We start from the raw sequence: 288,358 nt of genomic DNA on the forward strand, positions 1-288,358 counted from the left end.
TAACACAACCAAATTAAACAAGTATTACTACATAAAGTGTCATGGAAAAACAGTGTACAATCACCAAAACTTGCTTTTAGAACATGAATTCCTCATTTCAGACTTTAACTGCACGTTGTGATCATTATAAAATGAGAACATTAGAAGCACTATGTCATTTGTGAAGTCCTGCTCCTTGTAGAATACAGCTGGTGTAGGCCAATATGTGTATATCACTGACTAGGACCAAAAATACTTCAACTGCAAAGTGTTCCTCGATTATATCGCTACAATGGAGCCTCTTCGATCCTCTCTCCTTGGGGCGAATTTAAGACATAATATGGCGGCATGACATCGACTTGTGGGTCGCGGTCAAAGAAATCGAGGGCAGAGGAGGGTTGCAATTAAGATACATGAGATGTCCCTGCTGTGTTTCTGCTGTGCCTTGCCTCGACTTCTTCAATAATGCAATGTCTTAAACTATAGTTGAACTGTAGCACACAAAACCTAATATGACAAAAAGGACATTTGTTGTATTTTACTGTATGTAATGGTACCATCATTACTGACTGAACTACTGCTACCCTCATCAAACCCCACTTACCTATCATCATTTTTGCCAATAACTGCGTCTGCCAGTTGTAACCTGCCAGGTCGTTTCAGCCTGTCATTATCTGTTAAACAGTGCTCCCCAGTCAGTTCCCAACATTAAGCTTGCACCTGATCACCACACCTGCTTCTGCACCTCTCTCTCCCTAATCAGCCACTCTGCATGTGTAGCTGATCTCAGGCTGTAGCTCTTTTGGATCATGCTGCAGTATTTTCTGCTTCTGCACAAAGATTGTTATTCCCTTTCCATCTGCCTGTTGTATGTTACCGGCTTGTTCTTGCCAACAGCAGTCGGTTCTGATCCTGGTTAATTGAGTTAGAGCCATAAAGTTGTGTTGCATTTTATCCCACTATTGCATTTATAAGGCTGTGCATTGTTACCTCATAAAACTAATAAAATGTCTTCAAGGTTGGCAGATCTGAAATACTGTATATTAATAAAAATTACTTGAGTTTACAGTGCAACCATACACTAATTAGACTGGAGCAGTGGTCCTCAACGGTGGCCCGTGGGCCACATTCAGCCCGCCAAACATCATCCATCCATCCATTTTCTATGCCACTTATTCTCACGAGGGTCGTGGTTTTGCTGGATCCTATCCCAGCTGACATTGGGAGAGAGGCAGGGTACACCCTGGACTGGTTGCCAGCCAGTCCAATCGCAGGGCACATTTAGACAAACAAACATTCACAGTCACATTCATACATAGAACATGCCATCTCCACACAGAGATGCCCAACGCTATTCAAAGCCAGATCTTCAAGCTCTCCTGACTGTGTGGCCAACATGCTAACCACAAACATCACCCAAATAATGGAAACCCTTAAGTCCAACTAGAGAAGTGCTTGTTCATGCAGTACTTCCTCCTCCCTACAGGGGGCAACAGCGAGGCGCATGCATCATAATGAAGCAGCGGTAGAAGAGGACTCACAGTTAAACAAACCTGGTGCTATCAACTCAAAAAAAGTACACATGAAAATGCAGTGGGGAAGCTGATGTGTTTACTTTGTCACAAATTAAACGCTGTTTCAAAGGAATGTAACCTGCGGAGGCACTTTCAGATGAAACGTCACTACTTTGACGCTGGGTTTTGAAATATGGACCTGTGCAAGACGATGGACTTTGGTGGTCTTGCTGCAGTACAGGTAATATGAGTCTGTTAAAATTGACGAAGGCTAAAAAATACAATATAAAAAATGAATTTTTAAACGTATAATATACGTTTTAAAATTCATTGTTTAACGATACCACCTCCTTCACAGTGTCTGCCAAGAAAAAGGAATTGGTCTGGATCGCATATTCCCTCCTTGAATCTTAATCTGTTGTAGTTCTTCATCAGCTTTGAACAATAGTATGCATCTAACTTTGTGGCAACAGTACATGGAAGGCCTTTACACATAGCAAGGCCTGTTTTGATGAGTTGGGTTTGGAAGAAAGTGCACAGAACCCTGACCTCAAGCCCATCAAACACGACTGGGATGAATGGGAACAGAGACAGTAAGAGTGGGTGGGTAGCGTTCCTTACAGAATGATATAATGTACTGTAATGACAATGAATTTAATTACATTCACGCCCTGTGATCGATTGGCGACCAGTCTAGGGCGTACCTCACAAAATCAGCTGGAATAGGCTCCAGCTCCCCTATGAATGAATTAATGTATAATTAAATTTAAAACTGAGTCCCACACCCTGACCAAAAATGACTGAATTTCCTTCTTCTCTGTGACCCCACAATGAGATTCCTTCAGTAAAAAAAAGGGTACTTTTCCATTCTCCTAATGTTTCACAGCAATTAATAGATTTCTGTTCAAGTTGAAGTAATTTCACATCTTTGCCTCTTGTTACTGTTGGAGTAGTCGTCAGACTTGGCGGCCATGTCAAATGGTCATAAACATCAGGGCCACAGTGATTTGAAGACAGACTTTTGAGCACGCAATATTGACTCACTCTGATTTGTACAGACTGGATTACATGAGGATTGTTGGTGTTCAGTTTATTTTTCAATTCCATCATTAAATCTGTGCAAATAAACCAAAACTTAACAGTGTGTCACTTCAATTTGAAAGCATTTTGGATGAGTCCAACCCTAAGTCGTCCAAATAAACAGTCAGTGGGAAAGCTGGTGGTCTGCATCATCTGCATTTTCCACTGGAAAGATCTGCTCATGTGAATGGGCTTATGAGTTTGCACTGATGTGTTTTAGATATAAGATATCATCCTTCGACACAGAAAGTATGGTATTTCAGTATAGGGATGGAATGTTCTTCATGCAAATGTCAATTCGTCAAAAAAGACACAATTAGGATTAGAACCTGGTTCAGCACTTTCATGCTGTGGGGAGGACAACTATTTAAAATGCTTCCAACTCAACAGGCTCAACAGGTCACAAGACTTGTTATTTGATGCCAGCAAACAACTAAAAAAAAAACAAGTGCTCTCAAGAAAATGTGCTCACTTTACATTTCAGTTTCACTTCCAATGTCTTCTGAAAACAACTAAATCTTCAGGATTAAGGGAATAATAAAAGGGAAACAATAAAAAAAATAAATGAGTTATCTACAATGTAGTAGAGCAGGGGTGTCAAACTCGTGGGCCGAGACACTGCAGGTTTTCTTTCCAGCAGGTCACTAAAACAGGTGATTTTAATGATCAACACCTCCTTCAATTTGAAGGAAGGAGCTCATCAATTAAATCACCTGCTGGAGAAACTGGTTGAAGAGAAAACCTGCAGTGTCTTGGCCCTCCAGGGCACGAGTTTGACACATGTGTAGTAGAGTAAAAAGTATAGTATTTTCCCAAATAAACATAGGTAAACATGACATTAATTACAGCCGATTAATCAACTTTGAGATGTGACAACTTTCATGCGAAAGAACAGTGTTGAGTGAATTACTTTAAAAAAAAATTGTTATAGTTACCATTTACTTTCACAAAAAAGTTATTGAAATAGTAACAGAATTACTACTTCATAAAGGTAATTACAATAATCTCTCATTTATCTCGTTAACTCTCGTTAACCAGACCCGACCACGATAAGTGAATTTCCGCTAAGTAGGATTCCTTATTTATAAATGGAATATTTTCATAGAAAACCTATTTTTAACATTCTAGACATAAAAAAACACCCATTTAGTCACCTTTACACTCGTAATACCCAATATTGTAGACATAAGAGAAAATAAGCCATTGAATACACACAGTAAATAAGACTCATGCTTGTGTGTGTAACTATACTGCAAATGTTTTCCCTAGGGCCGTGCTCCCCAACCTTTTTAAATACACGGACCTGTTTGCATTCTGGCAGAGCAGTGTGTGTGCGTGTGCGTGTGACTGTAATGCTATTTATTTAAGTGTTGTGTATAAAATGCAATATATAACCGAGGGTCTTCTTAACTTATTAAGATGACCACTGATGCTGTGAAAGCCTAACAAAAAAGAAAGACTAGCAACAACACACTTCTGGGCTTAATATTAAAAGCGCTGCGCATTACATCTTGTCTGCCTGCACTGAACAAACGTCTCAGAAAAGTAGCTTCCAAGAACATCAAATTAAAAGCACAAATTGAATACAGACTCACCATTTGTACAAGCCTGGAGTTTGTTTTCCAGAGAGAAGACGATCACATTGTTTCTTGATGTGTGGGTAACAGCCAGTGCGCTAGCATGAATTAACTTGACATTGAAGAAATACAAACACCAGCACTCAACACACACATAGTAACGTCATCAAAGCTCACCTTTATCCAGCCACACCCAGCACCAGCATTTCAGAAAAATGATGAGGTGAAAGAAGAACGAGAAAAATATAAATCTGCGGCAGCATCGGAGGGACTTGCACTTTGTCTCGGAGCACACAACTATGGTGCGGTCAAGGATCGCTAGGAATAAACGCTCCGCAAAACATAATGAAACAAAATGACATAAACATGCAAAAATTATGGGCTTTCTAACAGTATTAACATTATTTTCCCAATAAAATGATAACTTTTATTTCCAAAATGTATATGCATTTACATAAAATTTGATGTAGTCTAACTATTTGAACTATTTAACTATTAAATATTTTTTTTTAAATGTGTCTTTTTTTATCATTGCTCTTGAAAGTTTTCCCTTGGGGACCCCTGCCCTAGGGGACCTGAAAGAGAGGCGAACAGGAAGTGACGTTTGCTTAAATATTCATTTTTTTATTACTCGTAATTGGCTGTATTCAACCACAAAACTAATTAATATATATTTGAAAAACCGTGAGAGAGTAAAGTTACAAAATTCGTAGCGCAAAGTGACGAGGGGTGACTGTAGTTACCAGGGACAGTAATTATTGCATCACTTTTTTGAAAAAAATTCAAATATCTGCCGTTTGCCTAAGAGAGCTTACAATATCAGTCCATAATGGAACGACCAGCTTGTGTTTTGTGTTGATGTTCGGATTTCCGACATCAATGAATGCACCTCATGTGTAATACGTGGAGAATGAGGAAGTGTTGTGTGTGTATGGAGCACAGAGATGGTCTGCAAATTGAAGATATAGTGGAATATTTCCATGCATTCTGGAACGGATTAATGACGCTAACCGAGGTTCCATTGTATACTGTGTTGGAACTGAGCAAGGCTGTTGTGTTAAGGTCAGAATAAAATTAAAAATGAGTGTCACACTCTGACTGGATGCTACAATAATAGCCACATTTCACTGTGGCGTTGTAATGTTTGAAATAGTAATTAATTAGATTACCTGTTGGTGTTTGCAACCGCGTTATGTTTAACACTGTTACTCCCAACACTGCGAATTAAGTCCTCATTTTTTAATTAAAAAAAAAAAAACACTCTGCTGACTGCAGGAGCTTTATCTTTGCTTAAGAGAGAAGCAATGACACGCAGCCTCCATGGCTGAACTAATTTCTTACACCAAAAAATAAATCAGATGTAATATTCGGGGGTTTAGGAACTTTTTAATGACGTCCATGATTCATACTGCTATCCCACAGTCATAGAAGTGTAGCTATTGTGTACCTATTCAAAAATACAGACATTCAGTCAATGAACGCCAATGGACAGGCACTTAAAACACATGTGTGAGGCTCCTGTTTAGAGTAGCAGCAGGCTGGCCAGACCACAGTGCTGCCTTCAAGTGACGACATGGGCTGTAATCTGAGAGGAGCTGGTGTATTATTAACAGGACTCCTCGCGCACCGCTGCAGCCATCCACATGTTGCGTTTGCGGCACCAACTAAAGTCGGAAGTTGAATGGTTTCCACTCAGAAGCCAGCTTTTACTCTAAAAGCATCGTGGAGCCTGCCAGGCACCACAGGAGGAGTATACTTCTACCACTTTTTACACCACTTTGGCTGGCTTGAGCACGTCGAGGACTGCCACATGAAAGTAAACTGGGCAGCTGTTTCAAATGTTTCCCTGCCGACTGAAGTAGTCACAAAAACGGACCCTTGTGTGTGGTGTGAAGTGGTCGTGTGAGTGCTTTTGGACAACATGATGGCTTTTCTGCACTTGCTACTGTGTGCGGGGATGTTACCGATGTATGGAGCCTACTATAGCGGACCTTTACAGCCAGAGATGTCTAACGGCACCTTTCACCACTACTTCGTGCCGGACGGCGACTACGAGGAGAACGACGACCCGGAGAAATGTCAACTGCTTTTCAGAATGACCGACGAGCGAAAGTGCGGTCCAGACGAGGACCAGGACTCGGTCATCCGGGACGATTTCACAATCATCAAGCGGCAGATTGAGGACTCTGCCCGGGTGTTGGAGGGGATAGGCAGAAGCATCTCATACGACTTGGACGGAGAGGATAGCTACGGGAAGTACCTGCGGAGAGAAACCACGCAGATCAGCGAGGCGTTCACAAACTCGGAGAAATCTCTGCTGGAGCTGGAGGTGAAGTTCAAGCAGAGCCAAGAGAGCGAGCTGAAAGAGGAGCACCGGCTCAGCGACGACTTCCTCAACATGATAGTCAACACTCGGGACGCCCTCAAGGAGACTTTGGACATTTCTTTGGGCCTGAAGGACAAACATGAGCTGCTCTCCCTCATCATCCGCAGCCACGGTACACGGCTCAGTAGACTGAAGAATGAATACATGAAATACTGACTACTAAGTAATCCCTACCTTCTACTTGGTTTATTTAGTTACTTAGTTACTTTTCTGAGCGTTAATAGGGGTTGTAAATCAATCCATCACTCACACACCATTATGACCACAACGCCCAAGTGCCCTCTACAAAGGTATGAGGCTCAGTTTTGACAATGTCTATATTATGGTATGGTTTATTTGTTTCAAACATGGCAAACAAGTAACATTCAGGAACATCACATGGCTACACTTACACAATTCCGCATGAAAAGTAGTAGGAAGAAGCAGATCTTATTTAATCCTGCCCCTTTCTACATATCTGTTATTGATAAATTATTCCCACCATATCTTTTACATGCGTATATTTAACTTCCTGTGTAAAGTGTCACCGTTTTCTAATTAAAGAGAAAAGAATAGAGCATGTTCAGTAATGAATAGATAGCTTATGCACGCATTAAATCATACTGAGAGTTGCCTCTATATTGATATATATCTATATATCTTATGTGACTAAACGCAGTAAACACAATGCAATGAGTCTCTTATGAGCTTCAAATGGACCCGGGCCGCACTTTGGACACCTTACAGGTGCGTCTAGGTGCTTTTTTTTCAGTAAATTGTAGTTTTACTCACCTTATGTGTCAGGTTTGAAACAGCTTACTTCCTCACAAAGTTCATATAAGTTTCATATAAGATTTTTTTTTATTATTCTATGGATGTTGTGCACTTTACATTATCATCATATAGAACTGATGCAAACTTCCACAATATCAATGCTGTCATAATTATAATAACCCAAAATATGTTTAAAATAATTGAAAGTCTGCTTGTTCCTGTTAAATTCAAGACTATTTAGCAGCAACGGTACCTGACTTTCATTACATATGTGGATATGCACCATGTTCAAATGGAATCATAAACTGCAATGTGTTTGGATTATGGAAGAAATAGTATAATGTTTCAAAAAAATATCAAACTTAAAGAAGTATTAGGCAGTTTGAGGGACAACCCCCCACCCTCCACTCCATCGCTCTTGATCAGTTGAGGAAATGGCTGCAAATTCGGCAATAGATATGTAAGTTTAACAAAACATAACAAAGCACAAAGGACATATGTGTTTTTCACACTTTGTATTTTGAAATGCATGGATAACATTGCCATAGTAATGTTTGGCCCTCTTGGCCACATCAGTACACCAAAACTACACATTTTCTTGTTGGATTGTCTTTTTTAAGGTCAGTGTGTTCAGTATTGTTTGTATTCCTGTTAAACTGCCGCTTCTTGAAGTATGGTCACAGAGTAACACCAAAATGTGCTGGACTCAGTGATCCTAAAACGTTACTCACTGGAGGACGTATTTTCAGGAACACAAGGTAAACAGATGGGAAGAATAAATTCTTATCTTCTGACATTCGGGGTGAATGTTTCCAGGGTATGACGGGATGTTTACATGCAGTATTGATACAGTTGTTGTTTTGCTTCATCGGCCAGCAGATGCTGCACGGTTCTTTACTGTTCTGGTGCTAAATGTTTAGCTCAAAGTGCTAGGCCGACAGAGGCAATACAAAATGCACAGTGTATTTTTGCAAGTACTACGTAAATACTGTGAGTGCCAGTAAATATATTACAGAAGACTTTAATGTGTATTCATTGTTCATGTAGAGTTTTGAAATAGAGCAGCATATATGTATTCTTTCAAGAGACAGATGTAACACATATATACTGTATGTATATATATATATATATAAAATATAGATAAAGACTGCTGGCAGCACTCGATAGTTTCAATGTCAAACACTCATTTGTGTGATAACACTTAACAGTCTGTGTTGTGTTTTCTCAAATAAAGAGATTGTGTTTGAAGGAGCTGTGATTGAAGATATTGGATGTTCTTTAGAAAATATGGCTGATTAGTCACTGCATTTCTTGTCATTTTTACTCATGAGTGGGAAGAAGCTGACGTTGCTCCTTTGACAGAGCCCACAGTGTGAGCGTACTCTAATCACAACTGTCCTGCCACGTGTTTTACAATGACAAAGTTCCCCTCCATGGTTGCTTTACAAGGTTTAGAGGTCTGCTTTAAATTAAACACACAGAGAGCCCCTCTAATTATGAGTGTTTTGGAGGAAGAAGCTGCTCATTGGAATTTAGGATGAGCCGAGATGGAAGGGTGTGACGGAACAGTGGGCCTTACAAACTTGTTTTTTTCCATTCCTCTTCTCCAGTGCAGTGAAAATGGTAACTTTAAGGGGTTTAATTACCTTTAGGAAGTTGTTAAGTCCGCAGAAATTTAAAAACAATTATAGTAAATGTAACATACCACACTGAAAATGTTGTAATGTTGTAAAGTACAGAGTAATAAACGGGACCTTTGGTCTCACGTAGTAGATAGAGCTTACACTAAGGAAGTGTTCAACAAGTGAAAAAACTATACAACCAACATAAACAGTTTGCGACCTTTGCCCAAATAATGCATCTGTCGCGTAGATTATGTACAACTCCTGTCCTCAAATGGATGACATGATACAGGTTACCATTTTACTGTGCGATATTGATGCCGGTTGTGTTAAGCCTTCACCGCAGGCTAACAGATACTTTTATTGGATACATCTCAGTGAAACAGTGATCAAGTATTTACTAAACATCTCTTCAGCCTGACAGAGATGATTTGAGTGCACACAACTGCAATCTTTACCCCCTGTGTATGTTCACCGCCTCCAATACAATAATAATAACGCCAACATTGTTGAACTCCATTTACTTTTAAAATGCATTGTAATTATGGGTATAGTCATGGTTGTGAGTAGTGTGCTGGACACAGCTAAAACTACACTGGCCGATAGGGCACAAACACGCAGCAACGTCCAACACAGAAATGATCCAAGACCAAAAAATACGCAAACACCATAAAAAAATACTGCAATCACATACAGATCAATGTTCAAGGATAAAAAAAAAACAAATATGTGTAAGAAAATGCCAAAAACACACACAAACCCCAAAAACAACTGAATGACAGGAATGCTGTAAATTCAATGACCATAACAGAAGTTTGCCTGACTACTAGGGGGCAGACCTGACATGAGCGGGATGCTCAAGGAGAGCTGTCTGTCTTTTGAAGAGGCAAAATGAAATGTATTTTAAAAAATATATATTTTACAATATTATAGAGCAACCAATTTGCATAGATAATGTTAGTATAGAAGGAGAAGCAGCATAGAAAATGGACGGATGGATGGATGTTCGCATACAGTAGGTCTGGTCCTCTGGTACACTAACAAACTTCCTTTTGTTCAACTTGCAACATTTTTCTTGTGCAGTTGTTTTGGGGATTTTGTGTGTTTTTGGAATTTGCAACATTTTTCTTTTGCACTTGCTTTTGATCGTGCAGCAATTGCATCGTCCTTTGATTTTCATTATGCCGCCCTCAGTGGAAAACCTTTGGACTCCTCTGCTTTATCGGGTATCAATAAAGTGTGTATATGCATATGTATCTATTGCAAATTCACAAATAAAGAATGCAAGATTTACTAAGGATGCAATTCTTTCACAAAAAAATGGATGCTTATTTGTGTTGAAATTGCTGGTAATTGTTGTTTATATTTGGTTAAACAATACAACTTTATTTAACATTATAGTAGTACTATAGTGTTACTGCTGTTGTCATGTAGGCACTATATGAGTCAAAAAGGTGACTGAGGTGCAATCAATACACAGCCTTCGAAACGCGTAATTACAACAGTCATTGTGGTTGCACAATAAGTTGACTAATTTCCCAGGTAATCAGTTGATCGTTTCATTCGTTGTACTGCCATAGGGCAAAGAAAAGCAGTAGTGTTGTGCATTCTGTTGTATTTTTATTTCACGTAAACATGGTGCATCTTTCGAGGTTCAAAATATGTACACATAAATATGTGAATTACTTGGTTAAAAGCAGTATATCAGATTTGGATTAGTGGAGACAAGGGTTGAGGACGCAGAGGCGCTCTGGTTATGTCATGTTGCACTGCCTCCTCCTGCGACCTTTTACCTACTTTCCCTCACACTGACAGTCGACATTTGTGTTGGCGGACGCCGAGCCAGGGAAGCAAGAAAATCTAAACACAGGTAGCAAAATGAGTCGTGTTCACTGTCTTTTCACAGCTATCGAATACAATGGATACAAAAATAATGAAAGTAGCGCTAAGAACCGAGAGGGGGGTTTGTTGACATATTAGCTCGCTAGCAAGCAACCGGCGTAGCTTGGATGTACTTGATGTAGATGAACCTGTTAAATGTGTACATATGGGACTTCTGTTATGTTCATCGTTAGAAGGCAGTTTGTGTGAACGTAGACATATTGTCCAAACACGGTTGTCAAGATCCCTGTGTTTTGTATGCCTGTAAATCAAATACACCCGCTTGAAGTGATGTCACGTCTGGGTCTGGTTAAAGGATACAGGAGCTGATATTGTTAGTTTCGCATCGATTCCGGCAGGTTCCACTCCTAAACGAGGTCACAATGTTATAATGTCATATAGGGTTGAACAATTTCTATGACATTCATTCATTCAATATTCATTCAAACAAAACAGTATTGGATCATCGTGTGTGAGCTTGTGGAATGGCAAAGTTGATGAGGAAATGAGGAAACACACAAGCATACTTTTATTGTCTTAAAGCTGGGGAAACTTTTAATTCAGAGTTGGGATGTGAGTTAAAATTTAAACAGTGATTAGTTATAATAATAACAACGTAACTCCCTCCAAAAATGTGTGTCAATGCTGAGAAATGCTAGTGGTGAGTGAAATGAATGAACATAGGACTGTAATATTACATCACATCACAGCACATCATAGCAAACCCTAGATACCATGATGTAAGGAACAAGGATGACATCAACCTACTTAAAACTTATTTTTTTGTAGTAGGTAGCAATAGGTTTTGAGATGACAGCAAAAGCCGGATAATGCAACGTCCTTATCCAAATGCAGTGTTTCCCGCAGGTCTGCAATGTACCTGTGGTTGTGGGTTGATTATGCCATGGCAAAGTGTGTAAATTGGAGCAAGCGATTTAAATAATAAAAAAAAAGCATTCATAATGTGTCCTGGGCTTCATGTAAGCGTGTGCTGATTTTAAAGATAATGTACATGTCATTGTACTTGTTATATCTCACTATATTGTTGCCGGAGTACCCAGCATGCCTTACTGGCACATTGTGGAAAAACAATTAAAGTTATGTGTGTGTTGATTGTGCTATCGTTGTTATGCACGTAGAGTGGTAGTTCGTCGTTGTTTGATAACTTACCTGTTACATGTTGGCTGTGTTGATAGTGCGGTCTGTTTGACGACTGTCAGCTCGGTGTTTGCTATCGCTTCGCACAATAAAGAGAGGCTTTAAGCAAGCAGAAGAGCCTTTATGCAGAGTTACAAATACATCTACTGGACAGAGTTGTAACGACAAGCCATTCAATATAATGTGATTGAGAATGGGGGTGAGCAGGTAGCGCCAAATCTTAAAAAAGAAAAATAGGGCCGATCCTTCATGGCAGTCCAAAATTTGTTGCGGCGGGCTAATAAATGGAAGTATAGGAAACCCTGAAACGACACACTTATATACTGTAATTTTGCCTGAATAGCTGATGTTTTAATCTGAAGATGTTGGGAAATTATTATTAGGGCCATAGACATGGCTTGCTAGTCTGGTTGCCCATTCAGTAACAATGTACAAACACAAAGAGGGTCCTAGTGACGGTGTGTTCGTGTTTTCTGCCACTCGCTGTTGTCATCCAAACAATCAGCCACAATCAGTCAAATGTTGATTGTTATATGTTGCGTGAACTGCATATTTGTTTTGTTGTTTAAATCTAATATTTTTCTTGAACTTCACAGTAGGTGGTCCTGGAAAAATGTTGAGGAATACCTTGACCCGTTTTGTCCGACCAGCCCTGCAGAGATGCACCTCTTCTGCAGCTTGCCCGGTTGTGAGGTCTTCAGAAAAGGTACTTCATCCACCACCTGCTTGTCCGACATTTGTGCAGCTTCGTGGACACCAGACTTTGGGCTCAGCCTCCTTCCCTGTGGCCAGCCACTCTATGAGACATGCCCGGGCGTTGGATGAAGAGCGGCTGGTGGAGGTTGAGTGGGAAGATGGAGTCCAGAGCCTGTACCCCTTCACATGGCTAAGAGACAACTGCCAGTGCTCTCTGTGCACACTGAAATCCGCTCAGGCCCGCAAACTCTTGATGTCTGATCTGGACATCCACACAGGAATTGATGTTGTGGAGGTTACCAATGATAACAAGGTAGGCAAACCAAGTTACTGTAATATCAAAATATCACCAATACTGTCAGTTATTGCAATGTGATAGTTCAACAACATTTGGTTGTTAGACTTTTGAGGCATTTGGACAGAAGACAGTCAATGAAAAAATGCAAATAGCATAAATAGTGCAGACTCATAAAGAAGCCGATGGAATGGAAGTGGAAGTGACACTTGCAAAGTAAAAGGTAGCGCCAGATTGATCTGTGGCGTTCAAAATCAATAAATGCATGTATGGAAAACATATAAGGTAATGCTCAGTGTGGACTGATACTATAATCATGAATACTGCATTGTTTGCAAGTGTATTTAGCGATAACCTGCACTACTTGTGTTACAACTCTCTGGCCTGACCAACCTCTGTAGCCCCAGTGCAATGTGGTTAAAACATACAGCCTTGTAGCTACAGTAAAAACGGTGTGCCTTCTTGTCAAACAGCACATGCAGATGGTATTTTAATGCACAGCGCTGAGCACACTGAGTCACTGAAGATCCAAATAGAAGTATTTTTTTCCACACATGGTTGATCACTACCAGGCTGAGAGTCTTATCAAGCCAATGAGAATGGGAATAAAAAGCAGGTAGTAGAAGTCAGCACTTAAAATGTCTGCTTAGTGTCATTACAGTATATTGTGTAGGCATACCAAGTGGAACTAGTGAGTGTATTGACATGCTTTATATAAGGTGGGTTTTACAATCCACCAGATGGCTGTACTTTAGCTTTCACCTGCGTTTGTTTTAACATTCCACTCTGAAAGGGGATAAGTTGTGGATAAGTTCCAGCACCTGGCTAAAAATTCCAACTTCATTATGCTCCAATCATCTGCCTTCTGTCTGTCCCTGCCTGCTAGACTGAGCTAGTGCTGATGAGTGTCTCTCTTTGTAAATAAGGAAACAAACATTTTTTTTTGCAGAGTTCAGCTTCACAAAGTGAACAAAAGGCATCAGAATTATTTATTTTTTTCCAATCAAAACATTATGCTCAGATTTTTATTTAAAAGGCCAAAAATGCCAACAGCTGGAAATTCTTTAAAAGCTGCATGCTCCTGCTATTGTGTGTAGTATTTTAAGGTAAGAGTAATGTCTTACCAGTGTAGCTCTATTTGTTGTTCAAAGCCACCATAAAGTAGCGGAGGACCATTCAGCAGATGAGCTTTTTCAAAAAGCAGAAATTCCAGACTGCTTTCCAATAAAGCTGCAACTCGTGATTATTTTCTTAGTCTATTAATCTGAAACTTGTTGTTTTGATTAATCTAGTGATCTGTGCCCCAGACCATACGTGTCAAACTCAGGCCTGTGGGCCAAATCCGGCCCGCGCTGCAATTTCATCCGGCCCGCGGCACTGTTTGGAAAACAGCATTTAGTTGGCCCGCCACACGGACCTTCTGAAAGCTATCTGCGTCATTAAGCAATATCTCTGGTATAAACTACTACTCTGGCATTTTACTTTTAAAAGATGAAACAATATTGTATAAAGAATATTGTATACAGAACAAAATTCACAACCATTCTTAACAGGTATACCAGATTCAGACCAAAAGTCAAAATAATTTAACTGTAAACGACTAAAAACGGCAGTACTTTAATTATTACACCCTGTCTGTACAAAATAACACCTTAAGAGGCATAAGACAGTCAAGACAGTCAATTTTAACTACAGCAAAGCATGCTGGGAAATGGCTTACTCTGCCCATTCCACAGCTGCAAACTCTTCTGGTTTACACATCTCACGGATTGTGATATTTTTGTGTTGTTATAAAATACTGTAGCTTTTGCCTGGACATGAGAGAATGATGAAGAGGTGTTCGATCAACAATCAATTTACTGAAACCAACAACTACACCAAAACAATCATAGTTTTATATCCGCGGTCTATTGGAAAAAACACATTTCAAGAAGGAATGAATGGACAAGAAAAAAATGCACATTTTCCCCACTCTGATGTGTAAAAACACACAAGTGAAGTTTAAAAAAAAATGTATGTCCACATAAAAACACATCCACCAGCTGCCATGCGCATTTTGTCCCAACCTGAAAACTCAACCACAGGCGTGCATTATATTGTATGTTCCAATCCCGGCACAGAGCGCGAGGGGAACCGGGATAAAAGGTGTGTAGGCTGCTTACTTATCTAGTTGTCTGTGCTAATGAGAGATTTTCTCAAAATCTGATCATACTAACTACTACTTTTTCAGCCTGGATTATTGGGGTACGTCCTGTCATGTTGGCAACTTCAAACGAGCATCTGTGTGTGTGCCCAGATGATGCATATGATTGTGCTTAATTCAATTATGTTGGTTAAAATAAGGTTTTAAGATTTTTAATACTTTGAATATGCAGAAATATACAAGTGTTGCAAATTTCAGGATAAATAATAAGAAAGATACAAAGTTGAGGGGTCTGGTTGGGGGGTAATGTCCAGTTTCAGTCCACAACCTAAAGTAGGCTTTGAGTTTGGCCCCTTGTGCGATTCAGTTTGACACCACTACGCAAGACGGACCAAATCAGTATGAAACAAACAAAGTCAGTTATTGGTTTGGTCCTCAACATATCTGAAAAGAGGCAAAGTCCAAAGCTGATGTGTGTGAATATCTTTTTTTGACTAAAACACAAAGATAGGTCTGCTTTCATGGATGACAATGGAAATGAAAAATATTCATATTTGAGAGGCTGAAATCACATTTTTAAATCAATGTAATAACTTAAGTGATTTTGGTTATTATCAAGAAAACCATGGAATTTGCTAGATATCAGCTCTTAAATTGAACTCTTATGAGCTATATTTGTTATCATCATTATATTTGTGTACCTTGTTGTATCAGGCATTAAAACGACCCATTAATTGACAGCAACACTTATAGGACACAGGTGACGTTTGCTCTGTATTGAGTGAGCTTGTATTTGCGAGGTGAGTTCTAACGAACTGCCAAGCTAATGGATTTACCATGATCAAGAGTTCTGAGTGAACACATGCACATGGAGGAAAATATGGCACCAGTGACATTACCAAGAAATGCATCCATTGATTTATCTTTGAGAGTGCTTATCCTCCAGGGTCATGTTGAAGCTGTAAAGAAGTGACACCAGGGTCAGTGTTTTGGAAGACATAAAGATTGGTAGAAGTGAAGATTTTCTGCATTTTACAAAACATTTTGTTGGTGTTTATACCATCCACAGCTATCTGATGTTATATTCTGATTTTCTGGAATGTATATCCACAACCTCAACTTGCACTAAAGTATAAAGAGACAATGCAGTGTATCGATGCTGCCGAAGTTTTTTTTTTTAATGGATCAAAACCAATATGTTTCCTCATGTGTTTCCAATTTACTGAACTGACATTTACTACTCTAGTACTAGTCTCTGGCGTGTAGAATCATTGTCAAGCTGCTGTCATTAGTAAAAGCTACATAAAACAAATATACTTTGATGTAATAAAAATGATTTGAACCTTGACACAGACTTCCAAAACAATGCTTTGATGTATCCCTGTTTACCTGACCAGTTAGAACACTTAAGAGTGGATAGCCAATAACAGCCAGAGACAAATAGTTAATAAAAATACTTAAACATTAGATGTTCTCTCCCAGGTGTCAATTGTTTGGCCTGACCAGCACACCAGCATGTTTGAAGCAGAGTGGCTGAAGAAACGCAGCTTTTCTCAAGAGGCCAGACAAACAATGCAAGAAGAGCTCTTCTTCAATGGTGAGTGGTCTTATTTTTAATTAATATTCTATCTATCTACCTATCTATCTGTATATCTGTCTATCTGTATATCTGTCTACCTATCTACCTACTGTATCGACCTACCTACCTACCTATACATACACACACACACACACATATATATATATATATATTAGGGATATAATATTATATATTAGAGATGTCCGGTAATATCGGCCCACCGGCATAAAAATGTAATATCAGTCAACATCGGTATGGGGATTTTTCTTTATAATTAAAACCAATCATAAACATAATGCTGTATACTGTATAGGCCTATGGGCTCCCGCATTGTCCTGCACGCATATGATACCCTCATCAAACAGCCTCTCAAGCGTGTGAACAACCGTGGGTGGCTAGTAGCAAGCCCGCCCACTCCTTCCATTCCATCCATCCATTTTTTTATGCCGCTTATCCTCAGTAGTAGGAGTGTTACAGTTCCCGCAAGTAAGCAAGAGTAAAATCAGACACTCTGCGCGCGCTCGAAAAGGCTGCTTTTTCATATGTTATCGGGTGTATTTTCATTCGTATACATGTTTGTTCGGTAGATTACTTTTTCCTCTTCATTTATGTATCTGATTTACACTGAGTGTTAGACAACATCGGCTCATACAACGGCTTTGAACGTTTAGTCCAACTTTAAACCTTTCAATCTCATGGACCCAACTTGGGTTCTGCAGCAGGACAATGATCCAAAACACACCAGCAAGTCCACCTCTGAATGGATGAAGTAAAACAAAATTAAGACTTGGGAGTGGCCTAGTCAAAGTCCTGACCTGAATCCTATTGAAATACTGTGGCATGACCTGAAAAAGGCCATTCATGCTGGAAAACCCTCCAATCTGGCTGAATTACAACAATTTTGCAAAGATGAGTGGGCCAAAATTCCTCCACAGCGCTGTAAGAGACTCATAGCAAGTTATTGCAGATCCTTGATTGCAGTTGTTGCTGCTAAGTGTGGCCCAACCAGTTAGGTTTAGGGGGCAATTACTTCTTCACACAGGGCCATGTAGCTTTGGATTTTTTTTCTACCTTAATATTAAAAAGTTTCATTTAAAAACTGCATTTTCTATTCAGTTATGTGTTGTCATTGACTAATATTTAAATTTGTTTGATGATCTGGAACAATTGAGTGTGACACACTCTTTTTCACACCACTGTATACAGTATATGGTACATTTCGAACCAGGAGATACTCTCTACAGTTTACATTTTCACATTATATTCACATCTGTGCCAATAATATCCAAAAGACATATGCACATGATTAAATATGAGTAGTATGACATTTAGTGTCTGGTTTGGTTTAAAGAGCAAGAGTCAGCAGCAAATCAAATGCCTGTCTGTAGCCTGTTGTTTCATGAGCACTACATCACCAGATTTCCCCCCGAAAAAAATATGGTTCAGAGTTTGTGAGATTCGTTGTCTGGACAGTTAATGTATTTTTGTTAATGAATTTATTGTAAGTATTTCTGAAATTTGCCACTGTCCTATCGTAATACCCTAACGCAGTGGTTTTCAGTTATTTTCTGTCATACCCGCGCAGGGTAGAATTTTTTTGTGCCCTTATTTACGATTGTCCTCATGGTATTGCCATCGTCAGAAACTACCTACTGCTATTGGGACGTGTAGAGTGCACCAGCCTTGTCTCTTGTTGAGCTGTTGAAAATGTTTATCTGATGTCATGTTAGTTTATGCTTATTACACATCATCTGTATAAGTGGAATGTACATTAAATGTGTAATTATTAATACTTGGAGGTGTTTGAAATCTCTAATGCTATTCGCTAGTGTATACAGTCATCCCTCGTTTCTCTCGGTTAATTGGTTCCAGACCCGACCGTGATAAGTGAATTCCTGGGAAGTAGGATTCAATATTAATAAATAGCATAGAAAATGGCATAGAAAACCTGTTTTTGACTTTTTAAATATGGGTTAAACTTTATTACAGCCCGGTAGACATCAAATAACACCCCAATAGTCACTTTTACACTCCTGTTATTATTGGTTTACATCACATTGCGCAGGCTACAGCATCACTCCAGAGATGGCCGCCGCTAGTATAGCAAGCAAGCAGAGCAAGCTAGCAAGCGAACTAGTTAGCCTTATCAATTTACTTATTCTAAATTTAGGAAAGGGTTTCAAATAGAGTGGGGAAGAAGGAAAAGGGGCCAAAGACTACTGACTTCCACGCGGAATGAGAGGAGAACCTCTTTTTTTGTTCGATCTCAGCCATGGCATGTCGGCTCGGCTCTGCTGACTCAGTAGCCAGTCTACATGCAGTGTGAAAGGTAATGTAACCTATGTAATGTAATGTAATATAATGTCATGTCTCACATTACTGATCCCTAGTGACCAGAATACTACATACTGTATAACTTTCAATTTTTGTGACTAATAATATGCGGTAGTCAACCACGAAACAGCAATCATTTATGAAGAAATTTTTTTTGAAAACTGTGATATTATGAGGGAGTGATATTCGAACGGCGATACAGTGATGGACGACTATATATGGGATTTCCAAAGTCCTCTGACACCCCGTCCCGCTCGCCAAGGGGGGTGCACCCCACTATTTGAGAAGCACTGTCATAACCTAATAGGGTGATAAAAAGAGAGAAAAAATGTCTAAAGCCTTTAAACCAGTTAAGGTAATTAGTTTTGGACGAAGTCTACAATGATCCAATCGGCTTTACACAGTGCCAGACATACAAAGAGAAGGTTCAGCTGTAGAACAAGGTCTTGGCACGACAATGAAGCAGGGGTGGACAATAGTTAGACTATTCTACGCTAGGTCCTGAAGGACCCACAGGGATGAGTGGCTCCTGCGCTGTCCCTGTGCCAGAGTGATGATGAGTGTGCGTTTCGCAGTGCTTCTTCATTCAGGAGAAAAGAGATCCCCCTCATTGCTGCCTCTAAGGAGGTTCTGTTTTCATTACAGTTCCATGTTTGTTTGTGAGCCTGATTAAGCACAAACTACTTGGGTGACCACAGAATGAACTTTTGTCCTTTGAGCGGGGAGGTCTACACGCTCTTGACAGTGCTTTGAGATTTGAACTATTACCATGAAAACCAGGAGCACTCCTCAGAGAGTACAACACAGTATGAAATGACGTACTCACACTCTCAAAGTTAAGTTTATTTATTTCCCTCTCCATATTGTTGTTGCTGGCATGTGCTCTTTAGACCTTCCACTGAGCAAAAAAGGTCCCAAAACATTCACAAAAGAGGGATAAATTATTCCTAAAGAGCATTTTTCATGAGTATTGCACATAATCCCACCTTCCTCCTTTTCTCTCTCGCACAGAAGCATACAGTAGTTCATAGTTTAAACTTATTTCTCATTTCATACAGTGCACCTTGGCTTTACAGGCCCAAATGTGCCTATTAAAACTATACTTTAGAGCGAATATACTCACTGCACAGGCCACTGCGAGGTCAATTTGATAACTGGGCCTTTGGGGATTATAGTCAGCGAGTACTATACGTCTTTCCATCCTGCTGCTGTTCCTATGGCTACACACTTAAGTGTGTGGTCGGACTTCAGTAGCTTTTGTTCGCAGGACATGGAGCTATGAGCATTCATAAAAGCTAAAGCCATCAACGTTTTCATAGGCCCAAATAGGGCTCTGTGACCATATAAAAAAAATCTGATAATTTACTAAAGTTAAGGAGTAATTAACTAATGCATTGTTCATATACATCATTAGAATCATGACTGATTATATACAGTAAATGCATTATGTTTTATATAAATCATGATGGATGATGCCGCTCACGAGTCAGTGAGGAAACGGTAGCTCAGCAGAAGACAATCACCAGCTATCAGTGCACTCATAACAAGTCTGTCAACCCTTTGGACACTGCAGGAGGTCAGTCTGACTCACGGTGTCATCTAACAAAGAACACCAAAATAATCACACAGTAACTTAACACTCGAAGGTGTACCTCAGAAATATACAAACATGCACCAATACGAATTTAAAAGGGGGGAAAACTCTTTTTAAAGCCCTCCCACAATGCATTGCGTCTGAGCAACCACATTCATTGGAACACATTAATTCATTGCAATGTCAGCCGCCCTCTGGGCTCTTCTGGCTCCCTCTGGTGGACAGAGGCAGCATTGCAGTGCCATTCATTATTTTCTATGCCGCTTGTCCTCCAGTGAAATGCATTATGGGAAAACTTTAAAATGTTTTTTTTTTCCATTTCAAACTCGCACTGGTACATGTTTGTGTATTTCTGAGGTACACCTTTTGAATGTTAAGTTGCTGTGTGGTTAATTTGGTGTGCTTCATTAGATGACACTGTGAGCTATATTGTTATACTGTTATATATACTGACCCCCTGTAGTTTCCAGTGGATTGACAGGCTTGTTGTTAGGGTGATATGCCATTTTATGATGTGGACATGTGCGATTTATACACTGGTACGGCTTATATACAAGTATGTACAAATCTGTTTATTCCTCTAACATTAGTAGGTGTGGCTTATACACGGGAATTTACGGTAGATCACTTTCAATTGTGTTGATAACGACGTGTTCAAATTTTCACCTACAGTAGTAATTTATCACACTGAGCATGTCTTTAATTGATGACTTAATATTATTTAATGCAATAACATGATGCTGTTTCAAATTTTCAAGCGGAAGTGATAGCGCAGTAAAATGCTTGAATCAGTGAGCTTTTAAAGTTGGGTTTTAGTCTGAAATAAGGTGTAGTCTGCTGGAATGTGTGTCCTGCAGCTTTAGTAGGTAAAAGGAGGTCTGTTTTTAGACTGCTTCTGTCTCTGCCACATGGAAAACTGATTTAGAGCGAGGGTCAAGCAAAGATCTGCATGTTCTTCCAAAGTGCAAGCCCACCGTTGTCAGTATTTCCTTCCCTGGGAATGAACAAATCCCACAGCCTGTAGGTATGTCTTAGCTGAAATCAGAAGACTTACTGCTTTGTTTCCTTAACTGAAGAACTCTAATAGACATGCTCTGGGCCACACGGCCCCGGTTCCACTTCCGAGTGTTGGCTCACAATTATACAATTTTCAATCTTGTGTTTATTGTTCATTATTGTCTTCTTTTTACACAGGGACATCTTTTAATGTGCTGTTTTTGAATAGTCATTTATTTTCACATAACAAACCCTTGTACTTGCTAGAGTGGCTGGTCAGACTAATTGGTGTTTTCCCAACTTTGCTTGAAACACACCCTTTGGCTTGGAACTCATCTTGCATTGTGGTGATACATGAGTTGATTCTGATGGGTGCGCTGACACTGGGCCCACTTAACACTGAAAGTACAGTACGTTTGGCTAGACTGGAAGACCAACGTAGCCGAGTCGTAGAATGTCTTAATGTGATCAATCATATTTTTAATGATAACTGCCACCTTTCATAATATAAATAAGTAGACTCAAACTAATCCTCAAAGTCAAAGCCCACGGCAGGCTTGGGCCAGCCTGAGTCGACTTGACATTTAATAAATATAATCAGTTTTCTTGCAATTTATAAATGATAGCTGCCACCTCGTATATTTAGAAATAGACACAACTCGAGTTATACAGGAATACAGCAGTTTACAGTGAAGTAGTGACACAAGCAAACGGGCCAAGGCACAAATGCTGAAAGAGCAGTGTGAACGCAGACCAGTGGAGAACGGGAGCGAGAGAGGCGATGCCTCCTAAGTGTGGCGTGATTTGCATGGCCAAGTTTGAGTACACACTAAGGCAAAGATGATACTTTGTTTTCAATAATAGTAGTAGTATTTAAATTGATGCAGATTTTTGAACTCCCAAATACATTTTGTCAAACACATCCAGGTTTGAAAATGTCAGTATGAACACATCTCAGTCGCAGTTGAAGTGTTGGAATACCAAAGTGGTGCGCTGTTGCTGGCATGTGCTCATTAGACCTTGTACGTCACACAGAGGAGAGTGATTATGTGTACACTCTGGTTCATCAAAAGTTTGTGTAATACAAATCCTTATCTATAATGACACATTTTTTGTAAGAAACCTGCCAGTGATTTGCCTGCCAGATGTGTTTACTATTTGAACTATGGCAACTTGCCGTTTCATGCACGTCATGTTTATTTAGCTGGAGTGGAAATCATGACTAATGGCGTAATGTGTATCAAAAGGACGGAAAACATGCAAATGTGCAAATTAATGTTTATGGAAAGTAAATTATACATAATTTATATGGTACAGTGCTGTGTATCAGCAAAAAATCTGGGGAAAAAACATTATGGTGGTTCTCTTCATCAGTTTTTGGGGAAATCAATCGTGTCTTGCTCTCCACTCACTCAGTATTATTGTTGGCTGACTTGTCCGTCTCCTCTTTTTCATCTTTGTGGGGGTGCACTTTTTTGGAATTTTGCCCAGCATCCACAATCCTTATGTGAGACATGAACACACATCTTTCTCTTTTCTGTGCATTCTAAAGATATAAACACACATAAAAAGGGTCAACTCATTAATGTACGTAATGGGACACACCTATTCCGCCTAAAAAGTCCACTTTTAAAACACCTCCAACAATGTTTTTTGGTTTTATATAGATCCTGTGACCATGCAGTAACAGGTACATTCATGATAACATGCAATACTTACAGTATTTTACGGTACTTTGGTCATTTTAAGCATTACCGTAACGTCCTTCCTGGGCACATTGATTTCACATAGCAACATAGAAACGAACACTACATCTGGCGTTAAAGAGATTGTTGTCATTTTTTGACATGAAGATGTATGACATCCCCATCAGCAGTGTAGTCCACTAACAGCGACTTATCCCCCACTTGGTCTCCTAAGTGCAGTTCTGGTCGGATTTTGGTGGTGAAGAACCAAGTTTCGCTTAGTTGCTGAGGACATTTAAGTAAAGAGTTTGGCTTATCAAAACAATATGTGTTCAAAAGAGTAATACATCTGCATCACAAAAATGCCTTCTCAAAAAAATCAGCCCTCACAAAACGCTCAGCGTTATATATGTCTGCCGCCGTATCCCTGCGCACTGTGGCCTGTTCATTCATGATGAGGACACTTGCATCTTCTTCCGCTGTGGAACACATACGTAAAAAAGATCGCTGTGGCGCAACACGAGTGTGTTCATCCAATATTATGTTCATTCCGGTTTTAAAAACTAGATTATTACCCCTGGCTTATTCCTTTTCTAAACCGAATATTGGGTCATGTATACGCCTAATATCTCGATGGAAAGGAACATTAATTTGTGTTGTGCGCATGTTCTATTCAAACGGAATCTTGTGTCTTTGACCGGAACTACCTGTAAACATGGTGACACGCCAAACCCCACCAAACAAGCCACCTCATTATTGTGGTAAAAGACAGGAACTTTATGTCTTTTATAGACGGTCGAAAGTACAGTCAAACTTGTCTATAGCGGCCATTAGAGGGAGACTGCAAAAGTGGCCGCTATAGACAGGTGGCTTCTATAGACAGGTTGGTGTTTGAAGGAAAAAAAAAAAAAAGGATTTTTTTTTTTTATGTTGACCGGTAGAGGGCACTGTGGGACTGCGAATAAAAGTTGTACAGCACTACTAGGCTTGTTATTATCCACGACCCACAGAACAAAGCTGTGCTAGTAATGTCTTACGCTTGTTTTTAATATTTTACTTTTTATACGGCAGAGTGTCATTACAGCTTTAGTTCATCAGGAAGTGACGGGAAGTGACGGTGGGCGTCCCGAGCAGGAGAGCTAGGCTCAGTGCTAGCTGTGAGTTTCGAGAGAGTTGGGAAGTGTGTTTATGTTGGCGTGGATGTAAAGTCCTGCAGTGTTCTCTGCTGTTAATAAAGCCATTAAAGTGCATCGGCGACATGAGTCTCTCCTTCCCCACAACAAGCGGCATTACAGTATTGACCAGTGCACATTGTCTCACACCAGGAAATAAACGGTGTCACTTGTTACAGGCATTGCCTGGACAGCTATGTAGTGGGGCTTGTTTAACCTTTGCCTTGTGGGCAAGCAGGAAGGAGAGACGATGCTGAGAGATGTGTGTGTGTTCTGAGCTGCTCTCTGGTGGCCGCGTTCAATAAATAAAGTTGGCAGAAGCAACAGGAGAAGTTTCCTTCTTTGCTTCGGAGCTGAATAACACTGACAAGTTAACAGACTAGTAGCGAACGGAAAAGGTAATGGTAATGTTTTGGTGCAAATGCTCTTCAAGTTACATGTTTGACCAGGAAATAGCAAGCTCAAAAGAAGACGGCTTTTTTATGTGGAACAACTGACAGTTTGTGTGGATCTTGTGAATGATTGTGACTGAGCTAGGACTCAGTAATTAAAGTCTACATACGACGGCTTCATTGATTGAAAAACGAAACTTTTTCGTGCATGAAGCTTCTACTTGAGTTGGTAATTTGGCCGCTATATGCTGTCAGATATTGACCAATGGAGACAAAATGGGTGGCCGCTGGCTGTGTTGGACAGGTGACTGCTATACACAGGGTCTATAACATGTAAATTTGCCGCGGGGGGGATTTTTCAGTGGCCGCTATAGGCAGGTGGCCGTTCTATAAAGGTGGCCGCTAAGACAGGTTTGACTGTATTATTTTTGTCAGATATTCTATGCTCAGGATTTTTGTTTGAATTCAGAAGTTTTTATTTATTTATGAATAATGGCAGATTTTTTTATGTTGGTTTTTCGGAACATGCTGAAGTTTGTGTTAATTTTATACATGCTGCTACTGACGCAATTTACTTTTCATGCTGGTTCTGTAAAATGGGAAATGTGTTGGTAGATGTGTAACCATCCAATTATTAAGATAATGGAAGTAAATTAACCTGTTTCATGTTTATTTTAATTGTGGATTATTACAAATATGCTTTGTTTTAGTAGTACAGTGATTAAAAAGAAATCAGATATAGAAAAAAATTGCGCTTAAAAAAAAATTGACAAACTATTGATCACAAAAAAAGATGCATTGATAATCGTTTTATCATAGCATCGCAGGCCTCTGAATCGTAATCGCATCGAATCGTGAGGTGGCCAGAGAATCCCACCCCTAAGTGCTACCGGCCCCACGCTGTTGTTTCTGTTATTTCTGGATACAGGAAGAAGCGGCAATGACGTGCATTGCGTCATGACGTTTTCCGCGCGTCGAGACATTGTCGGTGCGTTTTTTTGGGGTCGGGGGGTTTCACGTCACGCATGTAAACGGGCTATCCCGAATTTTTCAGAAAACGGAATGTTGGCCTTAACCCGATTATTGACTGCATGCAAATGTAGTGGTTGTGAGCGTAGCGCTGATGCACTGTGAGCGAATGTGTGGTGAAGCTAGTTGCTAGCTAGTAGGTGTGGTGTGGTGACGTGTCACTACGCCAGTAACGTTCTTCTGTGGTGTAACAATGTTACTAACAATTATAATGTTGCTGTAGCTTGATTAATAGGCAGTTCACATTATGTACAGTAAATGGAGCGTTTTTGGCAGTTTGGGGAGTTTATTTTTAGAAACCTGTATAGGCGGAAGAGGTACGTCCCATTTCGTGCAGTCTGAGCTGTCTCTTTTTTTTGCTTTATATCTTTGTCAGCACAGAAAAGAGAAAGACTTGTGTGTTTGTTTCTCACATAAGGAGTGTGGATGATGGGCAAAATTTTTAAAAAAGTGCAGTTTTCCTTTAAATGTATACTTTTTTCTACCAGTAACAGATATATGTCAAAATGTAGTACTTTAAAGAAAACATACTTAAAACTGACATGTGTCGCGGATGCTAACTTTTGAAAGTACCGCAAAAGTTATATCCCGCCCTCTTCCTGCTTTAAGGACGTAAACTACAGCCCATGTAACACACGCACGAGCATTATGTTTATTATGTTATGTTTGTTGCCAGCTTATGATAGCGATTTTTAATAAAAAAATAGCTGAATATATAGCTTATCCAACAGCATGACTGTAAATAGTGTGCGTGCTTTTGTGTGTACGCGCTATGGACATGTATGCCGATGCAAGACAGCCGTGAGTGACCGGTCATCTTTTTGTGACCCTCTGATTTTTGCGTTAACAGAGTCGCAGACAGAATCGTGGAATTGGCCATTAAAAACAGAATCTACTGTTAAATGCGGAAATTGACAAATTGTGAATGAAATGCTGTCATTGTGAGGAGAAAGAACGTTGTGTGGGGAAGTATTCCCTCGGAAGATCACTCAATCGTGGCGGAACGTCATCACAAACATTAACCGCCCCTTCCCAAACTAAACATGTTGAAGCGAAGCAGCGACCTGTAACACTGAGTTGCCGTAAAAACTTCGAAACTCATCTCTTACAGAGCGTGAATGGAAGCTAGCTGGGTTAGCTTAGTTTTGTAAAGCATGCTAGTGTGGCTGTGTGTGTGTGTTTACACCATGTTACATTTTTTTTGCTTGTTAAGAGAACCAAGCTTTTTACAATGCCCGCTGACATCGTGCAAGTTCTGAGTGAAATGATGAGAGGCATGGTTATTCTTGCATCCAGCTCGTCTAAACCTTCAACAGACATTCTCAATGCACACTGCACATTTCTGGCCTTCAAAATAAGAGCACCGTCTGTCACATCCTGTCTAATTGTGTAAACAAAATAAGGGTGTCATAAAAAAAAATCTTACATTAATAACGCAATTGGAATTACATTGGTAACTACATCTTGCCTAATCACTAGCAGTTTGTTGAAGATTTTGTAGCCATGTGTGCAGAGGATGACACTGCATTAGAAAGGTTAGACAACCCCATTTTTTCTGAAATACTGGGCAAAATTGGCCAGTGATGTGTTGCATCAATAAATGCAATGGTTTCTGGATTTTAAACAATTTTAAACGGAATTTGGAAAAAAAATAATACAGAATTTGGGAAAAAATAAAACAGATTTCTTTGGGCCTTAAATTTAGGCCAATTTTCATGCAGTTTAATTAGTGAAAAATATTTTAAAAAATTGTTCAATCTTTTTTTAAAACTACAATTGGTAACATGCTACCAGCCTGTAGTGGTGTTTTGTTTTTTTTTGGTTGAAAAATATGTAATCTTGACACACAGCGGCTTTAATTATACATTGTGGTTGTCTATGACAATGCACTAGTAGCTGATTTGGTGAAAATACCTAATGTATACTGTAAATTGATCAACACAGTACAGTTGGATATACTAACAAAACACTCTTAATAACCGATGTCCAGCTGCGGCAGGTTCCACCGTCTGTGGGAACATTAACAGGATACTGTAAGTGGTATAGAAAATGGATGGTTGAATGAATTGACTTAATTTTCCTTATATATTGTATCCTGACAGGCGTATTTCAAGTTTGTTACGTTTGTTTTGCAATTTTTTAAAACAAATTTGATGAATGTGAAAAGAACTCGCAAATCTTTCCTTCCCACAAGCTTTTTGGCTGAATTATTCAAGTGACTTGTGTAGCAAATTAAAATTAAAGCATGCACATCTTGGCAGAATGCTCATAAAGTGAGTGCTTTGTACTCTCAAGAGCTCTTCTCATGTACTCGCAGAAAAGCATTTGTTTAGACGGAACTCTATTGTGAAAAGTTTTTCCTCTTTAATATACTTCGCACTGTACTAGTGTAAATGGCTTAATTGGAAGTTATTCACACCGCTTGTCTTCAATGAATATGATTCCACAGGGCTCCAGAATAACTTTTTTTACTGGGAGCATAGTGGCCCCTAACATAAAAATTTTAGGAGCGCAAACACAAAATTTAGAGGAGTTAATTTTCACTGTATTACTCATAAATACTCAAACAATAAATGACAACTGTCTTCTTTATGCACCCTGTTTCTGTCCATAGCTTCTGGAAGGCCTCATTGGTGGCATCAAATACATTATAACTCCAATATACGCCTTCTTTCCTTAGAGTAGAGGAGAGCTATTTGTGTTTTATGTGACTACCATCATTTCAATTGTACTTTGTACTATTTACAAAGCACATCTCCACTCTTAATATTGTGCTCAATGACAAAAACGAGCTCTGAACGAACCGCATTGCTTGTTTGTTTTAAAGACAAAATGTCACTGTTGTAAAAAAAAAAAAAAAAAAAAACGAGACCAAAGACTAGGCGGATAACTAATCCTAGCTACCTAGCTAGCTGCCGCCAGAGAAGCAGTGGAGCCAAGCAAAATGTGTAAACAAAGATGGTAGAATAGTCGGACTTCAACACGAGTCAAACGTGAGTCATTTGCTGACATCGATAGGCTTACACTGTCAAAAGGTGTCGTCAATTGACGTACACATTTTACAGACTATTAATTCTCACCGTAATAAGGGACGTCCCTGGTCAACTCAATACGGAACACGTACTGTAACACGCAACGTATCTGGTCGCACATCTGCGAGTAGATGAAAAATTCACTCTCGATGCCTCATAGTTTAGTCGCAAAATGCGACCATTTAGTCACAGTCTGGATCCCTGCTATTAATAAGAACAAGTAACAAGAAAAGTCTGACTACCTGCTTATTTTATTGGGGAAAATAGGAATTTGCATCAAACAGCTTGGTTAATATTTATTACATGTTTTTGCTTAAAGGGTAGTTTGTTCCAATCTGGCTCTGAGCCTTCTTGTGTGAATTCCATAGATGGCTCATTGAAATGACAGAACCTCTGTGATAAAAACTCAAGTCAAAACAAAGTTCTTTTTGGAGGCTGCAGAGGGTGACGCAGCCCTGCAGGCTTTAACAGTGCATAGTGAGGGGAGAGGCAAATTGCCTTGAGCTGCCTGACAGCCACCGGAGCCACGGCTTCAGGTTTCCTCGTCTGGAAAAGCCACTGTAGCAGACCACATTTGTCGGTGGGGGGTGGTTTATGTACATATACTATCTTGTCTGGCTGTTGCTGTCCTTTCAAACATGTGCCTCCATAGTACTTCCTGTCAAACCCCAAGCGATTTTACGTAAATGAGCCCACCACAACACCTCAAGGCTGTTTCAGTTGGACACATAGACACTTACATGGACACATATGTTAATTCTGACATGGCTTCTCAGCTCACCACAGCTGGAAACTATGCAAGAGACAGCAAAGTTGATTCGTCATTGGCGCTGTGGAATCACAGGCCTTCCCGGATGGGAAAGAGAGTGGTGATTTAATCTCTCTGAAACTTTTTCCACGTAGTTTTTTTTTCGCCTTAATGCTTGAAGATTGACAAAGACAGTCATAAGCTTTAATCACCATTCATGCCTCTCTCTTAATCCATGTCTAGTCACTTTTTTATGCCCCAAGTACAATCCCCTCCTCAATAATTACTTGCAGCTCTGCAGTTATACAAATTGTGTTGTTACTTGAAGTGGCTACAGAACATATGTACTGTAGCTATGCGGTATAGTATACTGTATGTGTGATTTGGTTGTGTTCATTATTTGTAATTACTAACCTTTTAGTCCTGGGCGGTGAACTGAATATTTACAGTTACCGAAATTTACCACGATAACCAACGTCATTTTGCCCAGGTAAATTTGCTGTTTTAATAAAAAAGAAAATAAAAGTAATTTCCGTCTATGTGTAGTGGTATGCTATGTCCATTCCCCTTTAAGACGAGGTACAGCGTGTGTAGTCACGTGGGTCCATCCATCCAGCCTGAACAAGAAGGGAAACAGACGATGAGGGAAGGGCTGATGGTTCAAATGAAGAAGCGGCTGTCCAGTGCCAGCATTTCACTCGCATATGCGCCTAGAAATAGGCTGTGCGAGTAGAAAAAATAAAAAGGGAGCACACGTGCGACTATGTTTTTCAAACCTTTCATTTGCATTTTGCTCCTAAAATAAGTCTATACAAAGTGAATCAAAGTAGAGCAACATTTTGGCACATTTGTATACAAATCTACAAGTCTCCTACAACTTTTTGGTTCACATTGGCAGCTGGCGTTGATGCGCAATGACATCTCAGCCATACAAGCTGCACTTGCTGACGTAGCTAACTAGCGATGTTATCAGTTGGATACTGTAACGCTGCGGGAGAGACGACTGCTCTGTGACGTACTATACTTCTTTCCCACTCATGCTCTAAAAATACTTTTTTTCCGTTTGTATGCATCGTAAAGCCGCTCCGAATGATTCTAAAAACTAATAACACAAATACTGTACTTTAAATATATGGATTTTGAAAGCCTTTAAAAAAAACAAAAAACATGTACGTCATGGCCAATTATGCAATATTGACAATTCACAAATAAAGAACAAGAAAATAAAAATAATAATAAAAAAATAAAAAAATAATACTAAAAATTATAAAAGCGTCTCTATAGGAAACCATGATTAGTTTGCTGTTTTTAAAGATTCCATGCTTTATTTGATGTCATGAATAGATGGTCACATGGCTACAAGAACATGTGAAATTCTCTTTTCATTGTGTAAATGATCATTTTGATGATGGTTATCTATCCAGTTTCTAAAGTCAACATGGCACACACATATAGGCAAATACTGTAACATGGCATTGGAATGTCTGGAATTGAATAGAATTGTTAGAAAAATGAGAAAGTCACTATATTTATAAATGCTATTTATATTATTGGAAAATATTACCTGACACGGTTGTGGTAGGTTGGGTTGATAAACGCCGTTCTTCTTGTGCAGTGTGATAAGTGGCCATTAGTAATGTTATTGCATGAGACATGACGTCAGTCATGTTATGTGGCTATACAGTATGTGTAGCTTAGTACGTGTGTGTACAGGATGTAGTATGCCAGGGTATGTACGATACATTCATATTTGTGGACCGCAGTCCCAGGGAGATTTATTTTGGGTTCCACAAAGGTGATGTTGAGAAAAAGAACACGACATACAAAGTCAGTATGAAAATTGTCATAACCACCCAAAGCACATTATGGAAATGGAGCCTTGTTGCCGCTTTTTGGAGGTTTATTACAGAAGGCTTTTTAGGCGGAATAGGTGCATCCCATTACGTGCATTATATTTCATTGAAAGTAATGTGTGCCACTTGTTCAATAAATCAGCGAAATGCAGTAAATTTGCATTTCCTGCAATTATTTTCAGATGGCAAAGCTATATAGTGGTCTAGGATTAATCATGCATTTATCGTTATCAAGGTAAAACTGCCCAATTTTTCGTTTATTGATTTGAGGTCATATCGCCCAGCCCTACAACCTTTATTTCTCCGGTCATCTGCTGAAAAGACTTAACAGTATTATATATACTCCTGATCAAAAACACGTTGACTAACAGTTGAAAAAGTGCAGGAATTTACATTTTGCACTGTTGGATCTTAAGGAGGTTCGAAGTAGAGCTTCAAAATGCAAAAAGAAGACATGGGCGTGAGACAACAACTTTGAATTTATTTATTGCAAACAACCATTAAAATGGCTGTATTTAAATGCATGCCTTGAAAAAGTAAAATAGTTGCAAAAAATATGTGGATTCAATGTCGTGATCTTTTGATGGCAAAAAAGTTTCTCTTTGAACGCGGTGGGTTTGTTGAGCTGCAAGCAAGCAAGGCCTCTCACAGCGCGCCATTGCTGCTGAGGTTGGATGCAGTAAGACAGTCATATGAAAATTCTTAAAAGATACTAAGCCTTATGGAGCGAATAAATGAAGTGGTAAACCCCAAAAAATGTCGTCCCTGAGCTCGGAGGATCTGATCACGGATCAATCCTCGGCCCAAATAAAGGTTGTTACTGAGTGCAGCCAGTAACCATCAGATGACATTTGCGAGAAAAGGGTTTTAAGAACAAATACGTCTTCAAAGGCCTTGTTTCCTTCACCAACAAAAACATCTTCAAAGGCCTCGTCTCCTTCACCAGCACAAAATTGCCCATTTGGAATTTGAACGAGAGCACCAAACAAGGGACATTGAAAGGTGGAAGAAAGTTTTATTCTCTGATTGGAAGAAAATGTAACCTTGACATTCCTGATGGCTTCCTACGTTACTGGCATGACAAGAAGATCCCACCTGAGATTTTTTTTCCACACAGCACAGTGGAGGGGGCGCCATCATGATCTGTTGTGCTTTTTCTTTCAATGGAACAATGGAGTTTCAGGTTGGGCAGGGGCGTCAAATGGCAGATGGCTATGTGGAGATGTTGCAGGGGCGTCAAATGGCAGATGGCAATGTGGAGATGTTGCAGGGGCATCCCTCATAACTGAAGGCCCTCGTCTGTGTGGTAATGACTGGCTTTTTCAACAGGACAGTGCTGCAGTTCAGAATGCCCTGACAAACGACTTCTTCCAGAGGAATAACGTCACTCTTTTGGACCATCCTACTTGTTCCCCTGATCTAAACCCAACTGAGAACATTTGGAGATGGATGGCAAGGAGGGGCTGACAAAAATGGACATCAGTTCCAGACAGTGGATGCCCTCCATGAAGCCACCTTCACCATCTGGAGCAACATTTCCACTAGCTTCTTGAAACACTGGCATCAAGCAAGCCCAAACTATTTTTGAGGTGGTTAACGATACTCCTATCCTGTACATGTACATATATTCATATACGTTACTCATTACTGAGTCCTTTTTTTAATATTTTATTTCTATTTTTGAGCTATGGTCTTGAAATTTTGATCAGCTGATGAACAGGCTATTTCAGTTTAACAGTTGTTTGTAATAAATTACTTATTCAAACATTTTTTGTCTCACACTCATTTCTTTTTTTTTTTGCATTTTGAAGCCCTACTTAGACGCTTCTTAAGAGCCAACAATGCAAAATATAAATTCTTGCAATTTTTCAACTGGTCTTGAAAGTTTGATCAGGAGTGTATGTCCATGTGAGGAGGTGAGGCATTGATCAAAAGGCTGTTATTCATGCAAAAGTTCTCATCTTTGAATCAATGGCAGCCAAGTGCGTGCTATGTTTCCCCAATGAGATATCTGTAGAAGTGCAGCTGGGACTTCAGCAGTGATATATAAGCATGCACTGAGAAAAGCTGTAGCCCCTTTGTCACAGGTGACATTTTAAACCACTGCCGGGCCTGTGCGAGACATCCAGACCCACTTTCACAAGAGTAATTGTAACATTTAGGCTTGACCTTTGCTCCTGTTTCTGCTTTGTTATCCTTTGCCCTCTTTACACGTTTTAACAAGTCGAGTTCCAGACCCTCCTACCAGAATCTGATTGTGAAGACAGTCTGTAGGGATGTCTGCCAGTCATCATCTTCACAGTGTTTTTGACTGATGCTGCAATTCTGTCTTCCTTTCAAAATGAAGCACTGCAAATCCATCTCCTGAAATAATGCACAGATACTAGCAGGCTTGCCTTGCAAGGTGCCCATCTCCTGCGGGCTTTTGACGTGCAGTGTGTTCGCAAAGCAGACGTTCTAAAGAAACGGGTACCAAAAGGAAGTATGTGGAGGCGCTTCAAACGTCAGCCAGGTACAGAATCTACGCTCTTAAATCCTCCTCTTACCACAAATATACTTTGCAGCTGTTATGTGGAAGTCACTGGAGAGAGGCTCTATGGAAAAAGGAGTGGAGCCAGATGGGTGTATAGCAGTGGGAGGATTTTTTTCCGCTTGTCTGTCTGAAAGAGCCCTGCTGATTTTTCTTAGTGTGCCTGTCATATTGAATTGCTTGCAGTTGCAAGCTATTTTAAATGACATTGGCACTTAGGAAAAAGCCAGTTAATAAAAGCTTCTATATTTAATATTAACATGAAAGATGTATGCACTGTTGGTAGTGTTTTAGTGGGGTTTTAGGGTAAAAGTGTGCTCAAATGTATATTGACCCTTGTTCATGGGGCAAGACGCACAGACATAGGAGTTCACCCTTGGAGGATAATGTGCTCTCAAGGTAGTGATGCGTGTTTAAGAGATTGGCCACGCTTTGCTGCTCATCTCTGCTCCAAACGAGGATGCTTCTTATCCATTTCATCAGCACCACTCCTGGGAGGGTTTTATGACCCAGGCCTCATTACCTCAGCACAAAACAGCAAAATCGTGAAAGTAGTTATTTTTTTATAATATAGCATGAAATTGTTCAAGCTGCATCAATATTGTATTAGACTTATGAATGAAATGCGTTAATCACATTAATAGGTTTCTGTCATATCACCCTCCATGCAGCAAAATGCTGATCTTAATGAGATCGACTGTGAAGAATTTATCTGTGGGCGTTAATTGTCATCATCTCTGCTGGATGAATTGAGTGTAAACAAAAAAATTCTATTTGTTGCCAAATAGTATTTACTGGTATTCCTGGAAAACTTTCCTGTTGCTGTGATAGGAAAAGTTTTCTACCCCTATTGAGAATTGGTGAGTGTCTTTAAGCTTTCTTGACAGACAGCTGCCTATTGCTTACCAAATTTGTTTGGAATAGGTAATGAAAAAAAGTTACCCGTCCTTCAGAGTTTTCAGTGACATATTTGGGGAAAATAAAGCTTCTCCTTTTTTGGAAAGGAGTGTTGTGAGACAGCCGAGGGAGAAGAGAAGAATTTGTGCAATACTCTGGGACAATGCGACTGAAGTTTGAGAGTACTCTGTGACCCTCTGGGATGATTCCCATGATGCAAACATTGAACTTTGAGAGAAGGTCGGGGCTTGCTTGCTATGGTGTCTATGAAGGAGGATGTTTCTTCAGTGGCTTTGAAATAATCTCGCACATGTTCTAAAATGTAATAGATGGGCTATGACACTTGGACCCATCACGACTAGCCAAATGATGACACAATATATGTATTAACTTGTCCATTCCCTAAAATAATTAAGGCCATGTAATTTCAAACATTTTATCTTCAGCAACTAAGACCGAAGTCTTAGAATCCTGTGTGTCGTTCCGATCATAGCAGTAGCCACATCTGTAGTCAACTGAGTTTTCCAGCGGCACATTTTTCTCCGCCAAAAACTCCTTCACCGCATTATAGATGTCAACTCCCCTCGTAGTAGGAGCAGTAGAAGAATAAGGGGCAGAAGAAGTTCTTCTTTTGTGGAGAAATCATCAAACACCATCCTGATACATCCTGGATGCTCAACCACCTGCACAGATCACGGTCCAGCTGGTCGGAGAAGTTTCTGGACACCGCCGACACTGATCTAACCATTGTGGTTGCCTCCAGTTGAAGACCGGAGAGAGCGGAGATTACATCGGTTCCATATTTCTTGTCATCATGTACAGTTTTATCAACTAGCAACATTGCTTTTTTGATAGCCTCCCCGTCTGAAAAGGCCTTCTTTTTCTTAATCAAGAATTGCATAGCCCTATATGAGGCTTCTATTGCTTATTGGGAGTTTTTAACCGGCCTCGTGAAAAAAGATTGCTCTTTGCACAAAGCTGCCTTTAACTTTCTGCTTGTAGTGCGCTGCCTTGTGGGTAGTTAGCATGGTAGCTTGTGTGACATGTTGTGAAATGTCTCTCCACATTGTGCTGCTGTGCAGTCGCCCACACGCAGACACACGCAGGCTCCTTTCACAGTGGTAAAAAAAAACAACCTCTACCTCCCATTTATCGTGAAAATTTGATGTTTTCTTTCTTTTTTCTTCCATGTTTATGGGGGACAGTCATCTCATTTTCGCTGTCCCTGCTAGCTTGTTTCCACCATGTTTGTATGAACTCCACACATGCTACGTTTGGGTCATGTGCACAATACTGACCTTTGAACTATACTATAAGTGTATTAAACATTTTTAAGTGTTTTTTTTATATATTGTCATTTCCAGTTTACATGTAAGTGTGATTTAAACAAAAATAGCAACAAAAAAAATAGATGCAGCTCACTGGTGACACCATTTGAGCTATTTTTAGAACACGCCGGCAGGTGACTCGTGGTTGTTCAGGGCACCAGTGGGCACCGTGTGGTTGACCCCTATGCGGGAGGCTAGCAGGCTAAAGAAGGCGTTTCTCCAAGTCGCATCTACATAATTCACATTACTTGCCTGTTGTAGTTCCAGTAACGACCTACGATCATATATTGACTTATGCTCACCTTGCTTCAAGTTTTGAGGTTGGGTTGACTGTCGAAGCTAGTGCTTCCGTAGTCAAACAAACTTTTGCGTCTCACAGGACGGCCGAAAAAAGTGCGAAACACTTGACAAAAAACATTATCAGTGAAGCATAAAGACATAAACATGTACAAACTGTGGGCTTTCTATGTGGATCTTCTATGTTGTCTTTCTTCACCATCGTCTTCTTGTTTCAGAACGTTATTACTGGGACAGCAAACTGCATATTCCCACCGCCAACTACCAGGATGTCCTCAACGATGACAAGGCCGCGCTGGCGTGGCTTGTGGCATTGAAACGCGTCGGCATGGTCTACTTGAAGGGGGCTCCGGCACAGCTTGGCCAAGTGGCCAGACTCGCAGAGAGGATCGGTTATCTCAGGCTGACGTTCTACGGGTAAGACCCAATGACGCTCGGCCCTTGCACTCCTGTCAGCAGTGGCCAAGCCACTGTTAAATAAGCTTTGGGCTCACTAAATCTTCAAATGAGTTTTCCACCAAACATGATTTAGTTGGCGACAAGCCCGGGAAGTGTTATTAAATAAAAGTAGATACATTATTTATATACTTTTTCCTGGGATTCCAAATACAAAGCCAAAGTTTGTGTGAAAGACTTTTATTTACCACATTGATGTTTTGGAAAATGTGTGTTCTTTTCAATTATCTGTAGGTTTAATTTATTTGGGTTTCTCTGGGAAGCTAGGAGGGAGTCCTCTGGCCCTTTCATCTTGCCGGAGTTTATCGCTTTGACTTATTAGTTGAAGACAGAGATGGGGAAAACAAGCCAAAATCATTCCAGACGCTTTAAGCCAGAGGAATTACCTGGCGCACTCAGTCAGAACAGAGGTATGGAGCGTGACGCCTTTCCACTGCCAGAGGATGAGCTCATAGAACTGGAAGTAAAGAGCTGTCTGTTTCCCAAAGTCGGAACATGGGAGCTAACGTTACCCATTAGCACTCCGCTTTTGTTGTCTCTCAATGAATGGTTGCGGTGGCAACATCGGGAAGTCCAGGACGGCTGCAAAGTTCATTTGATGTCTTTGCTGATCTTCTGAAGGCAAACTGAAATACATGTCATGGGGTTGTTGTTTGATCTACACCAAGCACAAAGCACAGTGGAGGAGATTGTGTTTTCGCCTATGTTTTAATAGTTGTTACCAGCATAAGTGTATGTGTGAAGCAGTTTAGCCTGGGACAAAGAAGAAACCTTTGGTCCAGGATGTATTCTTTTATCCCAATGGAAAATTAAAAATAAATGGAAAATGACGGCCAGAGCCGCACAGTGGTTAGCATGTTGGCCACACAGTCAGGAGATCGGGAAGATCTGGCTTCGAATCTCCGTTGGGCATCTCTGTGTGGAGTTTGCATGTTCTCCCCATGCTTTTGTGGGTTTTCTCCGGGTATTCCGGTTTCCTCCCTCATTCCAAAAACATGCATGTTAGGTTAATTGGAGACTCTAAATTGTCCATAGGCATTCGCTTTCGTTGAGCGTGATCTATAGTGGTGATTGTTGGTAAAGGAGAGACAGTGAGAGGTTATCATCACAAGTTGACATGTTTGCCAGTGTAAACAAGGAAGTTGTAGACGGAACGGAAGAGGGCACACTGTCAGAGCTACGAGTGCGTATGAGAGTTGTGCTGTAACAGCAAGTTAAGATATTGTTACAAGTTGCTGTTTCTGGTGTGTTTACATAAACAACAAACATAACAGTGGGTAGGCGATGCCAGGACACATTTGATCGCTTTAACAGTCGACGTGAGTGTTCAAATTCGACTAAAATGACGATGATTGGCTGAAATGTGCGGGGAATTTGCAGGGATTGGGCAAAGTTGCAAGGCCATGCATAATTTGTAGGTATTGATTGTGAATTGGCGCAGTTGCAACATGGCAAAATCCTGAAGGGTCTGCCTGTAGACAAAAGGCCAAAAATATCTGGGGGACAAATTCAACAGCAGACTCTGCTTTAAAAAAACAAACAAACAAGAACAACCTTCATTAACTGCACAGCAAAGGCATTTTCCACATAGTCGACTATTTCTTGCCCAAACAGATGATATTCCACTAACTGCTAAGCATATGACACTAAGCATATACAGTATACTGGTCACATGACCTACTATTACTGTTCTTCCTCAGCGGAGGTCTATGCTCCACTAAGTGCTCTTGTTCATGTCATGTTGACATTGCTGTCCTCAGGCACACATGGCAGGTCCAGGACAAGTACATGGCAAACAATGTGGCCTACACCCCAGGAAGACTCAGCCTCCACACTGACTACCCTGCATTACACTTTGCACCTGGGGTAAGGAGAGTGAAAGTGACATGCTTTATTTTGAGGCCTAACATATGTGGCACCACTTGTGAACGCTCCTCTATAAGATGGTTTGTAATGTGTAGTACAAGGAGCATGTTGTGTGGTACTTTGTGTGTAGGTGCAGTTCCTGCACTGCATCAACCAAGCCGAGAAAGGCGGGGAGAGCGAGGTGGTCGACGGTTTCCACACGGCCGAGCAGCTGCACAGAGAAGACCCCGAGGCCTTCCACACGCTCACCTCACTCCTTGTGGACTTCACTGACACGGGGACGGACTACTGTGACTTCATGCTACAGTCCAAGAAGAGCATCATCGAGTAAGTGAGGTTGACTTGTCAGATAAGCACAAACACATACCAACATGCACACACGCAATGCTTGACATTCTTGGAGCCACAAACACAAAAAGTGCACTTCATGGCGTTTGTGACAGATTAGAAAGAGAACACTGCCATCTGCTGCCCAACGTTATTACATACACACATGTGCAGATCTCCATTTGTAGTGTTCACATGCACTTACTGCACTGGACGCTTCATTAGGTATGCCTTCACAATTTCATTCATGTGATGCAGTATAAACCTGACCAACCAAGGCTATATGCCAAAGAATTAAAAAAAATACAACTCTTGAATGGGGTGTGATTCAATTGTGCAGGTGTGCCTAATATTGTGTCTACCAAATGTATGCATATCCTCTTAGTAATACAGTAGATACTCACTTTTGTCGAAAAACGGAAGTAATTGAGAAGCCCATAACAATGTCTATTTTGACATCCAACACAAACCAACAGCCGCTTATTAAGCCAAGCGCCTCCCTCACTCACGGTGCAAGCACACTGCGGGTATTGGAATAATGCGTGCCTTGCGGTTTATAAATGAGTCTTGTTTTGCATGTTTATTAGTGTGTCAGCATCTATTTTGATACCGGCATAGGCTGTGTGGTACAGTTCCATTGTGTGATCCACGTGTTATTTTGTGGTTACACCGTGACTGAGGTTGACAAGCTCCTGTTGGTTTGTGGTGTGTGAGTAAACTGTGTAAATATCAAGCGGATTCACTGCATATAACACCCTCTCAAGCAAGTTGAAATTTGTCTTTGACTACTTTTTGTACAACTGACATTTCACAGGTGGCAACACACAACAGGGCAATTGAGCAATTGAAAAAAAATCTTTCCATAGTTGCTTTTTCCCCACTTTTTTCCCTCCCTACAAGTCCACTCCACACACAGAGGACATTGCAAATATTGCATTTAAATTACATATTTGGAAACAGAACAATACACAAAATGAAACATACTGTACACACACAATCAGGCAAAGAGGTCAAAGATTCAAGATTTCCAGTTCAGTAAGTCTTCTGGCCAACAGGGTGACAAAGGCAAAGGACCACGTGGATTTAGTTTTTTTTTCAAATCAATCAAGCCAAAAAGGCTCTGGGGTGAAATAAGTAAGATGTTAAGTGTGTTAAAGATTTCTGACCAGAAAGTGGCAACCCCAGGATAGAACCAAAACGTGAGAATGGCCGTCTGGGGATGGTTGACACCTATTACAAACGTTGGTGATGTTGGGGTAAGTATGAGATCATTTCAGAGGTTTTGTGCACCAAGTGCACATTGTAGCAGTTCATGTCTTGCTCAAATTGAGGAAGAGTGAACTAGTCGCAACACTTGTTGCCAGTAATCATCAGGCAATGTGGTTCCTAGTTCCTGTTCCCAGGACTCCTTGGTGTTGAACGATGGGCTGTCTGTATTAATAAGGCCATAGATAACACACACTGACACTTTTGTTCTGCATCAAGGGCTAATGGTGAGTCAAGTTTTCGGGGGACGACTAGGAAATTAGGAGTTTTGAGTGCAGATAAATAAAATTGAGAAAAATGGAATAGGTGAGTGATAAGCAAATCGTATTTCTTTGAGAGCTTAGAAAAAGACATAAAAGTCCCGTGTTTGTAGAGGTTTGGTTGTTAAGGGTCCACCCATTCCCATTTTGGCTGATACTGATTTTTTTTTCATAACTGACAGCATACACCTTCAATGTTCCAGTCTTATTTTGTTGAAAAGCATTGACCAATACCAGTGAAACAACGCAAACTTTACTTTACAAACTGCGCATTCTCAAATAGAAATGAAAAGTTTTGAAAAAATTCAATTACTGTACATCAGTTCCTTTAGTCTTTTATTTTTCACATTTTAAAAACAAACGTCGCACAGCAGATAACACTGCAGACCTGATTTGGGCCGCTTACCAAAAATAAAGTGCAACCAAAAATGGCTGGTCGTTCAATGCCATGAACATTATTTTCCTCGTAGTAGCTCGATCGGCCGATCACTGATTCCCCCCCCATCAATCGGCCAGCCGATCGATGCATGCTTATTGGTTAGGCTTTTGTCAAACCACATCCGAAAGGTTGAGTCACGAAGGCAGAAACAGATGATTATTAATAATGGGGGAGAGGTCAGAAGCCCTGTAAAGACCCAGGCTCTTCCCAATTTATTCCAAACTTTGACCGTGTTAAATGGAATGGATTTTCTACCAATAAACAGCCCTAATTATGATTCTAAGCACAAAAAGGCAGGTTTTCCCACAAAAAAAATCCACAAATTTGCAAGGTTGCGAATATGCGGGGATCTACTGAATTGTAGTCAAACTGCATGAAACACCACCAAGGCCAAGACTTTGAGGAGCTGAAACAGCAAGACCAGGTTAAGGTTTACATTATAACATTCGTAAAATTAGTTTGAATGTAGTTTTTCAAGAGTGAAAATACAGTTAATTATGAGACAAGATCCCCAAACATGGTCGGCTAGATGGGGTAAGTTGTCTATGTGCTGATTTTACTCTTTGCGTAAGTTTGAGAATCCACATCAACATTTCCTTTCAATGACTTGCCGAAAATGAGCTTCATGGATACTTCATTGTTGGAAAACACACAGCAGTGAAACCTGATATTTCATATCTGAGTTTGGACTTGAGCGTTGTTTGTTTTGGTTTCTCTTCATCTTTTGACTTTGGCATGCCTGTGTGTGTGCAGCGTCAATGCCCAGGGTCAAGTTGTGAGAATAAACTACAACAACGCCACCAGAGACTCAGTGCTGGACCTCCCTCTTCATCAGGTCCAGCCTTTCTACAGAGCGCTCAAGGCCTACGTGAACATTATGAACCGACGTGAGAATGTGGTCACCTACAAGATGGAGCCAGGTCAGTGTGTGACAAATTCATATTTGGTTTGAAATACAACTCTTTGTTCCGAGGAAGCTGTGATGTGAAGAGTCATGATGTCAAGGTCATGCCAATCTCCTCTCTCTTTGTCTCTCTCTCCAAATGAAAATGAAGTCTGACAAAGCCTCCAGTACCTCTTGGGATGATACACAGAGTGTGTCCTTGAGTGAGCTCAAAAACTAAATGATCTGTGCAGCCATAGACAAGTCATTAGTCATTGTTATGTTCAATTACAGACCAATTGTTATAACGTCACGTCACATTTAAGAGTCACAGATCAGACTGACAGCCCTGGTCTGATAGTCTGGTAACAAGCAGTGTCCGAGTTGTGTGCAGTCATGTACAGATTATACTTGTCAACCCTTTCGTTTTCCCGGGGAAACTCGCGTATTTTGCCCTTCCTTCCAGGCGCCCACCAACTTTAAAAGTCTCCTGTATTTTTCCTGTATTTTTACTTTCCTTAACTTTCTGATCCACTCTGTAACACTCGGGCAACATACAGTGGTGTGAAAAAGTGTTAGCCCCTTCCTGATTTAGGTTTTTTTATTTTATTTATTTATTTATTTATTTATTGCATGTTTGTCACACTTAAAATGTATGTTTCAGATCACCAAACAAATTTAAATATTAAGTCAATGACAATGACAACACAACTGAACACAAAATGCAGTTTTAAATGAAAGTTTCTATTATTAAGGGAGAAACAGAATCCAAACTTACAGGGCCCTGTGTGAAAAAGTGAGCAGAATTCATGGTTCCATTTATCACAGAAGCTCTGATCCTGAAGTCCTGAAGCAGCAAAACAGCCCCAGACCATCACACTACCACCACCATATTTTACTGTTGGTATGATGTTCTTTTTCTGAAATGCGGCGTTACTTTTACGCCATGTAATGGGACACACACCTTCCAACAAGTTCAACTTTTAGTATTTTCCCAAAGGTCTTGGGGATCATCAAGATGTTTTCTGGCAAACTTGAGTCATTAAGTTCTTTTTGTTCAGCAATGGTTTTCGTCCTGGAAATCTGCCATGCAGGCTCTTTTTGCCTAGTGTCTTTCTTAGAGGCCTGCAGTGCTTTGGATCTTGTTGTGGGGTCTATTGTGACCCCTTGACCCCTTGGATGAGTCATTCCTGCATACATTGCTGGTAATTTTGGTTGGCCGGACACTCCTGGGAAGGTTCACCACTGTTCCATGTTTTCGTCATTTGGCTTTTCGCCAATGGCTCTCACTGTGATTTGCTGGAGTCCCAAAGCTTTAGAAATGGCTTTATAACCTTTTTCAGACTGATAGATCTCAATTACTTTCTTTCTGGCAGGGGGAATGGGGGGGTTCAGTACAGATGAGTCAAACAGTAGCACATCACATAGTACAATTCACAATTTTGCATGTCCAAAAAAGAGTAGGAAGAAGCAAAGCTTATTTAATCCTACCCCTCATCAGTTTCACATCAATTGCAATACATTTATTCACCTCTTGTTCTTCCAAGTGTACTTTGTAAGGCTACATGACAATGTAGTGCAATCATAGCCAAGGTTTTTACTTACTAAAAGGAAGCTAGAGGCTTAATAATAACTGTTAAAATGGTTGAAAGAGTTTGATAATGAGTGTCTACAGACCATGCACTCACCACAATGAAGAGTTAATAGTCAGTGTAGTAGTGGTTAGATATTGTATTGTATGTAAACAGTAGTTCAGGTCTCTTCTTCTTTGTATTTTGTGAACATCAACTGCTTGTACTTTTTCTTAAAATCGCTCATTGTTGTGCATTGTTTGAGTTCCTTACTCAATCCGTTCCACAACTTGATTCCACATACAGAAATGCTGAAAGTTTTCAGTGTTGTCCGTGCATATAAGTGTTTTAGGTTAAATCTTCCCCTCAGATCATATTTCTCCTCTCTTGTTGATAAGAATTGTTTTACATTTTGGGGTAGATGGTTATTGTTTGCTTTGTGCATCATTTTTGCCGTCTGGAAGTTTACTAGATCCGCAAATTTTAATATTTGTGATTTTATAAATAAAGAGTTTGTGTGTTCTCTGTAAGCAGCATTATGACTTATCCTAAGTGAACTTTTTTGTAGCACAGTCAGTGACTGGAGTGCACTTTTGTAGTTATTACCCCATAACTCGGCACAATATGTTAGATATGATAATATCAGTGAACAGTAGAGCGTATGTAGTGCTTTTTGGTCAAGGACAAATTTAGCTTTATTCAGTATTGAGGTGTTTTTTGCCACTTTATGTTTTAAATTTTTAATGTGAGATTTCCAGTTCATCTTCTCGTCTATTATAACCCCGTGAAAATGTATTTTCGTTCACCCTGTCAATGTCTACACCATCAATTTGTATTTGCTGATACGCTTCCTTTTTACGCTTACCAAATAACATTACTTTAGTTTTACTTAGATTCAGTGATAGTCTGTTTTTATCAAACCATCTTTTTAGTATAATTAGTTCATCTGTGATTTGTTGTACTAGCTCTGGTGTGCTGTCTCCAGAACATAATGCGGTTGTATCGTCTGCAAATAATACTAGCTTTAGGTCTCTCGGGACTTTACAGATGTTGTTTATATATAGATAGAATAGATTTGGTCCTAGGATTGACCCCTGGGGAACGCCGCATGATATGTTTAACCCCTCAGACGTATGTTCTCCTAGCGTCACATATTGCCTCCTGTCAGCTAAGTAGCTTTTAACAAAATTCAAGACTAACCCTCTGATTCCATACCTCTCTAGTTTTGTGATTAGAATATCATGATTAATTGTCTCGAAGGCTTTTGTTAAATCCATAAATACTGCAGCCGCGCACTTCCTGTGATCTATAGCGTTGGTGATTTCCTCTGTAATTTCAATTAGTGCCATGGAAGTTGAAATGTTAGTTCTGTATCCGTATTGACTGTCCATGAGTAACTCATTTTTATTTATACAATTTTCCAACCTGTTAATAGTTTTTCAATTATTTTGGAAAATTGTGGCAATAAGGACACTGGTCGGTAGTTTATGAATTGATGTTTGTTTACATTTTTAAAAATTGGAACTACTTTAGCTATTTTCATTTTGTTTGGGAATTTACCTGTCTGGAATGACAGGTTACTAAGGTACGTTAGCGGTTGTGCAATCTCATTTATAACCCTTTTTATCATTTCCATTTCTATTCCGTTGCAATCGGTTGATGTTTTCACTTTGAATTTGTTAACAATATCAATGATTTCCTTTTGTGTAACGTTAGTGAGGAACATGGAATTGGGATTCCTATCTATAATCTCATTTCTTTCCTCTACTAGTGGGTAATTTGGGATCTTTGTTTCCAGTTCCGGTCCAATATTTACAGAGTAATTGTTGAACTTTTCAACTACCTGATTCATATTATCATATTTATCATTTCCATCTATAAAATAAAGAGGGTAGTCTGCTTTCTTAGCACCGTTTCGTATAATACTGTTTAGAATGCCCCATGTTGCTCTAGTGCTGTTTTTGTTCTTGTTTAGTAATTGACTATAATATTCTTTCCTACACGCTCTCAAAATGTTTGTTAACTTATTTTTGTATGTTTTATATATTTTTCTTTAGTTTTTTGAATAATAAATCTCCTATATAGTGTATTACAGGCATTTAGTAGTCCCTTGGTCATCCATGGCTGATTTCTCTTCCTTTGCTTATTAGATACTTATTAGATACTTCTCTCAGTGGACAATGTCTGTTATAGCACTTCATATAAATATTAAGAAAGTGTTTATATGCCTCGTTCACATCATTCTCAATATATACGCACTCCCATCTTTGTTTTTCCAAATCTTTCCTAAAAGCGCTAATACTTTCCTCTGTATGTGATCTTCTGAATGTCCTGATATCGTCCTTCTTTCTCTTTTTATAGTTTTCATTATAAATCGTAAACACCGGAAGATGGTCAGTAATATCATTAATTAACAGTCCACTCGTCGTGGTGTTATCAAAATCGTTGGTGAATATATTATCAATTAATGTTGCGCTGTGATCTGTAATTCTACTTGGCCTGGTGATTTTAGGATAAAGACTTAAACTGTTCATTGTATCTATAAAGTTATCTATTCTGTTTTGCTTATTTGAATTCAGAATACAAAGATTATTTTTTGGCTAATGTCTGTGAATGTTGCTTTGATCCAATCCTCAAATATTTCAATGCTAGACTTAGGTGTTCTGTATATACAACTTATTAGTACATTTTTACTTTTCTCTTTACTGATTTCAATAGTTATGCATTCTAGAATGTTATCGATAGCAAATGACATGTTCTTTACTACTTTATTTTTCAGATTTTTATCCACACGGCCACTCCTCCTCCACTTTTGTTGTTCCTATTGACGCAGTTCATGTCATAGCCTTCCAACTCAAAGTCCACACCTTTGTTGACATTAATCCAAGTTTCTGAAATAGCGATTATTTTAAAGGGTTCCTTAAATAGACTCGGGTATTGTCTGATGTTATTATAATTTGCATACATAAATAATTTGCATACAACTTATTGCCTATATTAAAGTTGTCATTATATTGTTCATCTGTATAGTAGCAGCAGTCATTTCTGATATGAGAAAAGACGTTTGTGTCTGGGTCTATGTCTTCCTCCAAAATGTTATGAAATGTAGTAGTTTATGTCCACATGTATTAACCAGCTACCACTATCATGAGGTCTACCATGTGCTATTATAAGTAAAACAGTTGTATTATATTACTTTGTCCAGATCCTTCAGACTCCTGACCATTAATACTTTTGCTTGTTCTGGTGTTCCGTTTAACTTTGTGTAAATTTTGCAGTTGGAGGTCCAAGTTGCTTGTGTTTTTTTTTTTCTTTCCGTAGATATCTAGCTCTCTTTGCTATTTCCGCATTATTTTTGGTCAGGTTTTCATTAAGGGTAAACATTTGTTCCTTTAAGCATCTTACCTTGCCGCAATAATTGTTTTTACATTTTCTGTTGAAAAACCTCATGATGATGGCCGCTGGTTTGCTTTAGTCTTTCTGTGGGAAAGGATGACAGGCTTCTATGTTGTCTATGTGTACAGGTCCTTCTAAAAAAATGAGCATATTGTGAAAAAGTTCATTATTTTCTGTAATGTACTGATAAACATTAGACTTTCATATATTTTAGATTCATTACACACAAGTGAAGTAGTTCAGGCCTTTTATTGGTTTAATATTGATAATTTTGGCAAAAAAGTAAAGAAAAAACAAAAATCCCTATCTCAAAAAATTAGCATATCATGAAAAGGTACTCTAAACGAGCTATTAACCTAGTCATCTGAATCAACGAATGAACTCTAAACACCTGCAAAAGATTCCTGAGGCTTTTAAAAACTCCCAGCCTGGTTCATTACTCAAAACCGCAATCATGGGTAAGACTGCCGACCTGACTGCTGTCCAGAAGGCCATCATTGACACCACCAAGCAAGAGGGTAAGACACAGGAAGAAATTTCTGAGCGAATAGGCTGTTCCCAGAGTGCTGTATCAAGGCACCTCCGTGGGAAGTCTGTGGGAAGGAAAAAGTGTGGCAGAAAACGCTGCACAACCAGAAGAGGTGACCGGACCCTGAGGAATATTGTGGAGAAGGGCCGATTCCAGACCTTGGGGGACCTGCGGAAGCAGTGGAGTCTGGAGTAGAAACATCCAGAGCCACCGTGCACAGGCGTGTGCAGGAAATGGGCTACAGGTGCCGCATTCCCCAGGTCAAGCCACTTTTGAACCAGAAACATCGACAGAAGCGCCTGACCTGGGCTATAGAGAAGCAGCACTGGACTGTTGCTCAGTGGTCCAAAATACTTTTTTTGGATGAAAGCAAATTTTGCATGTCATTCGGAAATCAAAGTGCCAGAGTCTGGAGGAAGACTGGGGAGAAGGAAAAGCCAAAATGCCTGAAGTCCAGTGTCAAGTACCCACAGTCGGTGATGGTCTGGGGTGCCATGTCAGCTGCTGGTGTTGGTCCACTATGTTTTATCAACGGCAGGGTCAATGCAACTAGCTATCAGGAGATTTTGGAGCACTTCATGCTTCCATCTGCTGAAAAGCTTTATGGAGATGAAGATTTCATTTTTCAGCGCAACCTGGCACCTGCTCACAGTGCCAAAACCACTGGTGAGTGATTTACTGACCATACTGTGCTCAATTGGCCTGCCAACTCTCCTGACCTGAACCCCATAGAGAATCTGTGGGATATTGTGAAGAGGAAGTTGAGAGTCACCAGACCCAACACTGTGGATGAGCTTAAGGCCGCTATCGAAGCATCCTGGGCCTCCATAACACCTCAGCAGTGCCACAGGCTGATTGCCTCCATGCCACGCCGCACTGAAGCAGTCATTTCTGCAAAAGGATTCCCGACCAAGTATTGAGTGCATAACTGATCATAATTATTTGAAGGTTGACTTTTTTGTATTAAAAACACTTTTCTTTTATTGGTCGGATGAAATATGCAAATTTTTTGAGATAGGGATTTTTGGTTTTTCTTTACTTTTTTTTTGCCAAAATCATCAATATTAAAACAATAAAAGGCCTGAACTACTTCAGTTGTGTGTAATGAATCTAAAATATATGAAAGTCTAATGTTTATTAGTACATTACAGAAAATAATGAACTTTAGCACAATATGCTAATTTTTTCAGAAGGACCTGTATATTAATTCCTTTATCCTGCAAAAAATCTACTACTTGCTGCTCGACAAAGACCTTTAAAAATAAAAAGTTTCATTTACAAACTGCATTTTGTGTACAGTTGTGTTATGATTGAAAATTAGTTCGATCTGAAACATTTAAGCGTGACAAACATGCAAAAAAGTAAGAAATCAGGAAGGGGGTAAACACTTCTTCACACCGCTGTAGACATAACATACCGTATCCTGCAGCCAGCAAAATAACATTCCTTATTTCCCCTTATTTTCCCTTATTTTAAAATGCAAATGTTATCAGGTATGATGTAAATATCATCTTCAGTTAGTCACCTACTAGAGGCCACCTCTAGAGAACGTGAATTAAAAATGATAACAAATAGAAAATAACACAGCCTGCTGGAACAGATTGTGCTCCATTTCCAAGGGTCTGCTGTAACTGACTTTACGAGTGGAAACATGGGTACCCCAGGGAGTCTGCTGTAACCGAGATTTTACGAGTGGAAACATGGGTACCCCAGCGAGTCCACTGTAACCAATTTTACGAGTGGAAGCATGGGTACCCCAGCGAGTCCACTGTAACCAATTTTACGAGTGGAAGCATGGGTACCCCAGCGAGTTTGCTGTAACCGATTTTACGAGTGAAAACATGGGTACCCCAGCGAGTCCGCTGTAACCGATTTTACGAGTGGAAGCATGGGTACCCCAGCGAGTCTGCTGTAACCGTTTTTACGAGTGGAAACATGGGTACCCCAGCGAGTTTGCTGTAACCGATTTTACGAGTGGAAACATGGGTACCCCAGCGAGTCCGCTGTAACTGATTTTACCAGGGGAAACATGGGTACTACTAGCTATTTGGGACCCTGTGGGGAAAAATCACTTTGGCACCCACCAAAAGACTAGACTAGAAAAAACAGACTAGTGTGCTACCCACACTGGTGTGAATGAATGTTTAGTTGTGGTCGAAGAGGCCATAGGCGCAAATTGGCAGCCACGCTTCCGTCAGTCTACCCCAGGGCAGCTATGGCTACAGATGGAGATTACCAGTGTGTACCAGTGTGTAACCTGAGGAGTGAATAGCGGGTTTGGGTACCTTGAAAGTAAAATTTCTGTGAGTTTGGGACATATACCTCTCACCTTTACATCATCTCTTATGTGCTCACACTCCAGGCGACATCATGACCTTTGACAACTGGCGGCTCCTGCATGGCAGAAGGAGCTATGTCAGCAGGCCGGACAGGTTGCGACACCTGGAGGGCGCCTACCTGGACTGGGACGAAGTCATGTCTCGCCTCCGAATACTCCGCAAGTCAGTCGACGAGGCAGACGCCACACGATGATTAGCCGTGTACACACAGCCAGCTCTTAAAGTTAAAAAGTAGTTTACAGCATCAGGATTACATCAATGAAGATTGTGTTCGATGTTTGCCTCTAGTAGCTGACACTAGTTTGGGCAAAGTGCAAACATATCAGACCAGGAACTTTAAACAATCATATAATAAAATCCAAGACAATATCAAGTCAATATGTTTCGGTAAAAGCTTTTCTTTCTACCTTCAGTGCAACATGCCAATGCAAATATCAATTATTTATGAAAACTGCAGTTTTAACAGATTGCAAATGTATTTTTACAAGTAAACTTTTAAAAGAATGAGATTGAATTGTCTTTAAAGTTCCTTTTTCTCCCATCTTGTGCCCCACAATGTTGTCGCCTTCATGCTTATTTCTTGTTTGTACACAGAGAGGAAGTCTAAATGTAAAGTCGCTTTACTTTGGAAGGGACTTAACCTCCAACCTGAAGGTGCACAAACAGAATGCATCATCAGGTGTCCTCATCTCCAAACATGTGAGTAACTGTGGCTCATTTTTGCTTCATGGTGGTTTCTCATCTTGGTTTCTGCCAAAACACAACAAAGTATACAGTGTAGAAAGTATTTAGCCACCATTAACTTTATTGTTTCATGATTGTTTCTTCGCAACAATCATTTGGACGCAGTAAAAAGTAAATGAAAGGAAAGGAGCAGGAGTACAGTGGATCTTGGTGATTCAGCATTCACAGTTTTCCTTTAACGTGTTTTTAGCGGCCTGATAAGGCTCTCTTCGCTGCCTGTCATCTCCTTATGCAAATAATAATAACCATCCATCCATCCATTTTCTGCGCCTCTTGTCCTCACTGGGGTCGCGGGGGTATGCTGGAGCCTATCCCAGCTGACTTGGGCGAGAGGCAGGATTCACCGTGGTCGCCAGCCAATGGCAAAATAATAACATGACTAAAATTTTAAACAGTACAGAATATTTAGCAAAAGAGATCTCTCAAGAAGCCTTAAAATAGAAATGCATGCAACAATCAAAGCAATTAGTGCAAGATTTAACTCCACTATCATAATATAACAACATTGAGGAAAACAAGCTCAGTCGTTCAGTTTTCAATGATTCGTCCATGACTCGCATGTACAGTATAGCTCACGTAGTCGTTCAGTTGGGAATGATTCGTTCATGACTCACATTTACACTCATGGCGAAGATCAGTGAAACACGATTCTTCGCCGACCGGTGAGTCAAGGTACTGAGACTCTTCTGGAGTACTCGTGATTCAGCTCGGGCAGGAAGCGGGACATGAGAGTTGATTTGAGGCAAGCAGTTAACGGTATGATCTGTTAGTTCATGATTTGCACATTTCAACTCTCTTGCCATCGACCATGAGCCAAAATGTAGCCTGCTGGCTATCAAACAGATGACAAATTGCGGTGGAGGTCTGCGGTCATTACAGTATTGCTAAAACAACGCGGTGGCCTAAGACGGTTTGTCCTGTGGGATTTTTACAACCAAACCACCAGTGAGCAAACAATGATTACAGTTGACACCATCATAACTACTTGCTGTTAGTATACACAGTCTGCTTTTACCTTTTCCTTTCTGTTGACTTATTTGTACAGACTGTTGAATAAGACAAATGAGTCAGCCACACTATTTGCATGGTAGTCTTCTTGTGCCTTTTTCTTCCACTGGTCTTAATTCAACATGTGCTGCATTATTGTTACTCTTCACAAAACTTCACTGATTGTCTCTGTACTGTACCTAAAATAAACCAAAGTTAGTCGTACTTCATCCAAAGAATGACAAACCACTCCAGTTTGGACAACTTTATTATACATATTGCTGAAGCTGTACATATTCTCTTTCATACGTTCTCTTCGCACGACAGCAGCCGGTCAACACAATGACGAACATGACCACTCGAAGCACAACGAGCTTTGAACAAGCTTTTCGATTTGAATTGAGTGGAGACGATCCAGGCGTTCTTGTCACATTCACACAGAGGAGGTGGCTTTTTTTTTTTTAACAGCAGTGGAATGTCCTACTTATTCACCTTTACAGTCACGTGACTAAAATGACAGGCTTGTCGTACCGATATTTTTGACTTGGATGACGAGGACACTGGAGAAAATGTGACGGGTGACAAGTACTTGTATTGATAGTGGTACTACTCAAGTGTAGTATCACCTTTCTGTAGTCTATTCACACTTTCAGGAAATCACTTATGTCACAATATAAAGAAAAAGTTCACCCTGTGAAAGCCAGGTGGGACAGGAAGCTGGCTGGAACTACTTAGTATTGCACATGAAGCAATTCAATAGTTGATATATTACTTTCTTGGAACTATACAGCAACAATTTATATATTAAATAAATATGATATATATATATATATAAATATATATAATATTTATTTTGGAATCATGCTAGACATGATCAACAGCAGAGCACAGACGAGGTTACAGTAAAACTAGAACAGTAATTGTGGTTTAAGCATGACAAGTCTGGGAGTGTTGGTGGTTTGGACAGAGTGACATCACAGCAACTATGCACATCATCACAGGAAGTAGCACTTCTATGGGAGGGTGGGGGTGCATGGGACCTGCATGCACTTGGTTCCATCTCTATTGTATAAGAACATTTTCCAGACTGAAGACACAAATGGACGAGGACACAGCGTGATGACATTTCCTGGGATTTGGGGAGGTGGGTAGGGAAGGGTGGATCTACACGACAGCGGAGAAGAAGAGCAAGTATTTACACAACATCACCCGGTACAGTCAAACACCTAGACGGAGGGTCCCAAACAGGCCGCTATTTACACGGTGCGTGTGCTTTCATGTCGCTAAGGGATTGTCTGTGGTGTTTCAGCCGTGACGCCACCTCTAGTAGAGGCACATGGAGGGAAAGAAGTTGGGTGGGGTCAAGGTTGGGGAGGGGTGCACTAGCTAGGCAGGGGTCTTGGCGATAGAATCTTGGCTTTTCCGTCCGCCTCCTTCCCCTTCACAGCTGCCACGTAGGAGAAAAGGCAGAGGACTGAGTAACAGATCTGATGTGCCTGCAGGGGAGGAGGAGGAGAAGCACGAAGGTCATGGAGCAGCTCTTGGTGTCATCATGCACTCTATAATACAGTTTGGTGTGCTGGGACAACTTGGGCCACGCTAAAGTCCGGCATGTTTTGCGAGTGCGAGCGCACCAACGACTGTAACGCCATCGCTCCTCGCAGGTTCTTCAAGAGATTGTTTTTTGGGTTGTTTTTTTTTTTTTACATTAAGTTGTATGACATCCCCATCAGCAGTGTAGTCATCAATAGGGACTTACTCTTAGTTAAGTTGGTGGGGCCACTTAAGTAAAGATAAGTTTGCGTTCTCAAAACAAAACATACACGTTCAAAAGAGTGATAGATAACATCTGCATGACAAAAATGTCACCTGGAAAAAATCAGTTATCACTGCAACATCTTCACCCGCGCATGTAAACACTGCGGAACACAGCGCGCAGTGATGGGACGGGAGACAAAGTAACACCGAACGATTGTGAGGTCGGATTTTTTTTTTGAGGAGGCATCTTTGCGATGCACATGTATTACTCTTTTGAACACATATTGTTTTGAGAATTCAAACTCTTGACTTAAGTGGCTCCAGCAACTGACCGGAACTACGTTCCTCATCACCGAAATCTGGCTCACGGGACGAAGTGATGAGTAAGTCACTGTTGATGCACTCCACTGCAGATGGAGATGTCATACAACTTCATGTCAAAAAAATCCCAACTATCCTTTTAATTCATTCAAAATTTAACTCATTCAAAATACTGTAAATTCTGGTGTATAAGCCGCACTTACTAAATTTAGAGGAAAAAACAGATTTCCACACCATAAAATGGCGTATCACACTCACAACAACCCTGTCAACCCATTGGAAACTACAGGAGGTCAGTAAATATAACAGTAGAACAATATAACAGTGTGACTCATGGTGTCATCTAACGAGGAACACCAAACTAATCACACAGCAACTTAACACTCAAAAGGTATACCTCAGAAATATACAAACATGTACCAGTGCGAGTTTAAAATGAATTATTTTTTTTTTAAGTTTTCCCATAATAATTTCATCTGACCAAACATTTAATTGGAGGACAAGCAGTATAGAAAATAGATGGATGGTTGGCACTGCAATGTTGCATCTGTCCACTAGAGAGCCAGAGGAGCCCAGAAGGAGGCTGACATCGTTGCAATGAATGAATGCGTTCCAATGGATGCGTTCGTATTGGTGCATGTTTGTATATTTCTTAGGTACACCTTTTGAGTGTTAAGTTGCTGTGTGATTAGTTTAGTGTTCTTCCTTAGATGACACCGTGAGTCAGACTGTTATACTGTTATATATAATGACCTCCGGCAGTGTGCAATGGGTTGACGGGCTTGTTGTGAGTGCTCTGATAGCTCGTGATTGGCTCCTGCTGAGCGAGCAGCACAGTATTTAAACAATTAGTAGTAGTTTTGAAGTAAAGGCGATGTCACCAAATTAGAATGTAGCCATAGATTAGCCACACCGCCGCAGGGTTCAAAGATTAAGAAAAAAGTAGTGGCTAAAACACTGGAATTTACAGTAAGACTCAAGATAATCCAAAGGTTTGCAACAACGTTCTTGTGTGTAATAAAGACAAGTCATTTCATTAATGCGATCACGCCTCTCTCAAGTTATTACTGACACCTGCCTATTTTCACAATATAAATAATACACAAAGTCAAGGAAATTGCAGCAGGATGTGATGGTGATAAATTTCCCCTCATTTGTCAAACTTCTGCAGCACCACAGTCCATATAAAAGCGAGCTCACCACTTTCTGATTTAAAAAGTCATTCATTATGGTATAAAAATGCACAATAAACAAGTCCACACTGTGGGTAAGGTGTTGGCCTTAGGTTTTATCAGATCATTACATTTTCCCACATGATTTGGGGATTTGTTTTTTCAATGTGCAGGAGCCAGGCCTGTATGTTGTTTGTAAAAAATGTGCATATCATCAGAAGAACACGACACCCACAGTGAACCATGCTGATGGTAGAATTCTGATTTAAAGTTTTGGTTTTCTTGGTGTAACTGGGGAAATCGCAAAACTAACAGTACACATAACCGCTGTGTTGCTACAGTATCTTTGAGCATGTTAAAGCATCCGCTCCTATGAAAGTGACGGTAATAACTCGGCAGTTTAGTGGTCTTATTTCGGAGATGGAGAGGTTGCTGGTGCTTTGGCTTTTATTTTTTTATTAACTTTATTATATCACTGTTTCATTTCATTCTTGCATTTAGTGTTTTGATTATTGTATTTGACGTCCTTCAAGTGTTCCCGGTACACTGTGAGTGACTTCCAAGTTAGTTGAGGTAAAACTTAAGCATAAGATCCGACTTACACCAGAACTCTTACATCACAGTGTAGGAAAGTACCCGTATACAGGACCACCTATATACCGTCATCTTTCGCCACATGGTGCTTCAAATTTTGCGACTTCACCTCAGTTTTTCCAAAATAAATTCCTAAATCACTGCTATTTTGTAGTTCAATAGAGCCTGTTATTAGTAAAAATTTAAAAAAAAAAACCTGTATAAGCAAACTTTACGTATTTTTGGCCTAAATTAAGCATTTAAGCATAGAAATGACTACATGAACTAAAACACATACTGTATATACAGCATTCAGAAAACCCACTAAAAGACGTGTTGATATGTAGTATTCTTACAGGAAGTTAAAAAAGAAAAACAATAAGTCTATATTATTTATGTCTTGTATGTCTTATTTTCTCTGATTATATCTACAATATTGGCTAATGCGCGTGTAAAGGTGACTATAGCGGTGTTATTTAAAGTCTAATAATGTTAAAAACCATATTTAGAAGGTCATAAACAGGTTTCTATGCTGTAACTATGAAATATTCCATTTATATATGAAGGAATCCTACTTCGCGGAAATTCACTGATCACAAGTCTGGAACCAATTAACCGCAATAAACGAGGGATTACTGTATTACGTTTTAAAAAGATCTTTCATTAATCTTTCACTAATCATTAACTGTGCTGTGGGGGGGTTGCTGTTTCAGATCATCAAACTAATTTAAATATTAGTCAATGAAAACAACTGAAAAAAATCCAAACCCACATGGCGAAAAAGTGATTGCCCCCTGTTAAAACATAACTGAGATTAATTGAGATCTATCAGTCTGGAAAAAGGTATAAAGCCATTTCTAAAAGTTTGGGACTCCAGCGAACCACAGTGAGAGCCATTATCTATAAATGGCGAAAGCATTAAACAGTGGTGAATCTTCCCAGCAGTGTCAGGCCAACCAGAATTACCCCAAGAGCACAGAGACGACTCATCCAAGAGGTCACAAAAGACCCCACAACAACATCCGAAGAACTGCAGGTTTCACTTGCCTCAGTTAAGGTCAGTGTTCATGACTCTACCATAAAAAAGAAACGGGGCAAAAACGGCCTGCATGGCAGAATTCCAAGATAAAAACCACTGCTTAACAAAAGAACATTAAGGCTCGTCTCAATTTTGCCAGAAAACATCTTGATGATCCCCAATACTCTGTGGTCTGACAAAAAGTCATACTAAAGTTGGACCTTTTTGGAAGGTGTGTGTCCCATTACATGTGGCGTAAAAATAACGCCACATTTCAGAAAAAGAACATCATACCAACAGTAAAATACAGTGGTGGTAGTGTGATGTGTCTGGGACTGTTTTGCTGCTTCAGGACCTCGAAGACTTGCTCTGATAAATGGAACCATGAATTCTGCTGTCTACCAAAAAATCCTGAAGGAGTGTCCGGCCATCTGTTTGTGACCTCAAGCTGAAACCAACTTGGGTTCTGCAGCAGGACAATGATCCAAAACACACCAGCAAGTCCACCTCTGAATGGCTGACAAACACAGACTTTGGAGTAGCCTAATCAAAGTCCTGACCTGAATCCTGTTGAGATGCTGTGGCATGACCTTAAAAAGGCGGTTCATGCTGGAAAACCCTCCAATGTGGCTGAATTACAACAATTCTGCAAAGATGAGTGGGCCAAATTTCCTCCACAGCACTGTAAGAGACTCATTGCAAGTTATCGCAAACGCTTGATTGCAGTTGTTGCTGCTAAAGGTGGCCCAACCACTTATTAGGTTGAGGGGGCAATCACTTTTTCACACAGGGCCATGCAGGCTTGGATTTTTTCTCCCTTAACAATAAAGAGAGTTTCATTAAACTGCATTTTGTGTTCAGTTGTGTGGTCATTGACGAAGATTTATATTTGTTTGATGATCTAAAGCATTTAAGTGTGACAAACATGCAAAAAAAAAAACAAAGAAATCTGGAAGACATACATACATACATACATACAGTACATATACAGTGTTTCCTTCCTTTCTACATTGCGGTTTGCTTTTTACTGATTCTCCCCCCCCCGCATCCTGATTGGCTGTAGACCAACTGTCGATCACTCTCCTTTGTACCGTTTCCTGTCGTGGTCAATAATGCTAGCAAAGTAGATAACTGTGAAGAAGAAGCAGCTAACTGGCTAAATGAATCTTCGGTTCAAGGAGTAGGACAAGGAGGACAAAGACGGCAGCAGCAATATGTTTCAACAAGGATACAAAAATGCTACAGCCAAACGGCGCCAGGACAAGGCACGGTCAGAGGAGTGAATATGCGTGAGTTACTTTATAATTTCTTGTGTCCAACGTAGTAGATTGGTCATTAAAATTCCAAACAAAATTGGAACTTTGACTGTTTAAACAAGAGAGAAATGTGAAAAAATGTTCGTACCTGTCTGAGAAAAGTGTATAAATTGTATGCTAAGAGGTTTTACAGCCTTAAAACATATAATAATGGTAAACAACGTTGGCTACTTCGCTTTATAAATATAGGTGATTAATTAAACATTAATTAATTGGAGCATGTATGCTATGCACACACCTTTATATGTATGCTGGGTCTCTTTATACAGTGAACATTCAGTTATATTCAGTCTGTAGACGGCTACAAAAAAAACGTCGGAATAATATTCAAGTCTAAAATGCCAAATTTGAATTTAATACCCAAATCACCTGTTCAAGTCATGTGATGCCACTGTGTTTACTAAACAGCTGAAACAACCCACAGGTCTTTGCAGTTCCCAACATTGGCTTTAGTCTGCATTTATCTGTAGGTGTGCTGTTTTGGTCGGTGCGTGTATGCATGAGCAATAACTGTATTTCTATGACATGTGGCTCTCACTGACGGGCTTTATTTGATCTATTTACCCTGCAGTCACATCAGCAGAAATCTGTTTCTTATCAGAATTTTATTTACATTTGATTCAGTTCTGAAAATACCCAATGATGCATATCCCAAATGGGGTATGTGGGAGGAAAACAACTGGAATTGTAGCGTAAATACAGCCTAAGTGATCTCAATTGAAGTGTAGCTGATGCAGTAGTACATTTTACACAATATGTCAGGCATGGACATGGCTAATGGTAATGTTTGTGTGGACACATCCACATCCACAATTACAACTTACAACAGAACAAAATGAATTATTGTTCCTCAGTGTGGTTGTGCAGGCAGACAATGTATCCTTCCGCCCAGCACGAGGCACACACTGCATTCTTGTGCTGCATATTCTTCAGCTGGCATGCATTGTAACTAGTGCTCTAGCGACTCCAGTGTTTATGGACTAAAATTACGTTTGGAATTAATTTATGGGAGTATGTTTGTAACCACAAAACGTCGTAACACGGAACGTTGTTAGTCTGAGTCATCTTTCAGAGAACACTTTACTAGTAGCACTAAATTCAGCACACAGCAACGTAATACTCAAAAGGAGTATATGCAAATATACAACCATGTCCCAATATGTTTAAAAAAAAATCATTTTTCAATTTCCCCATAAGGTATTGCGTCTGAGCAACACATTCATTGGGGCATTGTAATGACGTCGCCTTCCCTCTTTTTGGCCCCCGGGTCCTCTGGCTCCCTCTGGTGAAGAGAAGCAGCATTGCAGCCATTTTCTATGCTTTCTATGCTCTCCTCCAATGAAATAGTTTTCTCAAACAAAATGCATTATGGGAACACTTAAAAATGTGTTTTTTCATATAAAACTCATATTGATCCATGTTTCTATATTTCTGAGGTATAACGTTGTTGCTGTGTAGTTGCTGTGTGATGACTTTAATGTTGTTTGTAAGCGTCTGTGTAGGCTCTCAGTCGTACAGGAGTTGTCCATTGAGGGAAAGGCTTCTTGAGACGTCATCTGTACTTCTGTGAAGAAGGTGTTGGACTTTTCGCTCCTCATCCGAAGAGCTTTGTTAGCGAACTAATAAGTGCTGGTAGCCAAGGCCTTAAATACAGTAAGAGTGGGCGGAATTGGTGTGCCAACACCCTCCTCCTATTGGTTCCTTACACTAAGCCTGGGCGGAGTAGTGGTATAATCCTCTCCTGCTATTAACACCTCCATTTTGTGTTGCCATAAGATCTTTCACAGATCACATCAATGCGGTGGACACCAATATCAAATTTACTCGCGAGGACACTAAAGAGAACCAACTAGCCTTCTTAGACTGCAAGGTAATTATAGGAGAGGACAGACAGCTACTTACAGAGGTCTTTAGAAAGGCCACACACACTGACCAAAACCTGCTTTTTGAATCAAACCATCCACTACAACATAAACTGGGTGTTATTAGGACCCTCCAACATAGAGCGGAACAAATACTGTACCAACTAGTGCTGAGGGAAAGAAAAAGGAGACACAACATGTCCTGAGAGCGCTCTCAACCTGTGGGTACCCACGGTGGGCTTTTAACAAATGTCAAAAGAAGAGAGTAGGGAAAGTAACCCAAAAGCCCACAGAAGCAAAAAGGAGAGGAGTGGTAGTCCCTTATGTAGCGAGGGTCTCCGAAAAACTCCAGAGGATCTTATGGCAACACAAAATTCCTACCTATTTCAAACCAGTAAATACCCTGAGACAAAATTAGTGCATCCTAAAGACAAGGCTCCAAACCAAAAACAGAGCAATGTGGTCTATTCCATCCACTGTAAAGATGAGGAATGCAAAGAGCACTACATTAGGGAAACTAAGCAAATGCTCCAAAAAAGGCTTTATCAACATTGCAGGGACAATTCTAGTGGTCCTCAATCAGCAGTACATCTACACCTCAAAGCTACCAATCACTCTTTTGAGGACAGCGAGGTAAAGATTTTGGCCAAAGAAAACAGATGGTTTGAAAGAGGAGTAAAGGAAGCTATTTTTGTCAAACAACAGAACCCATCATTGAATTGGAATGGTGGTTTGAGGTTTAATTTGGACCGTGTGTTCAGCAGGTTACTGAGACCAAAACCCACAGCTCTTAGTCTTGCAAATGAGGTGAAGCCAGGGCCGAGCCAGAACAATAGATCCTAACGAGCCAGTATCAGAGTCGTTCATACCCAACTCAGGGAGCGACACTTCCCTTTTATCGGAGGTGTTAATAGCAGGAGAGGATTATACCACTACTCCGCCCAGGCTTAGTGTAAGGAACCAATAGGAGGAGAGTGTTGGCACACCAATTCCGCCCACTCTTACTGTATTTAAGGCCTAGGCTACCAGCACTTATTAGTTCGCTGACGAAGCTCTTCGGATGAGGAGCGAAACGTCCGACACCTTCTTCACAGAAGTACAGATGACGTCTCAAGAAGCCTTTCCCTCGTTGTTTGTAAGATTAAACCATGAGTCAGACTGTTATATTGAGTAATGGCCTCCTGCAATTTCCAATGAATTGACAAGCTCCTTGTGAGTTTATTCGTAGCTCATAATTGGCTCCTGTCAGTTAAATAGCTGAATGAGCCTCACGGACTCGTGCGCGCCACAATATGCCACTTTATGATGTGGACGTAGGGATTAGGGATGTCCCAATTCACATTTTTTGGCTTCCGGTCTGATCCGATTTTTTTTATAGTCTGCCGATCCGATCCGGTACCGATCGTTTTTTTGTTTGTTTGTTTGTTTTTTCAATAACAATAAGCTTTTGTTAAAAACATGAATTTGTGGAATTGAATATGGTTATGAAAATAGCTCTTCAAATCATTAAACATAATGTAACCAAAGTATTGCTGAATTTACTTTTTTATTACACAGCATAACCAACAATATTGTTGGGCTTTCGTAACAAACCTCTGTAAGTCAGGTCCCTAATAATAATAAAAGATAAAATGGAAAGAAATGGCCGTGCAAAATACTTTTAGGGTAGGACTAATCATTTGACATGGTTGACATGGTTATAGATTTGTGGTGTGATTTAGAATATGACTTTTTTTTTTTTAACAAACTCTCTTCGGGCCCTGTGAAATCCGTTTTATTTTTCCCCAAATTCAGTTTTTTCCGTTTTAATTTCTTTTTATTATTTTTTTTGCTAATTAGCAGTGTGTGCATTACTGCACCCACCATGGGGAGTGTGGCTCCGAGTTACGAACATGATACCACAACCGAATGGCCCAATCTCGTGGCGGAAGCCGGAAGCCGATATTATCTTCACAAATACAGCGGATCAGCAGCCGATCCTGATCCTGAAGATCGGATCGGGACATCCCTAGTGCGGCTTATACACCGGTACGGCTTATATAAGAACTCATCTGTTTGTTCCTCTAAATTTAGTGGTGCTGCTTATACACCGGAATTTACGGTATATACATTAAGGTATTAAGTATTTGGACAGTGATTTTCTATAGATCATGTGTATGAAGGAAAATCCTAAAATGTTGCCAAGTGCAAATGGATTTATCAGTGGAAGTATGTCCACCTGTGTAACTATAGGTGGGGCTATGCCCCCTCTTTCAGCCTCTTAGTTGTGTTTTTTCTCTAGTTGACCTATTACCTGCAAAACAGCTTAACAGAAAGGCACACCATATGCTGCATTGGCCACAGCTTATTGATGTCTCCAAGTCAAACCTTAAGGGATGACTTGTGAAATGCAGATTCTACATTAAAACCAATTTATAAACACAATATTCAGGTGTGTTAGACTTAGGAAATGTGACCAAGTACGTCAGTTGGACGAACGTATCATGAAAGTCACCAAAGCCTTTAGGTAAACTACTGTGAGGGCCAGTGGTGTGCTGGCGGACTGATGAGGACTTACCATGGGGGTCTTGTACTTGTGGATCACCACTTCTTTAGTTTCAGGAACTATGCCGATGCAAAAGACAGAAGAGAAATTCAAAGGCAGCAGGAACTTGAATCAGTTCAACTTTTGACAGCTTTGGTGTTGAAGAGGTGAAGTCAATCAACAATCTAATGCCACTAATATCCACCACCAGTCAAACATTCACAAACAATAGGTTAAGAATAGGTATCACGTATCACAGTGATGTATCTCTTCTAAGAGTGGAAGAGATAATGAACTCCTTTTGGAAGGTAATACATCTCTGCTATGGTTGACTGGTAAGGACAGAATATAGCCCACAAAAATGTATTTTTCAAGAGAATTATTTTAATATGAAAAGAACAAAAAAATGTAGAGAAGACATTTGCCCTGCTACCCCAATGAAGTGAAAGTGAAAGGACATGACAAAGAAGCAGCTACACAATGCCAACCATCTTTGGCCCAGGACCATGTTGCTGTCCTCAGGACAGTCTGACTTTTCATTAGTAACTGTGAACCCATAGCAGAGAAGTGCATGCTGAGCAAATAAAAGGTGCCAGGCCACGTTAAAACTCTTCTCCCAGCACCCTAAAAACACAATTCTGGAAGATCTCCCCTTGCTGAGACAACAATGACCAATGAGAGATGGAGCACGGCTAATGAGGGGAGCATAGGAAAGGAAAGTGAAGGAGTTGAAGGAACAGATAGTGTGTGCAGAATTGATCTGAATAAGAAAGGTGACAACACTTTACCTGCTGGAGAATGAAGGTTTTCATAGTGGCAAAGATGAGGGCAACATTACAAAATCAGCACAGAGACGCGACAGTAACCCAGCCTGGCGCTTCACTTTAATCTTTGACAACCATGTCCTACTTTCCTGCCTGTAGTATCAAGCATCGTACTACTTAATAGGGTAGCATCACAGTAAGTTAACCTGCTTAGCCTCTCCCTGCCATGGAAGCAAAGCTACTCAAACACTAATCAAGAATAAATAACCGACTTTGGAACAAAACCATCCTCTAGTGAAATTAAAATATACTAACGTTGCTTCTGCAGATTTGATTTTTAAAAAACAAGTAAAGAATTTGACTGGCCTTTGTAACTAATACATGAATCCCTCGTTTATCGCCGTTAATCGGTTCCAACCCGTGATGAGTGAATTTCCGTGAAGTAGGATTATTTAGTATTATTTATAAATTGAATATCTTTGTATTTCGAGCATAGAAAACTTGTTTACGACCTTTCAAATACGTTTTTTAACATATTAGAGCCCTCCAGACATGAAATAACACCTCTATAGTCACCTTTACACTTGTATGACCCAATATAGTTTACATAATAACAAAAAATAAGACATATTAACACATAGACACAATAAGAGTTCCTTCATGTTTTTTAATTTCTGTTCTGTACAGTAGTACTGCAGAAGCTTTGTCCCATCAATGTACCATTGCTGACACCTAGTGACCATTGTAGAATACTACATATCACAACATGTGTGAACGTGTCTTCCGAATGACTTATATTTGTATTTTAGTTCATTTAGGCTTGAAAATGCTCAATTTAGGCCAAAATACATAACATTTGCTCAAATATGCATATTTTTTTTTTTACTATCAACAGGCCGTAGCCAACCACAAAACAGCGATGATTTATTAATATAGTTTTAAAAAACGTGATGAGTGAAGCCGCAAAATTCGAAGTGCGAAGTGGCGAGGGACAACTGTAATATCAGTACTTATAAATGCTGGCTTGCAAGTATTCCTACCTATTATCATCATTTCTGGATTTCCTATATTCTTTTAAAGTCTTTCAAATGTCCTGAATAACAGAAGTTTCACAAGGGTGCATTTCTGTTCAGTGGTGTCTCACTACTTCCAGTCCTATTGCAAAATGGGACTATATTCTTGACAACACGACTCAATATATATTATCAAGCACAGTGCTTCCAATGCAGAAGTTCTATTTGAATTGCATTGTTTCTTTGAGCACATTTTACAACCTTTACCTAGTACTATTTTCTCCCTGTCCAAATACTTGTGACTGAGATGAAATGTGTCTGTGTGTCAGTTAGAGACACTCTAAAGCTCACGTCCAATATAGGGAACTCTTATTAGCTGTGGTCTTCGCCATGAAGCTGAGTTACTGCCGTGTCAAGTACAGGCCTACAATCAATAGATGGTGTAATTACCAAATTCCTCCAGGACAAAGACTCCCTTCACTGTATTGCACTTTTTTATGTGACTCAGCTCTATGAAAACCTAAAAAAACAAAAAACAAAAAAACAACACAAGACAGAACATTATTAACTCAACAACACTGGATGAAAGATCAAACTTTGTATTGAAAAAAGAAAAAAGAAAATAAATAACCAGGTTAAAACTTGTCATATTCAGGATGAAAGGTAAAATAAAACAGCTAGATGTGGAATGCAAGCTATTAACAGCTAACAGAGGGAAATAAAATAAAGCAAAACATGAGAAGTTTCCATGATACGTGGGCAACAGAAAGACTGCTTTACACTAACTAATTCAAGAGGACGTGTTTCCTCAAAATGAAATGAATTATTATCATTAGAAATTCAACAGTTTTGGGTAAGCATTAGAAGCAATATAGCCCACAGATGCATACATGGAATTTCCATATAAAACAATAGAAATGGGACATACAGCTACAACAGTAAAAGGAAAAGATAGAAAACAAAAAGGAACCCAATAAGATGTTACAGCTAAGAAGCAAACACAGCAGAGGTTGTGTACCTTCCGCTCCTTGCAGGGGGAGAAAGCATGGGAGAGAAATGGTTTGGATTATTATCGGACAGAAGAGCACAAACACTCAACGACACTCTGGGTGGGTGGGCGCTGTCTATCCACAGAAGCTTCGTAGAGACTTCATCCAGAATCTATCCAAGACCGAAACAATAGAGACCCAAACCTCGCAATTACCAGAAAAAAAAGGACTAGCCATTTGACTGGAGTATTAAGAGCTGGCTTCACCTTTGTTTTCCATCCCCCAGAGCCCTCCATGCCTCCTCCTCCAGCAACAAGGGCTGGCACCACACAAGCATAGCAGATTAATGAGAGCAGTCATTGATGGACACTTGAGATGTCACCTCCCACACATTTTCAATGCAAATGCAATGCAATCTGTTCTTGCTCACTTTGAGCATTTAGGGTTTTCATTTAGAGAGGGTCCATTTCGATTGGATTGACAGCAGAATACATTTCCATTTTAAAGTTTAATCTAGCTCCGAAACTCTTTTAGTGAGAAGACCAGAAGAAGATAAAACTATAGTGTTTAGCAGGATAGATATTTGAAAATGGCAGGTAACGGAATTGTAAAATGCATATTTTACAATAGACGTCTAAAAGACGTCTGTAGGAATAGTGGAACCTACAAAAGTCAAATGCCCTCAAATTTTCTGGAATAGGCCTCAAAATTCACAAAATACTGTGTGGCAAAACCAATGATCAACCTCATTATGTGCATGTACACCGCAAAGACAGCTGTGTACACCCTGAGAACTGCTTTACACTACATTTTTTTTCATTTTCAGTCCGATTCTAAAACAGTTCTACAGTACGTGCAAAAGGCAACTACCATCTGTACACGAGACTGCTGGAAACACCAGAAAGGATGTACAGTAGTAAATAGAATATATGCCAAGCAATTAGTTGGTGTGATTCTGTGACAAGCTCCAGAGATTGTCTGCTCTTGGCACAGGCACACCCAAGTTAAACATCAACTATATCACCTTTGGATTGCCCTTCGTCGCGTAGGGGTCGGTCTATCCAATGCATGTAAGAAATATCTCTCAGTTAATACAAGTGATAGTGTTGGGATCCTGCAGAGCAGGAGCAGGAGTCCACCATGATTGTTATGGTCTACCCAATGGCACATGTGAAATTGACTGCAACTTTAGTACGCATGCTTGTTTTCAATCTACAACAGATCACCGCATATTTGCAGTTCATAATTCGTAACCCTGCAAATTTGCAGATTTTTGAACAAAATGTTTTTGTTTTGTTTTTTATTTGTGGGGAAAATGCACTATTTTGTGCTTATATGCTCCCTAATTGGCAATTTATTGGTAGAAAATCCATCTCATTTGCCCTACATTGGTAAAGCTTGCGTTGCACAGAAAGTAGTCAGAGGCAAACTTAAAGTTGCTTGAGGAGGCGTTCTTTATATGCTGTTATACCTTATATAAACTGCATATGTTACATGCAGCTCGATAGTTAAACCCTTACTCACACATCACAAACCAACAGGAGCCTACCTCCTGTGTTGTTATTTTTGCAACCAAAAATAACAACACATGTGGAACACGCAATATACAGTAACTGTAACACACAGATATGTGGGTATCAAAAGAGATCCTTACACACTATAATATACATGGAAAACAATTCTATTTTATACTGATTTATAACCCGCAAGGCATGCTGAGAAGCCCACATGCACACTTCCCCAACGGGATGTTACTCAGCATGCCTTGCGGGTTATACATATAAAATACTGTTTTGCATGTATATTAGTGTGTAAGAGTTTATTTTGATACCTGCATTGTCTGTGGTGCAGTTACATTGTTCAACACAAACACAATTGCGTCACCATTTTGTCTCTTGCAAGCGATCTTTTTTAAGTAGTGAAAATCGGAACCGGAAGTACATAATTGTAAACGGGCAGTGCATTTTAGCGATAACGTGTTTTCATAAAAACTTACACAACAATGAATTATTCATGTAAACAACTTGTAATCACTTTTAACAACACTGAAATACTTTTAGCATCATTTACTTAAACCCATCAACTTATTTACTTCCTTAGCCTTAACGGCAACCCATCTACATTGTAAAAAAGTTTGGAAAGTTGGAAAATTACAACACAGTGCCTTGGAATATTGGACTTTGGAGGTTCCACTGTATTTGATGTTGTAGTGTGGCCTAAATAATAAATATAATTGATTTTCTACTTAGTTTTTGATTGGCTTCCCATTGGGTATCTCTTCAGGTTTAGCCATTTTGAGATTTTGAATAAATGCTAACAGGAGAATATTGTCACATTCCAAAATGTTCAGTCACAGTTGGATTGCAGCTTAATGTTCCACTAAACAGCACACAGACGAGTGACAAATTAGAAAAGCAAAAAGGTGAAGCTAAAAATTTAAGAGACAACGACAGAGACTTCAAGGCAAGATTGCTGGAACATCACAAACTGGCTCACCCACTGAAAATGTCAGTGCAGTAATGTATCAAACAGAATAAAAATACAACTAGCAATTCATTCATATATTGCATATCTACAATGAGCCGAAAAGCAAAAGAAATGAATGAATTGGTGACAATAACACTGAGTGAAAGATCCCTAATTATGGCTACATCATTCACTCATTTCAACTAGGGATGCATGATCCACATTTTTTCACTTCACCTGATCCCAATGCATTAATTGAAGGAATGCTCCGATCAAGGTTTTATGCTACCGATTCTGCTATCCATCACCCATGAGTAAAATCGGCTGATAAGGATAAGGATAAGGTACATTTTAAAATTTATTTATGATTAGTGTATTGGCCCCATGGTGCCATATAAGGGGGAAAAGTTAGGACAATTCCCTGACTGCCAGGTGGGCCCAAAAAATAGGTAATGATTAAAAAAAAAAAAAAAAAAAAGTGCAATGTGATTTTTTTTCCATGGGGTCCAGAATTTCTGGTTGCACCCCTGCTATTGGCTATATGATATGAAAAAATGGAACCATAAAAATCACCTTAATTTAGACAAAAACATATTTCACTAAGTGAATGTTTGTTCGTCTATATGTGCCCTGCGATTGGCTGGCGACAAGTCCAGGGTGTACCCCGCCTCACGCCTGAAGTCAGCTGGGATAAGCTCCAGCATACTCCCGCAACTCTAGTAAGGATCAGCGGCCTTTTTGTTTTTGGTTTGGCACGCCTGCGCAGTGTGAAGGAAAGTGGGCAGGGGACGCTCGGTACAGGCTGAACTGTACGAGACAGACGTGTCCGGCTTTTGTGATCGGTGTTGAAAGGTATTTATCTGCATATGCTTTTTCACGGAAATCAGACAATATTGATCGGTGGCCAATCGATCGGAGCATCCCTAAATATCTGCCAATACCGATACCAGAGCTATGTTTGCTTTAATATTCTTCTTATTGTAGGGTCCACAGACAAGGATGTGGTCAATCAAACAATCGCTTTATTGAACAAAACAGGTAACTGTCGGCCACAACCACGCCAAAAGAATATCAGCTAATGTAGCTACACGAATATCAAGCTCACGCATCTACAGTATCTCCACATTTGCAACTTTGTACACACACGCAAGCACTGATGTGTTCACAGCTTCAGACAGTCGGACAACACAGTACTCTTAACAACGTGCAGTACATACTGTAAGTTCCAGGTTACTACATTACCATTATTGTCATTATTGTTTATATATGGTTGTAATACAGGCAAATATGACATGGTAGCAACCCAAAAGTTTTGTGTTCAAGAATTTGTGATACCCGACTGTTTTGTGTGGCTTGAATGCGTTAGGCGGAGCGGTTGTGTGTATATGTGTGTGTGTGTGTGTGTGTGTGTGTGTGTGTGTGCGTGAGCTGCGTGAGTGGGGAGGACACTGAAGTGCATGTGTGCCAACAGCTATGCTCGCTGATACTCTTTTGGCTACTTTTGCTGCCAACATTAAAGCACAGACATGGCTCATGGCTCAGAAATCTCTGCAGGTGGTATCATAAATTTCCAATAAGTGAATTATACTGGTCTCGGATACCAATACTAGATGGGATTGGCCCGATCCCTAATTTCAACTCAACTAAACGGAATGTGTTAGTATCCAACAGCTTACTTAGAAAAAGCCTTCGAAAAATGGCACTCATCTCTCCAGCAGAATATGTGCCAATGTGCATTAACAACACCAACTAAGACTCTTATGTTGGACTGTCCTTTAATTCGTCACTCGTCTGGCCAAACTCTCACTAACTGTGCAGATGTGAAGACAACACAAAATGATATTTGAGGGTCCAAACTTAAGTGTCAAAGTTGCTAGTGAATAGCCCAATTATTAATGAAAAGTCTTTGAACAAGCTCATCAGTCTTACCACTGATGCGCAACACACACACACACACACACACACCACACACAGCAACACTTAATTTCCTCCCACACAGTAAATGAACGAGAAGTTTTATCTCCCAAATGTGAAAACAAACACGTGGAAGGATGTGTTAATATTGTTTTGGAAATGCAGGCATGCATGCAAAAACACAAACTACCAGGAAAAAAGAAGAAAAAGCAAACTTAAAACACAAAAGCACAGACATGAATTCTTCCTCTAAGGCAAAACATCTGGTACGGTATGAGAAAACGCCAATCAAACATTTTATCAGACATTACCTTTGGATTATAAGATACAGTGGCTAACACTAGAGGAAGACAGTCACGACAAGAAAGGAAAGGTAAAGAGGCAAACTGGACGGACGAGCAGAAAGGCAAAGAAAAGGATGGGATGAAAACTGGATTTTAGCACGAGTGACTTTCCATGCCCTTGAGTGAGATGTGAAGCCTCTTTCTATGGTGGGCCTGGCTACTTACCTGACTGTGCATGAATTTCAGGTTGATTCCCTCCAGAGTGACTTGCAGCAATCCTCCCTCACCAGTTTTCATGTCCTGGACAGGAAACTCCCCCCCCAGCTCTGGACCTAAAGAAATAAGTTTATTTTACTAGGTCTGACAAAGTCAGTAAGAATGTTTAAGCTTAAATCCATGTCTGTCCTTAATTGGACACATCAAAACACAAAGAGTCTGGCCTCAGTTATTTTGTATGGAACCAGTCTTTCTCATCTCACACTTTGGACGTATTAGGCCATAGCCAAACCAACAATCCACACTTCTCCCACTCCGGTGTTAAAAAACTCCATCCACCTGAGTAGCGTTAAAAAAAATATATATTTTGGCCGATCAGAAGCCTGAAAAAGCAACCACAACTAAACGTGTCATGCATTATAATGCATAAATTCTTCAATATAGTGAGATATTAGATGACACATGACGTGGATTATTTTTAAAATCTGCGCACACTTTAATCGCTTGTGCATGTAATAAGACGCATGCATGCGCGTCTACCACAACACAAAATTAAGCCAACACCTGTAAGTCAATAATTCAATATTCTGTTGTTAAATAAGTATTAAAACATGAGATAATGTCAAACATTTCTGATGGCACAAACCAAAAAGCTAAATTTTTACCCGTCCGTGCACAAACACTGAAGGGAAAGTTTTTGAAAATCTCCACCCTGGACGGAGTTTTCCAAAAGCTCAGTTTTTGAGGACTTTAAGGGCAAAGTAATACGTTACATGTGGACGAGAGGCCAAAAATATCTGTTTTCGTGTGGATGTGGCCTTATTCTGTAAGCAATATCAGGTGGGGTTTTTTTTAAGGCAAACAAGTTGGAGTACATACTGTATATATACTGCTCAAAAAAATTAGAGGAACACTTCGAAAACACATCAGATCTAAACTGGAGGAAAAATGATCTTGAATATCTTTCCTGATAATAAGTGGGTGATGTATTAGTAACAAAATGATGCCACATCATTTGATAGAAATGAAAATGATCACCCTATAGAGGGGGGAAATCAAAGACACCTCAAAAATGAAAGTGAAGAAATGATGCAGCAGACTGGTCCATTTTGCCAAAATGTCATTATAGCAACTCAAAATGATTCTCAGTAGTTAGTGTGGCCCCCACGTGCTTGTACGCATGCCTGACAACGTCGAGGCATGTTCCTAATGAGACTACGGATGGTGTCCTGGGGGATCTCCTCCTAGATCTGGACCAGGGCATCAATGAGCTCCTGGACAGTCTGAGGAGCAACCTGGAGGCGCCGGATGGACCTAAACATAATGTCCCAGAGGTGTTCTATTGGGTTTAGGTCAGGTGAACGTGGGGGCCAGTCAATGGTATGAATTCCTTCATCCTCCAGGAACTACCTGCATACACTAGCCACATGAGGTCGGGCACTGTCGTGGACCAGGAGGAACCCAGGTCCCACTGCACCAGCGTAGGTTCTGACAATGGGTCCAAGGATTTCATCCCGGTACCTAATAGCAGTCAGGGTGTCGTTATCTAACCTGTAGAGGTCTGTGCGTCCTTCCAGGGATATGCCTCCCCAGACCATCACTGACCCACCACCAAACCGGTCAGGCTGAATGATGTTGCAGGCAGCATAACGTTCTCCACGGCATCTCCAGACCCTTTCACGTCTGTCGCATGTGCTCAGGTTGAACTTGCTCTCATCAGGGAAGAGCACAGGGCACCAGTGCTGTAGTTGCCAATTCTGGTTTTCTATGGCAAATGCCAATCGAGCTCTACGGTGCTGGGCAGTGAGCACAGGGCCCACTACAGGACGTCGGGCCCTCAGGCCACCCTCATGGAGCCTGTTTCTGATTGTTTGGTCAGAAACATTCACACCAGTGGCCTGCTGGAGGTCATTTTGTAGGGCTCTGGCAGTGCTCATCCTGTTCCTCCTTACACAAAGGAGCAGATACCGATCCTGCTGAGGATTGAAGGACCTTCTACGGCCCTGTCCAGCTCTCCTGGAGTAACTACCTGTCTCCTGGAATCTCCTCCATGCGTCCAGGTACCGCAGTGATATCCTGGTCCAGATCTGGGAGGAGATCCCCCAGGACACCATCCGTAGTCTCATTAGGAGCATGCCCCGACATTGTCAGGCATGCGTACAAGCACGTGGGGGCCACACAAACTACTGAGAATCATTTTGAGTTGCTACAATGACATTTTAGCAAAATGGACCAGTGTGCTGCATCATTTTTTCACTTTCATTTTTGGGGTGTCTTTGATTTCCCCCTCTATAGGGTGATCATTTTCATTTCTATCAAATTATGTGGCATCATTTTCTCTCTAACACATCACCTACTTATTATCAGGAAAGATATTCAAGATCATTTTTTCCCCCAGTTTAGATCTGATGTGTTTTCAAAGTGTTCCTCAAAAATGTATTTCAGACAAGTGTCCACCCAAAAGTGGTTAAAAATAGCTAATTAGACCTTTCACCTCAGCTACACCCAGCAAGGCCTGATTTAGGAGCGTTTTTATAGACTGCTTTAAAAATGTGCTGACAAAAAAGCAGGGTCACAGCTTAAGTGGTCCTGTTGTTTTACAGGCACCACAATTCCTAGAACCATGGTAAAAAACACCCATGGCTAGTTAACCCCATAAATGATTGTCCATACCTGGTTTTGAGCTTTGCTGTCTGGCTGCAGCTCTTTCCATACTGTCTTTAACACAGTAGTAGAGTTCTCGACACTAAAAGCAGAGAGGAAATGTTATGATGCATTTAGTAATTAAGGCTAATCTCCTAAAAAAAAAAAAAGACTAAAAAAGACTTCTGACCTTCTTGGTGTAGAACTTATTGAGTTGTGTCTCTTGGCCGTTGCGTCTCCAGAGACATAAAACCTTGGTCTTGGGGCAGTAAGTCATGTTGATGAGCTTTTCATACCACCAGCGTTCGTACACTGTGCCAATGTTGCTGCGCAGGACTATGCAGTCATCACATACCTGCGACATCAATGAGTGCTGTTTCAAACAAAACTCAATCAATTTAGAACCGCATAGTGATGACAATGCTGACCTCCATAAAAAAAATGTCCCCAGTTGTATCTGTACCAGCATGCACAACAAAGGTTTGCTTCTTGATATGACGGCTCCCACAGGCCCTGATAGCAAGCTCACGGCCGTTCTAAACAGGAATGGATTAATAATTATAAGAGATGTGCAGGAGTTCAAACATTCACATCAAAGAAACAAATACTGACCATTTGGGCCAATTTGTCCAGCAGCTCATTGATCTCCTGGCTATAGGTAAGGCCAATGTGGGACTTGCCCACCAAACGCCTCACTTTCTTCCTGATGTCATTTTTGTTCACCTACACAAACATGAGGTTAATGAGGAAAGCGAGAGTCGTGATGTGTCCGATGTAAACAAAGCTACATACTTTCATCATTAGCATGTATGCGATCATGTTGTGCAGCAAGGTCGCCAGCAGTTTGTCCTCATCGTCCTCCAGACGCTTGCGGTCATGTTCTCCCAAGGACATGTATCTATTGAAAAGAAGCACAGGAACAAGTGTTTTTCCAGCTTCTATCTGGAATTGGGGTATAACTCGGTATGGAACTGTCCTTAATGTCCTTAATTGTTCACAAAGCTTTTTCACGTTAGCTGGCTACTCCCTTGGGGAGGATGTGTGCTGTTACAAATGGATGAAGTGCCACTTCCACACCTTTCATAACTGGATAAGCATCAAGATATTAAGGGTTGTCGTTGAAATCAGGAGTTGTCACGCTATCCTATTGACTAAACAACCAACAAACAAAAAAGTGATCAAATCAAAACCATTTGCGATGCTAAATTATGTCAATCCTTTACAACTGTGATCAGCAAGTAGTTAGCACAGCTACCCACACCAAGCAGGGTGGGTTCTCAAGTGTGAATGGCTGTCTCTATGTGTCAACCTTGTGATTGACTGGTGATCTGCTCGTGGTACTCTCACCCGAAGTTAGCTAGAATAGGCACTCTCATATCAATATAGAAAATGGATGGTTGGATTTGAGTCCATTTGAGGGTTTCAATCCTGTGACTGGGTTTATCTGAGATGATACAACTTTTCGAACCTTTCAATCATCTCTTGAGGTCCTTGGTCCAATCCCATCCCCTCACGCTCTAACATGACAGCATCTAAGAAGGCATCCTCCCAAAACTGCACCTGGTCCCACAGCGTGGAGCGCTCTTTACCTGAAAACATGAAGCATAATTAAAAATGTCCAAAACCCCTACGCTGACACATTCTACATGACTGTCTATAATATACGTACTGTATATATTAAAAATAGGGACAATCTGATCCAGTATCGGCCTACAGATATGTAACTCTTACCACCTGCAGAGATTTCCAATCCATGTGTCATGTCTGTGTGTTAATGCTATCAAGCTTGCTGTTGTCAGCAAACATAGCCAACAGAGTATCAGTGAACATAGCTGTCTCCACACATGCACTGCAGCCCTCCTCCTCACTCGCACCGCGCATACACACACACACACACGCGTGCGCGCACACACACACACACACACACACACACCCCCCCCACACACACACACACATGCGCTCCCATTCACGGCCACACAGACATCCCGATTTCATGACCACTATACAAAACTTCGGGGTTGCTACAATATCATACAGTACTTGTCCGAAGTTAAGAGTTCTGTGTTGTCTGTTAAGCCGTGAACGCCTGTGCGTGTGAGTGCAGCGCTGCATGTGTGGAGACAGCTACATTCGCTGGTATTCTTCTAGCGACATTTGCTGATATTCTTTTGCCATGGTTGCGACAGAGAGTAACCTGTTTTGTTCAATAAAGTAATTGTTCATCGACTACCTCCTCGTAATTCTTATTGCTGCTGCAGATGCTACAATAATAATAATAATAATAATAATAATAATAATAATAATAATAATAATATTAAAGCAAGCAGAGTTCGAGACTCAGGAAATAGATGTGCGTCATTAGAGTTAAAACAATTAATCGATAAATCAGATTCATCGATTATACAATTAACTGAAAACTATTTTGGTATTCGATTAATTGTTGTTGTTTTTTTTATTAATGGAAATATCTTCTGATTTCAGCCTGTGAAAATGTGAATATTTCTTGATTTCCTTAGTCATCCATGAAAGCAGACCTATTATCTTTGTGTTTTAGGCAAAGCAAGATTTACCTCTTGTTTACCTCTTGTTGCGGATCAAACTACTAACTGCTTGTGTTTGGTTCATGTCCGTCTAGGGCCAAACAGATCAAAACAACAAGTTTCAGATTAATCGACTAAGAAAATAATGGTTAGTTGTAGCCTTATTCATAATTTTATCTTTAAGAAAATAGAACAGTGGTAACTGTCTTGGAAACGTGAATATTTTTCTATACATTAGTTTCCGTTTTCTAGATACAGTATTTTTAGACCTGGAAATTTATCAAATCAAATTCCGCACATTTCCATACTCGAGTAGGAACCCGGTTACATTTCTGTCAACACTTGATTGCACCTCCTCCTTATAATGATGATTTTAAGTGTTAATATTTGAACAGAAAAGTGAAAGAGGTCAGAGATAAGCAAATGAACACGTGTTTAGTTAGCAAAACAAGCAGTGAAAAAGCTGAAGGCTGCAACCTTTAACATTAGGATTATATTGACATAAGGGGAGAACTTATCATAGTTTCCATTTCAAATCTCCACATAAAAAAAAGACCCACACGACTTTGATTTGGCGCTTATTGATGGACTGGAGAAACCCACGTCACGCCAAAGATTAAATTCCGAGCTACACTTGGTGAACAGCATTTGCACCCCACACACGGGAAAGGGCAACAACAAGAGATTAGCCCTACTTAGCGAAAAGGTTTCCATGGCAGCATCCTCTAGTTGATCCCAAACGGAGTTCTTATCACGGCCTGGAAGATTTTCCCAGGAGGAGATAGAAGCAGGAGAAAAGACAAGCAGAAAGGGTTAGGCAAAGAGGTGAGAAGTGTTAATGGCATAAGGAGCAGACCAAGCCCAGAAAATACAAAAACGGGGACAAAGACAAATCTGATTGACAGTAGTAATTCTGATAGGTGGGTAGACAAAACATACCAAGCAGGCCTTCACAAAGATAGATCCTCATACTGATATCCTCCATAGGCTGAATGGGCATCCCCTTTGCCATTGCTGATGCATGTTCTTTTGCCCCTGGTTTCAGTGTGTGAGTTTTTCCCTGTTGAGGCCGGAGAACTGTCACATTTTTGTTATAGTAAAAATAAAAAACAAGGAAAATCATACAGGATTGTATGAGCAAAAACACCTGAAATTAACTTTCAGTTTGGGTTGGATTTCTCACCTTTGTAGTGCAACTTCAAAATGCTTGCTAATACATGCCAGAAACAGTTACCAGACTATAAAACTTTAACCCCTGATATGCCAGGACCCAACCAGTCACATAACACACAATTTTTGTTGTACCGTAAAGCACCGTGTATAAACTGCACCCGTGTATTAACCGCACCCCCATTTTCAGGCTCATGGCGGGGGAAAAAAAAATTTTAGTTCATAAATGCTTGCCAACTCTTTCATTTAAAATCAACATGCGTAAAGGTACTAAGCAATTTCAAAAAGAAGAATAAAGAAGTAATCTGAACTTCGGCATCTAAATCTTTAATATTATGGCTAAGCACAGATTAATAATAATAATAATAATAATAATAATAATAATAAATCAAAATAAAGAAATTTGCAATTTTCAGAGATGTTTTGATATCTTATCTTTCACTGCTTCTTTTTCTCTATTATTTTATTGCATTGCTTCAGTGTGAATTTGAATAAACTCCAACGTTGTATTGTATTTTACATTGGAAGCTTAGGTTAGCTTCAGTGTATATAGAGATCGTTTCACTGTATGAAAATACAAACCGCCGTCAGATAAGTTAATTGCATACACAAGCATTTTCAGCAACTGTACAGCAGAGGGCGCTAAAGTCAAAACAACTGTCTGACCCACAGACGGCTATTCTAAAAATGGGCTTCTCATCAATTTCTCACAGACCTGTCATCGTGTATAAACAGCACCCAATTTTTTGCTTCTTACCAGTGGAAAAAAATCTTTCCGGATTACTTTATGGTATGCATTTAAAACCTCAAACTTGTGTTCTAGAATCAATACCTTATGCTTGGATGACACTAAACTAAAATCCTGGTTTTACCTCGGCTTAAGTCTAGGCTTTACAGGCAATAAACAGCTGTAAATCTGAACCAAGTCATGAAGAGACAGTTTTTTCCCCACTTTTTTGCATCCTGAGCCATAATTGATGAACTTACAAAGACTGAGCTGGTGGCAGGGTTGGTTTCAATCTCACTGTCAGAGAGGGTCCCTCTGGACTGGGCTAAATGTAGAGCGCTTCTTCCGCCCAGGCCATCTCCCGCTGTGCTGCTCAAGTCACTGTCAGCACCAAGAGTCTCTCCAGAGCTATTGCTTATCTAAATATGCACAAAAATACTTTCAATAAATCATGCTTCACTTGACAGATTTTTATAAACGTTTATAAATGAGTTGGTCATGCCCTACCACTGTGCTCGCCTCAGAGTCTTGACTCGTACTTCTCGTTAAGATGGGAGGTTCTGAACTTGTTACAGAATCTGTGTCACTCCTCTACAAAGCCAGGCGAAGAACAACAGAAAAGGGGCTCAATAAATCAAAGTATCCTATATATACTGTTATCAAAGTATAAGTCAGGTCGTAACATCTAATGACCATATTTTTTCAGAAGAAATATGACAAAAAGTACAGACTGTACCTAGTGAGGCACAAAAGGCAGCACTGCAGACTACACCACTGATCCACTGGCCTCACAGTGGATCCCTGCCCATTCTCGATTCAGCGTTCACAGCCCCACAAATTCACTTTTTTTTTTTTTTTTGGTCAATAAATTTCATCAAGCTTTTTTCCTTTCTCCACTGTTTTTGCCGCAGAAAACACATCTCATACACCCTTGGTCAGAAATAAATTTATAAGAATGTGATAATAGAGGTTAGATGTACAGCATACATGTACAACTGTTGAAAAAAGCCCACAATTTTACATGTTAATGTCTTTGTGTGGGCCTGTCACGATAATCAATAAATCAATTCATCGTATGATAAATTAAAACAAACTAGATAATTTTGCCAGCCTCAATACACAGTTGTGTGCGAAAGTCAGAGCACCCGTCAAAAAACAGCATATTTTATGTATTAAAAATATGAATATTCATATTTAGGTATATGAAGAAAAAAATAAAATATTATGAGGAAACATTAATGCAGAGTTACATTTTACTACATAAATTGAACAAAATTACAAAAATAAAAAAACATAATTTTGGCATGTGCAAAAGTCGGGGCACCCTGAGAGTTTCAAAGTGGCATATTCTTTTTATGGACACACAATGTGAACGTGTATATGAAAATGAGCTAACATTTGCATTGACACACAATGTGAAATTCAGAGTATTTCCGAGTTATTTCTCAATTTTTTTGTCAAGATTCAGACAATAACGGAAGTGACACTGATTCAAAATCAGAAATATGGCACAGTGTCCAGGAGTTACACTTCGGTTTTCGGCTTTTTTTTATTTTTTTCTAATCAATACACTTTGGGGAACTATTTTTTTACATTATGTTTCAGCGAAAGGTGAAGTGTGTTACTCTTGTGCTAAGTAATAATGTATTCAATTGTATTCAACTGGATTGAACTGCAATTTTGTTCACAGAGACTCCATTTTATTTATTGTTTTCATTGTTGGGTGTGTTTTTTATTGGAGTGTTTTTTTTTTTTAATTAACAGAAGTATTTTTTATTGTTTTTGGTTATGATTGTGATTTTTTTTGTTCTTAGAAACATACAGTGAAAAGATATTTTAAAAATATATACAACAATATATTGCAAGGTACTAATATAATTTCTACTGGGCTGCAGTCTTCTGTACTCTGTGTGTATGCTAGCAAAGAGATTGTATGACTGACACAAGGGCTCACTCCGTTCATGCCGTTGTTCTATGGAACAAACACGCCAAGGTGCTGAAACCAATGCACAGAGTGAACTCTGCCTGCCTGCTTAAAGGCGGGAGATGAGGAAAATAGACATGCGTGCACATGGAAATATATTCAGGGTGGCAAATTATCAAGTTAATTTCATTTATTGTGTGATTAATTTATTATTGTCCCAGGCCTAATGCCCCCCAAAGACATGTTTTTTTCTTGTCACGTTTTAATCTTAATCTTAATCTTAACCTAATTAAATGCCTTTGAGAAATTAAAGTTTATTGCTTGTGATGCAGTGTCCTCACATTATTATGACATACTGTATATTATCATTAACTCAATCAATCCCGGACATTTTTTTTAAAAGACAACCCCTGCAGTACCAACCATTTTAGATTATTTGAACTGATTTTCAAGGCACACAAAATAGGAAGCTCCCGTCTTTCATCAGAAAAAAAAGTTTGTTTGTACCTTTTTCCGTTCTTTAGCAATCAACAGAACATAGGTAAGTTTCAGGAAAATATCAGTTCCCGATAAGAAAATGGAGAAAAACAGCTTTTTGTGAAGATACATTACAAGCATAACTTTCACTGACACAAATAATTTTTACTTTTGTGACAGCTTTAATATCTAGACAAATACACCGTATCATAAATGACACAAAAAAGTTTTTTCACATCAAAATAAATAATTTACAAATATAACAACATGAACTATTTACAATTTTGACATTTGTTTGCATGTGTATGTGTGTATGCGTTAAAATTTCCCTACAATGCTTAACCTTCAGCACACTACACTCCTCCAAGATCTTCCGCTTTTTCCTTGATGATTTCTCCATTTAAATGATCGCTGCCAAGCTATGATCAAATGCACTTCTGCTATCTAGTGGCCGTTTTTATGGCTTAAAACTACTCTACTGCCACATGCATTAGTGGGGAGTTGTGTCATCATCTCTTTTAGCCTCTCACGCTGTTGTAATGTGATGTAATGGGAAAATTGATAGTTTACAGGTATAACTTAGGTAACACATTATCTTATAATGTGAACAAATTTTTATATACTTTTGTAGAGCTTCAAATCTTGTATCTGAGCACACCCTGCAGCCTCTTCACTCTTCACCCCCCCACAGACAGAAAGGCATCGAAGAAGGGATTATTTTCTGTAACAATGTAATTCATTTGCACGCATCAATTGTAAGGGGGTGCAATCTGGAAGTCTCCCTGTGATGTAACTTCTTTGGACTTAACCTGTATGATTTCTGTATGATGTCTGACCTCTTTTGCAAAAGAAATAAACTGCACATACTCCCTGTCTTTATTTCAGCCATTCTCTTTTCTTAAGAAATAATTGTTTCCACAACAACTTTTAAATACATCTTTGGGATCAGGCGTTCGGGGTTATAAAAGCGTATAATTACATATCTTTGGTATTAAATGAGTTAATGAAAAAATGGTCTCAAAACAACGTTGACAATATCGTTTATTGGAAATTATTTGTAGAAGTTATCATTCAGCCAAACTTGTTATCTTGACAGGCCTGTCTTTATGCTTTACGGATGTTTTTCATTAACATCACGATTTCGCACTTTGTTTGGCGGTCCTTCCATAGTTGTGTGCTGTGACTGCCTACAACATGACTCTGATTCCATCTTTTTATTCATCATCTTACATTGTCATTCATTAGTGGTGAGTACAAGTAAATGCACTTAATACTGAGGAGAAAAGGGTAGGGTTCTGGGAGCTGAATCTAATCTAATAATTACAACATTCACTTTCATTGCAAATATTCATCTGACACTGGAGGAGAACGTCAAAGTCAAGCTCGCAGGAGGGTTTGGAAGGATGCGGGGGAGTGAGTCACGTGCAATAAATTTGATATTTTAATGGAGGTCTCAATTACTTGCAGATTTTCGCCATTCACTGGTGCTTCTGAATATAACCCCAGCAAAAAACAGGGATCTACAACTGTTACTTGTCCATTATGGATTTTCATTCCTTCAATACATCAAATACTGAAGCTATTGTATTACAGACTGTTTAAGGCGATATTGTGTGCACCGTGTACTAACCTGAGATGCAGATGTAACACTGAGTCCACTATCAGCACTGATCTGTGATTTCTTCTCCTCTGCATCAGTCACTTGAGGGCGCTGCTGCTTTGCTCCTTCAGCCCCTGAGGGATGAATACAACTGTCAGTCCGCTATCAATATTTCAACAACCTTACCTTGCTGCAGTCGACCAGTTCAAAGCCAGCACCCCACACCACCACTTTATTCAGGTAATCAATTTAGCACAGTGCAACAGTGCCCAAACTATATTGGTCTAATGACCATTACATCTGGTATGAAAACCTACTTTGTCATACATAAGCTGTTGACAAAAAATCACTTCAGAATTTTAATTACACCCATCACATGAAAGTCATGGCAATATTGGGATTTCGTAAATGTATTTTAAAAGCAAAATAATTGTATAACAGACATCTCTACTTGAGAAAAGTAGTGCAAAAGTTTGGATTTCTATTATAAATATAATATATACACACACACATCCAGCTATTTTATATATTGCTTAATCTGTACAAGGTCAGGTACAGTAATTAATGTAATGGTCAAGATCATCCCAAGAGTGTAAAAACATCCCAAAAATGATCACGAGAAATAAAAGGAGCTAAATACCTGAGTACAGCTGATATTTTACTTTTTTGAAATAAGCTTCGTCATTTTGGGATGTTGAGTACAAATAAAAAATGTCTGCTTGAAAGGAGGGCCTGAATAGGACAAGCACTGTAGGTCAAATGCAAAATCTGCCAGAAGATTTGTAAAGACAGTTCTGTATTGAACCCATGTTTAGGTTCATACATAACACTGAACATTATTACTTGTTTGCCAAGGGAAAAACTAAATAGTTCCAAAATATCCTTGAAACCCCAAAATTGCACAGACAATTCATGTGAATGGCTAATATATGTAAACGATCCTTTAAGTATAGATCAATCAACTTTAGGAGGACCAGACAGAGGAGGGACAAGGGAGCAAGCCCAAAGTGCAGTAAAATAGTGAAAACCAATCACAAATGAAAACAAAACTGCAAGAGCGTGTAGCAGTGTAACACTCCATCACTTAGCGCAACAATAACTCTTTGTCAGTGCTGCCAACGTGGCTGAAGTTACAACAACAACACAGACACAGGCAGTAAGGCATGCCGACAACCTGACAAAAAGAAAGTGTGTTTCATCTGTCACCTTCAGTTGACTATTGTGGTCTAGTTCTTTTGTAACATAAGATATTTGCTAAAGCTTTGATAATATTTTCCAAAAATAAAGAACACAAACCGGAAAGAATAGTTCAAGAGCTGGAAAGGGCAGCATGTGTTAATTTATGCTTAGAAATAGAATAAACCCGTAAACTTCAGCATACAATTTTCCACATTTACCATCATCAAAAAGCAAGGATGCAAACTACACTGACACTGAAAGGGATTTACCTTTTTGCCCGGACCATCACTCTGAGTCATATAATTCTAGACTTTAAAGAAACGACTGCCTGGAAATTGGTCAAATAAGATAATGATACTGCATGCGATATAATGCATGTTCAACTGTGAAGCTATCCAAGCTATCCAACTAATGCCTATGCATATTGATGTTATAGGTCCCTCTCTATGTCATAGGCACAATGCTTTGCATCTACTGATGTAAAGACATCATTGGCTATATAAAAGGACAGAAAGGGGTGAAAGAAAGGATCAACAGTTTAATACCCCAATCTTTTTTGGATGTGTGAAGTTTCTTACTCTGTGGTTTTTCCATAGATTTTTGCTTATCCTGGTGCTTGCTCCACAATTCTACCCAAGATGCATTGCAAGCAAGGAGAGAAAGACAGAGAGTCAGAGAGCAGGTTGAAAAGGTATGTATGGTGGATGTGCATTGAAATTAAAACAAAATAAAGAGCACTTAAAATAAAATGGCATTAGTAGAATGTTTTGTAATGTTTGCATGTAGCTGCAACCAACCTGAAAAAGACATGTCTCTTCAGGCTGCGTTCATCATGCCAGTCAGCTACTATGGTAACATTACAACACACTCATAGCACCTGGAGAGCCACACAGACTTCAGATGGTGCACAGACTCGGACTACATACACCCTTCATAAATTCAAGTCGTTTGGCTCTCCAGAGAATTGAGAGAGTTTGAAAAAGAGCTTGGAATGCGGGTTGATAGGCTGACAAGCCACTAGGTGAAATGAGAGCAGTTGCAAAAGCTGGGATGCACATCTCACAGCATTCTGTAGAATTGAGGGTGCAGCTTTTAAATAGGAAGAAAAGGGGTGCGGGGTGAAAAAGGTGTCACATTGTTTGACTGAAAGTGTCCCCGGTATACAGACCCAGAATACGTCTCCAAAAAAATTATTTCAAATACAAAATTTTGTGATTATAGAAACCAAACATTTCCATTTATTTCTGAACTGGGACTGTTTACTGGGAGTGATGTTTCCACCCTCCATGCTGAGAGCAAAAGGAGCTGCCATTTTATACAGCACACATTGTAGGAACCTGCAGTAAAGGCACAAGCGAACGCACACTTCTAGTGATGCCCATTTGACTGATTTACCTCGTCCGCTACTGCAGATTTAGGTATTAAAAGAAAAATAAAAGACATGCGTTCTAGGTGCTTAGAGGCTGACGACAGACCTCTACAGAGGAGGCAAACAAGGACACAGATGGTTAAGGAAGGCGAGACAAACACAATCTCAGCAGGATAACAGGCTTATATTCCAAACACTTTCACAGTTAATTTTTCAATATATATTTATGTCCCGATCCACATTTTTTGGTTTTTAATAGTCCGAGCTGATCCGGTACCGATTGATTTTGGATTGTTTTTTTTTTTTGTTTGTTTTTTTGGTTAGTGTGTAGTGAAAATGGAATACACAGTGTGTTGCTACACTGCAGTGTGAGGCATATACATGAAAAATATGCCACTTGGCTTTATTCCCTGGACTTTGATTATAAAAAAAATGTAAATGGCTAATCTGTTGACTTTTAAAACAGATTTTCACAGCCTAAGTTATATATTTTGTAGTGCGGTTGCACTTACCAAGGTCTGTGGGTCAATCACAGCTTTTGTCTTGACTCAATGTTGAAGTAATGGGGACCAAAGGCACTATTTTCCGGTTTAAAATGTACTCTAACTTCTTTACTGTAATATTAGAGTATTAGAGTAGAGAAGTGAATGGGGTATCAAATTAAAGATGAAGTTGTGCTGTATCAGATAGAATTAATCGCAGAGTTGATTTTACAAATTTCTAAATTTTGTAACATTGCTACATGACGCAGCAGTCCAGGCACAGTGAGAGGAAACTACCGCTGTAGCTACGGAGCTGAATATCCAACATCCAACGTGAAACTAACTTCACCACGGTACACCGTGGATATGTTTGCATGGTGGTGTTGCATTTTCTTCTTCTTGCGGGCTGCGGGAATTGAGTGGCAACCAGCTTTGAGAAGCATTACTGCACGACCATGTTGAAGTGTGGCTCAGAGTTACAAATGTGATACGGCAACCGGATCGGCCCAATCTTGTGGCGAAAGCCGATATTTTCTGACCTTGCAGAACTATTTTGCCAAATTAATCATGAAAGTGGGCAAATGTGTGGAATATTGTACCACCTGCATTGTTAAGGACAAGTGAAAGGGACATTCTCAGAAATGGTTGGAGAAGGGGTAGGAACTGGCTCCAGGGTTGATGAACTTTGTAGGGGATCTCACAGTCCACATGCAACCAGGCTGGAGTGGTGTACACACCAATCGAGGCAATAAAGTTTTCTTCATTCAGACTCCTGGTGTCAAAATGGCGGGCTCCTCTGCCCGTTGTGTGATGTGGCAGCTGCAGATGGGGAATGTTCAGAAGTCCTTGAGGTTTGGCAGCCTCCATACGACCAGAAGGACTCTCTTTACTGCCTGGGCTGCCAGCACTGTCTGTGGGGCTTCGCTTGCGCTTTTCAGGGTCTAACAAGTTACCAAAATTAAAGGGGCACAGACGACGTTCCACCAAAATTTTGAAGAAAGAAAGGTTAAAATGAAACACAGGAGAATGAATATTAGTTCAAGGAGGAGAAAACATTAGTAAATAATTTCAAGTGGATTATCATATAGCATGCTTGTTAAAAGCTCAATACAAATTTGGGATCAACATAATAAATGCCAATCCCAAATAAAAATGTATGACAAAGACAAGACTAGTGGTTGCAGCACAAACCCAAAGCATCTTAGCAAAACAAGCTTGAAAGACAAACAGGCTTAATCCAATTTTTAAAAAAAACCAAAAAAAGATTCTGTCCACTTCCCTGGTGATGGATGTGAAACTTACCTTTGGTCTGATAATGTGTGCGCGCTATCTCCAACACGCTGAAGACACTGGCCATTCCTCCAAGGCCCGCATTTGTGTAGGAATGCTCCAAACTGGACACTGTACACTTCAAGATGTCCAGCATGCCCTTGTACACCTTCCTGCTCACCTCCTGAAAAACGCAAGCTCATGCCAATTCTGCAGTTGAAATACAATTTGACATATGAATTTATAAATGTTTAGCTTCTTCATTTAATATTGACAATATTACAATGTTGGCAACAATTGTTTCACAGACAAAATCAGGCAATTATAACTATGGTTAAATAAAGTTTGGCATCGTGCCTATAATAAATATGATGTGAATTACAAAAAAAAACTCACTACATCACGTATGATTTCCTGTCTGGAGTCTTCCTCTGACTGGGTGGCTCTATTCAATTTGCTCAGCACAAACACACGAAGCTGCTCATTCTCCAACAGGCGGCGCACTTTTTTCATGTTGAGCCAGCCGACTCCTTGTCCATCCAGAACACTCTGTACAACCTCCTTTAAGAACTGCTGGTTTTCGCTGTCCAGATAACACAAGCTCAGATGTAAAAGATCCTTTAATATGGTTCATTAATGTGTGTAACATTCAATATTGGACATTGTGCTATAATATTTCTTGCTTTATGAGACAAATACCTTGTGTTGTTGCCACCCTGAGGAGATGGAGATTCCCTCTTCACTGTTGGGCTGTGCTTGATGACAGAAGACTTCTGATCCACAAGTGCTCGAGGTGCACGTGCACCTGTTGAAGGAAGCAATGCAATATGTCAAAAGCACCAAAGAGGAACATCGTCTGACAAAAGAATTACAAGCTAGCGCACTGGATACAGCAGCAGTTAAAAGAAGAACACTAAATAAGGGGCTTGTAACTTGGCACAATGTACCAGGTCAAGTTTCTAAAGAGCTTTTGTTTTTTCCACATTTGCACCACTGTAAAAAGACGAAGACACACCAAGAACCACCTGCTCATGTTAACTTTGGACCATATAATCACTAGACAAGAACAATGTTATCACAGAAGAGTTGAAGGGCAGAACAAACAAGGATATACACACGGAAAATTGTGCTCTCGGTGGTGGCGTTGCATTCAACAATATAGATATAAGAGACCAAAACTATTACAGGTATTTGCAGAAATTTCATCAGCTATTCCATGCACAAGAAAAAAAGATGGAGTGATAAATCAAATAAGTTAGAAAACAAAAGAGCACAAGCTGACTCATCTGAATTACCTCAATGTCATTGGTCATACTGTGGGGGTTGTGCCAATCATGCTTTTAGTACAAACCACTGCAGTGATAATGAGGCGGCCAACCAACAAGTGAGTCATAGCTCAAACAATACTTGTATAAACGACAGACTCCCAGTAACGCAATGTTTACATGTTAGATCACGAGATATATTGTCTTACTTGTTTGTACGAGTAGAATTTACCCAATACTTCAGTTTGCAAATGTTTCTTTATCATTAATTCTCGATATGAGTCAAAGAGAAAAACAAAGTACAACACCATCAGTTGAACCATACTCAAAAGCAACAGACAGTAGTGACTTTGTTGTGTAAATATAATCTCATTGGAAAGCTATGGAAGCGATATAATATACCTAACATCAAAATAGATAATAAATAATAAGATAATAAATAATAGCTACATGCTGCCACCTCAGCCACTTCACTACAAAAAACTATTTCCAAAGAATGCATATGAGGGCTGGACAAAAAAATAAATAAAAAATGAATTCATCTAATTTCTACATGACAACCATTTTTTCCTTAAAAGCTGCATTACAAAGAAATGCTGTCAGTTTTCTCAAGGACTCATGATGCACTGTTGTTAACATGATGGCTAACACTTCCTCCTCACTGGCCAGGGCGAGTTGGCTCCACTGCCCTGGTTCTAATGTCCGATGTCACTGGCAAGGCTTGCAGGCTATCATTCATATCATCAGCTCACGGGAGAAGCAAATGCATTGTTTTGTTGACTTTTCTTTTGACTTGTCTTTATTACGTACATAAATCTACTGTGGGGTGAACGAGCATGCCATATTTTTGATAACTTGATGGATTATTTTTAATTCTCATATTCACAATATTCATTTCTATTTAAAAAGGCCCCTCTCAACTGTCCTTCCGGACCTCCCATGAAGAACGGCAGAAAGACCATTTAAGTTTCTTCAAAGCAGAACAAAACAATAATGAGTATATATGAATAATGAGAGAATAATTCATGTGTGTGTGCGTGTGTGTAAAAATCACCCCAGAGAATCGCAATCTCAATTCTCAGCAAGAAAGTCGTGATTTACATTTCTTTTAGTTTTCAATGGCTGCCCAATTAAACAGGTTTCTCAGGCCAACTATCACAACTCCTAGAACTGTACATTAGGCTAGGGGGGAAAAAATGTCAATGTCAATCTTAAGCTAGGACGGACCAGGGTTTTTTTTTCTGCAGATAAAAAAACAACGGCTCCGAGTAGACTTAAAAGTTGCATAACATTGCTGTAGCTACTATTGCATCTGCATTGCACAAATACAGTAGGAACTAGGCCCCAACCCCATCCAGAGTGTAGAAGCAGTACAAAAAAAGAACAACGAAAGTAAACAAGTTATTTTTAATTTACTACCCTTTAACATCCTGTACTGTGTTTCGTGCAATTTCCCTGTGGTTATGTTACATAATGTGTTTTTAAATCCTTCCCACACTTTTAAAATGCTTGTGATGGATGGCTTAATAACTAAAATACACATAATGTGAAGTGAAAACAGTCTGCGGGATGACAGAGTATATCAGTAAAGACACACTCAGGGACTTGAATGAGCAAAAACAAAACAGAAAAGGATTTTGGGAGATGTAGTTGACTGGCTTGGAGAAGCATGCAGCTCACTCTGGGAAAGGGCAGACAGAACCCACCTTCTCCGCTCCCCGGGCGGGCCTCTGTTATTATCTCCATTAGAGAATTTAGCCCAAATACTGCACACAAAACCCAGAATTAGTGCCGCCAAGAAGTGGACAGAGAGAGGGATACTGGCCCTAACACAACCAGTCTAATCCTCAACCCATAACATAACATGCATACACACTTAACATGACATCAAACAGAGAAAAAAAGCAAAACTATATACAAGTACTAACAAAAATTATGTCGTATTAACTCCAGTGTTCCTCCAACTATTACAGAAGAAGAAAGTCCTGTTATTTTATATATATAGCACCAGACCACAACAACAGATGCAATTTAAGAATACTGTTCATATAGAACAAAGTTGGGGCATCTGTGCGGCGTTTTCATGCTGTCCCAGTGCCCAGGGATTTCTCCAGCTTCCGCCCACATCTCAAAAACATTCATGTTAGGTTAATTGGAGAGTCTAAATTTTCCAAATGTGTGAATGTGAGTGTGAATGGTCATTTGTCTATATGTGTCCTGTGACTGACTGGCGACCAGTTCTGGGTGTATCCCGCCTCTTGCCCAAAGTCAGCTGAGATAGGCTCCACCTCAGCTATGACCATAATGAGGACAAGCGGTATCAAAAATAAATGAATGAGTGAAATGGCCTTATCATATTTGTGTTATTCACACAAGAGTCATTTTAGTCTCTACTTGGTTGTGCTTTTACAATTTGTCTGCTCTCAGTATCACATGTGGAGGTTGATTAAATGACACGTCTTCATTTTGATTTTGTGGGTTACTTTGAAGGTTTTCTATTACTTGCCATTTCATTTGTGAAATGTAACGGTGGACGAGCAATTGCAATACAGTTCATACTGGAGGGTCTGATGACCAATTCCTATTTTTTGTTAAAATCCAATATTTTATGTTCTAGGTTCCCAAAGTGGGGTACACATACCCCCAATTGTAATAGGAGGTATATGAATAAAAATAATAAACTATTAGTGCCTAACACTCACAATTATGAGTGAGCATAAAATGCCTCGTGGCGCAAGGAGAACGGAGCACAAAGGAGACACAGCATGAAGTTGTTCATTGCTCTGTGTGCATCATATAAATAAGTAAGTAAGTTTGATGATTATTTTGTGCATTAAGAATGTTTAATCATTAAGATTTCATTTATATCGGTGTTCCAATCCCACGGGGGCACGGGCCAGCAGTGAAAACCTGTCACTGTGAGTGGGTATTGCCCCGAAAAGGAGGCTTCTTGGTTGGTTGCATGTGTTTTTGTACTTCGGATACTGCTTTATCATGATTGTTAAACTTTCCCCTTCAATTTGGTATTAAATATGCAGACTTAAACCATAGCCATCGTGAGTGGACAAAAAAAGTGAAGCCCAAATTCAAACCATTCAAAACGGAAGGACAACATCAGACTGGAATAAAAGTTATCGAGGACGATTAACTATTAGTTCTCATATGAAACTATCAAAATATCCATCCATCCATCTTCTATGCTGCTTATCCTCACTAGGGTCGCCGGTATGCTGGAGCCTATCCCAGCTGACTTCGGGCAAGAGGCGGGGTACACCCTGGACTGGTCGCCAACCAATCGCTGGGCACATATAGACAAACAACACACACATCCATACCTATGGACAATTTAGAGTCACCAATTAACCTAACATGCATGTTTTTGGAATGTGGGAGGAAACCAGAGTACCCGGAGAAAGCCCACGCACGCACAGGGAGAACATGCAAACTACACACAGATTCAAACCCAAATCTCCCGGATCTCCTGAATGTCTGGCCAACATGCTAACCACTAGGCCACCGTTCAGCCCACTATCAAAATGTGACCATGCAAAATACAAATTTTTGACTCATAATTATATAAAATGAATTAAACAATTAATTATGTTATATTATATGATACATTTCAAGTTACTTAAGATAAAAAGGTTTATGTGCAGGAATATGGGGTACATGGCTTCAAATCAAATGTCTGAAGGGGTACGCGCAACCACTGTTTTATGTGGTGGTTCGTGTTACCAAATAAATTGTCCATGTGAATGCAAAGCATCCAGGAAGTTGCGCTTAAGCACAAAAGCACGACGTCACACACATTGCCTCAGTTTGTGCTCTCCTTGGCACGTTTGTGGCAATTTCAAGGATTTTGTGCAATGGGATTCAACATTTTCTTAACCAAGTGATTAAGATAAAGAAGAAAGAGGGCAAAAATATTGGCTATGGCAGTTTGTGGGAAACGTGCGACGTCTGTTCTGCGGAGAGTGTGGGTGAATGTCCGCGTCAGGAGACGTGGGACATTGACGTGAGACTTTTTTGAAATAATTTTTGGATGACAAGGAGAACTTTTGCCTACATCGGTGAGTACCTTTATCCAAGTCTTAGTAAGTACGGCAAAACGGGCCTTTCGATTACTTATAGGTCGGGTGCAACCTCACTGTTCAGACTGCAGTACCTCAAACACATATCAGATTTACCTGTATATCTACATACGAATGTGTGCTGAGTCGCATTTGGAAAAATGCAGCGTGAACATAGCCTACACCACCAACCACACTTTGATGATGACTGTGCTCGTTAAGGTGCAAATATAAAGAGTTGTGTTATCCAGGAGGTCATCTTATCAATAAAACTATCAGTCACACAAAACGGTATGACCAGGGAAGAGACAGGAAGGTGTGGATATATAGCACACCACAGTGTCTTCTATCTTAGTCCTATGCTGAGAAATAGGGAAACTAAGATAGGTACAGGCCACATCAAATCACAGAAAAAAGCCTACTCAGGATGTAATACAGAGTAACACTGCAAACATGACATACCCGGGCTGTCAGGTGCATCTGGACAACAAATATAAAACACATCGTGATCTAAGGAATAGAACAACATTTCTATGGCAGCTATTCCCTTGGATTAGAGCTATTGAGTGTCATGCTACACCTGTTTTTTCTCTCAATTGAAAATCCAACCTATTCTTTTAATCATCATTTCGTCTTAGGAAAAAAGCAAACTTGGCAAGGTTGGCCAATATCCTACATTTGACTGATCAATCCTCCCAGGAAATTACTCTATTTTAAACTTTCTTTTCCATCCCGTTTAAATAGTTTCCCATATTTTAACTTTCATCCAAAACAAACAAAAAACTTGGAAATCCTCTCCGGTACTGCAGGTGTGACAATGGTGATGGTATATAAAATAAGACGGTGTATAAAATCAAATGAGTACAAATATTAAAGGCTGCACATTAAAATTCTGCACCTTACAAAAGCACAGCAAATTGAAAGCAAAGACTTGAGTTTTGACTGGATGCTTCCATTTACAGGCTTGAGAGAAAAACTATGTTTCAAATCCTCAATGCTCTCCTTTGAAATAGTGCCATGTTTGTTCAAGCAATCAAAGGGAAGAAAAAAGGACAGGCTATAAAAACAGAATCTCTACAGACCTGCTTGGTCCATCTCCTCCTCTATATCAAAACTCAAATATTCTTTTATAAAAAAATATATAGAAAGCAGAACAGAAAAAACAGAATGACAGTCAAATGATGATCAAAAAAAATTTGCTTGCATATCTAACTTTGTAATTAATTACTATCTAACTTAGTAATTAATATGCATTGTTTTAGTAAGTACTGTGTATGCACTGCAGTTATAACCACTTTAATACTCGTTAAGATTGAATCATTATTTTATCATCCTAGGTGCATTAACCTAAAGCAATGACAAGGTATGAAAAAATAATGGAGGTGGATCAGAACATCACCTAATACACTACCTAGGAAACACATTTATTAAAGATGGCAGAGTTTGCTATCATACCTTTGAGACTGGGGAAAGGTGTTGACTTCTCTCTTCCAGCTTTGTTGGGTAGAGCAAGATGGGACAGACTAAAGCTGGTGCCATGATTCTTGTAAAGATTACCTGTTATGAATATATGAAGACGTTATCAAAAAAAGATTGCAATTTAAAGAGGTATCATTTCAGCTAAATGAAGGAAATGTCATATAAAATATATTCAAATATGCCATCTAATTTTGTAAAATTAAATAAATGCATCACACAGACAGGATACATGCTTTTTATAACTTTAGCAAAAAACTAAAAAAAAAAAAATAATCTTACTAGCAAAGGACATGAGTCCTCCAAATCCGTCATTGCTGCTGTTGGAAATGGTTGAGTTTGGTGAGCTGTTATGGGAATCCCCCTCTCCATCAGACTCACCAGGAAGCCTCAGACTACTGGGACGTGAAGGACGCTGAGCCCTTAAATAAAATGATAAAATTATATTAGTTGAGCCTCAAAGCAGCACTAGGATTTGTATCCAATAAGACAAACATATTCCAACATGTACAACCAATCGTAACATTACACCACCAATGATTCAAGACCACCATGAATGAAGAACTAGTGTGACATGCTGGGTTTTGACATTGCATGGTTGGTCATAGAGCCCATTTGAATGAAGAGAAAGCATTCATTCAAGCGATGAACAAGTTTAACACACTTGTTGCCATTGAGGTTCTGGTTGAATCGAGGGGTGTATGACTCCACTTGTTCTTCTGTATCAGGATCATCTTCAGAGGGGAAGCCATACTGAGGCTCAAAATAGGGGTTGTCATACTCTCGTTTTCTTATTGCCGGGTCCACCAGGCTAGCATCAGCTGTTGATCTGAGAAATGGCTGGCTTCCAAGTCCTGGCACAGGGTTCTGTGGGGCAGAAACAGCTGATGCCTCATTATCAGGCGCTTCCCCCTGGTCCTGGGAAAAAAAAGAAGAATACAAAGAGGTATAACATTTATTATGTTTGTACGTGATTGTAATTGTATCACACCAGTCACCACGCTAAAGAGGACTTTGGACATGAATGTAATCTAACTCTTGAGTTCATAACAGGCAATGGTAAGTATTTGTAATGGGTGATTAAAAATGCTGATTGGAAAATATGCATCACTCACCTAAACATAAAATTATCTTTAAGAACCACGAACATTGTTTTTTCAATTAAACAGCAAGCGCACATACAATAAGTTGCAATGTATCAATTGATGACACACATGGTTGACTCCCTGGATGATTGTGCTGGGACTGGAGCTTGCAGTTGTGCTGGAGCTTGAGCGATGGGGTTGTCCATCTGATTGTTCTGCAGGACCATCCCCGCTAGATGAACTCCCTGGACCATGTCCTTCTCTGATGTCCTGGAAATCTTGAAAAGCCACCTCACTTGCGTCTCCCAGAGCAGCATGGGTATGTGGTTCAAGGCCTAAATTATCGAGTTTAGACAATACAAGCAACAAATGGTTGTTTCTTAATATAAATCCTTTAATACTATGGGACATACAAGCATATCAAGTGCAAGATTATTTGTAAAATGTAGAGGAAATTAATAACAACGTACTTGGTGTGTCTCCCTGAATATCTCCTTGAATCATCTCACTTACAAGGTCTCCAAGTGAGGAATAGGATGAGCTTGAGTCATCATATGCCTCACTGTCACTACCACTGAGACAAAAATGCATTATAACCTACTAACCAAAGGAAAAGCTCAACCATCTCAATGAAAACCAAAAATATGCTTGTTCTTCCTTACCTGTCTGTTGGGTCGGAGTCATTGCTCTCATCCTCAAATGGACTTGCCATCGCCTCAACCAGCTGGGAGCTCCCGTCAAACACTCTGTAAACTACTGGCTGAAGCTGGTGAGCATACCATTTAGGTTTGTCGCCAATTAAGGATGGGTCAAACACATCTGAAACCACAGTGTGCAAGTTGTACTGAGTACTCATTTTTTAGTAACAGGAAATCCATTTGGAACGATCATCTTACTGTTATGTATCCTCTGAAACGCGAGGTTAGTTGGATTAAGAGCCCACTCTCCATAGAACTCCACGGCTTGTGTGTGGGAAAGCTTATCAGCAAAACCAGAGCGCCTCGGTCGAGACGCAAGAAAAGACGTTGACTGAAAAGCCACCACAGGGCGTGGAAAGAGGCGCAAAGTCCTTGTGTGCATTTGAAAACCATGGAGAACATTTTGAGAGTTGAAGAACCGTACCATCGCCACCCTGACAAACAAAAGAAATTAAATGAACTTTATTGAAAAATGCAGTGCATGGAATTAACTCTCTAGATCAACAGTAATATAATGTAACAATAATGGCCAGCAAAATTGTAGAAATGGCTTGCCTTGTGGCGACATCCACAGAATCAACATCATTGCCATAAATGAGGGGGTTGAACTCTGTGGATGATGGCGAAGCTTTATCACGTCCAGGAGGAAGCAGAGGCATTTCCTGCCCTTCCTGGAACTTCTCCAGGTTCAAAATGGGTTGAGTGTTCAAACTCATGCTCGCCAAGGCCTGGAACAGGTGACATAGATGTAAAGAGAGTGAGCGAGCAGGAATAAAAACACCAACAACACTTCGATAACACACTACCAAGACAGGCATCGACATTAAGGTATTTTCTCCATGATAAAAAAAGGGAAGAAAGTCAATCAATTCTAGTATTTGACCCATCTAAATACCCACTTTAAAGGGTGACTAAGTATGGCTGTCTCAAAAAAGACGGAGCATCTCCACTACAAAAAACGTGATAAAAAAAAAACTGTTTGGTTTTGGGAGACAAAAGGCAACAAATTATATATGAATAATGTATTCATTTTGTCCCCTGGTAGAATTCCAATGTATTATAATTATTTACTGTAGCTAGCTAGGCCTTGTACATGTTGATGCCTGTTGCGGGTGTGTCATTACTGAAAAGGAGGAGGAAGAGTAGGAGGAGGGTAAAGTCACTGTCTTGCTTTAAGGGAACTGCTGCAGACTTGCCAGTGTTTAGCTAAGCATAATGGAACATTTAGTTGCTGGGACTGGTGGAATGTCTTTGTTAAAAGGATTAGCTTCACCTTATTTGCTGTTGGTTACCAGGGCTCACTGATGCAAAAGTCAATACACACATATTCAGTCATGCTCAAGCCAGAGCTAATAAGTGCGTCATTAAGTGGTGTGTGAAATACTCTGAAGCACTGATATATAAGCATTTGATTCAATTCTTGAGCATGACAATAGAGTGGTAGTCACAAGCAAAGTAATGTGAAAGAGGATGTCCGTGCAGGGGCATTACATATTCCACAGGAGGATAAATGAGGAACCTTATTGTCACAGGAGAAGATCTGCTTTTGGGTGATCACAGTCAATCTAAGCAGACACTAGGAAGGGAATACAAAAAGATGCAGGAAGATTCATATGAAGACCTGAGGTGGCAAGTGTCACTGGAACAGAACATGACAAAATCATGGCCCTTTCCATTTCTTTGGCATATCTCCATTCCACAGTAAGCAATATGTGTGATAAGAAGTATTTATATGAACAATGAAATGAGACACTTTGAGTCTTAATGAAATCGTTATATTTTTGCAATGATCATTAAAACTACTGCTTTACTGAAGAACGGAGGCAGAGGCAATCTTTTTATATATGTTTTGATGGACAGACAACAAGTGTTTCACACAGAAAGGGTTGGGAGAGGAAGAGGTCTGAAAGACAAATGTTTTTATGACAACAACAAAAAAAGAAACACAGACCAAGCACTACAATTGAACACTGCAAAAACCCAGCCACTAATATAAATACAGTTGTGGTCAAACATGTAAGTTGTGCAATTCTTCTCCCTTAACAAATTAAAAACAAATGTTGCTATTAGGTTTATGCTCACAGTGAGGTTATGAAAACTTCTGACCACAACTGTGTATAGTGGCCAAGTAGTATACTGACTAATTAAACTGGACCAAAAGATACGATGGGGCAAAAATAATACACCAGCAGATCTTTTCAAAAATCTATGAATGCTGATTACTTTCCATTGCTACTCCCACAGCACAATCTAAAAAATATGAAAAGCTGATATAATAGCAACACAAAGTTACTACAGTATGTAAAATCAAAAATGCAGTCTACAGTGCAAGTATTGTCTTTCACATCAATAGCTACAGCTTTATGTCACAATCTTCATAAAAATAGTCATTTAAAAAATTACACAGGTAATCCATAACCAGTGTGAGTTCCTGCATTCACATATCACAGTGTTTGTACATTTATTTGTTGTGGCGCGCCAAAATGTAATTTGGAGCGCCACAAATAGATTTGGCGCAACCTGTTCTTCCTTGCTCAAAAATACATTATAATGGGACTGTCAGAGCTTCTTAGTTTGCTTCTTATGAAACGGGGAGAACATGCAAAATCCACACAGAGATGCCCAATGGAGACTCCAGCTCTGATCTCCTGTCAGTGAAGCAGATGTTCTCTGCAATGCTCCACCATGCTGCACAGACAATTACTACTGCAGTCACATTTTTCAGCCAACACTGAGTCTGTGTATTGTCAGAAACTGCATAACATAACTGCTTTTTCAGGAGGGAAAAAGGCTGGACTCTCTTTGGAAAGTGAAACTCAAGTGTCTGAGAAACAAAAGTGAAAGCTACACTTAAACAGAAACAAAACCACTGCAAGGCAACGCCTCTGGAGCACTACACAGTGGTAACAGCAGCAGCTCGACACTCCAACCAGGCTGAGGTGAGTTTTGCAGGGTTTGTCAGGTACCTTTACCTCAATTATTTGGACTTCTCTCCCTTTCAGAGAACAATGGCATTGATTACCCGAAAAGAGAATTATGCAGGAGGCGTCCCTCTATTCAAACAAAGAGTTGAGGTGGGTTCCTTTTCCCTCGATTCAGAGCGTAAATTCATACATGACAAGAGCCGGATGAGATACTACGTGGAACCCGACCAAGTTCAAAATTTTGACCTGAGGGACGGTTACAATGACCGCTATGTAAAGAGAGATGAGAATTTGAAGAAAGGTCTGGACCACATCCTCCATTGGATCTTGGCCAACAAGTCAAATCTCAAGCAGAGGGCGTTGTCTTCATTGTAAGATTACAACACTAACACTTTATTTTGGTTGGATCAGACGTTCTGTGTATCTTGCCTTTTCCTCTGCTCAGCACTTTAGATGTTGACTTTGTGACTTCCCGTGGCCGCTTAACTAAAGTGCTGACTACACCGTATGAGAACCTGTCAAGCTGGTTGCTGGCCGTCACCAAGTTCCAAGGAATACTTTACATCAACGAAGTGGAAACAGAAGCTGCTCGCATAAACCGCAACAACCGCACTGAGAGTCACGAGGAAAACATATACTGGGGGTACAAGTTTGAGCAGTACATATGCTCAGGTAGGAGGGGCTATTTGATGGGTTTGGACTCTGGTTCTGTTCTCTAAAATTCAATATAATACTTTTCCCGAAAGATAAAATTGATGGCTCACCAGATTCGAGTGGCGTGGTCAACTCTAACGAGGCCTTCTACACCGTGGTCCAAACCTGCCTCTCAGATCACAGACTCCTGTTCTCCGGAGAGGTGGACTGCCGGGATAAAGCTAATTCCTCGGATCCTCCAGCCTGCTACTTGGAGCTGAAGACAGCAGGAAATATCCTCACCGACAAACAGCGTGGCAAATTCAACAGGTATGATAAGCCTAAGATCACGTTCATTCTCGACCTGACAAACCTTACTAGCAGAGCAAATGCACCAGAGTGCTTTTAACTAAGCCAAACATGACAAGTGTGAACGCACCCTTAAAATAAAATGAGAACACGACACAGACCAAAGACATGGACCAGTGTTAAAATGATGGCAAAAAAACATGCCGAAATTCCAAATACGTTAGAGAAAATGGGTTGGAAGTGGTTTCTCTTCAAAATTGACTTTCTACAAGTATATTTTCTAAGCTTTTTGTGACATCTAAGATGGTAAATAGCAGAATATGAAAATAACTTACGTATGGTATTTTGGTTTGGAAAACGGTATTTCGGTTTGGAATACAGTCGTCCATCGCTACATCGCAGTTCGAACATTGCGCCGTCACTCTCAGTTTTTTTTTTACAATTTATTAAATTATCACTGTTTCATGGTTGAATACGACCTGTATTAATAAAAAATATGCATATTTAAGGACATTGTACATATTCCTGGCCTAAATTAAGCATTGTCAAGCATAAAAATGGCTAAATGAATAAAAAATACATGATATGTAGTGCAATATCTGTGACTTGTGTGTGCCTTTAAGGAGCGGGGCCTGGGAACTGACGTGTGGCTAGCTAGAGTTGACTGTGTTTAGCAGGAACGTCTTTGGCTAGCAGTGTAGACAGAGCAGTGACTGGCATGAGTTGTGGCAGCCAACAGCAGCTCCTGTGTCAATGTTCAATGCATGTGTTCTCTGCTTTTTAATAAAGCGACTGAAGTGCATCGTGAGTCTCTCCTTAGCCACAAACAGAACCATTACCCACCATTAATAGTATTCTACAGTGGTCACTAGGTGTCAGTAACATTATATTAAGAGTAATAGCCACCGCAGGAAGTACGCAGTCAATGCTAACGTATGAGTCTATGCACTGTAATGTCTTATTTAAGTCTAATATGTCTTATTTTCTATTGTTATGTCTACTATATTGGGTAATACGGGTGTACAAATGACTGAGTGTTATGTAATGCCTTAAAGGGCTCTAAAGCTAATATTTAGGTCTTAAACAGGCTTTCTATGTTTCAACTACAAATTCGCGGAAATTCTCTTATCACGGTCAGGACTGGAGCCAATTAACAGAAATAAATGGATGATGACTGTATCTGAGTTATGACACATAATATGTTACACAAGCTGCCCAGCAAAGTCCTTACTTTATGCATATGTTCTTAATGTGTAGCCTTTGGTCCAATGACAAAAACACCAATGTGAACAGTATGCGGGACGTACCAAAGTGTGCACGAAGTATCTTTTTTAGATTTTTTGTCCAGAAAGAGTCGCAGCCTCTTATACACCACAAATGTGAACACAGCTAAATAGACAATCTCATTTGCACCGCCTTGTACTTGGATTGACCTTCTTTCCTCATCAGGTTTAAGCTCCTCCAGTGGTGGGCACAGTCCTTCCTAGTCGGAGTCCCTCGCATTGTTGCAGGCTTCCGGAATGACGACGGAGTTGTCGTGTCTGTGAAGACTTTTGAAGTCAGCAATATTCCAAAGCTCGCCGAGGTACATTTTTGTCACAGATGTCAACGCAGTGCAGGTGAACAGAAAGTATTTTTGTTTCTTTTGAGCAGAGTGAGGTCAACTGTTGGAAGCCAAACATCTGCATGAACTTCTGCAGTGAGTTCCTGTCTTTTGTCAAGCGTGTGGCGATCGAAGACAATCCTCAGTAAGTTCTTTCTAAAAAAATATTTTAAAAAAAGGCGGTTTTGCCCGTTTCGAACAGGTATTCCCTCTATTGCAGTGTGGTGTATCTGTTCTCAAGGAATCCCCGCTCCAACGTGACCTACACTGTACACAAGGATTCTTCTTATTCTTTCTTACCAGACTGGTACGTGAAGGAAATGATCTAAATATTCATAGCGTCAGTACTAATCTACGCTGCAGCATGAAGTAATTGAGGCTAATCAAAACAAAATGGCACAAGTACATTTTACCACTCTCCTAGCATCGTTCTTGGTAGGCTTTCCTGTAATTGATTCATTTGTGGTAAATGTGAGTGTTATACATTATGCGTCTGCAATGTTTACATCATGTACCAACAATTAAACATTTCTGACAAACGTTTGTGTGTTGTCCTGCTTCTGGTCAGATTCTGGCACCACCCTGAGCTAAAGAATGAGCTCTGAATTGGAATTGTTAGGAAAAATTGTATTGACCCACAGATATTATTAAAATGAACAATTGCTTTTGAAGTTCAGAGAAATGTATATGTTAACATGAGCAATGAGGGGTTACCTTGACAGCAGCCTCGTTTTGTGATTTGGCTTTTGTGAACAGAGCCTGCCGGGACTTAAGACCTTGTTTTAATACTTCCACCTTCTGTAGCCTTTGTTCAGTGTCCATATTCTTGTCTTTGTGTGTTTCTGAGACGTTTGATAGTGCCGTCTTAGATTATATTCTTTCATTAGAGCCAAACTTTCTCCACACAGAAGACACACAGGTTTGCCTTTTACCTCCATGAACATGTACTCTGCCTCTCACCTGGCTTAAAAACCCCTGTTCTCAGTGTCCACCTTCCGTTTAGCCATTTTTGAGGAGGGGTGTAGCTGAAAGTTGACATCTACTCTGACTGCAGATGAATAATGAAGCCGAGGCTGCTTGCTGCGCTGCAGTGAGTTCGCGGGCTACCGTTGCATTGTTGGGAATGTAGTGTTGGTGGTGCAAAACACCAGTGGGCGGCTGTGGCCTGCGGGCCGGTTCTAATAATTAAATATTATCCCGGGGCCATAGATAATTAGTTCGGGGTCCAGATCCAGCCCGCGGGCCGCAACTTTGACATATGTGTTCTAAAGGAACCAATACCGTCCTTGAATCGTATCGAAAACCACAAATCGTGACAAGAATCGAATCGTTATTAAAACAAATCGTTACACCACTAATGGAAAGCCTTGGAAAGCGTGTGTATGGTGAAGAGAACATTGCTCCAAAAGATTGCATCACAACGAACGAAGAATTGTTAGCGCTAACAAAATATAAATAGAAAACTGGAAAAGATGCCTCAGACCAGCTGGACCAGACGGACAACTGTCCAGCGAGTAAGTCACCATGATATTAATAGTGATACATGGAGAACATAGCACGTGATATCACAACACAGTCCATCTAGCGATGTGTAAACAAAACATGGAATGGAGGCTAAAACTTGACAGATAATTTGGTTGTCTATTCAAAGCTGTTCATATGCTTGTTCTTGTTTCGTAATCAGTACAGATTGGTGTCCTATCGCATTGTTTTGGGGTGGGCTCGCTAGGTCTCGGTAGTGGCGTGCGACGCTGCGTCATCACCAGAAAAATTGTTTTCGTGTTAGCTGCTACAACAACAATATCACTTGGTTTATATGCTCCTGATCAAATGTGTGCATATGTGTGCATAACTACACGTCAACATGAAGGATTAGTAGTAGTAGCTACAACTGCCATCATTATTTAACTTATAATTTTTATCGTACTTCCTGGTGTATAAGAGGCTACTTTTTTCCCTCAAACTGCGGCTTATACATCGGTGCAGCTAATATCATGACATCACCTATAATTCAGAACTACTACTAATCGTTTAAACATCCATCCATCTTCTATGCCGCTTATCCTCACTAGGGTCGCGGGTATACTAGAGCCTATCCCAGCTCACATCCTGCACTGGTCGCCAGTCAATCGTAGGGCACATATAGACAAACAACAATTCACACTCACACTCACGACAGAGTCGCTAACCTCACATGAATGTTTTTGGAATGTGGGAGGAAACCGGAGTACCTGGAGAAAACCCACGCACGCACGGGGAGAACCTGTAAATTCCACACAGATGTCCAACGGAGATTCAAACCCAGATCTTTCCGATCTCCTAAATGTGTGGCCAACATGCTGACCACTAGGCCACCAAGCGGCCTCGTTTAAACATGTATTTCAAAAAAACGCTATTTCTAAGATAGTCCATCATAAGGGCAAACAGAAAAGGCCATTCTCAGCATTTGCTAATAACCCTGTCGCTCTAGTTCAATGGAGTATGCACACACTCCAGTTTACAGTGAGCAACAACCATACTAAAATATTCTACTAAAATCAAATGTAAATCATTGTTGGGTTTGGATTATTCAATTTGGATTATTGAATAAACACCATAATTATACTACCAAGATTGAAAAGCCTGTTTGTTGAATGAAAACAAAAAAGAAGAGGGGACCTATTGGAATTTGTGCAGCCATCGTGTTGACACATACCTGCATCTGCCTGGGGGATCCTCACACTATGATGACTCAAAGGCGACCACAAAAATGCCACGGTACCATGGTTCTTATGAAGTCCAGAGCGACAACGCCATCAGAAATAATAAGCAATTTATGTAGCGCCACAGGAGTACACATCATATCTGCTCACGTAAGCTATACATCAATAAATAGAAATACAGATACAATAAACCATATAAAACAAAACATAAAATGCCGTGTTGTTCTCTTGGAGATTAATAAAGTTGCTAACTATCCATCTAAAAGTGACTGCCAAACTATAGGCGCCCGGATGGAGACACTATCATCTTCTTCTGTTTTTTGTTTATGGCGGGTCGCAACCAATGTTTAGGTGCATACCGCCACCTACTGTACCGGAATGTAGACGTGTTGTGCTCATACACACGGTAGTAACAATTTTCCATCATAGAAAACACACAAAGAAATTGATATGATGCTGCTTTCAAGTTAAAGGCAATGGATTTGGCTGTCATAGAAAGAACTTTACAACTTTTGCATAAGTCTGTGTACAATCTCCTTACAGTGTGGCGCAAAAAAAAAAAAAATCTTCAACGGTTTGGCAAGCACTGTTTGGAACAAAACATTTATTTTATTAAAAGTTTCAGAAATCTTTCTGTGTAATGTCATTCTGTGCACTAAATATCATTTTTAATTGCATGCGCACCTGCGGGTTATATATGAACAAATCTGTTTTTTCCTATAAATTTTGTGAGTGTGGCGTCTACACCGGTGCGGATTATACACTGGAATTTACAGTACTTTTTTTGTTTCAATTTGTGGAAAAATGTTCAACAGTTAAAAGCATCATACATGCAAAGTTATAAAACATTTAAAAAATGTACCTGCATTGTTTGTAACTCTGAATGTCCACTCCTATATGTTGTCAATGTAGTTTTCTTAAAAGTAATGTTAAAATATCATCTCGTCTTGTTCTCATGAACCCAATATCGTGCATTGTCTCGTCCCATGAGTTGAGTGTATCGTGGCACCCCTACTAACTACTAAAAGCCAGAAACAGCCACAGCCATAATCTTGTCATGTGAACAACTAATAGATATATAAGATGCTACAAACACTTTTTGTATACAGTAATAAAGACCTCTGATACTCTGTTTGTATTACAAATACTAGACAACCAAAGAATAATTTGAGGAAAGTCAGTTGGTGTTATTTGCAAGAGAAATATCAAGTCGTTTTAGATAAATGTAGACATTTGTAGACATTTGTTTAACCTCACTCTAAATGGAGATGTGCAGATCACAGTTACAAAGATGTCCCCCTTGTGTGAGTTTCATATAGCTGTTCAACTGAAGGATGGTCATGGACATTTGTATGAGTTAAAAATGTGATTAGAATGCAGAAGTAGTAGTGAAAAATGTGTGTTTCCATGAATCAGACCCACATTCTGATGATACATGTTATATTACAAGGGTTAGAGGGATCAGGAATTGCTATTAGGCTTCACAACTTTACAAAATGGTTTTGATTAGATAGCTGGGTCCTAAGAACTGATTTTACCTTCAAGAGCTATAGCATGCAAAGACAACAGAAAAACAGCAGAAAACATTGGGTTTTTTTGTTAGTGCACAACAACACCCATTTCCATTGCTTTCACATGAGATACAATACAGACAACTCTGCTGGAGTAGAGTTGTCTGTATTGTTGTCTGTATTGTACTCATCACAAAGCTGAAAGTGAGGTTTATACTTAGGATATTCTATGGAAAAACAGTCAACAGAAAAACAACGATTGGCTAACTAAGGATTACCAGGACTCCAGAAATGTTAAGAAATGTATTGCAAGTACAAGTGGTGCTGTTAGATTTAGGGCAAATTCCACAGGGGCTGTTTACACAAGCACAAAAAAAATGCAGAAAAGACTTTAGGCGCCAATTGTTATAAAAAAAAATGGTATAAAAAGACACGGCTGTTCCTGTGTAAATAGTGAAAGATGCACTACTATGACCAGCAGTGAAAAGTAGAGAACACATTACTACCTGAACTCAAATTCCTGGAACAGAAATATGCAACGAAGATAATTAAATCTAGGCTTTTGGATAAACTCAGAAGAACACGCCACTAGTGCGCAGGGACAGTATGCAAATATTTTGGGCATTTTTGCAGCTCTAAGTGAATGCAGATAGTTTTTAAAATGTAATCTATCCCCATAACATTTGAAAAATGCAAAAATGCAAACTGTAAACATGTTAACAGGCCTTGGCATAGTAGTGGACTCAAAACAAGAAGTGACAGCAAAATTAGACAAATCACAAAGTACCTGCTTCAGATGTTTCTTAAGCTCGCCAGCTTCTGGCTCTGGAAGAGGTGGCAGAATCTCAGCGTTTGTAGGTGCCATAACCTGAAAAACATATGCATATGCAATACTCTTTACTTATCTTAATTCATTAGAAGACGACAAAAGGAATGAAAATATTGTGTTCACGTAGTTACCTTGCTGCTGTCCAGATCCACAAGCCACACATCATCTGGAATTTTGAAGCCCGATTTGTAAAGGAAGAAACTCGCTGGTACACCAATAATATAGGGAGTAGGGGCAAGAAGGAGCTGTGCAGAAGGAAAATGTCATAAGTAATCAGGGTGACCATTTCCATATCTGCTTTCCATCGCAGTTTCTGTTTTCTATGCCTCCAATTGTTCATATTAGAGCCTGACTGATTATTGACTGGTCGATTAATCGGGCCTTGTCACAGATTAATCAGTATCGGTGAATATGCAACCAATATGTAAACTTTTTTTTCCTGCGCGGATATTCTGTCGCTCCGTTCCTGTGTCTCTCTCGGTGCTCCTCCCTACCTGAGTACCTGGCCCCTTCCCCCACACATCGAGCAGCAAAGTGCATTGTTAGTTCAGCCCCTTGTATTAAGTCTAGTTACGTGATGCATGTTTTGATTATTTCTTATGTTGTTTGTAGTCAACTTTTTTTCAGTTTTTAATGTTTGCTCGAGTATTTGTTTTTCAGCTGTTTGAAAATACTCAGTGGCTGCAGATAGAACTTTTCAATAGTTAGTAAATAGATTTCACTGAGGTAAGATGTTTTTGTGAATAAGCCTTTTATAAACAAATCATGTATTGGTTTAAAAACACACCACATTACATATGCCTGTGTATTACTACTTTCAGCCCAATGCAGCCACTTGTTTTCATTTTAAAATGGTCAACTATAGTATCAAATTCTAGGCTAATAACCAAAATGTATTAAATGTATATATTTTCAATTGACAGGCAGAGAGGAAGAGTAAGGTGTGGAGCAACTTGACAGAAGACTCAACAGGCGTTAGATGCAACATCTGCAGTGTGCAAGTTAGCCATGGCTCCAGCACCAGCAAAGCAAGAGAACACTACAAATTTGTGGCAACAACTAAAAGTAAATCACAAAGAGGAATGTCCTTATGTTGACCGTGTTACTAATTCAACGTCCTTATTTTCATTTAGTAGGCTTCTGCATCTTTGTGTTGAATCGTATTTTGGGTATCATAAAAATTCATGTTCATGTACAGTATATATCCTGTGTATACCCTAATGAGGATAAGCAGCATAGAAAATGGATGGATAGATGAAATCAAAGCTCTTATTTCATATCGGCCAATACAGTATATCGGTTGTCGGCCGACATATCAGAAATCAGCTTTTTTCAGTCCCCAATATGCCCTAGAAATCTATCGGTCGGGCTTTAGTTTATATGCACATAAACACAAAACTGCTGACACACATTTCTGAGATCACAATCATGTTACTAATGTTTGCTTTTGTAATCATATCAAATACATCTTTTATGTGTTATACCTGTTCAGCTGAGGTCATGCATGTTGGCAATAGGGGGATGACAGGGAACATGTACTCCAGAGGGTAAATCATGGCCACAAATGCCATTACACTCATAGATAAAGCATTGTAATCTCGAGACTGGAGGATAACCTGAGGAAAGAATAAAAAAGATCCTTACATATATTGATGCAATACATGCAAACAATGTTCCCCAGTATTTCAAAAACAAATGTAGCTCGGCTAACTTTTCTAAAATTATAATGTCCATGCTTGTGGTTAAGGAAGATGTAGTCGCCGGTGTAATTGCAATCGCTTTATTAATGTAAACTATATTATATAAACCAGAGATTCTTAACCACAAGGCCACGGCCCACACTTGTGCCACCAGCGCCAAAAAACGTTTAGTTTTGCACCTGTGGGCCTCGAGGGCCGCATTCTGCTATCAGACTGTAAATAAGGACTGTTTTCTGTGAGACAGTCAGTTGCAATACAGCCTCCCACCACTGGTGGCGGTCATATATCAGTCACTTGTCAGGGACACGAGGGCAGAAGAAGACACTCAACTAGTAACTAAGTGATGGAGAACTTTTTAAAAAGAGAAAATAAAGATGAAACTAAGGACAAACCCCCTTAGAAGGTGAAATCATTCCGGAAACACAATCCAGACTTTATTAAGTACGGCTTTGTGAATGCGGGCACTGAGGCAGAGCCCCGAGCGCAGTGTGTGGAATGCTGCTTAACGCTATCCAACGAAGCTCTGAACTCGTCCAAGCTAAAGCGGCATCTCAAGACCAAACATCCGTCGCTCGTGGGAAAGCCGGTGGAATTCTTCAGACGTAAAGACTACAGATGCAAAAAAGGTCTGTTGTGACGAAGGATGTCCCGATCCGATCTTCAGGATCGGGATCGGCTGCCAATCCGTTGTATTAGTGAAGATCGGATAATATCGGCTTCTACCACGTATGTGGGCTTACACTCACACTCAGTGACAAGTAAGTGTTTCAAAGTGTTTTCGTCGACGAAGCTGGTGTTTCAGGTAGCAGTGTCAACATGTTTCGTTCGGGAGGGGGCTAGTCAGTGTTTGAGGACATGTCGCTATGAATGAGTGGTCCCTTGAGGAAATATTTCCCCACACAAACGTTCCTTCTCCTCACGACGACAGCATTTCATTCACACTATGTAAATTCCTATGAGATTCCAGATTAAATAGTAGATTCCCTTTTTATTGGCCAATTCCGTGATTCCGTTAACATGGAACTTACAGGGCCCTACATAAGCTAGAACAATCCTAAGCATGTCCATCTGATGAAGATGTCTGATCTGGTCGACAGTGGTCTGCTCAAGTGCTGTTGTGGCAATAAAGTGCATTACAGTAAAGTGTCGATTGCTATGCTTCCTTTTTCATCACAGCACTATCTGCTGGATGGAGTTGGTCACCACCCAACTTAGCCTCAATGTAAGTGGACTGTAATGTTGAAAAGTGAACATCTTTGTGCTTACCTTGTGCTCTAGCAAGACACAGGCGAGAACCTGAAGACAGGCATCCACGCCCAGCAACTCCAAAGGCAAGTGCAGTGGGAAATCAACCATTGAGAAGCGGGAGTTGTCAGGCAGGGCAAAGGTGAGAGGCCGTTTCATTTCATGGGGCAGAACTTCCACATCCACACGTCTCTGACCTGCCACTGGTACAGGTGAACGTTGCAACCGGTATATCCAGGATTCAATGTCCCGTAGGTCAGCCAGCAGCTGGCTACCCTTCTCTTCCACTGAGAGTGCCCCAGTGAACACTCGCCACATGGTGTCCCTGTAGAGGACATCATTACGTAGAAGAGAGTAGTAGTAAAGTCTTTTTTGTGGAATTTTTGAGAAACAGACAAATAAGGACATGACAACATGTGAAGGCAGCCTAGCGAGAGCCAGTCAAGCAAACGAAAGCACCTGGCACAAGATAAGCTGGGGAACCTTCTACACTTTTCACCTTTTGGTACAAACGGCATTGGAATATTTACAACAATATTGTTGCCATCCTGATCATTTCCACAGCTCACTGTCAACTATAAAATATTTCATTTAAAGATTGTTCATATTACACACATGACCAAACATCAGTCATAATATAATTAGTAGGGCGACAAGCAAATGAGACACTATGAAGCTTTTGCTATAATATTGATTGGCAAACCCCAAGCTCTGCAGACACAATGCCATTAAGCCCTTCCTAGAGTGTTGATAAGTGTGCCTGTGGCAAAGAGGGACACAGATGCTTCCCAAAGGAAACCAGAGACCTCAATCTCTTACTGGCATCACTGCAAAAAAAACTTGCAGCCATCATAGAATGGCTCTCCTCCTCCTCTGTCATTGCCTGCAACATTTCAACCAACCATGTCAGCCAGAACAATTATCCACTTTCCTCTGCCTCTGGGTTGTAGCTGCTGTCACACACAAAACAGTTCTTCACAGAATATGCCTTCATGTAAGGCTGAACATTTGACAGGCGGGCAACTGTGCTCAAGAGATGTTATACACTGCCGGTCTAAAGTTTTAGAACCTCCCAATTTTTCCAGTTATTCAAAGTCATTAAAGTCCAATGAATAGCTTGAAATGGTACAAAGGTAAGTGGTGAAGTGCCAAAGGTTAAAAAAAGGTAAGGTTACACAAAACGTAAAAATAATGTGTATTTCAGAATTATACAAAAAGGCCTGTTTCAGGGAGCACAAAATGGGTCAATAATTTAAAGCTGTTCTGCAGAAATGGAGGTTGATCAAGCCTTGGCAGTTGGTGCAACTAATTCCTACAAGTTCTGGAGTACTTACTACCTCCTCTGCATGCATTAAAACAGTGTTGATAACACACTGTGGTACTATATAGAGGTGGGGGAAATAATTGATTCTTAGATGCATCACGATGTGGACACTGACGATTATTAATCAATTCATAAATGTCAATAATCAATGCCACATGGTGTTTTGGGGTCAAGAATCATGTCTTCAATGAAGGTAAAAGTAACCAATTGTTTCCTTGCATGTTAAACTATAAATATAAATGACAAAAACATGCTCTTTGTTAACATTTTTGGCTTGCTGGAACAGATTAAATGTACATTATTACTTATGGAAAAAAATGGATTTGGTTAGCATCCGTTTTCAGACCTACTGGAACAAATTCATGACGCTAACAAGTTTCCACTGTGGATTTCTTTCTAAGTAAACGTGCCCTTTTTGTGGCGGACATCTGTCTGTGGCCTATGCACCCAAGAGGAGCAAAGGGCTTTAGTAAAGTAAGTCATGTGAAGGTGTTTTTCCTACACGTGTGTGTGTGTGTGTGTGTGTAATGTGTGTAATCCTTTACACACACGCACGCACACGTGGCATCTGTGATAAAGTCATCAATCATAGTACTGAGGCTTGCCCTCTTCTAATTTGCAGTGTTGTCTGCTGGCGTTGATGTTGCTGCATGAAAAACACAAAAAGGATATGACAGCAGAGCCTCTGACTTAAAATGAAATGGTCTCCAAAATTCACCACCACTAACATTTCCTAATTCTACTCCCACACTAATACAAAGCTCACCTTTGGAAAGTGCGGGGCAGTCCAGCGCGCTGTGTTAACCTCTGACTGCAGCAGTCCACCATCCTTTTGAGAATATAGAGACATTCCCTGAAGGTGGAGAAGAAGGGGTAGTGGCTGAGTATGCATAGTGAGGTCAGTGTACTGTTGCGACTCCTAGCAGCCATTTTAGCTGCATTTCGTCTAAGCTGTGCAGCTTTTCCAGTATTTTGCTCAGTACTTTGTTGTTCAATGTCATCTCCAGAAGCAGGCTGAGAAGCTGACTCAGCGTTGTTGGGCAGTGATAAAACAGAAGACTGGCCCCCACTGCTACCTTCAGACCCCTCACTTGTACCGTCCCCCCCTTGTGTTGCCGTCTCTGTGTGACCACTCTTGTCTGCACGGGTACGGTGATGCCCACGCTGAAATGATCGGTAGAAGTTGACACAGATTCCATAACGAGTAATTCCTGAGTCTTTGTCAGTCAGAGTGAAAACGAATGAGGAGTCGTCACGAAGGCTAACCCTACGCTGGCGTATACTCAGGCAGCCTTCTGGTTGGCAAAAGAACACCACATCTGGTGGGAGTGGAAAGTCCTGGTGGTCCTCGAGTGGGTATCGGCGGAGGAGCTGAGGCGTCTGGGCCACACTATCACTGCTCGGTTGCCTAGAGGGAAGACAGACAAAAACTTCATTTGTAATGCGTAGTTATTACACATCTAATATCCTATTTTAACATTACACCTGATCACTCTGTGAGGTTAGGGTCAAATGATTCCCTAGCCTAAAAGAACACAACAATAGTTACAAAGCTGGAGTGAAGTAAAGACGTAACATACATCTAAACCAATAACAATACGAAGGGCATGAAGCACAATATTGAAGCCCACATTGTGCAGTATTGATACTCGGAGAGCTGCACTCAGAACAATTCTTTGCTGAACTATAGAACTTTAAATTGAGTCATTATTTTCTTTGGCCTTATGCATGCTTATTCATATGGCTGTGACTGCTGGAGAACTTTGGAGGAAAAATAGAAATTAAGACGGACAAGATTTCATTCTTCCACTTAAAAAAAATCTGTCCTCATTTTTCTGTAAATAAGAAAGATGATGAGTTGCTGTATCAGCAGCAGCAATGCCAACAGCTTTGCCACCGTAAGATTCGGGGAAAATTTTCATCAACAAATTCATTGAAACAAAAGGTTTTCTATGCCTTCATCAGGTTTACTGTTGGAATGCAGTCTTTCCACTGACAAATCTCAACACGTCTTGCTGAAAATGAAAAAACACTAAATAGTTTGTTAGTACTACTCTGTGATGACTCTGCATTGCATGGGTCCAACAAAAATATGCAGCCAATAATATTTGCAACACTTCTGAATACCTGCTGGAACACATTTCCATATGAGCATACTGGCATCACATTTGCACTTTCATTTGACAGCAAAACATTCACTTCATATGTCTTTAAACCATATCATCGACAACAACAGGCTTGAAAATGATTACCTTGCACCGACCACCACCAAGTAGTCCAGGAGTCGTGGGCACATCTTCTTTTTCTCCATGTTGGATCAAACACGTCTTGAATTTCACGACATCCGGGATGAATGGTCACTAGTTATTCAGTGGTGGATTTCAATCACAGCTGGGAAATTTCATTAGTCTTGCGAAGCACTGTGTTTTAAGAATCATTTTCGGGATTCCAAAATGACTTGGTCCGACCTGTAACATAAAACAGATAAATTGGTTATTTTTAAGGGTGCATGAAAATTATCGGACCGATATGAGGAATTATGATGTCAATCAAGAACTTGTTTTTATGTGACGTGCTGCAAACGGCGTGCTGTAACTTCCCCTCAGCTCAATTGTAAACAAACATGGTGTCGATTGTGTGGAGGAAGACATTTTGCCAAATGCTCTGCAAACATTCCGTGATGAGGGGGAAAAAACATCGAGCTTTAACATATCAAACCTTATCAGTCAACTGAAACGGCAGCATCGCAGTGACGTCCGGTGCTTCTACCTATCGTCGCGAAATTTGAAAAGTGCAAAAGACTTTGCCAGAGATGATCCGAGGGCTACCGCGATCTGTGATTTCATCATGGAAAGGATGGTGCTGGATGACCAGCCCTTTACCATCATTGAAGATACCGGCTTTCATCAACTTGTACACCCAAAAAATACCATATTACCTGCATTTCATTTGTGAAAAATAAGTGTTTAACATTGACATCAATTGGCAAACTTTTGGCCGATTACGATTATTCTCTAATGGCTATATTCGGCCGATTATTCGGTCGAGCCATACGTTCTACTGCTATATACAGATTCATCGGTAATCAGAATCAATTGTTCTTTCGTTGAACATTAAACTTTTAATGTTCCCAAAAGACCCAAAGACTCACATAAGTGCAACAAACACAGGCAGCCGCACACAAATAAAGCCACACTCCCATATTTAGACAGAAAGGTTGTGAAAGTGGCAGAAGTCTGGAACACACATGCAGAACAAATTGTGCATATTAAGAGACTACTCATTAGCAGTGCAGGAAAAAACATATTCAAACTCTTCTCGTCTGACAGAAACAAAACAATGCAGGCAGGTTTAAGATCATTTCATATTTAATCCTACTAAGGTACCACCTTATGTCCTTTGAAATCAGACACAGCCTTGATCATTTTTTCTGTGAAATTACACCCCAAGCATAATTTAACTTCAAACCACCCTCAAAACAATTTTCCTAGTATTCAAATGGACACCTATCAAGCTATAGTACAGTACATTTCGCAAAATGTGGCACAGAAATTATGCAGCACGTTCATCAAGTACAAAGCTAGCCAGCCAGCATTTCAGGTTCCTCCTTTTGCAGCAGCACAGCACACATATTTCCTGCTAATTTTGTGCCAAAACGCACGACAACATACATATGCTGGACCTGCACCATATACAGTATTCAGGTCATTTACAGTCTAAATCTCCTCACTCATCAGGCCTGACTGTTACAAATCGTAAGTCAATGACTATGTACAGAATATAACTATATACAGTACTACAGTATGCTCACTGGAAAAAAAACTATTGCCACTGTCCAACAACCACACTGTAACTGCTAACTACATTAAATTGCATTATTTTGACAGCATATTAAATTGTTATTGGCTGTTTTCTACTCTTACGGCATGTTGACACAAAAACAATTTAGCAAAAATAGGAGTTTTGGAACTATTTACCAAAGGGTGCACGAAAGTTTTTTTATCGTTGATTCTGTTTAAATGTTCCGCTTCCATGCAACAACTGTCACGACTCACATTGAGCTGAAAACACAAAACTTGAGACACTATAATTTGTATACTGTACTTGCCCTCTCGTTATAATGCAAACGTGTGCCACAGTTTTTATATATATATTTGCATATAAAAATCCCATTATGTATTTGTCATTCTTCATTAAAGTTAAGGATGCCTTACAATTTACAGGTCTTAATATCAACAGTGGTTAACTAATTATTACACTTTAATTACTGTTAGCAATGTTTTGGGTTTTTTTTAACGCTTTAACAGTTGGAATGGATTATTTGTATTTACATTATTCCAAGTCAGAGGTCAAGCAGCATTGCAGGGCAGACTTCTGAGGTTCCACTGTTCAGTATTCCCATTCAAGATTGAATGCCAATAACAAAAACAGCTGATGTTGGACCAAGCAGTCTTCAGGCAGCCACATTCTTTGTGTACTTAAGAGGGCTTTCAGAATGTTACTCGTTCTTACCCACTACAAAGAACAGCTATAAAAAACAAAGAACAGCTATAAGAGACACATGCTAAAGACTAAGCCATCTTCACATAAAACCATCACCAGTGCCTCTCAGTGCATACGGCAATACCCCCACAACCATTTGATTTGATCACTAAGAGCACTGGACTGCTTTTCTTTCCATCAGTGAAAATACATACAGTTATTATATGCTATGTATCATTTTTATTACCGATTGAATGTCTACGGTATGACTCAATCTCGTTATCTACAGCAGGCAAGACCGAAATATAAATTGCAATCAGGATGTCCACCCCTTACAACGACAACGTCATTGTATTTATGTAATTGTCCCTTCCATTAATTGCTGAATTGACGGGGGAGCAAATGTGATATTTTAAAAAGGTAAGATGTCTACTAAACATCTTATTATTACTCCAAATTTCATTTCTATGAAAGCAAAAAAGAAAAATGTCGAAATAAATACAGCATTTGTAGAGACTGTGGTAACAACCCGCAGCTGTGACATTATAATACGCTATGCTGATGGAATAGTCGTTAGCTAACTATAGTGTATTTTTGAATGAACCAATGATGATGTTAACCGAAAGAGCATGTACATCACCGACAGGATCATTTTATATGTTCAAGCCGACTCTATGTGTATGCTTTCCTACGTCACCATTGGATTAGCGAGTTAGCTGCTAATAGTAGCATTTTCTTTAATTGCTTGTCAAATATTAAAAACGGACGGTGGCGTCGGCAAAACACAACAATATACTTACGCGAACGCTGACAACATGAAGCGACCATGTACAGTTTCTGATTTTAACACCATTACATCCTCACTTACTGACATTAGCCGGCTAGCTTCTACCGTCACTGAGACGCCAGCTGCTGCTGCTGGTGGTGGTGGTGGTGGTGACGGCCTGGGTTGGAGATGTCCTTCTCGGTCAAAGAGCGAGCGAAGGAGTCGGCCTCTTCCTCTCACAGTGTCCTGTGGCAGTTAAAAACATAAGGAACAGGCGTCGACTCCAAACTCCGGCTTCGCGTCATAGTTAAAAAAAGATGCAAAGTGCGTGTCCACCTCTGCTCGGTCAGCTCTAACCTGCCTTCACAACATCCTCCTCTTCATCTTCAACCGTATGAGGAGTTCCGCATACTGGGGGTGGACGGGACGGATTGAACAACACATCGATACCATCGATGCCAACAGCAGTCTCAGTATCAGATCGATATTCTCAGTTCTCCTTTCAGAAATGTTTTTTGTTGTTTTTTTTCATATTGCTACATTGTTGCTGGTGTACATTGTTGGGAATAAATTGTTCGACACAGGAGGGTGTCGAACAGTTTTTGTTTTCGTTGCGTTGTTCTTGCACTATTCATTTTATTCAGCTCAAACAATTGCATGTAATAAAAGAGAATAAGACAGGGATGTCCACTTTTTTTCCACTGAGGGCAGCATAATGACAAATCAAAGAATGTGGGGGGCACTTTGATATTTTAACTTTAACAATGTTAAATATAAAAATTAAAGCATTGTGTCATTATCAGTTATTACCATCTATTTTCTATGCCGCTTATCCTCATTAGGTTACGGGAGTATGCTGGAGCCTATCCCAGCTGACTTCGGGCGAGAGGCAGGTACACCCTGTACTGGTAACCCAGCCAGTCGCTGAGCACATTGAGACAAACAACCATTCACATCCACATTCATACTTATGGACAATTTATAGAGTCGCCAATTAACCTAACATGCATGTTTATGGAATGTGGGAGGAAAACCAGAACCACACAGGTAGAACATCAAACTCCACACGGAGATGCCCAATTCGAACCCAGCTCTTCCCAATCTCTGGGCTGTGTGGACAACATGCTAACCACTCTGCCACCGTGCGTGCGTGGGTTTTCTCTGGGTACTTTCTTTTTGTGTGTCCCTCCCCCTTCTTTCTTTTGCATATTGTAGCTCTACTTAAAACCTCATTAAGATCCAAATGTGCAAAATGCAAATTGATGGGGTGGTTCACGGTTCATGGCTGAGACCAGGGATCTAGCGCTCAAAAAGGTTGGTGATCACTGGCCTAAACCAAGGGTGTCCAGGGTGTGATGTGGGGGGCATTTATTAAATTAAAAACAACTGTAAAAATGTGAAAGCGCAAAAAGACACACTCTAAAGAGGAAAGCTACTACTAATAATAATGATACTAATTACTACTAACACAAAGTGTTTGTCTTTTTTTAAGCCTTGAAAATATACATATATATATATATATATACATATATATACACATATATATATACATATATATATATATATATATAGATAGATTTTTCAGTATGAATCCAGTGGAAAAAGGTTGGACAGCTCTGGTCTAAACACTGCATGTGTGGTTAATACACTAATATTGTATGAACATAATATTGTATGTGCATAACTGTGCAAAAGTCTGTGCAAAAGCCATTAGATATGTTGTATTCTGTATTTATTGGTGAGCAGGCTACTTCCTGGTTCATTAGGGATTACCGGGTGCCCATTGTAATAAAGGGACCTGTACTAACCCCTTTATCCAGATCCTCACCACAATTTAATAGAGTCACCCTTGCTTTGTGTGCCATTTGTCTACAAAGTTTAGTGGAAATCTTTTATTTTTAGTGTAATCGTGCTAATTGTGTCATTTCGCTTAAGACGTCTGTGCAGTATTATATGCGCTAACTTAGTTTTTTTTGTTTTTTTTTAGCAGTTTGGGCCACTTCTGAGTTTTTTTGTTTTGTTTTGTTTTTTACACAATATAAAAATATAGAGTGAGATAAAAGAAAATGTAGTTATTGTCTTAATTTTTTCATAAGGTTTCATAATAACCAAAAATGTGATGCACATTATTTTTAAATATACATATTCTCGCTAAAAATGTATGAAGATTCATCTTTCTTTCAGCTTGAATTTACTGTAAATACACAACAGACGATTTCTGGGAGATACATGTATTAAAATATAATTCTATATATCTTTACAGCATCACCCCTGGCAGACAGAAGAACTGTAACAAGATTTAGAGATCAGAAGTTTAAACAGCACAATTTAACATATTACGCACAGTCAGCACGTTAGCCAAACAAGGACGAGTTTTAGCACGTACAATTTTGTTTGATTAGAGGACAGCACACAGACTACCTTGCAGGCTACTACACTGCTGAATTAATCAAATTTGCTTATTTAATACAAATATCAATGATTTAAAAAAAAAAACATAATATCACATTTGTGTCAAAAACAACCAAAAGTATTAAAATGACCAGTGAATACTTTTACTTTGAAGCGTTAAGTACTTTTCTTGAGATTGGTTAAGGTCTGTAACACACGCATTCCACCTCAGTCCAGATTCAAATTTAGACCCTTTTTCATAGTTAACACGTGCAATGCATGGTTGCATATGGTACATTTTACACTTCAGATTCAGCCAACTACCACGCCTGCTTGCTAGTCAATCTCAATAAAACATAGCCATCCACTGTTTTGCATATCTGAAACATCTGCACTTTCCTCACAAGGATGAGCACGTCTCCCATGAAAAAAACCTTTAAATACATTTTGACAATGTGGAAGATTGTGAAAAAAAGACATTCAAATAGCATCAGTTCATGTCTCAATCACCAAGCCAAAGCAGGCCTGCCTGTTACAATTGACAAAAACGACATCTCTATTACTGCAAGTGCTGCAAAATGTTTTGTGCTCATATACACGTTTTTTTTACTGTAACATTTCCAACTATGCAAATGTTCCTATGAACTGTAGTAATATCACATTAAAAAAATCCAACTGGTTGTGTAAAATAATATTAAGAAAGACAATCTGAAATGATTGGTGGCATTTGTCATTAAACAGCAGTTATGGTAATGTGATGTTTGAGAAGCCAATTTAGAAGCTGTCAATTCAAGCAGTGCAATGAGGGGATCTCCCGCTTCTGAAACATCTGAAACCAAACAATAAGTGAAAATTATGGCTGAACATATAAAATAATTACTTTCACCATCATCCATAGTATGTTTTTTGCCTTTCAACTTTTTACTACAAGAAGAAGCACACACATGAAAATAGGTGTCAGTCTTTCTTTAGTGAGAAAATGTTAGATTTTTAATATCGCTATACATTCCAGTTGATCGCTTACTGTACTGTATATAGTCTAGATATTACCAGTTAAAGTTGATGCTAAGTATGTTTCTTTGTATCTGTCATATTTGACTGTCAACCATAGGTGTTATTATTATTTTTTTTTTTTTTACATATCCTTGTTCCCGACTGATGACGCTACTTCCAGATTGCTAATATTAACCGTTAGTATTTAATCACACAGGCTTGTGGATACTTGTGCACTCCACACATTTGTCTTATGAAAATAAATTATTTGTGTGCATCATCATTGATAAAAAGGACCCCTTTGGGCACGCAAGTGATCTATTAAAGGATTCTTCTACTTCACATTAGTTTACCTGAGCAACTACACCTCCTTAGTACGGTACTGCTTCCAAAATGTACACAAACATTTCCCACACTAGGTGCACAACACTGGCCTAACATCAACGTGAACTGCAGCTGTAGGTTGAGTCTAACCAAGTTGGCAAGCCTACCGAATAAATTAACTGACAGCCCAGCTGGAATCATGACAAAAGCAACTAAGCATTTTTGACTGAAGCTGTTAGATAAGAACAATAGAACTGCACTCCATTTTCAAATAAACTTTAACAGAATCAGGAAGAAATCATTCAAAAGCCTATACTGGCATTTCACGTTGGCAAAATCATGCCAACATCCAGAAAGAGGAAGAACAAGTCTACAACTAAGAACGCCTTCTCAGAGCAAAGGGCACTGAAACTCTCCTATATAAAGTCCAACAGCAGCACAATGCTACAACGAGTCCGCGACCAGATGAGACCGGCTCAGGCTCCTGTGTGATGCCACGTCAGTCTCAAGATTCAAAAAGCCAAGGAGTGTGATATCAGGACTGCAGTCACTCATTGACGTCCCAGATTTCAGACAGCAGCGGGGGAAGCTTCTTGTCCTGAAGGCGAAGGGCGAAAACCTGCTCGGAATGTACGCTGCTCAGCGTACGAAGGCTTACCAGCTTCATCAGCATGCGAGGGAACATCAAGTGGTCCTGTGGAAGAAATCAAAATTTAGTTGGTTTGTTTAATTTCGAACACGCATATGTCCGAAAAGGAGTAGGAAGAAGCAGAGCTTATTTAATCCTACCCCCTCTTCGTAGTAGTTTTTTTAAGGGCTGTCAAAATGTATTAAATTAAAAATGTTAAAACTCAAAATCACACAGTTCCACTCATTGCCACAGATTTGTCCTCCATCAAGATGGATGACTCTAAACAACATACTGGCCCTGTTGATGTGAAGTTTGAGTATTAAAATGACTGACAAAATAATTTGCACAATACTGGAAAGAGCTTAGATTTCATCAAAGCACTTTCATCTTAAAGGTACCACATAAGGGCAAAGCATGCATTAGTATAGGCAAGGGTTCCTCTGCAAGGACTTTGGGAACCAACCGTGACACCCAGCTTGTAAGTTCACCCCTGACAGACTGACACAACTGCCAAATATCGTCGGGCAGTTACTTGTACACCTGGGGGTACTTGAAGGCAGTCCAAGGGGTACTTGAGATTTAAAAATGTATATACAGTGAGGGGAAAAGTATTTGATCCCCCGCTGAGTATGTTTACCCCCTTACAAAGATATGAACAATACAGAAATTTATGGTTTATTGGAACTGAGAAAACAGAATGTAAACAAGCCACAAAAAACTTAAATATTTCAGATTGAATAAGTTTAAAGTAATCAAAATAATTTTTTTGTTTATATTTATGAAATAATTGTTATATGCATTTTTACATCCAAATGCTTAAATAAAAAAAACAAACAAACAAACAAAAAAGACCAGTGATAAGCAATGTTTAAGACTGTGACACTGATCCTACGCCCCTAACCAAAAATGTTCTTCTCTGGTTAGGGTGTACTAGGCTGAAAAAAAAATTCCACAGGGAGTACTCACTGAAAAAAAGTTGACACCTACTGGTCTAGGACGTGGGCTTTACAAAGGTTTTGCAAGTTGCATTGTGCAAGCTGCCATCAGGAAACAATGACAAAAACAACAAAATAATGAGTGGGTATTAATTGTGATTAACCTAAATTAAGCCAGTGGCCCTGTGAGTAACCTTAATATCATTTTAATCATTTGACAGCCATATTTTTTTTTTGTTGAAAAAACATAAGAAGCATGTGACAAATCTTTTAGTAAGACATTGAACCACAACAGTCAGCATTTGCATTTGAAGATATGCTGTAAAAACTTTTTTTTTTGCAAAATTAAATACATTTTAACAAGCTAATATTTTCCGAAAAATCAGGAAAATTACTTCACACCCTCACCCCTGATGCGCCGCGTTGTACAGGTCGCTGTGTCTTAAGAAGATTTTTTATTTTTTTTGGATGAAACTTAAAATACAAATTGATGGGAAACTATTGAAAAATATTGGAGGTTCTCTGGGAAAATGGGAAGGTTGACGTGTGTGCCTTCAACACTTCTGAGAACAGAAGTTTCACTTGTAATGTCAATTACTGCCACCTACTGGGCTGCAATGGAACACTACAAACCGACTTTTCTTTCTCCACCAAGGTTGTGTTTTATTTATTTATTTCACTTATATTGCAGGAGAAGACGTTTGCAATGTTACTCCATTAACGTCACCATTACTCTTACATATAGTAATGAAATTTCCGCTAAGCTGGGAGTATTGTGTTATTGCTTAGCATGGGCAGATGTCTTTGTTCTAATGCACCGTTTTCTTTTGTCAACATGGCAAAATAATTTTAGGTCCACACACACAGAGTTGTTCAAAACCTTGCTAATGTGGGTGTCGCCTCTCTAACTGCGGGTTTTGTGTTTTTTTTTCGGTTTAATTACAGTATGTGTCGCTTATACGCCACCAAACCAATCTATCCAAAAGTTACTACCAGTCATGACCCAATGTGCTTGTTTTGATGACGACGACAAGATCATGTTGACACACAATGTGTAACAAGAAAAGCTGTTATGTAAACATGTGGGCACTTACATTTGGTCTCTTTATCATGATGTAGGCGCGCAGAGCATCAACATATGGTTGTTGTAGCCTCTCCACAAGATCATGATCCTGCACATTTGGCCGATCTAAAAAAAAAGAAACATAAAATTTTCCTTCAAGAGCATATGATTCATGTCATCTGATAAATACAATCTTTCTGATCATTAGTCAGGATGAAAATTACCTGCTGAAAATATGTTGATGGCAATAAGCAGAGCATATTCAGCTTCGTCCAGTTGCAGGTCATTCATTCCTTTAGAAAACTCAAAGATGGGATTAATGAACTCAAACTGAAGGCCTGTTGAGAAGAGAGGGATAAGACTCAAATGTGGTGTTTCCTGTATATATATATTTTTAAATAGTGAACAGTTGTTTCTAAATAATAGACTATACAAGTTAAAATGACTCTTGGGAAGCAAGTTTCTCAAAAAACAAGTCTCTTTAAGTTGTGTCCTTTGCATATAATATTTGAATAGAAATTTTGCATCGATATAAAACGTTTACCATTCGCATTAAATAACATAAGAAATGGAAGAGATGGCGTACAGTGCCTCCTCGTACATTTGCGATTCAGCATTTATGGATTGTGTGACAAGGAAACAATAGCAATTGGAGAGACAAGGGTTGTTTAAGGAGCTGAATCTAAACTAATAATGACAATAACTTTTATTGCCAATGTTGATCTGAAATTAGAGGACAACATCAAATCAAAATAGCAGAAGGGTTTGGAGGGGAGAGGAGCGAGCCGTATGTCCAAAACTGACGTTTTCACGGTTTTGCGACATTTGCCGGTGGTCCTGGACTATAACCCCCCCAAGAGGGGATCTACTGTACAGTCATCCCTAGCCACTTTGCGGTTCGAATATGGCGCACTCACTCTATCGTTCGTTTTTGTAATTAATTAACAAATGACTGCTGTCTTGTGGTTGCCTATAGCCTATTAGTCCAAAAATATACATATTAAGCAGTTTCTATACAGTCTTGGCTTAAATTAAGCATACAAATGCCTCAATAACCTAAAATACAAATACAGTTTAAGGGATGAAAGGAAGTTGATGAACTGTAGTCTGGCCACTAGGTGTCACTAACATCGCAACCTTCGGGTTGCGAGATGACCACTTTACCACCTGAGCCATGCCGCCCCTTGTTGCATGTTTGAAGGCACAAGGCACAACAATAATTATAATCATTGTCATCATAATAACATGCGGTAGTGCAGTGGCCGTGCTCCAAGCTAAAACTCCACTATCAATCCCCAACATCTCTTCTTGTCCATATGCCTAGAAGACATTTATTGAAACACACACAAGCCTTATTTATGTCTTAAATGGCTTAGTCTCTTTGATTATATCTACTATATTGGGTAATATGAGCGTAAAGGTGAATATAGGGGTGTTAGTTCAGGTCTACACGGCTCTAATAATGGTAAGAATTGTATTTAAAAGTTATCAACAGGTTTTCTATGCTCTAACTACAAAAATTCAGTTTATTCAGTTTATTAATATTGAATCTTACTATAGGTTCCTAGTTTTGAAGCCCTTTAGCTTGACGCTCCCAATTCTTCTCTTGTACTCCTCTGCTTTTAGCAGCATGAAAAAACACTCCAGAAAACTCCTCTTCGTTTTGTTCACTTTACTTTCAAAACTCAAACAATATTCTAACATGATAAAAATACAAAATGAGAGTATGTAAAGACAAAAAAGAGAATAAGAGTTAAGAGAGACTTAAGAGAGACGTCAAAAAACTGTGGCTCCACTCCATTATTCCTAATGATCCAACTTCCGGGTTACATCGCCCAATAGCTCCTTCCGGGCCAAAGCAATTAAAGATGTACATATATTACATATAAAAGCCAAAACATTTCTTCAATATTCAAATGCTATATGAAATAGTACACCTTAAACTATCCACACACACAGTGCAATGAATTAACTTTCAACTTACTGTATATATGAACGATCAACATTTCACTTGTAAATAATGTAAGTAGCCCTTTTTTAACTGAATAAACCTAAATCACCTTTAATCCAGATATCAATTAACTTAAAGAGTATTTAGGCTCCTACACCTACTTCACTTATCCTAATTCACTTATCAAGATCGGGTCTGGAACCAATTATCCATGATAAATGAGAGATTACGGTATATAATTACAACCTAATACTTCTGTTTCTCCATGCCCATAACCACCCACTATAATGTACCTGCTTTTGCGAAATCCTCCTTATTATAGCTAAAATCCTTCAGAAATGTTATGCTCTCAATGGCAGGGTTGTATCGACGAGACGTCTCCAGCAGCATAATCTGATGAGGAGACGAAGACAAGAAATATTGTAACAGCAGTCAAGTAAATATAGCCAATATATAAGATATAACTGATGAAAAATTATAAAAGAGAATTGTTAAGAGCAAATGATTATAGACTTCGAATCAACATCATTGTATTAAAATAGAAACATGACAAACTTCTATAGTTGATGTCTTCAACAGCGCAATCTGGTCCTCTCTTGTGAGCTCAAGAAATCCAGGGAGCTGCTTGGCAAAATCCACTATCTCCTGGACCGACATAATCGCGAGCTCAGTGAAGTGGGCGAAACGCTGCTGACGCACTTCTCGATTCTGTAGATCCTGATTCTGTGGCCACGGCTGTTTTTTTACACACACACACACACACACTATGATTAATCACACACACCCCATGCCGAAATAAAAAGTGTTGCTTCAGCATGACATTATTTATCATCTTATTTCTAGCCGCTTGCCAATATACTGCTAATAACATTTTTATTTACATCAACTGCTTCATTTTTATCTTAAAGGTACTAAATATACACTATATAATGTACAGTATAATGACAAGGAAGAAAGAAACCACTGTGTCCTTCTCCTTCAGAAATGAGCTGTTTTTCTTAGACTGTAGAAACCATATTTTAAGCATTGTGGAGAACTTGATTAGAATAAAACCAATTGCAGCATTAAAACGCTGACATATTTATATACCGTCACTTTTGGTCGATCGAGGAAAGATCTTTTGTTGCATTGCTTCTGCATAGCCACCAGCTTCTCAATCATTTCCTGCTGTTGTGGATCCAGTGTAGCTGCTTCCTGTGGAGGAGTGGGAGTGACCACTGTAGACGAACGCGCTGTTTCCTCATCTTGCTGCTTCTTCATCTTCTTTAGTCGGATTTGCTCTTCAGAAAGAACACCTATGCAACAAAGATGACGCAGTTAAAAAAAAAAAATAGCTCAGAGAATAACTGTGTTATCGTCAATGAAGCGCTTCAGACTAATGTGGCACATAAACACTCACACTGCTCTAGCATGCCTGCCTCACGACATTTGCGCAGGCGGCATTGCTGGCACTTGCGTCGCATGTACATGTCCATTTCACAGCGTCCATTGTTCTTGCATGAGTATTGGGCACTTTTAATGACACTGCGTCGAAAAAAGCCCTTGCAGCCCTCACAGCTTAGTACGTTGTAGTGGAAACCAGAGGCCTTGTCACCACATACACTGCACACCTCATTCCCCAGCATCTTCGGGGCAGGACCCTTCTTTCTCTTCACTGGCTGACCATCTACACAATATTGGAAAGAAAAAAGGGGATAAAGGAGTTCAGTTTTCCACCTTAAATGCTCAAAATTTGGTGAAGATGAACATCCCAGAAAAAGATATTCTTCTATAAAGCAGTAAGTATATGCGACATTGATGCATTTGAAGCTTGTCTTTTTTTCCTGATACTGATACTTTTTTTACTGATAAATAAGAATAGTTTGGAGCACTGCAGTGCAGCAACATAGTGGCAGTCATTGTGACTTCTCACTCATGGAAATGAAGACTATACTGGACATTTGATAGCAACAATGCCAAAAACCAGGGCGATGGTGAAACTGATCCTGGCTTTTGAAGAGGATCAAATACCCAGTATCAAAATGAATACTCTGTGTTCTATGTGTATTATTTCTAGGCATATTTATTTTGAGTATGGCACCAATTAGAATAGCATTCAATTTCGTCATTCATGCAATGACAATACAGACTATTCTAGTCTCTATTCTATTATGTTGTAAATATTATAGAATTACCAGAATCAAACATTAAAATAAGAACATGTGTCTATTGTTGTGCCAATTGAGGCACTCATTGTTTTTCTTACGACCTTGCATTCACAACAACTGTCTGAATGCTACAAGACGTTTTTTGTAACCTAGCAACTAAAGCACATACGGTTTGAAAATAGGTCTGTCAGGATAATCAATAAATAGATTAATCGAACCATAAATAAAAACAAAGTAGATTATTTTGACAGCCTCAATAAATTGACATGTGCATGCGTGTTTGTTTTCCTCTCTCTCTACCACACAGGTTGGATGACAACAGGGTTCATTCTGCATCTGTTCTGGTTCTGGTTCTATATTGAAGTGAACAGAGAGTGAACCCTCCGCTCTGTCATTTAGCCTCTTTCTCCCACTAGGTGGAGGGGGCCAGGTTAGCGTTAGCACAAGTTAGCATTTTGAGCAATCAAACGTATATATGAATGAAGGCACAAAAGCGATGGTTTCTAAAGACAAATTTCACAGCCTCGGTTTTAAAACAGATTTAACAAGGTGAGCACATGAATACCAACGAACCGGTATGTGGCATTTGCTGGAAAGTAGTGACGACAAAGAAGGGCATAGCGCATCTCAAACACGACCATCCTGTCCAGTTTTCCTAACTGGGAAAAAAAAATACCGCTTGAGGTGCAGTGGAGCCTTCACCCAACAGTCAATGCTTACTGAGATGTTTGGTCGGCAAAGTAAATATAAACAAACAACGCAAAATGGTGCGCGCTCGCTGTCGTTCGCTATATGCTAAGCCAGGGGTCACCAACGTAGTGCCCGCGGGCACCAGGTAGTCTCCCACGACCACTAGGTGCCTGCAAGCCTGCTTTTCATTCAGGTTTTCAGTTAATAATGTGAGAACACTAGAAAGAAAAGTATTCTGAAACATAAAATGTGAGTTGCGGATATCAGCATTTTGTGAATGTTTTGGTAAAACAAGCATATTTGATCTGTTTGGGTTGAAATAAGGTATGAAAATCATTTCTACAAAAATGAGTAGCTCCTGGCCATTTTCATTTTCTAAAAGTAGCTCTCGCAAGAAAAAACGTTGGTGACCCCTGTGCTAAGCCTTCCTGTTAAGGAATAATACCCAATGTTCATTATTATACATAAGTGCAATTTTGTTTACAGAGACTTGATACTCCATTTTATTTATTGCACTTATTGTTGTGTGTGCTTTTATTGGAGTGGTTTTTTTTGTAACAGAGACAGGGTATATTTTTTTTATTGTTTTTGATTATGATTGTGATTTTTATTTAAGTGCAATTATTGCTAAAAGAGACTGAGAGTCCATTTAGTTTTCATTGGGTTTTTCTTGTCTTTTTTGTTTGTTTAATTTATTATCCTGCTCGTTTCATTTGTTTTATTTAAAAGCTCTTGACATTCCAATTACAATGTTAAATATTCTTGAGAAATTAAAGTTTATTGCTTTTGATATGATGTTCTCTCATTATTATGCCATATAATTAATGAAAAAATGCTCTCAAAACATGTTCTCAATGACTGGCGATGATTGACAATAATTTGTAAGTATCGTCCAGCAAAATGTGTTATCGTGACAGGCCGATTTGAAAATTAACACTTCAAGAAACTCTGTTGCACGAAATATGATAACTGTCTTAATACAATATGTACAACTGAACAACAGTATGTTTGAGTGTTTTCTTTCACCTATGCTGGTGGATGTGTCACCCACTGCTGGATCAGGTTTGATGTCACTTGGATCTAATGACAAAGGGCTGTTCATCCCAGTCATAGCGGAGCCATTCCGAGGAGGGGCAGGGAAGTCATCTGGCTGGGACAAGTCACTCAGAGATAGCACACTTCCATGCTTCATTCTGGTGCTGCCATTGCTCTCCTCAACCATACAGTCCAGCTGCAGCTCTGCAGCACTGTCAAACACTTTACTCTCATCTGACCAGTGGGACACAAAATAACTCACTTATTTTCACATGAAATACACTGTATATTTTGTAAGACTCTTCACAAAAAAGTTTACAAACGATATACAGATTAGTATGCACATAATTAGCACAATGTACAGTATAATGTTTTACAACAGATCATAATGTTATTTTATCGAGGTCAAATAAAAGCACCTTACCATGACCAACATCTGGGATATCAGTCACAGACAGCGTTGACATCTTCTATACAACAGGTTGTCATTACGAAACCAACGTGGACCTGTGGAAAAAACAACAATCAGACTCAATAATATATACAGAGAATTGTGGGATTTGCTCAAAGACAGTGAAATACTAACTGGACCAACTGCTTAATAAAAAAAAAAGAAGTCTAGTCAGAGGTGACCAAAATCAAACTGTTTAGTTAGTAGAAACTATGCCTCATGCAAAGGAAAGCATTACGTAGACATAGATTTTTGATCACTGACAATGTTGTCAGTGAATTGGTATGTTTGCATACACAAGGTTAAGCTGTATAGTAACGACAGCTTGTACAACAGTGTGCATTTCCAAATTGTAAGCCTCACCTACTGATACTGGCTGATACCGATTAAAAAAATTTAAAAAAAATGACAGCATACGCCTTCGATGTTGACTACTACTAAATGTTCTCAGTCCTTTTAGTCTTTAAATTTCACATATTGTCATCCAATACCATAATTTAATAATAATTTATGACACCCTTATTTTGTTACTTCAAGTAAACAGGATGTATTTATTTTGAAGTGCGTTGTGTGTGTTGAGGTCTCTTGACTGTGTCTAAAGAGATGAGCTGAATACATGAATCAACATGCCTCCGGCAGCTGTGGCCCCACCGTCCTTTATTTACATCGAACTTCCATGACACCAGCGGTGTCAGTTTTATCCTGACACTCTTGGTTACATTAGCTTTGTTATTTCCATGGTTCATAAGTGCTAACAGCGGGTCGCTACCTGGCTCTTTACTCTGGCTAGCTTTAGCTTTAGCCTTTACTTGATTAGTAGCTGTCAGTCTGGCGGAGCAAAAAGGGACAGTTGCTGACTTTTAAACCTTTGCAGAGGTAGATAAGATTGGTGGATAAGATTGGTTTAAAATGTAAAGATCAACCGAAATCGGTGCATGCCTAATGCAAAGGCAATTGAAAGGGTAAACGTACATTAAATGTTCTTTGGCATATAAACGATGTCATGTCATGTAATGCTAAAAAACGATAAAGGGATTTTTGGTGTAAAGCATACGTGCCAAAATCAGGTCCGCGGATCATCCGGATCGCAGAACTGTTTGAGCCAGTATCAGAGTCGTTCATACCCAACTACAGGGAGCTACACTTCCCTTTGTTCGGAGGTGCTAATGGCAGGATTACTCCGCCCAGTCTTAGTGTAAGGAACCATAGGAGGAGGGTGTTGGCACACCAATTCCGCCCACTCTTACTGTATTTAAGGCCTAGGCTACCAGCACTTGTTAGTTCGCTGACAAAGCTCTTCGGATGAGGAGCGAAACGTTCGACACTTTCTTCACAGAAGTACAGATGACGTCTCAAGAAGCCTTTCCCTCGATGTTTGAAGAATAGCATTGAGGTGGCCTACATCACAGACAACAACAAAGTACTTGGAATGATCTGCGTAATCAAGTAATATTTGCATATTACCTACTCCTTTGGAGACTCAGATCAAAAGAAACAATAGTTTAACTGTACACGGCTACAAATGACACCACTTTAACTATTACATCGTCTGTTATACCTTAAAGAGGCATTCGACAGTCAAACATGATCATTTTAACAAGAGCAAAGTATGCTGGGAAATAAATCACCCATTTCACAGTTCCAAACTCTACCGGGTTACACATATCGTGGATTGTGACGTTTTTGTGTTGATAGAATGACGAGAAGGTGGTCGATCACTTTATTCAGAAGAACAACCACACCAAAACAACCACAGTCATATATCTGCAGTAGTCTCTCTCGCACCCTTTTCCTGGCTCATCCAATCAACCGTTGGCCTCATAGATCATAAAGTTGAAATTTCAAGCAGGAGTGAACGGACATGAACACACATATTTTCAAAAATGCACATTGACATGGGGGGGTGGGTTTGTCCTGTTCAGCCCACGACCTAAAGTCGGCTTTGAGTTTTGGCTGCCGGTGCGATGGAGTTTGACACCTCTGGTGTAAACCATTTTGTACTAGTACACAGCAAAGTTTGTTGTTCATACTTATCCAAAATTGTTATACCGCAGTAACCCGGTTACCTAGTATTTTGTTTCTGATTGTTCAAATACCATCCCAAGTGGAGACATTATCAACTGATAGTGTTGTTACTCCATCAGCAAAGGTTGGGCAGAGAGTACTGAATGGTGATGAACAGCATACACTCACACCAATGAAAACATGTGTACTGTGTACACCAGCTGATGTTACTACAAAGTACTGCAGTTGTGCAAGTCATGAATTATTGTTAGAAAGCTTTAAACCACAACACAAATCGAGAGCATCTTCCACCCTGATTATACGAAAAGACACACAGAAAAGCAGAAATGAAAGTTTGTCATGTGCCACACACAGATGCATTCAGGAAATTCTTATCAGCAGACCCAGACATGATCTTTGCTGTTCCTAACCAGTCTACGTCTAAAGACATTGGGTTTAAAATATAAAGAATTGGTTACACATATATAGACACAATATATCTACAGTATATAGACACAAAAACAATAACAAGTACATGGCAAGTTAATTCAGCATAAAATCCCCTCCTGGAGTAGCTTGAAAATTGCAGCAGCTCATCTCACAGTAAATTGTAACAATTCTCATCAGGCTACTAATGAGCCAAATATTTTAACATACAAACAAACTTCTTTGGGATGTCGACTCAATACAATTAGTAACAGTGTAGAATCTTGTTTACCTAGTTTGTCATTTTGACACTACTGTCTGCTTATGAAAAATAAACAGCAAAAAAATGATGTCGTTTGGACCCAATTTCGACATTTTACATGTTGCCGAATAGCACTTGAACATCTCAGAACAGCTGGAGACAAATCCACCAGCAGGGACAGGATGTTCTGTGTCTGTGGGACGAGACGCTACATTTGTTTTGTTACAAAGCATGAACTGAACAAATATGCAAAAAAGCAACTTTTATAATTTGTAGACAGGAAATTAACATTTCAGCTCAGCATTTTCAGCTCAATTCTAGTGATAAAATAAACATTTGGCAAAAAAAATAGAGTAGTCACCAACAGCATGCATAACACAACCATAAGGGTAATAAACTCCTACAAAGGAGGTATTTGGACCAAAATGTGAAAAAATAATTGTAGAAAGTAAATGCAGGCTTATTACTATCCATCTTCTATTCCGTTTGCCCTCATTAGTGTCACAGATGAGCTGGAGCCTATCCCAGCTGACTTTGACCAAGAGGTACAACCTGGTACACACATATAGACAAACAACCATTCACACTCACATTCATACCTATGAGTGATTTAGAGTGTCCAACTAACTTAACATGCATGTTTTTGGACTGCGGGAGAAGTCAGAGAACCCGCATAAGCACGTGGAGAATTAAAAAAAAAAACTCTACACAGAGAAGTCTGAGCAGAGATTCAAAGCTAGAACCACCTGGCTGTGACATGTGTTGACCACATGTGCTCCATTAAAAAAAAAATCTGAAATAGCATGAAACTTGACAACCTGCTTTTTTTTTAATAGTCATAGGGATTCTAGACTGACCTTACCTCTGATGTTGATGTCTTATTAATGGCCTCACACAAAGTCCATATCCTCAGTCAACATCATTGTGCCAATGGAGGACTGATGACGCTCGACGGTGCCAAAGGCTCTACGACTTATTGGCCCCAAGTGTATTGACTTGAAATCTTGAGGAGAGTGAAAGTCGGGGAGAAGATGAGTCCCTTCCTACAATGCTCTATGGGAGACAAGAGGGAAAACAGAGGGCGAGAGAAAGGGGAGGGAACAGAAGAGGTTACTATTGGTCGCCTGCACCGCTCTCTCAATCCCCAGCAGTGCTCCAGTCCTTTCCTGTTTGAGTAATCTATTTTACACAGACAACCTCATAACATAACAGGCAACAAGTGATGAGCACAAATCCTACCGACTTGTGTTATACTCACCTGGCTGAAACCCTGTTCTTTTGCACAAAGCCTAACAAGGCAGACACTCTTTAAAAAGTACCTTTGGTGCACACAATACCTTTGTTAACCTATGTAGTAGGTTTATTGGTCAAACTCGCAGTTTTTGCTTATAAACCTTTCTACTGCCTGTGACCTTGTGTCAATCCCACCCTGGTATTTCTGTTCAAGTCCAATGTCCGCCGCATCTTATCGGTCAGTCACCTTTTGTTTTCATAGACTGCTACAAATTAATCCTCAAAAAAAGAATACAACAAGCGGCAAAGTGTATTTAAATATAAAACATAATGTGTGGCTATTACATGTGATACAATATTCACTGTAGCCTACCGGTCAGTATTACCACTAGTATATGATGTAAATATTTGAGTATACCATCTGTGTCCGTTTCCAGTTGTTTTTTGTAGGTGAATGTCAATGAGAAGTTGTATGATCGATAAGTGCTGTAAATAGTGCAAGACTTGACTATTGCTTCAATCCTTCAGCTTGCCATTATGTCAGCTTTGAAATTAAATAGACTTGCTAGAGAAGACTTTAACAATTTAGTTAACAACCACTGTTTGAGAAAAATTGCTAGAATGACTATTGTTTTGGGAGATGTGTATTAATGTACCAAAGAATATAGTCAGCATGACTGAGTGGAATTTTTTTTCTTACACATGGGTACACATGGGTGTCACACCCTCCATTGCAGCAAAAGTGGACACCCATACTCAGCAACATCTTGGTGTGAAAGCTAAGAGTCAGGCCTTTCAAGAGGGGCTTTTGGGCAAAAGAATGAAAGTTCCCACAAAACACACACACAGAAGAAGAAGTACAGGAGTGTTCCACACCCTTTCACACACACTCTGATGTTTTCACTTCTTCTGACCAGGGACCTCTCTGCCCAGGTTGGAGTTATGAGGCGGCAGGGCTGTGAATATGTGAGATTACAAAATTATTTCATGGGCTGCATGATAATTATTAGACCGATAATTATCGGGCAATGTGAGGAATTATGACATCTTACCGATAAAACTGATGACATTCAAAAATAGCTCAGATAACCAATAAAAAAAAAACAAAAACGCTCCACTGAGATAAGATTATCCGTACTGTACAGACCCTTTCCAAAAAATGAGAATATCATGGAAAAGTCGTTTAATTTCTATAATTCCATTCAAAAAGTTAAATTTTCATAGATTATAGATTCAGGGACCACAATTTAAACGATTTCAAGTGTTTATTTGTTTATTTTTACGTAATTTGGGCTTCCAGCTCATAAAACCCACGAAAACAGGAATTCAAAAAATTAGAATACTGTGAAGAAATCACCATTTACTTCTCCGTTTTTGTAGGAAAAAAAAGAAAGAAATTACGATCACATCAAATCAATCAAAATATGGTACTTTCAAAACGATATGTCAATCTTCAATACTTGGTTGGGAATCCCTTTGCCTTAATCACCGCCTCGATGCCACGTGGCATTGAAGCAATCAGCCTGTGGCATTGCCTGGGAGTTATGGAAGCCCAGATTTCCTTGATGCTTGCTGTCAGCTCTTCTTTGTTGTTGGGTCTGGTGCCCCTCATTTTCCTCTTGAGAATACCCCATAGATTCTCAATGGGGTTTAGGTCCGGTGAGTTGGCTGGCCAGTTAAGCACTGTGATGGCATGGGCATCAAACCAGGTTTTGGTGCTTCTGGCGGTATGGGCAGGGGCCAGGTCCTGCTGGAAGATGAAATTAGCATCTCCATACAGATCCTCAGCAGAAGGAATCATGAAGTCCTCTAAAACGTTCTGGTAGACTGTTGCGGTGACCTTGGATTTAAGAAAGCAGAGTTTACCAACACCTGCACCGGACATTGTACCCCAAATCATGACGGACTGTGGATATTTCACACTGGACCTCAGGCAGCTTGGGTTCTGTTCCTCACCCGTCTTCCTCCAAACCCTTGGACCTTGATTCCCAAATGAAAGGCACACTTTACTTTCATCGGAAAAGAGGACCTTGGACCACTGGCCAACAGTCCAGTCCTTCTTCTCCTTGGCCCAGTGGAGACGCTTCCTACGTTGGCTCAGGTTCAGAAGTGGCTTGACCCGAGGAACCCGACAGTTGTAGCCCATCTCCCGGATGCGTCTGAATGCCTCATTCCACTCTTTCTGGATCTCTGCCAGATTCTTGAATCTTCCCTGTTTGATAATCCGCTGAAGCCCACGGTCATCGCTTTTGCTGGTGCATCTTCTCCTGCCACATTTTGCCCTTCCTCTAGACTTTCCATTGATATGCTTGGACACAGCACTCTGTGAACAACCAGCCTCCTTAGCTATGAACTTTTGTGGCTTACCCATCCTATGGAGGGTATCAATGATGGTCTTCTGGCCGGTTGTCATGTCTGCAGTCTTCCCCATATTGAACCCAACTGAGACAATTGAACCAAACTGAAGCAATTTAATGACACCTGGGGAAGCCTGTGCAGGTGATTTGAGTTTAGTAGATGATTATTGTGACACTCAGTTTAAAACATTCATGCCCTGCAAAATTTGGGCTGATTTCTTCACAGTATTCTAATTTTTTGAATTCCTGTTTTCGTGGGTTTAATGAGCTGGAAGCCCAAATTATGTAAAAATAAACAAATAAATACTTGAAATCGTTTAAATTGTGGGCCCTGAATCTATAATCTATGAAAGTTTAACTTTTTGAATAGAATTATGGAAATTAAACAACTTTTCCATGATATTCTAATTTTTTGGAAAGGGTCTGTACTGTAGGTGGGTTAGGCTACGCAAATCAAGCGCTCCCTTTTCTATGATATGCAAATGGTCCTCAATGTTTCAGAGGAAGACATTTTGCCATATGCTCAAAATGCTCTGCAAACATTCCACGATGAGGGGAAAAAAAACATCGATCTTCAACACATCAAACCTTATTAGGCACCAGAAACACCACCTACGCTACAACACCCGGGGCTTGTTCCTTTCGCCACGGCATTTCAAAGGATCAGAAAATTTACCAGAGGCGAACCGAGGGCTAAAGCGATCTGTGATTTCATCATGGAAATGATAGCACTGGACCACCAGCCCTTTACCGTTGTTGAAGATAACGGCTTTTGTCGGCAGGTAAACCCCTTGAAGCCACTTCTGAGTCGCCACTATTTTTTTCATGTTTTATTAATAGTAGTGATATCATGATATTTGGTTAGGACAAATCTACAGTTACAGTTTGTAAAATCCAACTTTTTTTGAGTCGTTCTTACCTCCAGGTGTGCACAAACTACAGTTAAATCAAAATGTAAAAAATAAGAGATATAAATAAGTAGGGGTGTCCCGAGACTCACGAGATGAGACGATGCACAAGATTGGGTCCACAAGAATGACACGAAACAAGATTTTAACATAAATTTTAAGAAACGTACAACACATGGACAAACTGACTGGACAAACAAACTATTTTATTTAACTGCATCACAAAACAATGCAGGTGTGTTTTGAAATGTTTATTGTCCACCAAACTGACATTATATGATATCACTGTCAACATTATTTGAGCCCAAATAAACTACTGTTATGATAAGATATAATAATGAATACTAATAACAACATGTCATAATAATTAAATATTTCCTTTTATAAGTCATCTTTCACTCCGTAAAGTTGTGGAATTGCCGTTTGTGACATGTATTTTCTCACAGGCAATTGATACTGTCTACCGTTTGCAGCATTTCTTGAAATTCTGGCTTTTCAACTGTTCTAAAGAGCAGCATTTCTTTTGCGAGGACTTTCTGAATGCACACCACACCACACACGTTTGCGCTGTTCCGTTTATGTATTTACTTCGCCGGCTAAACGTCTCAGTGAGTGTTGATTGTTGGGACAAAGGCTCTGCATCTCAATGTGTAGTTTTTTTTTTCCCCAGATGGAAAAACTGGATTGGGTGGATATGTTTGAGGTGGGCAAGTTCTTTTTGTTGACTTTTACGTGGCTACCACTTTCGAATAAATTTGGCATACTGCCTCATTCGTGTTGATGGGTTCACCTCATTTATTATTAATATCCTCACATAGGGGCCGTGGCATTTGGCTTTGCAAGTATCTTTTTCCCTCCTAACTTCTACTACGCTAGTTTGCATTGCTCCTCACAAAGCTCCACTCTTTTGCTGTGTGTGTATGCTAGCGGCCTCACCTCCTTTCACAGAGACAGAGACTTTATAACTGAAATCTTTAACGTTTTAATCGTGTAAGATCCCTTGACATCCTATAAGTAAGTTATCAGTTACAAGTATCAGTCTTGAGAAGCTGGAAGTTATTGGTATTGGCTTGAAAAAAAAAAATTGTGTATCCTTACTATTTGCCTGAAATAAAGTCAATCTATCTCAAACAAACATAATTTAAATAACTGCAAAATGCATAAATTGTGGAAAGATGAAAAATGTTTTGATGATTGGTCAGTTTGTAATGCATCAACAAAGTCAAATAGCTTTTATACGGCGACAGATGATCTTGACGTGGGAACTACAGCATGTGTAAACATCAACATTATGGCCTTCGGACAACCTTTTGTCCGATGAACATAAGAAATAAATCTCTGCTGATACAAGTAATGCAGTAAAGCCACATTTTGATGAGCACAAGCAGTACCTGTGGAATCTGCCATTGTTGTTATGGTCTACCCACCCATCTAATTGACTAACTTTATTGTGTGTGCCCATTTTCAAAATGTTGCATCTACACAGAGCCGGAGATGCCGGTGTTTTCATATCTTTTCACTCTGGAACCCGTTTCGATTTTGCTCTGTTTTCAGGCACTAAAACGCCAAATTCATGTAGACAACAAACGTTTACATTTCCAACCGAGTGACTGTTAGCAACACAGGCCCAGTTACATCTAGCCGTATTTGGGCAATAACAAAAGTCAAATACAACCACTCACATTAAACACCCTAAAAACAATTTAGAGTCACCAGTTAACCTAACACAGTGTTTCCCATATATTCATTTGCTTATGGTGTCCTGCCACAGATAGATTTGGCGCTACCTGTTCGCTCTCATTCCCAAAACACATTATAATGGGACTATCTGTGTAACTTGTCATTACAACTCCATACAATAGATGGCATCGTAACTCTTAACAGACCTCATACGCACATATCACAACTGACTTGTTGTTCATCAATGTACTGAGATAAAAGATGTACAATGACATGTACATTATCTGTAAAATCAGCACACACTTACACGGAGTTCAACAAACATCAAGAATGTTCTTTTAATCATCTTTACGTGTTATAAGGTGCATAAGCGTGTGTCTACCGCTGCACGAATTGAAATCAACAACCGCAAGTCCATAGCTTAATGTTATGTTGTTAAATAAGGTTTACAAACAATAGATAATGTTGTACATTTCCAAAGACACAAATCAAAAAGCTCTGTTTTACCCATCTGCACACAAACACTGAGTTTTGCCAATGACAATTATGCAATTATGCAAATTTATGATATGATCTAGCGCCCATTGCTGGAACACTTATTTATATGGTGACCTAATATGTCTCAAAATTATTCATATACACATGATAAAATCTTGTTCCAATACTGACACAAATATTTGCTTCCATAGCCTGCCATTGCTTAATAGCCATGTATTTAAGTTTAGTTGAAGTTAATATATGCGATAAATTGTAGTCACTTTGTTAACAAAAATATTTCATATTTTTGCACTAATGACGTCGTTTCCCGACCGATTACACAGCAACGAAGGTCTCCGTAGATGACAAAGTGGCAAACTCAAAACAGTTTATACGTGTATTGAGGGCTAATAACAGCAGCAAAGTTTGCATTTTGGCCACATGTTTACAGACAACATTAGCCAAGTTACAGAAGTTAAGCCGTCTCGACAATGAACAAAACACGGATGGTACGTCTTAGCTTCATTGTAGTGCATAAAAGGAATGGTAAATATAACCATTGTCAGTGCGGCTATTACTGATTGTGACACTGGTGTTAAAATACTGTGTAATTTGTCTAAAACGGATACACTACCGGAGCACGATTAGCTTGATGGGTACTCTAAACAAGGCCAATATCTGTGCGTTCGAAAGGAACTCCCTCTTAACAAGTTCAACTTGGCAAACTTCGTGCTCCAAATGAAACAGCAAAGGGCAGATGTGGCAAAAGGTGAAGTGTGTAAACTTGCCTGATTGTTCGCGAGTTTGTCGGCTGTTTTATTGAGGTTATTCCACTCGTTTGATTACTGACAGCGGCTTTGACAACTGAAGCTAACTGGTTAGCATGCTAGCTAGCCAGCGTAGTTACATCATATGATGCGGCGGCCCGGAGTCGACACCGGAAGTGAAGACAATCATGAATATTCATGAAGAAACATCATCCAATCACATGGTTGCAGATGTGTACGCAATACAGACCACCTATTACTGTAAATTAATAACATATTTAATCGTTCCATTTGAATACCACGCTAACAGATTATATTCATTATAGAAACTAAAAGTAACATCAAATTAGAAAATGGCAACTTATGTTTCTTTATGTATTTGTATAGAATTATGGTCCATAGTTAAATTAACAATAAAAAGGAACAATTTTGTATGCAATTGTTTTAAATCAAATGGCAGCGACCAGGACGCCACTAGAGGACACTGTTCCGTGGCGCACAGGTTTATTTCGGCGAAAACCGGAAGAAGCCAACGAATACCCGCGCCGCTTGTAAGATCGACAACACAAAACACATTTTTTTTCTTGCATTTTTTTTTAGTAAAAGGACATCATGCCGGTTGTTTGTGCGTCGACGGGCTGCAATAATAGGTTTGTGAAGGGGTCGGACATAAGATTTTATCGGTAAGTTTTAACTAGTGTCGTACTTGCATATTTGACAATTAAAGCAAACATTGTCTCAGTGTTAGCTTTGACACTATGTAAACAAATATTATGTTTCCATATACCTAGTCGCTATAAAAAGTCATTTGTAATTGAGAGTGAATCCTTTGTACCTTTAACAGGGCACAAAACTAACAACAGTCCCTGGTACCATAAGAACACTTTATCCTCACCTGAGCCACAGTTGAAGCTACAGATAACTATTATGAATTACGTTTCTTTTAAGTTCAGTGATGCAGTAATATGTGGTATCCTATCCCAAATGAAATGTGTAATAATGCCTCCGTAAAAGAGGATGTACAGACACTGTATACACACGTGGACACAAGTGTTGGTACTCTTCCGTTAGAGAAGGAAAACCCCACAATTTACAAAACTAATGATAAACACAAATGTACTGAAAATTATCTAATGGAAATCATACACTGTTGTCTTTCCATTTGATGGGACAAAACTGGATGTTTCCTTGCAAGTCACATCAGCTCTTATGTTTACAAACACAACAGTGGAGCATGCAAATACAGTATAAGAACACTACTGTGTGAAATATGATGGAGGCTCAGTTATGTTCTGTGGCTGTTCTGCTACATGCATACAGCTTGAATTTGTGCATAATGAAATTGCAAGACAATCAAGGCATTTTGCAAAAAAGGTGCTGCAGAATGCTGCAGTGTTAGAAATCTTTTCTCAGTTGCAGATCATGGGTCTTCCAACAGGCTTATGAGCCAAAAGACTCAGATAAAAACATCCAAGAATAGCTAAGAACAAAACATGGGGCTATTTTGAAGCCCTGACCGAAAGCTACCTATTGAACATCTGTGGAAGGAGCTATAATATACACCTGACACCTGTTCAATGACAACTGATGTAATGTTCAATCTTCTAACATTTTCTATCAGGTTTCCACTGAGTAAACCTTCACTTTCCGTCAAATGGGTTCAGAGCCTGGGGTTGAAAAACTTTGTCCCAACAGCCAACACCTGCCTGTGCTCAGAGCATTTCGCGCCGGACTGCTTCAGGGACTACAATGGAAAACAGTTCCTGAGGGAGGATGCAGTGCCGACCATGTTCACTCATGGGCAAGACTCTTCTAAGGTTTGGGTTCAAAACGTTGTATCTCGTCTTCCTCACTCACAATGGCCAAACAACTAATCTTTTACTATGAGTTGAATAACTTTTGTAAATCATTTCAATAGATCGAACTACGAAAACGAGCCTCAATGACACATTCCAGGGACACAAGCGTTGCAAATCAAATTGCACAAACACTAGCGGAGAGAGACAGAGCGAGGGAGGCTGCCAATCTACGCAGGGACAAAAGAAACACAAGAGTGAGTATTATGTTGTTTCTACTATATTGTATTTATATTTAAACTAGTTATTAGGAATTAGGCTGAATCCCAATTTCACCCCTTAGCTCTTCCCCTTTCGACTTACCCCTTGTCCTGCCCCTACTCCTTAAAACTGAGGGCCAAGGGGAAGAAGCCACTAAGAAATGGGACACTACTTCATCTCCTTACGTCACCATGCCACTTGTTGGCTGTGATGTAGGCAGATGAGACAATCAAATTGTTCATAATAAATGTTTCCTACCATAAAGTAAGGTGTGTACATTTCTACATTATTTCATTGTTATATAGCCTACCTCAGAACACCTTTTAAAAAAAAATAAATAAATAACAGGAACACATTTTTACAAACTGTGACATTTATTGCCAAACAACAAACAATAAATAACAGATTGCAACCAGCATTGTAACAACATTTATAAAAGTAGATAATGTATCAAATATGCATATGAAATAGAAAATACATATAAAAAAGTTAATGAACATCAACCAATGTATAAATCTTAAAGCATGTTGGCCACACAGTCGGGAGATCGGGAAGATCTGGGTCGAATCTCCGTTGGGCATCTCTGTGTGGAGTTTGCATGTTCTCCCCGTGCTTGCGTGGGTTTTCTCCGGGTACTGCGGTTTCCTCCCACATTCCAAAAAGATGCATGTTGGGTTGATTGGCGACTCTAAATTTCCCATAGGTATGAATGTGAGTGTGAATGATTGTTTGTCTATATGTGCCCTGTGATTGACTGGCAAACAGTCCAGGGTGTACCCCGCCTGTCGCCCGAAGTCAGCTGGGATAGGCTCCAGCATACCCGCGACCCTTGAGAGGATGCTGCTAACCACTAGGCCACTGTGCGGCTGTAACTTGTATGCATGTCAAATTAAACCATTACCATACGTCACCCAAACAGATTTGAAATAAAACATAATTTAAGCGGCTTAAAAGTAGTTGGGTTTGACATTACAGTCACCCCTTATTTATCGCGGTTAATTGCTTCCAGATCATCCCTACCGCGATAAGTGAATTTCTGCAAAGTAGGATTCAATATAGTTGTTAGTTAGAGCGTAGTCAGAGCAAACTGTGTGGCTATCCACACGGAAACGTTTTGAGGTTAAAAGGAAAAAAAAAAGTGTTTTATCGTTTAGTTTTGAGTACCCTGAAACGGTATTTTTTGAAAACAGCTTCCAGAGTGGGAAAATCTCAAAACACCGGCTCGTTGTTTCTGTATGGACTAGCAATCCGCTACTTTTTAAAAACGATGACGTCAGCGACCTATCATGTCATGTCACATGGCCAGAAATAAGCTTTGACGACAATCCAACATAATATCTGAATATTTCGAGTGTCATGACTCACCCCAGTCAACATTCTCCTGGTACTTTCTTGTTTTATCCTCCCAAAATAACGCACGTCGTAAGTCTAGATGAGCCTTTTTCGCATGTGTTCTTTTTTCTTCTGTGGTTTGGTTTTGGTCACGTGGTTCCGTCCGTGTGTCTGTTCACAGCGCCACACGTACTGCAGGTGTGCCTTTATGTATTATGTCATTTTCACTCAGTTATCCCTTCCCATCTGGATGCAACTCTTTAGTAATTCAGCACAGTGTGGACAGGGCCCAAATACGTTTTTTACCATTATTACAGCCCTGTAGACATGAAATAACACCGCTATACTTTTGTATTACCCAATCCAGTAGACATAATAATTGAAAATAAGCCATCTTAGAATAAATAAGAAAAGATAGACTCACACGTTGGCATTGACAGCGTACTTCCTGGTAGCTACGTATTGTCTCATCAATGTAACGTTATTGACACCTAGAGACCAGTGTAGAATACTACTCTGCTTCCGCTGTTTATGGTTAATGACAGACCCATGATGCACTTCAATGGCTTGTTTAACAAGGAGAGAACACATGCAGTGAACATTCACACAGGAGCTGCTGTCAGCCACTCTCCACACTGCTAACATGCCACTAGCACTCAGCTAACGTCAGCTCTAGCCAGCTCACGTCACACATGTCAGGCCCTGCTTATTAAAGCCATTTTTGTGCTTGAAAGTGCTAAATTTAGGCCATGAACGCATACAACTTGCTTAAATACGCATATTTTTTTTACTAATAACAGACCATATTCAACCACAAAACATAATTTATGAATTGATTAATTAAAAACCGAAATAGAGTGAGGGCGCGATGGAGCGAATTGCGACTGTACCGTAAATAAACTCATACTTTTAGTGATTGAAGTTTGGTGTCCATGGACATCACCGAATCTGACTTTGCTCCATGGAAGCTTTGCCAAGCCTTCACTGCAGCTATCATTTCCACTTGCCGCTTGCGTGTGAGTCTTGACTACTGTAGATGGTGCTTCTACTGAATTTAGCTCTATAGTCATTCCTCCTTTATTGCGGTTAATTGGTTCCAGATCCGACGGCCATAAGTGAATTTCTGCAAAGTACGATTCAATAATAATAAACAGACTATTTTTGTAATTAGAGCATGAACTAACACAATGTATGACATGAACTAACACCCCAACAGACACTTTTACACTCCTATTATTCTTAAATCACGTTGCGCAGGCTACAGTATCATTGCAGGGACAACAGATGGTTGCCGCTAGCATACCAAGCTAGTGAGCTAACTAGTTGGCCTCTCTAATTTACTTATTCTAAACTTATGAAAAAGGAGTGGGGAAGAAGGACAAAGAAGCCGAAAACTTACCACTTCCTCACGGAATGAGAGGAGAACCCTTTTTTCACCCAATATCAGCCATGGCATGTCCGTCTCAGCCATGGCATGTCCGTCTCAGCCATGGCATGGCCACCTCAGCCATGGCATGTTGGCTCTGCTGGCTCAATAGCCAGTCTCCGTGCAGTGTGAAAGGTAATGTAATCTAACATAATGTCTCACAACATTACTGATGCCTAGTGACGTGCAGGTTACTACATATAACTTGTCGGTCAATATTTTTTTACTAATAAAAACGCCATAGTATGCCATGAAACAGCGATAATTTATTAATTAATCATTTTTTGAAAACCCACGATATGAGGGAGCTATATTCAAACCGCAGTACAGCGAGGGACAACTGTATACCAACAATTCTCTGTGATGTGCTGTCCTTTTTTACCAAATGCTAGAGGGATTTTGTTTAGCTTTGGAGCAGCTGCTGTGCCATGCAGTTTATCACAAAGCTCTCTCTGGTGCAGCAAATTGTCTATAAGAAGTTGACTTTCTCAGTACTCAAAAGTACAACAGCTGGATTGTGTGCCTGGGAGATTCGCTGTGATGTTAATTTCCTGAACACACAGTTAGGAGACACTTGAGTTTATAAGAACAAGGGAGCAGTGTGTGATCAAGTCCTAAAGTCCACATTATTAATCCAATCTCTACCCCTTGCTGCTTGTATCCACAATTTTGTCCTTTCAGTGACTACCCAAAACTCATAATCATCGGTCAGGGTAAGACCGTAGATCAGGGGTGTCAAACTCGTGCCATGGAGGGCCGAGACACTGCAGGTTTTCTTTGCAGCCAGTCACTAAAGCAGGTGATTTTTAACGATCAACACCTCCTTCAATCTGAGGTGAGGAGCTCATAAATTAAGTCACCTGCTGGAGAAACTGGCTGGAAAGAAAACCTGCAGTGTCTCGGCCCTCCGGGGCACAAGTTTGACACATGTGCCGTAGATGTTTAGCTCAGCTCTTTCTTCACCATGACGGTCCCGATAGAGTAAGACCATGTAGGCACCAAACTCAATCCATCTGTCGATCTCACAATCCATCTTTCCCTCACTTGTGAAAACCCAGAAGTACTTAAACTCTTCCACCTTTGGCAGGATCCCCAAGCTAAAGAGCACAATCCCCTCTCTTCTGACTGAGGACTTGGCTCAGATTTGGAGGTGCTAATTCTCATCCATCCCAGAAAATGCTGAAGGCCATTAGAACCACATCCAAAGGCTGCTCAACTAGACACCCTTTACGCCTTCACTGTACCTACAAATCCTGTCCATAAAGATAATGACCAGACCTAGCGACAAAATCCATGGTGAACATTAGTTCCCTTTATCTTTTTTGGTATTCAAGACTGGGTTGTCATTGGAGTGTGCTGTCAGGTTCTAACTTGAAATGTCCTCACAGTGTGCATCTTAATCTCGTATCTGCTGTGAGCCAGATGGCTGTCTTATGTCATGATTAATTGTAGGAAAAATGCCTAATGTTGCTTATTTTTGTTCCAGGGTGGACGCGGAGGCCGTGGTGGAAAACAGCTGTCTGATAGGTGAGACCTTGTGGGTGTTGATAAATGGAAGCAATATCACACCTCCGCACTTCAATATAAATTAATCCAACCCAGATCCGCATTTCAACCTCCATGGCACTGATCGAAATTACTGAGGAAATTACCAACGCTACAGACCACAGAAAGTGTGCAGCTGCAGTATTTATGGATCTGACAAAAGCCTTTGATAAATTAATCGCAACATTCTAATTACGAAATTAGAAAGGTATGGAATCAGGGGGTTAGTTTTGAATTGGATCAAAAGCTACCCAACAAACAGGAAGCAATCTGTGAAGCTAGGAGAATACACATCTGCAAGTTTAAATATTATGCAGAGTAACCCAGAGGTCAATACTGGGCCCAAAACTGTTCAACGTATATATTAATGATATATGTTAAGTGATGAAAGACCGAAAGCTAGTATTAACTGGAGATGATGCTGCAGCTGTTTGTTCTTGGGAGAGCACACAAGGGCTAATGAAAAGAGTCACAGAGGAAATGACTATACTAAAAAGATGGTCTGATTAAAAATAGATTATCCTTAAACTTAAGTAAAACTAAAATAATGCTATTTGGTAATAGTAGAAAGGATATGAGCACGCAAATACAAATTGATGGTTTGAATATTGAAAGGGTGAATGAAAATACATTTTATAATAGAAGAAAACATGAACTGGAAGTCTCATATTAAAAATATACAAGATAAGGTGGCGAGCAATACTTCAATATTGAATAAAGCAAAATTTGGCCGTGATCAAAAATCACTCCATACTCTTTACTGTTCTTTGGTATTACCGTATCTAACTTGTTGTGTGGCGATATGTGGTAATAACTGTAAAAGTTATCTTAAGTTGCTAAATGTACTGCAAAAAAGATCGGTTAGGATAAGCCATAACTCCGCATATAAAGAACATACAAATCCTATTTCTAAAATCACAAATATAAAAATGTGCTGATTTTCAAACAGGTAAAATTATGCATAAAACAAACAATAACCTGCTACCCAAAAACGTCATACAATACTTTTGTACACGAAAGGAGAAATATGATGTCAGGGAAGAACTCAACTTAAAACACTTACATGCGAGAACAACACTAAAAACACACAGCATTTCAGTATGTGGAATCAAATGATGGAACGGATTGAGTAAGGAACTCAAACAAAGCACCAAGATAAGCGATTTCAAGAAAAAATACAAACAGTTGATGTTTGCAAAATACAAAGAAGAAGAGTTTTGAACCACTGTGTAAAAAATGCTACGTCTAATCACGACAACACTCATTACTCTTCATTCTTGTGAGTTCATTGTCAGTACTCACCTATTATTAGAGCTAAGTTCAATGTCTTTAAACTGATTATTATTTATTTACTATTAGACTAATGTGATTATTATTTATTATGATTGACGAAAAACCCTGATAATTACTGTATATTACTACACTTACCTTATCATTTTCCATTATATCATTTTCCCATGTATCAACTATAGAAGACTATATTGGAATACAGGAAGTGAATGAATGTGTAGCAATTGATGTGAAATAGACAAAGGGTGGGATTAAATAAGCTTTGCTTCTTTGTACTCCTTTTGGACATGCGGAACTATGAATTGAACTATGTGATGTATTCCATTGTAACTTATGTGCACGTTCAAATAAAATTAAACCATTGCCATTACCAGATCCAACCCAACGTTAACAACAATGATATTATTGTTCTATGTGTATTTCAGTCTGTTACATATGAGTTGCAAGTTAACGTTTTAAAAAGTAAAACAAGTTAGAAGTGAAAGAAGTTTGAGTAATTACATTAGCTGCTAATATGTGGCACAGAAGGAGACAGATGGCACAGATGGTTGTGTTATAGATGGTTTCTTATTGTCACTTGAGAGACTAATAGTGTGTCTAAATGTGACACAGCATTTAGGTAAGTTTGGTGCACTTAAGTAATAAACGTTTCTAACCCAATCGAAATTGATCTTCAGTACAAACCTAATTAATCACGAGGTTCGATCAATGCATTGAAAAAACAGTGATGATTGAGTGGAGAAGAACTGAGTGATGTATATTCTCTGTGTCATGCAGGCAGAGTATCGGAGGCAAGAGCAGAGTTTATGACAGCAAAGGTCGACTGTTGTCCAATGGCAAGGACATGTGTGACTGTTTGGATGTGGACTGTATGGGCTGCTTCTATCCCTGCACCGAGTGCAGCTCACGCAAGTGTGGATTCGAGTGCCGATGTGACAGGAAGTGGCTTTACGAGCAGGTAGAAGTGGAGGGAGGAGAGATTATCCGCAATAAGTATGCTTTTTAATTTAAGACAAATAAATATACATACACTGGCCATAATCTAATAAGATCCAATACAATACAATAGAAAATTCCACAAATATACAGTATTAAGAATTGTTTTGATTTTTGATAGACGCTGTCAGAGAGGTATTATGTTTGCCAGTGGTACAGAACTTCATCATACTGACATTTTTTTTTACCTTACTTAGGTCTATGAGAGAGTTTGTGTTGGGTCATATTACAGTAGATTCCAAGTCCATGTTGTTGCTAACAATATAACAGGTGGATGAAAGGCTACATCAGGATGCTGGCAGCCTTAACTTGTTCCTTCAGACATTTCAGCTACATCCAACTGTTGGGCTATGAAGGACTGTTGTTGATATATGATTACTACCCCAAGCTTTCGCTCATGATAGATGAAACTATGTGAGGTCTTTTTTTTTAATTCAGGTTTGCATTCCCTTGCTTTTGGTTAACACTCATGGAAAAAAGGCTTTTGTATTAATCCATGTTAATAAACTTCATTTCCAGTGTGGGGTGTTTTACTGGTGACATGATAGAGCTTCTCTTCAGGTAACACACCTTTTTAGCATAGCATTTTTGGAAGAAAGAAAACAATACTAAGTTTGTGCACAATAACCTGTTTCATTCAATTTCTCACTTAGAATAGAATCAAAATATAATTAATGTCATTAAAATACACTTTGTTGTGTCAGTGCACCAAAATGAGATTGGTTTCTCTGTTGAAAGCAAAAAATAGAAATATGTAAAAGGACCCTATACTACATTTACAGTTTTTCAAATTTATGTATATGTTTAAAATGTACTCTTGTTCTACATGATGTGGAATTGCCATATCATGAGGTTAGTGTGTTTTTAAGTTAACCCTGGTTTCACTTTTATTTCACTCCTAAATCTTGTGAACGACTGGGTACGAGAATAATTGATTTAATTTCTTATGTCACAAATTTAGGAAGTCCATGTATAACAACTTGCTGCTTACTGCTGCTCACTACCATTTGTCGCTGTGGCTGGCAGCCAGAAAGTGTTATAGCAGATGTAAGAATTGTGTGTCTATACCAGAGTAAGGCAGCAATAGGAAGATACCGGTAGTTTGTTTTTAGGGGAGCTAAAGACTAGGGCTGGGCGATATATTTCTTAAGCTATCACAATATCAAAAACAAACATCGTTCATATCAATATACACTCCTGATGAAAATCTTAAGACCAGTTGAAAAATTGCGAGAATTTCCTTTTTGCACATTTGTATCTTAATGAGGTTTTAAGTAGAGCTACAATTTGCAAAAACAAGAACGGTGAGTGAGACAAAAAGCATGTTGAAAAAGTAATTTATTGAAAACAACAATTAAACTGAAATAGGCTGTTTATCAGCTGATCAAAAGTTTAAGGCCATCGCTCAAAAAATAACAAAAAACTCTCCCAACCAGAACAAAAAATGTTCCCAGTACGACTCAGTAATGAGTAGCTCCACCGTTCTTGTTAATCACTTCAAAATTGGTTTGGGCATGCTTGATGTGAGTGTTTCCAGGAGGCTAGTGGGAACATTGCTCCAAGTGGTGAAGATGGCTTCACGAAGGTCATCAACTGTCTGGAACTGATGGCCATTTTTATAAACTTCCCTTGCCATCCATCACCAAATGTTCTCTATGGGATTTAAATGAGGGGAACATGCAGGATGGTCCAAAAGAGTGATGTTATTCTCCCTGAAGAAGTCCTTCGTCAAGCGAGCATTGTGAACTGCAGTGTTGTCCTGTTGAAAAACCCAGCTGTTACCACACAGACGAGGGCCCTCAGTCATGAGGGATGCCCGCTGCAACATCTGCACGTAAGCATCCACCGTTTGACACCCTGCACCACCTGAAGCTCCAGTGTTCCACTGAATGAAGAAGCACCCCAGATCATGATGGAACCCCCTCCACTGTGCCGGGTAGAAAACATCTCAGGTGGGATCTCCTTGTCATGCCAGTAATGTTGGAAGTTTTTTTGGGTCTACCACTTGACTTTTTTGTTCCATAATGCTCAGGATCTTTCAGAAAATGTATAATGACTGTCTTATGGCGCACAACCTCAGCAGCAATGGTGTGAATGCCTGACAGAAAATGAAAATTTTGAGCAGATTTTGGCTTTTATAGCCTGTGGTCTTAAACTTTTGATCAGCTGATAAACAGCCTAATTCAGTTTAATTGTTGTTTTCAATAAATAACTTTTTCAAAATGCTTTTTGTCTCACTCCCCCTTCTTGTTTTTGCATATTTATTGTCTCTTCTGTTGTTGTTGCTTATTGTATTGGTATTTACGTTTATGTGTTTATGTTTCTTATGTTCTTATTCTTTCTTGTGTTTTCTTTCTTTTCGTGGGAGAATGAACAGAATAAGATTTTCATTGCATGGTATAACTGCTGTTTTACCATGCACATGACAATAAAACTCTCTTGAATCTTGAATCTTGAATCTTGAAATTTGCAAAATGCAAATTCTAGCAATTTTTCAACTGGTCTTAAGATTTTGATCAGGAGTGTATACTGGATTTGCGCTGTTGTCTTGCATCTTGACACGGAGGTTAGCCTCACTCCGCTGTGCGTGTCAGTGTTCCTTGGGGCTGCTGCCCCGCTCCCCTTCATGCTCCGTGCTAGATCTGGCGACATTCGAAACCCTCTTGGCGACATGTTTTCTCAAAAGCAACTAGAGACAAATCTAGCTACTTTTTCTGGCATCGTTAGAGTTTACTGGTATTTGGGAACATAAAAGTGAAAGTAAAGCCCCTGCTGCACACTGCATAGCGCAGATCCATGCATCCTCGAGGCGCGATGCCACCGGGGTGGATCTCGCCCTGTTTTACAGAGCAGGATCTAAAACTAAAATGTTTCTTCATCTTCATTAAACTACTCAGTACACTCAAGCCTCATTCGGTCACTTACCTGCCAGTGTGTCAGAACGTGTGATGGAAGAACGATGTGTGATAAGTTAAACAAGTAGTCCTAACTACAAGTTAAAAGGTTGCGGTATGCTGGAGCCTATCCCAGCTATTTTATTAAAACAAATGTACTATAGTGCCCCACTGGGATCCAGTGTAATTTGAAAAGCCCCTGCAATGAGCAGGATCGGAGCCCTTTAAGAAAGCAACTCAACAAATATACAAGAGTATGCATATACTGTATATACATTATAGTGAACTGCTGTTAGAGCTATAGCTCATTCCCTTATGTACGTCTAAACGAGCTAAAGGTGAATGACAAAAGACAGTAAAGAACATCCATTAGAAGTTGATGTTTAGAGGAGAAAAAGGACAAATGTCTAACCACAATTTGATACTTGGACCAGGTACCTTGAGCCTTGATGTTCCCCAACGTGTGGTAGGAGTGAAAAGTCATATTTGAAAGATATCTTCTGACTGCTTGTAGAGTATATGCTGGATTAAAGTTAGATCATCAGAGGTTCACATCTTAATTTAAAGGTTTTATCCTTACAAATAATGCATTTTACTTGTTGTCATTTGCTATTCTACAGTATCTGTACCAAACTGTAGCTCATCTAATATCGCGTGTGGCTGATTTTAAACATAATGTATAATGTACATTATACATAATGTATAAATCTAATATGGCTACATTGCCAAATGGAGGCATCAGAATGTGCAATCATTGAGCTGATGTTGCTATTCCAGTCTTCTGGTTGGCCTAAATGCACGTAAGTTGTTTTTATGCAGACAGATATTTGTATGGACTTGGATCTTTTTGGAAGGAAAATGTAAGTTTGTAAAAATATCAGTGTAGATGTCACCCTCCAGTAGAGGGACCAGTATCATAGATTAATCTATCAACTTGATAAAGTATCTATCGAAAGTATTGGCAGTTGCATTCATTAGTAGGAAAAGAGCACAAACCTCCAGGGAGCCACTGGGTAAAAACACAACGCTATTAAAGGACACCAATGACCCAAACAAATCCAATCTGTTATCATCCATCCAGCCTGCAGTATTCGCAATCATTGCATTTAGAGCTGAAATGAATTTTATGAACCTGAGTGTGTCCAGGTTTAATGGCTTCTTGGATGTGGGGAAGGTGTTCATAGTGTTGTTTTACAAAATATAGTCACTCTTGTTTTATGCGTAAAGTCCATAGATCCATGGTATAGTGGCTTTCACATTTACATTTCGCAAAGAGTGTTCTTTAAAAAAAAAAAAATTATCTATGTAAATAAATGTACATAAACGATAAATGCCAATCTGGTTATATTGAGTTGCAGCAGAGATATCACTGTGGGAAATAATACGTATTGCTCCCTTTTACCCTTGAATATGTGAAAGTGTCACTTTTACTGCTAAATATCTTACTTACATTCATATGCATATGCATATACTGTACATATGCAGATGCTCAGATCATCATAAGAGTTACTGTCTTATTTATTTGCTTTGCTTGATTTGTATTAGGAGCGGTATGATTTTTACTGCGAAAGGTCACAGTTATCATATATAATGGGCAAAGTTTGCGGTGCTTTCCATCTTGCATTTTCGTGATGAAGACATCAAATGTATGTCATTTCAGATGCTTCATATGATCTAAAGCAGGGGTGTCAAACTCGTGCCATGGAGGGCCGAGACACTGCAGGTTTTATCTCCAACCAGTTTCTCCAGCAGGTGATTTAATTGATGAGCTCCTCCCTCAAATTGAAGGTGCTGATCATTAAAATCACCTGCTTTAGTAACAGGCTGGTAAGAAAACCTGCAGTGTCTCGGCCCTCCATGGCACGGGTTTGACACCCCTGATCTAAAGCCTAGGTCACAATCGGTCGTACGAACTCCTACAGCCAGTCTACGTGCAAAAATCCTCAAGAAACGCATTGTGGGCGTGCATGTGACGTGCTGATTTTCGAGCCGTAGACTGGCCGCAGACCGTCCGCAGAGGTTCTTTATCATGTCAAAAAAATTCTACGGGTTTCCAGTTTTTTATCAGGTTGCGAGACAATCTTACGCACTTTGTGCATCTGGTTGCGTCGTCCGTATGCCCAAGGTGCGTCTTCCGTGCGTTTTGCTGGTGTCAGGTTTTCTCAAAATGTCAATTTTTTTGTACGTTGCACTTGCGCCACATGTGCACCCCGCATACATAATTATTGCAGCAAACGCACGTTCAGACATTTCATATGTCCACCATGCGTGTCGCGATCCTACTTCTTCATGTTCACCACAACTATGTTCTCAACAAACAACCAAAAAACGCAGCGATTTGGAGAATGCCTAAAAATTGCACGGCCAAAACATGGTACGTCTGGTTGTGACCTAGGCTTAAGGGAGACAAGAAAATCTGTTTTCTTCAGTGTGACCCCGTCACATCATACATAGTCAGTTTGCTGATTGACTCAAACTACTTGACAGCTTCAAATGTTGTCAAGGTTGATGATGCATGGACTTTACTGAAACCAACAGCTTACACTGTATCCAAGCAAATGGCACTTGGCTATGATGGCCTATCATCAATGCGTAGTCCACCAATGGTACTGTATTGTACAGTACTACATGCAAGAGCTACAATCTTTATAAAGTACATGATCCCACCAAAAGATGTAAATAGCAGTTTAATAAGCTGTTTTACATGTTATGCTCGTTTGCAAGAAGATTTCCTTTCATAGGATTTATCATTGCGGATAACTTACTGTAGAGTGAAGTGGAAAAAAAATGAGTTCTGAAGTTTAGTAGTATGGTTAGTAGTATCCTATTGTGTTTTTAATTCATTTATGTTTTTCGTCAAGCATTAAGATTTTGCTCTTTCTTTGGCTTTGTTCGGTGACCACAGTTATGTGCTTTGAGATGCTAAAGTGAAACATACGTACATAACTTTCTGCGACGCTGCTGCTTGTTGACCGCTTGTATTTAATCACCGAATAAATGCATGACGCAAGAAACACTTCCTGTCTTTCACTTTTAATGCGCACCCCTACTTGCTAAACCTTTACGTATGAGCTATGTTGTGAAGCGGAGTTACGGTTGCCACAGTACAGTACGGAGGTCAGGAGAACCAGCGTATAGAGCGGAGGGTGTGGCCGCCGCAGTGCACTGTAGTTGGACACCTGCTCCAAGCAGACCCGGTGCAGCCATTATTAACCTTGATAGTTATTAATGGTAACAGTGATTAAGAGTGCAGACAAGTCCGAACATCTATGTGTTTTGATCTGATAAATATTAAGTAACTTTGATCAAATGTAGTTTGATATACTGTATATACAGCTTTTGCCTGTATATTAACACATGGCGCAGCTGTTCAGCTCCGATGGGGAAAAAAAAAACAAAAAACAGGTCACTCGCTGACGCTGGGAACACCAAGTTAGGTTGGATTGCAGGGTTAAAAGTGTATGTAGAGCACATAATGTGCGGTTCCAATAATGCCTTGCACACTGCCACTTCCATATTACATTTACGATCATTCATAATAGTGATGCCATAGCTCAATCTGATTGGCTCCTGGCTGCCCAGTTCTCACGAGACATCTTTTCTCCAAACGAGAAATCTTGTCATGTTTCAATCTCGCAGGAGCTCATGACACTCCTGCTCGATAATGATCGCGGCAATGCTGCTAAGCTGGCAATTCTGATCCCTCCTGCTACTTCTTATTCTCTGGCCAAACAGGTGCATATGAGGAGTATTAACAAGTGGCGTTACACAGACAGTCTCATTATTATCATGTGTTTGTGGGTGAGGGCAGCTGGCACAAAATGTTGCAAATGTAAATGAATGTATAGGAAACAGTAGTGGTAAAAGGCTCAGTAAGTTTACTAATATTGCTAGATTCTAACGTTGCAGGAATCAAAGACATAATACACAACTAAACTGTTTTTTTTTACATTTTAATGCAGTGTTAAAGCTGTAATACAATTATCTTATACAGTATGTTGAGCATCAGTGCTGAAATTAAGGGACATAGGAAGCTAAACAGCCGGGTATGATCCAAGGAACACGTCCGCAGTCCGTGTTGTCTTCATTACATGTGGTGCAGTGGCAGTTTTTGGCCACAGGGTATGTAACACCCACTGGGCAATCTTTGAAGTGTTTTACTTCGTAGGACCAATCCCCATTGCAGACGTTCTGTTTGGTCCGGTACCAAGGAGACATGTAGACTGGATCCTGCAGACAAATGACAGTGTGGACAAATTACAACAGTGCAATTTGCCCATAATACACCAAATAATCAATCTGTAACATATTTTAAGATTGACAGCCCAAGGTTTGGATTTTTGGCTATCCAAACTTTTCAATTATAATTCCAGGTTTTGGAGAGAGAATGACACCTGAACAAGCATGCATTAGGTTCAAAAGGACACCAAAGAGCAATGTTCGTTGGCATGGTGACCAGATCACAAACACACACACACACACACACACACACACACACACACTGTGACAGCACTATCCCTAGGGAAGCATCCCCATGCCTACACAGATGATGCTCCGCTCTCTGTAGTGCATGTATTATCTGACACGGAGCTCTGAAATACGGGTTAAGAGCACATTCTAAGACCTAAATAGACCCTAAATAAATAAACCATAAATAGACTGACTTTGTTGAAGTAGATTTGTTAATATTATTTAATCCATAAAATGTGACAAAACACCAAAAAGGAGTACCTGCAACCCTGAAGTGGCAGTTATAGTAACTACTTACTCTCAGGCTGTAGACTCTGGTTATCAGAGAGTAAACAAGCACTGAGCTCACACAATGGCATGTCTGATACTGAGGCCTTGAGAGGAGCTCCTCCAAACCACTGGAGAGCTGTAGGAAGCAGCTTGAATGTTAAAAAGTGATTAAAATACATTAAATAACTGCTTGTATTTGAATAAAAATAAACATTAGGCTGATGAAAACATTACGTTAGGGTTACTTGTCATAAACTTTATATTACTGTACCTCATGGTAGCACTGTCCTTCACATATGGTGGTGAAGATGGACTGGATTTTGCCACAGCTCACCACGGAGATGTTGGTGTTTCGTGGGTTACAGCCAGAACTGCAACTCTGCCTGGCATCCACCAGTGCCAGCACTGCTGCCATGACAACCAGCTGCATCCTCTGGTGGATGCACCACAGACCTCTGCCGTAAGAGGGGGTCAGGCCTCACATTAGATAAGTTCTAATAGACAGTAAAATATATACTGTGATCTAATCGGGATCTCACAAGGCTCCAATTAGTTCCTTCCAATGCCAAATTTAGTTTGACATTGTGATTGCAATCCAATTTGTGTTTTTATAATGTAATGTTTTTACAAAAGATAAAGTTTGACATGTATGAAACGCAGAATAGATTCCAAATATATCAAGATGTAGCTATGTCCCCAAAAATGACTGTCCTGTTTTAAATAACTATCACTGCAAACTATTAGTCACAAATGACACTGAACATTTCTGTCTAATAATTTGTCAGTGACTTGTTACTCTCCTGATGAAAATGTCAGTTTGTAAGTTCGCCAAAGTCCTACCTTTTTAAAGCTGTTAAGTCGCTTTGGACTTGTAATGCGTTTCTTCTTGATCTCTAAATGTCTGAAGCAGCTCTGGTCCTGGCTCTCGCCCCTCTGTCTTAAATAAGGCTGCTCTCACATGCTGTTAATCTCGTCAGCTTTGGCTGTGTTGTTTTTTTTCCCCCTCACTTTGTTTAGTCTAAGCATTGACACAGTAAATCCTCCTGTTTTTCCCTCACCATCTCAAGTATAAGGCCAGGGGCTCATGGGCTGTCCTCCTACATATGAGGAGGCGTGAGTTCCAATCTCTTGAAGGGTTAAAGGAAAGGTCTGGACTGACCACAGAAATATAAAACTCCATCTGCACCCACAGTAAATGGAAAACCACAAAAGATGAGTCAACAGTTGATCATGGTGTTTCATCTTTCTTCCACCATGAATTTTGCATGTCCATTACCATCTTTTGCCACTCACGTCAACCTTTAATGTAATATTTAAATACAATTTTGCTTTTTTGATCATAATATAAACAATATAGTTCTAGTGAACTATATTGTTTATGGTGTGAAGCCATCCTACAAACACCTGCCACTAAAATTCGTAGACAAAGTCTGTGTTTTTGTGCATTCAGTGAAATCTTCATACTGCACCACAGGCTTCTAAATCTGCAGGGACAGTCCAATTTAACTTTTAGCACCGCAAGCTCAAGGCGACTCTGTCTCTCCCCTTGCAGCCTTCTGGGACTTACTGCATTCTGATGAAATGCCACCGAACAAACCTACAAGGACCTTTATGAAGTCTCACCTTTGTCCTCTCAGTAAGTGTTACCTTTTGGAAGCCACAAACGAAATATGTCATTCATTGAGTGCAGAAAGCACTGCTCTTGATTTGTAAGTAGATTTATCCATCCATCCATCCATTTTCTATGCTGTTTATCCTCACTAGGGTCGCGGGGGTATGCTGGAGCCTATGCCAGCTGACTTCGTGTGAGAGGCGGGGTACACCACGGACTGGTCTTAAGTAGATTTAATAGCTCTTAATTGTTTTTTCTTTTTTAATTCTAAGAGGAACATAATGATGAACAGTAGATTTGTGCTTTTCGCAGAGGTTCCAGTTTCTAGCCTGCCAGTGAATGGCAAAAATCCGCGAATAATTGATACGCCAATAAGAATGCCTATTTTTTTAACAAACAGCTCACTCCTACCCTTCTGAACCCTCCACTGGGTCATCCCGGACAGCTGTCGGAGAAGGCGTTTCTCCAAGCCACGTCAACATAATTCACATTACTTTACCTGCTGTAATTCCAGTAACGACTTATGATAATATGTTAGCTTGTGTTCATTACACGGCAAGTTTTGAGGGTAGATTGCTATAAGTTTCACTTTTGCATCTCCCAGTAACTGGTGCATTCAAGGGCCGGAGAACAAAATGCAACATCTCAACGCTTGATGAAAAAAAAAAATTCAGTGATACTTAAAGACATCAATGTAAATATTGTGGGCTTTTTTAACAGTGCATTATATATATTTATAGTGCATTATACAATGCATTTTACATGTACAGTGGAACCTGGGTTAACGTCCGCCCGGGTTAGTGTGTTTGTCGGTTAACGTTGAAAATATACGCTACATTTTTGCCTCAGTTTGCGTGCACTCTCCGGTTAGTATACAATATGGTGCGGTGCGCATCTGTGTTCTTCATGTATTTTTGTCACAAAAGGTCCTTTCTTGTTAGCATCCTAATAGCAAGCTAACAAAATTCCAGCTACAATTGGTCAAAATTGGTTAGCTACATTACGTTGCCAGTCTATGATGTCATCACCGTCTGATGTCATCATCACAAAACACGTTTTTAATGTTTTGAAAACGATTCGAAATGCATATAAACGATGAATTAAAGGGATACACAATGCGGCAGCGAGGTCAACCACCACCGCCTTCCTGTTGTTCTTGTTTTTGGTCTTCTTTGACAAAATGTAGGCACTTGAGGTGAGAAACACTATTGAATTCATGAAATAACAGGATGATGGTGGCGGTTGATCTCGCTGCCACATCGTGTTTTTGGGAACAGTGGCGTCAAGTAAGGATTAATTGGGTTTACATGATTTGTTATGGGAGCAATTTATTCTTAGTGTCCGTTTCGGTTAGAGTTGGACCTTCTGAAACAAATTAATAACGCTAACCAAGGTTCCACTGTATGATCACGTATTTGTAAATCATTACCGATTTAGGGTGAATGAGATATGTTTTTAGTAGAAAAACTGGCCTATTTTCTGAGATTTTTTATTCACCAAAAGTCCACAAATTTGCGAGGGAATGCTGAATCACGAAAGTGTGGGGATCCACTGTATCTGCTACACATATTGTGGGAATCCACACGTCTTGTACAGGGGTCACCAATGCGATGCCCGCGGGCACCAGGTAGCCCCCTATGACCGCATGAGGCGCCGACAAGCCTGCTTTTCATTCAAGTTTTCATTTCAACTTCATCTTTCTATATTGTATGATGCATTTACATTTGATGGTAATTGCATGCATTGCTTCATCAATGTTAACCCTTCACTGCACTACTTGTGACAATTCCACGGTGTCCCCTCTTTCTCGCCCGGTCAGTTTGGATAAGGTCCAGCTCACCCTTGCTTTGACACTCAATCTGTGAAAGTTTCCCTATAAAATATGCCGGCAATGGAAAACATAATTTAATAGCAATTTATATAACCTTTGACTTATTATTATGATATAATACCGATCCACAAGGACTACAGAGATGATGTACAAAACAGGCTTTAGAAATCTGGGCAATGTCATGTTTCAAGTTCAACAAAATTCATATATTCAACTCTAAACCAGCAAATCCATTGAGGATCTGATCAGCACCGACTTCCGATGCCAGCTGTCCCTGCAAGATGAATGTACGGTATCTCCAGCAATTTGAGTTGGGTGATCCCATAAGATGCAGGCAGGTTTTAGGAGCAGATGCACCCCTTTCTGCAGCTCAAGTGCACTCCAACATCCAGGGCACCGGTGACATTTCCACTCTATCAACGTTGATTATTAGTGGCCCCACATCTCCCCCTGGTGCTGACTAAGGTGCATGATGTACAGTACTGGATGTGTGCTGAAAGGTTGCCCTAATGTGCACAATATAAATCCAAATTCACCAAGTATCTTGCCTTTACATTTGGATCTGTCTAATGCAAATAACACAACGTAGTCCAGTGGCAAGCCAGTGCACAGGAAACCAAATGATCACTTCAGGAAGATTATAACTAACTGCATATTCGCCTTGAGGATTGTTCGTCTGGGGAATAGTTCAATTTTCTCGTGATTTTACTGTCAGCATTGACAAGCTGCTGTTGTTCTAATTAGTGTTTCTGTCAGATTAATTGTTCGAATCTGAGGGAATGGGCATTGTGGGCTACATACTGATTAATTTGCACCGGTCACAGATTACATGCACAACATACTAAACCTAAATGTGGAATAAACTAGGACCTTACTGTGTTTGAGGAAACTAATTGTGCGTTGCCAGTGGCATGGATGAACTTTCTCCGCACACCAATACTGCTTTAGCTCACCTTTTAATGTCAATTTCTTAGATCTGTCTCATTTTTTATCCTCAAATGGACTGATCGGTCTTTGGAAACACTTGCAAAAAAGGCTGCCTTTGTTTTGTAATGTTAAGATGTTGTAGACACATATGTGGTCCATGTTAATATTTTTGACAAATAACCATAAATATTATAATGCCCCCACTGTAGTATCCAATTCTCATTAGTCAAAAAGGTAATGCATTGATCATTTACTTGTTCACAGTCACTGTTGTACTAATTGCAACCAAGGTGATGTCGTAACATTTCTCCCGAGTATAGTATAGTATAGTACACTGGGATTGTAAAATAATTCCTCCGCAATTCCTTTCGAGTATAATGCAACTGAAATTTTAAATTTGATGTTAAAAGTTTTATGTTGTCCTCTTGTTATGTAAATGCGATAGTCAAGAAGATTGTATAATTTGTAATGCTTCAATAATATTATTTTACTTAGGATTGATGACTAAGGGCACTGATGCATTTATGGAATTCCATTTTGAGAAGATCATATAGCACTTTCAAGCCCGTGTTTGCACACATGCAAATGCACACATTTTATATTCAAAACATATCATGGCACACCACCAAATAAAAATATTGCTTGAATGGCAACAGTTGTACCGTATCGGTTAATGATGCACCTTCTACCATCTAGTGCAGGGGTGTCAAACTCGTGCCATGGAGGGCCGAGACACTGCAGGTTTTCTTTCCAGCCGGTCACTAAAGCAGGTGATATTAATGATCAGCACCTTCAGTTTGAGGGAAGGAGCTCATCAATTAAATCACCTGCTGAAGAAACTGGTTGGAGAGAAAACCTGCAGCGTCTCGGCCCTCCAGGGCACGAGTTTGACACATGTGATCTAGTGGAAGAGCATTTCATTGGTCTGCCTGTCATTCAGTAGCTGTTCTAACTTCAGTGGCACCCTTCCCTTGCTCGTTTTTGTTATTTAACATTTTCGTAGTGAAATAACATTATAGCGTGCTTGCTTTGTGTTTGTGTTGAAAGACCCATGAGTGAGAAAGCGGTCCGAGTTGACGACCCTCTGTTCTTTTTTGCTGTGTTGGTGAGTGTTTGCTGCTATTAGCAAACAACAGAGCACTTCCTTAAAGCACATTTGCCTCTGACCATTTGCTGGGCAACTCGAGCTTGCCACAATATGTTTGAGACTTGCTCTATGCTCTATCTTGGTTTGGTTTAATCCACTTCATGTGAGCCACATTGGGGGCAGCTAATTGGCGCTGAACATAAATAAATATGAATCTAGTTTTTCCGCCTAATCCTTGCAGTGGATGCAGATTCCCCTGTTCTGCACCTACGTGGCCTATAGCTACAACCGCCGCTGGATGTTGCTGGCATAGATAGACACTAGGGATGCTCCAATCGGGGTTTTATGCTGCTGATTCCGATACGATCATCCATAAGTGAAGTCGGCCAATACCGATCACATACAGTAGACTGGCTGTAATTTTTTCTATTTATTTATGATGAATGCTCTTGGCCAAATTGGGAAAAGTTAGGACATGACTGCCAGGGGGGCAAAAAATAGGTCCATCCATCCATTTTCTATACCGCTTCTTCCTGATTAGGGTCGCGGGGGCATGCTGGAGCCTATCCCAGCTGACTTCGGGCGACAGGCGGGGTACACCCTGGACTGGTCACCAGCCAATCGCAGGGCACATATAGACAAACAACCATTCACACTCACATTCATACCTATGGGCAATTTAGAGTCGCCAATTAACCTCACCTGCATGTTTTTGGAATGTGGGAGGAAGCCGGAGTACCCGGAGAAAACCCACGCGCACACGGGGAGAACATGCAAACTCCACACAGAAAAGCCCAGGGGAGAATAGAACCCAGGTCTTCCCGAGCTCCAAGCTGTTACTGTGTTGGCCAACGTGCTAACCACTAGACCACCGTGCGGCGCAAAAAATAGGTAATTATTAAAAAATAAAATGTAGGGGGGACCAACGTGATTTTTTTTTTCATGCGGCCCAGAATTCCTGGTTGTACCCCTGCTGGCTATATGATATGAAAAACGGATCCATAAAATCACCTTCATTTAGACAAAAACAGATTTGACTTGCTTTTTCAAGAGACCATATACAGTATCACTCATAAAACGTACAAAGAATGAGATGCCTTCTTTAAGGAGACTTTGGATGTGAGAGTACATAGTCTGATGGCGCTCTAGCAGGACTTCCAGTAGCACGCAGTGGGGCCCCAAGTGAGAGAGCAGTCGGCAAACCCGGTGTCTTCCACCGCTGAGAGAGGCTGGTCATCTAGTCCGATGAATTCAATTATTTTTCGGGTTATTTGCTTTAGACTTCTGACTGTTACCCAGCGTTTTGGCCACACTGGCTGCCGTTTGACTGATGATCACATCGTGAGCCCCGAAAACTCACCATACTCGGTCAAGTGTTTCTTCTTCAAATGCTGTAGTAAATTCAAGCTTTTTAACGCGCTACCTCGCCGAGATATTTTTTGTGGCATGATTTGCAAGGTGCAAAATTGATATCACTCTCACAAACGGCAGGTAAATTCTGCAAGGCGTAAGTGTTTGTTTTGGGTTTGGCACACCCGCGCAGTGTGAAGGAAAGTGCGCGAGGGAAGATCGCTACAGGGTGCAATAGTACCAGCCAGAGGTGATCGGTGTTGAAAGGCATTTATCGGCATATGCCGATCATGTGCTTTGTCACGGAAAGTGTTCGATCGATCGGAGCATCCCTAATAGACAGATTAACAAATAACCATTATTTGCACTAAATTGCATTTTTTTTTAAAATAATGCATTGTGGCAAGGTGGTTGGGAATCACCGTATTAAGCAACCAGTCAGTGGCGCCATCCTCATCATATTCAAAACCCAGAGGGAGCATCAGTTCAAGGGATAGTGTATGACATGCTGCCACCTCTCAACTCACTCCTTTCTCTGACATTTCAGATGAGCGACAGTATTTCACAGCATCCACACGCAATGTCTGGTAAGAATAGTGACTTATTTATTTATTGTTTGTCGAGTAAAAGTTCAATGTACAACCGTACGGTGATGTGGAGATTCATGTTATGACAATGAACAGTAGCAACAGTAACACTTGTTTACACGGATGGATGAATATATTATCCACAGAGGATAGATAGAGTATATTGGTAAATGGATAGATAGATCCCATGGGAAATTTAATGGCTCATACAGCTGCTCTCCATATACACACGAGTGATTTAACATGAAAGTGACATACAGTATAGTGATAATGTTCCTCCTCTCTAATGAGGTGTTGGAAGTGTCTAATGATTGATTATTGATTAATAATTGGTGACTCTGGAGGAAGAGGTTGCATCTCTAAGACTGCAGCACGGTGGCAGTGACCAAGTGCATCCACTGGGGGAGGACCGAGCACCGCCAGCATGCTCTGCAATGACAGAACCACTGTTAAGATGCTCTTCGCCACACGCACGCACGCACACGCACACGCGGAAGGGATACAGGAGGATAGGTAGGGCTACAGCTGCAGACAGACAGATGTGTGATGCTCAGACTCCGCCATGCAAGGGAACATTTGCATTCAGCGGCGTGAAGGTAAACTTTTACCCCCCTCACCCTCGCATGCATTGGCCGTGTGGGGCTGTCATCATCGGGATCATCTCGGAGCTTGCACACCTTCTTTAAATCTTCATGCTGCAACCATTAAGGGTCGATGGAGCGGAAACAGTGGACTGAAGTCGCGGCAGATCCTGTTGAATTGAGACGTCGAGACGCAGCCAAAAAGTGTCCTTGTGAGAGTGCGTCAGAGCTCGCATGGATGTAGTGGATGAGGTGCTTGGCTCAGACAAGGATTTGTCATATCACATCCCAAACTGGCACGGAGATTTTGGGCAAAACGATCACCTCTTTCGGGACACATGTAAGTACAAATGCTAATGTTGTCAGATGTAAACATGCACTGATGTCTAAATACCGATAAGAATCAAGTTTCTTTACTGTAAAATATGCGCAGCCGGATGAAGTACTCCACTAACGTTTTGTGTTGTTGTTGCAGCTCCAGACATCACAGGATTTAATATAACAGCAAGGATCCTATTTGTTTTAATGTCTCCCATAAAATGGCAACCAGTGGTGACCAAGGAGGATCAAAAGACGCATCTGGAGGATTTAACCACCTGATGGAGACCACCGAAGAGACAATGGTGACCACATCAAGGCTTCTGCTGCTACGAGTGTGTGCGTAACAGGCCGGGCCCCCACTGCCCTCACCTTTGCTGGGGAAATGATGTCATAAAATATTTGGATCCACCTCTGAGCTGCAACTTTTACCCCTCACGGACAGAACCTTGTGACTTAAAATGGAGTTTGCAATGGTGGGTGCGGACGGTGGGTGCAACAGCCACCCGCCTTATGGGTATGCCCGTGCCCGGGAGAGGGAGCGTGAAAGGGCGGCCCAGTCGAGAGCGGCTGCAGCTGCAGCGGCGGCAGCGACCGAGGGCGGCCCTGGAGCAGATGGAGCTGGCGTCGGCTCTGGGGGGTCCACCTCTTCATCATCCTCTTCCTCCTCCTCGGGCGCACATCTCCTTAACAACCGCCAGCATCCGTCTCGCACCCCCTCCTCCATCAGCAGCGGCGGTAACGCCTCCTCCTCCACCTCCTCCTCTTCCTCGCAGCACCAACAGGACTCCGAGCAGCAGAGGCTCCTCAGAGAGCGCAAAAAGCAACGCGGGGTCGGACGCTGGAGACGGAGCCGGAGCTCTCTCGGCGGGGACCTGCGCCACTCCGAACTGGCGCTGCTCGGATCCGAGGAGGACATCATGATCGAGGAGGAAGAGGAGGAGGAAGATGAGGATGAGCGGGGAAGTAAGAGGTCCAGTCTTCTGTGCAACATGGACGATGATAATGATGATGATGATGATGAGACAGTGTCCATCACTGATAGACGTCCCCAGTCCGGATATGAGAATGTTTACAGTGAGTTGGGCTGCTGTGAAAGAGTTGTCATCAACGTGTCGGGTCTCAAGTTCGAAACTCAGCTCAAGACTCTCACTCAGTTCCCAGACACGCTCCTAGGAGACCCGGACAAGCGCATCCGGTACTTTGACCCTCTGAGAAACGAGTACTTCTTTGATCGGAACCGGCCGAGCTTTGACGCCATTCTGTACTATTACCAGTCCGGCGGCCGCTTGAAAAGACCTGCCAACGTCCCCTTCGACATCTTCTCCGAGGAAGTGAAGTTTTATGAACTTGGAGAGGAGGCGATACTGAAGTTTCGGGAGGATGAGGGCTTTGTCAAAGAGGAGGAAAAGCCTCTCCCGGAGGACGAGTTCAAGCGGCAAATTTGGTTGCTTTTTGAGTACCCGGAGAGCTCCAGTCCGGCCAGGGGAATCGCGGTGGTGTCGGTGCTGGTCATTGTCATCTCCATTGTCATCTTCTGCCTGGAGACGCTGCCCGAGTTCAGGGATGACAAGGAGTACCTGCAGCCCAAACACAACTCCACGCAGCCGGACCACGGATTTACCCCCTTCAACGACCCCTTTTTCATCGTGGAGACAGTTTGCATCATTTGGTTCTCTTTTGAGATTATCGTGCGCTTCTTCGCGTGTCCCAGCAAAACGGCGTTTTTTAAAAACATCATGAACACAATCGACATCGTTTCCATTCTGCCTTACTTCATCACCCTCGGCACGGACCTGGCGCAGCACCAAGGCAACGGCCAGCAGGCCATGAGCTTCGCCATCCTGAGAATAATCCGCCTGGTGAGGGTGTTCCGCATCTTCAAGCTGTCCAGGCACTCCAAAGGCCTCCAGATCCTGGGCCACACTCTGCGCGCCAGCATGAGGGAGCTGGCTCTGCTAATCTTCTTCCTGGTCATCGGCGTCATCCTCTTCTCCAGCGCCGTTTACTTCGCCGAGGCGGACGAGCCCACCTCGCAGTTCACCAGCATCCCTGACGCCTTCTGGTGGGCCGTGGTGACCATGACCACGGTGGGCTACGGGGACATGAAGCCCATCACCGTGGGGGGGAAGATAGTGGGCTCCCTGTGCGCTATAGCGGGCGTGTTAACCATTGCGCTCCCGGTGCCGGTTATAGTATCCAACTTCAACTACTTTTACCATCGAGAGACCGACAACGAGGACCAGACGCCGGTGGTTGAGAGCATGCCGCCGGGATGCCCATACTTCCCGGACTTTTTACGCAAATTTAAAGGATCGCAGTCCGGCTCCTCGCTGGGGGACAAAGCGGAGTACATGGAGATGGAAGAAGGGGTGACGGAGTCCCTGTGCGGCCTGGACAAAAGTCCCAGTAAAGGGAACGGCACAGACATAAGCAGAAGGAACAGTACTAACTCCAAATCTATTCAGACTGACGTGTGATTATAATCATTTTTGTTTTTTTATTCTCCCCCCCCAAATATATAAATTATTAGACACCCAAACAAGCTTTACGCACGGGTCATGCAGAGCTCCTCCTCCTCCTCTCCCTCCCCTTCAAGCAGGTCACCATGGTTACAAGGTTAAATAAACTGTAACCACATTATTAGGACCAAAATTTGCCAAATGGCTCATTGATTTAATTCCGCTAACTTTTTCTGGCTTCCAAATTAGACAAAAAAATACATATATAAAAAGTATGCTCTGCACTCTGCACTTTATGTGTTAAATCGTCATGGTTAGTGCAATAATGCCAAGTTAGATTGACACATTATTAGAGACTGGAGGCCATAAGAATCACAGTCATCATTTGGTCATTTCAAAATACTTAAATGGTGCATCTCAATAAATTAGATGTGGTGCAAAAGTTATTATATTTCAGGTTCAATTCAGGCTAAGAGACCGTTTAACGGAAGTTTTTGCTGTTTATTGGCTGATTGGAACTCTAACCAGTAGTTTACAATATTAAACTTTTTGAAAATGTTTCAATATCATCTAATAATCTAAAATTATTGAAAAAAAATAAATACATTGTCGATATATGTCACTCTGTGTGAATATAAGACTTCAACTTTTTAAATAGAACAACTGAAGTAAATTACCTATTTACAGATATTCAAATTTATTGAGCTGCACCTGTATTTTGATAACCCCCAGAAGGAAGGGGAAAAAAGTTGTCTTCTTAGAGCTCCTACACTTGTATAAAGAGAAGCTCATCGAAAGGGCAGTGCATTTAACGGTCATCACACAAAGCAGGGCCAGAATTAATCATGTTGTACTGTACATGTGCACCCGAAGCACACAAATCACCATATTTTAACACATGTGACCCTCCAGCTTTTTAACGGACAGGCCTCCATTCATGACAAAAGTGTCCCCAAAACATTTGAAGTCACCTCTAAATGATAATATCCCTTTACACAGACACAAATGGAACACTTAAGCAAAAACAAAAACAGTCTTTGTGAGGAGGTTGTGAGCAACGTCCCCCATGTTAGCTGGACTATATATTTTATTTTTTACTCAAGAGGACTACGATGATCTCTGTGCTCATCTGGATGTGGACGTCTTCCAAGGTATGTAGCCTGGTGTTTTCCCTTGACAGCCACTGTGTGTTTAAATATGATGGAGACAAGCAGCCGACTTTGTTATATTCATTTACAAATCCATCAGCCTTTGTATTTGCCCATATTCATTCAGCATCTATTTTTAATGCTTGAATCCTGCTGGGGAAAGCTGCACTATTACCCATGCATAGATAGACGAGTCTTTTATCCAATATTGTTTAAAACACATTATGATGTCATGGTTTGTCAAACGTATGGGGGTTCATCTTGATAATTTCATACCTTTGAAGGCACAAAAAATATAGGCGAAACAAAAAAAAAATCCTTTTCCCCCAATGTATTCAAACTCAACTTCCTCAATGTCAGTAGCACTTGGACAAATTCTGTCTTTGGGGGATAAAAAAATCAGCTTGTTAGCTTTCAAAAGAGACCAGAACCATGCCTGTACTCCAAATAATTCATGGACATCTCCACATTTACTTTGGGTGAGATTTTTTTTGGTGTTTTTGGCAAAAAAAATCCCAGAATGCTAAGGGGTTAATGGGTTCAAAATGTTATGTGAACCTAGCTGATGCTCAGCAATGTCACAAGATCTTGCAAGATTAAAACGTGACAAGATTTCTGTCTCAGAAAAAACCTGTCTTGTGGGCACTCGGCCTGGGATAATAACAAGTTAATTAATTAATCACATAACAAATGAAAATGAACTCGATCATTTTACCGGCCTCAATATATTCCACGTACATGCGTTTCTGTTTTTCTCGTCCAAACAAGCAGGAAGAGGGATCACTCTGTGCATTGGTTTCAGCGCCTTTTCATGTTTGTCCCATAGAACAACGGCATGAACGGAGTTAGCTCTTTTGTCAGTCATGCAGTCTGTTTGTCTCGGTGGGTGGTGGCGGGGTCGCTAGCATACACACAGAGTGCAGAAGTTTGTAACATAGTAGAAATTAAATTAGTAGATTGCAGTATCCATCCATCCATCCATTTTCTATGCCGCTTCTCCTCATTAGGGTCGCGGGGGCATGCTGGAGCCTATCCCAGCTGACCGGGCTACAGGCGGGGTACACCCTGGACTGGTCGCCAGCCAATCGTAGGGCACATATAGACAAACAACCATTCACACTCACATTCATACCTATGGACAATTTAAAGTCACCAATTAACCTAACATGCATGTTTTTGGAATGTGGGAGGAAACCGGAGTACCCGGAGAAAACACACGCACACTCAAGGAGAACATGCAAACTCCACACATAAACGGCCAAGGGAGAATCGAACCCAGGTCTTCCCGATCTCCAGACTGTGACTGTGTAGATTGCAGTATATTGTCACATATTTTTTCATTGTACCTTTATTAAAAGTAATGTTAAAATTTTGTCTCGTCTTTTTCTCGTAGACACAATCTCGTGTATCGTCTCATAAACTGAGTGTCTCATGACACTCCCACTTTGGACTGAAAACGTGACGACCAATCAGCTATTTTACTTGCATAAATGTTTTTCTATACAATTGAAAACTCATCTTTAAGCTTAAAAGCACAGAGGATCATTATATATCGAAATTGACTTTTACAATGCCATTGTTGAATCAAAATGATTTAGAAGAAATTTTAGCAAATATAAATGCAACATTTTTGGTTTTGCTCTGATATTTCTTAAATTTGAATTAAACAATGTAAAATGACTTAAAAAAACTTAGATCAGTTACACTAAGAGTGCTTTAGTAACAGTTGTCCCTCGCCACTTTGCGGTTGAATTTATGCGGTTTCACTCCATTACAGTTTTTCAAAAAGTTTTAAAAAATATATAAATAAATCATGCTGTTTTGTGGCTGAATATGGTTTATTATTATTATTAAGAAAAAATATAAACAAATTGAAGCAAATTTCAAGCATAAAAATGGCTAAATGAAGTAAAATACAAGTCACTCAAAGGACGCATTCAAAGACGTTGAGGATATGTAGTATTCCTTGCGGTCACTAGGTGTCACTATTACTGTAATGTTCGGTGAGACACGCACACACCAGACTTGATCGCTGAAACAACAGGCTTTTATTGCAGGTTTGAATTATCTCTCAACAGACACAATTATTCCTAATAAAAATCCATAATAAAATCCCAGGCTTCTGTTGTGGCCGCAACCCCACGCTAAAACTCAACTCTGAACCCCTGATGTCACTTCCTGTCCACCCGCCACTCTGATAACTTTGGGAACACATTTATAGCAACACACAAGCGTGAGTCTTATTTATGTATTAAATGGCTTATTTACTCTTATTTTGTCTTCTATATTGGGTAATATGAGTGTAAAGATGACTATAGGGGTGTTTGTTCATGTCTGGAGGGCTCTAATGATGTTAAAAACATATTTAGCAGGTCTTTAACAGGTTTTCTATGCGTATATTTGATTTACAAATAAGGAATGTTACTTTGTGGAAATTCACTCATCACGGTCGGGTCTGGAAGCAATTAATCTCTCTTCATGGACTATGTATGTTTTTCTCATGTTTGCGTTGGGTTTCTCTACTTTAGCTTCCTCCTGCATCCTAAAAACATCCATGGTATGTTAATTGGAGAATCTAAATTGTCAGTGTGAATTGTGTTTGTCTATGGGCCCACTGTATCCACGCGGGAATGTTTACGGGTCAAAACCGGAAAGTATTTAATTGTTTCATGCTTTCATCCACACTGCAATGGTCCTGGGTCCCCTGAAAATGTATTTTTTTTTTAAACGGTTTCCAGAATGGGAAATCTGACAACTCTGCCTTGCCGTGTGGACAAGCAAACCACTACTTTCTGAGAACAATGACGGCGCCGCTCCGTCGTTGTCACGAGACCAGAATTGACCAGTTGTGTACTGCTGCTGAAAAGCCAACATCATATCTGAATATTTCGACTGGCATGACTCCCAGTAGACATTCTGCTGATATTTTTTGTCTTATATCCCAACTTGACTCGCAGAAATAATTCCACTTCGTCGTCAGCCGAGACAAGGCGGACAAGTGGAAGACGATGGACTTTATGTGCATTTGTTCTTTCTTCTTCTATAGTTTTGTGTCTCACGCGGTTCTGTCTGTGTGTCTGTTTACAGCGCCACACGTAGGTGTGCTTTATGTAGTTCCCACGTGATGTGATTTTTTTCAACCCCCCCCCAAAAAAACAGGAGTGTCTTGTGTGGACAGGGCCTATACAGTATGTGCCGTGTAATTGCTGTAGTTTAATAGATGTAAAACCTAACCTAACCTTAAGTTACAAGTACAACAGTTTAAAAGAACACTTCTCAGGCGCCAACAGAGAAGCTGTCAGTGAGGTAAGCTCATCAACTCAATGTGAAAATGTGTTGCACTATGTTAGGCAAATGGTGGACATACTGCAGTAGATCAGAACTACTTAACTACATTATGAAGAGGGCCACGGTGTTAAAAATGTAAGTTCCCATGAACTGGACATGCACTGTCCCATTATGCTCGCTTAACAAAGTAACCACATTTGGAATGTTTTTATTTACGGACTTTCAAAGATCATAGCCTTCTACAAACATTAAACTATGTGTTTTAATTAAACAAAGCTGTATTAGCATAACAGTAAAAGCACCCAAGGGCTGGCTACTGACGACCCAGATACTAGATAATGATAATGGTTGTGGTTCCCCTGAAAAAATGTCCTATGTGAAGCGTCAGTTCCCTGCCTAATAAAGGCATAAGGTAAACTGAATGTTTTAGAGTGGCTTCGTAGTGTGACCAAACCGAGGCATTCATAAGCATTAATCATGCTTAATCTTTAGCATATTTACTGTAAAGTGGCAATATTGTGGGAAAAGTCTTCTCAGTCATTACTGTATAATCCCTACCGAGTTGATGAGTTATCATTCTATTGTAATATTGCCCAACAATACCGAATCTTTGTTTCAAATTTGAGAGCAATACGTCTTTCTGTGCATGAAGGGAATCTTTTATTGCAATTTATGGAAAATAGGAGAAACAAAAGTTTTGTGTGAACTAGAAATAGAGATTATTAATTCTATTTTTCAAAAAGTCTGTTAAGAGAACCTAAATGTCTTCATAAAAAGTGGAGACATAAAATAGCTTCGTGATATGATATACAGTGGCTCCCCGAATAGTCAAATAGTCAGCATTTGCGACCCTGCAAATTTTGTTGATTTTTTTATCAAAACAATTACAGTATTTGTGCTGGGTAGCCACATGCACACTTCCCCAATAGGATGTTACCCAGCATATCTTGCGGGTTATACATTGGTAAAAAAAAGTATCGTTTTGCATGTATATTAATGTGTAAGTGTTTATTTCAATACCCACATAGTCCGTGTGGTGCATTTACATTGTGTGTTCTCTGGATTCTCATGTATCTTTCTGTAATATATTTTTTAATCTTACCTGTTGCACTGTGAGTGAGGGAGGCATTCGCAGGTGGTCTGCGAATGCAAACCCCCGCAAGTAGCGGGGATCGATTTCATTTCAAACCAGTGTAAAGCCAAAGCCTAATGTACTGTAACCAGTGGAGGGTGGCACATCTGGTACCTGGCCAGAATTTTTTTTGCCAGACACCGTGAGAGCCAGTGTCAAAAACCAAAACAATAATAATAGTAAATATGTGCCATAACGGGGCACACTATCGATAATAATGTAAGTCCACTTATCTTTGGGTACACAATCACCAATACGCCTGACTTACATTACTGCTAACTTCAAGTCAGAGACTAGGCTTATCACCCTTCATCCATCCTTTTTATGCCGCTTATCCTTAGGTGTCACGATAACATATTTTGCGGGTTGATAATCGTCCTACAAATTATTGTCGATAATCGATATTATTGACATTTTTAAAGACCATTTTTTCATTAATTATATGGCATAATAATGAGAGTATCAAAAGCAATAAACTTTCATTTCTGAAGAGTATTTAACATTGTAATTGGAATGTAAATAAATGAAACAAACAAACAACCTAATAAATTACAAACCAAAAAAGATGGATTAAAAAAAAACATTTCCCGAAATGTGGCATTTCTTTTGCAATGTAGCAAGTAACACTGACTGACTGTCGAGACGAAAGCTCCTTTCACCTCAGTTTTAGTTATGCATACAAGTTGTTTGTATTCCCCTGCTTCCTCGTCACTACCTTCGGACAAATGCAACATCTCAGTTCGTTGGTGTTCATGTGCTCACCTTGTTCATTCTGTTTAAAACCAAAATATTCCCACACTGGGGATGTGGCATTCACCTTAGAAACTATCGCTTTTGTGCCGTCATTCATGTTAGTGTATGCTGGCTCACGAGGAAATACAGAAATACAACGGCTCGGTGATTAAACTGTTCAGACAACTCCAAACATCTACACTACAAGATTGTCTGAAGCAGTTCACAATCAAGATTTATCTAATAACAGGAGAAAAATATCGAACCTTTTAAGTAAAATTTATCTACTCACCAGAGATGTCAACTTCCTCCTCAGTCAGCCATTGTGGACATAATTTATCTTGTTGAACAGTTTTGCTCTGATCAACCAATTAGGACTGAGGTTCTGCCTCTTTGTTCTGATCAACCAATGAGAAGTGCAAGCTAGCCCTGAGAGGAAAATCTGATATAACATGTGTATGTAGGCCCTGGGCAGATTACATTTATATGACAACACATAGAGGCTGAAATCTGATCGGACAAAAAAAATAAATAAATAATACACCCATACACTACTGGAAACACTGCAGCCAAGAAACACGCTACAAAATGAAGATAATAGACTGTTGGGAATAAATAAATGTAATTCAATGGAACAAATACTACAATCGTAGTTTGACATGAAGGTCAGTGCTTCTGGTTTGACTGTTGATGAAATGCTTTAGCAGACAACACACCAATATTTATGGCCATAAAAAATTATGAGTGCAGCAGACCTCAGCACATCAGCACATACAGTAATCACTGCACCAGCATGTAATTACTTTTTGCACTGTGTGTTTACGTTCTCAAAGGAACAATTCATACACCATATTTCCAGAACCAAATACAAGAACAACCCCAGCCTGGCACACGGCCATCTCCACTTTATGCCTCACACTTAGCACTTACATAACCTGGCTTATGGCAAGAGGCACAATCCAAAACATTTTTCAAGCAAAGTGTGTGGGTCAGGCATATTCTTAGAGCTGTGCTGCTGAGCCGAGTGTGAAAACAGGCCGTATCATCTCCGGCCACAGAAAAGAGCTGAATGGTTTTAATAGTTTCACATGCATGGACAATGCTTGTAACACAAGCGCAGATTCAGACCATATGGCTTGGGACATGTGACAGACTGACTTATTTATTGTTATTCCTCAGAAGGTTTTCCATGTTTGTCAAAGAACATACAAAGTGGCATGGACATGGGCATGTGGTGTTTAATGTCACACAAAAAAGGAGTTTATCAGTAATGGTTACCAATCAACAGCGAGGATGCCAAACATGCAGTGGATGGCTTCTCTGCTATCTGCTTAGACCGGGGGTGTCCAAACTTTTCCCAGAAGGCCACTTTGATATTTTACATTTTGTGAACCAATGCCTGCATGTAAACCATGTCGATATGCTAAGAAGTTCTATAGGTTTAAAGAAAAAAACAGCCTGCATCTCAGCTTTGTGTTAGGCAACACAGCGTATGAACTTTTTCTCCGCTGCTCGTTTTCCATTTTTGCTGTTGTTGTGTTTCAATTTTACAAATATTTCAACTTGTAATTTTTTTCATAATATTGTGACTATATTCCCATAATATTTTCAACTCCTATTTTTTTGGTTTCTAATATTATGACTTTAAAATGTGTTTAATATTTCAACTTTATGCTTCAAAAATAGTTTGTGTTATACTAGTAGACTTTATGTTTGTAAAAAAGCAACATTTTTCTGTTAATATTACGATTTTATTGCAATATTTTTTCCACTTTTGTGTGTTTTTGATAATTTTCTTATTTAATTGTATTTTTTAAATGTGTAGAGGGCAGGTGAAAAAATCAGCTTCGGGCCACAAATGGCCCCCATGCTGCACTTTGAGCACCCCTGGGTTCGACTATCGTAAATGGTTAATAGAGTTAGGTTGACCGAGTCACACATACTGTACAGTATGTGCAGATTTACAAATACAGCATTTCCAAAAACTTTATTTTTTATTTCGCATGTGACAAAAAATTGTCCCAAAATGTGCATAACTGACAACAACACATGTTGATATTTTACAGATGGTAATGAATCAATCAATTAAAAAATTAAAAAATAGCAAGAACGATTTTGGACAAAATTGATGAAAACATAAATTGGTAACACTTAACACATAATAAGGTACACAAAATTACAGTAGTTAATGAGGAACAAACCTACCTAACCCTAATCACTACTCATAAGTTACTCATTAGTTCTTCATTAGTTCCTCAGTAACTACTCTAAATTGATGTGCCTTAGTTCCTCATTAGTTCTTCATTAGTTCCTCAGTAACTACTCTAAATTGATGTGCCTTAGTTCCTCAGTAACTACTCTACTCATTAGTTTCTCATTAGTTCTTCATTAGTTCCTCAGTAACTACTCTAAATTGATGTGCCTTAGTTCCTCATTAGTTCTTCATTAGTTCCTCAGTAACTACTCTAAATTGATGTGCCTTAGTTCCTCAGTAACTACTCTACTCATTAGTTCCTCATTAGTTCTTCATAAGTTCCTCAGTAACTACTCTAAATTGATGTGCCTTAGTTCCTCAGTAACTACTCTACTCATTAGTTCCTCATTAGTTCTTCATTAGTTCCTCAGTAACTACTCTAAATTGATGTACCTTAGTTCCTCAGTAACTACTCTACTCATTAGTTCCTCATTAGTTCTTCATTAGTTCCTCAGTAACTACTCTAAATTTATGTGCCTTAGTTCCTCAGTAACTACTCTACTCATTAGTTCCTCATTAGTTCTTCATTAGTTCCTCAGTAACTACTCTAAATTTATGTGCCTTAGTTCCTCAGTAACTAATCTACTCATTAGTTCCTCATTAGTTCTTCATTAGTTCCTCAGTAACTACTCTAAATTGATGCGCCTTAGTTCCTCAGTCACTACTCTACACATTATTTCCTCATTAGTTCTTCATCAGTTCCTCAGTAACTGCTGTCTTTTTGTGCACCTTATTGTAAACTGAGACCCATAAATTTACTTTGATACTTGATTAATTTCAGACCTTCCTGTATTTTCCCACAGGACTGCAATCTATCTGTAAAGTTGTGGGAAGGCAGGTGACACCACCCACCAATTTGCATAATTGACCATGACCATGTCGGCACGAATATGGATATTTTACAAATGCATATTTTTATTTGCGTTTTGGCCTCTCTTTCACACGCTTATCCTTTAAAACTGAGCTTTTGGACTCCGGTCTCCTGTAGCAATTTTCAAAAACTCAGGCTTCAGTTTTTGTGTGTAGACAAGTAAAACAAAAACATTTATAATGCTTTCTGGACTCCAGGTGAGTGGGCTCTGATTTACAAAATAGTGTACACATCACTATATATCTAATATCTCACAATATTGATGAACAGATGTGTTATCATGTGCGACCGGGTCAGTTGTGGTAACTTTTTCAGGCTTCTGATTGGCCAAAATATGCAAGACAGCCGGTGATTGTGTTATTATGAGGTGTGTGTGAGGCGTGTTAAGAGCTACACAGATAGTCCCTTTATAATGCGTTTATGAGCAGGGGTGAACTGGTAGCGCCAAATTTGATGGGATGTCTCATTTGAGTGACTGATCTATGACAGGCACAAGTATCCGTACAATGGTAACAGTATATTATTGTAGTTTTTTCAACGTGTGAGCAGCCGTGATGATACTGTATATTGTCCTGTAACCATTACATTTCACAGTCCTGGCTATAATAAAAAATTCTGCAGTTTATTATATTTTCTTTAATCCGACCATCTTAAAGCAAAGTCTGAATGAAGTTACAATCTGTTCAGTCAAAAAGCACTTTCCCAGTTTCGTCTGAATAGTTTTACAGGACTTACGAAAGGTAGGACAATGTACAGTTATTCATTCTTCATTGTTAACTCCAGTTACTTATTGTTATATTATGGCAATAAACAAAAAGAAAAAAAAAACAGCTCAGCACATCTGATATTACAAACATTCACTATTTTTTGTTTTCCTTAACTGTCCATCGATCGAAAGTTTGTACATTTTGAAGATAAATGGAATTTACAATGTGAGTGGAATCATTTTAAGTTGAGCTGTAATAGGAGTACATATTTGTTAAAGTTACGTAAAACAAAAAGGTGCCCATTTATGTCAAAGACTGCTGTAGCTCTGTTGCTAAAAGCCAGTCGGTTCTATACTGAGGTTACTCATAATGCACCATGTTACTTACAATAAACTGCAATCAATAAATCCAACACTTAGTCATTGCATTGGAAACAACTCGATAGAAATACACAGGACCTCAGAGACAGGCCCACATTCTGAGCACTGCCACGGCCCTGCAAATTCATAAATTTTTGGTAAATTTGTTTCTCTGAAAATAGGCTGTTTTTTCTGCTAACGCATCTCATTCACATATACACTAAGTCTCCAACTAACGAACACAATTGGTTCCAGATGACCGTTCTTATGTCGAATTGTTCTTAAGTCGGGGAAAAGGTAATATTACCAATGATATAGGTACTACATGTACGTGTATACATATACAGTATATGCGTATGTATGCAAATATGAGTTTGGATGCAGTAGTAATATTAAACAAGGATAATTAATGAAAAAAACAACAATAAAAGTGATATAATAATACGTAATGATAAATGTTATTTACCTTTGAAGAGGAGTGGTCGAGCATACGTCGTTGTGGAGGAGTTGGAGGAGGAGATATTGAAAAAAAGGACAAGTCGTCGTCGTCGTTAGACTCTTCTAAAAGAGGTAGTGTTCTGTGGGTGGTGTAGAATTAAGCAGGCCTATTAACTCTTCATAACTTTAATCACACGCTCTGTCCGGGTTGTACAATTTAGCTTTCCATGTAGCTTTACACTGTATCTCCCCAGCGTCTAACTCTTCCTCTGTTGGTCTCATTAGCTCTAAGGCTGCATTAGCAGTGCCACAGTGCCCTCTACTGGTCAAGCATGTACAGTAGCAGTATAAATACTGATTGAGCGACTGACTACTAGGCAAAATAAAATAAAATATAGACCAGTCGGCTTGTGTTCGCTAGTCGGGTGTTTGTAAGTTGGGGACCTAGTGTATATAACTTCTATACTGTGACTCTGATTCCACCTGTTCAGCATCTTACATTATTCATTAATCCGTGGTGAGTACCTATACACTTTATGCTTTAAATGTGTTCAGTAAGTGTGTGAGGCATATTGAAGAGAAAAAAGGAGGGTTCTGGAGCTGAATCTAATCTAGTAATTACAAAAGTAACTCTTAATGCAAATGTTGATCCAAAATCGGAGAACGTCAACATCAAGCTGGCAGGAGAGTTTGGAGGGTGAGGGGAGTGAGCTGTGTGTCTTTTTGATGATCTGATTTCGATCACATTTACTCATGGATTTTTACCATTCGATTTATGCATTACCCCCGGGTAAAGCGCGTCTTGGCTGACTTCCGTGTTGCGAGTGTGGGTTTGGTTACCACTCTGTGTGTTTGGCCATTGGTGTCGTGTAATTGGCTGGTGTCTTCCACCCTATTCCACAAGGAGATAAGCAGTATGGAAAATGAATGGCTTGTGTCTAGCATTGTGACTATCCAAACTTGCAAATGGTGTTGTCTTTTGTTGGTAACTAATCCCACCCGGTGTCCGATCTTCAACTGTGGAGACAGTTGACTTTTACAAATTGTAATGACCTGCTCTGCATAACACATGCATAACGCTGTGCTGACAACCAGTGCAAAAAGTCCTGACTCACCCCGCTGACAAATGGCCCATTTAGCTGTTGAGAAAATAAGTCGTACCTGCGTCCAAATACCTGCTTAGGGACATTGGGGGTGCTGGAGCCTGTCCCTTTGTCACATTCCTGCACATTTACACTTACCATCAATCCTTATTTGCATTGGGCTTTTTAGAGGCACTGTACACAAAAATGGCTAAAGATGGGTGGGGCTGTGCTAAGGATGGGAGGCACGTAGCGTCTATAAATGAAAGCACCTAAAACTTCCTACATTAGCGTGCAAGTGACAGTTGGATCATCCTTCATCGACACACGTGTGCTTTTCAGTCAGATGACATAGATGTACTCGTATATAGAGAAAGGACATGACTATGGGCCAGGATGGGGAGTTGGAGGAAATACACCATCAAGAACGTATTTACAGAGACTGTTGTTTGATTTCCATTTTCTTCTGCTATCTTTGGTGTGACTTTTGAAGCCCTTGTTTTGGTGCTGAGTTGCTGATGATAAAACTACCCCCATTCACACGGAGCTGGAAAAACAGCTGAACAGCTTGTCGCCACATACAAAAGTCTATTATTGATTCCCTAACCCTCCTCTGGATTTAGATGGATTGAACATTTGAGTAATGGGGTGTACTCTACGCTGGAGAAGTGTTATCAAGCTCATTATCTTGAGCGGCACACATGAATGAACGTGATGTACTTGTGTTTTAGAAAGGATGTTTTTCAGTTTCTGCAGTTTTCTAAAACGTCCACTTTTGCTCTCTAAAAAGTCATTGTTGGATGAAGATTGAACTGCTGGTTGCTCCGGAGCCACTTTTAGTATTTGAATGAGACCATACATTCCTTTACATTCATTTATTAATAACGGCCTGCCACAAATAAATTTGGCCCAACACAAACCCTTTTTTTTAAGATTTGGGGCGACCTGTTCGCACTTGCTCACAAACACCTTATAATGGGACTGTCTGCGTAGCTTGTCATTACAACTCCATACCAGCAGATGGCATCGTGAATGTGCTTCTTGAAGGAAAACTGCACTTTTTGTGGAATTTTGCCCATCAGTCACAATCCGTATGTGAGACATGAAGACGATATGTCTGTCTCTTTTCTGTGCGTTCTAAAGTTATAAATACAGCTAAAAAGACGCCACTAAGAATGCACATACAGTAATGGGAAGCACTTATTCCGCCTATAAAGCCTTCTGAAAAAAACTCCAAAAAGCGCCAACAACACCCCATTAACATATAATGTGACGTACATATTAACCAAGCTACAGCGACATTGTTATTATTATTATTATTAACATTGTTTCACCGATCGAAGTACGTTACTGGCATATTTGACACCTTACCACACCACACCGGCTAGCGACTAGCCGGCTAGTGACTAGCTTCACCACACACTCGCCCGCAGTGCGTCAGCCATGCTCACAATCTCTCAGGCCACTACCAAAACGTAACGTTACATCCTGGAGCTGCTGCTACTGCTGCTGTGTTTTTATTTTTGAGTTTCATAAAAGTTCATGTTAGATGTAGCATTCTATTCATCCAGTTTGTTTCTATTTTGCTGTGTGAAATCAATGCGCCCAGGAAGGAAGTTCCGGTAATGCTTAAAAGCAAAATTCTGTAAATATTACGTTGTTATCAAGAATGTACCTGTTACTACATGGTTACCACATGTATATAAAACCATAAAACCCTGTTGGAGGTTTTTGGAGGAGTTTTAATAGCGGCCTTTGTAGGGGGCATAGGTGCATCCCGTTATGTGCAGTAATGAGCTGTCTCTTTTTATCTGCTTTTATATCTTTAGAACACAAGGAAAAGAGAAAGATGTGTGTTCATGTCTCACATAAGGATTGTGGATGATGGGCAGAATTCCAAAAAAAATGCATTTTCCTTTAGCACCACCTCAATCACCAATCAGAAGCCTGAAAAAAGCTACCACAACTGCTTTGTTGCACATTATAACACATTCACATTCATAACACACATAACACATTCATCAATATAGTAAAATATTAGAGGACCTCGTATATTATCTTTAAAGGTGCATGCTTGCACGTCTATTGCTTGTAAGTCATGCTCCGTTGTTAAATAAGGTTTAGAAAAAATGAGATAATGTCACACGTTTCCAATGACACAAACCAAAAGGCTCAGTTTTACCTGTCCACACGCAAAGACTGAATCCAGAGTTTTTGAAAATTTCCACTCTGGCCAGAATTTTCCAAAATCTCAGTTTTTTAAGACAAAAACAACAGCAAATTGGCAACATCCACCATCATTCATTCCAACAGTATGAATGCAGCAACAGATGCACTATAAACTGGATTTTTATAAGTTTTTGTCCCATGTGGTCCGGTTGTAATATGTGTCATGGAAATCTAAGCCAATGGGATACAAGTTTAACTACAATCACATTTCGGCTAATGTGAATGCAGCATAAGTGGACCTATCAGATATATATATATATATATATATATATATACATATATCATGGAGATATGCTGACTGAAGATGACTGCAGCAAACGCTTGGAGGTGTATGGGCTATTAAAAAGGCAAAGCAATGTTCAACAGTGGCCAATGGATTAATAGTTATCATTAATAATTAATCATTTTTGCTCACTTTTGTGTTGTAGCTACTCGACAATAGAATATCTCATGCTTCAAGTATCGTCTCAGGAAATGATTGCATTTGTAATGCATTGTGATTGTGAACATCTGTCAACATGTCTGCGGTGAAAATGGCCCATTTGACCCTTATAGTTAACCTCAGTTTATATTTTCAGTGCTGCAGAGCCATAGAAGAATAAATGAGGATTTTCATGGAAAAGTCATCAATCAAACAATCTGGCATAGTACCGAAAGCATCATGATGTCTGAGAAGACTGTATAATATTTAGGCATAATTACTCATAGATGAGCTGTCATGGCTCACTGATCGAATCTTTTGCTTGGACGTAACCAAAGCAACGTGAAAAGAAAACAGCTAAAAACAGAGCGAAATGTCACAAGGCTGGAACGTCTCATTAAAGTGTCTCGCTATTACATTAATCAGGCCTGATAAAGGTTTGCCAATGGACATTCCCAGCTATTTCCATCATGGAAGCATTTGTGATAAGTGTTGTTCAAAGCTTTCTGAAACATGTTTTCATTATGAGATTCATTTATTTTTAACCCAATGTTGGTTTCTGATAAGTAGTAGTAGTAGAGAGGTATGAATTTAAGCATATGTTGGTGTAATGTATCAGTACAATAATCCTTGTTTATCGTAGTTAATTGGTTCCAGACCGGGCTGTGATAAGTGAATTTCCGTGAATTAGGGTTCCTTATTTATAAATTGGATATTTTCGTAGTTACAGTATAGAAAACCTGTGTGCGTTCTTCTACGTGTGTTATTTTTAAAATTATTAAAGCCCTCCAGATGTGACTCTATAGTCACCTTTACACATTACCCCATATAGTACACATAATCAGTAAATAAGTCATTTAAGACATAAATAAGACTCGTACTCATGTGTGTTGCTATAAATGTGTTCCCTAGGGGAGCTGAGCTGACAGGAGTGACGTCGGGGGTTCAAAGTTGAGTTTTAGTTTGGCGTGGGTTAGGGCCGCAACAGTAATTCAGTAGTCCAGTAGTTTTTATTAGGGATTTTTATGATGGATTATTATTTTGAGATAATTCTGGCAATGGTTAAGATAATGGTTAACATGTTGGCTACACAGTCAGGTGTTCGAATTTCCGTTTGGGCATCTCTGTGGAGTTTGCATGCAACAGTAGGTAGAACAGCTAGTTTATGCTCAAAGACTTGGTGGAACACACACCAGTCAGACTAGATAGGACAGCTCTAGTCTGAGAGCCTGGTGCAAGAGCCAATCTGTTTATCCTCTGAAGGAGGAGGCAGGTCCAGACAGGAATGGTTGGCTCTGTAGTGTTGTCAAATGACGATCGTTGGGATACAATGGAGTGTGCCCTGTGCCAGCCAATGATGGCCGTTAGGGTGGTATCACCTTCAGTAGCATCCCATTCAGATGGAATGATGGTCAAGGAGCCTTGTTTATTTCTTACAGACTAAATGACTGAGTCGTTTAGGAAGGGATGAAAGGACGGGGTGTACCCCACCTCTCGCCCGAAGTCAGCTGGGATAGACTCCAGCATGAAAGGACAGCATTGTATGTGGAAGAAAAGTGGAGGAGCACCCCGGTTCAGAGATGGTTTTTCTACCTTAACGTAGATGGCTTATCTCACTCCCCTTTCAAACCATCCTTCTTCTCTGTCCAGAATGTGTATACATTTTTGTCCTCAAAAAAGACTTGCTTATTTGTGTTCAAACTCAGAAGGATTTTTAACAAACACAACATACCAGTACACTTCAAACCTGCTAACACTTTGAGACAGACGTTGGTACACCCCAAAGACAGGACACTGCATACCCAGAAAAACAATCTAGTGTATGCTGCCCAGTGCAGTGAGATATGCACTGATTTTTACATTCGGGATTCAGCCACTGAGCGGGCGCATGGCACACACAGATGGGCTAACTCTTCAGGTCAAGCCTCTGTGGTCTACCTGCATCTCAAAGAGAAAGAGAACTCTTTTGAGGACAAAAATGTACACATTGTGGACAGAGAAGAAGGGTGGTTTGAAAGAGGAGTGAGAGAAGCCATCTACGTTAAGGTAGAGAAACCATCTCTGAACAGAGGAAGGAGGTCTACGGCACCACCTTTCTTCCATATATAATTCTGTCCTTTCATCCCTTCCTAAAAGACTCATTTAGTCTGTAAGAAATAAACCAGGCATAGCCACTTTGGTTTCAGATGGGTCCATGACTATCATTACAACGGAATGGGATGCTAACGAAGGTGAATGCTTTATATTTGTATTTTAGTTCATTTAGCCATTTTATGTTTGAAAATGCTAATATTTATTAGATATTTATAAAATATAATAATGACAATAGTTTTCGCGCGCTTTGAACCCTGCGACTTTAACATAGATGCAGCCAATTTATGGCTAAAAGAACTCCAGTTCCCATGATGCTTAGAGTGCACAGTCAGGAAGTAGTGAATTTCTGAAGTGGACACATTTTGAAGTCTTACGCAGCAGTCTTGTTTTGATCTGACAAATCTTAAGTCAGTTTGATCAAGTGTAGAATTACTACACTTGGACTGCTTGGACCGCGGCAGTTGCTCAACTCAGATGAAAAAAAGTGTGTCATTTTGTGTAAATACCCCATGTTACAATGTGGACACCTTATAGACAAGTGCAACCTAAAATTACAAAAAATGTACACATTTTTTCTCTCTCTAAATTTGGTGCATGCAGCTTATATTCTGGTGCGCTTAATAGTTCGGAATTTACAGTAATTTAGGAAAAAAAAACGTAAAATGTCCTTCAATATGTATATATTTTTTTTACTAATAATACGCCATAAAACAGCATGATTTCCATCCATCTATCCATTTTCTATACCGCTTCTCCTCTTTAGGGTCGCGGGGGCATGCTGGAGCCTATCCCAGCTGACTTCGAGCGACAGGCGGGGTACATCCTGGACTGGTCGCCAGCCAATCGCAGACAGCATGATTTATTAATATATTTTTGAAAAACTGATAGAGTGAAGCCGAATTTGAACTGTGAAGTGGCGAAGGACGACCTTATATCGATATCTCAGTAAGATGGATTGCAGTTAAGTGTAAACACTTTTTACACATTTTAGCGGTAGTTGTTTTACATAGAGAATGACCAATTTGAGAACCATTGTGTACAATTTATATACTTCACATTTTCATAGCAGTTATTAGCAGCATAACTCAGTACAATTCAGCAGCTGCACAACATCATCTCTCAAACACCCTTCATTAAAACATGATAATGACCACGACGGGAAGATTTATCGCAGGGATTGTTTTGTTTCATGCAGCATGTCTTTGTTGTAGGTGCAGCTAATGAAACGGTCAGCATGGTCACATTCAATGCTCTTTGTTTTGTAGCACATTGATTTTATGAGCCGAGGAATTCAAATGGTCTTATTTTAAAAGGGACCAGTAAGAATATATCTTTGCTTTAGTTGGTTCTGAAAATATATTCTCACTGTAACCCTCCCAAGTGCTATAAACAGTCAGTGGGTGTTTGCAAATACAGCTGAATTGCTCCAGGATAACTTTTTAATTGTGTCCGGCCATCGGGAGCTTAATAAACAATATTTGTCACTTCCCATTACCAACATTAAGTCAGTGCTCACAGCTCTGTGTGACAAGAGCAGTTATTAAAGCACACTGGAGATTACAAGCCCAGTGTAAGTTAAAACCATCTTGCGGTTTCTGAGTAGCCGTTATGCAATGTTACTCTGTTGAAGGAGAGCAACCTGATTCTTTGCTCCCTCTTCTCTGTCCCCTCTTTCTAATTGGCTGCATTGATCTGACAATATCCCAGGCTTTATTATGTTACTTCACCCTAGACGTGTAGATTGCATTGCTAATTAAACACATGCCTGGGTGTCGGGTTCACTGCCCACCGAGAAATCGGCTGCTTTATTAATGTTAATGTCTGTGATGTTTATGCAAAACAGACAATTGCTGTTTTAGGTTTTTGATGTGTATAAAATAGGGATGCTCCCTCCGATCAGGGTTTTATGCTGCCGATTCCGATACCTATGATCCATGAGGTAGATCAGCCTATACAGATACTGAAACCAATCACATGGATTAACTGTAGATTTTTCGATTCATTTACAGTATGTGGTATCGGCCAGGGCCGCCATTAAACAATTCCAAAGGCTTTTTTGTACTGTTTGACGCATGTTTTGGAGTAGTATAAAACGAATACTTGGGAAATAAATGGTTCAATACTCGATTTTAGCTCAACATAACTAAATTAACAGAATAAAATAATACAAATAAACCCCTTCATTAAACAGAAATCTGTCCTGCTTAACTTCAAACACAATAAACGTAGTGTGCAGGATGCAGTGGTCTCTAACTTTCATGACCATTAGAGATGTCAGCTATTTGTGTTTTATTTATGACTGGCAACATTTCACTGTACACTACTTAATTTACCAAGCAGATCTCCACTCAAACAGTGTGGCCATCATGTTTTGTGGTCATTTGTCATTATATATAAGTATAAAGTCTGAATTCAACAGTTAGAATAAAAGAGAGAGTTGAAGCAAATATCATTTCACTCTTTGGTGAACTACTCAAAATCAGCTGATATAGTATCGCCATCATATGGCTGGCCACACTATGTGTTTGTGTTTGTTAAACAACCATACACAAATAGTGTTTTGAGGACAAGACATAATTAGTATAATGACAACAAGAGAGCAAAATTGTTCAGTGACACTTGAAAAAGTTAGTACGTACCCCATGAATGTGATATCCACTGGAAGGTTTAGGAGCAAAAACGAGCTCTGAACTAACCGTACTGCTTGTTTGTTTTAAAAACAAAATGTCACTGTGGTAAAATGTCACATTTGGAGTGCAAAGACTAGAAGCTAGGCAGATAACTCTACCTAGCCAGCTAGCTGGCAAAGCTGGTCAACAAAGATGCAAGATAAGTCGAATGGCAATACATTTGATAAGGGAGTGATCAAACACTCTGGCATCGATTGGCATAACCTGTGTCAAGCTGTCAAACGAAATCCATGAGGTTTAACAGAGAAGTTTTGATTTCTCATGGAAACACAATATATTTTCGGGTCCATGTGGGTGTTGGCAACCCTACGTGACACAGAACACATGTATTGTTTGCCGCCTCACGACAATTGTTTTTTGTGATCGGCTTTGAATGGCATTTTTCAGCATATGCCGATCACGTGTTTTTTACGGAAATCAGCTGATATCGATCAGTGGCCGATCGATCGGAGCATCCCTAGTATAAGATAATGTCCATGACAATAATCTACAGTGGATCCCCGTGCATTTACCATTCAGCATTCACAGCTCTGCAAAAAAATGTTTTTTTTATTTTGATTTTATTTCTCCAAAAGTAGAAAACGCATCTCATTCACCCTAAGTGGTAATCATTTATATATTTATATATATCGCCACTTCGCAGTTTGAACATCGCTCTCTCACTCTAGTTTTTCAGAAATGTATTAATTAATAAATGATCGCTGTTCGTGGTTGACTACGGCTTGTTATTAGTCCAAAAATTTTGAAAGACAAGTCATATGTAGTATTCCACACTGGTTACGAGGCGTCAGTAATATTGTATTGATGAGACATATCCTTTAAATTGCATTACCTTAACTTGCATTGCATGCAGTCAGCCATGGATGCAGAGTCTGGACAGTAGCTTCAGATGATCGTCAGTCATAGACAGTCGGTCATAGTCATTCCGTGTGGAAAGTATACTTTTTTGGCTTCTTACGTTGTCCTTCTTCCCCACTCAGTTTCAAACCCTTTCTTAAGTTTAGAATAAATAAATTGGATGCGAACTAGTTAACTTCGGAGCTTGCTATCCTTAAAGCGACCATCTCTTGTGTCTCTGCAAGAGTTACGGCATGTGGTGTAAACAAAGATAGCAGTAGTGCAGCGGTGTCTATTATTTTACAGATGTATGTCAGACTGGCAATAGCAATCAAGTGACACATGTCATAGTGGGGATGGATCATAGGAGGATGTCAATCTTTTTTTTAATGCCATGTTTTACGTTTTACATTTACAGTATCCTTGAGATACTATAACAACAAGCAAGTTTCCCAATGCTCACGTCAATGCTTATGTCTTATTATAGCTTACCATGTTTACTATATTAGGTAATACTAGTGCAAAGGTTGACTATAGGGGTGTTATTTCACGTCTACAGGGCTCTAATAATGTTAAAAACTGTATTTAGATGGTCATAAACAGGTTTTCTATGCTCTAACTGCGCAAATATTTAGCGTGTCCTAGGTCTGCCTTGGGGGTTCTTCTTCTGGCTGGGCATGCCCGGAACACCTCACCAGGGAGGCGTCCAGGCTAGATGCCCGAGCCACATCAACTGGCTCCTCTTGATGTGAAGGAGCAGTGGCTCTGAGCTCCTCCCGGATGACCAAGCTCATCACCCTATCTATTAGGGCGAGTCTAGCCATCCTACAGAGCAAAGGTGCTGATCTCAGAAGCTTCACACTCAGCAGCTGCAAACCGCCCCAGTGCACGTTGCAGGTCACAACCTAATGAGGCCATCAGAACCGCATCATATGCGAATAGCAAAGAAGAGATCCTAAGGCCCCCAAACTGACCCCATTGACATGTTGGCTGCGCCTAGAAATTCTGTCCATAAAAGTAATGAACATAATCTGTGACAAAGAACAACCTTGGCAGAGGCCCAACACTCACAGGTAACAGGCTGGACTTTCAAACCATGCTTCTGCTCCAGTTGTACCAGGACCAAATGGCACATAGTAGCGCGCACCAACCCCGTACTCCCAGAGCACCCACCACAAGACACTGTGAGGGACACGGTCGAATGCCAATTCCAATAAGCACATGTGGGCAATGAATTTTGAATCCTACTTTGCAAAAATTAACTTATTACAGTCGGGTCTGGAACCAATTAACCGTGATAAACGAAGGATTACTGTATGTGATAATACAGATGAAATGTACAGCATACATGTACCATTGTTAAAAAAGCCCACGTTTTACATGTCTATGTCTTTATTGCTTCACTGCTTTTTTCATCAGTGTACGCAGTACAATAATAACACAACAAAACGAGCGGCATATTGTAGGCTAACCGGGAAATGTATGCGAAACGAGGCTAAATTTTTGTGTCCATTTTTAACATAAACCAAAAAACATGCTAACCGAGGTTCCATTGTAACCTTTACACCGTGACTGCGATTGTATCTGTTCATGAATAATCATACATTATTCATTAGCGGTGAGTACCTAGATTAAACATGTGTGAGGCATACTGAAGTATGGAGAGGAGGGTTTTCGAGCTGAAGCGAATCGAACAATTACAACAGCGACTTTTACTGAAAATGATCCCACATTAGCACAGAATGTCAACATCAAGCTAGCAGTAGGGCTTGGAGGGCGAGCGGGAACGAGCCATGTGTCCAAAATAGACATTTTTATGGGTGTCTCTGTCTCAGTTACTTGAAGATTTTGGCCATTTGCTGGTGGTCCCAGGCCACAATCCCTGTAAAAAGCGTGGATGTACTGTATTGTGTTCTGTGGAGTAGACAGTCAAAAGGTCGCTCGCATAAAGACAATCTGGACCAATTGAGTACTCTAGCTTTGTTATGGCAGTGTAGCTATCAAAGACAAACTCGTCATACGGACTTTAACCCTACAGATATGATTAAATGAAAGAGCTGCTCCACCGTTAAGACGTTTTCTCTCCTCCAGACCGAAAATTAACTGGCCTGCAAGGCTTGTCGTCTTCTCAGAGAGTCACAGTTTCCAAAATCAGCAGGATCTGTAGACTTTATCAGCCGTGATACCAATGTTTTATTTATATTATCCAGCATTCTAATTTCTTTCATTGAGAATATGATGTTTCTGCTGCTATTGTTATTAAATGTTACCGCTCAGAATGATCAGTGTACCTCCATAAAGCACCTTTGCCTGGAGTTCTCTGTAGTGTCGATGGTGTTCTTTCTAAAAAAAAAAATTACTTGGCAACTCCATTAACAGATATTCTTATTTTTAGTCAAGCAAATAACTTATTTTGGACAAAACAATTATGACAGAGTGAAGTTAGACACACAAACACATTTGTCTGGCAAGTATTTTTTGTGCGATCATTTGCAACAACCTGAAGTTTGAAATACATGCTAAATGCAAAGCAGTTGCAATTTCCTGCGCAGTTCTGGCAGTTTTTCTCCTCTTTTCACTTCATTTTCAGCAATGTTAGTTTTCATGATCTACTGACTTTGTTGAACCTTTGGATGTAGTTGTTTTTTGGATTTCTTGGATTCTGAGACTATTGTCAAACCCCGTGTCATGTAATGATTATGTTCCTTTGCCAGCCTCATGGTTGCATGCACAAGCACAGCAATATTCTAAACAGAATATTCACGTACCATCATTTTCTGACTACCTCTGAGTACAGTACCCGTATTCAGAAATGTAGAGTATTCCCATCTAATTCACCTTATTATGGACATGCAAACACATTGATGACAATTATAACATCAACATTTTTGAAGCAAATTATGACATCACAGCACGGGATTTGTGTACTGCTGTTTGCTCATTCTATTTTGTCTTCATGTCTGCAATGGAAGTTGGCAACTTTTGTCCAGGACAAAATGACACAGTGAAAAGGAGACACCTGAAAAGCTCCAGGTTTGTAGAGAAAAAGTATGACACAACGCGGGTGTGGCTATGATGGTTAACATGTAAATAGAGAATGAATGACATAAACAGCTCGACTTTTTGAAAGATTTTGCTTTGTAATCCATTGTTAATCGAGATTAAGTGGTTCCAGACCAGACCGTGATAAGTGAATTTCCTCAAAGTAGGATTCCTTATTTATAAATTGAATACTTTTGTAGATAGAGCATAGAAAACCTGTTTATGACCTTCTAAATATGGTTTTCTAACATTATTAGAGCCCTCTAGATATGAAATAACACTCCTATGGTCACCTTTACACTCATTTTACCCAGTATAGTGGACATAATAACAGAAAATAAGCCATTTAAGACATAAATAAGACTTGTGCCCATGTATGTTGGAAATGTGTTCTGGTCCTAGCGGACAGGAAGTGACGTCAGGGGTTCGAAGTTGAGTTTCAGCTTGGCATAGGTTACAGCTGCAACAGTAGCCCGTGTTATAGATGATTGTACCTGTTGTGGGATAATTCAAACCTTCAATAAAAGCCTGTTGTTCCGCCAACCAGTTCTGGTGCTTGTGTACAGTATCTCACCAAACATTATAGGAACATCACTGACACCTAGTGACCAGTGTAGAATGCTACATATCATCACAACATCCTTGAATGCGTCTTTTGAATGCCTTATATTTGTAATTTAGTCCATTTAGCCATTTTTATGCTTGAAAATACTTAATTTCGGCAAAACAGTTTCCCAGGCAAAATGGAACGATACAACATACAATCATCATGGGAATGAAGGTTATCAATTTTGAGCCCATGTTGATTTATTTTAACTGTCCTTTTTCTTGCGTTGAATGATTCATTCATTTTCATTGTATCATTAATTCATGATACAACATACACCTTCAATGATTTTTGATTGAAAACAAGAATTGGATGTACAATTTTGAATGAATTCAGAATTTTCTCTATTTTAAACAAAGTTATACATGCAGGTTCAAATATATGCACCCCCACTTATAAATGTCCCTTTGCAAGTTTCACCTCGGCCTGACACTTTTTGTTGCCATCAAAATGCTTGTGACGTAATTGATACTTGACCACGCTTCTTAGCAGAATTTGTAGAGTTTATTTAAATTGGTTTGTTGGCATGAAGTCAACCTTTAAGCATAGTTCACTAGATAGTGAACTAGATTGTTCATTAGAGCTGAGATCTGAGCTTTGGGAAGGCCCTTCCAGAAGCTTAAATTTAGCCTGCTAAATGTATGTTTGGGATCATTGTCCTGTTGGAACACCTAATTGTGTCCAAGTTTCACCTGTCTGTGGATACATCCACTTTTTGTAGTGCCACTGGCAGCCACTATTATGCTTGGAAGTTGGTACAATGTTCTTATTGAGGCTAAATAGCTCAATGTCTGTCTCATTTGACCATAAACCTTTTGTCCAGATGTCATCTCGCTTCTCTGTGTGGGGCATCTGCAAATTTCAATCCAGCTTGATGGTTTCGATTTCGGAGCAGGGGCTCCTTTCTTGGTCGGTATCCTCTCATTCAACGATGTAAAACTGTCTTCATTGTCAACAATATCACTGGTGTTCCAACTGTTTTTTAGGTAGGCTTGATCTTTATTGGTTCCTGTGTTGTTCCTAAACTGAACCAATTTTCTTTCATCTTAGCGAGACACATGGTGAAAATGGTAGCATATTCAAATAATTTTCTTACAGTTGTTTGAACTAACGATCTACAATTCAACACATTTTTCTGAGTATTAGCTTATTTTATGTTATGTTTAAGTGCTGTCAAACAAGTCATTTTATGCTACAAAAGAGACACTACCAGCTGGCGTCAATTATGATCACTAGCAAGAAGTGAATAGGGATTAAAATACTTTCTGGAACTTTCAGCACCACTGATAAAACTATTCTGGTGACTGTATGTGTATATATTTGAAACTGTATGTAAAATTCTCACACTGTGTTCAATCCAAAATAAATTCAAAATTGTGCACCCAATTCTGGTTTTAAAAATAATTGAAAATGTATGTTGTTCCATCCTTCAAATAAATGAAAACAGAAAACTAAGGCAGCAATTTAACTTTATTCCATACAGTATATGAGCAAGAGGTACAATTATGAGGGATTATTATAAGCTCTTTGAGGAAGTACATATGACTAACTGGAAACCACCTCCTGTCTTCTTTACTATAAAGACCCTTAAGTCAATGAAGACATGACTGCAACACATAGTGCTTATGTAGCCCATAAATCATGAACCACACGTTCATTTTGACATATTGGTGTGTCCCGAGGCATTGCTGGCTGTTAAATGCCAACATCGGCAGGAGTTAAATTGTCTAGATTAACAAATTCCCTTAATATCACTGAGGTATTTGTAGGAAATCTGCTCTGTCAATCTGTCCATGTTTTTCTCAAGGTGAGTATTCAGAAGGCCAACTGGTGTCACTCTTAGCAGCTCACGGCTATTTTAACCATTTGGATTACCTATATATATATATATATATATATATATATATACATATATTTTATACATAAATACAGTCTGGGTGAGGCTGGGCCGTATCCATTATTCCATCAAAAAGGTTTTCAAGTACAGCCGTCCCTTGTTTATCGCGGTTAATTGGTTCCAGACCCGACCACGATAAATTAAGTGAAGCTACGGGATCACTCCAGGGGCACAAGAGACGGCTGCCGCTTTAAACATAGCAAGATACCTAGCTAACTAGTTAGCCTCCAATTTGTTTATTCTCAACTTAAGAAAGGGTTTCAAACGGAGTGGGGAAGAAGGAGACAAAGTAAGAATCCAAAAACCTACCACTTCCACACGGAATGAGAGGAGAACTTTTTTTCACAGTGTCATCACATGGCTGAATCCGTACAGTGTGATGGTAATCTAATCTAGTCTAATGTCATGTCTCATCAGTGTGAAAGTACTGATGCTTAGTGTCCAGGATACTACATATGACTTGTCTTTCAATATTTTTGACTAATAATAGGCCATAGTCAACCACGAAAAAGCGGTATTTTTCTAAATTAAGTTATAATAGTATGTCATCTTCTAAATCGTTATTAATAAGAGTTCAGAACACGAACGGTTCTTCAGCTTCTCTTTTGCCTACGTTTTGCTGCCAGAGACCTGTCAGCGCTTCCTCTTACACGGTGTTGCGGGGAGTGCTTCCGACTTCCCAGCATGCCTTGCGGCACTTATTTTGTAAACAGTTGCTAAGGTTACATGTTTAGAGTTACCATAGGGGTTGGTTATTATTCCCCATAGTCGTAGCAATTGCCCTATGTGTGTGCACGTACCATGTTGTGCTGTCATTTTTGTGTTAGTGCCATGACTGTAGTCAGTGTTCTGTCCCGTCACCCCCCCCCACGCAGCCCCACTCCCCGTTTTCATTTTACTGTGTAACAAGCTCACTGTGAGTTCAGCGTTGGCTATTGCTTGCCCAATTGAAGCAAGCTTTTAAGCTGCTTGAAGTGCCTCTGTCCATTTCTTGTTGGCACAGAATATATAATAATAATATAAAATACCGACTAAACACTAAACTTTGATGTCAAGTAGGGGGCCACAAAATATGGTCATGAGTTTGAGACAATTCCTCTTCTGCATCCACATTTTTGTCTTGATTGCAGCTGTGTGATTAAGACTAACGTTTCCATGATCTCACTTAGATGATGGATGACTCCCCATCAACACTTTAGCAATGCAATGTGTTTTAGATGTGAAGTTGAAAAGAGAATGTGCATATAAAGTATATTTCAAATATTTCTGGTTAGTTTGACCACTCCTGTTAAATACTGATAGGTAATATGCGGTTATATAAGTGTCACGTGCGGAGTCAACATCTATTACAGTCATATTGCCTCAGGTTTCAGCCCATGTGCTAGATGAGGACGTTGCAGACATTGGAGACACAAATCCAGGATGAACCAGGATCAGGGGGTGTCTTCTCCTGTATCGATCACTGTTCCACAAACTTGAGCTTGACTCTCCAATGTCACGTCTTTGTCAGGTTTGACTATATGTGTTGGAAAATGGCTGCCATGACCAGACCGCCACAGACCTTGTCTCCCACTTGTTCTCTGCTTGCCTGCTTTGGACTGACTAGATGCTTTTATATGGAGTGACTAATGCTTGCTCTAAAGGGCCTCGGGTGCATCTCGCTGTGTGTGCATGTGCGTGCATTTATGTGTGCACGAGGGTGCTGTACGCGACCAATCAGCATGCCCGGGCTTGACTTGCTTACATGAAGATGAGTCACTTTCATGGTCCGCCAAGACCGAGATCCCCCACACACACTTCATCTCGATCCATGCAAATGGTTTGATTTGTAAGTGTGTGCAGGAGTTGCTGTGCAACGTAACACTGTAGTGCCAATTTCTGTGCATGTGCGGACACCCAGATGAGCCTTACAGTTAGAGCAGAAGGTCAGAGGTGAGATTGATGTAGACACATTGCCATAAACAATAACATTTACTGTGACTGGTTTATACTTGGAGTGTCAAGATATATTCCTGTGGCTGTGCTCACTTATGATGAGAAGCAGGGGGGAAACGGAGGAAATGGGAGCTTTGTTGCTTCAAGTCTGCTTCAGAACATGTTGGAATTCATGTTTCTCGCAACAAACCGCAGCTCCTCAGTGCACTCATGCATCCCGAAACCATGATGGTACCACCACCATGTTGGACTGTTGGCAAGACACAATTATCTTGGCGCTTGTTTGCCAGTGGATAGTAAAATCTATACAGTAATATCTTGTTTATTGCAGTTAGTTTGTTTCTAGGCCCGACTGTGATAAGTGAATTTCCGCAAAGTATAATTCCTTATTTGTAAATATTTTCATAGTTATGTAAGGTTTCATAGAAAACTTTATAAATATGGTTTCTAACATTAGCGCCCTCCAGACATGAATTAACACCACATGGTCACCTTTGCACTCGTATTACCCAGTATAGTAGACAAAATAAGAGTAAATAAGCCATTTCAGACATAAATAACATCCGTGCTTGTGTGTGCTACTATAAATGTGTTCCCCACAGCACCTGAAAGGGAGGCGGACAGGAAGTAGCATCGGGGTTTCAGAGTTAAGTTTCAACTTTGCGTGGGTAGCCTGTGGCAATGGTAGCCTGTGTTTTTATTGGGGATTTTTCATAGTGATTATTGTTCCTGTTGTGACATCATTTGTAGTTATGGTTTAATTTTATTTGAACATGCATGCAAGTTACAATGGAATACATCATATAATTCAATTCACAGTTCCACATGTCCAAAAGGAGTAGAGAGAGGCAAAGCATATTTAATCCTACCCCCCATCCGTTCCACTTCTTGTGCAGTACATTTTATTCACTTCCTGTATTCCATATTTTAATATTTAATACATAGAATAACGATAAGGTAATGTAACAATATGATGGTGTAATTACTAATATCTTTTCACAATTAATATAATAATCAGTATAATAATAAATAAATAATAAATAGAGACAAGCATAACAAAACAAGTTCAAGACTCTTCTTCCTTGTATTTTGCAAACATCAACTTGTTTTGTTTTTTGAATTCGCCCATCGTGGTGCTTTGTTTGAGTTCCTTACTCAATCCGTTCCATAATTTAATTCCAGATACTGAAATGTTGTAGGTTTTTATTGTATGACATTTTTGGGTAGCAGGTTATTGTTAACTTTATGCGTTATTTTAGCGGTTAGAACATTTACTAAATCAGAAAATTTGAATATTTGTGATTTTGAAAATAAGGGATTTGTATGTTCTCCATGCGCGGCAATATGAATTATCCTCACTGATCTTTTTTGCAGTACATTTAGCGAGTGAAGATTGCTTTTATAGTTATTACCCCATATCTCCACATAATAAGTTACTGTAGATATGGTAATACCAGAGAACAGTAGAGCGTGTGGAGTGATTTTTGATCAAGAACAAATTTTGCTTTTTTAAATATTGAAGTATTTCTCGCCACCTTATGTTGTACATTTTTGATGTGAGATTTCCAGCTCATTTTTTTTATCTATTATGATCCCCAGAAATGTATTTTTGTTCACCCTTTCAGTGTCCACTCCGTCTATTTCTATTTGGTCATATGTGTCCTTTCTGCTATTACCAAATAGCAATATTTTAGCTTTACTTAAGTTGAAGGATAATCTGTTTTTATCAAACCATCTTTTTAATATGGCCATTTCATCCGTGACTTTTTTAATTAGCTCTTGTGTGCTTTCCCCAGAACAAAAGGCAGTAGTATCATCCACAAATAATACCAACTTTAAGTCTTTTGTCACTTTAAAGATGTCATTGATATACAAATTGAACAGTTTTGGTCCCAGTATTGACCCCTGGGGTACTCCACACGTGATATTTAAACTTGCAGATGTGTATTCTCCTAGCTATACAAATTGCTTCCTGTTTGCTAGGTAGCTTTTAACCCACTTCAAAACTAATCCTCTGATTTCATATCTTTCTAATTTTGTTTTTAGAATGTCGTGATTAATTGTATCAAAGGCTTTTGTCAGAGCCATAAATACTGCAGCTGCACACTTTCTGTGGTCTGTAGTGTTAGTAATTTAAACCTGCAATAAAAGCCTATACCGGCGATCAAGGTATGTCCAAGTTTAATTTCTATAGAATTGCCTCTTGAGAATGACTGAAGAATACATGGCTGCTTCTTTGTTCCATTCATTTATCATATTTAGATCATATTCTACAAATATATATATATATATATATATATATATATATATATATATATATATATTACATCAAATAATGTAAACCTCTTGTACTTATGGGAAAAAAAAATACTTAATTCTGGACAAGCAAAGCAGGAAGTTAATTGGGGGTAGAAAAAAAATCTAATTTGTTTTTGTGTATGTGTTCCCCTTTGTGTTATTATGTTTCCACTGTAACAAGGTGTGCTGCGTATACAATACCACTCTTCCCATGTTAATAGCAACAACATAATAATGATCTAAATCCTAGATCATTATTACTAAGACGATTTGTACCATGACTAAGCGCATTTCCACATTTACCTCCTCCTTGAACACGCTCAACTAAAAACAGAATTACCTACCAAAACAAAAGCACCCAACAGGAAATAATGGCAGGAAAATAGATAACCCAGCCATAACTTTATTGTTTTTTTCCGCAAATTTGTACAGAATTTTTCTGCAGTTGTGAAATGTATAAGCACACAGTATTTAGGATTTCTGGGCTTAATTCCTGCAAGTTTAAAAATCTACATTTTATTGACACAAAAGCCCCCTCGGAAAAAGAGTGGGACCTCCAAAATTGACCTTAATCCATAATCTGTGACACTTGTCAATTTCCATTTGTTATAACGTTGAAACAGTATTTTTGATAATAATCAATGGAAATCTTCTGGTCAGTTTTCCAATTAGTAGTACAGCAAAAAAAGGAAAAATACACGCTATATTGAACTTCTCCTGGCCCCTGCCACAGCCTGTTTACTTGTTCAACCACTTCTATTCTATTCTGCTGTATTCCTGCAATTTTCCTGTCTTTGTGGCTTATTTCCAGTCCTATTTTGGGTCGATCTGATTGTTTATTTTGTGCAAGGTGGTGGCTGGCATGAAGTACTTGGGAGAAGAGCAATTATGCTGCTATTAGCTTTATTATTGGTGATGGATTTATGACCCACTGATGTCAACTGTAACAGAATGTCGGCTGGACCTCGTTAGTCCTGAGAAGTGGTCAATATTGCTTACTGTTTATTTATAAGGTCCTTTTTCATAAATTACCTACCTACAGTATTTAACAAATTTACAATATTGTAAGTATTTCAGTCACTCCACACGGGCTCAAAATCCCTTAGTTCTTTACATCCCACGTTTGGACCGAGTTTGCAAAAATTGCGTTTGAGTATTTTGCACCTTTTAAATGAAACCAGCTTTAATCACAACTCCAGGTGGATGCTTTGATTCCTTTTAATCATTTACACTCTATGATTGCTGAATGCACATGTCCATTTGAAATTGTTGTTTTAATTGTTTACATTGTTTTACATTGTATGTTATATTACGTTACATTACGTTACGTTACGTTACGTCACGTTACGTTACGTTATGTTTTTATTTATTTATTTACTTATATTTCCAAGGAGAAGTGGCATTATACTCATTCTATGACTTGGGTACATTGCACGAGTGCCTGTACACGTGCACACAATCATGCCATGCCCTGGTCCACCTATTCCATTCTTGCCAAAGGAGAAGTGTGCCTAACTTGAGCATGGATCAGAGCTCTCACACTAGCGAAACATGCAGGACTTTGGGTGTGAAATGGGCCAAAGCACGGTACGATTGTCATACTGCAGCGTCCACAACTAAGGCACGGCAAAACTGAGTTGTTTTTTTCTGCCATATGTAGCCATGTATATTATCCTCCATGGTAAAGTTGAATCTGCTTGACTAGATAGTGGACAAGCAGTGGTTTATGTCATCCATAAGGTAACAGCTTGACAGGGTATGAGAAATAGTTTCTCATAGCATTTGATTGACAAATAATAATATTTATTTTATGATATCATTATTTGTTTTTTAATTTTTCGTCATGACAAGTGAGGCTCTCTGCTCCCTGACTCCCTTGACAACATGCCACTGATGACACAGGAAGCTAAATAGCTATTCCGAAAGCTAGTCAAGAGTTGTGGTTGCTCACACTCTGGAATTGCAAGTCATGAGCTCGGCCCTCAGCCTAATTTCATGAAACATCTCTCCCAATTTTCCACAATTGACTTTTTCAAAAAAGCAACACATCAATTACAAATTACATTTATAAAGGAGTAATTCTGTTACCAATTCAGTTAATTCAGTTAGTTAATTTTGGAAAAGTAACTTGCATCGAATTACCTTGCATCGAAGTTACTTGACCAACACTGGTCATAATGTTATTAATATACGGTTCTTTGTCCAATTAAGGGCTGCCAATCAAGCAAAAGCAGAACTCGAACGATAAAAAGACACATTTTGCACAGCGACATCAATGATGATAATGATGATGATGCAGAATAGCAATAGTGGACTTCAGTAAAAGCTCACTTCAACTTGCCAGCTTTGCTCGCATGTACTCATATCGAGCAAATAAACGTGATGAGCCAAACTGCTTGACTGTGTCCCTTCTATGCCACTGCCTCGCCCCCCACTTGTATGCTCATCCTCCCACTGGCTCCCACAGTTTACTTTATTTCTTTGACTGCACCGGGAAGCTTTTAATTATTCATGCTCTCGTTCAGATCGTTTGTTGTCTTGCCCTTCTGCCCTTCGCCTCTCTCCGACAATTCTCCAATTCCATCCTATTAACTTCTATTAGTGTGCTCTTGAAGACATTATGTAAGTCAACAACCGAGATGCGACTCCTACATCAGTCGGTGCGGAGCACACTTTGCGGGCCCACTGTTATCCTTGTCAATCACAAGTGTTACAGGAGACGTGATCCTTTATGGATTTGAAGGATTTGTGCTTAAAAACATAAGGCTTTATGTAATTGGCTTTGGGTGGCTTAAAAAGCAACATTCACTGACATAATAAGTCATGGAGAAATGACTCTGTTTAGTTTGGTCATCCTCCCATGGATGGGATCATGAAACCAAGAGAAACCTGGCTGCTGTTTGTCTAAAGAGTCCATTTTCATGTGGTTGCCCTTACAAAAGCAATAACATTTTATTTAAAACGCAATGTGGAAATAAACCTCCCAAGGGAAAAGTGTAACCGGTTTTGGTTTTTCTCATACCTCTGATGGTGAAAAACGTCTTTCTGTCCAGGGGACTTTGTAGTTTCATTTTCTTGGGTCAGGCCCACGCTGCTATTTTGGAAAACTTTTACTCACTGACGTCTGTTGGATTATGGAAAGAAACCACAACGTCCTCTTTTAGGATTTTTGTTTTACTTCTCAGCCCGCTAACAGTAAATCCATTCTCCATCCAGCCAACTCCTGGTTTTATGCAATCAGGGGTTTTTGCCTCTTCGTTAGACCGACTTGGCGGGTAGAAGTTGCTGCCTCAGCACTGATGGAAAGTTCCATATCATTTTACACTATGAACAAATGGCTGATTTGTCAACTTTTCCTTCAGCTTTAATATCGCTTGGTGTGAGCCATAAATCTTCCACTCACAAAAATGTCTTGAAACCAGATTGATAGAGAATAATTGGTCAAATAAAATTTTAATGAAGCATGTAAGTATGTAAGATTGGCCTTTTGATATCTTTAAGTGCACAAGTGAGACTTGTCTCTGTTCAACTTCCCACCAAGATATTTCATTAAGTTTCCTTTGTGATAACGCAGATAATGCCAGAGTTTTTGTCTTCGTTTCATATAATAATTTTCCTTTCTTGAAAGCATTTTGAATGACATGAATTTTATCGCTCTTTATAAAGAAATGGTGGTGATTTTACTGTGAAGCCATTCAAATAAAATCTTGGGATGGTTTATAACACGCTGTTACATTGTAAGCTTATTTTAGTGTGGGTGGCCACCAAATATAATGATGATGTAATTGGAAGGTGCCAACCAACATCCCCTGCCTACATTTTGTAATGGTGCAGAGAGGCAAATACATTATTTGGTCCAGTCTGAGAGCACTTTATTTATTTAGTTTTAAATGTAATAATTAATGCAATTGCAACATCAAACAAAGAGTAAATGTGTGAAAACAGGAGTGCCTAAAAGGTTAAAAATAATAATACAAGTAAGTAATTATAGTGTGCGTAGACAATATAATAATTAGAAACTAAATGATCAATTGCAATTAATTACAGTCATATTGAGTGTGTTTTTCCCCCCCGCCGTAATCTATTATTTAAACTCTGACTTTATGGTTTCTATATGCCAGTTGCCTTTTTATAAATAAAAAAAAATCTCTTTTTATGCATTGTGCTTCTTGTGCTTGAGTTGTTGGGTCTGGAAAACAATGGTCAGTCACACCCTGGATTGTGTCATTGTGTTTGGGCTTGTTTAGCATAAGAGGGCAAGGTGAGAAGCGGTGAGGAGACGTCAAAATGGAAGCGCACGTGCGAGTTTTCGGTCCAATAATGGGCAATTTACATTTCAAAAATGCCCCGACAGCACCATTGATAAAAGCATGATATTCCTCCTTTGTAAGGAGTTCATGTTTAGCCTACCACATCAACACAAAGCACCCGGTTGCAAGCGCAGGCACAGCTGACGTTAGCAAAGACATTAGCAATTTAGCAAAGCTCTTCACCAGACTAAATTTGAGAAGAACACCCCACGTATGAGCAAGTCTATGATCGACAGAATGTTCTTGCCAAGTGGATAGCACTGAACTGCATGCCGATAAACATTGTGGAATACAAGGGGTTAACTGAGGTGTTGCAAACTGCATCCAATGACCCATCATACAAGCCACTGTGCAGGACTACCAATATCCGCAAGATGTACGACAGGGAATAGAAAAACAAACTTGAAATTTTGGTGGAGGATTTGCCCGACTGTGTTGCTATAAACAGAGATCACTGGACCTCAGCTGCTTCAGTGTTCACTACTTGTACTGCTCTGTTAACTTCAGCACTTTATATAGACCTGGTGTTTGATTTTCTAATTGTTTGGAGATTGACAAAAAAAACCCAGCAATATTCCCCCCGGTGGTCGAAACTAAAGGTTGCAGGCAGCACTTGCAATTAGTCTCAAAGACAGCGAAATGTAAATGGCTAGGACTGTTCAAGTTTGTTAAAAACAATAATCTACTTTATGAAGCCACTTTGTTACACAGTCGTCCCTTGCCACATCGTTCTGTGGCTAAAAAGGCTGGATCCTTGCAGTCTTACGTGACATAGTGAAAAAAAGTTCTCCTCCCATTCCGTGTGGAAGTGGTATATTTTTGGATTCTTATTTAGTGCCCACTTAATTTCAAACCTATTCTTAAATTCAGAATGAATAAATTGGAGGCTAACTAGTTAGCTAAGTCCATTGCGATTATTAAAGTGGCGGCCCTTTCTTCAGAGATCCCGTAGCCTGTACAAAAGTGGTGTGCAATGTGGTGTAAACAAAACTAGCAGTATTGACGGAGTGTACGTCTATCGATGGCAGATTGATGTTAGAGTGGCTGTCCTGTATATCAATCAAGTGACAAACAGCTACACTGAGGACGAATAACATCTCTTATTAGTTAACTTTTTGGACTTTTTTATGTCTCCCAAGCGGCAATACACCACAGAGAAGGAAAGCCATCACCATGGAAGTGAAAATGATCATAAAAATCTTTTTGAGGAGGTTAGCCTTCCAGACGAGCCTGGGACAATATTTTAAGAATGTAGGACAAGCACAAGGATTAAAGGAAGGAGTTGTTCTCTTTTATTACATTTTATTACTGCGCAGTATTTATATAGCCTTGTGTACAGTGTGAGTGACTTAGGAGTTAATTCAGGTATAATTTATATACACGCTCCGACTTACACTCAAACTTGACTTACATTACAGTCTTGGAACGGAACTTGTTCGTAACACGAGGACCACCTGTACGGTCAAAGAAAAAACACATTTTGAAGTTATTGAAGGGAGCTTTCTATATCTCATAATGTAATACATAATACCTTTTCTGCTTGCCTTTTAACATTTTTAAAAATTGTAATTAATTAATTAATCTATTTAACATTTTCACATCCATTATTTCCACTTGGATTTTTAACCAGAAAGAGACGTTGATGCCATTTTCCGATTTTTATATTACTTTGATTACTTTGATGCTATTGTTTATTGCTTGATTTTATTTTTTCCTACATATGTTCTTATGAAATATATATATATTTTTTCAATCCCAATTTTTTTTGTTATTTATATGTGTGTCTTGCATCTTTTATCTTTTTACTCATTTTACTCCTGCTAAGCACTTTTAGTGGTTGCTGTTTTTACAAATAAAGTTGGCCTGATTTGGCTCCAAGTGTAACATCTGAAATAAGAGGATTGCCATGCCTTACTTCAGCATTTCAAAAGTCTGATGAAAAATTCACAGCAAAAGCCAAGATCTTTCGAGAGATTTTTACAATGTTTTTTTCCACCCTTCCTCCTGGTGCAGTGTGTCAGCGCGTGAGGAAAGACTTACTATGAGCTATCTCAGTGTTTTTGCCTCTGTGGGTTTCCTGTGAGCTAATTGGAAGCCTCCCATGTGTCCCAGCTGAAAAAAGTGCATGTTTGTGGTTAAAAATAGGTACAGCATTTCCTGCAGACTTACTGGTTACTGCAGCTCACATCCACATCCTTTTTTTCAACAAAATATATTTCGGACTCTTAAAGAAAATAAAATACTGAAACGGATTACCTATATTTTACAAAATATGAACTGGATCAATCAAACAGTAGTTTCTTCTCACATTTCATTCATTCATATTGTGGAATAATCATTGTTTATTAAAATATATTGTCGTTGTTATTATTCTTGTTATTGTTTATATGTCTTATTATTTCTGATTTAACATAACTGCTGTCCAGGTACACTAGTGGAGTCAGTGCCGTTCACCAAATACTCAGATTAATTAGCCACTGATTCAGGACTCAAACTGAAGATCACGCTAGTGAGTGATTTAGAGTACAGGTAACTTGAGTCCAGAAGATGCCGAATTTACCACCACTAGTGCTGACTTCGTGCATAATGGTAGCTATGACATTTAATCAGTGGTGTGTAGTCAGGGCCAGCAAAGCCTTCTCTGCTGGCCTAAACACAATCAGAAGCACTGACCTACTTTTACAGTTTAAATTCGGGCATTTGTCCCATGAAATTGAGTTCATTTATTCCCAAAAGTCTATTATCTTTATTTAGTAGCGTGTCTCTTGGCTTTCAGTACATGCATGTGTATTTTAGATTTTTGTTCTCCAATTAGATCTCAGCTTCAATGTGTTGCCATATCAATGTAATCTGCCCAAAGCGTTTCATATCAGGAGTGCTGACCCGTGTCACTTAAATACTAATAGAAATGGGGCTGGGGCTGAACTCTGTTTAAAATTTCAGATTCTCCTCATAAGGCCAGCTAGCTGGCCCACAGTGACGTCTGGAAGCCCCTTCCTAACACTTAGTTACCAGTGCACTTGAAAGCATCATCACATGAACAGCACTTAGTTGAACTTGTTTCTACACGAAGAAAGCAGTCAGACACGCCGTTGTTCATCATTCTGTGTGCGTTATATGAACAAATACGTGACTATTTATTTATTTTTATGTTATTTGAGAAATATTGATTCTGAACTGCTCCAGATGTTGTAGAGTAGAGGTGTGGATTTTGGAGTTCATTTTGGATGCATTCAAAGATAAAGGGTTTGTTGCTGTAGTAATAATGGTATTCATCCCCTATTCTGTGATGCCACCCTTTTTTTGTTCCATATATATATTTTTTAAAGTAGATAGTAAGAAAATAGAATAAGAATAAATAAATAAATACGGAACAGACCACGTCAAATTTTTAGTGCAATAACGTTACACATCGGTATCACTATCGGTTGATATCGGAATTGGACTTTGAGGATTGGACAATATCGGCATATCGGTTATCTGCAAAAAAGACAGTATCGGACATGTGATCTGTTTGGTATTTATTTATTCTTATTCTATTTTCTTATTTTTCTTATCTCTCATATCTTGCCTTTGTTGTATCTATCTATCTAACACCCTCTGACGAGGAGTCCAGCATTGACCGATATTACATTTTTATGCCAATATCAGGTCACCGATATTATCGAACATCCCTAGTCATTACCAATTATGTAGGGATTTCTGATAATATCGTCCGACCGATATTATCTGCCGATAATGATATCGGCACGCGAGTGATGATGTAGTCCTCACAACAACAAGCTAGTTCAGTATGTCTGTAGTGTGAAATTATTTCCAAGTTTGGCCTGTTCATAATAAATATGCAATTTGCAAAGACAGCGGTAGTGTTAGTAAGGCTAGTAAGTACTTCTAATTTGATCAGTTTCTTTCATGCTGTATTCATGCGTGACGTGCTGAACGGGCCCAGTTTATAATTTCACCGATGATATTAGGAGTTTCATACTTTGCACTTTACTTTGCATATAAATATGCAGCTTTCCAAATGATAGCGTTGCCAGTCTTATTTAATTAGATTCTTATTTGTGAATTTATTAAGACTAACCTGTCTTACTTGTTAGTAGCAGTAGTACAGTAGTAGAGAACATGTTATTTCAATTGATCGGTCATGATATTGAAACATAATATAAATTTTTTGTTTTCCATAACTTGCATTGTATTTTGCAGTATTTGTCTTATTTTGCACAAACAGTGTTTATGTATGAAATGCATATGCATACATAATGCATATGTAATGGTTGATATTGGTATTGGTAATGAAATGCCAATATCGAGCATGTGTTACTGTAGTACTTCTTCTGCAGATTTAGTTTCCCAAGGCATGCTGGTCAGTCTGGTGCAATACTTGCTATGTCTGCACCTGTGAATCATAGCAATGTCAAATTACATGACGTGTAATAATGCAATCAGCGGGTTTAGTCAACGTGAGATGAAACCAAAAAGGCCCTTTATGTATTTTGTGCTCTGTGATGATGGAAAATCCTAAACAAATGAGTGCAGAAACAATGAATGCAGATTACAGTAATTGCATGGTACAATAAAACATTTAACGTCCAATCATCTTCTGTGGAGAGAAAGGTATGATAAATGCTGAATAGGCCCAGTTAGTGTTGACTGTGTGTGAAGATAGTAAAAAGAAAAGAAGTACATTACATCACGATGACCTCTATCGTGCACATTAGATGACCTGATGTTTGAGCATGAGAGCTGAAGCCTCTGCTTACCCTACCTTCCTAGTTGGTCATTCTTTTTAATTTCTTTTTTCAATGATGAATTGCATATTTAATATTCAGCAGCCTTAAGACGCTTTACTTATTATAATTCATGACATTATGACTATTATAAAACGGTTGCAAATCCAGGTGATATATGCAAGGTCTGGTTTATGTTGTAAGATAGTAAATCAGTGACAGTCACGGTGTGTCCAGATTCAATTCTGCTCAAGATTGTCCAGTTTTTTTCAGATGTATTGCTGTCAAACTGTGCTCGCTGTGCACCCTGGCCCCATCCCGCATGTCACGCTTGATCAATTGCTTCCATTTAATGTTGTTTGAGGGTTGCGTTCCCATCTATTATGTTGAGAACTTTCCTCAAGCCGGGATGAATATTTCATTTTCTTTTATGGCGAGGAAATTCTCAAATGGTGCTCATACTTACTGGTTGCCTGCAGCATATTTAAATGTAGTAATGTTTAGAATTGTAATGATTGTCTGGTCACACATACGTCACTGTCCAACAACATTGCAATGACATTTAAGAGTTGTATGATTTAAGAGGTTTGTTTCAACAATACTGTCATATGCTGATGGAGTTCAGTACTTCTATCTACAGCAGCCGCGCAACTGCTAGTTATTTAGAATGTACAAGCCATCACAATGTAATGAAGCTGACATACAAACACTTGTTTGTACTACTAGAGATGCTCTAAAGAAACCATATTTATTAAGAATTTATCTCACCAAAAGTCAATAAAAACCAGTCAATTAAAATGTCATGTCCTACTTTTATCAACAAGTAAGACAAGTGAGGCTAAATAAATAAAATTCAGAAAAATGGATCCAATGAAATAATGCTGGCAACTATACAATTTGGAAAGCTGCACATTTCTATGTGGCACAAACATCAGTGTAAGAACAAAGTAAAGTGCAAAGTATGAAACTCTAGAAGAGGGGTGCTCACACTTTTACAGCTTGCGAGCTGCTTTTAAAACGACCAAGTCCCAAAGATCTACCTACTACTATAAATATAGAAAGTATATATATTTACTATATTTATTAAAAAAAATATGAGTAGGTATTTACTGTATGTACGTTATACATGTATATCAGGAGTGCACGCACTTTCAGCATGCAGGTACAAGTGAAAATGAGCTACCTCTTTCTATAAAACATATACAAAATGTAACCAGTAAACTCTGAAATTCTATTGTAAATATTAATGATTAGTATCACATTCACATTTTCAAAGTTTACAGGTAATCGAAGTAGTTGCTATCATAATTCACTTCAATATGGAAATTTAATTACACATAACTCCTAAATAGTTGTGTACATAACCTGAGAACTGGTAATATGTCAGTCAAATTAGCTATGTAACGTTCATTAGGGCACACAGTTCATCCAGTTAGCATTTGCTATCAAACATGACCCATATACAAGAATTTAAAATGATTATGCAAAAGACAATGCAGCCGAAGTCAAGGCAACATATTGAAAAGGTTTCACCAATGGGCACATTTTTAATTTCATCATGAAGTAATAGTTTAAGAAGCGAGCGTGTAGAAAACACTGATTTCTGTAGTAGAGTTCATGATGCCAAGCAAAGCCAGTAAACAGTACACTTTTTTATTTCTATGTAACTAGCCGCTACAAGTGAACAAATAACTTTTGTTATAGATAAAGACATCTTATCGCAGAATTAGTTCATCCATAATCACAATAATAAAGATGAAAGTTGCATCTTCGTTTGTAGCTTGAAACGCTGTCGGGGAGCGAGCGCGAATCAGGAGGGGAGCTTAATGTCAGCTGACTGATGTCACATGACAACTACAAAGTGACGTTTACGCGATCGACCCAAACTACCTTGGCGATCTACCGGTAGCTTGCAATCGAATAATGGCCACCCCTGCTCTAGACTACTGTAATACAATCAGTGAAATTATAAACTAGCCTCGTTCCGCACGACTGCCATTGCTTATTATTTTGCTGCAGGGACGCTAACTGAGTGTGACTCAGAGTGATTCTTCCCAAGATGTGATATTAGATTAGAAGTATTAAAGAAAGACGCCCTACTTACTTCACACTCATTATTGCATATTTATAATCTGAAGGCAAAAACTTCAATAGCTTGTTGCTGTGTGAAGCACGACGTCATCACTTGAGCACCAACATCATTATACCAACAACTTATATTTCATTGTTACACCAATATTGAACAGCCTTCCTTAAAACCTAGCTTTTATATATCCCTCTCTTTTCTATGCCGCCTATCGTCATTAGGGTCGCGTTTGCTGGAGTCTATCCCAGCTGACTTGGCGAGAGGCGGGGTACACCCTGGACTGGTCGCCACCCAATCGCAGGGCACATATAGACAAACAATAATTCACACTCACATCCATACCTATGGACAATTTAGAGTCGCCAATGAACCTAACATGCATGTTTTTGGAATGTGGGAGGAAACCGGAGTACGCGGAGAAAACCCACGCACACATGGGGAGAGCATGCAAACTCCACACAGGTGCACAAGCGCAGATTCAAACCCAGTTCCTCCCGATCCCCTGACTGTGTGGCCAACATGCTAACCACCGTGCGGCCTCTCTTTTATACTGTGGAATAATTTGAAGTCTGATATTTTGTGTTGATGCATTGCACTGCTTGTAATAATTCACATTAAAATGAGAGAGGCTGCTTTCAGCCACTGTAAGTGCTTCCATGCATGCATTAACAGCCCAGCAGCATGTGTCATGGATGTTTACCCAGCAAGACTAATAACTGAAGCTATATATTTGACTGGGGAAGGAAACACAATTAGAGATGGCTTTATCGCTATAATATTGCTTTAAACGCACATTTTAATTTGATTAATATTCTTTGCTTGGTATTATATAAATTGAGGAGTACAATTCTCTGGGGGGGACTTCATTGCTACGTCTGCTATGTTCCCAAAGCAGGAGTGGAAGAGGGCACCATCATTTATCGGAAGTGTTTAGTATAAACATAATCATCACTATGGCAACAAAGACCGGAGTCTATGATATGAGCTGTTTCTCTATGGAAAAGTCTACCATGATTCGGGACTGTGTGAGCACATTCTTAGAAAAACACATTTGTGTGTAATTCTTAGCTGAGAAGGGACATTTTTCTGCCAAAATGGGGTGACTGATGAAAAATAGAGTGTTTTCCTTATGTGGCTCGGTCTGGTGTATATTCCAAATTTAAGTGTGCAGCTATAAGTAGCTGTTCAGGGGCTTGGCTGTCGTACTACACAGTGTGACTATGTAGCAGCTGGGGAGCAGCGTTTAAGCCACAGTGGTGGTCTGAATTATGCATTGCACTGTGGATGTTATAGCTTGTCTATTTAATTTACATGCAGCCCTCTGTACCCCGTGCAGCTACTCTGCTGTGGAACAGGGGGGGATAGTTTTGAGGGGTGAAAAACACTGTTCAAATTGCTGATTTCTACATCATCAATGTGTTTGTAATCAAATCCAGGTATCTGGTTATGTTTTAAATTGATACTGTACTTTAAATTAAATAAGCACTGTATACAGTGTATTTTTTGAAAATTAATAAAAGGTCGCTTTTTCATGGTTGGCTGTGGACTATTATTAGTCAAACAATATTGAAAGACAAGTTATATGCAGTATTCTGGTCACTAGGTGTCAGTAACGTCACACTGATGAGACATGACATTACATTAGATTACCTTCACATTGGATGGACCGATCCTGGCATGTCCGACATGATAGAGAGAAAAAAAAGTTCTCCTCCTAGTGTGGAAATGGTAAGTTTTTGACTTCTTACTTTGTCCTTCTTCCTAACTCCATTTGAAACCCTTTATTATGTATATAAATAATAAATAAATGATTGAATTGAATGAATAAATTGGAGGCTAACTAGTTAGCTCGGTAGCATGCTAAAGCGGCGATCTTCTCTTGTGTCCCTACAGGTATCCCGTAGTCAGCGCATTACAGTTGAGCAATGTGTTTTAAACGAAGAATAATAGGAGTGTAAATGTAACTATAGAGGTGTTATTTCATGTCTATTGGGCTCTAATAATGGTAGAAATCATATTTAGAAATGCTGTAACTACGGAAAAAAATTCCATTTAATTAATATCGAGTCTACTTTGGGGAAATTCACTTATCACGGTCGGGTCTGGAACCAATTAACCGCGATAAAAGGTGGACGACTGTAGATAAACAGGTAAGATCACAAATGTTTTGAGTTAATTAAAAAAGTCAATTAAAAAAAAGTGAATTATTCTCTTCTTTTCTTGTTATCCTCTTAATGAGCAATCTATATTAAGACTCCAAAAGAGTCAGTGTCTCACCAGCCGTGAACAAAAACACAAAGTACAATAATGAAATGAAACAGAAAGAGCAAAAAAACATTACTTAGCTCTTACTGTCACTTTCATATGAGCAGATCCTTTAACATGCTCGCGAACACCGTAGCAACCTGGCGGTTTTGTGTAGTGTTAAACAGTTTGGTCATTTCTGACTGTGGCTGTGTGAGGAGGACAGCTGCGTGCAGAGAGGACGCTTGAGTTTGCTGATGATGTTTTGGCCTGGCCGTGGCCAACAGTGGCCTGTTTTGTTTTTGAAATAAAAGGGATTGTGATCGACCATCTCCACCTCAGCCTTACGCCGTCCTGGTAGATGTTACAACACCGTGTTCATCCCTTTTGATGTTCGCGACAGTTGAGTTTTGCGAGTAGTGTAGCTTCCCTTATAGTGTCTTCTTCCGCTGTAAATAGTTCTTGAGCAAATCTCATATTTATGGACTGAAATTATGTTTTTAATTAATTTTTGGGAGCCGTAAACCGAGGACCATCTGTACTTGGAAATTCGACATTTGTTGCAGAACATCTATGAATCCATCCATTGTCTATACTGGTTGTACTCATTAGGGTCACAGGTAAGCTGGACCCTATCCCAGATGACTTCGGGCGAGAGGCGGGGTACACCCTGGACTGGTTTCCAGCCATTCACAGGACACATATAGACAACATATATTTTGTGGTTGGGGAGGTCACATGGCTACTGCTTCATGTAGGGTTGATATGGTTGATATGAAAATTGCTCAGTGTTTTTGACAAACCTTTCCACCTGCTAAATAATACCTAATTATGTTTTTACCTTGCTTCTGCTCTCAACTTTTTTGATAATTCTGTTGGTGTTGGACTGCTTGCCTCTGTCCTGAACCCCTCCTGAACTCAACTTTGGTGCTTTGAGTCATGCATATGAGTCGACATTCGGTGCTTTGTGATAATACTGTAGCTCTGAGCAGCTTATGCGCTGTCAGTTATTATTAGCCAGTAAAGAGGGCTTCACAGCCAATGGCAAAAACATTTGTACAGTAAGTTTGCAACATCAATAAGTACCTGATATTTGTGCTTGAGTTTAATGTTATGTTAAAACGAGGTTTACACTCAAGGCCTCTCTCCGGCTATTTTGACTTTGCTTAGTGACCGTTCTCTGATATTTACATGTACTGAACGCCACACTGGAACAAAAACATAAGCAACGTCTGGCAGTGACTACATGGAGGTAAACAAATATAATATTAAAGATGACATGCTGTTTAGTTTTGCCTGTACTAACTTTAACATATATATCCAATTTTCATTGTAGATTTCATTTACTACAGGTGTGTTGTGACGTGTGGTCAGGGGAGTCAGGTGAGGCTGACACCATGGTTTTCTGTGTAATGTCTTTAATGTAAGACATCATTATTCTCGCTAATCGGACAATGAATTGCACAGAAGTGTCATATGGTGAAACGTACAGTAACCTGTGACAATTGAAGCTAGAACCATCACTGAGTGCAATACAGTCGTCACTTGCCACATTGCGGTTCGAATTTCACTTCTTCTTCACTCTATCACGGGTTTTCAAAAATATATAATAATTAATAAATCATGCTTTTTCATGGTTTAATAAGGCCTATTATTAGTAAAAATATGAATATTGTGGCTAAATGAACTAAATATAAACAAATATAAGGCATTAAGAAGTCACATTCAAATTGTAAATGGAGTATTTTACATTGGTCACCAAGTGTCAGTAATTGTTCAGTGAGACAAGCACCGGACTTGATCGCCATTTAAATGATCTCACAACACACACAATAATAATAATCATAATAATAACACGGGTTAATGTTGTGACCGTAACTCATGTCAAGCTAAAACCCGACTCTGATGCCCCAACGTCACATCCTGTCCTCCACACGGAACACATTTACTGCGACACACACCAGCACAAGTTTTAATTATGTCTTCAATGGCTTATTTTTTCTCTGATTATTTCTGCTATACCACAAATTCTTTTCAGTTTTCTAAAATGAAACTAATCCATAAATTGGACAAAGAACTATTTGAAAACAAGTTTTTTTACTGAAAGTGAATTATGCTCATCTTTTTCTCGTTGTCCTCTTAATGAGCAAACTCTATTAACATTGATGGGAGCACAATAATTTAAAGGTTAGAAAAGAAAACTTCAAAGGAGTCAGTACCTCACCAGCCATGAACATCACTGGGTGTCACTGGTGTGTATGCCTCATCAAACTGCATATTTAAATGATTTCCAGCTCTCAAAGACAGATTTAGCTGATCTATACACCTCAACTGCAGCCACAATGGGAGATACCAATTCAAATCAGATTTCTATTTACATACTGCAAGATTTCATGTGTTCTTCTTTTTGCTTACACTGCCTTGACACAAACAATATTAGAACTGGGCTATGTGGAAGAATAATATTGGAATTGGGTTACTTGGAGAGTACATCCAGCCTACGTTTTTTTTGGACATATTGTAGATTAGTTGCCTGGTGTCATATGTGCAGTATGGTACTTTGCGTAGCCTTATGACAGTAGAAATTTGGAGATCCCCTGTGATGTTTTGCTATGATTTTTTTGTAGCGTGACCCCAGGATACAAGGGCATGGTGACAGGTTGGCTAAATAAAGTCTTTAATTAACAAAAGATAAGCTCACATTAAGGGGCAGAAAACACAAAAAGACAAAGTACCAAGTAACGAGAACGCTAGGAGGTACTGCTAAGATACAGTAAACGTAAAACTCACCATAGGAGGTGCCATGCAAGGAAAAAGATAATAATACCAGGAAAAAGCAAAACAGCTAATGGAGATGCAACAGAATGCATCCGACAGGTAAACATAGTCCAAGGAAAACGAATGAACCGGCAAATAGCAGAAGCCCCAAGTGAAATAAATATAACTCGGATTACAAATAAGGCAGGTGCGCTCCCCAGCTCCCTCTAACCAGAGTAAAGGTAATGCATACAGGCCAAACAGGAAACAGGCATAACAAAATAAAAGCATCAAACAGGAAATAATGTCAGAAAAAGAGATAACCCAACCACAAGTCCAAACGGTCATGCAGAAAATTACATCCCCTTTGGTTTGTTTTTATTCAACTGTACTTCATTTTTCCCGCTTGGTGTCATAACAAGATACATCGAGTGTGGACCATACCAATTGATCCGACAACCAATTCCAAACAAACTCTGGCATGGCTCTGTTGTGGTGTGAAAGCAATCCACCCTCGATCCACTCTAACTGACAAATGAACCTGGAAGGTTCAATCTTGGCATACTTTTGACATGACTACACGTAATAATTTCATCAACTGACCAGACAATGCGAACTACAGGTGTAAAAGCACACTCAGACAATTTGTACTAGTATTGACATTATTATGTATACGTTTAGTAGAATTGACTTGCAGGTAGTCACAGTAGATTATAGGAACTGTCAAGGAATAAAAGACTGAGGCACATAAAACTTAGTATTCACCACTTGTTAGTCCCTCTTTGTCCTTTCAACTTTGAAAAACATTAATGGAGAGCAATAAATCTTCTTTCCGTTTAAGCAATCACTTTTTAGCCCAGAATGACTTGTAATGACAATCTGGGAAGCTGGCCCATAATCAGTAATCCTGCTTACCTTTTGCATTGTGATTAACCTCAACTGTCTAATCAAGGAATATCCAAGGACAAAGAAAAAGACCTTTTCAGTCACCCTTATCAGTTCCTTGGAGAGAATTTTGCTCTTCCACTGTTATCTTATGTTAATGATGTCCAAATGTTTAGCTATATTTATCAGATGTCAAGGAAATCAGTTTTTCTGCACAGTTCCTTTCTGTGACCAACGACTGCAAAGACACAAATATCGATCTACCTCGAATTTTGAACTGGCAGTGCCAGACTCACTCCAGTTGTTGAACAACATTTCAATCTGAATTCCAAGCATGGCAGCACAATATGTGTGAAAAGGGGGAATGAGCCAGAATTCATGGTTTATTCCTGGATATTCAAAGTGCATTCTAAAAAACTCCATTCTCCGTTCTGAGTGCAGTCCAAATATTTTGGCCCATTCTTGTGGCTGACCTGAATATTTTGTTCAAGCTACAAACTTTCGAAGTTCATTCGAAGTGGAAAAATATCCAACTGCATTTGAAAGGCATTCTAACTGCACTCTGACTGCATTTTAAATATTCTTACGGCATTTCAACAGCATTCAACAGCATACTTTCTTTACATAGTTGAATGTGCTGACAGCAAAATCACACACATTTTTTATTTATTGTTTTATTAATTTATTATTTTATTATTTTTGTTTATTTATTTATTGGGGGTGTCTTGCTGTCCACCTGTTGTCTATTCCTTTTGCACAACAGCATGTGGAATTGATTGTTAGTTTGTGTTGCTTCCTGAGTGGACGGTTTGATTTCACAGAAGTGTGATTGACTTGGAGTTACATTGTGTTGTTTAAGTGTTTCCTTTATTTTTTGGAGCAGTGTAAATATACTGTACTGTTTATCGTAGGAGGTGGAGCTTTGGGACTTGGTCAAGTAGCTCGCAGACTGAAAACGTGTGAGTACTGCTGTATTAGATGGCTTTTCACTCTGCTGAAAGGATAAACAGCATTCCTCCCAATTGTGTTCCTTTTAAGTGGATCTATATAATGCCACCCTGTACCTGCCTCCTCACAATTATTGTTCCACCTGAAAACAACAAAACTGAAAATTAGCATAGAGTCCCTCTCATCTAGAAACATCAAGCCAAGTCTTATAACACATTATTCCACAGATTGCGCCACCACACAGATATAGTATGCACCAGAGCAGTGAACTGCTAACATCCCTTTGTTATTTTATTAATCAGCTGAGGCACATTAAACAGCATGAAAATGTGCTTTCCAGAGCTACTTTGGTCCTGTCAGATGTGGCGGCTCTTCACAACGCCTTCCGGTGACACACTGTCGGCTCACGTTTCGCATCGTCTCTCTTCAGTGCTGTGCAACTATTTGACCGCCTGCCAGCTTCTGTCAATCAAAGTGGACACCGACACACCATCTGCTGAGACAAAGAGGAGCATTTTTGAGTTTTTAAAAAAATGAAACCCTAATTCCAAAATGTTTCTTTAAAGCTGGCTGATGAATTCGTTTCAACAGGGCCTTGAAGGTTGGAAAAAGGTTGGAAATTACAGTGAAACTGTTTTTTTGGCATCACCGTATATCTTCTGTAACACTTCCTGGTCAGGGTCAACGGGAAGCTGGAGCCTATCCCACTTGACCAGCAGGCGTTGTCCACCATGGATCAATCACCAGTCAATCACAAGGCCGACACATGATAGAGACAGACATCTATTCACACTCCTGTTCACACCTACAGACCATTTAGAGAACCAGAGATGAACTGAGATTTCGCTGCAAGGTAGCAGTGCTAACCGATGCGCAACTGTGCTGCCTGAGGACTAACACTAAAAAGAAATATCTGACATTATAAACGCTCAGCTAGATAGCTGTATGGTGTGATCATCTAGATTTATAGTTATGCCAGAAGGCTTTCTCAGACGCTGCAAATTTGGCTCCACTTAAGAGCCACTTTCCCTCATTATGATGTTTTCATGGTGGTAATCTGTAAGGGTAAAATTAGTGTGGTACAAAATATGTCATTTTGAATTCTATATCTCTTATTTATGCATGATAACAATACAGTTCACTAATCAATGACTGAATGAAATTATTCTGTTGTACATTTACAAAAACATCTAGTGCCCTCCAACTGACAGGTGGCCAGTCCATAGTTTTCCCCACCTCTTGCACAGAGTCAGCTGGGATAGGCTCCAGCTCACCTCTGACACTGAACGGAATAAGAAGTCGAATCCATCTGGAAAAAAAACTGTAAGACTACGTCACATCCAGTGTTGTGGAATATTAAATAACTGCACTCAGACACAGCTGGCGATGAGTCAGAAGAAGTGACTTGTTTATTGAACTTTCATTTATAGAAGGCTCCGAACAGGTAAGCAGTTTTTTTATTTCGTTTTTTTATTATTTAGTCTTTTATTATTCACATTTAAAAAAAAACACACAACTGGTACAACTGGTTACACCGCAAACCTGATTTCAGTGTCTTACCAAAAATAAAGTGCAGAGCGAGCAACAATGTCTGGTCCTCGAACGCCTGTAATGTCTTCGCTCTTTTCACTGCTCATAAGCTGTTAGCGCCAACAGCAGGCAGCTGCCTGGCTCTTTGCTGTGGCTACCTTTAGCTTTAGCCTTAGCTTGATTGCTGCTCAGTCTGGCAGAGCAACGGGGCAGTGGCTGAAAATATAAGACCTTTTTGGACATAGATAAGATCAGTGGATAAGAGAAGTTTGATAAGTAATAGGGACGCTCCGATCAGGTTTCAATGTTGCCGATACCGATACTGATCATCAATGAGTGAAATCGCCCGATAGCAATACCTATCAAATAGATTAAGTATAAAGTTTTAAATTTACTATTGGCTATATCAGGGTTCACCAACTCTACTACTTTGACAAAATGAAAATGGCCAAGAGCTACTCATTTTTGCAACATTTATTTTTATAGCTTATTTCAACCCAAATAAACAGAATATGTTTGTTTTACCAGAACATTAACAAAATGTTGGTATCCACAACTCACATTTTGTATTTCAGAATGCATTTCTTTCTAGTGTTCTCACATTATAATGAAAATGAAAAGCAGGCTTGCAGGCACCTCATGTGGACGTGGGGGACTCCCTGGCGCCCTTGGGCACCACGTTGGTGACCCCTGGGCTATATGAAAGGGGAACCATAAAATTTAGACTAAAACATATTTGACTTACTTCTTCAAAATCACTGGTGAAACTTTGAGGATCAGGCGCCTTCTGTAAGGAGACTTTGGATGTGAGAGCAGCTTGATGGCGCTCCAGCAGGACACCCAGGCAGTCGGCAAACCCGGTGCCCTCCGCCGCCACCGACGGGCAGCCATCCAGTCCGACGAATCCAACCACTTTTCGGTCTATCCGCACACACGGAAACGTGTCCTGCGTTTTGGCTAATTAGCCGCCGCCCGACCGATGATCACATCGCGAGCCTCAAAAACCCACCACACCCAATGGGGGCGGAGGTGATCGGCAATGGTGATCGGCGTTAAAAAGCAAGCATCGGCATATGCCGATACCGTGCTTTTTCACGGAAATCAGACGATACTGATGGGTGGCCGATCGATTGGAGTGCCCCTAATAAGGAAATCAACCCAGATCAGCCGGCCGATGGGTCGGTGCATGCTTATAAAATAGTATTGTTTTGCATATATATTAGTGTGAAATTGTGTATTGTATTATGTATGTATGTATGCATATGTATTTCATTACCTGTTCTGTCAAATTTGGCTTATTTGAGAATATTATTAAAATAAGTGTCAGATGACTGTCCGTGAATCTATCAAAGAACATGACAATTCCTATGACAACTTTGATGCTGATCGTTTAGAACTTATTTGGCAATTGTGATGAATTTCAATACTTATGTGACAGACCTATGACACACATTATTACACATTACTAATACTTAGGGGTTGTACAAAGTAAACAAATGGGAAAAAAAAAGAACAAAGACTCATAAAGTCTCGTAAAGACTCGAGTATCTTTGTCACAACTATTCAAATGATTGTAACAAGAGAAGAAACCACTGGTATGTGACGGCTATTGTTGTTCCTAAGTTACAAACTGATTCTATTCTAATGATGCTATTCCTCTCTGATTCTAAGGTTATCAACCTAACCTGTGCTCCTGTAAATAGTTGAAGTTTGAAATAAAACTTAAGAAAATCGACTGGAGTTGAGTTGATAAAGCATCCTTTGCAATCTTCTCGGCCTTATCAAGTCAAGCTGGTGAAAGTCCTAAAGAACTCGACATTACCCACCTAGTCCGTGTGGTGCAGTTACATTGTGGTTTCCTCAAATGTTACTTGTGTTACTTTTGGTTGCACTATGTGTGACGAAGGTGTTTGGTTTGATGATCTCCTTGGTTTGTGTTGTGTGAGTATGGGTGTGACTCCTAAGCTAATTCTTTGCAAATACACATCGTTTTCTTAAACAAATTGACGCGGGTATGGTGGAGCCTATCAGTTGGCATATTATGCTACAGTAAAGTAATTTGAGTTGAGCGTTCTTTGGTTAATGAGAGGGGTTGTGGTTGATTTGTATGTGTACACTCACACAACAAATGAAATAGCCGCTTGAAAATTGGTTTCCCAATTGGTTATAAATTTCCATATCCTTGTACTGTAATTGCAAATTGAATATTGTTGTAGTGTGGCTGCTGTGGATTCGTCATCCTTGTAGACAGCTGAAAGTGACCATTGTGTCGATGATGTTCATTTGGCTCACTCCAAACCGCTAAGCGCTAAGGCTATCTGGACACACAGTCCTAGGAGTTTTTAATAAATCAGATTGCTTGACAGAATTGATTTGCAGGTTGCCTCATTCTACATTTTGTATTACCACCAAATGAAGGGAAAAACGCATTAACCGACTGCCTGAAGTGTCGATGAGTAGCCATTATGATTCTTTCCTTTCCCTGTAAGAGGATGTAAATAAAGGTGTGATTGCGCAAACTGGAGATACTGCAGGGAATGTGATGGACAAATTAATTCTGCTGTACAACACGACCCGACATTGTGCAGTGTGCAGTAGTAAAATGCAATGTGAGAGCAAACTGATTAATTATTAAAACTATTCCTTGTCACTTCTCCGTAGTCTAATGATAAAATGAACCCATATCCAGTTCAGTTATTAGAAATATACGCCTACAATTGACCTCAGAAGTCTACTGTTGTTAAGCTTGAGTCTTCCCAATAAATAGGGGAAAAGTGTGGGCAGAGTTTAAAATGACTGATTTTCTTGAAAGGACACTCTTTTATATCAACACTTTACAACCATATGATTGTCTTCCACAGTGACTTTCTAATTCGGTGGACAACAAATTATATGCGACTCCCTGGCCTTACGTATTTATACTGTATACGGGGTCTTTTTCCCAACCTTTTATGTTATTTGTTGGAAATGTCTGTGCATGACTCTGAAAAAGTAGAGGTTGGGTGGGCAATAACCGTACGTCTGGTCATATAATGTCACATCCCTGACACATGCCAAAACACATTGATGAAAAGGGAACTGTGCAGTTGGATATGGACACAGTGACAAATAAAATCTTGTTTTGGCAAAGTCAAGCTTAAATAAGTGAGCCTTGTGAATGCACATTTGCTCATTCCTTCACAAATGTCAGCTGTTTCAAGGTAAAAATGCATTTTAAGGTCAAACTTAAAATATCACAGTTCAAATGATTGTCCATCTGGCTATTCCACGTACATACAGTAGCTGTACACTGGCTACTGGAGAGAAAAAGTGTCTCTGTCGTTGCCAGTTCTCAGTCATGTGGAAGGAACCAGTAGAACAGTTTAGGAAGCACTGGTTTAAATAAACCTGTTCCATGATCCATATTATGCTGTGGCTTGTACTGTATGTTGTAGTTTTCTTCATGTGTGTTTAACTTGTTTCTGTTGACTGTCCAAGGGTACACAATAGTGATGGAAAACTCAATTCCTTTTACTGACGAGATTTCTTATGAGTCACTCGGGTACTCTAGTCACTTAAGTCACAGGGTGCATGTTTCTGCGCATGCGACAAGTTGCACCTGTGCGTAAGTGAAAGTCCAGTCTTCATCGAGTACTCATGACTGAGTGAAACTTAAGTCTTCGTCGGCCACCCGTGAGTCCATGAAACTGGAGTCTTTGTCGAGCGCCAGTGAGTCAGTAAAAATAGTGGCCTGAGCGAGTGAATTGTTTGTTTTGTCGAGTCTGTGTTGCAGCTTGGACAGTAAGGGGAAAGGAGAGTTGATCTGAGGCAAGGACCAGGGGTCTCTTCCTTAAAAGTGTGCATGGAATTCTGACTAAACGTCTCCGTACGCCCAAGTCCCAAAATGTGCGTACGGACAAAAATATTCACACTTATAAAAAGTGGCGCACGCACACTTCTACGCAATTTGTGGTTTATAGATCCCACTTTGAGTAGAAGTGTGATTACGCAACTCCGCCTCATGTCACGCCCTCGCCACCCCTCCACTTGACCAGAGAAGGTCAATTACAAAGTGACTCATGAATCTGGCGTCCATATTCAAAAAGCCTTCATTGCATTGTTACGATGACCGCTGAATCACGGCTGGTGAGAAGACGACGAGAACGAAGCAGCAGAATATCATTAAACTGTAGGTGGAAATACTGAAAAAGGTCACACTTTACAGTGAGACACACAAAAATAAAATACTCGCTGAGGAACTAATGAAAAACTAATGAAGAACTAATGAGGAACTAATGACTAAGACACGTAAATTTAGACTAGTTACTGAGGAACTACTGAAGAACTAATGAACTAATGAGTAGACTAGTTACTGAGGAACTAAGGGACCTAAATTTAGAGTAGTTAATGAGGAACTAATGAAGAACTAATAAATAGTGGTTAGGGTCAGGGGGGTTAGGTAGGTTTGTTCCTCATTAACTACTGTAATTTTGTGTACCTTATTGTAAAGAGCATAATATTTGGAGGACACAGCAGTGGTATAATGAATCAAAGAAAGATGATTGTTGACTTGCATGGAACTTGGCATCATGGAAGAACTTTTTCAAAAAAGTGGTCGCACAACAAGGCACACTTAAATTTCTATCGAGTATGTTTTTAACATTTTTATCTAATTGCTGCCACATTTGGATTTAAACAAGCTGAGTAAAAGCTTTAATTTAATGGTGGATGCAAAGAGGCAGCTGTCCTCCTCATAGCCTACGTTACATCACAGTAAGTAAAGTAAAGTACTTTATGCAAAGGAAAGTCAAAAGATGGATGCATTTACTTTACAGGTTGATTGCTGTATTTCCAGACGGGTGTTTTTAAAATATTTAACAGTATGCTGACTTTAACACCATGCAAGTATAAGAAATGTTATTATTATTAGGAACTAAATATGTGTATAAATATGTGTATTGGTTATTAAAACAAAAGCAAATGAGCAAATTCATCATTTGTGGAAAAGGAAAACTATTGTTAAGAGTAACTTTACACACATGGCCCCACACAAATAAGGACATGTTGGCGCATATACTTGTTGGTATTGAGGGCGTAGTAGACATATGCAACGCTGAACAGTCTTTCTTAATTTCTTAATCAATTGACCAAAGAAAAGAGAGCAACAGAACGCTGAGGACACGCATATTGGGTCTTGATGTTGTATATAATTATTGTATATTTATTTGATTGATAACTTGATCTTTATTATAGCTAATGATTATCTAATAGTTAATAATATTTTCATGTTGATCAAATGAAATGATGAAATTCCAAGCATTGCATTGTTTTTTGTTAAATCTTTTAGTCAGGATACTAATACACTTGTGTGTAATGGTGTTTATGATACTTTAGGACTGCTACCACGACTATCGATTTACACTCACCGCTCATAATGTGTTACAAGCACATACAATATCGGATATTAGATTTGATCGATAGATGAATGTATATCCTTCAGTGTCATGCGAAATACCATCGTGTTCTGCTCGTTTTTTAAGTCGATAACAGTGTCACGATTAATGCAATGATTGATTAACCTTTATTGGCTTCACTGCATTCTAACATCGAATTTCACTTTACCACTTAACATGCGTCACCTTTTGCCATGTCGCCAAAAAGCCAGGCACAAAGTTGGCATACTGGTGTACACATTCTCACGTCAGGTTGTGTTTTTATAAATCACATGCTTTGCATGGAAAACGGCATACGCAACTTTTCGGCCCTGTCTTGTGCGTACGCACAAAAAATGGAGTAAATTGCATATTTGACTTGCATATTTCTAGGACACAGCCATCATCCCCTCATCTGTTACTCAAAAAAACTTGAGGGTGTATCTTCCAAATACTAGATTTAATTGGTTTATGGGGCACAATTGATTGCTCCACATAAATAATTTGTGATCTATGTTGCTGTGCCAGCTACATAGCTTAAAAGACAGACTGCAGTTTTTCTGGTTTGAATGGTGCCCCACCATTTATTTTCATATAAAAACACCATTATATTGATGTAATCTCCCCTTCAAAGTCCATTTCTTTCCATAGTTCAACACGAACATATGGTAGTAGGAGTTTTCAGTGTGTTCCAGCTTTACCAATGTATCCAGGTGGTTAGAACATGAATGTGTATAGCATCGCCATGTGGCAATCTCTCAACAGAATAGCTGGCAGGGTTAAATAAGGTGGGCAAGGGACCCCAACAGAACGATGCACAGTTTTGTTCAGGGAGACGATAGTGAAAGAGGTGTAATTGTGCAATGGATAGCTTAAACTGCTTTCGTGACCATTGTTATGACCTTTTGCGCTGAACTCTGCTGCTGTAATATTCATGAGTACATGACTCTCCCTGTCCTTGACAAAACTGGACTGCTTGATGGAGTTCATATTGCATAAAATGACGCTTAAATTTGACAGAGCTGCACTATATAAAAACTTTTCCAGTGGGTTATTGGTGAACAGGAATTGTTTTAAGGGTTGTTTCGTGTGAACGCAACAGACGGCTGCATAAGTTTAACCTCCAGTGGACGAATATAAATACTGTATATTATTCGTAGTATTTCAAAGATTACATCACAGTTCTAATTCAATCCGCAAATGTTCAGGGATTATTATCCCATTTTCAAGAGCCCTTTTCAGATTAAAAGATCTGAAACAAAATATACAAAAAATAGTTGAGGTATCAGAGTTCAAAGGTCGAACCTGCAATCCACAGCTGTACCACTCATAATTTTCATTACGGTTATTATATTGATAAGTAAATATTGATTTCCCACTCATATGTACTTAACAATGTGAATGCACTGTTATTGCTTTTGGTCTGAGGAAAAGGCTGCTGTAGAGGGGTACAGTAGAGTAACCTGACCAGCTTAATGTGAAGGAAGCTGTCACATGATATCAGGCAAATGGCAATCATGCCAGGTACCGAGAAGTTGTTTTATCCAGTTAAATACCATTTGTGACACTTTATTCTAAAGTCTAATTAGCAGAGGTGTGGACTCAAGCCACGCGACTTGGACTCGAGCCAGACTTGAGTCACAACTTTGATGACCTTGGGCTCCAAAGACTTGCAACTCGATTTAGATTTTGGCATCAATGACTCGAGACTTCACTCGGACTTTAGTATGATGGTTATATAATACTTGAGATTTTCAGTGAGTGTGTTGAGTAAAATATGTCCCCTCTGAATCTGCCTCATTGAATGCATCTATTAATGTCCAATCAGGTTGAAGAACAAACAATGAATGTGTGGACTACATTTCTGTGGACTGCCTAAATCCTGAATGCTGCGCCAGCACTCGGTGACTTTAATAGATTGTTACATTGTTAAAATGACATTTTATTTTGGAGACACCAAACAGGGCTGGTGATTTGTAAGGACTAGAAAATTTCAATTTCCTGTGACTTGTCTTGACTTGGACTTGCATGTCTTTACTTGAGATGTGACTTGAGGCTTGAGATTAAAGACTTGAGACTTACTGGAGACTTGCAAAACACTGACTTGTTCCCACCTGTGTTAATTAGGTATTTCTTTAGGATGAACATATTTTAATGTGGCCTTTTGTTGTAACCAGTCCAAGCCACTTACACAATGCAGTAAGCCATCTTGATATGTTTCACCTGCAAGCTGAGAGAGAGTTTAACCTTTTAACCAAAAATTACTTAAATTATTGGCAAAATTGACGCCTACATGTATATTTCTGTACAGTATCTTGTTTAATACTCTGCTTTGGGGCTACCAAATATGGTAGGCTACTTTAAAGTTAATACAGAGTTCCCAACAGCTTTCACTTTGATTAATGTATTTTCCTTGTAACGCCACATGACGCCATACTTATCCCAGAGAAAATATGCAACATCAACCTGAAACACATACACATATTGCACATACAACTAAATGCATCTGTGGCCAACATGGCTATTTTTGTCTATATTTCAGGAGTCTTTGCAGTCGAAATCTGTTTCAAAGAGTACTCTTAACTTTGACATTTCACTCTCTAAACCGTTCAGCCTGTCAACAAGTTGTGAGGCTGAAAGATGAGATAAGAGTTTCTGTCTGACGTGATCAATGCTATAGTAAAGAAGCTTATAGATTATTTGGCTTCTGGCATTGAAGTAATTGGTCCTAGCGTACTTTTCAGCTGCTTCTGCTGTCTGGTTTCATGCAACATGAACTGTACGTTGCTTATGTAAGACCCAGCAGTACCTTTAAGATTGAGAACCTCTCAATCAATGCAAACCACAGGGAGGATGGAAACACTTCATTTTGCTGTATTCCAAGTATCTTACCTCCAATTCTGGCATTTCTTTGGACCATTGGCAGCATATTTGCTTTAGTGACATCCAAACAACATTCCCACCTTCTGACACAACCTAATGTACGGTACGTAATGAGGCTAGGCGAGACGGATGCAGCAACAGGACTAATTTGAGTGTGGAGGGCAGTCATGCATCATTTCGCCTAAATCAACAGTAACAACACAGCAGATGTGCACGTTTTTTTCCATTAAAAGTGCTGACACAGAGCTTGGTGGCACATCGTGCTGCTGCATCCGCCGCCGATACAGGTTAGAGTATTTATAGTCTATCGAGTGTTCATCTAATTTGGTGTATATGCGAGTGACTGGGAAACACAGTGTGCATCTGAGAACCCCGCAGGAGAGTGAGGCAAGAAGCAGCAAGAGGCAGAAAATCCCCAACGCCGTTGGATTAGTGTCAGCAAGCGGGAAGTCAGGCACCATGTGCGTGTGCACTCGAGACTCTTATTTATTTAGTGTGTTTTTCTGTCTTGGAAACCCATCGTTTGTGGTTAATTTTGAGCAAAATTTACTTTTAATCTGTGGTGATTACCCAGAAACCTACAAGGATATTTTTGATGCGTCCATCTGTTGATGTTAGTCATTGGATCAGATTAAAACCTGCTGTAGAATTTGTGGAAACCGAAGTGCAGTAATTCGCTTTCCGTGGAAGATTTATGGCGGGCCAGTTGAAGGTTAGAATGTTATGATGATGAACTCATGTGGCGAAAACTGTGTGCAGGATTATTGAACTTCCTGAAACACTTACAGTAGAAACAGCAACACTTGCTTCTGACAAACAGCCAACTAAGTCCTCAAAAACCACTTCAGCACGGGACACTCTGAGTCATAATACTGAATCCTAATACCATATAAGACCGGCACTAAGGCTTTCCGACAGGTGACTAGTCTGTGAAGCTCTTTTCAGAGCTTTGATGGAGGTTGTTTCAGCTGCTCGTGACACCCAGATCAGAAGATTGTTGATGAGAGTATTAACAACGCGCACTCGTGTCTCAAAGGAGATTCTCCTGGGAAGGTGAGCTCAAGTGCAATCTGTCATAATCATGCTGCTCCAATAATTATATATTTAAAGGATAAAGTGACACTTCTACCTGTCCGTCACTAAGCACCAGCATTTCATCTTGTTGGTATACATTATTTTTATTGATTATTTATATAGTAAATGTATTAACATACAGTACAAATACAAATGATGGCCCTATTTTCAAATTCTTTTGGGGGCCAATCCAGACACATTTTCGGTGAGCATTTTGACCCTTTAATACGCTTGTACCCTTCGCTGCTCTCCAGGTACGCATTTCCCCGGATTTAGTTTCAAGTTCAGCTCTGAAACCTGGATGATGCTCCTGTATCGAGGCACCAGCGTACACTACGCCGGCTTGCTCCTCCCCCTGCAAACCCTCTTGTGTAGCGTGGTACGCACCTCCAAAAAAATCTGTGATTGGTTGACTTGTCGAACATCTTTTCCTGTGTGTATACAACTCGATCAGAGGGTGGAACGGCTTCTTCTTTGATTTCCGATCGACATTTGCAATTAAAATGACATCGATACATAAATGCATGAATTAGTCCCAGCTCCCCTTCTCTCTTTAATTAACATAGTTTGCTCGTAACAAAGGAAGTTAACAAGCTAAATTGTCTACGAGAGTTGTAAAACACTTTCATTTTTTTTTCTTTTTTTCTATCACGTTTTAAAGTCTTATTCAGTGATCATGTTTTGATCTGACAAATCTTAAGTAAATTTGATGAAGTTTAGAATTACTACGGCTTCTGTTTGGATTGCTTAGACTGGGCAGCTGTTGAACTCGGAAGGGGGGGAAAAAAAGCATCTCACTCTTCGGAGCTAACGAGTGATGCTGAGAACGCCTAGTGTGTGTAGGATTGCAAGGTTTATGTTGTCTTTCTGTGTAAATAACTCATGTGGATGCCAGAGGCTTATAGACAAGTGAGGCCGATATATGTACACTTCTTTTTGTCTTTAAATTAGGTGGGTGAGGCTCAATAGTTATTAATAATAATTTAAAAATATATTTTATTATTTGTACAAGGTGCTGTTTTGTTTTGTATCACGGGTGCTCACAATTTTCAGCCTGCAAGCTACTTTTAAAATGTCCAAGTGCCCAAAGATCTGCCTCAAACTATAAATATAGACTTAATAATATACAGTATATATATATATATATATATATATATATATATATATATATTTAAAACACTTTCAGAGTCGGCAAAGTCTGTCAGTCATTGTGGAAATAAATGTAAATACTATATATTTATCTTAATTCATCGTATGTGTACTGGGGGCATTAAAACAGGATCCACACATACATTTCATGTAATTTGTGAAAAATAGCTCTTGTTCTATGTATTGTAACCTGCAGTGCAGAACTAAAACATCAGACACACACACACACACGCATGCGCACACACGTACAAACAAACACACAGGAGATCCCTTTCTTAGACTTTACAGGGTGTCCCAGAAAAAAAGCAGCAGACACTTTAACAGCTGATAGCTGACAGATGTTACTTTCGTCTCAGATGTGTTTAGGCATCAAGTCTACTCACAGTTGTTGAATTGAGAACAGCCATTGATGTTGAATCTACTCAAACGCCGACAAAACATTGTGTTTCTTGATGTTTTGAATTCCAAACACACATCCTCTTATCTGTTTTGATGTGAAATAAAAGTGTGTGTATATTTTTTGGGGCACTCTTTGTACAGTACTTGTGAACACCGGTGGCGGGCCATGCATTTAGTACCTGGGCCTTCAATGGGGATTTAACCGACCAAATTTTTTCTCAGCAGACACCCTAAGGCCAGTTGAGGGAAAAAAAAAACATTGTAACCGATTGTAACTGATACGCCTCACGTTAATTTGTGCAAGCATTAGTAACTTCCGCTGGTGATTGGCAGTGCTTGTAAATTTAGCGCTTAGCTGAATGTAAAAAGCATAAATGGAGCTGCTCGGTATTAAAGGAGAAATGTGCGTATGCAACTCCACCTCAAGTGACTCATGAATGTGGCGTCCGTATTTAAAGAGCCTTGATTGCAGACGACGAAGAAGCGGGCTTTCACGGAAATGGAGGTTGAAGTACTGGAAAAAGTATCATATTTGGAAGACACAGCAAATAAAATAGAAAAGATTGAGTGACGACACGTCCACTGTCATCTGTGTGAATGATGGAGCAGGGCCAACCGAGGCTAAACTAAAAAAATAAGCGGTCTGATATCAAGGCACACATTTATATTTTTAGTGAGCATGTTTCTACATTTTTCCTAATTCATACCAAATTTGAAATGAATATAAGTTTAGCAAAATCTGTTTAATTTAAAGGTGGATGCAAAGACTCAAAACAGGGATGAAGTTATGTTGAAAATTCATTTCTGTAATTCCAGACGGATAATTTCAAATAATTTAACTCAATGATGATATTAACACCATTAAAATATTAGGTATACTGTAATTGTTTTATGAGGAACTAATGAGTGTTATTTCAAAGCACAACAAAAGAAATCCCATCAATTGTTGAAAAGGAAGAGTAAGTTTAAGCACACGGCCCTGGCGCTAGCCACACAAATAAAGGCCGTGCGTGGTAAATAAATGTTGCTATTGACATACTTGACATATACAAGTTTGATGAACTGTCCAGAGAAAAGCGAGAAACAGAGCACTAAGGACATATTACCTTGTTGTCTTGTAAACTTAAACCCTAGAAACTGAGGTTTGTTATGAGTAATATTAATCGAACAATATTATCATGATTACAAAATAAAATGATCAAGTATTCAAGCGCTGCATTGTGTTTTTTATGTATCTTTTAGTCCGGATACTATACACTTGTAATGGTATGGTGTAATGGTATTTAGGATAAATGAAACTTTCCACAAATGTTTTAAGTCAGTAACGGCATGATGTTTTGACCCTGGCCCCGTTTTGTGCCTACGCAAGCTTTATAGATGAGATGTCAATTTCTCCTCAGTCAACCATTGTAGGCGTAACTTAGCTTATAAAACAGTTTTGCTCTGACCAACCAATCAGGTGAATTTGAAGTCTGATAACCCCATTGCTAAGAGTGTTTCAATGACATGGGCCAGCACAAGTGATTCTGAAGGCCCTGGGCAGATTAGATTGGCATGGCAATACATAGGAATTGAAAACTGATATAACATACACAAACACTACGTGATGCAGTGCAGCCAAGAGACACTCTACAAAATGAAGATAATAGACAGTTGGGAATAAAGTAACACATTTTTATGGAACAAATACTACAATTTAAGCTGTAACTGTGGGCCAGTGCTTCTGATCGTGATTAAGCCATATCCTTTGTGAAAAGTGGTGAATATATGAGCCCTCCGTTTGTTCTTTTCTGGTTGTATAAATTATTTGAAGGTTGTTAGGGTTTTTTCAGCACTGAAAAAAAAATTGCTAGCAAGATATGTCTACACTTGTGTGTATGTATGTATAGGTGTCTGTACATATGTATTTCTCCGTTTAGAAGAAAACTCTGACACATGGACGAATCCATCTTTGCACTTGGCTTACGGTTGTTTACGTTCATCACGGCATGCGACATCACAGAAGGTCCGTCGTAAAAATTGCGAGTGAAGGAGCCTTGGCATATTGGATTGGGTTTATGGTACGGGTCAGGTGGGGACAAACTCCTTTGGTATTTTTTTTTTACCTACTCCAACTCTATTGTGGTCAGGTTTATAGGACGAAAGAATCAACACCGCAGCTTGTTCCTCATTTCTGTCCATCTTAAGTCCATCTCACTTGGAACTTCCCGTTACTGGCCGCTGAATTTGCTTCCATCTTCTTCAGTCAGCTCACTTCCTGACTGTTGTTTCATTCCATGTGACAGCCACGGAGTCTGAGGCTTGGCTGTCCTCGGTGTTGACCACACACAACAGAATTTTTGATAAATATCAAATATCTGTACACGTTGGTGAGAAAAAAATCACTCTTCCAAGATGTGGGCTGTGGCCTTCTCCTAAATCAAGAACCAATTACCACCATCGCTTCATTCGCAATTACAATCCTGTTGCAGAACAACCCACCCTACACATAATTGAATAGAAATGGTCAGAATGATCTTTAAGAGGCAACTGATAATAGTGCTTTTGCTGACTGTGTTCAGAAAGGAGGAATTGGGGTCAAAATTGTCCCCATTAACGTAATGTTTGTGCCCTGCTTAAAGCACATATGGCACGCTTTCCGGAGAATGATTCGACCTCAGTGAGGTGCCTCACTGCTAGGGCACATGACTTATGGTTTGGGGAACCCACAAAACATCTACACGAGACTGATTGATGGGGCCGGAGCAGACTGGGTGGTTGACGTGGCAAAGTGCCCGTTCCCCAACCTGTATACTCACCAGCCAATATCTCATCACCCTGTAGATATAATAACGGCAAACTATTCTCAGTATAAAAGCAGATTTGTTACGTGCAGTCAGGTGGAGATCCCAATATGCAGAGCCAGACACAATCCAGGTCAAAAAATATCTTTAATTTAGTTGAGCAGGAACCAAGTAACAAAGGAATAGCAAAAACTTCTGTGTCCAAACTGAGGTAGAACGGTGCAACTAAAGTAGTAAAACAAAAAGGCACCGTGGACAAAGGCAACAACTCACTGATGAGCAGACGGCGTCACAGGAGGCAAGGAGCACGTGGAACAGACTTTGAAATAACAGCAATCTTAAGGCCAAGAGCACAGGAGCAAACAAACTGGTGTTTCGCGGGCAGCATGCAAACCAGTAGTACAATCCCACGTCCTCCTCCTGCAGCCATGTGGCTTAAGAGCCCTTGATGACCAAGTGGCTACAGGTGTGCCTCGTGGCGCCGCCCACTCAGGGAGTGAAGGGATCTACAAACAAGCACACAGGTCAAAAGGTGACAACACCAAAATGAAACAAACCTAACAGTACCCCCCCCCCCCCAGGGAACCGTTTGTGAAAGTCAGAAATTAGAGAGGGGTCAAGAATAAGCTTACCGCCAACGCAGGAACGTTCCTCTGGACTGTATCCCTCCCACTCCACAAGATATTGGAAACCCCTACCCCCTTCTCCGAGAGTTAAGGACCTTGTTAACAGAATAAGCGGGATGGCCGTCGACCAACCTAGGAGGAGGTGGTGACCTGACTGGAGGGCTGAGAGGACTAGTAGAGACCGGCTTGAGACGGGAGACATTGAAAACAGGATGGATATTAAGAGATGCAGCTTAAGAGAGATGCAGATATTAAGAGCTGGAGCTTGACTGCGTTAGGGTTGATGACTCGTTCCACTGTGAATGGGCCGATGTATCTCGGGGTCAGTTTCTTGGAAGTATCTGCCAGAGGGATGTCCTTTGATGATAACCAGACCTTCTCACCGGGTCTATAACTTGGAGCTGGGTTGCGGTGGCGATTCGCGAGACGTTGGTTCCGCTCTGAAGTGTGTCTTAGGGCTGCTCTGGTGTTGCGCCAGGCACGGCGAACAGGGCGTAGGTGCTGGAGCACAGAGGGAACGGCCACATTAGATTCCAGGGATGGAAAGGCTGGGGGCTGGTAGCCGTACACAGAATAGAATGGGGAAACACCTGTAACAGAACTGACCAAGGAATTGTGAGCATATTCCACCCAGGGAAGATGTGTAGCCCATGAAGCAGGTTGTTGGTGGCAGATGCAGCGGAGTACTGTCTCCAGGTCTTGATTGGTTCTCTCTGTCTGTCCGTTTGATTGCGGATGATAGCCCGAAGACATGCTAGTGGTTGCACCTAGGGCTTCACAAAAACACTTCCACACGGCAGAGGTAAACTGAGGCCCCCTGTCGGAAACAATGTCCAAAGGTATGCCATGGGGGCGGAAAACATGGTGGATTAGAAGTTTGGCCGTGTCCAATGCAGATGGGAGTTTGGGGAGGGGAACAAAATGGGCCATCTTGGAGAAACGGTCAACTATAGTAAAAATCACAGAGTTGTTGTCAGAGGGGGGCAGTCCACAAACAAAATCCACTGAAATGTGTGTCCAAGGGCGGAGGGGTAATGGGAGTGGGCGGAGAAGTCCAGCCGGAGCCTGGTGGGAAGCCTTGCTGCGTGCACACACTGAGCAGGCCGCCACAAACTGCTTGGTGTCCACTCGACAGGACGGCCACCAAAAACGTTGACCAAGCAGGCACAGGGTGCAGTGGAAGCCTGGATGGCAAGCAATCCTGGAACTGTGTGCCCAGGTCAGAACCTCGGAGCGCAGTGTAGGGGTGACGTATAGCAGGCCAGGTGGACACTTCGCTGGGGGGGTAATGTCCTTGAGGGCATCTGTCACTCGGCTCTCAACCTCCCATTGGAGAGCGCCCAGGATCTGGGTCTGTGGAAGGACGGTTTCAGCCTCAGAGACCTCTGAAGAAGGGGAAAAGAGTCTGGAGAGGGCATCCGGTTTACTCTTACGAGAGCCAGGGCGGTATGTAATGGTGAAATTGAACCTAGCTAGAAATAGGGACCACCGTGCCTGGCGAGGGTTAAGTCGTCGTGCGGAGCGGAGGTAGGCTAGGTTTTTGTGGTCAGTAAATACAATGAAAGGGTGGGTGGAGCCCTCCAACCAATGTCTCCACTCCTGTAATGCTAAGACGACGGCCAACAGTTTTCTATTGCCTATGTCATAATTACTTTCGGCAGATGAGACGGCGTGAAAAGAATGCACAGGGGCGGAGTTTACGGTCAGTGGGAGAACGTTGTGAGAGCACGGCCCCGACCCCGGAATCTGAGGCATCAACTTCCACAATAAACTGGCGATAGGGGTCAGGATGGGTGAGGACGTTGGAACTTATAAACAAGGATTTAAGCTTTTTAAACGCCGCGTCTGCCTCTGGGGTCCAGACAAATGAGACTTTAACGGATGTAAGCTTAGTGAGAGGTTCTGCAACTCGACTAAAGTTGCGAATAAACCTACGGTAAAAATTGGCGAAGCCCAGGAACCTCTGCAGCTGCTTCCTTGTTATAGGAGTGGGCCAATTGACCACGGCTTGTATCTTAGCCGGATCAGCCTTGAGTTGCCCTTTCTCCACAATGAACCCCAGAAAAGACGTCGACTCGGAGTGAAAATCACACTTCTCCGCCTTCACAAATAACCGGTTTTCCAGGAGTCGCTGAAGTACTAGCCTAACGTGATGTATGTGTTCATGAAGGGAAGGGGAAAAAATCAGGATGTCGTCCAAGTACACGAATACAAAGCGGCCTAGCATGTCACGTAGCACATCATTGATCAGATTCTGAAACACTCTGGGGGCGTTAGTGAGGCCGAACGGCATAACTAGGTACTCAAAATGCACCATAGGGGTGTTGAATGCTGTTTTCCACTCGTCCCCCTCTCTAATTCTGACTAAGTGGTACGCGTTCCGAAGGTCCAATTTAGAAAAAATGACAGAGGAGTGAAGTGAGGAGAACGCGGAGTCGATAAGAGGAAGTGGGTATTTATTCTTGATGGTTATGTCATTGAGCGCCCGATAATCAATGCATGGTCTTAATGAACCGTCCTTTTTGTCCACAAAGAAAAACCCGGCACCTAGAGGTGAGGAGGAAGGGCGAATGTGTCCGGCTACAAGGGAGGTGGAGATGTAATTTTCAAGGGCTGCGCGTTCAGGATTGGAGATGTTAAACAGTCGGGAGGTGGGTAACTTAGCTCCTGGTAGGAGGTCAACGGCACAGTCATAAGGTCGATGGGGTGGGAGCTCCATAGCTCTGTCCTTACTGAATACCTCCTTGAGGTCATGATATTCTTTAGGAACTTGTGAAATGTCAATCTGTTCAGTGGGTGAAGAGTGAGCAAAGGGTGCATGAACGGACGCGGAACGGAGGCAGTGGGAATGGCAGTACTGGCTCCAATTGGTAATAGCAAGTCTAGACCAATCAATACAAGGATTGTGAATCTTGAGCCAAGTGAGGCCTAGGACTAGAGGTGCCGAACAAGAAGGTACTACAAAGAATCTCAGCTTCTCAAAATTATTACCGGATACACTTAGGGTAAGTGTCTCGGTTTGGTGAGTAACGTGAGCCAAGACGGGCCCGTCGAGCGAACGAACCACTTTGGCTTCCTGAAGACAGAACACAGGGATGTTATGCAGGTTAACAAAGTTGTAATCCAAAAAACAGTCATCTGCCCCAGAGTCAACAAGTGCACAGATATCAAGGCAGTTCTCCTCCCAGGCGAGTGTACCTTTCAGTTGAAGGCGCCTTGGCGACGCCTCGACGGTAGACTGGCCCACGGTGAGTGCTCCTCCAGTGGAGGTCGGGCGTCTTGCAGGTCGAGCAGGACATGATCGGCACGGCCACAGTATAGACAGAGATGCAGGCGCAGCCGGCGTGTCCGCTCGGCCGGAGTAAGACGACCACCTCCAAGTTGCATGGGTTCCTCACTGGGTGCTGGACCAAGGACTGCTGCGCTGGGAACCACATCTGGAGTTGCTGGTTGCAGGATAGAGATGGAAGATGACTGGGTGCAAGTAGGATTTCGTTGCTCTACATAGTGCTCTGCCTTGCGCTCATTGATGCGGTCGTCCAGCTTAATGGCGAGGGAAAAGAGCTGCTCCAGTGACTCAGTCTCATCTTTCGTTGCGAGCTCATCCTTTATATTAGAGTTCAAGCTGGCTAGAAAAATATCACAGAGGGCTGTAGTGTTCCAGCCACTCTCCGCTGCGAGAATGTGAAAGTTTATTGAGTGGTCTGCCACGGAAGCCTTGTGCTGGCGTAGAGCCATCAGACGGCTGGCTGCCTGGCGCCTTCTTAAGGGGTGGTCAAACACCTTGCGAAATTCAGAAATGAAGCCAAATAAAGTGTCCCGTAGCTCCGGACGATTCTCTAATATAGCCAGTGCCCACTCAGCAGCTCTCTCCGACAGGAGACTGACCATAAAGGCTACTCTTGCTCGGCAGGTGGGGTAGGTGAGGGGTTGCTGGTCAAATACCAGTTGACATTGGTGTATGAATTGTTTGCATTTCCCACGGTCGCCAGCGTACCTTGAAGGGTGAGGAATTACTGGTTCCTTTAAGCCACTGGCAGATGAATGAGGAACAGATGGCAGCAGCTGGGGAGGAGTGACTATGCCATCAGCTGGAGCCGACAAGGTGGAGCTTGTTCCCTCGCTGACGATGACGTTGCTGGAGATGGACTGGAGAAGCGTGGACATATCCCTGATAGCCAAATGGTGTTCGCTAATCATACTTCCATGTGCCTTGAGTGCAGCATGCACCGGGTCAGACTCTACGGGATCTGTTTGCATGGTGGGATTGTTCTGTTACGTGCAGTCAGGTGGAGATCCCAATATGCAGAGCCAGACACAATCCAGGTCAAAAAATAATATCTTTAATTTAGTTGAGCAGGAACCAAGTAACAAAGGAATAGCAAAAAGTTCTGTGTCTAAACTGAGGTAGAACGGTGCAACTGAAGTAGTAAAACAAAAAGGCACCGTGGACAAAGGCAACAACTCACTGATGAGCAGACGGCGTCACAGGAGGCAAGGAGCACGTGGAACAGACTTTGAAATAACACAGCAATCTTAAGGCCAAGAGCACAGGAGCAAACAAACTGGTGTTTCACGGGCAGCATGCAAACCAGTAGTACAATCCCATGTCCTTCTCCTGCAGCCATGTGGCTTAAGAGCCCTTGATGACCAAGTGGCTACAGGTGTGCCTCGTGGCGCCGCCCACTCGGGGAGTGAAGGGATCTACAAAGAAGCACACAGGTCAAAAGGTGACAACACCAAAATGAACAAACCTAACAAGATTTTGTCTAAAAACTGCCTTCAGCTCTGATACGAACAACACGAGCAGTAATGATAATCATTATTTGTTCATCTTTAATTAGCTGTTTGCATATACACGTCACTGTCATGTGGCTGCCATTTAAAGGTATAGATAGATTGTATAGCATCAATGATGCCCTGAGAGAGCAACATTGCAGTTTACCTTGAAGTCCTTTATACGCAAAACCTGCAGGGAGTAATAGCTACCTGCAGTAATCACTATCGAAGAAACAATAACGTCTTCTATTTCAGCGCCATGTAGCTAACATTGTCCATAAAAGCTACATTTTAACATAAGAAAAGCAGCCACACGCAAATGAATAAGAACAGAGGTCAGCATTCTGCAATATCCTGCAATAAAACTGCCTTGTCATAGCAGCACTGATTCATGACGGCGTTGCTACACGATGCCAGTCAGTCGCCCACGGATATGTGCACGGAAGCGGAAACATGGCCTTCATTAGAGCGTGCATTGTTTATGAAATTCAATGTATTTGTCTGAGAACAGATTGTAAGAATGCGTCTTCCTCCTACTGCGTTTTGTGTTCATGTCAAATCATCTCGTCCTGCACAGACAGCTGAGACAGGTATCCATGGTAATTATCTCCAAATTTGATTTCTTACCTTGAGGTAAAGTTTAGTAATGGTTTCCCTTCACTAATGCTCATGTACACGTTTCTTAACCATGTGTGACTTTAAAGGGATTCTTCATTCCAGATGAGAGTTTACAGTGTAATTCTCTCTTACTGGTACCTCGCTGCTCTGGAAGACTGTAATGAGCAGCAGCTGTCAGATAGATTGGGCTGGACCGCTCGGTGCACTAGATTACTGAATCTCCGGGGAGAAGCCTCACATCGTGCACACATGCAAAGTGGTGATAATCCAAAATTAACCTTCAGAGACTGGAACTACAACTCTGTGGGCTGTCCCTAATCCTGCAAAGCATCTTGGTGAATGGCAAGAAGTCAAAGTGTTTTTTAAACAGTTAAGTGGCTGCCTGACAGTATCCAATAGGGAGCGAGAATTAGACAGCACTGAATGTTGATGAGACAAGCCTCCCTGCTAAGATCTTTTTTTGTGCTTCTTGGCTATCAAGCACAAAATTGTGTTTGTGTTGAGCCACTTATATGTATAGATATGCAGTATACAGATCATTGTATGTATTGGATTTGCTTTTGATGTAAAGAATAGGTTCAAAATGAGTTATATTGTTTTGACGGACCAGCCAGCACAAAGGGGTACCATAAGAACGAGTGACGTGATGATGATTCTATGAACCCTTGATTGATGAGCTTCTGACCATGTCTTTGTCAGTTAACAAATGTTGTAATTCAGTGTCATTTCATGTATGCTACATTCCAAACTACTGGGAGGTAGGAAATAGGAAATAGCTGTCCAGCCATTAGGGCAGTTTGTATTGTTGATCTAAATGCCCTGACATGCTAAACAGTGTAAGATACTCTTCTCCTGCTATGTAGACTTTATTTGATGTTTTCTTGTTATGCAAATTGGTAGCGGCCGGACCGTAGCAGGAGGGGATAGAAAAGAAGAGAAAATAAAACAGAGGGGGAATTGTGGGGGCAAGACGGGGACAATACAGAGAGAGACAAGAACAACAGCAACATCAACGACTGCAATGACAATAACAAAACAGAAAACAAACAGGATTACATCAGCAAATGTCTATGACAGCCATTAAGACCATAAAGGAGAGGACAAAATAATATCAACATCCACAGTGATAATACTAAATTGAAACGTATTGTTGGTATAATAGTAATGAAAATATTAACCATGATAGTGAACAGAATGACAATAACTGTAATGCGTACGTATGCGTACGTATGTACTGTGACTATGTATATGTACGCGTGTACAGGTATCTCTGTATGTGTGTATGACTTCATGCATATAAACATGTATAAATGCGCGCATGTATGAACGGAGAGGGACCTCCTCCCATCCCACCACCCAGCAAGCCCTGCCCCACAGAGGCAGGCCAAGCCCCCACCACCAGAGAGCGAGCGGTGCCACAGGGGCGGGCAGAACCAAGACCGGCCCCCTAATAGCCAGCCCACAAAGCCCCCCCCAGGGCACCCGAGGCACAACGGGGCAGGGACGGCCCTGGGGTCCCAGACCCACAACCCAGATCCTGAGCCGCAGAGAACGTGGACAGCTAGGGAGCAAGAAAACCCTCAAAATAAATAAATCCCTTAAGTGAATCATTAAATGATTAATTTATTAAAATTATGAATTTCATTCCTAAATTAATTCAAGGTCTTGTATTGTTTATCCTGTGATATGAAATGCACTGCTTTTAAAAATGTACCAGACACATTAGGCGAATTTGCAAGCAAAGACGAAATAACGCCATACTTTTTCTAAAGAGAGATCAAAGGGAAGAACGTGAACAGAAGAGCAATAATGCAACGGCGCCATACTGAGCATCTAATTAGATTGCTGATTGCACAGTATAATATTTGCATGGTATCTGGGGTATTTTATCATAGTGGTGATGTGTAAACAAGTGGTATATGTGTGGGGGAACTGACAGTTCTAGTACTTCATTCAACATTTTAATACCACGATTATTGGAATGAAGAGGGCACAGACAACAAAAGGTGTGAGACAATTATTTTATAAAACATGAATGATCGGGTTCACAGTCTACAGTATAAATGACATTTAAAGTGGTGCTTCAGAGGAGCGAAGCAAAAGTTTATGTTACTCCAAACATGACAGGTTTTCAACATGGCCGTACTAAAACAAGCTATTAAAATGTCTTGTGAGTAAAAGTTGACTACCAATCTGTCACATTTGCTAACCATTTTAAAATGTGCCAGATGCTGGGCCTCATTCATAAATCATTTTCAAATCCTTTCCGTGCGCCAAAGTGGACTTAACAAATGGCTCATTTTTATTATAAAGTCACTTGTTCGAAAAACAAATGCGCACAATGTGTTGCTGGGATATCAGCTTGTAAAATCGCAGAGGACATTTTAACTAGGTTTATAAAAATGACATTAACAGCAGTTAACCTCAGCATGGATGACATACAGTACAGTATGCTGTTGTTTAGTGGCAGGAGGAGAGGTGCATGTGGGATGCAATCGTGGGATGGCACACTTTCTCCACAGCTGTAGATTGCCGCCTTTAAAGTGCAAACACAGGCGCTACTTTCATTTCAGCAACACAACTGAGAAATAAAGTGTTGCAAAACAACGTTGTGTTTTCCTGCACACAATTTGATCTATTTTTCTTTCCTTGTTTAGACAGGAAAGAAATACATTGAGTGTTACTTTTGTCTTCTTATAGTCACAGCTAACTACACTAGATCCCCACTTCTTGCGGGGATAAATGGCAAAAACTAATTGATACGGCCATAAACGTCTATTTTTGGCACCACCCATCCAAACCCTCTGCTAGCTCGATGTTGATGATTTCTTCCGATTTGGGATCAACATTTGCAATAAAAGTGCAATAAAAGTTGGAATTACGGTGGAGCGTCGGTTAGCGTTGTTAATCTGCTCCAGAAGAGCCGACTCAAACCAAACCGTACGCTAACTGAAATTAATCTTTCCCATGAGAAATAATGCAAATCCAGTTAACCCGTTTTGGATAACAATATTAACACAAAACGTGTATAATATAGAACAGGGTTCTCAAAGTCGTGGCCCGTGGGCCATTTGTGGCCCGCCGAGTCACATTTTGCGGCCCGTAACTTGTCTTCAAAGATTACTGTAATACGACAAGCGACAAGCCAGTGTTACTTGTAGGATGCACACATAAGCCTGCACTCAATGTGGTAAAAAATTCCACCCATTTTCTATACCGCTTGTCTTCATTAGGGTCACGGGTAAGCTGGAGCCTATCCCAGCTGAGTGCAGCAAAATATAAACTCTGAAATTATTTATTTATTTGATTCACCCTCTTACTGTATCAAGATATGATTGTTGCCTTCTATCACGTGTCGTATCGTGAGGTACCCCGAGATTCCCAGCCCTACTCCCAATACTTGATGCGGCCCAGCCTCACTCAGACTCTACCTTCAGCGGCCCCCAGGTAAATTGAGTTCGAGACCCCTGACATAGAACAATAGAACAAGAAACAATAGAACAAGAAACAAAGTAAATATCAGTCTTTAATCTACTCCTTTTCAATCTTTGAGAATATTTCTCTGATGTGGTGATGAAGAACTCCACCTTGTTACAGTATTTATTTGTTAAATTGGACTTTTTTTTTGCTAATTTTAAAATGTGGTTAGTAAATGTGTTGCAAACCTTCCCCAGTGGTCACCAGGTATTAGCATATGACTCATCCCATGAGTATTAATAGCTGACTTTAGTCTAAAATGTCCATCCTGTTACTGTCCACCCGGTTACAATTTTGCACAGTAACAGCATGGACTCAAAATAATGGGGTGGACATCAGGATAATTAACTATTTCCAGCATTTATTGGCAAGTTTTCTTTCCTTTTGTAATTTTTCCTTATACATTAGGTACTTTTACTTCCTTTAAAAGGACTGACTAAAACAACATGCACGTATTTGTCAGGGAATGGTACGCTATGTGTAGGAAAAAAGGCACTACAAGGCACGGTGTCATGCAGACCCTGGAAAACAGAACAAGGAGAAAGGGAGGTTGGAGAAGAGACAAAAGGTGAGAAAATATTGGGCGATGCTGCATTGTTTACTATGATGATGAACTTTACCCAGGAATCATTGAAAGTTGAGCATGGTATTAGAGATAAATGCATGCATAAGAACACATTCAACAAGTTTTACTGGCCAAGTCCAAGAGAAGCCATTGGCTGGTCCAAGGATGACCAGGTTGTGTGCCTCATACAAGCACCACAACCTGTAAACAAAAGAGGCATACAGTTAAACAAAAGGGTGTGGAAGCTAACATAAAAGCAAATGGGTTAAAAATATAAAACTAGAATCTGTCACAGAATTAAGAATACTTTGGGTGTTCTATAAGCCGCAGGTGTCCACGTCGTTTACTAGACAGAAAGATGTTACATACATTTTTACTTTTAATTAAATAAATGTTTTTTCCAAACATTGCATGTAACACGGCTAGTTAAACAGTAGCCAGAAAAGTCATTCATCGCTGTCTTCATCTTCCTCCTGTGTCTTCTGTGTCGGAATTGATCAGCCTCATAATTCCTTTGTCACACACTTTGTGGGGCGCTTTCACCTCATTCTGAATCAGCTAGCAGTACAAGACTCCTCTGGGTCCTCCCAGCTAGCTGTCGGAGAAGGCGTTTCTCCAAACCATGTCAACATATTCCACACTACTTGCCTGTTTTAATTTCAGTAACGACTTACAATTATACTAGGTCCCCAACTTACGAGCACCCGACTAGCGAACACTCGCAGATACGAACACAAGCCGACTGGTCTATATTTTTTTTATTTTGCCTTGTAGTCAGTCGCTCAATCAGTATTTATACTGCTACTGTACATGCTTGACCAGTAGAGGGCACTGTGGCACTGCTAATGCAGCCTTAGAGCTAATGAGACCAACAGAGGAAGAGTTAGACGCTGGGGAGATACAGTGTAAAGCTAAATGGAAAGCTAAATTGTACAACCCGGACAGAGCGTGTGATTAAAGTTATGAAGAGTTAATAGGCCTGCTTAATTCTACACCACCCACAGAACACTACCTCTTTTAGAAGAGTCTAACGACCACGACGACTTGTCCTTTTTTTCAATATCTCCTTCTCCAACTCCTCCACAACAACGTATGCTCGGCCACTCCTCTTCAAAGGTAAATAACATTTATCATTACGTATTATTATATCACTTTTATTATTGTTTTTTTCATTAATTATCCTCGTTTAATATTACTACTGCATCCAAACTCATATTTACATACATACACATATACTGTATATGTATACACGTACATGTAGTACCTATATCATTGGTAATATTACCTATTCCCCGACTTAAGAACAATTCAACATAAGAACGGTCGTCTGGAACCAATTGTGTTCGTTAGTTGGGGATCTAGTGTATATGCTAACTTCTGTTCACCTTGCTGCAAGTTTTGAGACAGCATTTTTATGTCGAATTTTATATAGAAATGTCACACTTACTATGGTACGCTCAACGACTGCCGAACAAAGCTTAATGAAAGTTTAATGAAAAAACATTGAACATGAAGTATAAGAGACATAAATGTGAAAAGTCTGGCCTTTTTTGATGGCACATGTATACTGCACATTTTATCTGTATTATCACATATTTATAAATTACTACCAAATAGGGTGAATGAGATGTGTTTTTAGTGGGGAAAAAAAAAAGATTTTTTCTGAGAAATACATTTTTTTTTTTAACACAAATCTGCAAAATTGTGGGGCCGTGAATGCCGAATTGTCAAAGTGCGGGGATCCACCCTGATTGTCTGAAAACAAGTAGGAAGAAGCAGAGCTCATGTAATCCTACTTCTTTGCCGTGTCTCAACAATTACTGATAAGTTTTGTCACTTTCTGTGTTTAAATGTTACCATTTCCCAATAGAGAGTGAAAAGAATAGAGAATGTGTAACACCAGATACTGTAGATAGCTTATGCAGTGAAAGTGAAAGAACATTTACAATGAAAGAATATATTATTCAATATCTGTGGAGATCCTCCTCTCATAAACATGAGTTATTATTTTGACAGGTTCTTCATTAGTAATAGGAAAATATTTTCCAAAAGAGATATGTTGAAGAGTACAAAATTCTATGTACACAGGAACCGAAACAAGCACAGGTTCTGCAGTGGAGCGCTCGTAGGGGAGTGGATAGATAAAAGCCTCAGTATGTTGGTGCTAATTGTCTTGTTCCTGCTGCAGCTATGATTGCATACAAAATGTTTTCAGCTCCTCTGAGACTATGTGGAAATCCTCACATTATTGAGGTGGAGAATTGTACAGCTGCTCTGTTTAGAGGCCGAATGTCTCTTGATAGCCTGCATTTTAATTGCTGCATACCTCTTTAATGGAGCGAGTCTTCTAAAAGCGGCGTAGACCAAAAACAAAAACATTTGATAAACAAATAAGTGGAGCTAAGTTAATGCTTCTTAACAGCTAACGCAAAGGTTTTCAGCTGTGTGGTTGTTTTATGTTGCTTTTAAAACCAAGAGAGCGCAAGGTGTTGATTTTCAGGTATGGTTGCAGTGGTCGCTTAATTAAGTATAATTTTCGGTAAATAAGTCACAACTTTAAATAAATCTGCACATACTGCAATTGCAGCACTCCACAAAGTTCTGGTTCTCAATTATTTTCTGTCATGCCCCTACTGTTGGACAGAAATGTTTTTGTGCTCCCTCGATTTGAAATACAGACTATTGAGAAAAGGATAATCTCTATTTATATGTACTATACAGACTGAACTCGAAATGTACACACTGAACCAGCGAAATGCAACAAAATGCACAGCAGTGAAGCATTCTGGTGTATTCAAGAGTCAAACTGCATGCTTAGTATGACAAATTCAAACATGTTGGCAGGTCTGCACTAATATTGACATTCCGCTCTGCCTGTCACGCCCCCCTGAACTGTTCTGTTCAGGGGTGCCCGCTCCACGATTTGAGAAACACAGCATTAAACGGACATTAAAACTCAGCTTCCTATCCAACTCATCATAGTTTCATTGCATTCTCCGTAAGTGCTTACGCAGGATGCCACCAATTATGACATTCTTGCAAAACAAAACCAAGAAGAGAGTATGAAGTGCAGCTGTATCCCTTTGGTGGCAACATTGTGTCTGTTAGGGATGAGCGAGTACACCACTATCTGTATCTGTATCTGTTCACCCATCTAAATTATCCGTATCCCTACCTGTACTCGGAGTGGGCGGGGCATAAACCGGAAGGGAGCATAGTTTAACTGGAAATGGGTCAGGCTTAAATCAGTACATTATTTTAAGTCTGAAATTGACATGGATTGATCAAAAGTTGCTATATTTATTGTTTAGTATTCAGCTACTGTATATGTGTACTGTTTATGTGTGTAAGTGATCTGTAAGACTTTATTATTCAATTATTTTTTTAATGATCTTTGTGAAGTTGGTGATTCATGCAAACATCCAGTGATGGCAAACAAGGAAATAATCTGTCAGCCTTATTCACTGTAGTTTCCTCAAAAGCACCGCGTTCAGTACTACGAGCAAGTTTTCCAACTGACTTTATATCACCAGCCAAATTAGAAGCAAGCAGACGAAAAAAACCAAACACCAGCAGTGACCGACACAATACGAGCCGTTTACAGCTTTGTCTTGTCAAATGCACCACGTACTCCTCTCTCTGGCTGTAGGGAGTCTGTCTAGGGAGGGGGTGGGCGCTGTGTGTGACTGGCCAAATCAGAGTGTGAAGAGTGAATACATAAGTTGTTACCTAATGAGGATAATTGTCATGAACGGCTAAGCCGGAGTTCGGTTCCTAATGCAGAGAGTGACGCTTAGTGGAGAACAAACAGAGATTTAATGCCAAGATTCCACAATAGTGGGTAGAACAAAGTACAAAAGAATAAGAATAGAGTCCAAGCCACACTAAGGGTAACAAAAATCACTACTACAAAAGGTATCAGGAAAAAGGCTAGGTAAACAGAAAATACTGCTAGGAAAAACCCAAAGCAGAAATAGCTGTAGCACAGGTAAATAACCGCTGCTGGAATAGCCGAGCAGGGACAATACTCACAATACAAGTACAGGAAGGGGGACCAGCCGGGATATGCTAAAGGAGAGGAAGGTACAAGGAACGCTGATGAGCAACGAGGTGCGATCTGGCACCTAATGAGTTCAAGTGCCATGCTTAAATACAAGACGCAGGTGATTGAGTGAAGGTGTGACCAGGTAGCTCCGCCCCAGCCGGCTCGGTGGTTCACTGCAAGACACGGCAGACAGGTGACAGCAAAACGACAGGCACAGAATATGGCAATATTCTTTCATCACAATTACAGATAATGACAAACTGTACTCGTTTCATGCTCGTGCTCGGCAAAAATGCATTATCCGTAACGGATACTCATCTAAAACGAGTAATGTCTGTCATCATCTCCTTTAATAAATCTGTCACTTTGAAATATGATATGATCATTTTGGTTGGCCATGACACATGAAAAGCAAAACAAATATGTTTAGAACAGAGGTCTCAAGCTAAACTTAACTGGGGGGCCCTGGGGGTAGGCTCTCAGTGTATTCATTCCAGAACCATGTTTCAATCAAATGACCTTGTCAACAAGCATCGACTGAAGCTATCACGAGGCCATAAGTAATTAAAAAAAATACAAAACTTTACTTTAAAAATATACTTTCATGGCACTGTAGTATGGAAGCCCGTAAAGTACATACAATACAATACAATACAAGCCCGTTTGCGCCACTGAAAGAAAAAAACATGTCACAATTATGAGATAAAACATCAAAATTATGAGATAGAGTCATAATAATACATCTGTTTTCTATGCCGCTTATCCTAATTAGGGTCACAGGGGTATGCTGGTGCCTATCCCAGCTGACTTCGGGCGACAGGCGGGGTACACCCTGGACTGATCGCCAGCCAATCGCAGGGTACATATAGACAAACAACCATTCACACTCACATTCATACCTACGGACAATTTAGAGTCTCCAATTAATCTAACATACATGGGAGGAAACGGGAGTACGCGGGGAAAACCCACGCATGCACGGGGGAGAACATGCAAACTCCACACAGAGATGCCCAAGCGGAGATTCGAACCCAGGTCTTTCCGATCTCCTGACTGTGTGACCAACATACTAACCATTCAGTCACCGTGCAGCCCAAAGTCATAATTATGAGACAGGAAAGTCATAACTATGAGATAAACTGAAATTATGACATAAAAGTCAAAATTATGAGATAAAATGTCGAAATTATGAGATACAAACCGCGAGTGCCGAGTACCATGTGACGAAGGCTCCAGTGAAGAAGGTGGCACGTGCGCAGTTTGTATCTCATCATTTTCACTTTTTATCTCATAATTATGACTTTTTATGTCGGAATTTTGACTTTTTATCTCACAATTATGACTTTCTTATCTCATAAATTCGACTTTTTATTTCTTAATTTCAATATGTTATTTTACCATTGGTCAGTGGCAGAAACGGGCTTCCATACTCTTGAGTTGCCCAGGAGATCATAAGCACTTCAGCTTGCTTACAGGAAGCTGCTCTTTATTTGGACAAGCAGAACTGACAGTGGGCTTGTCAACACGGAAACAGTAGGAGGTCATTACTCAACATAGCAATGTGACTCACTGTATCATAAAAGAAGTAGAAGAAGAAGGCTATGACCGTCACACAGCAAACAGCGGACAATAAACTACGTTAACTACGTTAACTCTACTGTACTTTAAGCAACTATTTACAAAAAAGTGCTGCAGGCACGCTGAGAGCCGGCTTTGGCCTCGTTGCTGGGAGTGCTTCCGGTTTCACAGCATGCTTTGCGGCACTTGTTTTGTAAAAAGTTGCGAAAGTTACAAGTTAATTTAGTTGTTGTTTATTATTTTTTGAGTAGTAGTACTCACCCATGTGTGTTTACTTACCTGTTATATGGTGTGCTGTCATTTCTCCTCCCTGTTCATTTGACTGTGTGAAAAGCTCACTGTGAGTTCAGTGCTGACTATTGCGTACCAAATCAATGACTCTCTTACTTAAACTTTGATGTCAAGTAGGGGGCAACCAAATATGGTGCTGCCTGCAGCATTTGGCTCGCGGCTGTGAGTTTGAGGCCCTTGGTTTAGAATTATTAAAGACCTTTATTATGTTGCTTCTTGTTGTCGTTTTTTTAATGTCACAAACAAGAGTTGCCTGTGAGTCCTTTTAAATGGGTGAGCGGTTGCCAAAAGCCTTTTCACTAGATGTGTTAGGAGTCGCTTTTTTGAAACCCCCTCACCCCCAAAACAAAACAGTATTTGGGGGGGCCGTCTACTTGCTATATATAGCAACAAAGTTGTTAAGTTGAAACACTGATCCCTCCTGCTCCATCTTCTTATTCTCAGGCAGAACAGGTGTGTAATACAGTAATCCCTCGTGTATTGCAGTTAATTGGTTCCAGACCCGACCGTGATAAGTGAATTCCCGCGAAGTAGGATTTCGTTTGTATATATCAAATATTTTTGTAGTTAGAGCATAGAAAACCTGTTTACAACCTTCTAAATGTTTTTTTTAAACAATATTAGATCCCTCTAGACATTAAATAACACCACTATAGTCACATTTGCACTTGTATTTCCCAATATAGTAGACACAATAAGAGTAAATAACCCATTTAAATAACCCATAAACAAGAATTGTGCTTGTGTGTGTTACCATAAATCTGTTCCCTTGGGAAGCTTAAAGAGAGACGAGGGTTCAGAGTTGAGTTTCAGCTCTGTGTTGGTAACGGCCACAACAGTAGCCTGTGTTTTCATTAGAGATTTATATTAGAGACTATTGTGCCTGCAATAAAAGCCTGTTGTTCCAGCAACCAAGTGGGATCCTTGTGTGTCTCACTGAAGATTTAAAATGCCTCTTTTGCCATATTTGTGTATTTTAGTTCACTGAGTCATTTTATGCTTGAAAATGGTTAATTTAGGCAAAAAATATGTAACATTTGCTTAAATATCCCTATTTTTGGACTCAACCACAAAACAGCACGATGTATTAATTAATATATTTTTGAAAAACTGTTAAACTGTTAGAGTTAAGCCAGGAAATCTGAACCGTGATGTGGCGAGGAACCACTGGAATGTGTTTGAGTGAGGGAGAATGTATTTGTCGCAGTCCAAATGTATTTGTGGCGGACCATATATGACAAACACTGTATTATACTGTCAGTAATAATATAACACTGTAGTAATTTAAATATCAATTTAGGTATTTAGATACCAGCATGAAGGTATGGAAAGTCTGCCCCACACAGTCAGGTGAGGCAGGATTAAAATCTGCATTGGAACAGCTCTGCGTGGATTTTACATGTTTATAGATAATAAAGAGATGGATGCCTGATACCATGCAAACTGGCACTTTTACAGTCTGTTACATGTGTCAAACTCAACTCGACATCATTTTATGTGGCCCACGAAAGTCTGGGAATAATGTCTATCAATAACGCACTTCACCTTTTTCCTTCTCAATGCATTTGCTCATTTGACAGGCAAATTGTACTGCCTGCAGTTTTTCTAAACTTTAATATTATCAGATCTGGCAACAAGATATTCCAAGCATTTTTTTGTGATCAAAAAGGAATACTTGTCACTCACTTGTCATTTCAAAGCAAGTTATAAATAAATTTGTCGGTAAAAATTAGGGCTGCCAAATCATTGTACATTTTAATCAGATTAATCACAGTTTGCAAAATAATTAATCATGTTTAATCACCATTAGCAAATATGTCTGAAAAATGCCATTTTTTACTGTAATTAATTAAGAGAAAGATAAATGACAAGACAGGATTATATATATTTGTATGTATTAACAGCTCCAAATGAACAGATTATGACAGTCAAGCAAAAAGATACTAACACTAGTTTCTTTAATCGTAGCGGAAGACTTTAGATTGATCTGTGTGACTGTGTGGGGATGCTCCACTGTGCTCCGTCTGCCATCATAACAAAGAGGCGTGCTTGTTATTTACAATACAAAATTTAACATAATTAAGGAAATGCATTTGTTACCGCCGTTAATGCGTTATTTTTGACAGTTCTAGTAAAAATATAACAATCAAATGCATGGGCAATTGTGTAAGAACCAAGTGGCCCTCAGTCAAAACCAGTTTGACACCCCTGGTCTATGTGCTATTCCTGTAATGCAATTGCTGAATGTTTAAATAAAAAAAAAAAAAACAGCTGACTTGTTCGGAGTCATACATTCTGTCATACATACTGCTTTTGAGCAATTTGTGATTTTCAACATTCACACAATGATTGTCAATAGTGCTCACGTGTGAGACGCCAGCTGATGAGCACGATGGTGGTGTGAAGCGCAAAGCTGAGGCGTAATCAACAGAATAATTGTCCTAATTATTATTTGTTTTCCTTTAATCTATTTTCTGTTTGTCTTCTGTGTTGCAGCTCTGCCAGTTGCAGGTAGTAAACACAGGAAGCGGCAGAGAACAAACACTACAATGGTGGCTGTGAGTGGACGCTGAAAAAGAACAACGTCTGGAGGGGACTCACCAATGAGGAGACACGGGGGGAGGAACTACTACTGTATGAAAAAGGTCAACAAACCCTGCAGGGTTAAGTAAAGTGTGATTGCCTTAATTACCACACATTTACAGATGTATGAAGAGATGATCTCATGAGACTTACACTCAAATGTTTTCTTTACATGTGGAAAAATGTCTTGCTAGAAAGAGGTGTGGTTATTTTAATATGCTAGGTTTTCCTGTCAACAGGAGGTTTTAGGTGGTTGGTAATAAATGGTGACTTGTCTCTCTGCTTATGTGCAGTCGGCCGTATGACTTACTATTTTTATCTTTTTCATATTGTCAACCAAACAAGGCTGACCCAAGTTGCTCAAAGGCTGGCAACAAACTTTATGAGTCCACGTTGTGTCATCGCACTAAAATCCTCCTCACTGAGAAATGGCTTTTAGGGCTGCAAGACAAATTATCACCATGTTGTCAGCGCATTAACATCCACTCTCACTAAAACAAAGATGTCAGGCACATAAATCCAATCATAAATATCCGCCACACACCTTCTGTCCCGGAAAGTCTACCGCAGCATAGCCAAGATTGACCCCTCTTAAAGACAATTAACCTTAGGTTGTTTTCTCAGATGCAAACAACAAACGGGCCAGCTGCTTTGTTGACGTGTTTCCACTTTTAAGTGTATGCAAAGTAACATGGATGTGTGTTCTCTATTTTTTTAAACCTAGCCTTGATGAATACATAACCAAAGGTGAAACCTTGAATTTATTGTATGTTGTGCACTTCTCGGAAAATGTCGCATTGTAGATGCGCACTGACTAGGAGACAATGTATATAGCAGACATTTATACTTGTGTGTCCTGAGATGTGTTGCAGATGTCCGATGACCTTCTAACTTTATTTGACTGTTACGACCATCGATCATAATTATGTGTTTGTCTGATACGATCATGTTGCTCATATTGTTGTGATTGCTGCTCTCACACTCCTAATTGTCTTATTTTTATTTATTTTTTTAACATTTGCCCATCAAAAAGTCATTCATTCATAACCCAAGGTTGCTGATGTTTGGGCATTGAGGAGTTGTTTACTGACATGCCTCTTTTATTGTAATAAGTGTATTCAGTCTGTTAACCATACTGGATTTAGAGCCCTCTATCTTTTTATAGCATTTTTTTCTCCTTTAGAGAAAATCCAAAGTACATTATTTGAACAATTTATATCTGTAATTACCTCACAGCTTGTATCCCAGACAAAAAAAAAAAAAAACTCTGAATGTTCCCCATGTTTCCATACTGTCATAAAAACTTGTAACCATACAAGATAGCCACAGTAGTTTTAAAATTGATGTCAGTAGTTTTGTTGAAAATTCCCCCACGAGGAGGTGTTTTTATTGGGAAGGAGTCGATTTACTGTATGGGTCGTCACTCCGGGTGCTTTAACACCAGAGATACCGGATTCAAATTTGCAGTGTTGTTTCTTGCTTGGAAAAAAAAAACAATACAGAGGATATTGAAGTAAATACAGTATATACAGCATATATATTTAAAGGTGCTCTTTAGAATAAAAGGAGTAAAGTGAACAAATGACAGCTATGAGACTAATTCCAGTACTTTTTTTTGGTCAACATCACGTAAATATTTTGCATTGTAAGCCCTCGATGACGACAATATGAATCAACCTAGATCGAGGGTCTTCAGCTTTTCACTATTAGAGCTACTTTGACAAAAAGAAAGGAGAGGTGAGCTATGTGTGTTTTATTTATATGACTGGAAAGATTGAAATTGTACTTTATTTATTTACACACTGTGTGGTCATTGTCTTTATGCTATTTTGTGGTCATTTGTAATCCGAATGTAAAGGTGACTATACGGGTGTTAGTTCATGTCTAGAGAGCTGTAAACAGGTTTTCCTGAGGTTGGACCTCACAAGTTCCAATTTGGATATTTCCCACATCCCAGCAGTCTTGAATGCAGCATTAGCACCAAAATATTTTCGCATCAGGCCCACGTTGGCATCCAATGGTGGAATCTTCCCCACAGTGCTTCCTGATGAGAAACATTCATGTCTAACCTCCATGACAAAGCCCAACGTGTCACTTGTGCACTGCTGGAGAGTGTGTTTATGGATGATGCCTTGAGATGAAAACGAGCGCAATTAGAAGAACGTGACGAGCCTTGGAAGGCACCACCTCCAGTCACCCTGAATCAAGCAGCGCCACAGGAGAGGGAAAGAAATCCGTTTAACTGGACCGTCTCTGACCCATTTCCTCAAGCAGGCTATTAATTAATATAATGAATGTGGTTTGAGGCTGCGGTTATGTCAACTAGCTGTGACACAGTGCCCTCCCTTAAATCTGCTTTCATCGGCACATCACAGTACTACAACATTAATCACGACATTGGCGCCGATTGAATGACTCTCGGAACTAATTAAAAAAAAGGTCTTAATCCAGAATTAGGACACAGTTTGCACGTGGACGCTTGTGACGCTTGTGTGTGGTTCATTCGGAATGCCTTTGAAATAATAACTTATTGTTTGCACCGATGTTGAAATTACTTTCTGGTATATACTTTACAACGTTTTCTAGAGCGAGACATATTGGCTGGTGTGGCACACGGGATATCAATGATATGCTGAGCTCTCAATATGATGAGATATACTACAAACTATGAGCGTGAGTCGTGAGAGTTACCTGTGTTTGTCAACAATTGCCTTGGTTTTGTAATACATGGATATATCAAGTTGATAAAACGCACCTGCGCACACATAAAACCTTGTAACAATCAAAAGATTGAGCAATTACCAAAAACACAACTAAATTGTCCGATGGTGTAAATGTGACGTCAGCACCCCCAGTGTAAGTGCTGATATCAGCACTCCAATACAATCAGTCAATTTCAAACTCTGCTTTAGCTCTTCTATCCAGCAGAGCTATCCCGGATAGAGGTCATGTGACAACAGTGTGCGCTAACGGAGATAGCAAGGAGCCGGAGCATCGTCAAAGTCTGAAAAAGACTTTGCAGTAGCATTTTGTCTTACGACGTTTTGTGGTTATGACGCACTCCCATAAATGATGACCGCAGTCGTCTCTCGTTTATCGCAATTAATTGGTTCGAGACACGACCGTGATAATTGAATTTCCGCAAAGTGGGATTCAGTGTTCATAAATGGAAATTTTTTGTTGTTAGAGCATAGAAAACCTGTTTATTTTACCATTATTACAGCCCTGTAGACATGAAATAACACCCCTTTAGCCAACTTTACATTTGTACTACCCAATATAGTCGACATAATAATAGAAAATAAGCCATATTAGACATAAAATCTTAGACTCACACATTAGCACAGACAGCGTACTTACTGAGGTGACTATTGTAACAGTACTGACATTTAGTGACCAGTGTAGAATACTACTCTACTGCCACTCTTTGTGGTTGAGGACAGACACACGATGCACTTCAATCGCTTGATTAACAAGCAAAGAACACATGCAGTGAACATTCACACAGGAGCTGCTGTCGGCCACTAGCACTCAGCTTTAGTCAGCTCTAACTAGCTGATATCACACATGTCCCTTCCCAGGCCCCGTTTCTTAAAAGGTGCACACAACAAGTCATAGAATCTGTATTAGACTTCATATAACGTCTTCTGAACGCCTTATATTTGTATTTTCGTTCATTTAGACATTTTTATCCTTGAAAATGCTTAATTTAGGCCAATATATATATATTTTTTTTACTAATAATAGGCCTTGTTCAACCACGAAAAAGCAATCATTTATTAATTCATGAATTTTTGAAAAACCGTGATAGAGTGAGGGAGCGATGTTGGAATTGCAATGTAGCAAGGGACGACTCTACTCTACAAAAAGAAAAAGAGAACTAGTTCTGTCTGTGCATGTGGTGAAAGAATACGTAGTCAAGCGTCACGACACTGAAGTCGGACGGCGTCACTTTTGTTCTTTTTAGTTAACCTTTTCCCCTTCATTTTCTGATAATGTTGCATCAAAGAAAAGGAAAGTGAAAAGTGAAGTGACATTAGCAAATCGTAAAATGCTCCGAATGCTTGGTCTATGATGCTCAACGCCAAGACCATTATCAAGGATAAAGATGGTATCGTTGAACATGTAAGAGTCTGCTCCAATGAAATGGACAGTGATAACTAAGCAGCGTAGTGATCTCATTATTAAGACTTCCTCCACAGGAGTTCTCTTACTTTTATTAACATTTAAATTAATTATTGTACATAATATTTTTATTAGCGCTGTCAAATGATTATTATTATTTTTTGCCAGATTAATCACAGTTTTTAAATTAATCATAATTAATCACCATTAGCAACTATGTCTGAAATATGCCAATTTTTACTGTATTTAATTAACAGGAACATAAATAACAGGGCAGGGTTATATATATTTGTATCAATTAACAGCTCCGAATGAACTGAATATTTCAATCAAACTAAAATATACCACACAAGTCTAAAAATGTATCTGCCTAACACTAGTCACTTTAATAGTAAGAGAACATTTGAATAACACCTAAACCCGTGTTTTCTTTATCGTCCTGTTTATTTACACACATACACACACACACGCACGCACACAAGCATTATAAAGCTGTTTTTGTGATGTTCGGAGTGTCCCTGAATGCATCTCACGTTCTTGTAATGACAATAAGGAAGTGTCGTTCCCAGGATGAACAGACTAGAGACGTGTGTGAGTTGGAGATAGGTAGAGTATATGGTGTTGGAATCGTACTGCTGTTGATGTGTTCAGGTCAGAATGAAGTTGTAAAAGAGCGTCAGACTCTGTGTGACTGTGCTTCCGTCTGCCGTCATGACAGAGAGGCGCGCTTGCTCTGGTGCGCATGCGTTAATTACCTAAAAAAATGTAGCGTAATTAATTAAATGAATTAGTGACCGCCGTCAATGCGTTCTTTTTGACAGCCTTACTTTTTCTGACTGCATTGTATATGTTCTTCATGTGTTCTGTCTACTGTGTGAGTGACTTTGGTGTTAATTTTGCTATAGTGTAAGCAGAAGGTCCGACTTCCGCAAAAACTCGACTGACATCAGTGTCGTAGGAATGGAACCCGTACGTAGAGCGAGGAGCTCCTGTACTCTTCCAAGTTGGCATTCCACCGTGTTTTGTTCATGTAGAAACACCGCGAGTGGCTGTACTGTGGGGGGTTGTTTTCAGCAGGTTGTCTTGCCATGTTTGCATTAACAATATCTCATTAATGCAAATATTCCACATTATAATACTTATTTGTAATGGAAATAACAGCCAAGGCTGTGGCGACCCCTACAGATGTCTGATTTTAAGTCAGACCTCTGTTGCTGCTGGCTCTCACGTTAACACAAACGCTGGTGAGGACATCAGATAACACTCCCAACAAGGTGAGAGGAGACAAGTTAAATTCTAATGAGGCCCGCCAGCTAGCAAACACGGTGGGGCTATGTTCACATGGTTCAGAGGTGTCACAGCCACTGGGCAGAGGATGATGAGGCCATGCACAACACACAATTTACAGTTATTCTTCTACCAACACTTACATCGCAACCATCGTAATACCTGTAAAGCTCAAACAGTTCAAACAGATGTCGATGCGTTGCTGCTGTCTATCAATTTGCTCATAATACTGTGAATTGTTATTACAGCATTTCTTCAGAACAAGATGAATCCAGCCTAAACTATCGAAAACATAGAAGGTCATAAAGTCCAAAACGGCATTTCAATTATTCTCTGACCCTTTTATGTTGTATAATTTCCGATATGAGTCAAGTTCAAGTCTGTTATGGGTATCTAAAACCCCTGTACGTTTGACTGGTAGCGAATGTTGTCCTCTGCGGAAAAAAGACTAAATGAAGTGGACCAAAGCTAAGCCTATTATCTTGATGTTGCCCTTTGGCAGCAAAACGTCTGAAAAGGCTGAATTTGTAAAAGAAATGACAGTAAAGGGTATCATTTGGCATTAGATAACACCAGAAAGAAGATGCCTGTTGCAAAGTATACACGTACTACACTAACACAGACCAAAAATTAGCTAAAACTAGTTAACATATGCTCAGAACTTATGATATGTGCCGCCGATTTTACAGTACCGTACATGTGGCATTTTATTTGGATCATGTTGAATTTTGTGTGTTAGTACCATTACAGTGAATTCGTTACCCTACAAATTTGCAGATTTTCTATCAAAACATAATTTTCTGTATTTTGGGTGAATACGCCCATTTGTGCTTTCTGTCTCCAAAAAAGTTTTTGTTTGTTGTTTCCTTTTCCACAAATACCATCTAATTTACCCTGAGTTTGCAGGAATTTACAAATATAAAAATTTACAGACAGTTGTCCCTCATTTATGTCGGTTAATTGGTTCCGCGATTGGTACCGCGATAAGTGAATTTCCGTGATGTAGCATTCAATATTAATAAACTGAGTATTTTCTTAGTTAGAGCATAGAAAACCTGTTTATGGCTGTCTAAATAAGAGATTTACCATTATTAGAGCCCCATAGACATGTAATAACACCCCTATAGTCACCTTTATACTCCTATTATTCTTTATTTACAACACATTGCTCAACTGTAACGTGCTAGCTATGGGATCACTGCAGGGACATAAGTGATGGCCGCCTCTTCGCATGCTACCGAGCTAAATAGTTAGCCTCCTATTTGTTTATTCTAAACTTATGAAAGGCTTTAAAATGGAGTGGGGAAGAAGGACAAAGTAAGAAGCCGAAGATGTACCACTTCCACACGAATGGGAGGAAAATGTTTTTTTCACTCTATCATGCCATGGCTGACTACCTGCAGTGTTAAGGTAATGTAATCTAATGTCATGTCTCATCAGTGTAACATTACTAACGCCTAGTGACCAGAATACTACATATAACTTGTTGTTCAATATTTTTTGGCTAATAATATTCAATAGTCAACCACGAAACAGCGGTTATTTATTATATTATTATTATAATTAAGATTAAAAAAAAAACACGACTGAGGCAGCGATATTCAAACTGCGATGTAGCGAGGGACTGTATGTGATAATCAAGCATAACATGTCAGCGTAGTACATGCATAATAACTGCAAATGCAAATGCATAATAAATAATAAAAAAAAATACATAGCATATTGTGGTAAGCATGTGTCACTAAGGAAATAGTATAGGCAAACTTCAACTTGCTTTGAGGAAGTACTCTTTTATTTACTAATAGTAGCGTAACAAACATACACCCACACAGCACAACAAAACAGAGGGTCATCAACTCGAACCGCTATCTCGCTCATATTTTTTTGCCATTTTTGGTGGTCTCAGAATGTAACCTTCGCAGGGGTCAACTTTACTTGGACTTTTTTTCCTTTTTTTCTCATCAATTAATAGTAATTTTAGTCGTGCTGACATTATTAATGGCTGCTGTTTTGTTTAACAACTTTTATGGAACAATTACATAAGCACCAAATGATTTATACCTTGGCCAAAGAGGTAGATGAGTTTAAAGATAGATTTTGTTTCTTCATCAAATATGAATAAATTCATATTTAAATAAATAAATAGTTGAGTAGAATGTAGCATGTCTACATGCTAGACGTTATCCTTTTTAGTGTCACTGGGTTACAAACAACTTCTGTCCTAGACTGTGCTGTAGGTTGAATTTTTAGTGTAAGTTGGAATTTATACCTGAATTATACCTAAATTAACTCCTAAGTCACTCACACTGCACACAGAACACATGAAGGACATATAAGTCCTTACTTTTGTTCCTGTGGTTGTCCTACCTTCTTAAAATATTGTCCCAGGCTAGTCTGGAAGGACAGGAACATCCTCCTGTTCTGTATCTATCTCCGATCTCCTTGTAACAGTGCACAGAATCCATGACACCTCCAGCATTCTTTAGCAGCATTCAATACTCTTTATCCTTAATAGTGACCGCAACAGTTGAGCTGTTCGGACCAAAAGAGCGAACAATATTGGTGGGTGTGTCTCCTCTCTCTGAGCTTTTCATGATGTTCATTTTCACTTCCATGGTGATGGCTTTCCTTTTCTTTAGCACACTGCTGCTAGGCAGACATAATGAAGTGCAAAACGTTAACTAATAAGCAATGTTATCCTTCCTGATTGTAGCTGTGCAGGCACCTACTGTATCCTTCTGCTGCACAATGCATTTTTGCATACTGGCTGTGCACTAGTGCTCGAGTGAGTCTTGCGTTTACGGACCAAAATTAAGTATTTAATTAATTTATGAGAGACTGTCATGAATCAAGGACAACCTGTGTGGAAAGTACTTGATAAAAAGGGATGTCCAATATTAGCTTTTTTGCCGATATCCGAAATGCCGATATTGTCCAACTCTCAAATTCCGATTCCGATACCGATATCTATATGTCTAACATCGCACATAACTGTTGTGAAGCTAATGGATACAGCATCAGCCATTAGCTTCGCGACGAACTGGACTCCACAAGTTTGGTGACTCTGTCGTCGCACTGGTTATCCAGTGCAATACACGCCACGATTTCCCGATTGATGATTTTTGCCCTCGGAATCGGAAATATTGAAGAAAGAAGTCTTGGTTCTGCCTCGCATAACCAACACTTTGCAATCATTGCAAATGGCAAGTTTAATATCTCAAGGAGACACGCCAGACATAGCGTTAGTCAAGAGCGAGCTAGCTTGTTACTAGCCAGACACGTTTTTTTTACACTGTTTAGATGCAGTTTGATGAGGTCATCATTTGCGCACTGAGAAATACCGGTACCCGATTCTGATATTAAATTTTTCTGCAAATATCGGGCGATAGTATTGGTAGACCGATATTATCGGACATCCCTACTTATAAGTGATGTTTTTGACACATCATCTTTTGACACTTTCTTGTGCCATTGCCATCTAAATGACACCATTTAAACAAATTGGGGACTGCGGTCTTACTGGGGTAAGACTTTTGGTCATTTTGGACACTCTCATCATTTTTTCTACATCAGCTCTGGTTATTGAGATATGATATACACTCGCCCTTAGTTTATCGTGGTTAATTGGTTGCAGACCCGACCGCGATAAGTGAATTTCCACTTTCAAGTAGGATTCAATGTTAATAAATGGAATTTTCATAGTTAGAGCATAGAAAACCTGTTAATAACTTTGGAAATATGTTTTTTTAAAACCATTATTAGAGCCCCGCATTCATGAAATAACACCCCTATAGTCACCTTTACACTTCCATTATTCTTTGTTTACACGACATTGCTAATGCACAGGCTACGGGGTCACTGCAGGGACATGAGACTGAGCATGCTTGGGAGCTAACTAGTTAACCTCCAAATTACTTATTCTAAACTTAAGAAAGTGTTTCAAACAGAGTGGAAAAGGACAGAGTAAGTAGTAAAAACTTACCACTTCCACACACATTTGGAGAACTTTTTTTCACTCTATTATGTTAGACATGCCCTGGTGACATGCAGTGTCAAGGTAATGTAATGTAATGTAATGTCGTCAATGGTGTGTGTCATTACATGACACATTAGAGATTACATGACGCCTCGTGACCAGAATGCTACATATGACTTGTTTTTCAATATTTTTTGACAAATAATGGACCATAGTCAACCACGAAACTGCAATCATCAAGTAATTGATACATTTTTGAAAAAAATGCAATAGAGTGAGGGAGCTACCCGTAACTGTTTTGCATCCAACCCAACAGGGCACAAGGGTTGATCACAAATCCTTACAGATCCTTTTTTTGTTCCCCTGTCGCCCTGTGATGGTTGTCTGCAAGTTCATATTTTTCATTACTGTTATTTGTTGCTGAGGAAATGTGCTTTATTTTGGAATTTGTTGTAAAGTCTCATCATATATGCTCAGCATATCAAATAAACAGTCACTCTTCGGGAGGAAAGGCACACAACAGAAGTCATCATCTTCACCTGAGATTGTTTTTGGACATGTTCAGATGAAGGGTTCGCTGAAGTGGTTATGTTCAAAAGAGAGCTCAGTATAAATGTAATGCTGAGTTAAAGAAACACACACACACACACACACCAGGTTGTCAAAGTGATTATGTTCATTCATGCAGTGTCCTCTGTTAGATAAGAGCGCGAGGCAAATGAATGCATGGCTGTCAGAGTGCCCCTGAGCAAAGCAAAGCAAAGCAAGGCAAAGCGTCTCCCACTGCCGCTGTGTGCGAGCACGCTTCACACCAGCCATCACTCATCAAGCAGTGACACATTAGAGGTGAAGCTTAAGGTGAAATTAAAGACACAGGACGAGAATAGAATTTCCATGTCAACACCATTTTGACCGTGTGAAAAATGCCTTTTGTCAAATCAGCAGATGAATCAGCGGCCGAAAGAACACCACTGTGTTTAAAATAGAATATACAAATGAAGATTTGAGTGTATTCACAAAGGGAACGTTGGACGGTTATTGCGAGTCTATGCACTTCAGACATCTGAGGCCACGTCAACGATTAGAAGGTTATGGCTCACTTTATCTACATTAGTCATCGTCACAATCATCGTCAACAAAGATGCTCTTTGCATGCATGCTGCAAAGCTTACGTACTTTGCAGTCGCAGTGGGAAAAGTGAGCACTTATTAGAGGTGCTGTTTTGGGCCTGCAGTTGCTAAAATGTTGCTGCTTCACATATCCATTCTTCTTATCACTCATCACAAAGGAATAACTGATTATTATTCAACATGTACAATATTTCTACAGTTGAGGTGTAAGAAATATCCATGTGACTTTTGTCCAGCCTTGCTTTTGATCTGCATGAAGCTTTGTTTTGAGAATAATGCATCCTACAATGAAGTATGTTTGAGTTCTTCTTCTTATCTCTCTCTGTATCTTTGGAGTTTCTGTCTTTCATTTTTTATGATTATTATTTTTTGGTTAAACCTCCAGCTGAATTTTCTACATTCACAACATTTTGTAGGCAGCAATATGAGATGTGATTGAAAATGGAATACGTGCAATGTTGAATAAAGAAAAATACAATATATTCAATAAAAACTCTTAAAACAACTTTTTTTTTTCCCCAAGATGTGCATTTTTTTCTCAAATAAATGGGCGTGATGAATGTAATCATGTTTGTGTGAGCGGAATAATGAGGAACTAAAGAAAAGGCCACACAAACGTGACTATTTTGCTATGCAATTTGGTCAAGGGAGGTTTAGGTTTTGGGATTTTTCTTTCTTTAAGCAGCAGGGTTTGTCCAAACTTTTTCTGCCGAGGGCCTCATACTGAAAAATGCCCATAAACACCTACAACTATTAGATTAAAACACATGTTTTTAATATTTATAGTTTTACATGCAGAAAACAATGCAAATTATAAATTCCAAATGGCAAATAAAATGAATAAATGAACATTCAACATGACTTTTATTTTTCTCTAGACCCGTGGTTCTCAATTACTTTCTGTCATGCGCCCCCCCCCCACAGGGGACAGAAATGTTTGCACGGCCACCCCCGATTTGAAATACTATTGAGAAACTGATAATATCTATTCATCTATCTGAACTCAAAACTGAAACAGGAAAATGCAACAAAAAGGAGAGCTGGGGGCGGGTTGGGTGTGTGTCTGTGTGTGTGTGTGTGTGTGTGGGGGGGGGGGGGTCTGAGGGGGGGGATCTCTACATTTATTTGTGATCTTACTTTTGTGAACACCGTTGCTCCTTTGGCAACATTAGCTTCCTTGATTTCCTCTTTCTTCGCCAAGATGGAACTTGTTGATGCGGACACTCCCTACATCCTGGCGAGATCGGCCACGTGGACATCATCTCTGTACTTTGCCATGAGTCATGTCTTGAATTCAATAATCAAATTGCTGGCTCTCACACCCTTCTTGGGCCTCATGGCGGGTTATTCAGCAGTCACACTCAATAAAACATGCACAGACAGTTAGCAATGCATAGGGTGCTTCACTTGGGTATTCACGGCTTGCATGAGCTTACACTGAAGCCATCTTTTGCATGTGCACCCAATAGTGCGCGGCTCTCATGCACAGGCTATGGGAGTCCTGTAGGGACACGAGAGACTACAGCTACAGAACTACAACAGTTTGTTACTCCCAATATCGTGTGACATCTGTGTACAGTGTACAAGAACCGAAGCAAAACCGTATCATACGAAAGCTGGGACGCTTAAAAACCAAGGTTTGACTGTATTTAAAGATCATGTTTTGTGTTATTGTTATTAGCACCTGCATTTTCCCCATTGTTGCTGTTTTGTTTTTGTTTGTTTAATTTCACTTCTACGATGTGCTGCAGGCTGTAAATGGCCCCCAGACTGCACTTTGGACACCCTGTCTTAGAGAAAAACACAACTTGTTGGACTTGGGTGTGAAACAGGGGCATATTTAGTCATTTGGGGGCCCCAGGGGAACCTAATCATCCTTTTTTTTATTTTTTACTAAATGTGAGTATTTAATTAGGTGCTTTTTGAAATGTTACAATTATCTGTCAGCTTAGGTTGCTAGTTATAAAGCCATGTCAATATACCCCCCTCAGAAACGACTTTATATATTAATCGAGGGAAAGGCTTCTTGAGACGTCATCTGTACTTCTGTGAAGAAGGTGTCGGACGTTTCGTTCCTCATCCGAAGAGCTTCGTCAGCGAACTAATAAGTGCTGGTAGCCTAGGCCTTAAATACAGTAAGAGTGGGCGGAATTGGTGTGCCAACACTCTCCTCCTATTGGTTCCTTACACTAAACCTATATATTAATGTTTATCAGCTAACAAGTGCGAATATGAGAAAATTCTCTGATTTCCTGAGCTAGATAATGTCTCAATATACACACATTTTTGCGATGAAAAGCGTCACTCTGAGCTTCATCTCTAAAACTACTGCATCCTCGGCTGACACTCACAGTAGCGGTGCTGCTGCCCTCATGCGTCTACGTTGCTGTGACTGAAAAAGTTTGACACCTTCGGTAGTTTTGATCAAATCTGTTTGTTTTCCACTCGCCTTCTCCACTTCTCTACTCCACTGGGTAAACTCCACACCGACATGTTTGTTTCACTCCCTTCTTCGGGGATCAATTTGCACACTAGCAGTGACATAGAATAGTCCATTGCATGAGGAGGGACGGGGAGCGGTCGAAATGATCGTGATAACTTACACTTAGGATGTAGTTTTAAACATGGGAATTAAGACTAAAACAGTAGTACAGTGTTCCCTCGCTACATTGCGGCTCTTTTGCGGAGAGGTGCAATTTAGCATGTTTTTTTTTAACAGCATATGAACATGCATTGTGTTCTGCATCCTTGGGGTGCATTAGCTTGATCTGTCTTGCTCTGTTGCATGTGTTTGTTATTGTATTTACTACTGCTACCAGTAGAGGGTGTTGTATACTCATGTGAAAGTTGTAGTCCAGACTGTCAAGTTGTCTCAGTAAATATAGAGCCACAGCAGTCCTGATTGGCTAAGGGAGAACCCGACCATTGAGTTCTGCAATGTGTTTGGCTGTAGAACAAGTCAATCAATCTCCTTTAAGTACTGCCTGTTTCCTGTTGTATGATTGCTAGCTACTAGCAGTCATACATGCTGAATGAAGGCAGAAGTTACGCGACTGTAGTTGCCTGGAATACTGAATGAATCCTCAGTTCATGGAGGACGACGAGGAGGAATATGTTTTCAGGATACAAAAACGGCGCCAGGACAAGCCACTATCAGAAGAGTGAAATATGCGTGAGTCACTTAATTTCTTGTGTCCAGTCTCGTCAGTTGGTCATTAAAATTCTAACAAAATTTGAACATTGACAGTGTTTAAACAGGAGAGAAATGTTATAAAATGTTAATGCCTGTCTGAGAAAGTGTATAACGTGCATGGTGAGGGGTTTTACAGCCCTGTAACATACAGTATATAATAATTGTACAAAAATATAGTTGGCTACTTTGCAGATTTCACTTATTGCGGGCTAATTTGGGAACCTATCTCCCACGATAAACGAGGGAACACTGTATGTATTTTAAATCAAAGAAAAAAATCAATCATCAGTTTTTATGAGACGTTTGGGGGCCCCAGGAAATCACGGGGGCCCTAGGCAATTGCCTGTGTGTGTCTAATGCTAAATCCGAAATAAAGTGTGATTGTGACACATTGTCAAAGCATCATCTTACGAGAATGCTTCCCAATTTTTTCCAGCTCAACACCCAGTTTAACAGTACCTCAATGTGGGTCCTCCATGGGACCCAAACCTACAAATATAAGCATGATCATGTATTGCTATAGCATCGGATATCAGTTGAGCTCACTCTTTTGCCACTCTTGTCTCGCCATTTCCAGATTCCAGTCCAACAAACACATCAATAATAATGTTAGCTTTACAATATGATAAAGACCATAACATATGCTAATCTATTTCAATAACAAGTTACCTGGGACGCATTTGGGATCCTCTTCCAAAGTGTCGCAAAATAATCTTTAGACTGTAAAATTTCCCCAGTCTCTCGTATGTGCACATTCATGTTATTGCATCAGAAGCTGTCACATATTTTAAGTGTGCTAATCATTTAAAATCTACACTATTTTACAATTAAAATGATCCAAAGCTCAGCCCTCTCATTCGCCACTTTATGCTTTAAATGCTGAGGCATGTTTATGTGCACCAACTGCATCAGTGGCAGAGCGTTTTCTTTTACCGTGGTCTTTTACGGCGCTGTTGTTTTTAGAAACCCGATGCCCCCGACTGTACATGCTGAACACCACTTAAATATTTTAAACGGGTCTTCGACGGTGCAATTACTTGACTCTTGGACAAGCACCAGTTCATCCATCACGTCAACGACAGACGCTACGGAGCTATCCAGTCAGGGCGCAACCTCTTTACCTTCACCCAAAGGCCATGGGAAAGACATAAAGTCACATCGTCAATCATGTTCACATGCCAGTCATAATAATAAATACAATGGAGAAAAATGATTCTCTGTGTCATTTTTCATTTTGAAAAGAATTCCTTCACAGCTAAATATGACACATATTTTTATGTGGATAAAAATAACATGCTTGTGGTTTGACAGTTTTGTTTACGGTGGTCGACGGGCAAACGCACAGAAACGTCCAAACGCGGGAAACGGAGAATTGAGAGAGATGCTCGATATTGGCTTTCTTACCAATATCCCTGTATAGTCCAGTACTTTATTACCGCTATCAGCCGATACTGATTTTGGCACAGCTTTTCCCTCAATCTAACGTTGTGTAATTAACACATGATGCTTTTTTTTTAGTGTGATGCCACTGGATGCAATTTGCAAATAAACACTGTTTGTGTAAAATAAGACAAATACTGCAACATGCAATACAAGCATCCATCTATGCATCCATTTTCTGTACTGCTTGTTCTCACTAGTGTCGTGGGTATGCTGGAGCCTATCCCAGCTGTCTTCGGGTGAGAAGCGGGGTACACCCTCGACTGGTCAGCAATACAGCAGAGTCAGCAAAGTAAATGTGCAATACACTAGGTCCCCAACTTACGAACACAATTGTTTCCAAACGACCGTTCGCAAGTCGATTTGGTCGTAATTCCAACAAAAGGTAATATTACCAATGATATAGGTACTACATGTACGTGTATACATATACAGTACATGTGTATGTATGTAAATATGAGTTTGGATGCAGTAGTAATATTAAATGAGGATAATTAATGAAAAAAACAATAATAATAAAAATGATATAATAATACGTAATGATAAATGTTATTTACCTTTGAAGAGGAGTGGTCGAGCATACAGTACATCTTTGGTGGTAGTGGTGGTGGAGGAGGAGGAGTTATTGAAAAAAGGACAACTTGTCGTCGTTAGACTCTTCTAAAAGAGGTAGTGCTCTGTGGCTGGTGTAGAAGTAAGCAGTAGCAGTATAAATATGGAGTTCAAAAAGGCAAAATACATGAAAATATAGACCAGTCAGCTTGCGTTCGTATCTCTCAATTTTCACAAGTCGGTTGTTCGTAAGTTGAGGACCTAGTGTACTTATTTTTAACATTTTGTCTCAAAAATCATGAACAATAGTGAAATAAAATAACGTCCTCCTACTATACTATTTGGAAAGCTGCACATTTCTATGTGGCACAAACATCCATATAAAAACAAAGTCAAATGCAAAGTATGAAACTCTGCACTAATACAATCAGTGAAATTATAAACTGGTTATAATCACTGTGTGAGTCACAGTGACATTAGATTAGAAGTATAGAAGGAAGATGCCTTATTCCTCTTTTGGGTAATTGGTACTTAACAGTCAGTGCAAGTTGCATATTTACAGTTTGAAGGCAAAACTTGGAAAAAAATTCTAGAGCGCGGACACGCTGAAGTAGCAGACTTGTTGCCATGTGGAGCACGACGCAGTCTGACGAGGTCTCACACGCGTGAGGATATCTCATTTTTATGCCAATATCGGTCGGGCGATATCCTAGAAACTTCAAATTAAAAGGGTGTTAAAACAGGACATGAACAAAAACAAATGAAAAGTGCTACAAACCGCCCTAAAACAACTGCATGAGAGAACTGCTGTGAGTTACAGGAACAAAAAGGAAGTTAGGTGAGCAGGGGGCGCCAGACATGAGGGATGTCTGTCTTGCTCAGAAGAAAGTGAAAGTGAAGGGTGCATTTTTCTTTATGTCTTTGTTAAATGCTTCAAAATCGGTTGCTCAAAAATACAGTCAAACCTTTCATCTTTAAATCCCGCAGCATGTATATAATTGTAACATTTTTAATGTACAGCTTTTTCTCATTGTTTTTGTGTTTTTGGTTTTGGATGCTTTCTGTGTTTGGAATGTTAACGTTGCTGTGCGTTTACACCCACCGTGTTTGTTAATTATTTAAACATGTGCATGAGTTCCTGCATTGTCGCATTTAGTTCATACCTTTAGTTTTACTTTACTCTTCCAGTTGAGCAATTATTCATACTTGTACTTGTGTTTATGAGTATTCAGATCGAGGACAATGTGTACCTGGACTTAATACAAAGACATCGGGAATGGATACCAGTTGAATTGCTATCAGTCTTGATGTGATATTCAACGTGGCGAAAATAGGGTGTCACCTCCACTAGTCTGCCTCTGACCTCCAGAATGAGTGCATCACTTGCTGGAGTAAAATGACACCTGACAGGGAACAATATCTAGTCACATGGATGGAGGCATGCCAGTGAATTTGGTGTCCACCATTTTCCTTGTCTGTGGAAACCCAACGCTGTAGTACCGCACAATGCCTGCTGCTGAAACCCAATCGCCCAAATCCCTTGAGGTGAACCTGCTGGGTTCAAACAAAGATGTTGATGCAGGGTGTCCCATAGAAACGGTGTCAGCAACAATTGTGCTCACTGCTCTGCATAAACTCTTCTTTTACATCCAGAACAAAATGTCAGTAGACGTCTAAATCCAGCTTGTGATCCACCTTTCCTGGGGCAACATTTACCAGCTTGGCCATTGCATGACCTTGAATTTTATCCTGTGGCTGACTCCTTTCACTCTCACTTTATTCACTATGACAGTCAATGACATTGGCACTTATCGCTTCTTAGCACTGATATTTATTGCTGCCTGAGACGCAAAGTCCCATAATACATGCTAAATAATTCATGTAGAAGGATAACAGCTGGTATCAATATGTCATTTTTTTTCATTGACTCAAATTCTGCCTAGCAACAAGTGGCCATTCAAAACCTGCTAAAAGAATGCCAACAATTGTGCTGATCTACGCTTTTTGCCGCACATTTGCAATCCAGTATTCACATCCTCGCAAATACACAGATTTTTGGTCAAAATTATTATTTTTTGCTGAAAATACGCAATTTTATTTCCACAGATATCATATATCATGCAAGACAGTAATAATTTATAAATGGTCAAGGTAAAATGTACAGCATATACTGTATTTATCTGTAACTATGGTCGTGACAATCAATTGATTAAGACCTAAAGTGACACCCATATTCTCCTTTCTCGAGCGTTTTTCATGTTCATTTTCACGTCCACGGTGATGACTTCCACCAGAAGAGCCTGCCGTACCCGCAGCAGACATAATTAAGTGCAAAAAGTTAACTAAAGCTCTAAAACAATGTTATCTTTACTCCGTGTAGTTGCAGATGAGGCGCACACACTGTGTTCATCCGCAGCGCACGAGACGAGGAACAAACTACAGCTTTTCACTGGGCACAGTGTCTATTCACCCGCCGTGCGTGCTGGAACTAGTTAGTTCTCGAGTGAGAGTGTTCACGGACCAAAATTAAGTAATTAATTCATATATGGGAGCACATTCGTAACCGCAAAACACAGTAACACGGAATAACCCGGGAACCACCTGTACTGTAAAGTATTATGTCTTTAAAGTCAGATATTTCTCAGGTCTGTATTCTAATTAATTTTACATGCCAGATCAAAATGGAGTTACTTACAATTCAATTCAATTCAGTGTTATTTATATAGCAACAAATCACAAGAAAAATTATCTCAAGGCCCTTTATACTCGAGGAAGGTCTATCATCACGCTCCTCGTAAACAAAAAGAGAAACCAACTAACAAACCAACTAAACCCCACATAAGCATCACTTGGCAACGGAGACAAGGCAAAACTCCTTCTGGGGAAAAATCTGCATGACAACATTTCTGCGTTTCTGCAACATTTTGGGGCATGACAGAAAATAACTGAGAACCACTGGTGTAGCTACAGTATATGCTTTAGCAAAAAGGTGACTTTTGAGTTTAATTTTAAACTTTTATTCTACCTGCCATTCTACTTTGAAAAATTCTAGGAGTCGCAAGTAAATGTAAATTCTGGGAGCACAGCGTTCTACTGGGTTAGTTGGGCACTAGAAGCTCTCTAAGATACTGCATATTGGTGCCTGACTAGGTGCCGTAAATGATCAGACTTTGGTGGATACTTCCCCTCGAATGACCTGTGTTTTGTCAGGTTGTCGTGTCACATTTCCGCTTTTGACCACTCCTACATTTTCAGAGCATACGAGACAAAGCGGATTGTCCCTGGATTCTAGAAGAATGAACATATATTGGTCCGTCCATTCACTTTCAGATGTTCGGTTTTCTCGATCAGCTGTTTACTTTCCATGGTTCCATCCTCTCGGCAAGTCAACAAACGATTTCAGTGGCTCATTTTGAGTGACGTCACCGCGTTTGCTGTCTTGTAACCATAATAACTGAAGTAATTCCGCCAGTAAACGGCCGCGAGCATGATTATATGTTATTATATTTCCCATTCAATTTTATTGATCACGGGTCCGTAAAGCGCCATCACTGGGGTCCGCCACTTGGTGATGGCTGCAATAGAACAGGACGGAAGTGGAACATCGATCCATCCATCCTTTTTCTATGCCACTTTACATAGAAATAGTCTATCCCAGCTGACTTTGGGCGACAGGCAGAGTACACCCTGGAGTGGTCGCCAGCCAATTGCAGACAAACAACCATTCACACTCACATTCATACCTATGGACAATTTAGAGTCGCCAATTAACCTAACATACATGTTTTTGGAATGTGGGAGGAAACCGGAGTACCCGGAGAAAACCCACACACGCACGGGGAGAACATGCAAACTCCACACAGAGATGCCCAACGGAGATTCGAACCCAGGTCTACCTGATCTCCTGACTGTGACTGTGTGGCCAACATGCTAACCACTAAACCACCGTGCGGCCACGGAAGTGGAACATATGTATTTAAAATAAACAACAAAAAAACATTATTTCTAAATAAATAAAATGCAGTTCTTAATACAGTGTGCGGTGGCTAATCCTGTGGCTCATGTCACAGACCATAAATATTTTTGTCACATTTTGGCTTTGTGGTGATATGGCGACGGCGAGGATGCAAAGAGCAGGACGCAAATGCAGGCAAAAGAATATTTTTAACAATAATGGCTGCTGTGCAGCAGCAGGGATACAGCAAAGAGCCGTTCAATCATTAGCATTGACAATGCTCCGACAAACTTAGCGCGCAGCTGCTCTAAATAGAGGCGTACCTCAAATAAGCAGCAGGTGTGGGAGATAAGAGAAAAGCAAAGCAGGGAAATACGGAGCTGGGAAGAAACGGAAGTAATACCAAAATAAGGGCATGAAACAGAAACTAAGACATAAAAGGGAAAATAAACCAAACTGTCACACTGGCTAACTGATGGAGCGTGACAATTTTCAAAAAACAAAGCCAAATGCAAATAAATGCAATTGATCAGTGGCTCAAAAATGGTCACAGCGTAAGTAATCATTTAAAAAACTATGAATGTTATGTTATTATTTCATAGCGTGGTGAATGTGCAGGTCACAACTTGTTCACGAGTGTTTTGGAATCGTTGGGTTATGTATTTGCTGAGTTTTTATTCATTTGCTTGGGTCACCAAGTTTCGCTTCCGTTTCCGGGTCATGTGATTTGTTGTTAGCAGCCGTTGCTCAGTAGTTGTTGCTTGTTGTTCAGTAGAGAGTAAACGGTTTACACCACTTATCCTCGACACCCGTCTCCTTCTGAATCGCATGAGCACATTTGGTGATCCTCGACGTGAGTAATATGTCGTACCGGTGGAATGAAGACACGTGTGCCTTCATCGAATTCTGCCACCAGGCGCAACCGTGCATGCGTATACAATTCATTGTTGATGTACTACACTGCTGATGGGGTTGTCATGCAACTTCATGTCAAAAATCCGAAATATCCCTTTAACATACAAAAGGAAATATACATTACAAGTTCAAAATAGCAAATAAACAATTAGTAGTTAATCTGAAGTAAAGGAGCTGTCACAAGATTAGAATTTAGCCACACCACGGGGTTCAAAGTTTAAGAAAAAAGTAGAGACTTATACACCGGAATTTACCGTAGTTTCATTAGGGTTCATTGATAAATAGAGCTGTGAGTCATCTGCATAAGAATGGAAGTGAATGGGGTGTTTTCTAATGATACTGCCTAAGGGGGACGTATAAAGGCTGAACAGTACAGGTCCAAGCACAGAACCCTGTGGGATGCCATGACTGACCTTCACGTGTATAGATTCTTTATTATCAATGGATACAACAACTGCAGGCGAGACATTACTTGCACAACATCACCTGTTTTGGCCTGTGCATTTTAGCTCGATGCTAAATGTCAATCCCCCTGTCGGCCACTGCCATTTCTCGCAGACTGAAAACTGTTCTCATTTTACGACGTATTTTCAGTGCTGCAATAATACTCTTTGCTTTCCATAAAATAACCTTTTTTTTTCTAAATTTGAGACAGACTGTCATTGTCTTACTTTATCTTAACAATCATAATAAAAAAAAAATAGGTGGAGATATAAATCTCATTTGCAGGACTCATTGCCAGGTGAAATACAAACAGAAAGTCACAGTCGCAGACAATCAATACAAGAGTCCTGACACACCTCGCAGTGTTAAATCAATTTTCTGTCATACTGACAGCACAGAGCTGCAGGGAGACACAAGAAACAGTGGAGGAATCCCCAATCAAAGCACCATTACATCAAACAATCAATGATTTTCAGTGGATTTATTTCAGAGCCCATACAGCAGCTTGGGACAAGTTGGGAGGCTTAAGCATCTTGTTAACTTTCAAATCTGCCTGCACACAGAGTAAGAAGGAATCACAGTTTACAGTAGGTTTTGTTTTAAGATGATAGTGTACTTGGAAGGCAGTCTATTTCACTTACAGCTTTGCTTTTGCATTAACAGAATGCAGTATTTTTATCTGCTACAGCAAAGTGCTTTTCGCTGAAGTTACATTCCGGGACCACAAGCGAATCGAATTTCAGAGCTTCACTCTCACAGTTTCTCAAAAATATCTTAATTAATAAATCATGCTGTTTTGTGATTGAATACTGTCTATTATTAGTAAAAAAAATATACATATTAAGATAATTTTACGTATTTAAATTAAGTATTTTCAAGCAAAATAATGGCTAAATGAACTAAAATACATACATAAGGCATTCAGAACACACATTTGAAGATGCTGTGAATGGCATGTCGTATTCTACACCGCTCATAAGTCAATGATGTTGCTGTAATGTTCAACGAGACACACAAGCACCAGACTTGATTGCCGAAACAACAGGATTTCATTGCAGGTTTGAATTATCTCACAACAGGCACAATAATCTCTAAGAAAAATCCAGAATAAAACACGAGCTACTGTTGCTGCAGGTACCCATGCCAAGCTAAAACTCAACTCTGAATTCCCGATGTCACGTCTTCTCCGCCCGCCGCTGAGCTCCCCTAGGGAAAACACAAGCACAAGTCTTATTTCTGTCTTAAATGACCTACTTACTCTGATTATGTTTACTATTTTCGGTAATACAAGTGTAAAGGTGTTTATAGAGATGTTAGTTCATGTATAGGGGGCTCGAATAATGTCAAAAAACATATTTCGATGGTCGTAAACAGGTTTAAACCTTAAATATGCCTCACACTCTTATTAAACACATTTAAAGTATAAAATGTACTCACCACTAGGATGATAAGGTAAGATGTGTGATGATCAGATCAAATTGGAGTTATGTTGTAGCCAGTTACAGCACACAAATATGCTGCATTCAAGGAGCGCCGAACAAAGTGCGAAATCTCAACACTTGACAAAAAACATGATCACTGAAGCATGAAGACATAATCATGAAAGAATTGTCGGCTTGCTACAAATGCTATACATTTGACCTGTATTATCGCATATTTATAAACGGGGCGGACTGGCCATCGGGAGTACCAGGAGTTTTCTCAGTGGGCCGATCAATAATGGGAGGATTTACGGCCGTTTATTTATTTATTGTTGCACCTTGCCTTGGTAACTACGGTAACTAAATCTCATGCCGCTGCAGACACAACAAAACAGAGGGGGAGAGTTGGCACATCCCTACACACAGAGCAAGTGCTGTGCATAGGGCGGGGGTGCCCATTTTGTGCAAAGAATGTGCGCCTCTGCTGTGACGTGCATGCAACGTCAAGTCAGTCTGAGGCCCTGTCACTATTTAATAAAACGGATAAACTAATAAAATCGCAGAATTCACCTACCCTGCTTCCAGTTTCTGTTGGTATAGTGACAGCTGCTCCCCCACAAAACAAAAGGTGCAGGTTCGATCTCAACCCAGGGCAAATGTTTTATAAACAAGCGCAGCATCGTAATAGGGGATGGGGTACATGGGGCCGGTCTGAACCAAAAAGTTTGTCCCAAACCACCTCTGTTTATAAATTATTACCAATTTATGGAGAATGAGAGGTGTTTTCTGTTGAAAAATTGCCCATTTTTGGAGATTTAAAAAAAAAAAAATTCTGACCAAAAATCCACAAATTTGCGGGGCCGTGAATGCTGAATCGCAAATTCGCAGTAACCACTGTACATATGTATTTATTTTTTTCATCTCAAAACGAGTAAGCGAGGGGTGGCCTAAGACTTCTTTATACCGTAAATTGTGGTGTATAAGCCGCACCCACTAAATTTAGAGGAAAAACACTGATTTGTTCATACATAAGCCGCACCAGGGTAAAAGCCGTACGTGTCCACGTCATAAAATAGCATACTGTGGCACACACGAGTCTGGGAGGACCAGGCAGCTCTTTATTTTACAGGAGCCAATCATGAGCTATGAAAAACAACTCATTGGAAATTGCAGGAGGTCATTACTCAATATAACAGTCTGACACACGGTTTCATATTACAAACAACATTAAACTCATCACACAACAACTTAACACGCAAAACGTACCTAGGAAAAATACCTTACAGTACCAATATGAGTTTAAAATAACAAACAGCAGCTATTTTAACATTTACCCATAATGTGTTACTGCCAGAAGAGCAGTTCATTGGAGGACAAGCGACATAGATGAATGACGCTGCAGTGCTGCTGGTGTCCACCAGAGGGAGCCCGGAGCACAGAGCACAGAGAGGGAGGCTGACGTCATCGTAGCGCCCCAATGAATGCGTTGCTCAGACGCATTGCCTTATGGAAAAACTTTAAAATGTTGTTATTTTTCATTTAAATGTATTTTCATTGTATTGGTACACGTTTGTATATTTCTCTGGTATACTTTTGGAGTGTTAAGTTGCTGTGTGATGAATTTAGTGTTCTCAGGAAGACGCCACTGTGGGTCAGACTGTTATATTGTTATACTGTTATGTATACTGACCTCCTGTAATTTCCAATGGGTTAACAGGCTTGTTGAGTGCACTGATAGCTCATGATTGGCTCCTGCCAAAGAAAGAGCTACCGTTTCCTCACTGACTCGTGAGCAGCACAGTATTTAAACAATTAGTAATAGTTCTGAAGTAAAGGAGTTTACTTGAGATTAGAATTTAGCCATAGATTAGCCGCACCGCTGTATAAGGGTTCAAAGTTTTAAGAAAAAAGTAGTGGCTGATACACGGAATTTACGGTATAACATTTGAAAGTAACACTAAGTGACAGAAAGTTCCATTAAAATGTCAGATCTTCCCTCTACCCAGAATAGAGCCTCTGACAGATCTTCATCTATCTGTGATGCTTAAATGTATGAGAATGCAAGGAGGTCAAAGGTGGAGGTGTCCAAAAACAAGCCTGGGTCTGTCCTGGTGTGCTTGCGTTCCATGTTGGCCTCCCGCCGTCCGTCAAATTGTATTTTTGCACCACTGTCTCCAAGGTAAGGTGGAGGAGAACAAGTTATTTTTGTTTGAGGGACAAAAAAAGCATTTTTTGATCATGTGCTGCAAGGGACCAAACAGGTGACTCTGTCCTTTCAACCTCATCCATCCTTTCACTATTGGCCAGGCCTTTGTTCGAGCCCCACACGGTGATGCATGTCATGCAGTAGCGTCTTGGTGATGTTCTGACTTGTGTATGAAAAGCAGCTCGCTCACAAACGAAAACCACTTGAAGGAGAGTCGAAAGGAGGCACTGACGTCTAAATTAGTCATGTGATCTGGCCCGCTCGCCTCATCTTCAGCAGATCAATTGGAGCGAATTCCCCAGACTCCTGACGAGCGTCTTGACGGCGAGAGAAGAATGGATTCAGTGTTGGAAAGCACGTGGCTAAATCGTACAGATGGGAAATTTCTGTTTGTTGTCATGGTAACAGGCAGTGTGGGCTGTGACAAAAGCACAACCCTAGCAAAGAAGCTTGATCAGGATCCAATGGCTCGACACGCCGCTGCTCCCCTCCTCCTCCATTTTCAACGTGGGAACACTGGTTGTGGCGCACGTGTGTAATGATGCGTTATGCTCACAACTACATGAAACACACAGATCAGCCGAGGGAGCTCAAGAGACACGGGCGGTGTGAAGCACGGCTGAATTACGGCGATTGTGTGGAAGATTCTTTTGTTTTGTCTTGCGGGATTTCACGGGCAACACACATCCGTGAAGAAAATGCCAACAACAGCAACATTTGCTCTAACAATCCGGCAATTTAAAAGTGGATTTGAATTTAGCGCAAGACTTCATTCAAGAATGCGTTCTCAGGTTCTTTAGCGATTCTCTTATCGGTTTTCATTTGGAAAAAAGGAGAACGAACAGGTCGACTAGTATCAACTTTGGTTAGTTTAGAAGTTGCATGACCTCACAAACCCAACAGTGATGTCTTAAGAGGCCCACATCCTGAGGCTACTCAACAGAAAAAACAATTTGTTGACACTAAGCATAAGATAATAATAATAAAATAAATATTGTTCTGTAGAAATTACCAAAACAACAACATGGATCAATATGTGGCAATAACACAAGAACGCCCAGCAGCATGTTCAACATTTGTCTAATAGAAATTAAATTGTCCTTATTAAAAGGATACTGTCATGGCCAAAAACATTGGCATGCCAGTATTTTTGACTGTACGAGCTGAGCATTCAAAAATAAAACTACATCAGCCAATAACAAATACAACTATGTTCAATGGAACTGTGCATTGTGCAATTCTGCAACCATCAAATATGAAGAATGAACAATTATTTTGAAGAAAAATAAGCATATCTGCTTCTTTCTGCCGTTTCCTGCTGGCAGCACTGGTGACTGCCGTCACCACGCACGTTAAACTGGGCAACGTGACGGCATTTGCCCCCACTGGAATTGATAAAGAAATCGTTTGCAAAATCGTTTGCAAAATGGGCAAATGATTCCATGCAATTGAAACACTGGGAACAGGTTCCCAACAATAACCGGTTTTTCGATTCCCATTCCTACTGAGGACCGCATACTGGAGAGCTGAAGGATGCGGCGGCCACATTTTCTGCAATAAAGATGCTAAAACCAATGTTATGTACATGTACATCAATATATGCTAAGCTATCTGAAAAATGAAAATAACATCTTAGCTTTGTGTTATAGATGACAAAGCAAATCAGTGTAATACATAATAATATTTCTCATTAATTCTGTAGATAAAATATGCAGTGGGCCTATTAAAAACAACTGTAAATATGTGCTTTTCTCACTAGATCACATTTTTTCGCATAGATTTTGCATTTGATGTCAGAAAAATTAAGCCGGTGTATCTAATGTTGTTGTCTAAATTTAACAAATCCATTTTAGGGTCAAGCTTTTCCTGAAAATGATGGCTAAATTCCAAATAGGAAGACTTTTGGGGCATTTTGATCTGTGGCTGCATTCCTCCACAGTTCAACATGCTTGTTTGAAGTCGTTTTTTTTAAGTATATTTGGATGCAAGGTAGAATGGTAACCCTGAACAGGATTAACCGAAACAAACAGTAGATAAAAAAAATCTAAACGCTCACAAGTGACAAATATTAAGTCCGGAGGTTTAGAGGCGATGGAAAACAACCTGCCAGCTGCCAGAATTAGGATTAAGTTTAGGATGGGGATTAAAGTGTGGAATTAGGAATAGACAGGAGTATTAGGTGATGTGTTCAGGAATGAATATGGTTAGTGGAGGTTGTCCGAAGTGCAGGGAATGTGCAGCATACTGTGACTGGACAGAAAAAGCTGTTGTTTCTGTCCAGAAAAGCACGCTTCTGAGCTTCATTCACAGGAAGAGTAGATGAGTGACTGAAGAAAAGCACCATGTTGCTGATGTAGCATATGCCTGCCAGTCCCACATGACTCTAATCCCCCGTGTAAGTGCAGCTGTAAACTGACTGATGTCCGCTCTCATTGTCTGCGCATGCTTGATCATAAACATCTGCATTTTCTTCAGGAAAACACTGCTTAAATGAGCGTATGCTTTTCTTAAAAATAGTTTTTCTAGGTAGAAAAAAACCAGGCACCAAATGGCTTGTAGGGAAACAAAAGCCTTGCTCTTGCTCTGAACATCACACAGTCTGCGCCCAGGAGCTCAGGCTTTGCATAAAATGAGCATTGATAAATTTAGCAGCGCTTACATAACTCACGCTCAGTTTGAATCTTACTGATGAGGCAGAAAAAGACATTTATTTCCCTTCAGCCGCCCTCCTCTAATGATTTTTTGCGGTAAAGTGGCAAACATGAGCAGCGGGGGCCGCAGCATTTGACAAGGCAGGGGGGCGGGCACTGCGAGTCTGACAAATGGACAGTATATATACAGTATGTATAGGAAATGCACACACACACACACACACACACACACACACACCCGTACCCTAAACATTTTTTATCACTAAACCTTTGGAAGATGAAATAACAAAGTCATTCTTTGTCTATTGCTTATCCTATCCCGGAGCTTATCCCAGCTGACCTGGTGCCGGGAAGCTCTTGCTCCAACGAAAAATATTGTCACTAAAATGCATTTGTGTTACAAATAACAAATGCCATTAAAAGAACAACAACCTGTCACTTCTGCAGGATATCCAATCCTTTTTTTCGTGCTGCATCTGGAGGCAATACTGTACGTGCTTACTGAAGCGTAATGTTTGAAATCCCCGTCAAAGAGTCTCAACCTCCTACACTGCAGACAACCACAACCACAATGTACTCTTTCGTATTAATTCAGGTCAAAGGTGATGCATTTAATGCACTTTCAATGGACAAGAGAAAAGCCTCGGCATCCGTCTTATGACCAGGAAGCAATGACCTCTGCGGGTCATCAATTAGCTGCTTTTGTGCTCCACACAAACATCGAGAGACTTGAGAGGAGAACATACTGAGGGGCTGCACACATCGCCTCCCAGTCTCCCCTGGCAAAATGACCATCTAGCCATGCCAAATGTGTATCGGGAGAGAGAGACGTGAGTAACACAGGAAAAAGGAATTCTGGGTAATTGGGTAATGCGATGCTAGTGATAAGACTTTATATATGCCTACGTCCGTTTTGTTCTGCATGAGCACACATTTGGTTACTATAGTGGAACTTCTGAAGACTGCAAAATGTAGAAAAAAACATAGCAAACTTAGATGGATATTTTTAAAAAATCTCAAAATATTCTATTGGTTCACTCAGCTTACTTCCGTGCGGGCCCTTTTGGTTTCAGTTTCAGTTTTCAGTGTGAATGTGAGTGTGAATTGTTGTCTCTACCCTGTGATCACGGATGTAATTTGGGGGGGGGGGGGGGGGGGGGGGGGGGGGGTTTACTTTGTAGTGTTTCAAAAGGCAGCTCTGCTCCCCTGTAGTTTTTATTGTCCAAAAACAATGTTACGTTATATTAAGGTGACATGTGAAGCACGAGGACCAAGCAGAAAACAGACCCTCAAGCTGAAGCCTGTTTCCTTTTAGACCACCCACAAGCTCATCAACTGGCTCTGCCGTATCTCACTAACATATGATTGGCCGTCCCTGTGTCACTCCATGGACATGCACACCCGTGTTTTGGTTAGGCGGTCAGGCAGGGAGGACTTTCAATGTGAGTGCAGACCTGCCAACGTGTCTGAATTTGTTGTACTCAGCTTGCAATTTGATTCTAGAATATGCTTGCATGTGTCACTGATCTCCATTTTGTTGGTTTCAGTTTTGAGTTCAGTCTGTACACGAGTCTTAAATAAATAAATACATATAATCAGTTTCTCAATAGAATTTCAAATCGGAGATTGCCCTACAACACACTTATTTTGGCACCTAAATTGCATTTCAAAGAAAACAGGACCAAATTTCACATAAAATATAAAAAGTTTGACTGTACAAACAATGATGTACACAAGAGGCTTATCCATCCATCCATTTTCTATGCCGCTTCTCCTCATTAGGGTCGCGGGGGCATGCTGGAGCCTATCCCAGCTGACTTCTGGGCGACAGCTTATTTTTAAGTTAAATAAAAGTGCAGCGGTTTCTCTGAAAAAAAAAAATAATAATAGTGTTTCTTTAACAGAAAAGCTGCAGTGCTTTCTCTTAAAGTTTCACATGTTCTTGTTATTGTTCTAGCTGACACTGGAATTTGCCTGAATTTGTCATACAATTTCTCTTTTTGTTTACCTTTGAGTAAGATCTCTGCAGCAGAAGCACTGCACAACTCTCCCGTCAGTGAAAGATGTTTTAATTTGCTCCAATATCCATTCAATCCTTAGTGAACACTCATTTGCACATTGCTGTGCTGTAGATTAATGTGCTATGACTCTAGTAGGTTTTTCATACTGGGCTCTACAGTTTCAGAGCATATAAGACATATGAATGAACACATATTGGTCCGACCAGTCACTTTTAAATGTTCGGTTTTCTCGATCAACTGTTCTTACTTTTGATCAAGCCATGGTTATATCATTTGCTCTGGCAAGTAAACAAATGATTTCATTTGCTCATTTTGAGTTACGTCACTGCGTTTGCTGTCACGTAACCCCCATAGCTGAAGTAATTACGCCCGCAAACTGCCGCTGCGATAGGTCCGCGAGCATGATTATATGCTATTATATTTGCCATTCACTTTAATTGGTCACGGGTCCTTAAAGGGCCATCACTGGGTCCGGATCCGGACCGAGGTCTGCCATTTGGTGATGGCTGCTCTGTATGGTGAATTTTTGAAAATGCATAAGAAGTAGAAGTGTATTAACAAGTAGAATAAGTATATTCTCATTTACTAGTACAATTACACAATTCAACACAATGTGCTTTCCACTGTTGGGAAGCCTATTTATTTGCCTTTGAAATGGTGCTGTTTGCCAAGTCTGGTTCTTAGGACATGGAACGTCACTTCTCTGGTGGGGAAAAAGCCTGACCTTGTGCGTTCGGGTTCCAAAACCAAATTCCTCAAGAGGGATTGGACATTATTCTCGACTGAATTGCTGCTGAAGAAATGCGTTGTGTCAGGTGTGGGCTTATTAATAGCCCCCCAGCTTGTGACCTATACATTGGAGTTTTCCACGGTGAAAAAGAGGATACTTTTTCTTCACTTTAAGGTCAGGCAACGAGCACTCACTGTGGTTTGTGCTTATGCACACAACAGCAACTCGCAGTGCCCAGCCATAGACCCTCAGGAGGGTGCTGGACAGTGTCCGCACTTGGGACCGGGGAACATTAAATGTTGTGTCTGTCCTGGTTAGCACATCTTTTCAAAAGTGTGTGGAAGTCGGGGACAGGATGTATGGATTGGTAGACTCAGGTGGTGGAATAAACACCTCTAAGTATTTACAGTTGGAAAAGAGTGGATTGTTCCCTCCATCTTGGGAGTAAACTCTTGCCTCAGGTGAAGGTGTAACTTGGGAAAGATGCATCTGCGGCATGCGGTCGCTGTACCGGACTCCTGCTACCTAACCCGGCCCTGGATAAACGGGAGAAAATAGATGAATGGATGGAAATTGAAACGTACTCCAATGCAGGACTGGGACAGGAGAGTAATGGATAAACTGAGTGATGGTTATTAAGTCTGTAAAATGTAGATCTATGTAAGATAAGGCGATGCAGTGTCTTGAACGAAGAAGCTGTAAATGTGAAAACATGCAGGCAGGCGAGCGACTAGTAAGCCTAGAATGTTAAGAAAACAAAAACTTTAAAGCATGAAAATAAATCCTGGAGTTTGAATGTGGCAAAAGCCTGAGATAACAATCATTTGATGCAATCTAGATACACCAAAGGTGGATGATCTGATGGAAGGCAGGTATGTGTTAATCTGGGATTAGTGATGACTTGATAGGAGATAAGTGCACCAGGAGGTCAGAAGAACCCATCCCCCTCCACAACACAGCTTTATGAACACAGTATAAAATAAACCGGAATGAGTCCCTGGGGTGGCACTCAAGATCAGTGGTTCTCAATTAGTTTGGCTGCAGGACCCACCATCACCGCTCAATGACAAGACATTTTTCAGCTCAAACTTTTTCAATATCTTACATTTAAAAGGGACTGTTTGCAACAATTACGCGGCTGCCTAGACGGTTCTTACTTTCTAACGTGTTTGCCGCCAATAGTACGAGCCAGAGGTGATTGGCTTTTGCGATGGGCGTTGAAAGGCATTTATCGGCATATGCCGATCACATGCTTTTTCTCTGAAATCGGCCAATAATGATCGGTGGCCGATCCATCGGAGCACCACCAGTTTTCAGTATATGCTATATCTGAGGAACTGAGGGACAGCACCCGGACTTGGACCTGAATGACAGGTGAAACATCTTTAAGAAAACCAAGCTAGTCCAGTTGCTCTGATTCAACTCTGATAAGTTCAATAATAGGAGGTCCATTTCTTCTGTAGACCACCCCTCTGCCTGGGTCATTTAATAACTGGGCATGAAGCTGTACCTGTACCTACCTCTGCCTGTCTGCATTGTGGCCAGGATTCCACACGGAGCACAACATGAGCTGGAGTGGTGAGACGCTAGTCTCTTTATAACACGTACTTCTCCAGCAGATGTAAAGGCGATCTAGTGGTATATCGGTCGGTCAGTACGTTAAATTCACACTCGATGTCCTTCCCCTCCTGCTCAAGCTTGTCCAAGTTGCCCATAAACATGGCATGCACCTCATGGTGGCATAGCAAGCAAAAAGCACACACACAAGTTGCATTCACAATTACACCATTTTTTTGGGGCAAAACCGACGACCCACTGAAAACGGCTAGTGGTTGAGAATCACTGGATTAGACTATAGATAATGAGTAAGGGTTGTGAAATTAGCATGAAAAAAACAAGTCTTGCACATTTATAGTATGCATTGCAACCTACAATCCGAACCTCCGAAAAGGTCATACAGTAAATTTCAGGAAAACGCAAGCACACTGACTTGTAACGATGGAATTTGATAGAATGTAACTGAGGATTGCTGAGATCTGTGGACTTTGACTTGAACAACATACATACGGCTGGAAAAGACTTAAACCAGGAAAGAAGGGTGTCCATGAAACCAACTGAAGAAAGTCTGTCAAAGTGGATGAGACATGAGAAATATGACAAATTGTGTTGAGAGAGACTGAGGAAGAGTGTTGCTAACAGTCCAGATTGGAGTTTGTCAAAAAGGTTATTGGTTGAAAGGTGAGCGTGGACCTGGTTGGCAACTGCATGTTTCTAGATTTTTGGATAGAATACAATAACACAGGTTTTGGATGGTGTCAGGTTTCTTAATGGAAAAATTCAGGTATATGTCGGAAGTGAAGTGAGTTCATCTATCAAAGTGTACAATTTGGTGCAGATCCAATCGGCCCTGGTAGAGGACTGTCCTCTACTGAGTATCTTTTTAGTTTGATATGATCATGTGTGCGCTCTCAAATACGCAGCTGAGCAGAAATCCTAATTAATTTAAACCATATCAAACACATGATAACGCTCTGAGAGAGTTTTATGTCCATATTTATTCCAAAAACTTTCAGTGATGTTGTGACAGGCAACCACTCCAACTTCTCAATGAAATGTGAAGGACAAGGTATGTCAAACTAAGGCAGATGGAAAGTGTTGTCCCTGAAGCCCACTTTACTAATTAAGCTCTGATGATATGTGATGTTAGAAACTAAGCCCACAGCTATTTTTCACCACATGCTTGGCTACATAAGACTCATGACCTCTGGCTTCCACAGATGCTGTTTCCAAACAAAAAAAGTGACCCGTGATCTTTATCATTCTCTATATCATGACAGGGGCCTGGTTTAAAGCACACTTGCCATCAACGTTACATTATAGATTAGAGGTCCTCAATAAGCCGACCATGGGCCACATCAGACCAGCCAACGGTTTTCATTTGGCCTGCAAACCATCACCCTAATAATCATTCAGTCTAAGCAGAGAAGTGCTCGTTCATGCAGGACTTCTTCCTCTCTGCAGGAAGCAACAGCAGGCGTAATGAGGTAGAAGACGGCTCACGTTTACAGAAATATGGCGCTATCAACTCCAAAAAAAAGAAAAGTAGACACTGAAAACAGCGACTGGGTTTCATAATATGCATTTACCAAAAATGCAGTGGGGAAGACACTGTGTTTACACTAGGTCCCCAACGTACGAACACAATTGGTTCCAGATGACCGTTCTTATGTCGAATTGTTCTTAAGTAGTATAAAAGGTAATATGAGTTTCTTAACAACCGTTAGATCTAGTGGTTCCGGTTCAAAACCACTATGAATCGAACAATATTGTAACCCAAGTCACAAATGGCACATGACATCAGTCAGCTGACATCAATATCCACTCTTGATTAGCAGTGCTCCTCCGTGGCAAAGATGAAACCCTTGCAGGCAGAAGCAATCAGCAGCTCCTGTTGTGACTGGTGGCAGACGGCTTCTCAAGCGACATGCAAAACTGCATTTTCCATCTTTATTATCCAAATCCTTGATTAAAAAAAAGGAAACTCAGTGTTCAGATGCATATACACTCAAAATTTTAAGACTTGTTGAAAAATTGCAAGAAATTACAAAGGAAAAGTCCTTACTATCACAGATTTAGACAGATTTGTTAACAATATTTGACAGAAATGGTGATATTGTGTATGTGGAAAACGTTTTAGCTCTTTGAGGTCATCTCATAAAAAATGGGAGCAAAAACAAAAGTGTTGCATCTATATTTTTGTTGCGTGTATATATATATATATATTGGCATAGAAATACTTTCTTTTTTTTTAACAACACCATATGGCTCTCACGGCGTCTGCCGGAAAAAATTCTGGCCCTTTGACAAATGTAATTGAGGATGCCTGCTGTAGATGCATGGGGAACAATTACAAAAATGAATAGCGGGTGGGGGCTGACTTTATAATGTTCACAATGTTCAATGTCCTCTTGCTGCAATGACGTACACCAGCACACTTGCCTTTGTTTTTCTCAGTTACATACTAAACTGTGACATCCAAATAGTATTTTATGAAGAGTTCATTAAATATGTATTTATATTTTTATTAAGGTTGTCATCTTCAGTCACAGTTTTTTGCTTTTTTTTTTTCCTTTATTTGGAGTTCCGAAAGAGTAAATTTACACAGAAAGGGTATTATATTTTTAGTTACAATACAATTTTAAATAGTTACAAAGAAATCAGCTGATGTGCTGCACATAGAATTAAGTGTGATTTATAGCAAGTAATAATTTAAATCAGTGATCCCCGGTACCAGGCCGCGGGTCATTTGGTACCAGGCCACACAGAAAGAAAAAATAATTTCCATTATTTCATTTTTTTAATGTTTTATTTTGAAAAGTGGCCGGATTGTCTCTGTTACATCCGTCTCACTTGACGCATGTCCATTGTGCGTGTGCTAACTTTATCTCCTGCCGCACAGATAGACTACTAATGTATTTTTAGCATTTTTCTTTCACCTCATATTTGGTGTCAAATGCTGATACTATGTGGGAATGCATAAAGGTAAGTTTGGATGACTTATTGAGGGCTAATGTGCACATTTGTCTCAAGTTAATTCATGCTAGCACACTGCCTTTTACCACACACGTCAAACAGCGATGTAATAATCTCTCTGGAAAAACTGGTGGATGGTGGGTCGGCATTCATTTCGGGCTTTTAATTTGATGTTATTCATGTCTTAGTTTTACACAATACATAATAAATAAGATAAATTAGATCGCTATAATGTACAAAACCCTCCCTCCCACGCCCCACCCCGGTCCGCGGGAGATTTGTGGGAACACAAGCCGGTCCGTGGGTCAAAAAAGGTTGGGGACCACTGATTTAAATAATAAACACTTGTCCCTGGTGGGCCTTTATACCTACTGTGCATTATTAACAAGGACACACAATTTTTTTTTTGTCAAGTAACACATCAAGTTGTTATGTTAGAATATTATACTGTACAAATAACACAGCCTGTTACGCGCAGTCAAGTCCCGCTGCGATACAATGTCGACGTCCCTTGGACTGGCTGACCGACGTCAACATAAGCAGTTGTCGCCGTAACCGAAATTGAAACCGGAAGTTGCTTGCACATTTACTTGTGACTCTCGCCAAAGGCATATGGAGAATGCATGATTTAAGATTTGCTCATAGTGGTAAAATCTATGTCCACACCAAGTTTACGCCATTTACCTGAATTAATGATGTTGGCATCCACATTACTACTTGTCTTACTTTAAACTCCATCAGCTATTGGCCAGGAAAATGTGAAGAATGGTATTATTATGGGTTTTGGTCGACCAACAGTATGTACGGACCCTGGATGTCTTGTATTGTCAGAAAGAGTATAAATCAGTCTGCACTTGTATGTGTTTGAATTTGTGATCTATTGCCTTTAGATTTCAGCTACAGTATGTGAAATTAAATCAAATAATACAGTATTTTACTCCCCAAAACCTTTGAACATTCACATAATTCACACCAACACCTTTTTCTGCACTGTCTGCATTAGCAATTCAGTATGCGGTACATCGTTTATGATCATGAATATTTCAGTAGCTCCACATTTTGGGCTAAGATGTTCTTGACAAATATTTGTGTGCTGGGAAAGATGTTGTACATTGATTTAGAAAATGACATATTTTGTTACATTCAGTAGTTTGAATTTCCTAAAAGAAGCCAGAGCTCACTCTTGCATGGAAAGAAATTAAGTTAACAGTTGCAGAACAATAAAAACGGCATAACATCTTGCTGAAAACACCTGCTTTCATTTGTGTCTTTCATCTTAACATGGCATTGATATTGACTGTAAATTCTCTGTCATCCAGGTCATGCTAATCCGCAAATGCTAAATTGAGGCAACTTGTCTCTTTTTGTTTGTTAAAGACGTCAACAAAGACTTCTTCAGTTATGATTTTTTTATGTGTGGAGTCTTCCTATTTATGTCTCTGGTGGGTGTGGTCACAATAGTGTTGTTGTTGTGGCCCGGCATGGCTGGTGAATGACTGTCCTACACAACACAATAGGTCGTTCGCCTGCCTTGTGGCAAAACAGCTCGTTAGCGGACACTCTCCCCGTGGAATGAGACAATCTTTCGGGGAGAGATGTGAAGACATTGTTGTAGGCAGACAAAAGGTGTAGATGCAAACCTCCTCCTCTGTTTAGAGTGTACCTTTCTTATTTTAACATTTCTTTCAAACCTGTTCCAAACCAGCAGTCTTCCCTATCCAGAATTTGGACATTATTGTCCTCTTTTTGAGGTGCAAATAAACTGCTGACTCTGGGACAAGAAGCAAAAATAGGGAGACTCTACGCTTAAAGATTTTGAACTGAAGAAGCCATTTGGACTCAATGTTAAACGTCTTCGACAAGCAAGAAGAGTCCAGTTCTCTCAATTCAACCTTTGTGGATTACATGATGTTGGCTCCCCATTTTCTATCACTTGTACTAAATATGTAAGATTACCTAAATGCAAAATAAAGGTTTACTTTTCTGAAAAATCTTTAATGGATAAGATTGACAACAGACATGCTTTTGATCATATTACTATCATGCACACTAATACACTTGAAAGAAACATCTCCTGGATGCACTGGGACGCATCATCAGTGATGTATCCTGGGCTCATTGGGTGTGTCGGGTCTCGCAACATCAGACATCCTCCCCCTGGTGACCCAGCCGGGGTTGATCATGCCTCGGCTTGCGTCCCAGTAGCAACCCATGGATCTGCCCTTCTGAGCCACAGCCACCTTGTGGCTTTCTCTGCAGCTTCGCGTGCGGATTTGATGGCCCTCTTCTTGGCCGCCCCTGTTATACCCAGACGGCCTAGGACTTTGCAGAGAGAACGTCCTGCGAAGCCTCTACAGCCAACTTCTATTGGCTCGTAAAATGTCCTCCAGCCCTTTCTCCTGCACTCCTCCACCAGTTCCTGGTACACGTTTCCTTTCGTTGGCTTCCTCAGTACGCTCTTCCCAGGGCACTGTCAGTTCCAGCATGATCAGATGTTTTGAAGCCTCCGAGGTAATGATCATGTCTGGCTGGAGAGACGTTGGTGCGATGTGCTGGGGGAACCTCAGCTATTTTCCCAGGTCAACGTGCAAGTGCCAATCAGTGGCTGAGTGGAGGAGTCCTGATGTACTCTGTGGACATGCCCGGGGTCTCTCTCCAGCTTTGATGGATGGGACTGCCTTGATCGGAGCATGGTGGTTTTTGCTGGTGCTGATGGCCGAGGCTATACTTTCAGCAGCTGATTTGAGAAGCTGGTCATGGCGCCAGCGGTAGCGACCATCAGCCAGGGACTTTGGGCAGCTGCTGAGGAGATGTTCCAGGGAGCCTCTTCCGGAGCAAAGGGGGCAGGACGGTGTCTCGTTCTTCCCCCACACATGGAGGTTCGCTGGCGTCGGGAGGGCGTCGTAGACTGCCTGCACAAGGAACCGGATGCGCTGGAAGTCTGCCTGCGTGTTTAACGAGGTGACTTTACGCTGCAATGTGCTCTCCCATCTTGTCCAGGCCCCTTGCTGCCGGAGTCCCACTACCCTGCTCACTCGCTCTGCCTCCACGCCTGCTCGAACCTCTTCCTGGAGTAGATGGTGTCTCTCCTTTCCCCGAGCCAGGCTCACTTGGGTCTTTGGGAAGTAGCCCAGGCCTGCTCTCCCTGTTGCCAAGGCCCCTACCAGCGCTTTTTGCCTGAGGCGTGACTCTGCCACCTCCACTGATTTCTCTGCTCTCCACTACCTTTCTGTCGGAAGGACACATTTTTATAACCTTACGAACCACATTTCTTTCTTTCCTAATTCCAATATTTAACTTAAACAAAGTTTATTATTTTTGTCAAATGTCCTGTTCAATGCAGCTAAACAACAGCTCCATTAACTCACAAACAAACATGACAATAACTGTGAACTGAGTTATGTTGTACTGCCCCTTGCAAACCAGTGAGTCAGTATCATTAAATTCAAGTCCACTGGAACGAAAGAGTCATAAATTTCATTAAAAAGTGGGGTGATGCTCCATTACATCATTTGGCTTACAACTGTGCATTATCTTTACCCCACATAAAGTAGTGTGAAAAAGTGTTTGCCCCCTTCCTGATTTCTTATTGTTTTTGCATGTTTGTCACACTTCCATGTTTCAGATCATCAAACAAATTTAAATAGTAGTCAGTGACAACACAACTGAACACAAAATGTAGTTTTTAAATGAAACTTTTTATTATTAAGGGAGAAAAAAAAATCCAAACCTACATGGCCCTGTGTGAAAAAGTGATTGCCCCTGAGTTTAAACATAACTTAACTGAGATTAATTGAGAACTATCATTCTGGAAAATGTTATGAGGCCATTTATAAAGCTTTGGGACTCCAGCAAACCACAGTGAGAGTCATTATCCACAAATGGCTTGCCTCAGTTAAGGTCAGTGTTCATGACGCCACCATAAGAAAGACACTGGGCAAAAACGGCCTGCATTGCAGAATTCCAAGACGAAAACCACTGCTGAACATAAATAACATTAAGGCTCATCTCAATGTTGCCAGAAAACCTCTTGATGATCCCCAAGACCTTTGGGAAAATACTCTGTGGTCTGACCAGACAAAAGTGGAACATTTTGGAAGGAGTGTGTCCCACGACATCTGGCGTAAAAGTAATGCCGCATTTCAGGAAAGGAACATCATACCAACAGTAAAATATGCTGGTAGTAGTGTGACGGTCCGGGGCTGTTTTGCTGCTTCAGGACCTGGAAGATTTGCTGTAATAAATGGAACCACAAATTCTGCTGTCTACCAATGTCCGGCCATATGTCCTGACCTCAAGCAAAACGAACTTGGGTTCTGCAGCAGGGCAATGGTCCAAAACACACCAGCAAGTCCACCTCGGAACGGCTGAAGAAAAACATAATGAAGACCTAGTCCAATGAGTGGCCTAGTCAAAGTCCTGACCTGAATCCTATTGAGATGTTTTGGCATGTGGCTGAATTACAACAATTCTGCAAAGATGAGTGGGCCAAAATTCCTCCACAGAGCTGTAAGAGACTTGTTGCAAGTTATGGCAAACGCTTGACTGCAGTTGTTGCTGCTAAGGGTGGCCCAACCAGTTATTAGGTTTAGGAGTCAATCACTTTTTCATGTAGGGCCATGTAGGTTTGGATTTTTTTTCTCCTTTAATAATAAACAATTTAATTTAAAAACTGACAAACATGCAAAAAATAAGAAATCAGGAAGGGGGAAAACACTTTTTCACACCACTGTATGTGTTCTTCTTACTTCTTTATTTGCACTGTTTATATCCTACTAGTGTTTATTGTTTTCATTTGTTCACGTTGACGTCAATTTTGTTGCTGCTGCTGTGAGAGAACTTCCCCACAGGGATCAATACAATTTCATATCATCTCATATGATTCTGTGCACAAGGTTGAAATGATGAGTAACCTTAAGGACAGCAAGTTGGTGGACTAGAACAAGGGTGTGTGAGATACCTTCGTAGGTTATACATTTAACATCCACTAATATTGTGGTATTAGTACCTTCCATAAATGCAAGAACACAGGCATAATAGCAATATTACATTTGAATATACTGTAGCTCCAAGATAAGTTAAAGAAAGACACAAATTGACACCGTTTTACAAATGAGGAGCCTATGAAAATAATTTGAAAAAGGGAGACACCCCCGATGGCATTACACCAATGAAAAGGAGAGCCACCACCATGGAAATGAAACCAGACATTCCAAAAATGTCACGAAGGGGAGAAACATCGATCAATGCTGGCTGCATGCCCGATCCAAGCCACCACAACCATCTTCAAGGATAAGGATGGTGATGCAGATGCAGTTCATGCTAAAGACTAGTGAGGACAACACTACAGTAGTCTGTCCAGACGTGGCAGTCGAGCAGGCTCGGATCAGGCATGCAGCCGATGTGGATTGGCGTTTCTCCCCTTTCAGAGCATTTTTGGAATATGTGGTTTCACTTCCATGGAGGAGGCTTTTTTTTTTCTTCTGTGTCCTGCCATTGGGGAAGTCTTGCACTTGGGAGACAGGATGAAGGGCGGGAGGTTGGCGAGAAAGCGCACAGACAACGTTGGCTCGTATTTACGAACCAAACCGCTTAGGTCGTAACTTACTTTTTAAGTAAATTATGCCAGTCTAACCGTGAAATGTCATCGTCGCGAAATGTCGTAACACAAATCATTGCACACAGAGGACCATATGTACGACTATTTTAGAAACATCTGGTTCTGATAAAACTGCTCCTTTGCACCATGTTTTACCTGCTGCGTATTTATCCTCAAAGCTGTGCAAACTAAATTGAGTTAATCATTAAAATGTAGCATGAGCAGATGATATCCTGTTTGAGAAGATGATTTAAATCCAAAATAAATATTGTACTTTTGTTTATTTTAGGACACCATTGTTCTTTTTTAGCCTTACTTTTTTATTCACGCCTCATTAATATGCAAAAGCAAAAAATGTAACCTGAAAGGCTTCTATGCAAGAACAGCCTGAAGTGAAAAAATATGACATGCATATTGTGTTCCAATTATCTCCCTTCAGAGTGCCTGCATCCTCATTTTTGTTTTGCAGGCAGCAGGATTGTAAACCGACGGTTTATTTGAGCAGTGATGAATAGGATTTAGCAAAGGCCAGAAGCACTGGAATACTAACCAAAAAGAACTGGCACACTGCGACATTTGGAAAACATGGGTTTTTACCTGCCTTCTGTTCACAGATATTGATTATGAGAGGAGACAGACAGGTGAGACGCTGCTTTGCCTCAACTGATGGACATTATTGTCCTGCCTGCTGCTGCATCAACCCTCAAATGACTTCTGGACAGAGTTGAGTTTAATTCGCTGCTTGTTCTCAAATGATTTTGCTTATGTAATTGCTGTCAAATTTCGGTTTAATGTGGGAGTTTGTGAAAAAAAATCTTAATTCCTATTCACAATAAAAAAAACAATGATGTTAACCACATACATTACATAGTGGAGTCAAACCTCAGTTTTAGTACGCCCCACTTTTTGTATAAATATGTTTTTGTCAGAAGTTCTTGCTAAAATGTTGCCTCGGTTGTCATACAATATTAATATTGCACTTAACGAACTAATCCGTTTGCCTAGTACAGTATTGTTTTGAGAAATCAAGTGCCCAAATAAGGCACCCTATGCATTTCTGACTCAGTGTCATTTTGTTTTGAGTGCGACTGCTAAATAACCAACCATGGGGGATAATCGTGGCGGAATCTCATCACAAACACTACTAAACATGTCAAAACGATGGCGAAAAACCTTAGATACTCCTCTGTTACGGAGCGTGAATAGAAGCTAGCAGGGTTAGCTTAGTTTAGCAGACTGTAGTACAGCTGTGTGTGTGTGTGTGTGTGTGTGTGTGTGTGTAGGCTTTAATGTAAGGACCATTAATAACGTGATTGGAAATACATCTATGACTACATCTTCCTTCATCACCAGCACGAGCATGAGGGTTTGTTGAAGATTTTGTAGCAATATGTGCTGAAGCTGACATCCCATTAGAAAAGTTAGCTAAACATCCATTTCTCAATTACTGGACAAAATGGGCCAATGATGCATTGCATCAATAAATAAGAATTTTTACCTTTCATTCATGGACATTTTATTCACTACCCCATATAGCGCACATTCTATGCTGGTAAAATGAGTGGAAAAGGTAAAAAACGGAATTCTAAAAAAATTAAACGGAAGAAAATTAATTTGGGGAAAAAATAATAAATAATAATAATAATAATAATAAAAGATAGAAAGATAGATATATACACTCAACAAAAATATAAATGCCACACTTTTGATTTTGCTCCCATTTTTTATGAGATGAAATGAAAGATTTAAAATGTTTTCCACATACACAATATCACCATTTCTCTCAAATATTGTTGATAAATCTGTCTAAATCTGTGATAGTGAGCACTTCTCCTTTGCTGAGATAATCCATCCCACCTCACAGGTGTGCCATATCAAGATGCTGATTAGACACCAGGATTAGTGCACAGGTGTGCCTTAGACTGCTCACAATAAAAGGCCACTCTGAAATGTGCAGTTTTGTTTTATTGGGGGGGTTAGGGTTACCGCCCACCGACACGACGCCACACACGCTGTCTGCCATCTGCCCTGAACAGTGTAAAGCAGGATTCATCCGTGAAGAAAACATCTTTCCAATGTGCCAGACGGCATCGAATGTGAGTATTTGCCCACTCAAGTTGGTTACGACGACTAACTGGACTCAGGTCGAGACGCCGATGAGGACGACAAGCATGCAGATGAGCTTCCCTGAGACGGTTTCTGACAGTTTGTGCAGAAATTCTTTGGTTATGCAAACCGATTGTTTCAGCAGCTGTCCGAGTGGCTGGTCTCCGACGATCTTGGAGGTCAACATGCTGGATGTGGAGGTCCTGGCTGGTGTGGTTACACGTGGTCTGCGGTTGTGAGGATGGTTGGGCGTACTGCCAAATTCTCTGAAATGCCTTTAGAGACAGCTTATGGTAGAGAAATGAACATTCAATACACGAGCAACAGCTCTGGTTGACATTCCTTGCAACATCTATGGCATTGTGCTGTGTGATAATACTGCACATTTCAGAGTGGCCTTTTGTTGTGGGCAGTCTAAGGCACACCTGTGCACTAATCCTGGTGTCTAATCAGCATCTTGATATGGCACACCTGTGAGGTGGGATGGATTATCTCAGCAAAGGAGAAGTGCTCACTATCACAGATTTAGACAGATTTGTCAACAATATTTGAGAGAAATGGTGATATTGTGTATGTGGAAAACGTTTTAAATCTTTCATTTCATCTCATAAAAAATGGGAGCAAAATCAAAAGTGTGGCATTTATATTTTTGTTGAGTGTAGATAGATAGATAGATAGATAGATAGATAGATAGATA

At 40.0% G+C, this 288,358-nt stretch overlaps 8 protein-coding genes across 32 annotated transcripts; 5 read left to right on the top strand and 3 right to left on the bottom strand.

The window, feature by feature from the left end:
* The first annotated feature begins 5,725 nt into the window (after positions 1-5,725).
* fibinb (fin bud initiation factor b) lies at positions 5,726-8,306 on the top strand. Its single transcript, XM_054770747.1, has one exon. The coding sequence runs from the start codon at positions 6,072-6,074 to the stop codon at positions 6,690-6,692; it is 621 nt and encodes a 206-aa protein (XP_054626722.1). The 5' UTR covers positions 5,726-6,071; the 3' UTR covers positions 6,693-8,306.
* Positions 8,307-10,678: 2,372 nt separating this feature from the next.
* On the top strand, positions 10,679-52,433 carry bbox1 (butyrobetaine (gamma), 2-oxoglutarate dioxygenase (gamma-butyrobetaine hydroxylase) 1). 2 transcript variants are annotated; one of them, XM_054771095.1, is made up of 8 exons: positions 10,679-10,781; positions 12,547-12,959; positions 16,567-16,681; positions 36,769-36,967; positions 38,767-38,872; positions 39,003-39,199; positions 41,918-42,084; positions 49,906-52,433. In XM_054771095.1, exons 2-8 carry the CDS (start codon positions 12,564-12,566, stop codon positions 50,073-50,075), a joined length of 1,350 nt encoding a protein of 449 aa, XP_054627070.1. In that variant the 5' UTR covers positions 10,679-10,781; positions 12,547-12,563; the 3' UTR covers positions 50,076-52,433. The 2 variants fall into 2 exon arrangements, with proteins under 2 accessions (XP_054627070.1, XP_054627071.1); XM_054771096.1 differs by having other exon boundaries at positions 10,690-10,781; positions 12,696-12,959.
* Positions 51,864-114,231, bottom strand: madd (MAP-kinase activating death domain). Of its 22 annotated transcripts, none has more exons than XM_054771070.1 (39): positions 114,142-114,231; positions 113,932-114,051; positions 110,810-111,025; positions 109,324-109,965; positions 107,255-107,558; positions 105,773-105,904; positions 104,420-104,533; positions 104,247-104,327; positions 95,297-95,353; positions 94,333-94,505; positions 93,976-94,211; positions 93,742-93,898; positions 93,550-93,653; positions 93,209-93,414; positions 92,659-92,912; positions 92,277-92,416; positions 91,974-92,075; positions 91,601-91,642; positions 90,981-90,998; positions 85,883-85,988; positions 85,580-85,766; positions 85,217-85,367; positions 84,652-84,855; positions 82,642-82,692; positions 80,915-81,018; positions 77,391-77,474; positions 77,144-77,302; positions 75,926-76,046; positions 75,682-75,744; positions 73,915-74,035; positions 73,239-73,344; positions 73,059-73,169; positions 72,875-72,982; positions 72,637-72,801; positions 72,477-72,549; positions 69,813-69,919; positions 64,385-64,454; positions 62,191-62,237; positions 51,864-53,109 (listed from the first exon to the last, which is right to left on the bottom strand). In XM_054771070.1, the coding sequence occupies exons 3-39, from the start codon at positions 110,866-110,868 to the stop codon at positions 52,996-52,998; spliced, it is 5,073 nt and encodes a 1,690-aa protein (XP_054627045.1). In that variant the 5' UTR covers positions 110,869-111,025; positions 113,932-114,051; positions 114,142-114,231; the 3' UTR covers positions 51,864-52,995. The 22 variants fall into 22 exon arrangements, with proteins under 22 accessions (XP_054627045.1, XP_054627043.1, XP_054627055.1 ...); XM_054771068.1 differs by having other exon boundaries at positions 113,908-114,051; XM_054771080.1 differs by having other exon boundaries at positions 92,776-92,912; positions 113,908-114,229.
* Positions 96,698-99,786, top strand: LOC129178661 (decapping and exoribonuclease protein-like). Its single transcript, XM_054771097.1, has 7 exons — positions 96,698-96,716; positions 96,780-96,851; positions 97,147-97,373; positions 97,448-97,664; positions 99,093-99,228; positions 99,297-99,391; positions 99,467-99,786. The coding sequence occupies exons 2-7, from the start codon at positions 96,814-96,816 to the stop codon at positions 99,573-99,575; spliced, it is 822 nt and encodes a 273-aa protein (XP_054627072.1). The 5' UTR covers positions 96,698-96,716; positions 96,780-96,813; the 3' UTR covers positions 99,576-99,786.
* Positions 114,232-116,103: 1,872 nt separating the features above from the next.
* Positions 116,104-130,157, bottom strand: nr1h3 (nuclear receptor subfamily 1, group H, member 3). 2 transcript variants are annotated; one of them, XM_054771093.1, is made up of 10 exons: positions 129,971-130,157; positions 126,390-126,472; positions 125,957-126,199; positions 123,493-123,759; positions 123,183-123,388; positions 122,649-122,828; positions 122,387-122,486; positions 120,367-120,480; positions 120,174-120,268; positions 116,104-118,207 (listed from the first exon to the last, which is right to left on the bottom strand). In XM_054771093.1, exons 2-10 carry the CDS (start codon positions 126,430-126,432, stop codon positions 118,061-118,063), a joined length of 1,395 nt encoding a protein of 464 aa, XP_054627068.1. In that variant the 5' UTR covers positions 126,433-126,472; positions 129,971-130,157; the 3' UTR covers positions 116,104-118,060. The 2 variants fall into 2 exon arrangements, with proteins under 2 accessions (XP_054627068.1, XP_054627069.1); XM_054771094.1 differs by having other exon boundaries at positions 129,966-130,157.
* Positions 130,158-136,429: 6,272 nt separating this feature from the next.
* arl14ep (ADP-ribosylation factor-like 14 effector protein) lies at positions 136,430-145,824 on the top strand. 2 transcript variants are annotated; one of them, XM_054771101.1, is made up of 5 exons: positions 136,430-136,532; positions 138,226-138,347; positions 138,449-138,583; positions 142,832-142,872; positions 144,958-145,824. In XM_054771101.1, exons 1-5 carry the CDS (start codon positions 136,502-136,504, stop codon positions 145,184-145,186), a joined length of 558 nt encoding a protein of 185 aa, XP_054627076.1. In that variant the 5' UTR covers positions 136,430-136,501; the 3' UTR covers positions 145,187-145,824. The 2 variants fall into 2 exon arrangements, with proteins under 2 accessions (XP_054627076.1, XP_054627075.1); XM_054771100.1 differs by lacking the exon at positions 136,430-136,532 and adding an exon at positions 137,045-137,213 and having other exon boundaries at positions 138,152-138,347; positions 144,958-145,819.
* A 6,243-nt stretch (positions 145,825-152,067) lies between these two features.
* LOC129178664 (gonadotropin subunit beta-1-like) lies at positions 152,068-153,739 on the bottom strand. Its single transcript, XM_054771102.1, has 3 exons — positions 153,651-153,739; positions 153,082-153,265; positions 152,068-152,300 (listed from the first exon to the last, which is right to left on the bottom strand). Exons 2-3 carry the CDS (start codon positions 153,238-153,240, stop codon positions 152,088-152,090), a joined length of 372 nt encoding a protein of 123 aa, XP_054627077.1. The 5' UTR covers positions 153,241-153,265; positions 153,651-153,739; the 3' UTR covers positions 152,068-152,087.
* A 6,960-nt stretch (positions 153,740-160,699) lies between these two features.
* kcna4 (potassium voltage-gated channel, shaker-related subfamily, member 4) lies at positions 160,700-256,927 on the top strand. The gene is made up of 3 exons (XM_054771092.1): positions 160,700-161,125; positions 161,261-164,716; positions 245,291-256,927. Exon 2 carries the CDS (start codon positions 161,565-161,567, stop codon positions 163,581-163,583), a length of 2,019 nt encoding a protein of 672 aa, XP_054627067.1. The 5' UTR covers positions 160,700-161,125; positions 161,261-161,564; the 3' UTR covers positions 163,584-164,716; positions 245,291-256,927.
* The last annotated feature ends 31,431 nt before the right edge of the window (positions 256,928-288,358 follow it).

The sequence above is a fragment of the Dunckerocampus dactyliophorus genome, chromosome 3, assembly GCF_027744805.1.
Source record: "Dunckerocampus dactyliophorus isolate RoL2022-P2 chromosome 3, RoL_Ddac_1.1, whole genome shotgun sequence".
Lineage (NCBI taxonomy): Eukaryota > Metazoa > Chordata > Actinopteri > Syngnathiformes > Syngnathidae > Dunckerocampus > Dunckerocampus dactyliophorus.

Coding starts and splice junctions, on each gene's coding strand:
- nr1h3 (XM_054771093.1), bottom strand. CDS start 126,432: ATGTCAACGCTGTCTGTGACTGATATCCCAGATGTTGGTCATG. Junction 122,829..123,182: donor TCGATCGACCAAAAGTGACG/GTATATAAATAT, acceptor GTAAAAAAACAG/CCGTGGCCACAGAATCAGGA. Junction 120,269..120,366: donor CATCAACATATTTTCAGCAG/GTAATTTTCATC, acceptor CTTTTTTTTTAG/ATCGGCCAAATGTGCAGGAT.
- arl14ep (XM_054771100.1), top strand. CDS start 137,143: ATGCCGGTTGTTTGTGCGTCGACGGGCTGCAATAATAGGTTTGTGAAG. Junction 137,214..138,151: donor TCGGACATAAGATTTTATCG/GTAAGTTTTAAC, acceptor ATTTTCTATCAG/GTTTCCACTGAGTAAACCTT. Junction 138,584..142,831: donor GGGACAAAAGAAACACAAGA/GTGAGTATTATG, acceptor TTTTTGTTCCAG/GGTGGACGCGGAGGCCGTGG.
- kcna4 (XM_054771092.1), top strand. CDS start 161,565: ATGGAGTTTGCAATGGTGGGTGCGGACGGTGGGTGCAACAGCCACCCG.
- bbox1 (XM_054771095.1), top strand. CDS start 12,564: ATGTTGAGGAATACCTTGACCCGTTTTGTCCGACCAGCCCTGCAGAGA. Junction 36,968..38,766: donor CTCAGGCTGACGTTCTACGG/GTAAGACCCAAT, acceptor TGCTGTCCTCAG/GCACACATGGCAGGTCCAGG. Junction 42,085..49,905: donor CACCTACAAGATGGAGCCAG/GTCAGTGTGTGA, acceptor CTCACACTCCAG/GCGACATCATGACCTTTGAC.
- LOC129178664 (XM_054771102.1), bottom strand. CDS start 153,240: ATGCAGCTGGTTGTCATGGCAGCAGTGCTGGCACTGGTGGATGCCAGG. Junction 152,301..153,081: donor AAGGACAGTGCTACCATGAG/GTACAGTAATAT, acceptor ATTTGTCTGCAG/GATCCAGTCTACATGTCTCC.
- madd (XM_054771070.1), bottom strand. CDS start 110,868: ATGGAGAAAAAGAAGATGTGCCCACGACTCCTGGACTACTTGGTGGTG. Junction 105,905..107,254: donor GTGTCTTGCTAGAGCACAAG/GTAAGCACAAAG, acceptor TTCTTTCCTCAG/GTTATCCTCCAGTCTCGAGA. Junction 85,767..85,882: donor CAGGGTGGCAACAACACAAG/GTATTTGTCTCA, acceptor TTATCTGGACAG/CGAAAACCAGCAGTTCTTAA.
- fibinb (XM_054770747.1), top strand. CDS start 6,072: ATGATGGCTTTTCTGCACTTGCTACTGTGTGCGGGGATGTTACCGATG.
- LOC129178661 (XM_054771097.1), top strand. CDS start 96,814: ATGCAGGAGGCGTCCCTCTATTCAAACAAAGAGTTGAG. Junction 97,374..97,447: donor TGAGCAGTACATATGCTCAG/GTAGGAGGGGCT, acceptor TTTTCCCGAAAG/ATAAAATTGATGGCTCACCA. Junction 99,229..99,296: donor ATATTCCAAAGCTCGCCGAG/GTACATTTTTGT, acceptor TCTTTTGAGCAG/AGTGAGGTCAACTGTTGGAA.